Source organism: Papio anubis, chromosome 4 (assembly GCF_008728515.1).
Source record: "Papio anubis isolate 15944 chromosome 4, Panubis1.0, whole genome shotgun sequence".
In the NCBI taxonomy this organism is placed as follows: domain Eukaryota; kingdom Metazoa; phylum Chordata; class Mammalia; order Primates; family Cercopithecidae; genus Papio; species Papio anubis.
In genome coordinates this window covers 75,103,563-75,341,630 of record NC_044979.1, presented here as the reverse complement: position 1 = coordinate 75,341,630, position 238,068 = coordinate 75,103,563, and the positions used below count along the sequence as shown (strand labels likewise).

The window sequence follows — 238,068 nt, the reverse complement described above, 5'->3', positions numbered from 1 at the left end:
TCTCTGGTATGTGCAAAGATTAGAGAGCAGAACAAAGGGTGTAGCGGGGGGGCGGGTACACATCTATCTTTGTGTCCTTTCATTTCCCCCTTCTCATAAGTAACTGGATGTCTAATCTTGGATTTCTAGAGTCTTATAATATAGCCTCACTTTCTGGGTGCAGGAGAGGCTGGTGATGGCTACGGAGGACTATTAGTTGGATGGTATCAAACCTTTCTCTGACAAATTGTAAAATTTTATTTACTACACAGGGGCCTATAGTGAATAGAAGTAGTAAAGACATTAGGGGGCCTAAAAGGGGTGCCAGAAGGGAAAACATTGAAGAGCTCCACTAATTGTTAGTGGCTGTAGTGAATTGTTGCTTTTTCATTTCTAAGCTTAGTTTGTGTAGGCGTTGGACTCTTTCTTCAACTAACCTTGACTCATTTATATAGAAACAGCATTCTTCTTTGAGGAACATACAGGTACCTCCTTTCTCAGCCGTGAGTAAGTCTAAGGCTCTGCGGTTTTGAAGGGTGACCTGTGCTAGGGAGGTGAGCTGCCACTGAAGGGAGGATAGGGAATAGGCGGAGTCTTCCATAGCAACAGAGAACTGTTGTAACAACTTGTCGTTTTCTATCATGGAGTGTTGTAGGGCCTCTCCTGCTAACCCCGCTGCGACGACAGAGGTGGTTAAGGATATTCTGGCAATTAGTGGTAGAAAAACTGCTCATCTATGTCGTGCAGTTTCAGTTGGGGCAGTCCCTGCCCAGCCTATGAACTCTGCCAGAGTTAGCAGGGTCAGTTGGGGGACTAGTGTAACAGGGATGCACAACTGTCCGTCAGAGATGCTTTTGGACAGAGTTTTTAATAGAGTCATATTACACCAGAAGAACACACCAGGGGGAGCACGTATGGGGCTATTAGGGTATGTAGCCATCTGGTTGCAGAGGCTGCTACTAAATGCTGAATAACAGTAGGGGTATTTTTCTTGGTATGGGTCACTGTACAGGGCTACATCGGGTATTGCAACTGTTGATGAATTAGAATCTGGCATATAGTTTGTGGGGGGGGAGGATAGGGGAACAGCGGTTAATGGTGGTCTTCTTAGGGTTGCACACATAAAGCAAGAGGACAGGTCGCCTAAGCCGGTGACGTTGGCGACTGTTAGCCTTTCCTGTAGTAGGGTAAGCCAAGAGAAGGGCTGCAAGTCCTGTGATAGCTTGGTTTCTTGTCTGTGGATCTGTTTATGGATTAAGGGTTGAATCTGGACTAGACTTTGCCACAGATATAAGTGGCTACTGGGCCAGGTACTAGTTGATGAATAGTACACCCCCCCATGTTGTGCGGTTGTCCACCAAGAGTCCTATGGGTCTCTAATTATCCAAGTGTAGGTGACTGGAGACTCAGTTTGGTAAAAATACTACCTTTGTTGTTCTGTCTAGTATTGGACAGAGTGCATCTTACAGTAGTTATATGGGCAACCTGCACTCTGGTGCCACTAATAATTTTTACAATTATATTCAGTCTGATCATATTCAAAACAGATCATGGGTATTGCTGGTTGGGCAATCTGGAACTTAGTGAAATTGAGGTAAACTATAGTATTACACCTGGAGGGGGGGCAGTCTGCGCTAGCTAGCAGTTTACCCGCTTGGGGGGTTTCCCCGGGGTGAGTTTTGTTCTCATAGAGCCAGAACCTCCAGACATAGGGATTAGACGGTGCAGCAGTTAGGAGAGTCAGATGTATAAGGCATAAAAGCATAGGCAAGCTAGACATGGTTACGGCTATGTGAGTGATGGCGCAGGGTTAGCTTTAAGGGATTGTTCTTAGCTTTGTCTACAGTCCATGTAGCTGGTGCTCCAGATGGCTCGAGAAGGTCGGATGTTGGGTCTACTGGTTTGACGTGTGTGTAGTGGATCCACGAAGCGATGCCTTCTACTTTGAGAGCGGTGGGAGTAGTCAGGAGTACTTGCAGTGGTCCTTTCCACCTGGGTTGAAGAGTTTCTTGCCGGTGGCACTATTAAGAGATCATCAACATATTGCAAAAGAGTTATTTCAGGGTGTTGCCACCGGTACTCACCCAGATCTTCATGAAGGGCTTCATCGAACAGGGTTGGCGAGTTCTTGAACCCTTGTGGCAGCCTGGTCCATGTTAGCTGACCGTTGATGCCCCTCTCAGGATCCGTCCATTGAAATGCAAAGAGTTCTTGACTTTTGGGAGCCAGAGGAAGGCTGAAGAAAGCATCTTTTAGATCAAGAACGGTATACCACTGTTTTTTGGGATGTAAGGCACTCAGAAGGGTGTATGGATTGGGCACAGTGGGATGTATGTCCATGACCCTTTTATTAACTTCTCTTAAATCCTGTACTGGCCTGTAGTCCGTACTGTTGGGTTTACGAACAGGTAACAGTGGAGTATTCCAGGATGAGTGGCAAGCCCGTAGGACTCCCTGGTCTAGGAGTCGGCGGATATGGGGCGTAATTCCTTCTCTTGCCTCCAGGGGCATAGGATATTGCCGAACCCGAACAGGGTCCGTCCCTGGCTTAACTTCCACAAATATGGCAGGTTGATGTTTAGCTAGCCCCAAGCCCCCAGTTTCTGCCCACGCTTCAGGGAAACGCTGGAGCCAAGAGTCAATTTCCTGATCGGGGGGCTTTTGCTCTTGATGGAGTCTGTACTCATCTTCTAAGGTGACAGTCAGGATAGATATTGGCCTGTTTTGGGAATCAGTTGTCTTGGGCCCTTCTGGCTCAAAGTGGATTTGGGCCCCCATTTTTGTCAGCAAGTCCCTCCCTAGTAGAGGGCAGGGGCTCTCTGGGATGACTAGGAAGGAATGGGAGACTTTTCCCGTTCCTAAGTCTACAGTCCTCTGGGTTATCCAGGGGTATTTTTTGATGCCTGTGGCCCCGTGCACCCAGGATGTTTTCTTAGACATTTTTCCAATTGGTTTGGTTAGGACTGAGCGTTCCGCCCCAGTATCGACCAAGAAGTGAACTGGGGACCCCTCCACTTGCAAAGTTACCCTGGGTTCGGGGAGGGGTCCGAACCCCTTCCCCCCTAATGAGAGTCCTGGGTAATGAGTACGGAGGTAGGGTTAGCTGGTCTCCGTTTCTTTGGGCAGTCTTTAATCCAGTGACCACGTTCCTTGCAATAAGCACACTGATCCTTTTCTAATCCTTGCCTAGAGCCTTGCTTTTTCTGCTTTCTGCTTTGGCCATTCCCTGCCTGGGGGAAAGCTGCTACTAAGACTTTGGTCATTTCTTTGGTTGCCTTGAACTGTTTTTCTTCTGGAGTATCCTTATTATTATAAACTCGCTGGGCCATCTGAAGGAGGTCCTGAATCTGCTTTCCTTCTAAACCTTCTGATTTCTGGAGTTTTCTTTTAATATCTGGTGCTGCCTGGTTTACAAAGGACATTACTACCGCAGCCTGATTTTCCGGTGCTTCCGGGTCCATAGGGGTAAACTGTCTGAAAGCTTCCATTAATCTCTCTAAATACACAGCGGGGCTTTCTGTCTTACCTTGTAACACAGAATATACTTTAGCCAACTTGGTGGGCTTGCGAGCTGCAGGCTGGAGACCCGCCATTAGAGTCTGGCGATAAATGAGCAGTCGTCCTCTACCTTCTGCCATGTTGTAGTCCCATCTGGGCCGGGTCAAAGGAAAAGCTGCGTTAACGAGGTCAGGATTTGCAGTTGGCTGGCCGTCATCTCCTGGAACCAGCTTTCTGGCCTCAACTTGGATTCTTTCCCACTCCTCCGTTGTGAACAGGATTCGGAGGAGTTGTTGACAGTCATCCCAGGTCGGCTGGTGACTAAACATGACACTGTCTAACAACGAGGTTAGATCTTTGGGATTATCAGAGAACCGAGCATTTTGGGACTTCCAATTGTATAAATCACTAGTGGAAAAAGGCCAATACAGGAGACGGGAGAGCCCGGTATCATCGAGCGATCCTATTTCTCTGAGAGGCAGGGCTACGGTGGAGTCAGGGAGTCGGGAAGCTTGGTCCTGCAGTACACGGCCTCCCATTCAGCCGGCCGGCCCCCCCGGGTTACTTTCGCTCTCGGCTGCTTCCGCTTCTTGGTTTCCCTCTACAGAAGCACCACCCTGGGGGACTGGGTCCTGCGGGATAAGGTGCGGATATGGTGGGGCAAGTGTGGGTTCTAACGTTAGGGGGTCCTGGCTGTCTGGCAGCACAGGGGCCGAGGGAGCAGAGGGAGTCTTTTGTCTTGTAGGTCACGTTACTAGGACCTTGCAGGGCTCAGGGATGAATGGAGTTACCCAGGGCGGTGGGTTTTCCACAAGATCCTGCCACACTAGAATATAAGGAATTTGATCAGAATGTCCTGACTGCCCTGGCAGAAAAATCTTAGTTTTTACCTTAGTAATAATAGAGAGACAGAAAGTTCCTTCGGAGGGCCACCCTACGCCGAAAGAGGGCCACTCCGAACGGCAGAAAGTAACTAGCTTTCCTTTCTTTAGTTCTATGCTTAAGTTACGCCCCCGAGCCTTCACATCCTTAAAATTGGTAACAAGGAGTGAGAGCGGCGTGCTCTGGTTGTTGCCCATCTTTGGACTGCTCCTACAAAGAGAAGGAGGGACGAAAATGAGTGTGAAGCAGAGGGGAGTATCCGACAGGTCCGGTCCTGGAAGGGGAAGAAAAGGTTTTATGTTTCGTTTTGGACTTACACTTAACACTTAACAATAATGGACAGACAGTGAGAAACGATGAGCCTTCGCGAGCGCGTGTCGGACTTCCGACCTGAGTCAGACAGGGCAACCAAGGATGGAGGCCCCCAGATGGGCACTGGGGGACGTCTCCTACCAGTCCCGAGTGGCTGTCTTTTAGCGCATCCGCCAAGACCGTGCCACTTACAAAACAGACCAATACAGATTACAGATTACAGATTTCACGAAATTTCAGGGAGACAGACAGAGACAAAGACAGAGACAGTGACAAAGCCGGCTTACCTACAGATTAAGATCCATTGACTTGGGGGTCTGGTGGGCTTGGGGGAAATCCCGGACGAGCCCCCATTTGTTATGCCCAGACCGTTTATTCCCCGAAGAAGACCACCAGAGTCCAGAGTCAAAGCTAAGCAGCAAGGATCTTTATTACAGGTTTGAACCTGGAACTCTCCCTCGCTCACGTAACGAGACGGGCAGGAGAGCTCCCCCACTGAGCTCCGAGCAGTGTTATATAGTCTAAGAAAAGTGGGCATAGAGTTATTATACAAATCAGATATATGATTGGCTAGTGTTTGAACAAGGCGATTTGGCTAACTATGATTGGTTCCCGCCATTTCTGATATTTCGGTTCAACCTTTGAGGCGGGAGAGCAGGTTTATGGTAGCAAGAGTTTATCTTACTTAAACACGTCTTGTGACCTTGCCTCAGAACTTACAAAATCTCTGGTACGTGCAGAAAAACAGGTACTCATGGAACTTGCGAAATCTCTGGTATGTGCAAAGATTAGAGAGCAGAACAAAGGATGTAGCGGGGGGAGGGGGGGAGCGGGTACACATCTATCTTTGTGTCCTTTCACTATAAGTGTTTGGTAGTTCTTCCTTCATGCTTCTCTCTCCTGCCACCTTGTGAAGAAGGTACATGCTTCCCCTTAGACTTCCACCGTGATTGCAGATTTCCTGAGGCATCGCCAGTCATGTGAAAGTGTGAGTCAGTTAAGCCTCTTTTCTTTTAAATCACTCAGTCTCCAGCAGTTCTTTGTAGCGGTGTGAGAATGGATGAATACACCCTTCAAATGGATTCGCTGGCAGGTAGACCTCAGATGAGGGAGAACTGAAGGCTGAACTCTGACCATTTTTCTTTGTTATTACATTTCTTCCTGAGGGTCCTGGAGGGAATCAACCACTCTCCCCAGCCTGAGCTAGTATTCTTTTCTGCTGATCCCAAATTTTTCAACAAAATTTCTCTTCCTTTACCCTTTGTAAATCAGAAAAGTTTTTGAATCGGCCTATGATCTATACACCAAAACAAATGTATAAGCTCCATGTATTGATTTACAATTTTGCCTACAACTTCTGCTTTCTTGAATTTTACCTGTGCCTTTAAAATTTCTTACCTGTAAGCCAAGGGGAGGTCAAGATTTGGGCATTAGCTGCCTAGTCCTCCTTGCTTGGTACCCTGCAAATAAACACCTTTTTTTGTACTGCTGCAAACTCAGTGTGGATATTTGGTCTTAGCATGCCAGGCAAGTGGGCCCAGTTTGGTTCTACAACACAAAGGCAGAGGCAGGGGAAAAACAGTGGGATATTATATCTATCTATCTATCTATCTATCTATCTATCTATCTATCTGAGACAGGGTCTCAATAGGCTGTAGTGCAGTGGTGTGATCATGGCTCACTGCAGTCTCAACCTCCTGGGCTCAAGTGATCCTGCCACCTTAGCCTCCTGAATAGCCTGGACTACAGGCATGTGCCACCACACCCAGATAATTTTTGTATTTTTTGGTAGAGGTAGGGTTTTACCATGTTGCCCGGGCTGGTCTTGAACTCCTGAGCTCAAGCAGTCCTCGCACCTCAGCCTCCCAAAGTGCTGGGCTTATAGGTGTGAGCCACTGCACCCGGTCACCTCTGGGTATATTTTTTTAAGGTGGGGCTGCTTATGGATTGAATGAGGGTTGTAACAGAAAGAGTCAGTAGTAACTCAAAAGTTTGTAACTGAGCAATTAAAAAATTGGAATTGTCATATTCTTAGGAAGACTATGAGAAAAACAAATTTGGTGGACAGAATTTAAGAGTTCATTTTTGGACATGTTAAGTTGAGGTGCCTCTCCTCTATCAAAGTGGAAATGTTTATTTGACACTTGCATATACTCAGGAGTTCAAGGCAGTAATTTGAGGTAAAGCTGGGACTTGTGAGTATGTAGATCCTATATAAATCCATGAGACCAGATGGGAGCTACAAGAGCAAGTGAGAATACATAAGAGCAGAAATTCAAGGTCGGCCCTGGGTCCCACCTACATATTGTGATCAGGGAAATGAGGATAACCACCAGACAAGATTATCTTGGAGGCCAAGTGGCAAAAGAAGTTATGATTTGTTGATGGTAAGTCAAAGGCAGCTGAGAATGACTATATTTGGGACCAATTATTTCCCAGAAAATTCTGAGTAGTGTTTGTTCCAAGGATTAACAGCCCATAACAACTGTGCCAGAAGAAAAGCATTTTAGAGGCCACAGTATAATGGAAAATGAAAGTTGGAAACATGAATTTGAGGGTCAGCTCCACCACTTATTGGCTGTGTGATCTGGGAAAAGTCAATTAACCACATCAATCCTAGATTCCTACATTGTAAGATGGAAGTAGTAGTAGCTGCCTCATTCATTTGCTAGGAGGAATAATAGAAATAAATCTTTATCATTGTTTCTAACAAACAATGGACACTCAATAAATGTTAGCCTTCTCTTTGTCATTAAACAGAATAGTTATTGGAGTCAATGTAATGGATCGTTATGAGCATACTCTATATTTTAAGCTTTATGAATTCGTCCCTTGGTAACCCAATTCCCCATTTTCACATTTTCCTAATTACTCAGGTACCAAATATGTATCCCTTCCTAAATTTTTAACTTGTCTTCTCAAACTAAAAAATCCCAGACTGAAGAATATTTATAGACTAACTGGTCCGTGTTCATCAAATTCTTTATGTCAAGAAAAGCTAAGGAGTTATTCCAGGTAAAGTTGAACAAAATGATGTGAAAACTAAATACATTATGTGATCCTGGATTGGATTCTGTACCGTTGAGGGCAAAATGCTGTAAACACATAATGGGGACAATTAACAAAATTGGAATATAGAAAACTACTTTTGGAAAAACTTTTTTTTTTTACATACATTGTATGTGTTCTTTTATATATATAAGAAACATTTCACAACAAAAACAGTAAACACTATAAGAGATGTCCATATGTCTGTATTGATATGGAAATGTGTTAAACAAAAAAAGAAGTTGCAGGCCTTTGAATTGTGTGAACATCTTTTGTTAAAGAAATATATCTCTCACACACACACACACACACACACACACACTCTCACATGTTATGTTTGGTCAATGTCTGAAAAGATACAAAATAAATTTGAACAGTGATTACCTCTGAAGATTCCAAATGTAATTTTCTTCTATAACTTTCTTGCCTGTTTGAAATGATTATTGCTTTTCTAATTTTAAATATATTTTAGGGTGGATAATAAAAGAAACCTAAAATCTAAGAACCAAATGACACTGTTAGAATTCGTGAGCCAATAATGAGGGAGTAGGTTTTAAAGAGAGGAGTAGGGTAGTTTCTCCTGCTGCAAATAGAAAGATAAGGAAAACTGGATTTCTATAGTCTTCGTCTGTCACCGAAGACCTCATTGTTCAGGAAACAGAATTATGACTAAGCATGGACAATGCAACTGTAATTTGGTACCTCACTGGACTTCAGATATTTAGGTAAATTAGTCTTAAATTTTCCTGGGCCTCTGCAAATCCAGAGTTTCCTCATGATTTCTGCTAATGTCTGGCCTTTGGTTCCTGTTTTTCTCTGCATCTCCATCATCAGAAACCACCTTGTTTCTGCCTAGAGTCACTCTGCTCCTTTTCACAAGGAATCTCAACACACTCATGGTTTAGAATTGAGTAACTTAAGAAAAGAATCAAAGACTAGTGGAAATACCTTCACTAAGCACTGTCAAACCCTCCACTGTTTCCCCCCTCACATTCCACTGCCATCCAAAAACGTACCCTACCGCCCTGTGATCTTGCAGCTACGCGCACTTCCTCAGATGTGTAGTCAAATTCTCTCCGCAGTTTGTCTCTCTATTAGACCAGCTGGGCTAGACCAACTTCCCTGCCCCAGGACTCCCCACTTCCCTTGGCATTTTGATAAAAAGAGCTCATCAATAATAGCTGAAGATGATAAAATGCTCATCATAAATGATGTAAAGTGATAAAAAGATGAATAAAGGGCTCACCAAAAAATCCTCCCTACCCTTGGAATTTTTTTTTTTTTAAGAGACAAGGTCTTGCTCTGCTGCTCAGGCTGGAGTGCAATAGCGTGATTATAGTTCAAGTCCGCCAGGATTATAGGCATAAGCCACTGCCCTGCCCTGCCCTTGGAATTCTGGTGAATAAAGTGCTCATCAATAAAACTTTTCTTTACAAACAAAAATCATAGTTTTTGGTTTTTTCAGACATGAAGTCTCACTGTGTTGCCCAGGCTGGTCTCAAACTCCTGGGCTCAAGCAATCCACCCACCTTGGCCTCCCAAAGTGCTAGGATTACAGGTGTGAGCCACCGTGCCAGGCCAGACAAAATCATGATTTTTAAATGAAACATTCAATCAGGCACTTTTGTGGCAGGAAACGGAACTGATTCATGGAAGCCATGTTTTAAGAATTGAGTTTGGGGTTACTTTCTCATGAAAAATTTTATAACTCACCCCCTTCTGCAAGCCGATCATCTTAGGACACATGTATTGGTTGAAATCACTCAAAGAAGGAAAGAAGGATTAAGAAGGAATATGAAAGAAAGAAAGAAAGAAAGAAAGAAAGAAAGAAAGAAAGAAAGAAAGAAAGAAAAGAATATTATTCACTTCCAAGTTGACATCTGTCCTATCCATCGAATCTAGGGATACTTCTGTGACTCATTTGCTAATAGGTAGAATAATAGGTAGAGTGTCTCCCCAAAGATGTTCTCATCTGAATCCCTGAAACCTGTAAGTCTGTTATTCATATAAAAGAGAGTATGTAAGGAAATAAGGGAAGTTTATAAGGATATCAATCAACGAAGATTAATATGTCTTGAAGATAATGGCTTGATCTCACTTCTGGATAATCCAAGTGAGCCCAGTGGAATCATAAGGGTCCTTATAAGTGATGACAGGAGAGTAGGAGTCAAAGAGAGATTTGAGAATGCTATACTGCTAGGTTTAAAGATAGAAGAAGGAACTTCACGCCAAGGACCTGTCAAAGTAGGCCTCTAGCAGCTGATTAAAAGCCAAGGATAACAAGATTCTCTCAACTAAGCGAAAGGTTGCTCTCGCCTATTGATCCCAACATCTGGTGAGAGAGAACCCTTGCACAAGTTAGGGAAAGCAGATTTATTACTCACAGATAGGCAGCAAGGGTAAACAGAGGCCAAGGATGCATGACAAACTGGTCCCCCAAGACTCAGGAAAGCTGCCTAAGGCAGATTGTCTTGTCTGCACGTGCTGCCTGTCATACTGCAGCTGAGGGACTCCAGAATGGTCACAACCTGCGACCCTGGAGTTTACTATGACCCTGGATTGTGCCACTCAACTCACTAAGCTCAAGCATCGTAGAACGTCCTGTTGTAGGAGGAATGAGGACACACCCAGGTTGTTCTGGATGTTTCTTCCTTATCTCAGGATGTTGTATTCTCAGCACAGTCTGCTTGAGAATTGCAATTGGAGGGATTGTTGATTAGGCCAAGGTCATCTGGGGACCTGTCCTCCTGTACACTGGAGCCCCCCAGAAGGAACAGAGCACTGCCTACATCTTCATTTTAGCCCAGTGAGATCCAATTTGAACACTTCAGATTTTCAGAACTGCAAGGCAATAAATCTGTGTTGTTTTAAGCTACTAAGATTTATCATAGCAACTGCAGGAAACTAATATATCAAGTCACCTACGATTTTCTTCTCATGCTAATCACTAGCTGAAATGCTGTTGTTCAATTTATTCGTTAGTTTTATCCTCACTACTGTATTCTATCCTCCAGGAATACAAGTTCCACAAAATGAGGTGGATTCTCAGACTGAGCCCCTTGCCTGTGACACCCAATACTCAATAAATACATGAATTTCTTTGTATTTACATGAGTGCATGAATTGCTAATAATGTTGCTGAAATTTTTTTAGCATTAGTAAATGGCACCAGAGATCATGAACGAGTATTCATTCTGAGGTTTTCTTAGGACTCTACCCTGTGTCAGGCAACATGGGAGATGCTGGGCTTTGAGAGAGGTGTAAATGTAGTTCCTGACACCCAGGAGATCTTAATCCAATAATACAGAGTAACAATGTCACATTGATTATAATGTTACAGCATTCTCACGTTGCTGTAAAGAAATGCCTGAGACTGGGTAATTTATAAAGAAAAGCAGTTTAATTGGTTCACGGTTCTGCAGGCTGTACAGGAAGCACAGGGCATCTGCTTCTGGGGAGGCCTCAGGAAGCTTCCAATCATGGCAGAAGGCAGAGGCGGAGCAGGCACATCACATGGGGGAAGTAGGAGCAATAGAAAGAAAGTGGGAGGGGCCACACATTTTTAAAGGATCAGATCTCACAAGAACCCACTCCCTAATTGCAAGGACAGAACCAAGAGGATGGGGTGAAACTATCCATGAGAAATCTATCCCCATGATCCAATTACCTCCCACTAGGCCCCACCGCCATCACTGGGGATTACAATTCAATGTGTGATTTGGGCAGGGACACATATCCAAACTATATCAACTTCTGAGATTTTACTACATGTAAGATTGTTTTCGAGAAATTAAAATGCTAATTGAATAGCGATGTTTTGGAAGTCGGTGTTATAGAAGGGAGGCACTGTGGGCTCAGTGGTTAAGAGCAACAGCCTTGAACTCAGGAGCCTCAAAGTTGAGAATCCTGACTCTGCCGCTATTTTGCCCCAGTGTAACCTGGGCTAGTGACTTAATTCCCACAGACCTTATTTCCTAATCAGTAAAATGGGGGCCAGGCACAGTGGCTCATGTCTGTAATTCCAACACTTTGGGAGGCCAAGGCGGGTGGATCACCTGAGGTCAGGAGTTCAAGACCAGCTTGGCTGACATGCCAAAACCCCATCTCTACCAAAAATACAGAAATTAGCCAGGCATGGTGGTGTGCACCTGTAATCCCAGTTACTTGGGAGGCTGAGGCAGGAGAATCACTTGAACCCAGGAAGCAGAGGTTGCCATGAGCCATCACACCACTGCACTCCAGCCTGGGCGACACAGCGAGACTTCATCTCAAAAATGAATATAAGTAAATAAATTGGGGATAATGAGATCCATGCCACAAGATTGTGGTAATTCAATAATAAAATGTAGACAAGAGAGTTTAATGTAATGCCCTGGCACAAAGTAATAGCTCAATAAATGATAACATAAAGTCTGATTCATTCCTCAATATGCAGACGCAATTTTTATGAAACTAAATGGTTTCCCAACTTTCCCTCACCAGGAACCACTAAAGCTGAGTTATCTTATTTTGAAGAGCCTCACTTCCCACATTCCCACTCCTTTCCCCATTCTCAAATTCATAATTTCTGCTTAGTGTTGAAATGATGTGCCAAACCAGATTCTGTCAGCTAAGGTTTCCCTTTGCCTATTTTCCTTCAAAGGATGGACCTCATCCAGAAAAAGGGTTTTGGAGGTTAGCTAGGAGCCTCTCCAACTAAAAACGCAAATGTGGCTTTGAGGGCATCTTAAAAAGATAGAAATATAAGAACAAAATGATTCTTTCTTTGTGGTCAAAATGGATCAGCTACATTTGTTAGGACAATTTTGTTTGCCTATGTTCTTTTTAAAAAAAAACACTATACATTAGCCTAAAATCTCTCATTGTTCATTTTCTACAACTGAATCTTTGTCAATATGGCATTTGCTGTTTTCTTTTCAACACCTCACTGCCAAGCAGATGGGAAAGACAGTAATCCTATTTCTTACTGGTTAAATTGTGAAGTTATACACATATGCCAGATTTTATCCTTATTAACACATCAAATTGCTTTTTCTTATTTCTCTCCCATGTAACTTGACACACACAAATGACTTAATCTCATATTTTGAATACTCACTAGCTGATGGGAGGAATAATTAAGAATGATCAAGTCCACTGATTTTTCAGGAGTTTAAATGGCACGTTGTTACAATGTGGAAACAGATGTATCTCCTCTCCTTTGTTTCCCAAGGATAAAAAAAAAAAAAAAAAAAAAAAAAAAAATCAGGTAGCAGCCCCAGTCCTGAAATTGGAGCTATTGAATGGGGTTTGTCATCGGTAATGTGCTCCCATGCTGGAGTCTTTCAGAGAATCCAACCTTCTCATGGTACAAAGAATCCTTCCCCCTGAGTGAAGAGTCTCAGCAAACATGGTGTCTCTCTCCAAATATGGCAGCTCTTCAGGAATCTACAATAGGGTCATGTTCCTTTTAGAGAGGTGGGAAATTCTAGGAGAGTAGTCAATGGAGTCATGCTTCAAAGGACAGACCCCTGAGAGGACTCATATGATTTCTGATGGATGGTAGCTGGGACTGCTGTTAACCGCAGCATGTTCTGCCTGGGAGATCACAGTGACTACTGAGTCAGCCTTCTGGTGCCTGCTGAGACCCACATGGAATCTCGGTAGGCACAGTAGGCTGGATATAATTCCTGGGCTCTCATAAGGCAACAGAAACCAACTTCAAACCCTTAAAAGAATTCAGGCTGTTTAACAGTGGGGATCTTCTAACAGAAGCGTGTGAATAAATGTCAGCCTCCCTCATGTAGAAATATAAACCATAGTACACATTTTGCCAAGTGAGTGTGTGAAGACAGGAATCTGTCCTATCTCAGCCTACTAAATTCAGCTCAATTCATCATAACTATTTATTGAATGCCTTCTTTGTGTCTAGCTCTTTGCTTTACTCTGTAGTAAATACAAAAAGGGGGAATGAAGTCAGAAAAGTAGGCTATACAAAGTCTGTTCTGTATATGCTCTTTATTTTTTTCTTCTTAAACATTTATCAGAGCAACCTTAAGGCTGTGCAGTTTAGATGAAAGGTCCAGCTTCATGTAGTGGAGAGTCAAAATATTGAGTTAAAGAAGGTTTGCATTTCTCTCTTTATAATCTAAGAGTCCAGAAGTGGAGGGTCCAGGACTAGTATGACGGCCCTGCTCCAGGGACCCACACACTATCTGTTCCATTGCTCAGCCTTCGTGAGATGTTGCTTTCAGCCACACCGTCCAAGATGGCACTCCCCGCACCCACAGTCCCTTCCCTTGCAAACATCTCTTCTGCTCACAGCCTGTTTGCATGGCCAAATCTTTCTGAGAAATAGAGGTTTTGTTATGGGCAGCTGCACGTCCAGCTACACAGCAGAAATTAATTTACATGAAAGAAAAGAAACTGACCCAGATCTTGCAGAACGTAGGTGATTATGATGTTCCCATTTTACAGTTAGGAAGCTGAGAATCATACAGCTTAAATAACCTTTCTAAGTTCTACAGACGTCACTACACTCCACTGCCTCTCTGTAATACTGCGCTATAGTTGCTTTAGGCTTTGGCTGAGCTATTCCTGCCAGTATGAAGCCAATATGTGCATTTCCACAGTAAGTTCTGTACCCCTTCCTTTCTTTCTTTTTTCTTTCTTTCTTTTTCTTTCTCTTTCTTTCTTTCTCTCTCTCTCTTCTCTTCTTTCCCTTTCTTTTCCTTCCTTCCTTCCTCCCCCCTTCCCTTCTTCCTTTCCCCTCCCCCTTCCCCTCTCCACCTCCCCTCCCCTCCCCTTCCTTCTTCTTCTTCTTTCTTTCTCTTTCTCTCTTTCTTTCTTTCTCTCTCTCTCTCTTTCTTTCTCTCTTTCTTTCTCTCTTTCTTCTCTCTCTTTCTCTCTTTCTCTCTCCCTTTCTCTCTTTCTCTCTCCCTTTCTCTCTTTCCTTTCTGTCCTTCTCAGGGTTTTGCTCTGGTGCCCAGGCTAAAGTGCAGTAACTCAATCATGGTTCACTGCAACCTCAACCTCCTGGGCTCAAAAGATCTTCACACCTCAGCCTCCTAAGTAGCTAGGACTACAAGTGTGTGCCACCATGACTGGCTAATTTTAAAATTTTTGTAGAGATGGTGTCTCCCTGTGTTTCCCAGGTTGGTCTCAAACTCCTGGGCTCAAGCGATCCTCCCGTCTCAACCTCCCAAAATGTTGAGATTACAGGTGTGAGCTACTGCTCCTGGCTCATACCCTTTACAGAAGGGGAAACAAGGCTGTGATGAAAACTATTTAAGGTAGAGAATTTTAAAAGCTCAAGAGCTCTCACTTACCAAAATAATAATAATTAGTAATAATAATAATAATATTCCAAGTAAGTGGAAAGTCCATGAACTATGGGGAGAAGTTCAGCAAACCAAGCAGAGAGGCTGCTAAGGTGGGTAAGGCTGCCTAGAAAAAGTTAAGGAGTTGGCCCTCCGTTGCTCTGCTTTCATACTGTCATCTCCACAGCAGTCACTGTCACAACTACTTACCTCTGCCGTTGTATCATGAAAGTAGCAATGGAATACATAAGCAAATGGGTATGGCTAGGTTGCAATAAAACTTTATTTATGATCATTACAATTTGATTTTCATATGATTTTCACATTACAAAATAGTCTTCTTTTAATTTTTTTCAACCATTTAAAATGTAAAAATAACATTAAGCTTATAAGTCATTTAGAAGAAGATGGTGAGTACATCTGTACAATGGAATACTACTCAGCAATAAAAAGAAATAAACTCTTGATACAGGCAACAACTTGGACAGACCTCAAGGACATTAAGTTGAGTCAAAACAGCCAATCTCAAAGGTCATGTGCTGTTAGATTCCATTTACATAACATTCTCAAAATGATGAAATTATAGAGATGGAGAACAGATGAGTGGTTAGGGGTTAGGCATGATTGGATATAGTGCATGGCTGTGACTATATAGGGGTAGCTTCGGGGAGATTTTGTGATAAGGGAATAGTTCTGCATCTTGATAGAGGTGGAGCCTGCATCAATCTACACATGTGATAAAATGGCATAGACACAAACATATACTGTACCCATATGAATTTCCTGCCTTTGATATTGTACTATAATTATGTAAAATGTAGCCACCGGGGAAAACTGGGTGAAAGGTACATGGCACCTTTCTGTACTATCTTTGCAACTTCATGTGAGTCTATAACCATTTCATAATAAAAAGTTAAAAACAAAAAAATGAGAAACAATGGGTTAGATTTGGTTCCTAAGCTATAGGTTTTCAAACATTGGAAGAGGAAAATTACATTTGCAGTATACATAATAGGGAAAATTAATATGCAGAATAAAGAATATACAATTCAACAAGAAAATAACACTTTTTTTTTTTTTTTTGAAGGAGTTTAACTCTTGTTGCTCAGGCTAGAGTGCAATGGTGTGATCTCGGCTCACCACAACCTCCACCTCCCAGGTTCAAGCGATTCTCTTGCCTCAACCTCCTGAGTAGCTGGGATTACCAGCATGTGTTACCACACCCAGCTAACGTATTTTTAGTAGAGACGGGGTTTCTCCATGTTGGTCAGTCTGGTCTCAAGCTCCTGACCTCAGGTGATCCACCCACCTCGGATTCCCAAAGTGCTGTGATTACAGGCATGGGTCACCGTGCCCGGTCACAACCCCTTTTTAAAAATGGATAAAGGATAAAGTAATTCACAGAGAAATACAGACAATAAAAATGTTTTTAAAATTGCTGTGCAGTACAGTAACAAAAAAATTAACTACAGCAAGCATTTTCCCACAGTAACAAAAACATACAAGATAAATATTATAAAGTATTGACAACACTGTGGAGAAATGTATAGTGACAGAAACACTGTTGATAAGAGACTATATTGGTGAATTAACTTTAAAAGATAATTTGGTGGTTTATATTAAAAATTTGAATAAGTTCACCATTCCATATCTCAGAATTTATTCTATGGATATACTTATACAGATCACAAAGATATAAATGGAATGATGTTCACTGCTATTTAGTTGTTTTTTTTATTAAAAAAAGGTTTATTGAGGTTTCATTTACATAGCATAACATTAGCTCATTTTAAGTATACAAGTCAACGACTTTCAGTAAATTTAGTCATACAATCCTTACCAAAATCCCATTTTAGAACATTTCATCACCACCAAGTGATCCTTCACACCCATTTTCAGTCACCCCCTGTTCTCACCCCTAGCCCTAGGCAACCACTAATTTACTTTTGTCTTTATAGATTTGTGGTTTCTGGAAATTTTATATAAGTAATACATTTTGGTTTTAATTGGGGTATGGCCAATACTCCACATCATAAATCATCTTTTGCTAATGCTCTAGTACCAGCTATGGATATGATTTAAAATCATGTTCAAATTTAGCTTTAAAATCAAGAATACAGCTTCAATAAGGAGGAGATTAGGGACCATTAAGTGGCATGTGATAGAAATTTATATTAATACATTTACATGTATACTGACTTTTTCAGAATTTGATAAGCAAAATCAGTTGAACTTCGCCACAGAGTAATTCCATGCAGCTGTTATGCTTTTCCTTATCCATAGGGGGATACAAAATTGATCTGTGCATTTTCAAGGCAGGAGGCATTGGTACTTTGACAGAGTTCTATTCTGGCGACAGTATGCCTATTATGCCAAATGTCTAATGTACACCTAATGATTTTATTATACACAGAAAGCTGTTATGCACTGATTACCAACTGCTGTTTATAATCTTCTGAATACATTTTTCTCATGCTGAAGAAAATGATGGAAAAAGTCACAAGAGGGAGAAAATGGAAAAGAAAGTGATCCATGAACAATGGGGCTTCATATAGCTCTATGTGGCTACATCAAGCCTCATGTACCTGAGAATCACTGACACATTTTAGGAGCATAATGAATTTCTAGGTTTAAAAGCAATAAAGCAAATAGTAGCCTCCGATTTAATATGTACATAGATGCCAGGGGTGTGGTAACACTTGATACTATGAGTCCAGTGCTCCTTGGGTCTGATGGCAACTGCTGGGCTGACTACACCCAACCATAAATCATCAATCATCCTAATCAATGAGAGATCAGTTTTCCCATGGGGAAACTGCTGGTTTAAATGTTCAGGGTTGCTTTTTATGTTTGTTATCCAATTATGTTTTCAAATATTTAGAGGTTCAGTAGAAAAGAAAATAAAGGGATTTGGTTCATTTGAGAATGGTAGGCACTAGGAAATTGAGCCACCCTGATAGGAAATCAAGAAGGCATAGGGTATTCCCAAATGGAACTAGACCTCAAAAGCTCTACTTTCTTTCTATGTAGCATTAGAAGACTACCATTTTGGAAGAAAAGTGAGAAGGCAGTAAGAATAGATGGGTCGGTTCCTCAAAAACTTGAACACAGAATTACTACATGATCCTGCAATACCATTCCTAGATGTATATATAAATATACCCAGAAGAATTGAGAGCAGAGACTCAGACACTTGTACACCAATGTTCCTAGCAGCATTATTCAAAAAACCAAAAGGTAGAAATAATCCTAGTGTTCATCACCAGGTGAATTGATAACCAAACTGTAGTATAGCCATACCATGAGATATTATTCCTTCTTTTTGTTTTTTTAAAGAGCCAGCGTCTCAGTGTGTTGCCCAAGCTAGTCTCAAACTTCTGGGCCCAAACAATCCTCTTGCCTCAGCCTCCCAAAGTGCTGGGGAAATATTATTCATCCTTAAAAACGAAGGAAATTCTGATACATCTACATCATGAATGAATCTTGAAAATATTATGCTGAGTGAAATAAGCTAGACTTAAAAGGAAAAATATTACATGATTTCACTTACATAAGGACCTAGAATAGGCAAATTCAAAGAAGCAAACAATAGAATGGCAGTTAGCAGAGGCTGGAGAGTGGGAGGAATAGGTAGTTATTGTTTAATGGACACAGAGTTTCAGTTTGGGCTGATAAAAAAATTCTGGAAATGGATAGTGGTGATAGCTACATAATACTGTGATGTATTTTTTTTTTCTTTAAGAATACGGAACACTTCATGAATTTGCATGTCATCCTTGCACAGGGGCCATGCTAATCTTCTCTGTATCGTTCCAATTTTAGTATATGTGCCGTCAAAGCGAACATATGAATGTATTTAATGTCACTGAAATGGCTAAAATGGAAACTTTTATGTTATGTATATTTTACCACATTTTTTTAAAGGGACAATAAAAGCATAATTGGGCTATAGGAAGATGTAATAACAAACGTTAGAATTAAACCTTTCGACAGCTGATAGTCCTGTTTTAACCTTCTCTGGGGTCTTAAGAAATTAGAAAGCCGATTCTGGCCATTTATTTTCCTAGTGGGAGGAAGAAACGAGCTGCTTTAACATTATTATTATTATTTTTTTTTTCTAGAGAGGATCTCCCTCTGTTGCCCAGGCTGGGGGGCAGTGGTTCGATCTTGGCTCACTGCAACCTCCGCCTTCCGGACTCAAGTAATCCTCCCGCCTCAGCCCTCTAAGTAGCTGGGACCACAGGTGCACACCACAACACCCAGGTAATTTTTCTATTTTTAGTAGAGACAGCGTTTCACCATGTTGCCCAGGCTGGTCTCAAACTCCTGAGCTCAAGTGATCCACCTGCCTCGACCTCCCAAAGTGCTAGGATTACAGACATGAGCTACCATGCCCAGCTGCTTTAACATTCTAGATGACTATTAATTTTTTCCTTTATTGCTTCAATAAATAATTATTAAAGGCTTGCTATGTGCCAGGCACTGTTCCAGTTGTTAGTAAACAGAGAGAAAATGCTCTTCCTGAGCTTAGTGGAAGAGATATAATAAACAAAGAAATATTTATTTATTTATATATTCACTTATATTTTATTTTTAATAGAGATGGGGTCTTTATGTAGCCCAGGCTGGTCTCAAACTCTTGGGTTCAAAGGATCCTCCCAAAGTGCTGGTATTACTACCAAATGTGGTGTGAGCCACCACACTTGGCCATAAACAAGGAAAGTTTTAAATGAGCAAGATAATTTCTGATAGTGAAATGTCCCATGAAAAAAATAAAATAGAGTGACAGGGAGTGGGAGTGAAAGAGAGAAAGATGCCACTTTTGAGAAGAAAATCAGGAAATATCAAGACCAGAATGATCTGAAAGCAGCAGCAGGTCCCAGACCTAAAGGCATGCATTTCTGCTAGAGGACACACTCATGAAAAGGCCTGATGGTGGGAAAAAGATAAGCATTTTCAGGAAACAGAAAGAATGTTCTTGTGATGAATCACAGGGAGAAAAGAGAGACAGCCAGGAGATGAGAACGGAGAATTAGGGCACTATATGCTATATTGAGGAGTACCCAAAGGGAACCCACTGGAGGACTTTAAGCAGTCTAGTGACATGATCCAATTGACGTTTTGAAAGGCAACCCTGGCAGCTGCATGGAGAATGGAATAAGACTGAGTTAAGAATGGAAGCACGGAAAACAGTTGGCATGGAGGTCAGGTTTGAGTCTAAGGCAGTGGTCCGCAACCCTTTTGGCACCAGGGACTGGTTTCATGGAAGACAATCTTTCCATAGACTGGGGCCAGGGGTGGGCAGGCCGGGATAAATGGTTTTGGGATAAAACTATTCTGCCTCAGATCATCAGGCATTAGATTCTCACAAGGAGCACTCAACCTAGATCCCTCACATGTGCAGTTCACAATAGGGTTTCTGCTCCTGTGAGAATTTAATGCCACTGCTGATCTGACAGGAGGCAGAGCTCAGGCGGTAATGCTCACCGGCTGCTCACCTTCTGCTGTGTGGCCTGGTTTCCAACAGGCCACGGACCAGTAACAATCCAAGGCCCAGGAGTTAAGGACCCCTAGTCTAATGCAATAGTGCAGGTGAAAGACAACAGTAGTTTGGAACAGGGAAGTGGTGATGTTAATGGGAGGAAGTAGAAGAATTAATGGCAACTGAGAAAAAAATGTGTCAGGGATATTTCAAAGCACTTTAAAATATCATTTTATTTATAATCTGAATTGTGACTGATACCCTACAGCTTTTCCATAACGTATCAGGTGGTTAATATTTGAAAGTAAGCATACACTTTCATAGGAAGAAAATAAATAGTTGGGTATAATAAATCTCCAAGGCTATGAGATCTCTTTGCTATACACTATTAATTAATTAATTTATTTATTCATTTATGTACATTTTTTGAGACAAAGTCTCACTCTGTCCCCCAGGCTGGAGTGCAATGGTACGGTCTTGGCTCACTGCAACCTCCACCTCCCAGGTTCAAGCGATTCTCCTGCCTCAGCCTCCTGAGTAGCTTGGATTACAGGCATCCACCACCACAGCTGGCTAATTTTTGTATTTTTAGTAGAGACGGGGTTTCACCATGTTGGTCAGTCTGGTCTTGAACTCCTGACCTCAGGTGATCCACTCTTCTTGGCATCCAGAAGTGCTAGGGTTACAGGCGTGAACCACTGCACCTGCCCTCTTTATTTTTATATAACATGTTCACATAACAATTTGCTATACACTTTAACAGTTAACCCCAACCAGTGACAATTATATAAATGGCATACACAACTTCTTAAGGAAATATTTGACGAATAAGAGAATATGCCTAAAGAATTAAATTCTTCTTCAAAGACTTCACCATTATATTATTCATTCAAATGTGACAGAAGGCAATTCAGTTCCACATGTATTCTGTGTCCAGTTCTATATTAGGTGCTGAAAATGTAAAATTAGATAAGCAAGAGAGTTTGCTTACAAGGTCTACAGTCTTTGTGGATCATATTTTGTAATGATGATGATGATGATGATGATGATGATGATGATTCAGGGAAGCTTTTGTAGGGCAGATTCCCAATTTTTTTATTTACTACAAGTAAGTTCCTTAATGTTTAGTTTAAATGCTCTATTCTCAGAACAGTTGTAAGACAATTCATTCATTCACAAATAAGTTTAGGAAATGTGAATTTTAAAAATGTTAGAAAGATTTAACTCTATTGCAAAAATCTCAGTCTATAACATTAATGCGCAAAAGGAATGTGGTATGTATACTTATTTTACATTGTAACACTTTCTCAAGGCACTCCTTTTAACATTCACTCAAACAATGTCCTATAGGACTCAGTTTAGGAAATGTTACTTTACATAGTCTCTTTACCTTACCCTCTGCACCATCCCCCTTCCCCTTTGGGATACAATCCATTCCCCTTTACTCTTTGACCCTTGTGTTAGGGTCTTTCTATTCTTAAGGCTATAGGAGATTCATTCTCTTTCATGAGTTAGTTTTCTGCTTTTCTGCGAAAGCTTTGCTTCCTAGTAACTAGTTTCTCACTTTTACAAGTTAAATATGACCTACTTGCTGGATTGGTCAATTTTCATTATATTATTCGTCTTCAATAGACTCTCTTCTAGAAACATATGCTGGATCTATCTCTGTAGGGTTACTATGACCAAGGAAATTCCCATATTTTTCTCCACACTGATTCATGAGGACCATAACCTTTCAGATCAGGAAAAATGTTCTAAGGCAGCACTCTCAAAACTTGTCTGTGCTTCCAAGTCCTCTGAAGAATTCTGCAATAACACAACTTTCCTGGCCCTATCCCAGGCCTAACATAATCAGAAAAATATTCCAAAGTGATTTGAACGCAACTAGATCCTAGTCACTCGAATTCAGTTTTATTTCTCCTGCCTTAAATTTAGGAGTAGAGCTAAGTTTATAATAAAGTAACTAATATTTGTTTATTGCTTTATAGATTTAAAAATGTTTTCTTAAAGATGTAGGCAAGGCAGTTATTATAATTTCCATTTAATAAATGAAATCTAGCTGGGCGCAGTGGCTCATGCCTGTAATCCCAGCACTTTGGGAGGCCGAGGCAGGCGGATCACGAGGTCAGGAGATCGAGACCATCCTGGCTAACCCGGTGAAACCCCGTCTCTACTAAAAAATACAAAAAATTAGCCAGGCATAGTGGCAGGCACCTGTAGTCCCAGCTAGTCGGGAGGCTGAGGCAAGGGAATCACTTGAACCCGGGAGGCGGAAGTTGCAGAGAGTAGAGATCGCCCACTGCACTCTCGCCTGGAAACGGAGCAAGACTCCCCCTCAATAAATAAATAAATAAATAAATAAATAAATAAATATGAAATCTATAAAGTGTCTAAGAGCTCCTGACCAATAGCAATCAAGGCCAAGGTTCCTGACTTTAGTCTTCACAGTCTACTTGTGCCTAATGACAAGCAGTAACGGTAAGGAATGAAAAATGCTGTGATGAGGCAATGGAAGGAGCACAGAGGTATGATGACAGCACATGGCAAGGGCAGCCAACAGAGTGTGGGGATGCCCAGACAAGGCTTCCGACTCAAAGATTGAGTAGACATTAGACATCAGAGAGGAAGATGTTCTCCAGGTTGGAATGATAAACATTTGAGAAAAACGAAGGCAAGATATTGACAAAAAGTTTGTTTAAGGAACAGAAAGAGTTCAGAATGTTTAAAGCAGAGGTTCCAGGGAGGAAAGTGGCAAAGATGAGGATGAAGTAGTAGACAGGAGTCAGGAAGCAATGTTAAGGTCTTGGAAATATATCTAAGGACAATGGAGAATTATTGAAAGATTCTGATGAGGTTTGGTTTTAAGGGTTCACTTTGGGTGAAGGATAGAGAGCGGTGTGCAGGAAAGTAAGGCTGGAGGTGAGGAGAACAGTTTAGAGACTCTGCGTCAGAATTTCTTAGGAGAAGTGATCATGCTTGCACTAGCACAGTGGTGGAGGTTGAGAGAAGAGATAGATGGTGGAGTCTACGCTCCTGGGGCAATGAGGTGGCTAGTGGCACCATTCATTGAGAAAGAGATCAATATGTGAGGAGCTGGTTGGGATGATGTCTAATTTGGACACATTGAAGTGTAAATATGCATAAAGCAAATACTTAAATACTATGGGTCTGAAGTCCAGGAAGACAGATAAGGAAAGCAGCAAAGACTTGAGAGTCTGACATGAATGCCATGGGGGTAGGTGAGATGAGAATATGAGGAAACTGGGACCTAAGAGTGAAAATGTCATGGAGATAGTATTATTGGAGCTCGGATCATAACCCAGGTCTTCTGACTGCTATTATGGTGGTCTTGCCAAAGAACCTAAAGAGAGAATCCCAGCATAATAGCTGAGAGCTCGAACTCAGAGAGCAGAAAGAGAGCAGTCTGAATGCCGACTTGGCCACATACAAGCTAAGTGATGTTGGGAAAGTGACCTCTTTATGCTTTACTTTCTTAAGCTATAATGAGGAGGTAATAACAATACCAGCCTGAAGGGTGTTGTAGAGATTAAATGAGAAAGCATATCTAGGCCAGGCATGGTGGTTTACAGCTGTAATTCCAGCACTTTGGAAGACCAAGGCTGATAAATAACTTGAGGTCAGGAGTTCGAGACCAGCCTGGCCAACATGGTGAAACCCCGTCTCTAGTAACAATAAAAAAATTATTTTTTATTTATTGGGCATGGTGGTGTGCACCTGTAATCCCAGCTACTCAGGAGGCTAAGGCACGAAATTTGCTTGAACCTGGGAAGCAGAGTTTGCAGTGAGGTGGGATTGTGCCACTGCACTCCGGCCTGGGTGACAGAGTGAAACTGTGTCTCAAAAAACAAGAAAATTTTTTTAAAAAGAAAGCACATTTAAAGCATCCAACTTAGTGTCTGACATATAGTAGGGAATCAATAAATGGTAGTTCTTATTATGATAGTCAATAAACAAAAAGTTTCTTTGAATATCACTACATATAGATCATGTTGAAGAATATTGATTTTAATATTTTAATTTAAATTTAGTTAACTTGTCACTTCTAATTTTTACTTAAAAGGTTAATATTAATTTACACAAATTATCACTTTTCCTTTAAGCAGTAGTTGTACTATTGGGGATTGTTTGACCAAACATCAAAGTTGATGTGGCCAGAGATGACAATTTGTGTTCTATTTTAAAGTAATTCTGCCTGAAGCTGGGAAAGACATGAGAATCACCAACAAAGTCACCCTTATTTACATTAGGGGCTATTGGTATTATATATGAAAATTGTATGTATGGTGCGCAGGAAAGTAAGACTGGAGGTGAGGAGAACAGTTCAGGGACTCTGTGTCAGAATTTCTTAGGAGAGGTGATCATGCTTGCACTAGCACAGCATTATAAAAAAGGTCAATTTCTCTATAAAGAGTTAAATACCATGTTTGGAAGGAAAATTGCCTACAAGCATGGGCAGTACTGTTTAATCTCTCTTGGGGAAGAAAGGCCCGATATAGAAAGAACATAATAAATATGCTAAGTTTATACAATATGTGCTCAGTGATAAATATTCTAAGCATGTACTTTAATAATTCTCTCATCAGAGCAGCCTTGTTACCCCCACCATCAGCAGATACTGATAATTAATCAACTGAAATGAATAAACAAATCTGTTATACATGAATGATGATTATGTCTCTTTCAGTTGTGAAGGCTTTTCATAACTTATTCATGCCAATGTTATGAAGACTTTTCCCTTAGGGAACAAAATTTCCTTTTGGGTGAGACCTCTTTTTATATTGCTTTTGGCAATCAGTGGTATTTCAGCCATATGCAGTGACTGTAGATTACGGTAGGGAACATATGGGGGTTCTGGGGTATTCTTTCATTTCATTCCCAAGAGGGAGAGAGTAGGCCCTTTACTCTGTCTCGTGTACACTTATGATCTTCCTAGAAGAGCAGGGATGGTTTTCCCTGATTTGCGCTTATGGAAATGGACATGACAGCAATTCTTTCCAGATAAAAACAGACAGCTCTACTGATAAACTGCTGTATAGGCTGCTTTGCAGACTATATATGTAGACAGTTACCTCTGTGGCTAAGGAACAGGAAAAGAAAGTAGACATGCCAGGCAAGAATAGGCCTCATGCTGGTCATGAAAAGAGCATCTGCCAAATCGACAAAACATGTGATATACTCTAATTAGTTCCTAATACAGCATTTATTCTTATATTAAAGATAATTCTCCACAGATCTCTTGCCTTTTTTTTTTTTTTTTTTTTGCATCCATCAGAAGCTCGGATGGTCTTTACTCCAAATTATCTTATCAGGATGTTTACATAACAAATAGCCTTGGACACTCCTGAATAGGACAGCATTCTTAATGTCCACTATAAAAATTCAGGTTCCCTCCTGTATTTTGACTTCCTGCATGTACAGGTATCACCTGTTCCTCTTTCTGTCATCCTGTGGGAATTGGGGCTTGAAGAACCCCAGGTGATATTCTGGCTGTTGATATTGCTGTGAGTAATAAACTGTCCTTTGTCTCTGACCCAGGCATCTCATGTTTCATGTCCCTGTGAGCATCCATGAAACTTGTGAATTTTCAGGCAGGTAGGTAGGGTAAAATCTCAGACCTCTTACAGTTCTTAACACTAGATTTCAGTTTGTCTAATATTGTTATGAGTTATTTTAACATTTAATGTTCTTTAGCTTAAAAATTTGCCCTTGTGGTTCATTCCTTCTAAAATGAAATTTAAGATAGAGAATAGACCTGTAGTCAGTACAAAGGGAATATATTTCTGAAAATGATATTAAGAGCTAAGTAGTCATAACATGTTCTAAATTATCTACAGCATGGAAAATTAGAAAATTCTTGCCTATACTTAAATGGCAAAAATATAAAGAATGAAAAAATGGAATAATATTTTCCTAAAGAGTCAACATAAAATTTCATAGTAGAAAGATAGCTTAAAAATCAGTTGCTTAAACTGTCTGCCTCCATTAAAAAAATAAGCCATCTGAGAACTAACTCATATTGAGTTCCTTTGCACTCTCCATAATGGCTTTTATAAATTTCTTCCACTATCCTTAAAAACTCAGAACACATTTGGTGTACAAAGGTATTCATCACATTTTACCTATGATAGATCAAAAATGATAAATGACTTAATCACCCATTTATTAGAGAATGGTTAAAGTGTTGGAAAATTCTTATGATATAATATTAGCTAACCATTCATAATTATCTTATTCAAGAATAATGTTATAATAAAATATTTATGACATATTGTTAACTGAAACTGTAAGATCTAAGAATTGGATGTTTCAGTAATAGAACACATCACTATAATACATATTCATGTCAATAAAGAAAATAACTAGAAAAATTACTTTAAAATATTAAATTAGATATAACTGAGTTAGGTGAGTTCAGATAACTTTTATTTTTCTTCTTTGCTGTCTTCTTTCTGTGTTGCCAAAATTCTTTTTAATCAGAAATTTTTTAAATTATCCCTTTTGCAATAAAACCAAAATTCTATACTTAAATAAGTAACTGACACTAAAGTGAACAGGCTGAACCTTTGTTTAATCCACCTTGGGGCTCATTTCAGCCTTTTTCTTTCCCATTTGTAACTCTCTTCTCCACCAGTGAGAAACTACAGTGTGCAATGTAGTTTTGAAGAGTGGGGTGGAGTTATAGAATCTGATCTGCTCCCTCAGCCTCCTACTCCATCCTGCCCCTCCGACCCAATTCATTATACCTGAGCCTCATATGAAGTCACATAACCTGAAAATCCCTACAACTTTTACCTCTGGTAAATCCAGTTAGTGCTCTGGCATTATGGAATGTTTCTCAGTCTGCTGCCTAACGGTGCAATTGAATGCAAACTAGAGATAAATTAGGCAAAGTGCTTTCTTTACTCACTCCCATCTTCATCAAGCTCCTCCTTTGCTATATAAGCTCCTCCACCCTCTCTCTCTCTCCACACACACACACCACACACACACACACACACACACCCCAGCTCCAGATCAGCACCATCCCACAGCAAAATATTGTAAGCCAATAAGTAATTTAAGATTTTTCTAGTAGCCACATTAAAAATGTTAAAACAAAGTGACGCAATTAAGTTTAAGATATATTTTATTTAACCCAACATGTCTAAAATATTGTTGTTTCACAATGCAGTCAATATAAATGCATTTAATGAGTTATTTTACATTCTCTTTTTTATGTTAATCTTTAAAATCCAGTATTTATTTTACGTTTTCAGTACACCTCAAATCACAGTGGCCACATTTCAAATGCTCAGTGACCACATGTAGAGAGTAATTATAGTATTGGACAGAACAGTCTGGAGAAATATTTTCTCTTCACTAATTCTGTTCCATGTCCCCATAGCCTTGGACTTCTAAAAATGTGAATGCCTAGTGGTGGCTTTTTGGGTTGGTTCCACCAGGAGAGCTATTTACCTTTAACCAAGAGCTTTGGGGAAAACTGCCTGTCATAGATTGTGGCACCTAGAACGAGGGACATTGGTAACTTTTGTTGTTCTACCACATGCAGCAGGCAGTCACATACGTATCTGGCTTATAAGTCCAACCAGGGTAAACGGGTCTGAGCAGAGGTCTGCCCCTTTATGAAAAGACACTTTGCAACTTCAGTGCAGGGCCATCGCTGTCCTTAATACATACCACCTTGCCCCAAAGTGAATGACTTCTTATTGCACCTCATGCCTGAAGTTGGCTGGCTATCTAAGTGAATCAGGAGAAGAAAATAGAATGTTAGTTATTTATCTGAGCCTCTTCAAAATCAACTGCAGTCATTTCATTGGTGAAGAAACTGAACTTCGGAGAGGAGAAATGATTTGCCCAGAGTTAGACCGCTGCCAGAACTGGATTGGAACTAGAATCAGGTCAGTCCATTCCATCAAGTCTCAAGTCACTTCTGACAATGTTGACAGAGCTAATGATTCAGGTAATTTACCAATAGAAAGTCACAGGACCTACTCCAGAAGTACAGGCCACTCACTTTCCCCACCTAGCCCCAATCAGGCTTTCCAATGTCATCTCCTGACAGCAAAGCTAAGTAAACAACCAACCAAAAGTAATTACTTACTGTGATAAGTGCTAAAAAGGTCAGAAATGGGACACAGAGATAATGACAAGGAGGTTCTTGCTTTAGAAAGAGCAGTCAGAGAGGGCATCACTGAGGACCTGAAGGATGAGAAAGATGATGTAGAGAGGGGCTGGTGGGGCTGCAGGCTGAGGGGCTGGCAAGTGCAGAACCCCAGGTCCAGGAAGGGATTGGCCTGCAGAGGAAGTGAAGGAATAGAAGTAAGGGACAGGAGGGCCTGAGAGGCAGCTGGGGCCACATTATGCGGAGTCTTGTAGAAGGGAGCTGGACATTCAGCTAGAATTTTCTTTTCTTTCTCTCTCTCTCTCTCTCTCTCTCTCTCTCTCTCTCTCTTCCTTTCTCTCTCTCTCTCTCTCTCTCTCTGAGATGGAGTCTCGCTCTGCCATGCAGGCTGGAGTGCAGTGGTGCAATCTTGGCTCACTACAACCTCCACCTCCTGGGTTCAAGCGATTCTCCTGCCTCAGCCTCCTGATTAACTGGAACTACAGGCCTGCACCACCATGCCTGGCTAATTTTTATATTTTTAGTAGAGACAGGCTTTTACCATGTTGGCCAGGCTGGTCTCAAACTCCTGACCTCAGGTGATTCGCCCACCTCAGCCTCCCAAAGTTCTGAGATTACAGGAGTGAGCCACCGCACCTGGCCAGTCTCTTTATGTTTAATTTTTAATAAAAAATATGAAACGCTTCACGGATTGCCTATCATCTTTGGGCAGGGGCCATGCTAATCTTCTCAGTATTATTCCAATTTTAGTGTATGTGCTGCCAAAGCTAGCACCCTCTGTCTCTTTTGATATAATGGGGAGTTCATTTCAATCTTAAAATTTGCTGTTTCAAGATCTTCTTTGTTGCATTGCAACCTATAAAGAATTAGCTCTGCCACCTGCAAGAGTCACTGGAGACTGAATGTGCTGCCTCCATTTCTAGCAGTGGGTCCTTAATGGACTCAGGCAGTAGCAGCAGGAAATAAACGAATGTGCTGCAAAGGCTGGTGACCCTGAGGCTGGAGTTGTGATTGCATCCAACTGACAAACAAGTTCAGACATGAATAGTCTGGCTCAGTATCTTCAAATTGGAAAGCTACAGCTAACACTAATAGGCTGTTCTTAAATACTCAAGTGCTTTCATGTTCTCTACTTTATCCAAGTTTAAATTTCCAGCTTCCAAAGTAGATTTTTCCACTTCTAAAATGGATCTATCTCCCTCCCTTTCTCTGCCCTCCTCCCCTTTCTGTTTTAGAAAGATCCTGGGAAAGCAAGCCTACGTGTAAATGGTGTTCATCTGTGTAGCAGAATACTAGAAGGTTAGCTGGAAGGCATCTTAAGAAACAGCAGTTCTGACCTTCTCATTCTAGTATTAGTAGTATTTATAATAGATTTCTACGTATCAAATGATTTATGCACATTTAATATCAAGCAACTTTGCAAAATGAATTTTTTTTTAATCTCAGTTTAACAAATCAGAAGACTGAGGCTCAGAGAAGTTAATAACTGACCAAAGGTTGCAAAGCTATTTATGCAACCTTTACTCATGCACTTTTACTTATGCGGATTTACTCAAATAAAAATCTGTCTGATTTCTAATTCACCATGCTAGCTTAGGTTATTCAGACAGACAGAGATTGATGGGGAAATAATAAGAGCCAGTCTCTCTCTTTCTCTCTCTCTCCCTTTCTCTCTCTTTTAACATCATGATTAGTTGTAAAGGAGAATACAAAAGAGAGAAATAATATTTGAATACAATGTTTTTTATACAAACACAGGTCTCCTTCCTTAGACCAGTTTTGGTAAGATTATTTTACTTAACACTTAATTTCTTAAAATATTGTAGGACTTGTGATAAAATTTCAGGAATTCTTACAAAAGGAACTGCTATACTTAAAAGAAATGTCCCTTGCTGTGAGATGGCCAGGGTCCAGGAGCTCACTGTGTAAATCTCTGGCTGCTGCTCCTTCTTGCTGGTCACATGCTGGGCTGCTGAAGCACCTGCCAGTTCTGATATACGCCTCTGAGTACACTGAGAAACCAGGGTGGCCTAAGTTTGATTTGTCACTGCCTTGAGTGGTATTGCTGGGCCCAGGGACCTTAGCCAGATTCATAAACACAGACTTGGGCTTGATGCAAGACCAAGGGGGATTCTTGTTCTGGGCCAAAGAAACTGGGTTTGACCTCTTTAAAGACTTTTGATGTAATTCCCCTGAGGAGTCAGTTTTACTTTACTGGGCTCATATAGAACTGTGGTTAAACCAAATATTCTACTCAAAGAACTAATACTTCTCTAAGGTTTGCTACAGACATTGGCAACATTTTCAGGTCAAGGTGTGTAAGGCAAAATAATGGCTTCCCAAACATGTCCATGTTCCAATCCCTGGAACCTATGAATATACTACATGGCAAAAGAGAATTCAGATAGCAGATAGATTTAAAGCTAACTCTTATGGGTTGAATTATGTCCTCCTAAAATTCCTATGTTGAAGTTCTAACCCCTCAGTACTTTGAAAGGTAACTGTATTTGGAGATAGTTTTCACAGAGGTAATTAAGTTAAAATGAGGTCATTAAGATGGGTCCTAATCCAATATGACTGGTGTCCTTATATGCAAAGACTAGGACCCAGATATGCACAGAGAGAAGACACAGGGAGAAGATGGCCATCTGCAAGCCCAGAAGAGAGGCCTCAGGAGGAAGTAAACCTGCTGACACTTGACCTCAGACTCTAGCCTCCAGAAATGTGAGACAGTGAATTTTCGTTGTTTAAGCCATCTGGTCTCTGGTATTTTATCTTGGCAGCTCTAGCAAACTAATACACAAATCAACTGACCCTAACATTGCGAGGCTATCCTGGATTATCAGGGTGAGCCCAATGCAATCATGTGGATCCTTAGATGTGGAAGACAGAGGCAGAAAATGAGATCAGAGTGATGTGATATGAGAACTAGACTCTGCTGCTGCCTTGGAAGATGGAGAAAGTGAGCGAAGAACCAAGGAATGTAGATAGACTCTGGAAACTGAAAAGGGGAGGGAAAGGGATTCTTTCCTTGAGCCTCCAGAAAGCAACACAGCCCTGCTCCGCTCTCAGGAACTAGCTGTTTAAGCCTTTGCTCTCAGAGCATTTTATCTCAAAGCTTTGGGGATTTGTTTTTAGTTACACTTTCCCAAGGTGTCTTATGTTTCCTCGTCCTGACTCACTTCCTACCTCCCCTTCCTTCCCTCTTAACTCTAAAATATTGGCACAGCTCTCTCCTTTGGATCCACTAAGAAGTTAGGTCATATTCATTTCTGATCTACCTGTACTCCATCCTTGTCATGTGTGATCTGACACTCGGCAGGCTTGTCATGTGTGATCTGACACTCGGCAGAATTCCAGACCCAAATGAATGCAACAGACAGCCTCTCTGTGTCCTTCAGTTGCAGAGTCTCAGTTGTAAGGTCAGAATTTGGGAGCTTCTTATTCACATGGTCCTCCTTTTGCTCTGTCACACCATGCCCTTTACCAGCCCTGGCATTGTCTTTGCAAACTGCAATCCACACAAGGAATCATTATTGCAATCCGTAGTTAGTTGTCTAAAATTTCCGGTCAATGATGTGCTTGGCAAGCATTGTTGCTGGATATCCTTTCTAGCAATCTAATCTGGGGAGCACACTGGTAGCAGTAATGGTGCCTTTGTTTTCTTGTTTGTTTTAAATGAAGTTGAAGAGAATAAGATAGCTTAAGAGTATGGTCAAAGGGCATCTACAAGGCACAGGTACTCTGGAAAAGGTGAAAGCTCAGAGCAGGCCATGTTAGTCACTCTTCTGAACTCCCATGGCTTGGGCTCATGCTCAAGCTGTGTGCCTTGTTTGCATATAGCATTCCTCATGATTTGAGTTGGCTGCTTTCCCAGCTGACAAGGTTGGCATATGGTGCTATAAAACACAGGTGGCTGTGGGACCTGTACTGGTTTCCCAGGGCAGTTTTAACAGAGTACCACAAACTGGGTGCCCTCACACAACAGAAATTTATTCTCTAACAGTTTTGGAGGATAGAAGTCACAAACTGAGTTGTCGGCAGCGCCACGATCCCTCTGAGACTCTGGGTAGCATCCTTTCTTGCCTCCTGCTAACTTCTAGGGGTGGTTGTTGATTCCCAGCATTTCTTGGCTTGCAGCTGCATCCCTCTAATCTCTGCCTTTGTTAACACATGGGACTCTCCCAGAGTATCTCTGTGTATTCTTACAAAAACACCAGTTTATATTGGATTAAGGACCTACCCTATTCTAGTATGAAATCAACTAATTACAACTTTAATATCCAAATAAGGTCACAATTGGAGCCTGGTATGGTTTGGCTATGTCCCCACCCAAATCTCATTTTCAATTGTAGTTTCCATAATCCCCACATGTTGTGGGAGGGACCCGGTGGGAGGTAACCGAATCATGGGGGTGGTTACCCCCATGCTGCTGTTCTCATGATAATGAGAGATAATAAGTGAGTTCTCATGAGATCTGATGGTTTCATAAGGGGCTTTTCCCCTTTGCTCAGCACTTCTCCTTCCTGCCGCCACATGAAGGACATGTTTGCTTCCCCTTCTGCCATGATTGTAAGTTTCCTAAGGCCTCTCCAGCCATGCTGAACTGTGAATCAATTAAACCTCTTTCCTTTATAAATTACGCAGTCTTGGGTATGTCTTTATTGGTAGCATGAGAACAAACTAATACATAGGTACTGGGGGGTTAAGACTTTTGGATGACACAGTTTAATCTGTAACATGGCCTTTTCAGTCAAAATTATGTGCCAGCTACTGTTAATGGTAGGAAAGAGGGTAATCTGGGAATAGTGAAGAGGGACAAATACCAGGAGGGCATGTAAGCCTGTAATGGTAAGAAAAAATGGAAGATGCCTAGCCAGTTCATGCTTTATCTTCTTAGATGATGTTTCACATCATGCTATTATTTACAGGTGAAATGGAACCCAGGGAGCCTCTTTGACTTCTTTATTTCTAGGTTCATGATAGTTTAACATTTTTAAAATTTCATATTTTGAGGAATTCAGAATGAAGAGGGGAGCTTGATCAACTAAATATGACTCCAAATGCAAACTGAAATACACTTTTACAATATGTATCCATAGTGTGGTAGGTTTGGTAGACTGAATGATAGCCCCCCAAATATGTCCATGTCCTGATCCTAATCCCTAGAGATTTTGAATGGTACTTTATGTGGCACAGACTTGGCAGATGTTATTAAATTAAGGATCTGGAGGTGAAGAGAGTATTTTGGATTATCTAGGTGGGCTCTAAATGCAATCACACATGTCCTTATAAAGAGGAGGTAGAGGGAGGTTACAGACAGACAGAAGAGGCCATGTGATAAAAGCAGAGTCAGAGATATGATGCTATGCCCACTGGCTCTGAAGGTGAAGAAGGGTGCCATGAGCCCTTAGACAACACAAAGAAACATTCTCCTTTAAAGCCTCTGAGAGAGAACAGTCCTGCTGACACCTTGATTTTAGCCCCACAAGACTCACTTCGGACATCTGGCCTTCATAATAGTAAGAAAACAAATTTCTATTGTTTTAAGCTACCAAGTGTGCAGTAATTTGTTATGGCAGTCACAGGAAACTAACAGAATACAATTCATTGTTTTAAATGCAAAAATATGGTCAGGTGAGTGGTTCATGTCTATAATTTCGGCACTTTGGGAGGCCAAGGTGGGTGGATCGCTTGAGTCCAGTAGCTCAAGACCAGGTTGAGCAACCTGGCAAAACTCCATCTCTACCAAAAGATACAAAAATTAGCTGGGCATGGTGGTGTGTGCTGTGGTCCCAGTTACTTGGGAGGCTGAAATGGGAGGATCGACTGAGCACCAGAGATCAAGGCTGCAGTGAGTTGAGATCATGCTACTGCACTCCAACCTGGGCAACAGTCTTAAAAATAAATACATAAAAAATATAGGCCAGGCGCAGTGACTCATGCGTGTAGTCCCAGCACTTTAGGAAGCTGAGACCGGAGGATTGCTTGAGCCCAGGAGTCTGAGACCAGCCTGGGCAACATGACAAAACCCCATCTTTATCAAAATATACCAATTTAGACGGGTATGGCAGTGCGTGCCTGTGGTTCCAACTACTTGGGAGGCTGAGGTGACAGGATCCTTTGAGCCCAAGAGGAGGAGGCTGCAATGAGCTGAGATCATGCCACTGCACTCCAGCCTGGGCAACAGAGTGAGATCCTGTCTCAAGAAATAAAAAAACAAAAAATAAAGTAAAATAAATATGTCTTGATACACACACATAAACACAGCACGACATGAAAAAATACAGTAGAATGTTAACAATGGCTAACTCTATTGATAGGATTATCAGTGATTTTTTTGGCCATTACTATGATTTTCTGAATTTTCAAAAACATCAAGAAAAAGTATAATGGACTCATGATTCTTTTTCTATTAAAAAAATTAACAGAATATTGTTCAACCTTGAAGAGGAAGGAAATACTGACATGCTATAGCATGTATGAAGGTTGAGGACATTATGCTACAAAACACAAATACCATATGATTCCATTTATTAGGTACCTAGAGTGGTCAGATTTATAGGAGCAAAGTAGAATGGTGGTCTTCAGGGGGTTGGGAGATGGAGTGGTTGTTAATGAGTACAGAGTTTCAGTTCTGCAAGATGAAAAGAGTTCTGGAGATTGGCTGCACAACAATGTGAATGTATTTCACTACTAAACTGTACATTTAAAAATGGTCAAGATGGTACATTTTATGTATATTTTTATTACATTAAACATTTTTTGTTTCATTTACATTATAAAAGGAGAGCTTTAGTGATGCCCTTAAAAATAAACATGTGGTACATGATGTAATTTTGTTCTTTACATGAGGTTGTATTTTCTCAGCTCCTTTTACACTCCCCTTGTAGCAGCTGGGACCATCCTCCACAGGAGTTTCAGACTTGTCCCCTTGTCATAATTTTCTCTAACAATTCTCCTGGTTTTCCTTTTGTCTCTATTTTTTTACTTTTTGCTGATCTTTCTTCTCTGCCTGTGAACATGATCAAGTCTTCTGGGCTTTGTTGACCCTTTTGAGAGTAGGTTAAATAGTTGCTTCTTTCTGTAATGCTTCTTTCTTTGGCTTCTACAACATAATTTGTATGTTGGACATACACTTTCCTTACAGATAGACTCACACACCTCAAAACACTCGTCTTGAATTACCAATCTCAGGTGTTTTTCCAGACACCCATACCACAAGTCTATGTGCAATATGGCACAACTCCGTTTTTCCCTCCCAACCCCACATATAATCAGTCACGATGACCCACTAATTTTAACCTTCTATGTATTCCTCTAGTCCTAGCCCATTCCGAGTCTGTCTTGTCTGGATATCCTGGTAGTTCAGTTGGAGCCCATCCTCCATACTGCAAGCAGAGTGTTTTAGTCCATTTTGTGTTGCTGTAAGGGGATTCCTGAGACTAGAAGAACAGGACGGAAATGTATTTCTCACAGTTCTAGATGCCAGGAAGTCCAAGATCAAAGTGCTGGCAGGTTATGGCCTGGTATCTCTGCTTCCAAGATGGCTCTTTGAATGCTGTGTCCTTCAAACGTGAGGAATGCTATGTTCTTATATGGCAAAAGAACAGAAGAGCAAGAGAGAGTGAATCCACTCCCCAAATCTTTTTATGGCAGCATTAATCCATTCATGAGGGCAGAGCCCTTGTGATGAAAATACCTCCTCAAGGACCCAGCCTTCCAACACTGATGCATTAGAGATTGTATCCAACACATCAATTTTGGGGGGCACATTCACACCATAGAGAGATATTTCTGTATCGAAAACCTAGCCGTGTTGCTTCCTGACTTAAAACCCTTTAGTGAAGGTGCTTACCCTTCAGCAAGGCACCTAAGACCCACCATGACACAGCCCCTACCTGCTGGGCCAGATTCCTTTCACCAGTCCCGCCGCTGCCCCAGTCCCATAGCTCAAGATCAAGTTACCTTTTGATATGGTTTGGCCGTGTCACTACCCAAATCTCATCTTAAATTGTAGTTCCCATAATCCCCATATGTCATGGGAAGGACTCGGTGAGAGATAACGGAATCATGGGGGCGGTTACTCCCATGCTGTTCTTGTGATAGTGAGTTCTTATGAGATCTGATGGTTTTACAAGGGGCTTTCCCCCTTTGCTTGGCACTCATTCTCTCTCCCGCGACCCTGTGAAGAGGTACCTTCCACCACGACTGCAAGTTTCCTGAGGCCTCCCAAACCATGAGAAACTGTGAGTCAATTAAATCTCGTTTTCTTTATAAATTACTCAGTCTCAGACATTTCTTCATAGCAGTGTGACAATTAATACACCTTTCATGACTGACCAATTGTGGTTCCTCAGCAGTTCCTGAGCCTGCTGCCTCTCCTCATTTTCTCGGGGTGGAACACTATGTTTTTTTCCTCCCCACCGGACTTTCATGCACTCAGCTCAGGCATCACTTCTAGAGGCTTCCCGGGTACTCAGTATTCTTATTGAGCCCTGGGAATAGTCTGCTGCCTTAACAGGTTATACTGAAGTAAACATTTATGTGTCTCTTTCCCAACAGCCCTGAAGCTCTTTAACGGTTGGAACCAGCTCTTAAGTCATTTTGGGGTTTCCAGCACCAAGCACAGTGCCTAGCACATAGTAGGAAGGCACTCGATCAATGTTAATGAATTAAACTGATTAGTAATAAGTGCTTTTTGCTGACATATTACATCCACTACCTACAATACATTAAAAGTCCTTTTCCCTGATCACCACTTTCTTATAAATTTTGATTACAGGACAAAAGAATGAAATCCTGATGAAGAGGAATAAGGTCTGGAGGTCATATAAGCAAATGTTCAATTAAAATGCTGGTTTACTTATTTTGGTAGGGCCTATTTGGGGGGAAGTCTTGACCCCGGGCCTTTTGACCTCTGCTGTTTTAACAGGTAGGGCTGAAATGGAGTAGTCCCATAAATATACGTTCTGCACTACATTCACCTGTTGGGTTCTTAACAGTTTACCGATTTTGATCTAAAAGTAGGCCTGCCAGCAATGTTTGCAATCTCTCCTTCTAAGTCAATGCTTTTGGATCAAAGTCTTTTTGGATCCAGTGTAAAGTGGAGCCCCTTCAAAGGGAACGCACAGCGGAAAAAAAATCCAGCAAAGCATGTGTCCTAGTGGAGTTCTCAACTTCCCCAGGCTGTGCACCATCTATCGTTATTTGCCCCTCCCATCGGTCGGAGGGCCCAGTAGCCCCTGGTATCAGCAGAAGCCAGCAGCTTCCCTGGTGCGGCCACCTGCCCTCAGGTGACGGGCTTGCACACGGCCAAGGTACTTCTGCCCACGCCGCAGAGGCCGCCGCTGCTGGACAGCGCAGCGGGGGTCACGTGTCCCTGTCCCGCCACTGCCCCAGGGCCTGAGCCCTCCCCGGCCGCAGGGCAGAGGCCGCTGGATCACGCGCACCCCGGCGGCCAAGGCTGGGTCCAGCCAATGGGCGGGCAGCATCCGCATGACCCGCGCCGGCGGGAGGGCGTGGGGAGGCAGGCCAGGCGCGCACGCTGCCGGGCCGTATCACCGCCCGCGCCGCCGCCGCCAGGACTGGAAGTGAGCCGCCTGGGCCCCGAACGCCAGTCAGCCAGTGAGTGGGTCCCGCAGTCACCGGCAACCAGGGCCAATCATGGCGGCCGTCAAGGTAACCATGGGCCCGAGGTCGGGGGGAATTCGCCTGCCGGATCAGCCTGGGGGCGTGAGAGGCTCGGGCGCTCACGTGTCTGGGTTGATGCCACAGGCGGAGCAAAATGGGGTGCCGGGCAGCCGTTTCACCTTGCAGCTGCGGGAGGGAGGGGGCCACTCCTCCCGGGTAGTACAGGCGGCCGGTGCGGAGAGCGAGGTCCGACCTCGCAGCGGAAACTTTGCGGGCCGGACACTCCCACTTGGCCCGGGAGGGGAGTTGGTGTCTCACGCGGCTGCGCCAGGGCCGAGGAAGAGGAGCGGGCGCGACTGGGGCCTGGTGCACCCTGGGCAGGGAAGCACTAGCGGTCCTCGACCTCCCCAGCGCTCTCCTGCTCCTGACCCCGCTGGTTGTTGACCCGGGCTTCTTCCAGAGACCACAGCCCGGGCTGAAGCCTGATCCTATTACGTTTCAAGGGCTCCGCCCTCCCGCCAGTAGGGAAGTCACTTTGACTTCCGTTTTGTAAACTGCCTAGGAGACTTGGCCTGCGCCTCTGTGAATAAAAAGTCCAGGGAGTCTCCCCCTCCCCGCTTTCCCATCATTCCCATCTTCCCCCTCCTTCTCTCCATCTGACAACACTTACAGATACCCGCCTCGGAGCATTTGAGAGGCTTCTTTTTGGAAACGATGAAGCAGATTGTCCTGGGAGCCTGTCACTCCTGTGAAGTTGTACTTGAAAGGGGTTCTGTGTAATGTGAATCATTCACTAACCCAGAGGAAAGGCAACTCCAACACTTGACCTTTCCTCTTTCACCATTTCTTGAAACCTGGACACCATTTCAGTCTCTTTGGACTGCATTTCAACTTCTCTGGCAGAATACCATATTTAGTCCCAATCACTTGAATCATTTGGAATTTATTGCTTTTAATTTAAGTTCACGAAGGCAGCCCTCTAATCAAGCCTATACAACTTCTTAGCTCATTTTAAGTGCAGTGAACTTAAATATACCTAACATTTCAAACATTTGTCCTTAATCAAAACTCTGTGATAACCCTCAAGAGGAAAACATGGCCAACACATCATATTCCTATTTATTCAAGCAAACTAATCACATTTGCAATGGAAATTGTAAGCAGACAAATATATTTAAATGCTGTTCTATGACTTAAGTCTCTCCAGGCTCCCTAGATCTGTAGGCTTCTTCATGTTGTTAGTCTCTGTGGCCTAAGTGGCTTTTCTCTTTTCTGTAATTACTCTGAGTTTCATCCTTAGGAAAGTAATCTGGGTGCACGGACTTATGAATGTGTGCGTATGAACACACAGGTGTGTGTGTGTATATATATGTATCTATAACTTTTCAGCAGTTTCTCCGAGCATCACTAGGATTCCATTTTGGAAGCTACCTTAACCCTTTCAAGCTCAATAGCCCTTGACCTTTCCTTTGCATTAAATTTGCATGCAACCAAGGTACAAGTCTTGGTATGAATTAATTCCCTAGAGTAGGTGGGACTAGGTACCTATTCTTTACTGTTAGTTTTATATCTGCAGGTGATGTAAATACTTTTACTTTTTTAGGAGATAAGGTAATCGAGGAACATAAATTGAGACATGTGCATAGAAATGGAGTATAAGACTTGAGTAATATTGAGTAAAATAAGTGACCTGGTGCTGTGGCTCATGCTTGTAATCCCAGCACTTTGGGAGGCTGGAGCAGGCGGGTCAGTTGAGGCCAGGAGTTCGAGACCAGTCTGGCCAATGTGGTGAAACCCTGTCTCTACTAAAAACACAAAAAAAAGTTAGCTAGGAATGATGGTGGGCACCTGTAATCCCAGTTACTCAGGATGCTGAGGCTGAAGAATCGCTTGAACCCAGGAGGCAGAGATTGCAGTGAGCCGAGATTGTGCCACTGCACTCCGGTCTGGGCAACAGAGTGAGATGCTGTCTCAAAAAAAAAAACCCCAAAACAAACAACAACAACAACAAAAAACGTAAAATAAGTGATATGGAAGTTGGTTGAACTCTTTAGTTGTACTTCTACATAATAGTAGAAGTATCACATGTCAAGGGCAGTTGATTTTTAGCTAAGTAATGAGTCAGGGAAAATGAAATGTTCATTTTTACTACTTGGGAGCTTGTGTTTTTGTTTATGTCTTCATTTGCACTCACCTCTTTCTGGGATATCTGATAGCTCACATCATATATACTTACTTTGCAATCCAACAAGATATATAAAAATCAAGTCCCAAGTAGATGGGTAAAACAGGATAAAGGGAAAGTAAGACAAAGCCAGGACTAAGGTTAGTGGAAAATTATGTGCTTACTAGAGGTGATTGCATTTTCTCCCAGCCAAAGCAAAGAGGAAATGATCAGTGCGGTCATTTACTTGGGAGAGAAGTCTTCTTATACTGCTCTCTGAGAGCAGTTATTTTTTTTATTTATTTTTGAGAGTCTTGCTCTTTTATTTATTTTTGAGAGTCTTGCTCTGTCGCCAGCCTGGAGTGCAGTGGCGTGATCTTGGCTCACTGTAACCTCTGCCTTCTGGGTTCAAGTGATTCTCCTGCCTCAGCCTCCCGAGTATCTGGGACTACAGGCACGTGCCACCACGCCCAGCTAATTCTTGTATTTTTAGTAGGCCAGCATCATGTTGGCCAGGATGGTCTTGGATCTCTTGATCTTACGGTCTGCCTGCCTCGGCCTCTCAAAGTGTGGGGATTACAGGCATTAGCCACCGCGCCTGGCTGAACAGTTTCTTTTGTATGCTGTGAGTGGACTGCATTTGAAACTACCTTGTGACCACAGATATATGTCTGTGGGTTACATGAGGCCATTTCTTATCATGTCCTTTATTATAACTCAATGGCAGTACAGTAAATGTGGCCTTAAAAGGTCCCTCAATGAAGCTGCTGGTCTAACTTATTCCAAGAATGTCCCTCATTGAACTGCCTTTGGGCATCACCTTTATCAGTTGATTCTGTTGGCAGCCTGAGTTAAAGCCTGTGCTCCTTGCTTTTTCCCTGGAACATAGCTATTCCATGTTGCCGGCTGAACACAGAGCCATAGGGGTAGGGTTGACATTCCCTCTTAAAAGTTGAGGAGCCTGGATAGGAGAGGACTTCACCTCAATGGAGTGTTAGGAAATTGGACTGAGACTCTGGGGACTCAGCAATTGTAGGAGAATTCCAACACTCACTACACTCACTGTGATAAATTGTTTGAATATTTAAGCGGATTTGATATTTTCTGGATAGATGTAACCACAACTAGCAGTTAGTTTCCTGATCTCCTCTTTCTTTCTTTGGTCTTTATACTTATTTAAATACAACTAATTATTCATGACCTTCCCTTAAGTAGTTTTAATGGGGAGATGGAGAATCCCAGCACTTTGGGAGGCAGGTGAATCACCTCAGGTCAGGAGTTTGAGACCAGCCTGGCCAATGTAGCCCATCTCTACTAAAAGCACAAAACAACTAGCCGAGCATGGTGGTGCATGCTTGTAATCTCAGCTACTTGGGAGGCTGAGGTAGGGGAATTTGCTTCAACCTGGGAGGCGAAGGTTGCAGTGAGCTGACATCGCGCCATTGCACTCTAGCCTGGGCGTCAGAGCAAGACTCTGTCTCAAAAAAAAAAAAAAAAAAAAGAAGAAAAAAAAAGATCTGATAAGTAGGACATGATGGAGCTGGGGTTCAAATCCTGCCAGTCTGGCTGCAGCAGCTGTGGCCTCACTCTGTCTACCATGTCTGCCTGGTAGTTCAGGATGGTGGAGAGTAAAGTATATGGGAGAGGTGTGGGAGATGACTTAGGAGGGGCTTAGGTGTCTTAGTGTAAACCAGACTTTTATTTGAGAACTGCCTTACCTACTGTTTATTGCATGCCAGGTACTTTTCCAAGTGCTTTACAAATAGTAACTCAATTAATTTTCTTAATTCTAAGAAGCAGGCGCTTTCTGTTTTTGATTTCAACTTACAGGTAAGAAAACTGAGTTGGGGAGGTTAACACGCTTGTACAACAAGTAAGTGCTACAGCTTTGATTTGAACCTTGCCGATGTGTCTTCAGAGTCTCTGCTCTTAACCTCTGCACTACTCTCCCAGGCCTTACAAAGACTTCCATTTGCGAAGGTGTATATGTGAGAGTTCTCATGCTGTCGGGTATGGATGTGTATATTTCCTGATCATCCCAGTCCTATTATCTTAGAACACCTTTGTCACTCTGTATATGCTTCATTTCAGTGTATTTCTCATCTCTCCAACCAGATTGCAAATCCCTACAGGACAGGAATTGTCACATACCTTTTATTTAATTGCTTTATTGAGATATAATTCAAGTACTATACTATTTACCCATTTAAAGCATATGATTTATTGGTTTTCAAAATATGCACAGAGTTGTGTAACTGTCACCACTGACATATACCTTTGTAGAAACTTTAATCCAGTTTCCATTACTTACGATTTGGACTATAATATATGTATATACACACACACACATATATATACACACACATATATATATGTAATATATATTTGGGACAGGGTCTCACTGTCTCACCCACGTGGAAGTACAGTGGTGTGATTATTGCTCACTATAGCCTAGACCTCCTGGATGCAAGAGATCCTCCCACCTCAGCCTCCTGAGGAGCTGGGACCTCAGGAACACACCACCACACCCAGCTAATTAAATTTTTTTTTGTAGAGATGAGGGTCTCGCAATGTTGCCCAGGCTTTGGGCTGTATATTTAACCTCCGTGTTTTCCACGTTTTTCACCCATCATGAAACCCTCTTCAGAGGTTTGTCATTGAGGATAAAACATATTAAGGTTATTAAAGATATTCTTCAAATGGCAAAGTTTTTTCTCCCCTATGGTAAAAACTCTGCTAGGTATTTGGTGGTGTCATAATAAAGCAAATCAGTTTTTGTGCTCGGAATGGAGGAAAGGAGGTGTGAGTTGTTTTTATGCTGCCATGATGATGGTTATTAAAACAACAAGTGTCTGTGGCTCCACTCTTTGGGTTTTAGGGGTTCTTAACTTGTGGAGCTGGATGGCCTTGGAATTTATGTTAACACAATGATCTTTACTCTTTCCCTCCTCAGTCCCATCCCCTTTTACCAGGAGAGTCCTAGAAATGGAGTCCCAGAAACATTTGTTATTGGTCCAAATTTCCATGAATGCCTTTACTTTTAGCACTGCTCTAGGCCAGTGATTCCCTGCACATTGAAGTCTTCTGGACTGGTATAAAAAACTGCTGATGCCTGGGTCTCACTCCAGAGATCATGATTGAATTGGACTTGGGTGTGGCCTGAGCTTGGAGATTTTTGAAAGCTTGACAACCACAGTTATTTGGTGCACGTTGCTTCAAGAGACCTGCTGGCTCCTTCTTGGAGTAAGAAAGGAATGCAGTGAGATTAAGTTAAAGTCCCTGGTGTGTCAGTTCAAAGGAGGGGTATGTAGGGGTTTCTCCAAATTTCTCTTCTTTCTTGACAGTTTTGTGTTAGTCCTGCCTGGTGTCTCCTGGGTGCTTAGGCATCAAGTTTATACAGTTTTGTGATAATCCTAGAATATAGATTTTAATCTCAAAATTGATTGAAAGCTCTTTTTGTCTCCTGCAGAGTCTCAGTGGTTTTTTGTGATCAGAGAAGGTGCTGGAGGAGGGAAGCATTACAAAGAGTAAACCTGGTCTCAGAGCCCTCTCTCCTGGGCTAACCTCATCCAGGGCCATGTGGTGCCTATGTTCCGTAGCTTAGGTCATACGACTTTACAGCAAATAGATGGTTGGAAAGGTGTCGGGGGAGTTGAAAGATGATGTGTAGTGTAAAAAAGTAAAGGAGCAGGTCTTTTTTAGATATTGTGTTCTTTTAGAAGATTGTCAGAGGAGCTCTGACTCCTCAGTGCTTTGGTCTCTTAGAACTTTAGTCCCAAGACCAGTCTCTGCTTTTGATGAACTCTTGGAACCATTCCTCTCTTTGTTCTCCACTATCTGAGGATTATCTATGATGGCATTCCTGCTGAGCGCTTCCTCCCCTCTGCTTGGCATTTGCTGCCTCATAAACACCTACAGGTTTCCTCATAAGACTCTGCAGGTTTGCCTTAGGGTGGACCTTGCAACTGAGGAATGTGTGACGCTGAGACCTGTTGGTTCTGCTGGGGATAAGGGGGATATGCCTTTGTGTAGTGATACAATTCCTTTAGCAAAGTATTTAACAGCTACCGAGCAAAAAACCAGCTACATGTAGTCTGTTTAACCAGACAGACCCTCTAATTGGGTGAAATGAACTAAATTAAATGCCCTTCTCCTAAAAGTCACCAGTAACCTCAGTTCTAAACCTGCCAGCTTGTCCTCATATCTGGCCTCACATGACCCTGTGTCCTACCTTTCCTTTCTCACCATCTGCTTTCATGATGTCGTCTCTCATTATTGGCCTCTAGCCTCTCATATCACCCCTTTGCAGGTGGCGGCGGCTGCTGCTGCTGCTTCTTCCTTCTTCCTTCTTCTTCGTCCTTCGTTCTTTCTCCTCCTTCTTCCTCCTTCCTCCTCCCTCCTTCTTCCTCCTTCCTTCTTGTTTCTTCTTTCATCTTCTTCCTTCCCAGCAAAGATGTGTTTTTATTTTAGTGTTTGGCAGCATGACATATGCATTTAGAATGATAGTACACTTTACCCTAGTCTTCAAAACAGAATGTACTAGTTTACCAATGAGGAAGTTTGGCCAAAAATGTAGTGTTTTTCCCTTCCCTGTACAGGTCAGATATATGTAGGTCCAGCACTAATGCTGCACCTTTTGAGAAGCATTACTTTAGCAAAAATCTAGAAATCTTTCACTTTTTCTGAATCTAACCAAGGGTCTTGCTTTCTTTTTTTTTTAAATTTACATTTTAAAAAAATAATTCCAACTTTTATTTTAGATTCTGGAGGTACATGTACAGATTTGTTACCTGAGTATATTGCATGATGCTGAGGCTTGGGGTACAGTTGACCCCCATCACCCAGGTACTGAGCATAGTATCCAATAATTAGTTTTTCAACCCTTGTCCCCCTTCCTCCTCCCTCTAGTAGTCCCCAGTGTCTGTTGTTGCCATCTTTATGTCCACGAGTACCCATTATTTAGCTCACACTTAGAAGTGAGAACATGTGATATTTGGTTTTCTGTTCCTGCATTAATTCACTTAGATGCATCCATGTTGTTGCAAAGGACATGATTTTGTTCTTTTTTATATCTGCAAGGTATTCCGTGGTGGATATATACCACATTTTCTTTATGCAATTCACCATTGATGGGCACCTGGGTTGGTTCCCTGTCTTTGCTATTGTGAATAGTGCTGCACTTTGTGGGCTTCTCTTCATTCTGCTTGGACACCTGGAAGGTTAGTGTCCCCCAAGGCTGTACCTGAGATCGTCTCCTCCCTCTAGTTCCTGCTGCACTACCTGCCCCATTAATGGGGATTGGCTCCTTGATGCTCCTCAGCCTGGGTAGCTGTCTCAAGCTCTGGCCCTGCATTTTTAGCTGTTTAGTTTTAGCTGGAAAACTCAACTTGTCTGTCTCAAAGATATTTCAAACTCTGCTGACCTAGAACTCACCAGTTCTTATAACTGAATCCATCTTTTTGGTCATTCCTGACTTCAGCCTGAAGCTTCACTTTCCTAATAAAGTCTCCAGTTAGTTCAATTAAGTACCTGTCATGGGCAGATAGGAGAGACACCATTGGCCTGAATTGGATGTGGGAAAAGAGGTGGATCAGTGAAACCCTTCTACAGCCCTGGAGCATGTATGTCTTATCTTCTTTGTTCAAATTCAGGTCCTCATTATTTTGTAGCTGTACCATTGCTGTAGCTCCCACTGATCCCCTTGCCTTTGATTTCATCCCTGCATCTTTCTCTCCATTCTGTCCAGACTGCCACAGGACTTTTCTAAGATTGGCTCTTGTTGCCATGATAATAGCAGTACTGTGTTCATGGGTACAGTACTTAGCAGCTTTAAAAAATGCATTCAAGGGCATAAGTGATGATGACTATTTGTGAGTGCCTACACTGTGCTGGGCTTCCAAAACAAGTACGCTACTAGATTTGTTTTCAAGAAGCTCAGAGTCTTCAGGGATTAATATAACCAGATAATAGAAAGACCCAAGCTTCATTATTTGATCTTTATAATCATCTACAAGATAGCAGGGAAGGTGTTGATAACCTCATTTGTCAGATAAAGAAACCTAAGGCTCAAAAAGTTTATGCAAATAATAATAATAACGTTAGTTTACATTTATATAACACTCACAGAAGCCAGACACTGTTCCAAGCATTTTACTAATGCAATCTTCATAACATTCCTGTGACATGTAAGTGCTCTTACTTTCATAATACACATCGAGGAACTCATCTGTACAGAGTAGTTAAGTTCTTTGAGGCACAGAGAGATTATGTAACTTGCCCAAGATCACACAGCTTGTAAATAGGAGAGCTATGATTTCAACACAGGCAGCCTGGCTCCAGAGCCCAAGCACATAACCAGTGTGCTACATTGCCTTCTTTAATTTACCTTGCTATGCAGTATGGCTTTTGTTGCCTGCAGAATAAAATTTAAACTCTTAGCCAGCTAAAATCTCCCTGGTCTTGGCTGCATTTTCAATACTTTTAATACTTTCCCAGTATTACCCCAGACTCATTCGATTTTCATATTCTTCACAGCAGTTCGTGAATGGGACATATCAACCTCTGTTCATATTTCTTGCCATAAAGCTATGGCAACAGGGTGGCAGGATAAAAGAGAGCCTGTTTATTTGTTTGTTTAACATAGAGGTCAGTCAGAGACAGAAATGTTTCTTTTCTTTTTTTTAGCCTTTGTTAGAAAGAAATACTTCTTTTCATTTCTCTGTATTTGTTTCTCTGTATTTGTGGGCAGATATATATATATAGTCTGAGTTCTTCTCTTCAATTTTCAGAAGGGGTTGTGGTTCTATTTTCCCATTTCTTGAAGCCCCTGTAGGAATGCTAAAACCCATGTCCTAAGATTACAGTTTTTATAGTTGGTTTGTTCTAATCGATATTCAGATGCAGTCCACAAATGGCTGGTTGATATGTCTTTTAAATCTTGTTAATCTATAGGTTTTCCTGCCCCCTTTTTGGTTGTTTCATTGCAGTTTATTTGATCAGGGAATTGGGTCATCTTTCCTGTAATTTCCCACAATTTGGACTTTGCTGATTACATCTTTGTGGTGTTGCTTGGACTCAGTATTTCCTGCAAGTGACAGTTTAATCTAAAAGCTTGATCAAGTTAGAGTCTTTTTTGGTTTTGGCTAGAATACTTCCTAGATGGTGCTGAGCGCTTCCCATCACATTGCTCGGTACTTGGTACTGGATACTCACATGAGGAAGCACCTGATTCTTGGTTGTTTCTTGTGATGTTACATTTTGGTCAGTGGTTTCAGATGTTGTCATCTTAAGTCTGCCAGCTTTTTGCATAATAGTTTTAATTAGCTAACTTTAAATATTAACATTTGCCCTTCCTGGTGCGTTGAGTTAAAAGTGATTTTCATTATTTAAATACACACTCTTATGTGTATGTATGCATATTAGGTATGTATGTGTGTCTGTATATGAGTATATATCATAATTGTTATAAAAATAATGGCAATTAAAATTCAATTGGGTATTAATTAATGGGTGCAGAGTTTATGTTCGGGATGATGAAATGGGTAATGGTGATAGTTATAGAACGTTGTGAATGTACTTAATGCTGCTGAATTGTATACTTAAAAATGGTTACAATGATAAAGTTTATGGTATGTATATTTTACCACAATTAAGACAAATCAATTGGAAAGGGATTGTAACACACTGAATTAAAAAAAATCCAACACAACATAATGAGTGATAATTATTGCTCCCTAAAAGGAGCCAAAGTGAGATGGAGAGTAGACTGATAAAGCTTTCTTTACCGAAGAATGCTAGCTAATAACGGTAGAAGCTATGCTAGAATTAGAAAAAGGAAAAAAAAAAATGGACTTTGCCACCTGCAAGTAATAACTGATTCAGGCATGGATTTTCATTGGATGCTGAAGCCTTTCAGTAAAGGACTGTTGGAATTCCCATTGTCTCAATGCATCTCCTAGTAAATTACTTGCTGTTTACAGAGGGGGAAAAAGTACCTTTATAGTGGAGAAATCTGCTTCAACCAAGTGATCATCAGCAAATGGGATAAACTAGCATTATGTTACTGACTGATATTATGCAATAGGAAGTATACAACATGAACCTAAAAGAGTTCTTGCCAAAAATATTAATCTGAATCTAATCGTGAGGAAATAATTAGACAAATCCAGAATGTAGGACATGCTGCAAGACCTCTGGCTTGACTTCAAAAATGTCAGTGTTATGAATGAAGAAGACTGGAATAAAGGAGACTCCCAAAGAGACCTGATGACCAAATACAATGCTTGAGCCTGGGTTAAAAACAAGTAAAAGAATTGGAACAGCTGGAATATAGAGACCATATTAAAAGATATTGTATTAGTTTGCTAGGGCTGCCATAACAAAGTACCACAGACTGGATGGCTTAAACAGCAGAAATTTATTTTTTCACAGTTCTAGAAGTTAAAAGTCTGAGATCGAGACCCCAGCAAGGTTGGTTTCTCCTGAGGCCTTCTCTCCTTGGCTTGTAGGTGGCTGTCTTCGTGGGGTTTCCTCTGTGTCTGTATCCTAATTTCCTCGTCATATAAAGACACCAGTCTTGTTGGATTAGGGTCCCCTTCATCACCTCATTTTAACTTAATAACCTTTTCAAAGACCCTGTCTTCATATATGGCCAGTCATTGCCCGAGGGGCTGGGGTTGGGACTTTAACATATGAATTAGGTGTGGGGGACACAGTTCAGCCTATAACAGTTATTGAATCATTTAAAAATGGCTTGGGTGAGATAATGATGTCAAGGTTCTGAAGGGAAATGATCTTTGCTGCTGATTTATTTTGTGTTTCCTCCTAGATTTTAAACTCTTGAGGACAAGGACCTTCTCTGGACACAGATATGCCTCAGAGTAACTGTTGCATAGCATTCAGACACTTCTGGTTGAATTGTCCATTTACTTGACATGCGAACACATGGCAAAGTAAAGGGGGAAGGAGATTTTCTGCTGCGTGTGTGTGGTTTGTTGTAAACCTTTTTCTAATAATCCATTTGCTCAATCCCCTCCATCCCCCAACAAAATAATATGATGAGAAGTGTGCATGGGTAATCACCAGGTGAGCACATGATGGAGAATCAGAACGTCAGAACAGACCTTGGCAGGGGTTGTGCTGTCCTGAGGTACATGAATCTCTATGACTACAGAAAGGCTGCTTCTAAAGGAGGCACCTAGAGAAACTCACCCTTTTGATTAAAAAAGCCCAGGTACATTAGAGGGCAAAATTCCCAGCAGGTCCAAACAATGTGTTCCATTGCTGCTGTTTTAGCCCAGCTAGTCTCAGTAGTATCCTAGGTCATCAAGTGGCTTGAAGGACAAGAGGGTGATATCCTGTCTCTCCTTTGACTTTGTTGTGCCCACTGGCGAGGAATTTCATTCACTTCTGAGAATTCACACACTCATTTTATTGCAGGCCGATGTTGATTCTGAGTTTGAGGATGCCACTATCTTTTCATTGCTTTCCAGCTCAGTTCCAGAAGTGAAAGCTCAGTCCTAGATTCTCTTTTTATGGTGGTTCATGGAGATTTCAGTTAATCCATTTGTGGTGTCCAACAGCAACTTGAGAAGAGCCTGGTCTTGACCTTTGCCCAATTTTCTGTTGGTTTATTTGCCTTTTCACATTGATTTGTTCTAAGAGTGCTTTTAAATGAAGAACATTGCCCCTTTGTCCTATCTATTGCAAATTTTGTTGTTGTTTTTCTTCTCAGTTGTTGTTTAACTGATTTTTATTCACTTTTTAAATTTTTATGTCAAATATTTATCCTTTTTTTCTTTATGGCTTCTGGATTATATGACTTCTGAGTTTGTCATGTTTGAAATCAGCTTCCCTACTTAATATTACATAAGAAACCACCTGTGCATTTTTCTAGAATTTTTAGAATTCTAGAAATTTCTAGAATTTCTAGAATTTTTAGAATTCTCTCTCTCTCCTTTTAAAGATTAACTCTGATCCAGCTCTAGTTCTTTTGGTATAAGATGAAAGGTCGGGAGCCAGTTTAATTTTTGTTGCTTAACCCCAGGAGTTCATTACCCTTCACTAGTGCCACATCATCAGCTAGAGAGACCTGCTGCTAATTCAGCCTGAATCTGCTGGTTCAGCCTTCAGAGGAAATCTGATTAGTTCAGAAAGCCAAGATCACCTCCCCGCAGGGCTCAGGTATCTGCTGCTGCCCCGGTCAGCTAGGCTGCTCTGAATATGAAGAGTAACTGGGAAGCAAGGCGCTGCTAGATTGTCTCAAGTTGTGCTGTTTTCATTCAACTGTTACTCTCTTATTTTTAGCAGATGAGAAAACAAGAGGTCATCCTGCTGGTTAACAATGGAGTCAGATTTTTTTTTTTTTTTTTGAGATGGAGTTTCACTCTTGTTGCCCAGGCTAGAGTATAATGGTGTGATCTCGGCTCACCGCAACCTCTTGAACCCTGGTTCAAGTGATTCTCCTACCCCAGCCTCCCGAGTAGCTGGGATTGCAGGCATGCGTCATCTCACCTGGCTAATTTTTTGTATTTTTAGTAGAGACGTGGTTTCTCCATGGTGGTCAGGCTGTTCTTGAACTCCTGACCTCAGGTGATCCACCCGCCTCAGCCTCCCAAAGTGCTAGGATTACAGTTGTGAGCTACTGTGCCTGGCCACAGTGGAGTCAGGTTTAAATGTTCCATTGCGAAGCTCATGAAATAGGAAACATTCTATGAGGGGAATCTGGTTGGAGAATTCTGGAGGAAGAGGCATTTGACTTAGTCCTTGAAAGAACAGCATCATTTTTTAAACTTCTCATTATGGAAATTTCCGAAAAACTGCAAAACTGGAATAGTATAATTAACCCTCATCTCCCTATATGGCCAGTAGTAATCATCAATTTATGGCCTCAATATTGTTTCATTTATACCATGCCCTCTCTCCTCCTTTCATCCCTCCTTTTTTTTTTTTTTTTTAATTAAATTTTTTTTTTTGGAGACAGGATGTTGCTCTGTCACCCAGGCTGGAGTGCAGTGGCACGATTATGGCTCACTGCAGTCTCAACCTCCTGGGCTCAAACAGTCCTTCCACCTCAGCCTCCTGAGTAGTTGGGACTATAGGCACATGCCACCACACCTGGCTAATTCATCCCCACATGTTTTTCAAAGCAATCTCAGCCATCATATCTGTAAATATTTTATGTCTCTCTAAACAATATTTCTTCAAAGCACAATCACAATATCATTATTACACCTCAAAAATTATAGTAATTCTTCAATATCTTCAAATATGTATTCTGTACACATTGTACACATTTCCCATATTGTCTTAAATTTTTTAAAATAGTTGTTGAATTGTCAGGTAAATAAGGTTCATGCATTACAATTGATATGTCTTAATTTTCTTTTTCTTTTTTTTTTTTTCGAATTACAAAGCTACTTTTAATACTTTTAAGCTCCACAGGAATGAAAAAACACTGGGGAGGGCTAACCCCTCACTCCCAGGAGTGGCCCATAGGGAGAGAGGCTACTTGAGGGGAAGGAAGTACAAAAGGGACCCACTGCAGACACATGGCAAAGGGAAGCCATCGGTGCTGGGACCTGTGGTCACTACAGGAGGAAACAAAGTGTGGTGGGACTGGCTCCAGGCACACAAGTGAAGGGCAAGAGAGATTGGAGTGAAGCCAGGAAGCTACTTGGGTTCCTCCTTCTTCTCGTTTGCCTTTTTCTGCTTCTGCTGCATATCTCCGAGTCCCTGGGGGTAGAGGTGATGGGGCACTAGGAGGTACCAGAGGGCAAAAAGAACAAAATGCAGGGGGATGAAGGACACAAAGGAGAAGATGGAAGTGGATGGGACTAAGCTCAATGTTTGGCTGCTGTACTCCCACCCTAGGGGAACAAGAGGAAGAGAGCAGAGGCTCTGAAGGCAATCGGCCTCCATGCTACGGTTGCCCAATAGGTCAGAAGCCTGGCCACACCAGTAAGAAGGCTCTCTATTCTTATACCAGTAAGAAGGTTGGGAGAAGAGAGGAGAACTGGGAACAGCAAGGAAGGCCAGATCACTGGGCTGTCATAACCATAGCTGTATCCGAAGTGGGAAGCTCCCTGTCCTTGCCCTGAAGGTCAGACCGGGGGATGCTCAGAAATCAGATTCTGTGTCCTAATTTTCTTTTGATCTCTGGATTCTCTGTCCTGCTTAATTCTGTGCTTGCTTTTCCTCTGAAAGACAGTGTCACATAATGGCTGAAATCATGGATTTGCAATCAAATTAGGGCTCTGCCACTTGCTAACTGTGCGACTTGGGGAAGTTACTCAACCTCTCTGTGCCTCAGTTTCCTCATCTGTAAAATGGGCATAACTGTGTCTGCTCCTTGGGGCTGTTGAGAGTGTCAGTGAGCTAATGTTTGCAAAGCGTTAGAGTCATGTCAAAAGTTGTGGGCTGTGGAATAGGACCCAGGAGGGCTCACTCAAGTGAGATGATGTGTCGTCTTTGAGATGAGGCTCCAGCTGTGCAGAGAGCCCCTTTCCTTTTCCTTTTTGCCTCCTTCTGGTTCTTGACTGTGCTTCAGTTAGATGAGGTTGATACATAGCAGAACTTTGGACAGGTAAGGCATTATATAGTGGAAGCAACTTCTTTATTGTCCTTTCATTTTTGACTTTCTCTTCCTTTGTATTTATTAAGTTAGCTCTTCTCTCTCAGAAGCGTTTAACTTTTTATGGCATTATCTGGGCTTCAGCAACTTGTGATCTCCTAAGTAGAGCCTTTCAGCACTTTATAAATATGTCATATACTTTTTATATTCCTTTGTTCCCCATCAGGAACATACATCCCAGTCATCAGCACAATCAGTTTTTATTCATTTAAGAAGCAGTAGTAATTTGACACTTGCTAATATGTAACAAATTATATTGGGTGCGGTAATTAAAATTGCAGCTGGTTCCTAATTATACTGTAACCTTGATGTTTAAAAAAATTGAGACTGAGTTCAGCATAAAATACTGGAGAATAATATTCTGCACTAGGCAGTTCTGCCTTCTACTGAGCCATGGGCATTTATGAATCATAATGCCAAATTAAAAAGATTTTATTTTAAATTGGTTACAGTTATAATGTTGTCCAGTGGCTTGATTCTTAAAGATAGCTTTAAAGTCCCCCTTTTTGCTTGCTAAAGTCTGGGAATATCCTCCAGGTATTATAATTACTGTCTAAATAATCCGAGCTCAGGAGTCATTTCTGGCTGTGTGATCTACTAGTATTCATTTAAGACTCTTTAGTACCTCAGCTTCCTTATTTGAAAAATGGGGATATTACTCACTCTTCCTCTTAAAGAGTTTTAATGATAGAGTATTTAAATGAAATAAGATATAAAGCTGTTAGCATAATACCTGGCATAGAGTTAAGGACCCAGTAAAAGTTAGCTGGTCATTGTTATTGCTATAATTAATAATAAATGATCTGGTTCCAAAGACCACTTCTGTGACCCTCAACTTTAACAGAATTAGGCTATTAATCTCCTGCCACTCTGCCTTATGATAGCACGTATCATCATACATTTTGTACCAACCACTTGTCGATAAGTCAGCTTTCCCTGCTTGGGGCAGGGTTTCTGATTTATTGGGTGTTTTCTCCTTGGTGCCTGGCGCTGGGCCTGGTACACTGTAGCCTTCCCATAGGTGATTGTGTTGCATGGATGAGCAAGTAGAGCATCACCATCTAAGGCGCGGTTGTTAGCTAGGGGGTGGAGTAGTTTGGCTCCCAAGTAGATTTCTTTTAGCAACCTCTGGAGATGGTTTCTTGGTTGTCGCAGCTTGTTGGGGAAGGGGTTGCTGCTCACATCTAGTGAGTAGAGGTCAGCTTAATAACAATAATAGTAAAATCCAGAACTAATATGTTTCAGGCTCTTTTGGCATAACAGAACCCAGCTAAAACACCACCATTCATTCTTAACTGTTACACTCTGCCTCTTAATATCAGAATTTTAATGATGATGGCTTTATAGTTTATGTTTGTCTACAACAGAGCAGAGTGAAATCTAACATACGTCACAACCTACTGAATCCTTCTGATAAACATCTCTAGTACCTCTGAAATGATTCGCTGGTGTAATTACCCAGTGGGTTAACATTTGTGGTGGCTGATACTTTATAAGTCAACCGTTGAGTGAAAGGAAGTTTTACCAGCTGATTACATAGAAATGTTGTGGTTTGAAGAATGCTTAACAGGGCGTCTTGTCTTTATACTAATTTGTATTTCAGTAACTTTTTTTATAATGACTGCTCTTCATTTATTAGGACTTAGGGAAACTGTAGGATGAAGGATGAGTGACTCAGTGGTTTCAATAAAAAAATATTTTCTTAAGTTTGAGATACCTTTTTCTTCTTCCCAAGTTAATGGTAACTGTGGTTTTAGGAAATTCCAAACTTTCTTTTGCAATTACTGATTGTATCAGTCAGGGCTCACTTGCAGAGAACAGAATCTACTCTAGCTGGTTTAAGCAGAGAGATTTATTACAGGGTATTAAATGGCTTACACAATTTGTTGGGAAGGTGAAGAAACAGACTTGAGGTTGAGCTCTAAAGAATGACATCTAGAGTCTCAAGCAGAGCAGGCCACCAAGACAGCAGTGACCTCCTGTGCAGTCACAATGCTGCCTGCCAAGTGGACAGTGTTTCAGGACCATGTGGCCACTGACAATGGGAGGGCAGGAGGTTGCCACAGGAAAACTAGACACTTCCAGCAATGGTGCTTGCTTGGCAGAAACAGCAGAAGGTACCCCCCAACTCCCAAACCTTTGCCAAATCTCACCTCAGTTTTATCTAATTGACAGCATATGGGCTGCATAGCAGCAAGGGAGTCTGGGAATTGTATTTTAGCCTTCTGGTGTCTTTAGTGTGGGAAGATAAAGAAGGAGGGTGGGCTGCAGCTTGTAAGTGGTTAGGTTACACCCAAGAATACTTTTCTTTGGGATTCAGGGCCACCTACTGCACTATTTCCTCAGGTTCAAAAGACTATGCAGGACTGTTTCTCCTTCTGTCTCCCTTTCCTGCTTGTCACTGCGTGCTTATTTACACCCACCCGCACACCCAGAAGCTTGCTTTTGATGAACTACCTCTTTGAGTTTGTATTTCTTATCTAAGGCAAATATTTACTTTATGATGGTAGAATTTTCAGTGTAAGTCTGTGCTTGTCTTGACTTTCAGATGTTTCAGGTTTGGGAAGGTGACTGGCGAAATATTGCCGAGAAAGGGCTGTGCTATACAGTTGGTGACGTAGCAGCTGAGGTTGGGCCCTGGGTTCTAATGCAATTGTTCTCAGCCCACCCACACATCGTAATTTCTTGAGGGAGCTCTAAAGATACCCATTCTAGAAATTCTCATTTGATTGACCTTTGGTATGGTTTGGGTTTTATGAAACCTAAAAGTGCCTCAGGGAACTTGAATATGCAGCAAGGGCTGAGAACCTAAGTCTTATTATCAGTACATTAAAATTGGACATTATCTAAAGCTGTGGTTCTTAAACTTTAACTGCATCAGGGTCACCTGGAGGGCTTGTTAAACCATAGGGGATTGCTGGACCTCACCCAGTTTCTGATTCTGTGGGTCTGGGATGGGCATGATAATTTGTATTTTTAAAAGTTCCCAGGTGATGCTCATGGTCTCCACACTTTGAGAACCATTGATCTGAAGAGAGTTGCCTATTTTCATTGTAAATGTCAGATTTTTACTGATCTGAAAGACTTTATTCTGTATTCAGCACTTCCGGAGCATCTACTTGGTTTCCTGATCTCTGCCAGAGCTGGGGATGATCTGAGGAGTAAGGTACCCTCACAGAGATGGAGGTCTCACATCTCTAGAGCTTCCCAGTGTAAGAGGAGAGCTTTTCTTTTCTTTGCATTTCATTTTTCAAATTAGCATTTCTTATTTTCATGTAGATTTTCGTATATTCTTCCCCACCATCCTCTGTTAGATCTGACAACTATTTTGAGTACACCATTCTGTACCACTGTGATTTGTTAAAGTAATGAGCCTGCAACTGTAGCTTGATTCCATTGTAAGAAAGTCTGTTTAAAAAATATTCCTACAGGTAGGAATATCTTTTCTGGTGACCCCCTACCTATGGCTGCTCTAACTCATATTAGAATGAGAGTGAATTCATTTATCCTGAAAGATAACTTTCTTATTCTTCTTGCCATGTTCTCCCCCACTCCCTGCCTTTTTAAAAACACCAGTTCTTGAAATTTTGTTATTGTTTTTATTTCTAGGATGTACTTAGCTAGTATATGTTTTGCAAACGCTATTGATGACTTACACAATTATAACCAGTGTTTTATCTTGTCAAAAAGTTTTACATATTCAGTGATTCTCAAATTTTGTTCCTGTGGAGCATAGACTCATTGAATCGACCTGAAATTTCCATACTAAAGTTAAATAATGATAGACTTTTCCCAGTTTATGGAAGAAACTATGCATAGAGTTTTTCTGTTCCAACATTGCCCCTTTCTGGGCCAGGCATGGTGGCTCATGCTTGTAAACCCAGCACTTTGGGAGGCCAAGATGGGAGGATCACTTGAGGCCAGGAGTTTGAGACTAGCTTGAGCAACACAGTAAGACTCTGTTTCTACAAAAAAAATTGAAAAAAATTAGTGGGGCCTGGTGACACATGCCTATAGCCTCAGCTACTCAGGAGGCTGAGGTGGGAGGATTGCTTGAGCCCAGGAATGTGAGGCTGCAGTGAGCCATGACCACACCACTGTACTCCAGCCTGAGTGACACAGTGAGACCCCCAACTAAAAAAAAAAAAAAAACAAAAACCACCAAAACACTCTCTTTTTCCCTTAAATTTGGAATCAGAGTAAAATGTTATCAAATTTCAACAAAATTCTTTATCCTGTTGATGTAAGTGGCAAATAATATTTCATAGTAATTTGTAAAGGACCCCTTTCTTCTTAGTCATTTACTCTATATGCTTGAAAACCAGTTACTTGATTTAAAATTCTTGATATAAGAATATTGTTTTAATGTTGGAATCTATTCTTACAAATGCAAATTCAGAAGAAGAATGATAAAGAAAATCAGGCAGTTTTCTTTACTGATTCTTTGGGTCTGGGATGAGCATGACAATTCGTGTTTTTAAAAGTTCCCAGGTGATGCTGATGGTCTCCACACCATAGCTGTAAATATTTACCTGCTGTTAATATATGAGAAAAAAATGTAACAGTGAAAGTAAGCCTTCTGGAAACAATGTAAAGTTTGATGACTCTTCTAAACCGCAAGAATGAACTGAGTCTAATAATTCCAGGCTTCTAAAGCCCAAGAATGAACTAAGTCTAATAATTCCAAGCTTATGTGATACAAAGTATGCATGCTGAGCAGCTGTTCTGAATTGACTTTAAAAGGGTGGCTACATTTCTGTGGCTTCCTTTTTCCAGCTCATAGGACTTCCTGGGAATTGGTTTTGCTACCAGGTAGAATTCATTGAAATACACCTTCAGAAAACTAGTACATCTCACTGTAACTTTGCATTGTCTTCAATTAAGTTGTGTAAGTGTTCTTCATTCATAGCAAATGACGCTTAAACAAGAAGATAGGAATGGGAGATAGTAGTATAAATGGAAATTCCAAACAGCCACACAGCATTTGACTGGTGAATAATAGATGGAATTACTGTAGAGATGAGGCCCAGGAGGCTGGTAGTAATTTTTCTGAATCCGTCCCCTGTTGAACCATACTTATCTATCCTTAAATAGACTGTAGCAGGACCTGATACAAATTTAGTGGGCCTCAGAGAAATCTTGTAGTGATCATTAACGATTTGCTGTACCTGGAACTCTGGGTTGGCGGCAGGGTAGCTGAGACGATGATGAGTTAGGATGGCCGCAATGTTTATTTAGTGGTTTGGTGAGTGTGTTTGAAGATCTGTGAGTTTCTTTCTCTTCTCTTTTGCTAATTTCTCCCTTCCAAATTATGAGCCAGTTTACCTACCCATCATTTAGATTTATTAAGGCATAAACATGGTAGAATATAAACATCTTTGGATAAATAATACAAATAGTAATAGATACCATTTATGAGCACTTTAACTGTGTGTCCTTTTTGGTGCTAAGCACTTTATGTAATTATCTCATATTAGTCTTCTAGCTGTCTAGGACTCCCCGTTTTATAAATGAGGAAGGTGAGGCTGAGAGGTCGGGGCCTCCAGGTCACATAGCCAGTGAGTTTATGAGGTTGATCCTGCTCCCTATTTGAGGATGATCTGACACTAAGGCCATGTTCTTTTCTTTTTTTTTTTTTTAAAAAAAATGAAGATGGGGTGTTACTATCTTGCCCAGGCTGGTCTCAAACTCCTGGGCTCAAGTGATCCTCCCACCTTGGCCTCCCAAAGTGCTGGGATTATAGGTATGAGCCACCATTCCTGTAAGATCATGTCCTTAATCACAGCATTGGACAGACACTACATACTGTTAGGAGAAATTGGGAGAGTTTTGATTTTTAGGCTTATACTATATAGCAGTCATGTACCACATAAGGATTTTTTTGTCAATGAAGGACTGCATATGTGGATGGTGTTCCCATAAATTATACTGGAGCTGCCCTGTACAGGTGTTCCACTTTTTATCTTTTAAAACTATATTTTTACCATACCTTTTCTGTGTTTAGATATACATTGTTTTACAGTTGCCTACAGTACTCAGTATAGTAACATGCTGTATAGATTTAGAGCCTAGGAGAGCAATAGGCTATCTCATTTGCCTAGGTATGTAGTAGGCTACACCATCAAGATTTGTATAAGTACACTGTAGGATGTTCACACAATGATGAAATCACTTAACAATGCATTTTTCAGACTGTTTCCCTGTTGTTAAGCAATGCATGACTGTATTATATTGCCAATTAATGCAAGTTATCATCACTTTGAAGCTGCCTGTAATGTGGGTCAGTAGTAAGGCCACTACGGTATGAGATGCAATATTTGGGATCTGATCTCAGCTCAGAAAACATTTAGAAATGTCAGATTGGCACTTAATCTGACTTTTCTGGGGAAATAATTGATGCTTTCTGAGCTTTGGTTTCCTCTTCTGTAAAATTAGGGCAGTAATATCCATCCTATCTGACTCTGATTTGCAGCGAGAATCCAATGAGATAATAGTCATACTTGGCAACATGTCTTACAAGTGTTGGGTCATTCTCTGGCTTTGTTTTGATTTGTGTTCTCTGCCCTAGACCCTGAGAGGGTTACAAAGTGAACACCTTTTTTCCCCCTTTGAGGTGTAGTTCTGATGGGGAGCACTGAATATACATTTCAGGATCCTTAGGCAGAAATGTGCTATGGGAATTTAGGGCATGGGAAGTTTACTCTGAAATAACATTGCCCAGGGGAGACCTTACAAAGTTCATGGCATAAAGAATTAATTAGATTTTAAAGGATGTGGTATTCAGATACAGCAAGAATACTTCATTTTGTGGAAAATTTGTTTTGCTTTTAAGAAGAAAACAGTTAAGAACTTAGCGTACCATATTCTTTTGAAAAAAGTGTTATGTACTTCCATGAGTTGTGGGACTCTAACCATCAAGGAGGGGATATTTCTGCTCTTAAAGTGGGGGATGGAGGCATTTTTATGTTGTCCCATGTTCTCTTGTGTTCGTCCTACCCTACCTTTCTCAGAATAGAGATCTGAGAGGAGGGAGTCCTCTCTGAAGCTTTTAGGGCAGCAGAGTCATTCATCTTAGGTTGACTGGCAGTATATTTTCTTTTCCTCTATTGAACAGCAGAGAACACTTACTAATTCAGGATTTTTAAAAAGATTAAAAATACATGGCTGAGCGCAGTGGCTCATCCCTGTAATCCCAGCATTTTGGGAGTCTGAGGTGGGCAGATCACCTGAGGTCACGAGTTGGAGACCAGCCTGGCCAACATGATGAAACCCCATCTCTACTAAAAATAAAAAATTTAGCCAGGTGTGGTGGTGCATGCCTATAATCCCAGCTACTTGGGAGACTGAAGCAGGAGAAGCGTTTGAACCTGGGGGACAGAGGTTGCAATGAGCTGAGATCGCGCCATTGCACTCCAGCCTGGGCAACAAGAGTGAAACTCCATGTCAAAAAAAAAAAAAAAAAAAAAAAAGTATTCTTATGAATGGAAATAGCCTTGTTGGTTATGAGTACTCAGCTGAAATGAAGAGTTATCAGTTTTGCTTTGGGAAACAAGGTGACCAAGCATCAGGTTTCAGAAAGACTACTCCCATTCTAGTGATTAGTTAATAAAATTATTCCTGACAGTGGAGAGCCTAGGAGCTCAGGCAGTTCCATATTTAGAGACAGAGAACTCATTGTCCAAAGATCTCAGAACAGCCTTCGCTAGTGCACAGAAAGGATTTAGGACAATTTGCATAAGTCTCCCTGTGGATAGCAACATGGGTCCAGTGTTGGGTGGTTCCAGGAGCCTTTCCTTGGCTTCATCATGGGGTGACTCTGTGCTTGGTGAGAACTCAGTCTCATGACGTTTTTTGCCAGCAGGATTGGGTGTTGGGACATTGAATAAACCCACTGTTTGGTTCCACATAAGGGCTCTTTTGTGTTGGCCTGGGGAAGCCATGTTCAAGTTTGTCTTGCTTTTTCCCCGGCTATGTTTTTGGACTTTGTGGCCTGGAGAATTAAGCACAACACCCATTCTGACCTAATCTGTCAATTTTTGCTCTTCAAAGGTAACCACAGCCCCTTGTAATTCTAAAATATGTAGAATAATATCATACTTTTGAAAACTTATGATTTATTAATTAAAAGCTGGGGAAAGGAGGAGAAGTTCTTTGGCATGCCCAGGTAGTGAGGTATACATGCCTGTTCATGGTGAAACTGTGAGAAGTAACTCCCTTGAGTTAATATGATTTCCCTAGTTCACTGACTTCTTTAAGAAATATGTTCTCTTGGCTGGGCATGATGGCTCATGCTTGTAATCTCAGCACTTTGGGAGGCTGAGACAGGGAGATCGCTTGAGGTCAGGAGTTTGAGACCAGCCTGGCTCACATGGTGAAACCCTGTCTCTACTAAAAATACATAAATTAGCTGCCACTGGTAGTATGTGCCTGCAATCCCAGCTACTCGGGAGGCTGAGGCAGGAGAATCGCTTGAACCTGGGAGGCGGAGGTGGCAGTGAGCCGAGATCGCACCACTGCACTCCAGCCTGGGCAACAGAGAGAGATTCGTCTCAAAAACAAACAGAAATATGTTCTCTTGCATAGTTGACAAACATTTGTATATTTAAATTCTCCTGTGAAAGGGCATGGTTTACACTGGATTATAAGTAAAAAATGCCAGGTGCTTGCAATGTTGCACTTTTTTCTTTGTTTTTAAGAAATTATATATATTCAACATTAGATATTAAGAGCTTTTGCCACTGTTTCCTTGCATAAAATTGTATCATTTTAGAAGCTACGTAAGTAGTCTAATTTAAAATGGGGAGGGGGCATATTTTATGCACTGGGGTAACATGGTATTTAAGTACAAAAATGAAATACACTAATTTCTAACCTGAGATTTATTTTCCTTTAGTCGGCTAGCTTGATTTCTCAGCTTTGTTGTAATAACATAAACGTTTTTATGTTTATTTTTAGGTGGCTTTAACCAAGAGAGCAGATCCAGCTGAGCTTAGAACAATATTTTTGAAGGTCAGTATAAAGGAATCTATTTTGTTTCTTGTTTGATTTGTGTTCTATAACTTTTAAAGATTATTTTCAAACAGCTCTTTATTTCATTGTTTTTTTTTTAAAAATCCCAAAGTGTCAGCCTAGTGTGGTGGCTCACGCCTGTAATCACGGCACTTTGGGAGGTTGAGGCGGGTGGATTACCTGAGGTCAGGAGTTTGAGACCAGCGTGGTCAACATGGTGAAACCCCATCTTTACTAAAATTACAAAAATTAGCCAGGTGTGGTGGCATGTGCCTGTAATCCCAGCTGCTCCGGAGGCTGAGGTGGGAGAGTTGCTTGAACCTGGGAGGCAGAGGTTGCAGTGAACTGAGATCATGCCAATGCACTTCAGCCTGGGTGACAGAGCAAGACTCTGTCTCAATAAAAAAATAAAATAAAATAAAATAAAATAAAAAATCCCAACATGTCTTAAAAGGGGAGAGCCTTACAAATGCATCTGCTTTTTAAAATGTATAGGAAACTAACTTGTAGGTGACTGTGATGACAATATGATTTGTATTTTCTTTTATCTCAATTGGTGTAAGGTATGTGAATAAAAGCAGTTGCTGGAGTATTGAGTTTTGCAACCCATTTACCCTTTCAGTATTGACCCGTATAGCTTTTTCTCCTAGGAAGTTTAAAGCTCATTGTAAACATCTCAGTAATCCTTCACTCACCCACGGGCCTATCCTGTCTCTCCCTGGTAGAAGCCTATTGTTGTTGTTATCATCATCATCATTATCATCACTTTATGATGACTGCAGTATCCTGGGAGGAGGCCCCGGTATGGATAATAGCAGATACTAGAGCACAACAGACACGATAGAAGTTTGTGTCTTATGCTGGCATCTTATATTTCCACCTATTTTGTGATATTGGGCAGTGAATGATTAATAGAATAAAAGTCTGTCTCAGGTTCCAGACACTGAAACACCTTTGTGTTATTCAGCTGACATTAACGTACTCAAAAAAGGAAAGACCACTTTTGTAAGATAATACATATACACATATAATATATATGTGTGTGTATATATGTGTCTTTCTAAACATTATGAAAAGGCAGCTGAGTTGTATGGAAAGAGGACCAGGGCGTCAAATGAGAAATTTGATGTGTACTGAATATGGTGTGGAAAGGTATTAAATCTATGAGTCTCCCTTTCCTCATCACAGTGTGTTACTATTAAAACTAGTTGAGACATTAAGGACTTTGAACATGGATAGGGTATTTGATATTAAGGAGTTGTTATTAATTGATGTTTAGGCTGATAGTATTCTCATTATGGGAAATATAGAGTCTATGTTTTAGAGATATACACTGAAACATTTACAGATGAGACTACAATTTATGAGATTTGCTTTTAAATAATCCAGTTTCGGTGGGTTGAGGAAAATGAGTAGGCGGTATGATGATAACTTTTGAAATTGGGAAATGGAATATTGGGTTTATTATACTATTCTCTCTACTTTGTATATGCTTGAAAATTTTCTTTTTCTTTTTTTTTTTGTTTTGAGACAAAGTTTCACTCTTGTTGCCCAGGCTGGAGTACAATGGCATTCTCTAAGCTCACTGCAACCTCCACCTCCTGGGTTCAAGCGATTCTCCTGCCTCAGGCTCCTGAGTAGTTGGGATTACAGGCATGCGCCACCACACCTGGCTAATTTTGTGTTTTTAGTAGAGATGGGGTTTCACCATGTTGATCAGGCTGGTTTCGAACTCTTGACCTCAGGCGATCTGCCCACCTCGGCCTCCTAAAGTGCTGGGATTACAAGTGTGAGCCACTGTCCCCGGCCTGAACATTTGCATAATAAAACATTTTTTAACATAACGATTCAGTGAGTTAACTTATGTGAAAGGTGTCCTGCATCTGATACATGTTATATATTGATTCAGTAAATGCTTGAAATTAAGTAATAATTTAAGTAAAGGAGAAATGAAGACTCCACAAGCAAATGGATTAAAAGCAGGGATAGTTTTGTGGGGAGGACAAAAAAAGACACATTTGTAAGGAGATTTGGATTATACATAAAAAATCAGGCTTCTGGACATCTGTAATCCCAGTGAGAGGCTGAGGCAGGAGGATCGCTTGGGCCTAGGGATTTAAGGCTTCAGTGAGGGATGAATATGCCACTGCGCTCCAGCCTGGATGACAGAGACCCTGTCTCTTAAAAACAAAGCAAGATTCTTTATAAATTTGTTTTTAGCCCAGAAATACAGTATAGAGTTTCCTTTTTTTTTTTTTTTCCTTTTATTTTTGAGATAGTCTCACTCTGTCACCCAGGCTGGAGTGCAGGTTACGTGATGTTGGCTTATTGCAACCTCTGCCTCCCGGGTTCAAGTGATTCTCATGCCTCAGCCTCCCAAGTAGCTGGGATTATAGGAGTGCACCACCACGCCTGGTTAATTTTTGTATTTTTAGTAGAGATGGGGTTTCACCATGCTGGCTAGGCTGGTCTTGAACTCCTAACCTTAAGTGATCTGCCTGCCTTGGCTTCCTAAAGTGCTGGGATTATAGGCATGAGCCACTGCGTCGGCCACAATACCGTATACAGTTTCTAAGGTGGAAAAGGATTCTGGAGGATGAAAGTCCAGAAAACAGAAAAACATTTGTTCCTTACCTAAGCTGATCTCTGTAGTTGTGCATGTTGGGACCACCATGGTTGGAATGAGGTGTGTATGAGAGAACCAGAGAAGATTTTTGTATGTGTGTTTAAGGTCTGTTGATATTGTAAAACTCCAGTGACAGAAATCTGAAAGACCACTTGTAGAAGAGTAACTAAGTGGACTGCCAAAGATCCTATCAAAACAGAAAGTCGCTCATTAACTTAAGCTGGTAAAGTAGTCATCATTCTTTGAACTCTGGACCTATCTGTTACTTCTGTTTTCTAAACAAGCAAGAGTGGTGGGCATCCTTATGATAGGAAGTGGGAACATCAGAGAGGGTGTCTCAATAGATGGTGCATTTTAGAATCTCACTGGTTGGTGTGATCCATTGATAAGACTCCACTTAAAGGCTGTGTCCACCTTTCAAGGCCATATGGTCCCTGGAGAAGCTAGACTGAGACCTTAATTTGGAACAATGTATCTTTGTCAGTTGCTACATCCACTTTCAGCAGCCTGCAGGATTATACTAGGGGGGAGTCTAATTGATCAGGTAGACCTAGAGAGGGTGAGATTCCATGCAGAGTTCTGGAGAGACACCTGTAGTGTTTCTGTTTAAGTACACTTGAAGGCCGAGGGTGGAGCCTTTGGGATAGATAGGGAAGTACTCTCTTCCCTTGGGGTAGTTGGGACTATGTGACTTTTGAGGAAGAATTTGTATGTGGCTTGGAGTCCTAAGAGATGACGTCGGGGGGGGGGGCCGTACCTGAAGAAAACAGCAGTCAGCAGTTTGTGGAAAGGATTGTGCATCTGGCAAAAGTTCTGGTGACCTCACCAGGCCTGGATAGTGTGGTACCAACCCAAATCTGCCTTGGCTTAGCATGCTAAGGATGTCAGGTTTACCATTTATCACAGATGGTATTGTGGTGAGGGGAAGAACGGGAAACACAGCAGTGAGGGGACTGTGCCAGGCTGAGCTTTTTAGTTCATTATGGATCAGCAGTAAGCATTCTGTAAACCTGTCTACTTTGCTGATTTTCTGTGACTTTTTCCGGACTTGACTTTCTTCCTAGTAAAAATTCCATGTGAAATATCCTACCCTTCTTTCTGCTAACCTATGTAAAGAGAGGATTCTTCTGTAGCTTGGGAGTTGGAAGGGAGCTTCATTGCAGCCTTCACACCAGATGTGATGGTAGCAGGAAAGTTGGCAGCTCTGTAGATCAGCGACAGCCACTGAAATTGAGCCAGATAAGGAAAGAGGGCTCCTGCGGGATTAAAATGAGCCCAATTCTGACCTTTTCATTTATTTGAGAATTTAGAATCAGTTCCAATGTTTTTTTTGAAGGTACCTAGGTACAGTTTCATGAACTGGGTATATATCAGTGCATACTTCATGGCTCCTGTCCATAAATATCTGAGTGAGAACTGTGTGTAAGTATAAAAAACCCCAGAAGCCATGATATGATTGATAAGTATTGTACAGCATTAATTAACAGGAAGATGATGTGGTCTAATTTTATCTTTCTATGGAGAGTCATTAAGTTATGGAGAGGTGGTAATATTTGAACTGTGCTCGAAGATGAGTATGTAGAAAAGGGTTTGTTGGCAATGGAAGACCTTTTTAGGCAAAGAAAACAACACATACAAAGTAAAGATCTGTCAGAGTGCCACATGTGTGGAGGGAATGGCTACACAGTTGGACTGGCTCGGGGCACAGGGTCCTGGCTGGTGGTAGTCAGGGCAGGACTTGTTATAAAACATGTGGGGCTAAGGCATACGACAGATGTTTTCTCTTTTTTGAGACGCAGTCTCACTCTGTCGCCCAGGCTGGAGTGCAGTGGTGCGATCTCGGCTCACTGCAAGCTCTGCCTAGCTGGGTTCATGCCATTCTCCTGCCTCAGCCTCCCAAGTAGCTGGGACTACAGGCACCTGCCACCACGCCCAGCTAATTTTTTGTATTTTTATTAGAGATGGGGTTTCACCTTGTTAGCCAGGATGGTCTTGATCTCCTGACCTCGTGATCCGCCCGCCTCGGCCTCCCAAAGTGCTGGGATTACAGGCTTGAACCACTGCGCCTGGCCAACGAGAGATGTTTTCTTATGGAGGATGTTCTTGTGGCAAGTGGCAGGTAATGTTTCATCTAGATGTAGAAGTTAAAGTCTAAGAAGTCAGTTTTGTTTCTAGCCTGATGACGTGCATTTTTCTGTTTGCCTAGTGCTTTTGGTGTTGCTTCCTGTTAGCTTAAACAGATGTGTATTTAGTGTCTACAGTTTAAATAAAACACCATGAAACTCTGTGGTGAGTGGGAGGTGCAAAAGGTGTATAACAATGACCACATCTTAAAGGAGCTCAGATTTTATATAGGAGACCAGATGGATAGGCATGCAGGAGGTAACAAAGAATCTTAAAGTTGGCATACTCCAAGGGCCCACATTGTGGTTAAAGCAAATGCTATAGGAGGTGGAAGGAGGGAGGAGCCCCTGTTGTGGGGAGTGGTCAGGGAAGGCCCCGAGGAGAGAAAACTTGTGGAGTCTCAGGGACAAGTGGGAGAGGCGACAAGGAACACATTCGAGGGAAGGCCTGGAGATGAGTCGGGGAGAAAACAACCTCTCCAGGTTGAAGGAGTCTTGGTCATCCTTTAAATGTTTATTTAAATACAACTCTTTATGCTAAGTATCACAGGGTATGGGTGACAGGATCGGAAAGGTAATTGGGGGTTTGGCATTCCACTAACCAGTGGGGAGCATTTGAGGTTTTTTGACAAGGAGGTGAGTGTGAGATTTGATTGGTGCAACAAGGCCACAAGTTAGGCAGCCTTAGAGATGATGGCTACTACTGTATTAGTAATAGAGAAAGTGAGAGGGAGCCAGTAGCTTCGGAGAGGAAAAGAGATGATGGCTACTACTGTATTAGTAATAGAGAAAGTGAGAGGGAGCCAGTAGCTTCGGAGAAGAAAAGAGATGATGTGTACTATTGTGTTAGTAATAGAGAAAGTGAGAGGGAGCCAGTAGCTTGAAAGTGACAGGGAGCCAGTAGCTTCAGGGAGAAAAAGAGATGATGCATACTATTGTATTAGTCTGTTCTCACACTGCTAATAAAGGCATACCCAAGACTGGGTAATTTATGAAGCAAAGAGGTTTAATTGACTCAGTTCCACATGGCTAGAGAGGCCTCACAATCATGGTAGAAGGCGAATGAGGAACAAAGTCTCGTCTTATATGGTGACCGGCAAGAGAGCTTGTGCAGGGGAACTCCCATTTATAAAACCACCACTTCTTGTGAGACTTATAGGGAGACCGCACCCATGATTCAGTTATCTCCAGCTGTCCCTGCCCCTGACACATAGGGAGTATTACAATTCAGGATGAGATTTGGGAAGGGACACAGACAAACCATGTCAACTGTTTAGAAGTATATAGTCTCATATAATTAAATCTCTATAGCAAAAGATGGGAAAATTGGGGAAAAGGGCTGAATGAGAAACGTAAGACATATTACAGAGTAACATAGTGAATTACACTTGGATTTTTATAATTGTTCTGTCAACAAAATCATGGTATCCACTTTTAAAATGTTTGTAGGTAAATTTTGAAAAACAGTTAATTCTCTTTTTGGAAAGCTTTTTATCACACCAATTTTATATTTATTGAAAATTTAAAAGGTGGATATATGAACAAAAGTAACTTGTGATCTTTGCATAGGAAGGTAGGTGCAGATATTTATATGTTTATTTATTTCTCAGTCTATGTGTCTCTCTGTATGTATATAATTATTTTTCCCCTTAGGAGAAAAAAAATACTGTTTTATATCCAGTTTTTTCCCTTACCTGCTATGTTACAAATAGTTTTTCCTATAATTCAGTGTGCTTCTACTTTTTTTATTTTTGTAAATTACTTTATTTCTTCCATGATGATTTAGAGGGACTATTTTTAAACTAGTACAAATATGTCATAAATAATATCCAGCCATCTTCTAACCAGTTGAATAATTTCTTGTGCAATAAGCTACCTCACATCTTTTGGCAAGCAATACATTAAATTTGATTAATAAAGACATTATACAATGAATTAGGACACAATGAAAATTTGCTTTAAATATTTCTTTGGGGCAGAGGACACCACACTTCTACTCGATGAAGAGAAACATTTTTACAGTCCAGGGGTCTTTTTTTTTTTTTCTTTTACCACCTATTATGCCATGAAGTCATAGGTAATAGTTTCCAACAGCGCAGGCTCCTTCCCGTGCGTTCTCACAAAGTGTGCTTCTCTGCATGGAGCAGGCTGACACCAGGTACCTTACTCTTTGGCTTCCTTCTTTTTCTGATCATTTTTCTTCACCCTTTTCAGGAAGCTATCTCAGCTCTTAGAGTGCTTAATGTGCTCAGCACACACATTAATTCTCTTGGCAAGAGTCTTGCCCTTAACTTGTTTGTTTACAACAGTGCCAACAGCATGCTGGGTGGCATTGTAGACTCCTCTACTTTTGCCATGGTAACACTTGTAAAGCATTCCTTTTTGAACAGTACCCATTTCCTTCATGTCTACAATATCATCTTTCTTATAGATTTGCATATATGTGGCCAAAGGAACAACTCCATGTTTTCTTTTTTTTTTTTTTTGAGACGGAGTCTCGCTCTGTCGCCCAGGCTGGAGTGAGGTGGCCAGATCTCAGCTCACTGCAAGCTCCACCTCCTAGGTTTACGCCATTCTCCCGCCTCAGCCTGCCGAGTAGCTGGGTCTACAGGGGCGCGCCACTGCGCCCAGCTAGTTTTTTTTTTTGTATTTTTTAGTAGAGACGGGGTTTCACCGTGTTAGCCAGGCAACTCTGTGTTTTCTAAAAGGCCTAGAGAACATATATCGGGTGCCTCTCCTCTTTCCCTTTGTGTGCATCATTTTGGCGAATTACTGGAAGATGGTGGTTCCGGCTGAAAGGAAGCCTTCTACAATATTTTTAATGCTACATAATATTCCTACATATGGCTGTTTCTGTTTTGTGCTAATTTATCGAACCACTATTTATTATTGGATATTTAGTTGTCTCCTGTGCTTTACTATCATAACAGCACTATAATGATAGTATTGTACCTACATTTTTGCATATAGCTAGCATTATTTTCTTAGGATAAATTCCTAGAAGTGGCACCATTGGGTTAGAATGGGTTTACAACATATTAAGGCTTGTGATTCTTCTTGGTAGACTGCCTCTCGTGAAGGTTGTTTCAATATATATTTTGGGTGGGAACATGTAAGTGTTCATTTCCTACATTATATCAACTCAGATTATTATGAAAAAAAATACCGTAGCAGCAACAAAAAAGACTTTATGCCAATCTGTTAGTTGAAAAATTGTATCTTATTTAAAATACTCATTTTTTAAATAAATAGAGCAATATATTTATTGACCATTTATGTTTCTTAAATTTATTTTTAACTTTATTGTGATAATTTTTCAGACATACAGAAAATAGAGTAGTAAACACCCATATAACCATCATCTAATTTAAAGTAATACTTGTCATATTAGTTTATACATTTTTTTCTGATTTATGTTAATGTAAATATAACTTAGCTATCACTATAATTCACCCTAAATAATTTAGCATAGAACTTCAAATAATAAAAACAATCTCCTACACAGTCGTAATACCATTGTGCACCTAATAAAATTAATGGTAGTTCCCTAATATGAAATACCCAATCCAGATTCAAATCCTTAATTATATTGTGTTTCATCCCTATAACAGGGAATCGAAGTAAAGGATGGGCAGATGCAGTGACCTGTTGTGTGCACCTTCTCAGTGGTTGGAAAACAGTAGGGGATTTGTCCTTCAGTCCCAGGATGTGAGTGATTCATGGCAATAGGGCAGCTGGATGATTATGGTTCTACCCTGGCTCATTCACAGCTTACAAACCTTTATCAATTTACTGTGACTGATGGTGAGCAGGCCAGATACGACCCCTGCCCTTGGGGAATGCGCATTTGTAGTGATAGGTTCCTTCTGGTTTCCTTTGCTGTCATCTTCACTGGGTATGGTGGTATTTCTTGGTGATGACAATAAGTATTATACAACATTATTGAGAACTCCTAAAACTCTTCCCATTTTGCAGGTGTATGTTTAATCATAATAAAACTCCCGAAAATTGCAAGGGAGGAAGGCTTCAGGTCGCTAGTGAAAAATATTCTCAAAGAAGGATTAATGACATTTTAAAGATGTGGTGGCTATAAGGATATAGTCCGTTCCCCCTATAGGGACCCTCTGCTCACTGCTGCAGGGAGAGCAGAGTTTAAAAAAACTCAGAGAAACTCTCTGATATTTAGTCCTGAAATGAAGAAAGACTGGTGATATGGTTTGGCTGTGTCCCCACTCAAATTTCAGCTTAAATTGTAATAATCCCCACATTTAAAGGATGGAGCCAGGTGGAGATCATTGAATCATGGGGGTGGTTTCCCTCATACTGTTCTCGTGGTAGTGAATAAGTCTCATGATGTCTGATGGTTTTACAAATGGGAGTTCCCCTGCACAAGCTCTCTTGCCTACCGCCATGTTAAGACGTAACTTTGCTCCTCATTCGCCTTCCACCATGATTGTGAGGCCTCCCCAGCCATGTGGAACTGTGAGTCCATTAAACCTCTTTTTCTTTATAAATTACCCAGTCTCGGGTATGTCTTTATTAGCGGTGTAAGAACAGACTAATACAACTAGTGTCTAAGCTTGGAAAAGTAATGGAAGAAATTTCAAAGGAGAAAAAAATTCTATAGACTCAATTATATAAAAATACCAAACGGAAAAATATTTGCAACAAATATAATAGACCAAAGCGAGTAAAGGGCATGTTCACACACTGTTGGTGGGCATGTAAATTGGTACAATCTTTTCCGGGGAGCAGTGTGATAATAAGTACCAAGACCCAAAAGTTCCTCTCCTTTGACTCAACGATTTCTCTTCTGGGAGCCTAGCCTTTGAAAATTGCCAGGAATTTGGACAAATGTTATATACAAAGTTTGCTACCTTAGCTTTATTTAAAAATACTAAAAACTGGAAAGGTCTACTGGTACTGGAAAAGTTAAATTGTATATTGAAATAAATTATTCACTATCAGGGGCAAGCTTAGGTAGTATAACTCCTAAGTCATAGGATTGCTGTAATTAGCAGTGATATTTCCTTTATATTTTCATCTTGTTTTTGCTCAATTAGGAAAATCAAACTATAATTCTTTACATGTCCAAAAAGCTGAATTAAGTGCTAACTGAAGACTGGTAGGATCACTGGGGCATCTTTGAGGCTTTTCCTTGTAGTGTGCTAAAAAAATGTTACCTGTAAGACAATACTATAGAACATTTATGTAATATAAAGTACTTATTGTGTATAGGGCATTGTGCTAAGTAGATGACATGATTATCTCATTTATTTCTAGCATCTGTCTTATGAAGCTGTAATGTTGTTCTACTCATTTTATGAATGAGGAACCTGAGTTACCAAAAGCTTTAGTTACCTACCTGAGGCCATTCAGGTGGTAAGAGGCACAGTCCAGGCCCGTGGGACGCCAAAGCTTATTATTACTGAGTATCTGAGCAAAGCCTTAGTCTGCATTGGAATTGAAATGTAGAAATGACAAGTGACTTTTACAAACAGTTTTTATCAGGCTTAACTTGGATTAGAGAGAGAGGGGAGACACTGCCCTGGCACTTCACTGCGCACCCTCCATCACTATGGCTACCAGTGTGGTTCTTGTCACCCAGCTAGGCTTGTTCTTGTAGATGCACTGTCCTTACATCCTGAGTCCCCAAACCACTGTTTTGTCCCCAGGATCAAGAGGCCGTGTCCTGCTTCATAAGGACACCACAAGATCCCATGTGGTTTCTCAGCATTTCTACCCTTAGGGCTCCATGCAACAGAAATTAGTGGGCCCCCTCTTATCCAGGCTGGAGTGTTATCACATTAAGGGCCAGACCTTAGGAGAACACTGTGAGGAAGCATTGTATGCCACCTAATTCTTACTGAGCATTTCTGCATAGTAATGCTTTAGAATGGAGAGGACAGTAACTGGAGCAGCATTTACTGCCTCCCTCCATAAGATTGCCCAAGATGACATGCACTTAGTAGTTTGCTTTGCAGCTTAGCTTGTTTGCCATCCTTTCTTGTATCCTTGATGCTCTTAAAGCAGGAAAGGGGCAAAGGAATTAGGTTGTTTGTCTCCATAACTTCGTAGTTCCACTTTTTTTTTTTTTTTTTTTTAAAGCTATGTGCCTTTGCTAAAAAGCAAGACATAGTTTGTCTTTCCAAATTTCTGTAAACCAGGGTTTCTGAACCTGGACATTGCCCACACTTTGGGCTGGAGAACCATCTGTTGCCGGGAGTCATCCTGCGCATTGTTGGATGTTTAGCAACATCCCTGGCCTCTACCTGCTGGAGTCAGTAGCACCCTTCCTCGCATGTTATGACAATCTTAATTGCCATCATATATTGCCAAATGTCCCTGTGGGAAAACATTGCTCCCAGTTAAGTTTATACACATAAAATTTGACTTGTTTTTTCTTTGAAGTGTTGGGAGATAATGGTCATTGTGAAGAGTACATAATCATATCTGATATTTTATCATTTGGATATTTTGAGCTTTTTCACATATCGATCCCATGATTATATACTTTTGAAAATCAAATATATAAAATATTGTTTTTCTTTTTTTTAAAACAGTATGCAAGCATTGAGAAAAATGGTGAATTTTTCATGTCCCCCAATGACTTTGTCACTCGATACTTGAACATTTTTGGAGAAAGCCAGCCTAATCCAAAGACTGTGGAACTTTTAAGTGGAGTGGTGGATCAGACCAAAGATGGGTATGTTTATTTTTAATTATCTCATTTAATTCTTTTTGTTTGAAACAGCTTTCTTTTGCTCTAATGACCAGGAAGTGATTAAATGTATACCTTTCCATCTCTTAGGACCATTTTCTGTACTTACTACTACTATTATTACATTATTTGAGTAATAATTATTTCCTTCAATCATTGTTTCAAGTTGGGGATTCAGTATGTATATATTTGACTTGTTTAAAGAATACTTTACCGTTTCCGAGAACTATTATTGTCATCAAGGTGGTGGTGTGCAGGTATATGACAGTATTTATATGCCTTTGGTATTTTTCAAGGCGGCTGTAAAATTGTGAGTAAATGTACAACATAGCTCTATGAACATTAACTTTTCTGTAATCTTTCTTTCTGATCAAATCGCCTTTAAAAATTCACATGTGATTCCAAAGCCCCAAGAAAGGCACTCTGCAAAAGCTAGAGGAAAGAAACTGTACCATATAGAATTAAATAGAACACGCTGCAGAATGCCTTTGGATTCTTTTTTCCCCTACCAGTCTTCTCTGCTTCCATTTTGTTGGAACTTTTTTTCCCCCCCTCTTTTGAGGCAGGGTCTCACTCTGTTGCCCAGGCTAGAGTATAGTGGCATGATCTTGGCTCAGTGCAACTTCTGTCTTCCGGGTACAAGCGATCCTCCCACCTCAGCCTCTTGAGTAGCTGGTACCAAAGGCGTGCACCACCATGCCCAGCTAATTTTTGTGTTTTTTTTGTAGAGATGGGGTTTTGCTCTATTGCCCAGGCTGGTCTCAAACTCCTGGGCTCAAGCCATCCGCTTGCCTCGGCCTCCCAAAGTGTTGGGATTTACAGGCATGAGCCACTTTATCTGGCCTTCTGCTTTCATTTTAAAGATGGGGTTTTCTTAAGCTGTATAAGATTGCAGTGGCTTTTACCATTAAACACAGAATTTTGGACTCTGAACTCTTGCTAATCAAACACCAATGTCTGCTAATAGCCAAAGTATAATGTACAAGAACTAACCTCTAGGTAAACTGTAATGGACCTTGCCTTCTTCCTTCTCTAGGTAAACTGTAGGAGACTTCGCTTCTGTTCCTGCTGCTTGCCAGCACCCTTTTGACAGACTGCAGTTACCTACCACTCTGAGATGGAGTTCTCTAGCACTGAATTTTCTCTATTTATTGGAATCTTCATGTGTCTGATTTTCCCACATGCAGTGGTTTGAAATATAACCCATGTATAATGTCTTTGTGTACTTCAAATACTCTCAGTTTTCACTGGCACTTTCCTTTTCTTATTTATGCACTTGTCACCCTTTTTTTTTTTTTTTAATGGAAAGGACCTCCTGTAAAATGAAGACCTTGATGAGTGGGAGGGAGCAGGCAGGGAATTAGATGATCTACTTGTTGCAGTTTTCTGGAGGATTGTTGGATTATGCCTTCTCTCTCTGTTCAAGCGGCAGAAGGTTTCCTTTTTAACCTTCTTACCTTTGTTTTCTACCCTCACCCCAAGGTGGAGTCTTTGCTTGGTAGGAAAATGTAGTATATGAGCAGGGTGGCACAGGAAAAGGCTGGGGTGTATTTCACAGTAGTTCATTTAAGCTGAAGCTATGCAAAACATAGACTTATTCCAGCAAGCATTTTTTCTGTGGAAAATCTGATTGTTTTTTCACTCCCTACAATGGCTCATGGTTCAGAGGAAGTGTGACCAAGTTCACATGCAACATGAATTATCTGCCTTAATATTTGAGATCAGTTTTTTCTAATTTGGAAAAATTTTAAACTACAGAAAAAAATTCTGAGCCACAAAAAAAGTTGAGAGAAAAATACAGTGAGCACACAATCTATATGCTTCACCTAGATTGACTTTTTATTAACATTTTTACCATCTTTGTGCTCTCTTTGTACACACACATTTTCTACACACAAACACATACACACATAATTTCTTTTTTTGGTTAAGTATAAATTGTATGCATCACAATATTTCAGCATTTATCTTCCGAGACTAAGAACATTCTCCTGCATGAACCCCCATGCTATTATCACACTTAGGAGAATTAATGATCATGTCAAATATCAGCTAATGTCTAATCCATATTTAAATACACTAGAACTTTCAAGTATATTTACAGAGCTGGTGTCTTCACCTCCCTTCCCTACCTCAAATGGCTCTTTGCCTATTCTTGTTTCTTTTTTGTTTTTTTATTGAAGATTATACTGCATTTTGTTATGTCTCCTTTACTCTAAAACAGAACAGAAACATTATATTGTTTTTCATGATACTGACTTTTGAAATCCAGGCCAGTTATTTGGTTGAAGGTCCTGCATTCTGGACTTGTCTGATTGTTTCCTCATTGTCTGATTCAATTCAGGATACATTTTGGGGTATAGGTTAGGAGCTATTCTTTACTACCTATTGTATGTCCTCAGGAGGGATAGTGTCCAGGCGTTGGTGATGCTGTTTGATCAGTTGATGAAGGTGGCATCCACCTGATATTTCCATTGTAAATACTCCATTTTGTCGTTATATATGAGTAGATAATCTGTGGGATGATACATCAGGATCACATGGATATCCTTTTCTCCAGCAACCTTTCACCTAATGGTTTTAGCATCAATGATGATTCTTTGCTGAATCAGTTATTCTATTGATGTTTAAAAGGTGACGATTTTTCTAATCCTATAATTTCTCCTATACTTACTGTCCAACATTCTTTAGTAAACAGAAACTTTCTTTCCTCCCCCCCCCTTTTCTTTCTCTTTTAATCTTTTATATCAACATAAATTACTGGATTTACTTACTTTAATTCTGTATTATACTCCATTACCAGTATGCTCTTACATGCAAAGTGTCTCAAATGTGGTCAGTGGGAGGGCTGGGCTTCAAGCTGGCTTCTTATTCTCAGCTTTCAGATGCTCTGTGCTTTTGACAAATTAGTTGTTCCAGGCTCACCTTGGGCTGTTCCTGCCTTTGACCTGGAAATCACTTTCCCCCCGCCGCCCTGACAAGAAGGTCTCATTCCTTTTATTTGGGAATGGTGCTGAGAAACAAAGCTCTAGGCACTGGCTTATTGTTACCAGGGTGTTACTCCTCTGACTTTTCAGTGAAAAGAGCTGGGAAATATACAAACTTTAAAAAAATTAAAAGTTCCTAATGACATCTCCTTTTAAATTTAACATTATAGTATTTTTCTTTGCTTTTTAAATTTTGTATCTGTTTCTCTCTGTGAAAATTTTGGTTCCTACATACATTAGTGTGTTTATGGGCCTTTATTTGATAGAATTGGAAGACCTCTGAAGGTATACGAAAGAGCAAAAATATTTAAAAAAATAAATAAATAGGCTGAGTGCAGTGGCTTATGCCTGTAATCCCAGCACTTTGGGATGCCGAGGCAGGTGGATCACCTGAGGTCAGGAGTTCGAGACCAGCCTGACCAACATGGCGAAACCCCATCTCTACTAAAAATACAAAAAAATTAGCCAGGCATGGTGGCTGTCACCAGTAATCCCAGCTACTTGGGAGGCTGAGGCAAGAGCATCACTTAAACCCAGGAGCTGGAGGCTGCAGTGAGTAGAGATCGTACCATTGCACTCCAGCTTCAGTGACAGAGCGGGACTCCGTCTCAAAAATAAAATAAAATAAAATAAAATAAAATAAAATAAAATAAAATAATAAATAATTGGAATACCTTCTGATGTACTTTGCCTTCTATTTTATCCCCCTTCCCAGTAATAGACATGCTTTTTCTTTTTTTAAAACATATAATCTCCAAAAATTCAGACTTACATTTATCAGATAACAACAATGTAACATATATTTTACCTATATAATATAACATAATGTGTGTATTTTCTCAAAAGTTTGTGACAGATTTGAAAGGCTGACTTTGTTTTCTTGGTTTTATCGATGAGCTGTCTGAAGCTCTTGGTATTTAAACAGTTTGTAGCTAAAAGGTGCTCAGGCCTGTCAGGTTTTAAATTCCTTGGCCTTTTCAGTGTTCTGAGCTGCCTCTTCTCATAATCGCACAGTCCTCTTTAGTTGACATTTGCTTTTAGATTTTGTATTATCTTAAATCTCAGTGTTTTACTGTGACACGGAAAATGTTAGATGGCCTTAATCCTTTGCCCTATAACAAATCTTTTAGTTGCAAAAACCTTGAAGATCTCAGTTTTTTTTTCCTTTGATTTCTAGTTGGCGTGTAATAATTGTACATATTGGATACCAAGTGTTAGTTCAGTACATGTATATAATGTGTAATAATCAAATTAGAGTTTTGTATCAATTTGTTGACTAAATTTAGTTAAACGTACTAAGAAGCATTTTCGCAAAAGCCCATGAATGGAAACTGTATTTCGAATTCTGTTACTCACCTTAACAGGCTGAATAATGGCCACCCAAAGAGATCTAGTCCTAATCCCTGGAATTTGTAAATATTACCTTATTTGGAAAAAGGGTCTTTGCATCTGTAATTAAATCAAGAATTTTGAGATGAAGATATTACTCTGCGTTGTTTGGGTGGGCTCTAAATTCCATCACAAATGTCATTAGAAGATAGAGGCAAAGGGAGAGTTGACACAGAAACAGGGAAGAGGAAGAGACAGGGTGACCACAGAAGTGGAGATTAGAGCGATGCAGCCATAAACCAAGGAATGTCTGGAGTCACCAGATGTTGGAAGAGGCAAGAAGGGATTTTCTGCAAGAGCCTTTGGAGAGTCTATGGCCTTATTGAACTCTTGATTTAGGGCTTCTCATCCCTAGAACTGTGATAGAATAAATTTTATTGTGTTAAGCAACCCAATTTATGGTAATTTGTTTTATTTATTTGTTTATTTATATTTTATTTTACTTTTAGGCAAAAGGTCTTGCTCTGTTGCCCAGGCTGGTCTCAAATTCCTAGGCTCAGGCTATCCTCCTGCTTTAGCTTCTGGAGGAGCAGAGATTACAGGCATGTGCCACTGAACTTTGCTATTTATATTTTATTTATTTATTTTTGAGATGGAGTCTTGCTCTGTTGCCCAGACTGGAGTGCAGTGGCATGATCTCAGCTCATTGCAACCTCTGCCTCCTGGTTCAAGCAATTCTCCTGCCTCAGACTCCTGAGTAGCTGGGATTACAGGGGTCCACCACCATGCCCCACTAATTTTTGTATTTTTAGTAGAGACATTGTTTTATCATGTTGGCCAGGCTGGTCTCGAACTCCTGATCTCAAGCAACCCACCTGCCTTGGCCTCCCAAAGTGCTGGGATTATTATAGGTGTGAGCCACCGCACCTAGCTCCAGCTATTTATATTTTCTAATTGACAAGGTTGAATATATTTATGATATACAACGTGATGTTTTGAAATATGTATACATTGTAGAATGGCTAAAGCAAGCTAATTAGCATGTCCATTACCTCATATACTTATTTCTTTTTGTGTTGAGAACACTCAAAATCTACTCTTAGTAATTTTCAAGTATACAATATATGATTATTAAGTATAGTCAGTATGTTGTACAATAGGTCTCTTGAGCTTACTCCTCTAACTAAAATTTTGTATTGTTGGACCAACATCACCCCAGGGCCTTTCCCCATACTGTCCCCTTCCCCCAAGCGAGGCCCTGGCAACCACCAGTCTGCTCTCTGTTTCTATGAGTTTGACTTTTTTAGATTCCATGTATAAGTGAGATCATGTAGTATTTGTCTTTCTGTGCCTGGCTTATTTCACTTAACATATTGTCCTTCAGGTTCATCCATATTGTCACAAGTGAGAGGATCTCCTTTTTAAAGGCTTAATAGTGTTCCATTGTGTGCATGTATCACATTTTCTTCATCCATTCATCTGTTATGGGCACTGGAGTTGATTGTATATCTTGGCTATTGTGAATAATGCTGCAGTGAACCTGGAAGTGCAGATGCCTCTTCAGTGTACCAGTTTTATTTTCCCGTTGTAATTTGTCACAGCAGCCCCAGGAAATGAATACACTCATGTAGCTGTTTTTTTCCGGGACATCAGAAAGCTTATAGTTGTGAAGAATTTTCTTTTGCCAAGGACCAGCCTGATCCAGAAAAAATCTTCTTCTAGTGGTAGTTTGGCTTTATCCAGACATTTTCCAGGCAGAGACCCCTATTGTGAACTGTCTCTGTGAGGTCGTGGCCGCTTTCTAAAGACTTCACCTATGTGTGGGCTGGGGTGGAACTCCGGGCAGGGAATTTAAATGCCTGTGCACTTATGGCCTTAACACCCCCAGCTTGCTGAGGGAGGGATCCTGTTTTCTGTGGCACTCTTGTTTCTAATGGAATGATGCGTGAGTGCCTTGGGTGCCTTGGTCAGCCTTCCGTGCTGGAGCTTCTCTCTGAACACTCTCCAGTCATTCAGCAGCTCTTTGGGAACCTCGTCTCTGCTTGGCACAGTTGTGTATATTGAGGATAACATGGTGAGTGGAAAAAAAGCACAGTGCTTGTTGCCCTCTTGGAACTTCTAATTTAATGGAGCAGATAGGTATTCATCAGGGAGCCTGAAAGAAATGTGAATTGATGTGATACTGCTATGAAAGAGAGGGATGGTGTGAGTAACAGCAAATAGGGGCTTCATTTGGACTGGGAAGTTGGGAAGACTTTCCATGAGTGACATCTGAGCTGCAGGAGTTGGAGGTGGGAGTACAGAGGACAGAGAGTTGCAGGCAGAGGGAACAGCACTTGCAAAGGCCCTGTGTTTTGAAATGCAGGGGCTGGCATGCCTGGAGCACGGAAGTGCAGAGCATGGTGGTGGGAGAGGTGGGCTGTGCCCAGACTGTGTAGGGACTTGTACCTCATATTAAGGATTGGAGTTCTTTATGTTGAGAGTGCTGGAGAGCCATCAAAGGCTAATTTGAATGAGGGGATTGGCATGATTTGCCTGTGTAACAGCATACTTGCTGTTAATACTCTTTGTTGTGTTTAGACCTCCCTGCATTCCACTGTTTTAATCTACTTAATGATGGGTTTAATCAATTTATGAAGTTCCGTAAGGGAGATGAGAGGAGACTTTGAGTGTCTAGGGCTGGAAGCCTTTTGTTTTTGGTGGGCCTTAATGAGTGAAGAGGGCTTGTCCCAGCATTTGAGGAGGAGGTGGGACTCTAAGGACTTCTTAGGGCCTAGACCTCCTTACTGATACTGAACCACATAACTGAACTGTACCTTTTAGATTTGGTTGTGATTATTATTATTTTTATTCAAAATGAGAATAAAGCTTTGTATATCTTCTAAGTATAATTTTTATACATTATTCACACAACTTGTCTGTTAAGAGCAAGGTGAAAATCTTTCCTTTGATCTTTGCAAATGTTTTATTTGTTGTTGTTTTTGACTGTTGTCTTGTTAAAGGGAGTCGAGGCTAAAAAACTGTCTTCACTTGTGACTGACCTTCTCACCTGGGAAGACCACGTGGGACTAGAATAAGCTGGAGGTGTTGAGTGCCTGACTCACTGAGGGTTATGGGTACCAAGCACTGTCTGTAGGGTGGGCACTGGGTGGCTCAGGGATCCAGTCGGCTTGCTAGGGTCACATAGGAATTTACCACACATATGTCTTTCATCTCCAGTGTGGAACCTCTTTGCACTCCATGTGCAAACAGAAGTTGGCGCTTCTTTTGGAAAAGGGATGTTAGTTGTCTCAATTTGCTAGTGATGAGGCTGACAGATTCACTATACTACCTTGTCAGCCCCCTGCCACTTTGTCGTACCAAAATGACAGCAATATAATCAAACCCTTAAATAATTTTTCTTTCTTTTTTTTTTTTTTTTTTGAGACAGAGTCTCAGGCTGGAGTGCAGTGGCATGATCTCAGCTCACTGTAACCTCTGCCTCCTGGGCTCAAGCAATCCTCCTGCTACAGCCTCCCCTGTAGCTGCAATTACAGGCATGCACCACCACACCCGGCTAATTTTTGTATTTTTAGTAGAGATGGGGTCTCACCATATTGGCCAGGCTGCTCTCGAATTCCTGACCTCAAGCGATCCACCTGCCTCAGCCCTCCCAAAGTGCTGGAATTATAGGTGTGAGCCGCTATGCCCGGCCTCAAATAATTCCTTTCTGTTCAGAGTAAAGAGATTGAGTCCTGGACAGTTCCTGTTTTGATGCATGAAGAATAAGGGTATCAAAGAAGAAAAAGATGAAAAAGAAATCTAAAGATTAGAAATGTGTGGCCTGTATAAATAAAGCATGTTCTCTGCCTTTCCTATGTTTGCTATTCTTTTTCTGAGGAAAAAATACATGGCCTTTTAAAGATTTCACAAGGTGAAGGAGGATATAATAATGTTGATGATAAAATGATTTTTATATACCTGTTTTCATTTTGTGAGGCTGTCACGATGAAATCCAGGCCTTGGCCACATGCTGGGAGTTAATGAGGTTTACAATTGGCAATACTTAAAGAGTATTAGGGTAATGTATTTAAACATCAGCAGTTCACAGCCTGAAATGTTCATCATCTGTCAGGTTATAATACGGAATCAATAAGGGGAGGTCTTTCAATTTGCTAATGAGGAAAGTTTTCTATACTATTAGGGTAGACATAGATTTCAGATAAACACCTGAAATTCATAAACTATAGAATTTAGCAAAAGCATCTCTTCAATTAAAAAAAAAAACCTTGATAGTAATCAATAGCAGTCACCTGAGAAGCTTAGATTTTCTTCTTAGTCATCAGACTCCCAAATTAATCTACCAAAACAAAAAGCCTCATTAACAGCTCTCATTGAATCAGTGTTATTTTTTCCTTTCTCTCAAGGTGTCTGATTAACCCCCTTTCTTTTAGCATTACTCACTTTGTGTTAATATTTGATGTCTGAAATCATGGGGGGGGGGTTGTGTGCAATGTGGTGGCTAGACACTGTCTACAGGCAGTAAATTAAAAAGAATTTTTAAAAAGGTTTGTATTATGTTGCTGATGTATTAGAAAATCTCTAGGAATGTCAGGTGCCTGGGTTTTCTTTTTCTTTTTAATTTCAGAAAGGGTTGATTGCTGACTGGTTGCTGATTTCGCTTCTCATTCATATGTACAGATAGCGCTCCTTCTCCTCTTACCTGGCTCCTCCTGCTTACCAATCCAAGCCTTCTTTTGGAGAGTTTTATTGAAAAGGAAGGGTGAGAAATAAGGCCATAACTGGAAGGAAAAGGGAGGTTGAAGGAGGTTTTTTTCTAGGTGAATAAATAATGTCTGCCAATGGGAAAGACTCATTTGAGAGTAGATAACATTGACAATGTAGGAGAGAAAGGAAAGACATTCTGGAGCATTATCTAGAAGGTTGGCCTCTTGTAAGAGCATGGAGAGTTCAACTAGAACACCTGACCTCAAAGTGTAGCCAGTGGACTCCCGGAAGCCCCTGAGAACTTTTCAGAAGTCCGGGAAGTCAAAACTATTTGCACAATAGTAAAAGCATGATCTGCCTTTTTCACCATGTTGATATTTGAGCTGATGTTTCTGAAAGCAATAGTGAATAAAACTTCTGGTAGCTTAATGGCAAATAAGATTTTGTCTGAACATTGATGTCCCTCCAAAATTCATGTTGAAACCTAACCTGCACGGTGATAGTGTGAAGAGGTAGAACTTTGGGGAAATGATTAGGGCTTGAGGGAACCTGTCTGTCCCTTCTGCCATGTGAGGATGTAGCAAGAAGGCACCATCTATGAAGGAGAAAGTCTTCACCAGACACCAGACCTACTGCTGCCTTGATCTTGGACTTCCCAACCCCCAGAACTGTGAGCAGTAAATTCTGTTACTTATAAATTACCAAGTACTAGGATATTTTGTTGTAATAACCTGAACAGAATAAGACAGACGCCAATCCAAACAGAGTAAGCAATCATTATTTTCTTCATTACACATTCATCATCATCATTATCATACTGATTCTGCTTCAGAATGTCTTTGAGGAAGCAGTCAAAATCATTGATTTTATTAAATCTTGCTCTTGATTACACAAGATTACATTTTAAAATTCTGAGTAATGGTAAGTATGCATAAAGAACTCTTTAATGTAGTATGGTGGTTGTCTGAGGAAAAGTACTTGTTTTGAGTTGCTAGTTGAGCTAGTCTTCTTCTAGGGGATACAGGCTACCATTTTTATTGGAAAGAATGACTTATTTGAAAGATTTAAAATTTTTATGTTTCATCTTCCTAATACTTAAAGACTTTCTGATGTCATTGGTGGTGATGTTAATGAATGTGGCTTTTAAATATAGTTTAATGAAGTTTCCTAACATTTGGATGATCTGCATAATATAGAGAAACAGTGTTTTCCCAGTTGACTGGAGTGCATGGTGTTACAAAATTATGCATGGGTAAAAGATAGTTTGAAAAGTGAGTCGTAGACCGATGAATTTTAAGGTAACAGAGAGGAGAAAAGTTCACTAATATAGTTTCAGATTGCACATTGCCACTAGTCTTTAAGAAACTTTACTTATTGGGATTTGGTGTTGTATCAAAGAAGAACATCCCTAATTATCTAAAATGGCCATTAAAATACTTCTTTTCTAACTATGAATCTGTGTGAGACTGAAATCCTTTCATATTCTTCAACCAAAACAACATATTACAGCAGATTGAATGCAGCTGTTTTCCATTAAAGTCAGACATTTAAGAGATTTGTAAAGATATAAAACTGCTTTTCTCACTAAATTTTATGTTTTAGAAAATATAGGTCTTTGGCAGTGTGTGCTGGCTCACGCATGTAATCCCAGCACTCTGGGAGGCTGAGGCAGGAGGATCGCTTGAGGCCAGGAGTTTGAGACCAGCCTGGCCAACATAGCAAGACCCTGTCTCTACCATTAAAAATAAAAAAAGTATAGTTCTTTTTCATACAAATGTTTTGTATTACCATGTAATAGAGTTACTTTTTAATGAAATAAATATTTTCTAAATTTCCCAATTTTAATTTCTGTACAGTAAATATGATAGCTATAATCCACATTAATAAAAGCTCTCTGGGGACCTCAACAATTTACAACCGTGTTAAGAGGTCCTGAGACCTAAAAATTTTGAGAAACACTGAGCTAGAAGAATAGAAGAGAAGGTAGAGACTAGGGTAGAGGCAGAGTGTAGATGTAGTGGTGAGATTTGGGGCAGGTTGTCTTTCGGTTTCTTTGATTTTTCTCCAGGAAATAGATGAGATGGAGGTGCAGGTTGAGGTATTGGCAGTTTGTGGAGAGAGATTTGTATACTACATAGTTATCTAAAAGTGGGAGGGTGAATGTGTAAGGAACAGCATGATGGCTGGGCAGGAGCCACTTGAGTGCTTACCTGAGGATTAGTGATCATGAAATTTAAAGTGAGACGAGTTAGTGTGGCTGTGTGTTTTTCAGGTAAGGTCAGCTGTTCAGGTCCAGATAGTAAGGGTTGGATGTAGCTAGGGTTGAGGTCATGGCCATTGAATAATCCAGAATAGGCCAGGTTCCAGGGAGGTAGGTGCAGGGGCGTGCAAGGGAGTAATTATGATGATAGACTATAGATTTAGTCTGGGCAAGGAGCAAAGAGAGGACATTGAGTAGGATGCAATGAGGGATGGTGAGAAGGTGGCATGCTTAATGAATTGTGAATTTCAGCATGGTTGAAGGTTGTTGATCAATGGGATATGTTTATGAGGGACTGAACAGGAAGACTAGAAGATAGTGGCCATAAAGTGAGATGCATGAAATTGAGAAAAAGGAGTTTTTGGTAATGGCAAGTAAAGTCTAGAGTGTGACCATGGGAGTGAGTGACGGAGGAAGGATAGAAGAAAGGCCATAGGAAGAGATGAGTTAATGTAATTGGAGGCCTTAGTATTTGAAGGATCAGTATATTGAAGGATAAGTATGTTGAAAATATTGAGAACTAATATAGGAGTTGAGAGAGTGTCATCGATCCAGGAGCTAAAATACGGGGTGAGAGGGGAATCCAGGGTTATTAGGTCACAGAAGCAAGAGTTATGCTGAGTTGTATAGTCAGATGATGTGAATATTTGAATGGATGGGGGTTAGGAAGGAGAATATGGAATTTACTAGCCAACCTGCTTATAGGCCTGGTGCAACCCAGGACTGCAGAAGGAAAGCTCATCCCTACCTGAGAAGGTCTACAGTGGAAGCATTGTCCTCAAGGACTGTCAGGTATTGGTTAGAGCAAGAAAGTGAAGAGATATTTTATAGAAGGGATTGAGGAGGAGATTTTGATCACTGTACATTGAATTCTAGAGGACACAGTTGGAGGGTTTCTGGGAGATGATGACAGAATAGGGAAAGTCCAGGGCCTCTCGGGGATTAGATATGAGTGGTAAAGGGTAACCCAGGTGTCTGGGACTGCTGGTCAAGGCTGACATTCACAGAATAAAGAGAAGAATGTAATTAGTCCTGGTAGACTCCAGATTGTGCCTGCTGGGTGATAGGGATCTTTGCAGAGAGGTGAGGAAGCTTGGAGAGGGGCAACTTTTATTTCTTAAAGAACTTATAAAAATATTCTGTGAGCAGTAGCTATGCTGATATTTTTCCTACATGGTTGGACCAAAGGATGAAGGAAATGAATAGTTACTGAGCATATATAGGATTCCATATCTGGTGCTAACAATTTCCACCTGTTTTCTTATTCAATCTTCATACAAGGCCTTAAAATAAATATTTTCACCCCCCATATTACAAAGGGAGGTGGAGAATTAGAGAGGTTAAATAATTTGCTCAAAGTCATATAGCTAATGAGTGGTAGAACTAGCATTTGGACCCAGTTCTTTCTGGCTTGTGCCCAATCTGCTGTACCATGAAACTTTCTATGCGTAGAGAAGAATGTTTAAAATTGAGCTTTGCACAAGAACTTAGCATATGTCTTTGCTTAGAAGTTCTGATGGCCTTTGCAAGATTCTTTGCCCTTGAGAGTAGTCATTAGCCCTCATATTTGACCAACATGAGGTGAACATAAAACCTCCATGAGAGCCTCTTCATCACCCATACCTAAACTGATGAAAAGCTGGCCTTACTTACCTCTTACTCTTTTTTTTTTTTTTGACTGAGGAGACTTTGGAACACTTTTCCCTTTTTTACTATTCTTATATTGAACCTTGAGCTACCATTGCATATCATATTCTCAGAATAAGAATAAGTATCTTTACTGGGCCAGCTTAAAATACCAACAGTTCTTCCATATTCTTCCCAGCATATGATGCTGCTCAGTGAATGCTTGAAAGAGCAAATACTGTTCCTTTCCTTTTTCGTTGTTTGGTGTTAGTGTAAGAAGATCGGCTGGATTAATTGTTTGGTTTGCTTGATCTAGACCATAGGTGTTTAAAAAATAAATCTAAAATTTTAAAGGAAAGGAAATCAAATGTAAGCTCTGTTTCCTAGCTAGTTGCAAATCTGCTTCTTTACCAATGTCAGAATTAGAGGTACAGGATGTGGGGTTGCTTAAATTAAAACAGTCTTGTACTAAGCTGTGAGGAATTCATGAAGCAAACTGTTGTAGTTTGAATGTGTCCTGAAAGTTCATGTGTTGGAAACTTAGTCTATTGCAACGATGTTGGGAGGTGGGGACCTTTAAGAGATGAATATATTAATGCTTTTATCGCAGGCATGTGGTATATAGGAGGGGGTTCTTTATCTCAGGAATGGGTTTCTTATAAAAGGATGAGTTTTCCTCTTCCCCCTCTCTTTCCCTTGCCCATGCGATGCCTTCCATCACGACCCAGAAGAAAACCCTCAATGCCAGTGCCTTGATCTTGGACTTCCAAATCCCAGAACAGTGAGGAAGTAAATTTTTAAAATGAATTACTCAGTCTCAGGTATTCTGCTCTAGCAGCATAAAATGGACTAAGACAAAAACGTTAGGAAATGTAGTACCCAACTTTCCCATTGATTGTGGCATAATTGTGGCATGATTGTCAGTGAGTCGTTTCCTAGTAAATACAGTGAGATTCACAGATTTTAATGAAGGTTTTTGAGAGTAAAGTAACACTTCTCTTGCAATCTGATGTAAAGATTTTGAGATCTTCAGTCTGTAATATGCAAAAGGTGAAAGAAGATAACTGGTGAAAGAACTTAATTGTCAGAAATTATAGAGTAACTTAGTCTTTAAAATAAATGATATATGGTAAGGTAAAATGACCTTTTGCTACACATCTGAGAGAACTTTGATACTTGAAAAATATAGGTTAATTTCAGATTTGGTAACTCATTTAACAAATATATATTGACACCAACTATGTGCCAGGCACCGTTCTAAACAGTGTGCTTTTATATAGCAAACAGATAATGTAAACAAAATACAGAGGTAGGTTGTTGTATTTATGAAAGTGCTATGGTTGATAAAGTGGTCAGGGAAGATCTCTCTGAAAAGTGACATTTGGGTAGAGGCTTGAATGAAGGAGTGAGCCGTGGGAGACTCTAGGGATTGAGCCTTCTCAATAGAGAAGAATAGAGGAGATAACGTGCAAAGAGCCTGAGAGGGGAGGGTGCTTGGCATGTTTGAGAAGCAGCAAAGAGACCAGCTAGTAGAGAGGGTTGATAGGAGAGTGAAAGAAGTAAAAATGTATCCCGGGGCCAGGTTATGTAGATGTTGTAGAATTGTAGTTTGACAGTAGTAGAAGTAATTGGGGAGTTTTGAGCATGGGAATAGCATGATCTGCATTACATTTTGAAAGGTTTTGCCTGGCTGATTTGAGAGAATGGGATGAAGTGGGTGACAGTGGAAGAAAGGGAAATTAGGACTGTGCTGCAGTAATCTGTGTAAAAGGTGATGGCAAGACTAGAGTGGAATGGTAAGAAGTGGTTGGATTTGGGATTTTATTGATGGATTAGATATGAAATATAGGGAATGGCAATATAAGCAAATGAGATAGGGAATGTTGGGAGAAGAGTAGGTTTGGAAGCAAAATTAAGAGTTCTTTAGGACATTTGAATATTGACATCCCTGTTAAACATGCAATTAGAGAGGCAGGCTGTGAGATATATGCTTAGAGATGAGAGTCAATGTAATTACTTATTTGGTCTGAGCTAATTCTCAGCATAAGGAGTTGGTGCTGTTGTAACTTCAATGAGTTGTGTTTTGTAAGGTGGGGGAATTGGGGTCTTTTTTATATTGATTATTATGAACTTATAGGTTTTTCTGTGTTTGTGTTTTAACTGCAATATCTTATCTTTGGCCACTAGGAACCCTTTTATATTATCTCTTTTGTCCTTTTTGATATGATCCATTGATTTTGGTAGCTTCCTTGATTTCTGGCAAACTAGGTTGTTATTTTATATATTTCCTGCCCCAAACCTGGAATCAGCTGTTCTTCTTGAAGCCCCCCATTTTTTTTATTATTATACTTTAAGTTCTGGGATACATGTGCAGAACGTGCAGGTTTGTTACATAGGTATACAAGTGCCATGGTTGTTTGCTGCACCCATCTACGTTAGGTATTTCTCCTAATATATCCTTGCCCCCCACCACCCAACAGCCCCCAGTGTGTGATGTTTCCCTCCCTGTACCCATATGTTCTCATTGTTCAACTACCACTTATGAGTGAGAAGATGCGGTGTTTGGTTTTCTGTTCCTGTGTTAGTTTGCTGAGAATGGTGGTTTCCACCTTCATCCATGTCCTTACAAAGGACATGAGCTCATTCTTTTTTATGGCTACATAGTATTCCATGGTGTATGTGTGCCATATTTTCTTTGTTCAGTCTATCATTGATGGACATTTAGGTTGGTTCCAAGCCTTTGCTGTTGTGAATAGTACTGCCATAAACATACGTGTGCATGTGTCTTTATAGCAGAATGATTTGTAATCCTTTGGGTATATACCCAGTAATGGGATTGCTAGGTCAAATGATATTTCTAGTTCTAGATCCTTGAGGAATCACCACACTGACTTCCACAATGGTTGAAGTAGTTTACACTCCCACCAACAGTATAAAAGCATTCCTATTTCTCCACATCCTCTCCAGCATCTGTTATTTCCTGACTTTTTAATGATCTCCAGTCTAACTGGCATGAGATGATATCTCATTGTGGTGTTGATTTCCATTTCTCTAATGACCAGTGATGATGAGCTTTTTTTCATATGTTTGTTGGACAATGAATGTCTTCTTTTGAGAAGTGTCTGTTTATATCCTTTGCTCACTTTTTGATGGAGTTGTTTTTTTCGTGTAAACTTGTTTAAGTTCCTTGTAGATTCTGGATATTAGTCCTTTGTCAGATGGATAAATTGCAAAAATTTTCTCCCATTCTGTAGGTTGCCTGTTCACTCTGATGATAGTTTCTTTTGCTGTGCAGAAGCTCTTTAGTTTCATTAGATCCCATTTGTCAATTTTGGCTTTTGTTGCCATTGCTTTTGGTGTTTTAATCATGAAGTCTTTGCACATGCCTATGTCTTGAATGGTATTGCCTAGTTTTTCTTCTAGGGTTTTTATGGTTTTAGATCTCACGTTTAAATCTTTACCATCTTGAGTTAATTTTTGTATATGGTGTAAGGAAGGGGTCCAGTTTCAGTTTTCTGCCTATGACTAGCCAGTTTTCCCAATACCATTTAAATAGAGAATCCTTTCCCCATTTCTTGTTTTTGTCAAGTTTGTCAAAGATCAGATGGTTGTAGATGTGTGGTGTTATTTCTGAGGCCTCTGTTTTGTCCCATTGGTCTATATATCTGTTTTGGTACCAGTACCATGCTGTTTTGGTTACTGTAGCCTTATAGTGTAGTTTGCAGTCAGGTAGCATGATGCCTCCAGCTTTGTTCTTGTTGCTTAGGATTGTCTTGGCTATACAGGCTCTTTTTTGTTTCCATATGAAATTTAAAGTAGTTTTTTCTAATTCTGTGAAGAAAGTCAATGGTAGCTTGATGGGAATAGCATTGAATCTATAAATTACTTTCGGCAGTATGGCCATTTTCACAATATTGATTCTTTCTATCCATGAGCATGGAATGTTTTTCCATTTGTTTGTGTCCTCTCTTATTTTCTTGAGCAGTGATTTGTAGTTCTCCTTGAAGATATCCTTTACATCCCTTGTAAGTTGTATTCCCTGGTATTTTATTCTTTTTGTAGCAATTGTGAATGGCAGTTTGCTCATGATTTGGCTCTCTGTTTGTCTTTTATTGGTGTATAGGAATGTTTGTGATTTTTGAACATTGATTTTGTATCCTGAGACTTTGCTGAAGTTGCTTATCAGCTTAAGGAGGTTTTGGGCTGAGATGATGGGGTTTTCTAAATATACAATCATGTTATCTGCAAACAGAGATAATTTGACTTCCTGTCTTCCATCTGAATACCCTTTATTTCTTTCTCTTGCCTGATTGCCCTGGCCAGAACCTCCAATACTGTTTTGAATAGGAGTGGTGAAAGACGACATCCTTGTCTTGTGCTGGTTTTCAAACGGAATGCTTCCAACTTTTGCCCATTTAGTACGATATTGGCTGTTGGTTTGTCATAAATTGCTCTTATTCTTTTTGAGATACATTCCATGAATACCTGGTTTATTGACTGTTTTTAGCATGAAAGGGTGTTGAATTTTATTGAAGGCCTTTTCTGCATCTATTGAGATAATTATGTGGTCTTTGTCATTGGTTCTGTTTATGTGATGGATTATATTTATTGATTATCACGTATGTTGAACCAGCCCTTGCATCCTAGGATTGAAGCCGACTTGATCATGGTAAATAGGCTTTTTAATGTGTGGCGGGATTCGGTTTGCCAGTATTTTATTGAGGATTTTCATATCAATGTTCGTCAGGGATATTGACCTGCAATTTTCTTTTTTTGTTGTGTCTCTGCCAGATTTTGGTGTTAGGATGATGCTAGCCTCATAAAATGAGTTAGGGAGGAGTCCCTGTTTTTCTGTTGTTTGGAATAGTTTCAGGAGGAATGGTTCCAGCTGCTCTGTGTACCTCTGGTAGAATTTGGCGGTGAATCCATCTGGTCCTGAGCCTTTTTTGGTTGGTAGGCTGTTAATTACTGCCTCAATTTCAGAACTTGTTATTGGTCTATTCAGGGATTCAACTTCTTCCTAATTTAGTCTTGGGAGGGTGTATGTGTCCAGGAATTTATCCATTTCTTCTAGATTTCTAGTTTATTTGTGTAGAAGTGTTTACAGTATTCTCTGATAGTAGTTTGTATTTCTGTAGGATCAGTGCGGATCTCCCCTTTTTCATTTTTTATTGTATCTATTTGATTCTTCTCTCTTTTCTTTATTAGTCTGGCTAGAGTTCTATCTATTTTGTTAATCTTTCCAAAAAACTGGCTCCTGGATTCATGATTTTTTTTTTGAAGGGTTTTTTGTTTCTGTGTCTCCTTCAGTTCTGCTCTGATCTTAGTTATTTCTTATCTTCTGCTAGCTTTTGAATTTGTTTGCTTTTGCTTCTCAAGTTCTTTAATTGTTATGTTTAGAGTGTTGATTTTAGATCTTTCCCGCTTTCCCTATGGGCATTTAGTGCTATAAATTTCCCTCTAAATACTGCTTTAGCTGTGTCCCAGAGATTCTGGTATGTTGTGTCTTTGTTCTCATTTGTTTCAAAAAACTTATTTATTTCTCTTAATTTCGTTATTTACCCAGTAGTCATTCAGGAGCAGGTGGTTCATTTTCCATGTAGCTGTGTGGTTTTGAGTGAGTTTCTTAGTCCTGAGTTCTAATTTGATTGCACTGTGCTCTGAGAGACTGTTTGTTTTGATTTCCATTCTTTTGCATTTGCTGCAGAGTGTTTAACTTCCAATTATGTGGTCAATTTTAGAAGAAGTGCTATGTGGTGTTGAGAAGAAGGTATATTCTTTTGATTTGGGTTGGAGAGTTCTGTAGATGTCTATTAGTTCTGCTTGGTCCAGAGCTGAGTTCAAGTTCTGAATATCCTTGTTAATTTTCTGTCTCTGATCTGTCTAATATTGACAGTGGGGTATTAAAGTTGCCCACTATTATTGTGTGGGAGTCTGAGTCTCTTTGTAGGTCTCTAAGAACTTGCTTTATGAATCTGGGTGCTCCTGTATTGGCTGCATATATATTTAGGATAGCTAGCTCTTCTTGTTGGATTGATCCTTTTATCATTATGTAATGCCCTTCTTTGTCTTTTTTGATCTTTATTGGTTTAAAGTCTGTTTTATCAGACTAGGATTTCACTCCCTGCCTTTTTTTTTGCTTTCCATTTGCTTGGTAAATATTCCTCCATCCCTTTATTTTGAGTCTGTGTGTGTCTTTACATGTGAGATGGGTCACCTGAATATGGCACACTGATGGGTCTTGACTCTTTATCCCATTTGCCAGTCTGTGCCTTTGAATTCGGGCATTTAGCCCGTTTACATTTAAGGTTAATATTGTTATGTGTGAATTTGATCCTGTCATTATGATGCTTGCCGTTTATTTTGCCCATTAGTTGATGCAGTTTCTTCATAGTGTCGATGGTCTTTACATTTTGGTTTTGATTTGTTTTTCCAGTGGCTAGTAACGGTTTTTCCTTTCCATATTTACTGCTTTCTTTAGGAGCTCGTGTAAGGCCGGCCTGGTGGTGACGATATCCCTCAGCATTTGCTTGTCTGTAAAGGATTTTATTTCTCCTTCACTTACGAAGCTTAGTTTGGCTGGATATGAAATTCTGGGTTGAAAATTCTTTTCTTTAAGAATGTTGAGTATTGGCCCCCACTCACTTCTGGCTTTTAGGGTTTCTGCAGAGAGATCTGCTGTTAGTCTGATGGGCTTCCCTTTGTGGGTAATCCGACCTTTCTCTCTGGAGCTCTTCTTTTTAGCAGGCAGTTGTATTTATAGACCACAATCCGAGGATTAGGTGTGCTTCCTTCTTTTGAGTTGTCACTACTTTGAGACCTTTTGTTTTTCTCTCCTCTTTATTTATTGTTATTATTTTGAGTTAGGGTTTTGCGCTGTTGTCCAGGCTGAAGTGTAGTGGCACAATCATGGCTCACTGCAGCCTCAACTTCCCAGACTCAAGTGATCCTCCTGCCTCAGCCTCTGGAGTTGCTGGGACCACAAGCACACACCACCATGGCTGGCTAAATTTTTAAACTTTTTTGTAAAGATGGGGTTTCGCTATGTTTCCCAGGCTGGTCTTGAACTTCTGGGCTCAAATGATCCCACCACATTGGCCTCCCAAAGTGCTGGAACTACAAGTGTGAGCTATCGCACCCAGCTGATGCCTTTTCAATTCATTAGAGAAAAAATTTTCCATTCATGGTGATATTTCAAACGTAAAGATAAACTGACACAGTTAAATCCAAAGTAATTTTATTTTTTTGATTTTTCTATCTCTTTGCTCTTTCATTGAAAATCCTGGTTACCAGCAATATTCACAATATTACGTATTTGCCATGTGTAGGATATATCCAAAATAGTAACACCTTTATTGCTGCCAACAGTTAGGTACTGAATGAAGTTTAAGATTTCTTTTTAGATCAATTGTACTTATACTGTGTTCCACAAAGTATATATAGTTAAAATACTGTATTCTAAAGTTATTGGGAAGAATACATTTAATTCAGTGTGGTTTTGCCACCAACTTGATATATATAGTTAGGTTCGTTTTTTCAGTTTGTTTTCAATTTTTAGGGATTGCCTTTTTTATTTTCACCTTAATTTAATTTTTGAATATGTAAAGCATGTGTTTCCCAAATCAAAACTACACGACAGAAGGAAGGTATGCTCAGGGAAGTCTGTCTTAACATGCCCATCCCTTTCACCCTGACTCTTCCTTCCTTTTTATATGTCATTCTTTTTTGTATTACTTTTTTGGTTTCTCCTCCCATAGGGTATCAATATAAGTAAATTGATATGTGTATTTATGTTCATCTTTCCTTCCCCATTCATATCCAAAAGTCAGCTCTATCAACTCTATATACTATATATACGCTCCTTTGAGGGAGTGTGTGTGTGTATATATGTAGTATATGTGCATGTATACTAGGGTTTGCCAATGAAACAGACCCAATAGGGCATATATACACACACATATGTGGGTATCTATGTATATTTATATAAAGAGAAACAAATACACATGTAAATATACATGTAAATAATAAAGACATTTATTTTAAGGACTTGTCTCACATGACTGTGGAGGCTGACAACTCCCCGTATCAGCTGTCTGCAAGCTGGAGATCTGGGAAAGCCAATGGTGTAATTCAGTTTGAGTCCAAAGGCCTGAGAACCAGGGAGCCAATGGTGTAATTCCCAGTCTGAGAGCAGGAGTAGATCCATGTTCCAGCTCTAACACTCAAGTAGAGAAAGCAAGTTATCCCTTTCTCCACCTTTTTGGTTTATTCAGGACCTCAGTGGATTGGATATTGTCTACCACATTGGGAGAGCAATCTACTTTACCCAGACTGCCTATTTATATGCAGATCTCGTCCAGAAACACCCCTATAGACATACCCAGAAATAATGTTTAATCTGACTACTACATGTTGCTGTCGAGGTAACTCATAAAATTAACCATCACAGCATTTGTATAATATTAGTCTCCAGGGAAGACAGACACGCACACACACATACAGCACACACACACACAGTTGCTTTTATCTCTTAGTCATATGTTTTGAATATGTAAAGAAATCTTCCTCATTCCTTTTTATGGCTGCATAGTGTAAGCATATACATTTAAAATTATTTTTCTAGTTTATTTCAATATCTTAAAGTTTACAGACCAGTGCTTTTAAGGTTTACATTATTTGGGTCATCAGGCTCTTTTCCCAAACCATTTTAGGGTTGTCGTCAAAGAGCAGTGGACAAACCCTAATGATGAGATGAACTTTACTATCAGAATACCATCTCACTCGCTCCTATGTTCTGCTTTCCCTGCACCAAACACTTCCTATGCTATCTGCTTCCCTGTCCACTCATACAGGAAATGGCTTCAATGTTACAGAGTCACTCTTATTCCTCCTGCTAAATGCCATCCTGATAACAATGGGTCTTTTGCGTGGGAAAAGCATTATATACTGAAAGAATCACTGATAGTAGTAGAAAAAACACATTTTGCTAGGTCTCTTAAAATCTGTGGGATCTTAGACAAGTGACCTATCCTATGTAAGCCTGTTTTCTCATCTGATTAAATGGGGTTGTTACTTGCTTGGTGAATGCTTGTATGTTGTCACCCAATGAAATAAACTTCAGGGAAGTTTAGTTAGCTTTCCCTTCTCAATTTACCTACAGATATTGTTCCAACATTCCTTCCTTCTCTCATTCTTTCCCTCTGTTATTCCTTCCCTCACCTCCTACTTCTCTTCCCCAATTCCTGGCATCTTTGCTGGCGGCAAACAGACCTTCCATGTGAAGAAAAACTCCTCATAATTACACTTTTCTCTTCAGATTCTGCTCCATTTCTCTTCTTTCTGCAACACTCATCAAAAGCACTGTCTATTCTGGCCCTTACAATTAATTCCTCTGCCCATTCATTTTTTTTGAGATGGAGTCTTGCTCTGTCACCCAGGCTGGAGTGCAGTGGCACGATCTCAGCTCACTGCAACCTCCACCTCCTGGGTTCAAGCAATTCTCCTGCCTCAGCCTCCTGAGTAGCTGGAATTACAGGTGCATGGCACCATGCCCAGCTAATTTTTGTATTTTTGGTAGAGACAGGGTTTCACCATGTTGTCCAGGCTGGCCTCAAGTGATCCACCCGCCTCTGCCTCCCAAATTCCTATGATTACAGGTGTGAGCCCCCGCGCCCAGCCTGCCCATTCATTCTTGAATCCACTCTCCCCATGTTTCTGCCCTTGTTGCAATCCTCACATCAGAATCCAATGATAATATTAGTTCTCTGGTTAACACTTGCCTCCTACCCCTTTTTGCAATACTCGCTTCACATTCAGTATACCATGTTCCCTTGCATCCCTCAGACCTTACTGGTTCTCACATCTCTGGTTTTTCCTGACTACTTTTTGGGTGATCTTGTCCCATCTCATGGTGCTAAATACTTCATAACTTCTACTTTTATGTCTCCAGCCCTCTCCTCCCTGCTGTTTCTGTGAGATTCCATTTGCATACCTAATAGTCCCCTCAAACCTCACATGTCCTGATCTAGGCTCCTGAGCCTTCTGTCTCCAAGCATTCTTTCCTATTGCTTGCTCAGTAGATTCCGTCTTGCAGTTGCTCAGGCCCCAAACTCTGGAGACATCCTTGCTTCCTTCTTTTCTTTCACACCTCCCTTCAAATCTTACATCCAGTCTGGTTGGCCTCACTATCAGTATATGTATCGTCAGTACCCCCTCTGCCCAATTTCTTGGAAGGGTGACAGTAGCAGCAACTGCTGTTAAGGCTTTATGATACCAGCAAGGATAATACAAAAAAAGGAAGATGCTGGAAAGTTGACCAAGAAAGAGACCCAGTAAATAAGTCTGGAGGCAAGTCCCCAAATAAGAAAAGATTCAAAGGTAAACTCTAAGACAAGCTCTGTTTTTGGTCTTGTTTCATAAAGTCATATAGAAAAAATATATAAAGAAGTTTCCAACTGTGGCTTATAACTGCTGTGGTCATCTGTGAAGATTGATGACTTAAGGCTCTCTGACCAGGGTGTCCAGTAAGAGTGCTTAGTAAAAGACTCATCAGGTTGGTTTCCAACACACAGCCCACATTCAGTCTATACCCAACATAGCGAAGATAGTGCTATGCCAACTGCTAGTGAAGATGCTTCAAATGGGCAGTAAGATAGCAAATGTACACACCCCTGCAGGTCTGCTTCATTTTTACTTTCTTTGCAAGTACAGTTTCAAGAACAGTTTATTAAATAAAACAAACAAAAAAAGAAAAAATACTACAACTCGATTAGTTCACTCTGTATCAGTGCAAATTCAGATGCAGTGCAACTGGTGATTGGTGTGTGGCTTCCAGTTGGCTAGTTCTCTAGAATCATTCCCACTGAGTGATTAAACACCCAATGATGTGACCCTGCATTTTACTTGATTTACTTTTTAAAAATTCTACTCAGCATTATGGAGGGTGTTACTCCATATCCATACGCATGCATGACCATCTCTCACCTGGCTTATTGTAATAACCACTCACCAAGTCTTCCTGTGCAGCCAGAGTGATTCTGTTAAAATCTGAGTTGGATTATGTCACTCTCTGGCTCACAACCCTTTATGACTCTCCATTTTCACTCAGAGTAAAAGCCAAAGCCCTTCTCATGGCCAGCAAGGCCTTGTGGTACTCTCTCCTTATGTTACCTCCCCAGCCCCTCACTCCATCTGCTGCTCTTCTCCTTAATTACTTTCTTCTGGTGACATTGGTCTTCTTGCCACACCTTGAACACACCATGCTTCGTCCCACCTAAAGGCCTTGTGCCTCCTTTTCCTTCTGTAAGGCACTTCCCCTGAGAAGCTCACTCACTTCCTTTAGGGCTTTCTCATGGTGGTTATCATGTATAATACATGTGGGTTTCATTAGTTGTTTTTTTGTCTCCTCCTCTTCCCCACACACACTTGACTGTAAGCTCAATGAAAGCAGGGATTTTTGTCTGTTTTGTTCACTGCTGAGTCTGCAGATCCTAGAACATGGCTGGCACATAGTGGCACTCCATAAATATTTGTCGAATTTGAATGGATTGAATACATAATGTTGCATGCACATGTGAGGTATTACCCAGAAGAGGTGGGATTCTTAGATTTCTCTCTATGGTTCCTTCTTTGAATTTTTACATGTTAAAATCTCTGCTGTCATTTTTCTCCCAGGACCGCTGTAATATTCTGTGGAGCCTTTTTTTTTTTTTTTTTGTAACAGATCTAAAACTTTTAGCAAATCTTTTTTCTTCTCCTGTCTTCACTTTTCTCCTCCCCATGTAGGCTGCTTCCACAGTATTTTGAGGTTGTTCTAGTTTTTGTTAACTTATTCTGAGGGATTCTTTGTGTTGAGAAAACCACCTGTATATAGGATTAGATTATCGTAGTTTTGAGAATCCTGCCCCATTCTTCAGCATCCTTGCAAAGGACTGGACTCATGTCCTCACTCGTTTATGGCTTATGGTCTGGTAAGTTAACTGCCTTTTGCAGTAGAGTTAAGTAAAGACAGCTATGTCTCTGCTTTTTTAGTGAAATTTGGTTGTTCACATTATTCTTCAAGTTATTTAGAACATAATTTTTTAGATTCACTGAGAATATTGCATCTACTTCGGCAAAACCCTGAAAGCACCTAAGGATTTAGCTGAACATGTAATTCGTATTGAAACCCTCCTTCTGTTTGCTTTATGATTTTCTGATTCAGTGCTTTCTTCTAGAGTTTTTTTTTTTTTTGAGACAGAGTCTCGCTTTATCACCCAGGCTGGAGTGTAGTGGTGTGATCTCAGCTCACTGCAACCTCTGGCCTCCTGGGTTCAAGCAATTCTCCTGCCTCACTCAGCCTCCTGATTAGCTGGGATCACAGGTGTCTGTCACCACACCTGGCTAATTTTTGTATTTTTGGTAGAGTCGAGGTTTCACCATGTTGGCCAGGCTAGTCTCGAACTCCTGACCTCAGGTGATTCGCCTGCCTTAGCTTCCCAAGGTGCTGGGATTATAGGCGTGAGCCACCATGCCCAGCCTAGAGTTTTTTTTTTCCTAAGTTGAGAAATAAAACAATCACCAACTTCTGAAGGAAAAAGCATTAAAATATTGATGTTGCTTTTCTGCAATACTTATACCTAGTAAATGCAAGAGAGTCTCAAAAGTTGTGTAGCTTAATTTCCTCTTGCAAAAATATAAAGTACTCCCAACAGTTTCTAATTTTGATGATCTTTTACAATTACTGTTCTGTGTTGTAATGGCCTGCTTTTTAAAAAAGCTTGAAATTGTTAGGAGACCTTTAGAAATAGAACTTGGTAAGAAGTGCAGAGATAGCATGACATAGGATAGGGAAACATACCAGATCAGTTGGGACAGAAAATTTTTCTTAACTGCTTTTCAGCACTTATATAGGTTATTCTATGAGCAAAGAAAAAAAAAATGAACCTAAATAGAATGGGCTCAAACAATCATAATAAACTCCTTTGGTTATTTTCTGAAAATCTATATTCACAGGTGGCCTGTGTTAATAGGTGAATTCATTGTATTTTGCTGTGGCTATTTGTATAACAAAACATGACTAATGTATATGTCTTTTTCTTTACCAGATTTTGTGCCAGTTTTTAAGCAAGCAAAGTATGTTCATTTAGTAAAATTTTAATCTGTATTGGGAATAGTGGTGGGAATAGTAGTATTCTGTTTATTGTGGATTTGGGGTAAAATCTAGAAATGCTGCTTAATCAGAATATTGTAAGCAGAAATTACTTTTTACCTTTTTCACAAAAAATGAACATGAGAACTCATTCTGTTGCCCAGGCTGGTCTCAAACTCCTGGGCTCAAGTGACCCTCCCACCTTAGCCTTCCGAGCAGCTGAGAACACAAGCACGTGCAATTGTGCCTGGCTTTAGAAATCACTTTTTATTTTAATTCTTATTTATAACATTTCATAAGGTATTAGGCTACATTTCCCAGTCATTACCATTTATACCATTTAGCTTTAATTTCTTAAAATTTTATTTGAAATTGTAGAATGTCTTAGATAATTTCAGAATGTGAATTGGCATGGAGGTATCAGAGATGCAACTTAATTTCTCCTGATACCAGTATATCTTGAAAATGTTTTGCGTAAAGATTTATTTATCCTTGCTGTCAATTTGTTTCTTATAATTTGCCTCATAGAAACATTCATTCAAAACAGAGTGCTGAAACCAAAATGGAATATACAATTAAAAGCAAATAATTTTTTTCCTGCTAACTACTTCCCAGCCCTTGGACTGAACTCATGATTGAGGTTTGATTTACTTTTGCAAACAGATGACTATTTTTGGAGCAGTGGAGGTAGGAGCGTGGTACCCAAGTCCAAGTTGCCCCATTTTGTGTGGCTATTTCTTTCTTATGCGTTAGGAAACAGGTGCAAGAAAAAGAAAAAAAAAATTCCACTTCATCATCATAGTAGTGTCTGGAATCTCATTCCCCATAACCAAGAAGAACTCATTTATTCTTGGCCAGCCTCTCTTTTTTGTTATTCTAAGTTGACTGTAGACAGCTTTGATGCTGCCTCCTGAACTTCTATGAGTCCCTCTGCCCTTGCTGCCAGGATTTTAGAATCTACCCTTCTTCTATACTAGGAGTGGTAAGAAAATAAATTGGGGTAGTAGTGCCATTTGATGATTCATTTTCTTTTTATATGTGTCCTTTAAAATTAACATTGACAATTTGGAGCCCCTTTGTGATGTGGATGATAGAAGAAAAGCTGTGATTGCTTATAGGCTGAGTTTAGGTTCATCTGAAATGATGATGTATCTCAGAACCATCATAATTCCTTGGTTTGGGAGTGATAATCGGATTAGGACTGTTGAGACTGTAGAGAAAGCACATTGTTTTTTTTAGATGTGGATGCTTGTTTGGGGTGGTGTAGGGTAGAGGACTGATGGAGAGTATTTGAGACTGTGGCTACTCTTTTTTTTCCCCCCCCCGTTGCTACTCTTAATGCAGACATTGCTCTAGAACACCCTGTATAAACTATATATTGCCACATCTAAACCATATAGTACTTCATTAAATTTTGAACGTTTAAAATATTTTAACTATATGAGACAACTATGTGGTGCATGTGTTAATTAGCTTGATTGTGGTAATCATTTTTCAGTGTATATGTATATAAAAATAACACATCGTACACTTTAAATATATACAATTTTTGTCAATTATATGTCAATAACGCTGTAAAAAAATTTTAGATAATGAACAATGTATCCCATACTTTGTATTTATTCCTATATACCTTGATTTTTAAGCACCTTATTCTTTTTAAGAGTTCTTTTTAAAAGTTCTTTTATTATTTTTATTATTTTATTTTTTATTTTATCTTTTATTATTCTTTTTAAAAGTTCATTTTGTTGCTGAATTTGAGTGCATTCTCCCAGTCCTTATTAAAGAGGGTGCAATAATCTTTCATCTGAGATACAATTGATGGAATTATTTTATAGGATTGAGTACTTTTTAAAACCTAATATTTCTTTGCTTACTTTGAATATTATGACCATAATATTATGAAATATTATTCTGAAACTTGGTCTGAGTTCTCTTATGTTATCAGAAATTTCTGCAAATTCAATCTGAAATCAAAACATGGGCACTTTTTTTTTCTTTTTTATGGTCTTAAATACAGAAAATCATAATCTATTTTAAGCTTAGATAAATGATGGAACACTTGTTTACATGGGTAAAATGACTCTATCTAAGTAGTATATTGAAGTTCATGTTAATGTTTGCTATTTAATGACACCTAATGATACTCAATGAAGGGTTATGCTAAACCGGAGAGAAAATGTGTTACCCAGGCAACTGCCTCTGGCAGACTAGAGATTTGGGCATATGGCTCTATAGTACACATTATTTCAGCATCTCTAAGCATAAAGAACCACACATGTAATTGACTGTGAAAAATTACTGCTCAGTTACTGTATTGTATGGTCATAATAGAAGTAAATGAATACGTCATTGTTGTTGGAACAAGTCTGTTGGGAATCACTTGTAGACTCTACTATTTAAGAAGCAAAAATACAATAAGAAGAAAATAGCTGGTTTAATTAACATGTAAAAATTGGGTTAATTTGAATTCAGCTGGCACAGCAGATATTAATGTTGGCTTTTTTTGTGTGATATTCTGGCTCAAGCCTGGGTATTTTTATTTCTTCTTGCCCACACCATGAATAATTTTATTTCTTAAAATGATAAGGGCTATTTCAGTCATTTAATTTTTGCTTTGCCAAGGGCTTTTATTACAATCACATCAAGAGAGGTTTTGTATATATCCAAAATGTAAGAATTATAGTTGAATGAAAGAAAATGCTAAAATGTTCCTGAGTAATTGATAATGTTTCTCAAAGGGGGATCAGTATAATTTTGATTTCATGTGTTTTTTTTAAATTTTAGTTTACTGCTGATGTATTTTTTTTTTTTTTAACAGTGACAAACTAGGAATTGATCAACGGCAGATGCAAGAAAGTAGCATGTTTGTTCTTGTCACTTTTTGTCTGCCTGTGCTTATGTGACTTTTGTTTGTTTTAGAATATTGTTTTAATCATCATTACCTTGCTTCAGAGATTCAGAAAAACCTATTGAGAAAGGCATTGTGTTCCAATTAAAAATCATTTAACTCAATCAATTTTTGATATTTTAAAATGTTATTTGAGCTGAGAGCAAACATAGGTAATATGGGCATTGACTAAAAGTATGTATGGGAAAATTCTGTTCCCGGGCTGTGCCTTCCATACCCCGTAGGTACTTTTGTGGTTTTCAGCCCTGAATTAAGGGAATGATCAAACTGGAGACTACCAGTTAGAGAAGCGAAGGGTTTGGTAGTGTGTGCCCTTGCATGCAGGCCAGTCTTTCTGTCCTCAGGTGCATTCAAAGTACCTGGTTATCCAGTGGTAATGAGAATAAACCAACATGCTACTTTATGTAGTGTAGGCCAGTATACGCTAAGTGACAAATTCATACGCCTGCTGGCTTTATGATTACTGATTTCTTATTTGTGGTTTCCCCATTATCCTTCTTCATTTGCCATTTTAATAACATTGAGACCTTTTTATCCAGCCTTAATTAGTAGAACAAGGAAAGATTTAGGAAACCTAGATTTTTAAATCGGCTTTGTTTGCCTAAATCAGTTTTCCATCATGGTTTACAATTACTTTTCCCTTTTTTCCTCAATGGTCTTTCTTTAACTCTTTTGATTTCCCCCTGCTTTGAAGGCAATACCTAATTTAAAATGAGGAGTTTATGGTGTTTTTTGTTTGTTTAAACTTAGTACACTTTTCCTTTAAAAAAAAAGTCTTTGGTAGACCTCAAAATATCCATGGTGTAATTAAAATGCAGACTATTTGTCATGCACATTATTAAATTCTGCTCTCAGTGTTGGTAATTACACAAAATAGGAACAATGTAGTATAATAAGATAGCTTTTCGGGGTTTTTAAGTGATGTCTACTAGTATTTAAGAAATAAAGGATATTTATCTAAAGAATTGTGGAGATGGTGAATATGATTTGTCTATAGTTTTAAAAGCTTGTAGTGGTTCTTTTCCTTGATGCGATATCATCTTTGTAGGGACTGGCCATGATTGGAGCATATTTATGACTTAAAGGTTAAAAGATGAGAGGTTGAGGGAGGTGGCAAGGACACTGGGGCAGATTCTTCTCGTCTCATTGGGCAGTGGTTATTTTACAGGGAGGGAAAGAATAAATGGGGTATAGGAAGAGTAAAGATATTTTCTAGTGTTACTTGAACTAACTATGTACTAGCAAGTGAGAACTAGAAAAGAGATGAATCTTACTTGTCAAATGTGCTTGATCCATCTGATAAGAAAGAGAATGTTGGGGTTATAAGAATACCCCAGTAAGTGCCCCTGGTTGGCACAGTCAGCCTTGGGCAACTTGACTGCTGTTTGGAGTTAGCTGCAAGGCGATGGGCTGCCAAGTAGAGCTGGCAGTGCGGACAGATTACATACTGATTTAAGCTCACAATTATGAGAGCCTACATATATATATATACTTTTGCCAATATGGAGGCAGTGATATATGCGGAGGTGATATTTACAGGCCAAATTCATGATAACAATACAGTAAAATTGCCAATAAAAATCTTTAATAGGCTTTTAAAGCCAGGCAGTAGCCTGCTTGTTTGAACAATATTCAATCTGTCAGATTTCATTGGAGCCAATGAATTTAAATAGGCCCTTGGCAAACACTGTGGTGAGATATTTGAACCAGAGTACATAGTAGAGCTGAAGAACCCTGCTGGCCTCAGAACAGATGCACTCCAGGGAATGCCAAGGTCCTTTCTGGAGCCAGGGTGGGCACAGAATGGCTGCCTATAACCTAAAATGGAAGAAAACAGGAATTTAGAATGAAAGGCGTCTGAGAAAAACACCTTTTATGGAACAAGAAAGGGTATCTGTTCCAACTTGTCCGACAAGGTCATTCAGCCAGTTAGGCAAAGGTAAGACTAGGACTCAGCTTCTGTCTACCTTATTCCTGATGGTTTTTAGAAGATTAGTAATCACTCGTTGTCTCTTTTCAGATCAGATTAGAAACAGTTGTCATGGATTTGCATAATTGGGGGCCATGAGTCTTCCTTTGTGTGCTTGCTGACCATCAACTAGCATATTAAATAAAAATCTTTACTCAGGAGCGCCCTCTTCATCTGCCTAACTGGTAGTTTTCATATCCTCAGTGACCTCCAAGCCTCAGAGTCTGCCTGTGACTGCCACAGTCCCTGCAGCCCCTGCAGCCCCTGGCCATTGGGTCTCCTCTTGACGGGGAGGGGTTGACCAGCTCCTGGGCTTTAAAAACTGCTTGCTGTGACTTCCAGGACAGGACCCTCACAGACTCCACGTAATTAAGCCTTAACAGCTGTTTAGAAAATGTATCCCAGATTTGACTGCTCCTTGGTTCTCTTGCTACAACCCAGGTTCAGCCTACTGCAGCCGCTTCTAACTGGGCTCAATGCTTCACCCGGCGGCCCATGCTCCACAGTGTCTTGAGTGTTCTTCGTAACCTTTCTAACTCTGAAGCAAGTCACATCACTCTCCTGCATAAAACCCTTCAACAGCAGCTGATTTCCCTAGAATAAAATCCAGGCATCCTTTTATGCTTACCACTCTCCTCATCCTCATCCCCTTTCCCTTCCCCTGCCTTCTCTACTCTCCAGCTGCTCGAGGTCTCCCTGCCCCTTGGAACTTGCCAAGGGTGGCCTGCTTTGGGTGCTCGCACTGATGTTTCTCCTCACATCCATGTCCTTCAAATCTTTTTCTGGCCGCTGCTTTTCACCATTCAGATCTCAATACCTCCTCACCAGAGGCTTTTCCTGACCGCTTCAGGCAAAGTAACTCCATCTCCCAACCCCATTACTCTCCTGGAGTTGATTTTCAAGCCTGGCTATGTAGTACAATCACTTGAGAAGTTTAAAAAAAAACAAATGAGTGTTTAGGCCCCTCTACAGACCAATGAAATAGAGTATCTGGGGCTGAGAAGCATGATTCCAAGGCGTTGCTCTATTTTACCCTATACAGTGGTTGTCTAATTCTGGAATTTTTATGTATGCATGTGCTCATCCTCCGCCTACCTGCAAATGTGGTTCCTTGAAGACATAGATGTTGTCAATTTTGAGGTATCTTTAGTGCCTGGGGCATGGCTTATCATATAGTAGGAACAGGGTACACATTTGCTTTGTTATCAAAAAGGGTCAGACTCTGGGGCTGGTGTGGTGGTTCATACCTGTAATCCCAGCACTTTGGGAGGCTAAAGTGGGTGGATTGCCTGAGGTCATGAGTTTGAGACCAGCCTGGCCAATATGGTGAAACCCTGTCTCTACTAAAAATAGAAAAATTAGCCAGATGTGGTGGCGCACGCCTGTAACCCCAGCTTCTCAGGAGGCTGAGGCAGGAGAATCACTTGAACCCGAGAGGCAGAGGTTGCAGTGAGCCGAGATCGCACCATTGCATTCCAGCCTGGGCAACAAGAGTGAAACTCCGTCTCAAAAAAAAAAAAAAAAGAGTCAGACTCTGTAAAATATTGGAAGAGATTTATTCTGAGGCAGATATGAGTGACCATGGCCTGTGACACAGCCCTCAGGAGATCCTGAGAACATGTGCCCAAGGTCGTCAGGGTGCAGCTTAGTTTTATACATTTTATGGAGACATGAGACTTCAATCAGTTACATTTAAGAAATACATTGATTCTGTCCAGAAAGGTGGGACAACTCGAAGTGGGGTGAGGACTTCCAGGTTATAGGTAGATTTAAACATTTTTTGGTTGACAGTTGTTTACCTAAAGACCTGGGATTGTTAGAAAGCAAATGTCTGAGTTCAGATAAGGGATTGTAGAGACCAAAGTTTTCATTGTAGAGATGAAGCCCTTAGGTAGCAGGCTTCAGAGAGAATAGATTGTAAATATTTCTTATCAGACTTAAGATATAATGAGGCAGGTCCGACCCCCACTTACCGTCATGGCCAGAAACAGTCTTTTAGGTTAATTTGAAGAGTGCCTTGGCTAAGAAGGAAGTCCATTGAGGGGTCTTAGAATTTTATTTTTGGTTTACAGCTTAGTTGCTTGAATAATATGTATTTGCAAGGAATATGGACGGGAAAGAGAAGAGCTATAAAAGCCAAAAGCTATTAAAAGATGTTAAAAATCATGGAGACCAAAGCTCTTTGGAAAAATTGGTGATCACAGGAGAGTCCAGTTCCAGATTTTTCTTAACACCCACATATACGTAAATGTGGGTGGTCTGATGGTTAGAACTCTGTTTTTGGAGTTAGATTTTACTTTCATCTCTGCCATTGACCCTGGACAATTGCTTGGCTTCTGTTGTAACACACAGAAGAGGTATAAGGAGAAGTTATTTTTGTGAAGTACTCTTGTGGTTAGGAACCTTCAGTAAAAGTGGTATTTGGATTTTGATGGTACATTGTCTACAACCAAACTTCCTGAAGTATGAACAGACCAATTCCTTATGTGCTGTTGCTTAAACTTTCATAGCCACAGAGGTGACCTGGAGATACGAGCCAGGCAGGAGATGAAAGGGATCACATGGAATCTAAGCCTCTGCTGAGTGAGAATAAACAAGGACAGAGAGGAAGAGAGGAACTGGAGGCTATCCATTAGTGTGATTCTTTCAGATCATTCATTTCCTTTTTCAATTTGCCTTCCTCTCCCCAAATCTCTTATACAGTCCTCCTGCCACTATCTAAGTTGAGGACTTTGCTATTTTGTTTCATATGAATTTTTATTTTTTTCTTCTTATAAGAACAGTGCAGTATGTATATTATTGAAAGGATTAGAAAATATGAGCAAGCAGAAAAAAAATCTTAAATTTCTAACAATTTAACCACCTAGAGATGATATCCACTGCCAACACTTTGGTGTGCCTCCTTTAGACTTTGTGTGTGTGCACAATGTTATTGTCCATTTTTAAGAAACAAATCATTTTCTACACATCATTGTGTAAATGATTTTTTACTTACTACCATGGATTTGTTTATAACACTTTTTAGTGGTTGGATAGTATCCTGCATATCAATGTTCTATATTCAGTCCGTCACATATTGTTGTATATTGAGGTTGTTTGTACTTTTTTCACCATTACCATCAGTGCTGGGTAAATATCCCTGTAGATTAAAGTTTGCATGCATTTATGAATTTTTTTTAGGATAAACTCCTAGGAGTGCGATTGTGGTGGTCGTAGAATAAAGAGGTGTTTTTTTTTTTTTTTTTTTTCTAACTGCTTCTTGTGGAGCGGGGCTAACCCATAGGCTACCCAGAGTGGCCATAAAGACATTTTTGAGATTCTTGCTGTGTTGTCAAATTGTCCTCCGGAGTTGCTGCACTCCCAGCCTTTGGTATTAAGTGCCCTTCTTTATTTCTCATTCAGGCTTTCGTAGCTCTTCCCTGGATTCTGCCACACATCTCCTTAACTCCAGTCTCTTCCCCTTAAGTTCATTTAACACTCCTCTGTCAGATTAAATGTTCTGATGCACAAACTGATCACATCACTAAAATTATCAGATCTTGTTCTACCATCACAGGACCTCATCATCAGGATATGAGCAACTTTGTGGGGTTTTCTTTTCTCTTCTCTTCTCTTCTCTTCTCTTCTCTTGTCTTCTCTTGTCTTCTCTTGTCTTCTCTTGTCTTCTCTTCTCTTCTCTTATCTTCTCTTGTCTTCTCTTCTCTTCTCTTCTCTTCTCTTCTCTTCTCTTCTCTTCTCTTCCCTCCCTCCCTCCCTCCCTCCCTTCCTCCCTTCCTCCCTTCCTTCCTTCCTTCCTTCTTTTCTTTTTTTTCTTTTTTTCTAGTAGATGGTATCTCACTCTGTGGTCCAGGCTGGAGTACAGTGGTGCAATCATAGCTCACTGCAGTCTTGAACTCCTGGACTCAAGTGATCCTCCTGCCTTGGCCTCCCAAAGTGCTGGAATTATAGACATGAGCTGCCACGCCCAGCCCCAGCACTATATTTTCTGTTCTAGTTTTCCTCCAGCAAATATGCATGTCTTCTGATTCTTCATCTCTGGGCTCCCTTTCTTGGCTCCTGACTTACCTTCTGCCCCTCTGGACCACCAGTTCTGAGGAGCAGAGATTGTGTCCCTAGAACTGCCCTCTGCCAAATATGTAGAGTAGGCACCGAAGTCAAACTTCAGTTGGTGGACTCTCCTCCCCCATCTCCCGTCTTTATTTGATCACATTTCACTTTTATTGCAAGACCGAGCTCATGTTCACTGAACACATCTTCCTTCTGATGTCACATGTTCCCAATTTCAGTAAGGCTTTTTTCATCTCCTTTCACTCAACATGACAGTAACCTTTCCCTCCTGAATTCATTGAGTCATTTCTTTCCAGTTCTGTTATATTACTTAACCCTTTTTCCATAACATCATAATTTTCAGTCTGTATTCTCTATTATATTTCAAATATCTCCAGGCTAAGTGCTATCCCTTGTGAAGTTGGGGGAGGAGGTACCTAAAGTTATGCTACAGTGAAGAAGCACCATCATCATTTTGGTGTATATGTTGTGGTACCTTTCCACGTATGTGATAGATGATTAATATTTACATTGTGTAAGCATAGCATACAGATGCAATTCACTTTTCAACCTTTTCTTCTTTGGCCCAGTATTTTGTAGTACTACGCAGTGCTTTGGCTATTTTATTATTACCTGGACTGTAAAGGAGTTACAAAGTCGCTACTGTTATAAATGGCTTCCAGAAGGAGAACAGCAGCTCTAGTGCTTTGTAAAACAAAAATGACTTGCTTACAAAAAATATCCAGTAGCATCAGAACCATGAAATAGAGTAGTTAGACACCTACCCTTCCCTAATCTCTGAGTGGTATAGGCCTGTGGAAATGTGACTTGTACATTTGCTTACTTGTTAGCTGACCCATGTTCTACTATTAGTTCCTGCAGATGAGAGTGGTAGCAAATACTGTTCCTTAGATTCTAGTCATAGAGTTTATCAGAGCTGCATGATTCGTTTTAAAGGGAATCTAACATCGTCAAAGAAGTTCTGGGAGTTGTGGGTGGAAAAGGAACTAAGTGAGTTCACCAGCCAGGTCTGAACTTGATTAAGCTTGAATTCTTTGTTGTAACTTATGTTAATGCCCATTAAACCTGTAAAGCAAGATGGAAGCACTGTTTGTTCAAAAAAACCAAAAATATATATATATAAACATTTTTAGGTATCATGCTGTAAAGTAATATAGTACTATATAATTATTCTGATTGCCTTCTAGTCAGATTACCTTGAAAATCCAAAATGATCTTGGCGAACAATAATACATTATGATTTCATGGTTCATCTACATACCTCCTGCGTAGGTGTAGAATACTCATATCTAACAGGGTTACCACGTTACATACCTTTTGGTATCAGTGACATACCTAAAATACCAGAGTATTTATTGGCCATTCTCAGTTATGAAACGTTGACATTGCCAGACAGGGCTTTGATCATACATATATATATAGTCATATATATATATAAAACATACATATACACCTTTATATATTATAAGCCTTGCATATGTATATGGTCTCTTATATATGCCTTTTTTATATAAGCCTTTCATATACATATTAAGCCTGTCTTTATTCAGACCATGAAACCAAAAACATCCCTTTTTCAGATAACACATAGTGTGATTCTATTTAATGAACCTAATGTCCGTGGAGGGGTAATTAAGCAAATATGATTGTTTTCTGCCTCAGCAAACTGCCAGCAAGTTCCCCTGGAGAGCAGCACTGTGTGGCTGCGTGGCTGTGGGTGCCTGATCAGCAGGGTTGGGGGATGTGAGTAGGCGTGGCAACTGGGAAGCAAAGGGCCGGAAACACATTTGTCCTCTCTCCCGCTTCAGAAGTCTAGAGTGTGGTGGGCCTGCCAGTGAATTCCTCAAGGTCTTCTCTTATTAGAGCATACCTTAAGAGAAAAGGAAACATCTCTAAATGAAATGCTTGTGGGCACTTTTATTCATAGCTTTAGGTAACCTTTCTTTAAAAACTGCCAGATCTGTGTTTCCAGTCTTGGCCTCTATGTTAGTTTCCTAAGGCTGCTGTAACAAAGTACTCTGCCGCAAACTGGGAAGCTTAAAAAAAAAAAAAAAAAAAAAAAAAATTAGTTTTCCCAACTTCTGGAGGCTAGACATCCAAGGTGGAAGTTCAGCAGGGGTTGGTTTCTTCTGAGGGCTGTGAGGGAGAATCTGTTCTGTTCTTCTTTCCTGTCTTCTGGTGGTGCCCGGGCAACCTTTGGTGTTCCTTGGCTTGAAGAAGAATCACCCTGTTCTCTACCTTCATCTTCACTTGGTTTTCTCCTTGTGTGCGTGTCTGTTTTTAAATTTCCCTCTTTTATAAAGACTTCAGTCATACTGGATTAGGTGCCTGCACTATTCCACTATGATCTCATCTTAACTAGCTCCATTTGCAGCCACCCTATTTCCAAATAAAGTCACATTCTGAGGTTCTAGGGGTTGGGATTTTCGGAAATGGGGGACATAGTTCTGCCCATACCAGCATCTCTGTTAAGTCCGTTGAGTCTCTTTTGGCATCTGGCTGGACACTGTACTACATGTCCCACTGGTACCTCAAATACAGTCGCAGTTGGTTGCATTCTCCCACAGGTCCCTTCTTTCCAATTTTTACCTTTTTTTCTTTTTTCTTCTTGATCTTTGGTGGTGGTATCATCATCCCACTCAGTTATCCAACTTGGAAATCTTGGGAGCATCCTGGCCTGTTTCCTTGGCCTTGGCCTCCGACATCCAGTCCTAACCACATTTTATCATTTCTGCCTCCACTGTGTTTCTCTGACCTTTCCTCTGCTTTCATTCCTAGGACTCCCATTCAGGTTTAGAACCCTGCAATCCCTGGCTGCCAGGCTTTCTCCCACATCTCATCTCTCCTTTAAATTCATCTTCCACACCAGTTCTTTTCTAAATCAAAGTTTTGAATGTGACATTTCTTAATCCAGAAACCTTGAGTGATTTTTAACTGTCTGAAAAAAAAAAAAAGTCGAGATTCTGTTGCTTTGTCCTTAAGGTCCATCCCAGGTGGCTGGCCTCTCACTCATGCCAGTCTTTTGCTCCTCATGACCTGCTAGATGGAGAATTGGTAACTCCTACATCCTGCTCCAAATACAGCACATCCATTTGTTTTCACCTCTGTACTTTGCTTCACCAGTGTAGAATGTCTTCTCTCTACCCTTCCCTCCTGTCTCCATTGTCACTAAACCAAAGTGGGTCCATTTGCCTGCATACAATGGAAAGCCAAACAGAAAGCACCAGGTTTTTGCAGCAAGAAAGGTTTATTGCCAGGCTGCTGAGTAAGGAGACAGGAGTCAGGCTCAAGTTTGACTTTCTCTACCAGCCCTACAGCCATAGATTTAAGAGAGGGCCTCTGAGTGTGGAGTTTAGGTCTGAACAGTGATTAGTGATTGGCTGAAAGGAAAAGGGGTTTGGAAAGTGTCTTGGGCATGCTGCTGCCCTTACATGCTGCTTCATGGGTTGCTCCTTTGGACAATGGTGGCATTAGCTTGAACTGAGGGTGAGTTTTTGGCCTTCTAACGTCAAAAGGTTACTCACCAGGAGAGGAAGTCTATTCTGCCCAGACTCCAGTGAGCTGTATTGGTTCTAACCAGCCTCAGTCTGTCAGCCAATTTTGTGGCAAATAGAGAGAACTGTAACAAATGGTTTTCTTCTCTGCTGTCCTGCAAGACAAGCTCAATAAATTTTTGTTAGTTACCAAATTCTTTAATCCTGTGGGGCATGGTTTCACCATCTTCCCACAGCAGTTGGAATTCTAACCAGGTTAAATGGAAGCCAGGAGACCTGGTTTTCAGGCCAAAATGTCAGAAGCCAGTTGTTTTGCCTAACCCAGGTCATTAACTTTTGCGAGTTTCCGTTTCCTCACAAGTAGAATGAGGAGGTTGAAGTAGATAATCCCTAAGATCTTTTCAGCTTTAAAATTTGTTCATCAAATACCATGCCTCCATGAAGCAGTCCCTAACTCTTCCAGGCAGAATAATTCACCCCTTTTATGCCCCTTGGTGTTTTATTTTTTCTTTTACAGTTAACTCTTAATTTCTAGTGGTTATGTGTGCTCATGACTGTCTCCCTTTCCTCCAAACAGCTGGTGGTAAGCTCCTTGAGTTCAGCCAGGAGTGCTTGACTCACATTTGCCCCCGCTTCTTGCCTTTGTCTTCCCCTGGTCTTGCTTAGGCAGAGAGTCTCGGTGATCTAGACCTTAGTAAAGGATAAAATGTCCCCGGGAAGTAATCCCCTGTAACACATGCTCTTCCTGAGTGTTCCCAGGCATTAAGAAGGATGTGTTTTGGATGGTTAATGATACAGAGATGTTATATTGAACGCACTGAGTTTTTCCTTTCTTCATAGCATTATTGTAATTGGGTGACATTCTGGGAAACAGCTAAGTTCGCTTTGTAACAGTTTTTGTAAAAATGTGTGCTCTCTATAGGATGTTTGGAAGTAACTAAGTTTTCTGTAAAAGATATGAAAAACATTCCTATTTTCTTCCTCTTCCTATATCCTCCGGAAACTTGGAGTATCTCAATGTATCATTAAGGTATTTGGACACTTAAAGTAGCAGTTGTTAAAAAATACAATCTAGGAAAGCTTTTATGGACCCATTTCCTCTTTGGAAGCCAAACGTCCTTGGCCTCTCATATTCTTCCTAAACCTTAGATTGACCCACATTTTGACCTTCAGAAAGTTAAAGTCACTCCTTTCTCCTAGAGAATGACCAGCCCCTTTTCTTGCTTCAAGGCCACCTCTGGTCCTATATTTCTAATCTAATTTTACATTGTTCTTTTATGCACTCCACTGTCCAGACAAAATCTGTCACTCATAATTTTCCCTATATACTCCTTAGCTTTCTTGCATTAGTCTTCTACCTGAAGTGCCCTCTGGTCTACACCCCTTACTGTGTATCCAAATTGTACTCATTTTTTGAGACCTAGCTCAAATGCCATTTCTGCCACAAAGACTTTTGTTACCATACTAGTTCTTGTGTTATGATTTGTTCTTCTTCTACACACTGGTCTATTTCTAGACTAGTGCTATCTGCCTCACCAGACTAGAAGTTCCTCGGGGTCATGTTTCATGTGTCATTTATCTGTATTCCCCTGTACTAGCCCTAGGTCAATTCACAGGTGGTCAGTAAATACTGGTAGTGAATCAATTATCTGTGAACCGTTTTTTGCGTGGTCTATAGGGATACTAATGTGTAACAAAGTTGCTCTATTTTGCTGTTAGGCAGTCACATCTTAGTCTAAAGTATCTACACTTTAATTTTAGAACCCAAAAACATGTCTGAAGTAAGATTGAAACATATATGATACTGGATAAAACAGTTACATTTGAAATTATAATGTATTTAGTGTGTAAACTATGTGGTCAATGCTGTCATGTCTTTTAGATTCTGTGCATTATTATTTCAGTCCACGTTGTAAAAGTAAATGCTAAATGTTTATAAATGTTTTCAGTTTGAATTTTATGTTTTGGCAGGGATATTTTTTCCCTCAGTGTATGTTTGTATATGCTTCTGTTTTCCACAAGCTGCTGACTTTATGCTTTGTGTTTGTTTTATGTTGCAGATTAATATCTTTTCAAGAATTTGTTGCCTTTGAATCTGTCCTGTGTGCTCCTGATGCTTTGTTTATGGTAGCCTTTCAGCTGTTTGACAAAGCTGGCAAAGGAGAAGTAACTTTTGGTAAGGAGCACGATTCTGTGCACATCTATGTAAGTGTGGACTTGTGTGAGCATTTTCTTTCTTTCTTTCTTTTTTTTTGTAGGAACATATGGAAATGCTTTTAAGAAGATAGTATATCCCTTTTAGTAAAGACACTTCAATGTTTAGGGGCTCCAGTTCAAACGTCTTGCTCTTGGAAAAAAACAAGTTTCTGGCTTAGTAGTTTTGATACTCTGATTTAGTTTTAAGGTGAGGGAGATGTGGCATGATTGTTTTCATACAATCATAGCATGTGAGAGCCAGACAGGACTTCTGTTTCTTCCCTGCACCATCAGTAGTGCTTTCCACCGATAGAATGAAGAAGTGAATAGTCTGCCTACACACAGAAGTTACTAATACACCCTATACTTCTTGTCTTCACCTTGTTCCTATGGAGTAGTTTGCGGCCAGAGCCACTGCACAAGATGGTGGTTCAGAATGGTACGTGAAGGACCTTGTTCTAAAGAACACGCCTCCCACCCCACTGCTGTGCTGGCAGTGCCTGCTCTGCTGTGGCCTTCTTTATTTTGCAAGGCACAAACATCATCATGGGAATTAGCTACAAAGCTGCAGAAAACCCTGACGTTTTTCAGATACTTAGAAGAAAGAGAAGACTTGGAAGTGGTGGGACAGTGATGAGTTATTTTTTAAAAAACTGGCTACTAAGGACAGATTTAACAGAAAGTGCCATGTTTCCCGCGGACTCTGTGGTGTCAGGCATATGTTGTCTCTGCACACAAATCTGCATTAGCATTGCTCAAGAAGAATTTTGGAGCCCTTTAGGCATGTGGATTATGCTTTCATGAGAGATGGCTTTAAAGATTAGAGAGAACGTGGCATGATTATTTTCATAGCGTCATAGAACGTGAGAGCCAGACAGGACCTCTGCCTGTCTTGTGCTTGGCATGTGCCCATTTTAAGTGTCTTTATTCATAGTTTCCAATTCATTCAGACCTTTGGGACTTGTCTTATTTGGTGTATTGTGGGAAACATACAGATGTGGGAAAAACACAGGAAGAATGTTGCTTCTGGAATCAGATAAGCTTAGCCCCTTCCAGCTCTGTTGCTTTTGCCTCTGAGCTAAATTGATGATCCTCTCCAGTCCTCATTTATCCTATTAAGAAGTGAAGATAATAATTAGATAAAGTATTGGTAAGATAGTATAATAGACTTATTGTGCCAGCTAACCCCCTTCGCCATTCCGTCATACTTATTTGGCATGACAGAATTAACGGTTAAATCGTCTTGAGCAAAGACAAAAAATTATATACTTGCCTGATTTTGTTTCTAGAAGATCAGATGCTTTCCATTAATACTTCATGAGGATTATTTAATATTTTCAAATCCTTAGATGAAATTTATTTCCATCACCCAGTTCTTCTTAGCACCACTGCAACCACAACTTTTCAATTAATACCAATAAAAAAAAGTCCCCATTTAAATCTTCAAGTAATGAGTAAGCAGCTAGCTCATGGTGTTATTGATTTACTCAGTGGAAGCGAGTTTGGTGACAGTGTTATGATAGTGTTTCTTTGGGATGAACAGAGGAAAGCCTGTGAGTGCAAGCACGTTCAACACAGATATGTTCTGTCTTATCTTCCTACTTTCCCCAGCAAGACTGGATGTGAGGAATGGAAGAGAGCTCGATCTGAGATGAGAGGACCGAGAAATGGGCTTCAGGTAGTTCCTTGATATAGATCCATCTTCCCTTCATGCGTGTGAAGTGGCAAGGGATATTGGTGACACTAGCTTTACCACTGGTCCTGGAAAGACATAGGAGGCTTCCACCATTGCAGGGGAAAGTGTGTGTGTTAGTGTGATTAGAAGAAAATGATAGGGAAGAAGCAGGATGTAGGAAACAAGAGCTATCTTTGAATTGTAGAAGACATAGTTGCATAAGGATTTTGTTTCTGCTTCTTACTAGCTGAAAGACAAGTCATTTCAACCCTCTGAGCTTTATTTTCCTCATCTCTAAAATTGGGGTAGTAACTACCTTACAGGACTATGTAAGGATTAAAAGATCCACTGCATAAAAGGCACTGTCTGGAAAACAAAGGCCTTTATACAAATAGTGATACTAAAAAATAGCCTGAAAGAAGAAAAGATTTTCTAATTTTTTTTTTCCTTTTTTCTTCTTTGGGAAGCCCTTTATTTATTTATTTTTTAATTGTTGTGTTTTTTTTTTTTAACGTAAGTTCAGGGGTACATGTGCAGGTTTATTATATAGGTAAATTTGTGTCACAGGGGTTTGCTGTACAAATTATTTCATTACTCAGCTATTAAACCTAATACCCATTAGTTATTTTCCCTGATCCTTTCCCTCCTCCCAGACTCTACTCTTCTCCCTCTGGCAGGCCCTAATGTCTGTTGTTCCTCTCTGTCTCTGTGTTCTTATCACTTAGCGCCCACATATATGTGAGAATGTTTGGTTTTTGGTTTTCTGTTCCCACATTAGTTTGCTAAGGATAATGCCTCCAGCTCCATCCAAGTTCCTGAAGAGGACATGATCTCGTTGTTGTTGTTGTTTTAATGACTGCATCCTATTCCATGATGTATATGTACCACATTTTCTTTATCCAGTCTGTCATTAATGGGCATTTAGGTTGATTCCTTGTCTTTGCTATTGTGAATAGTGCTACAGTGAACATATGTGTGCATGTGTTTTTATGATAGAATGTTTATATTTCTTTGGGTATATACCCAGTAATGGGATTGTGGGTTGAAGGATAGTTCTGTTTTTAGGTGTTTGAGGAAGTGCCACACTGTTTTCCACAGTGGTTGAACTAATTTACACTCCCACCAGCAGTGTATAAATGTTCCTTTTTCTCTGCAACCTTGCTAGAACCAGCTATTGTTTGACTTTTTAATAGTAGCCATTCTGACTAGTGTGAGATGGTATCTCATTGTAGCTTTGATTTGCATTTCTCTAATTATCAGTGATGTTAAGCCTTTTTCCATATGCTTCTTGGCCATGTATATATTTTCTTTTGAAAATATCTGTTCATGTCTCTTGCCCCCCGCTTTTTTTTTTTTTTTTTTTTTTTGAGATAGAGTCTCACTCTGTCATCCAGGCTGGAATGCAGTGGCACAATCTTGGCTCACTGCAACCTCCATCTCCAGGGCTTAAGCAATTCTCCTATCTCAGTCTCTCGAGTGGCTGGGACTACAGGCGCACGCCACCATGTCTGGCAAATTTTGAATACAAAATTTGTTTTAGTAGAGATGGGGTTTTACCATGTTGGTCAGGATGGTTTCAAACTCCTGACCTCAGGTGATCCACCTGCCTTGGCCTCCCAAATTGCTGGGATTACAGGCATGAGCCACCACGCCTGGCCTTTCCCTCACTTTTTAATGGGGTTGTTTTTTCCCTGTGAATTTAAGGTCCTTATAGTTAGTTGCTGGATATTAGACCTTTGTCAGATGCATAGTTTGCAAAAATTTTCTCCCATTCTGTAGGGTGTCTGTTTACTCTCTTGATAGTTGGGCTTTTGCTCTGAAGAATGCCCTTTAGTTAATTAGATCCCATTTGCCAATTTTTGTTTTTATTGCAATTGCTTTTGGTGTCTTTGTCATGAAATCTTTGCCCATTTCACTCTCCAGAGTGATACTGCCTAGGTTGTCTTCCAAGAATATAGTTTTGAGTTTTACACTTAAGTGTTGTTTGTTTTTTAGACGGAGTCTTGCTCTGTTCCCCAGGCTGGAGTGCAGTGGTATGATGTTGGCTCACTGCAACCTCTGCCTACCAGGCTCAAGTTATTCTTGTGCCTCAGCCTCCCGAGTAGCTGGGACTATAGGCATGCACCAGCATGCCTGGCTAATTTTTGTATTTTTCAGTAGAGACAGGGTTTCACCATGTTGGCCAGGCTGGTCTGGAACTCTTGACCTCAAGTGATCTGCCCACCTTGACCTCCCAAAGTGTTGGGATTACAGGTGTGAACCATCACTGTCTGGCCACATTTAAGTCTTTAATCCATCTTGAGTTTATTTTTGTGTATGGCGTAAGGAAGGGATCCAGTTTCAGTCCTCTACATATGGCTAGCCAGTTAACTCAGCGTCATTTATTGAATACAGAATCCTTTTCCCATTGCTTGTTTTTGTCAACTTTGTTGAAGATCAGATAGTTGTATGTGTACGGCCTTAGTTCTGGGCTCTCTATTCTGTTCCATTGATGTTTGTGTTTTGTACTAGTACCACGATGTTTTGGTTACTGTAGCCCTGTAGTACAGATTGAAGTCAGGTAGCGTGATGCCTCCAGGTTTTTTCTTTTTGCTTAGGATTGCCTTGGCTATTGTCATGTCATGCACGTCCATGTGAAGAGACCACCGAACAGGCTTTGTGTGAGCAATAAAGCTTTTTAATCACCTGGGTGCAGGTGGACTGAGTCTGAAAAGAAAGTCAGCAAAAGGAGTTAGGGGTGGGGCAGTTTTATGGGATTTGGGTGGGTAGTGGAAAATTACAGTCAAAGGGGGTTGTTCTCTTGCAGGCAGGGGTGGGGGTCACAAGGCACTCAGTGGGGGAGCTTTTGAGCCAAGAAAAGGAATTTCATCAGGTTAATCAATCAGTTAAGGTGGGGCAGAAACAAATTACAATAGTAGAATGTCATCAGTTAAGGTAGGAACCGACCATTTTCACTTCTTTTGTGATTCTTCAGTTGCTTCAGGCCATCTGGATGTATATGTGCAGGTCACAGGGGATATGATGGCTTAGCTTGGGCTCAGAGGCCTGACAGCTATTTGGGTTCTTTTTTGGTCCATATGAATTTTAAAGTGGTTTTTGTCTAGTTCTATGAAGAATGTCGTTGGTAGTTTGAGAGGAACAGCATTGAATGTATAAATTGCTTTGGGCAGTATGTTCATTTTAATGATACTGATTTTGCCTTTCCATGAACATGAAATGTTTTTCCATTTGTTTGTGTCATCTCTTTTCTGTAGTTCTGCTTGTAGAGATCTTTCATCTCCCTAGTTAGCTGTGTTTCCAGGTATTTTATTCTTTTTGTGGCAATTGTGAATTGGATTATGTTCCTGATTTGGCTCTTGGCGTGACTTGTTGGTGTATAGGAATGCTAGTGATTTTTATACATTGATTTGGTATCCTGAGACTTTGCTGAAGCTGTTTATCAACTTAAGGAGCTTCTTGGCTGTGACTGTGGGGTTTTCTATTAACAGACACAGGATCAATTCAACTGCAAACAGGATAGTTTGACTTCACGTCTTCCTATTTGGATGCCCTATATTTCTTTCTCTTGCCTGATTGCTTTGTCCAGGCCTTTCAATACTGTGTTGAATAGGACTGGTAAGAGAGGGCATCCTTGCCTTATGCAATAAAAGACAGGAAGCCCTGATTTCAAGGAGCTCATATTGTGATTTTGTCTTCAGTTGCATGTGACTGTTGTAGAAGAATGTACAACCCCTCCAGCAATACCCTGCCTTTCACAGGTAATTTATTCTAGGGTTTTCCAGTCTCACAAAACAGCGTGTTGTATATGTGCCTTGTATACATGTATGATGAGCCAACGGGAGTCCTCACTCCATTGGTATCATAAAATGTACCCTGGATTTTCTGAGCCATTAATCCCAATTTAAGATTAAACTGAATGAGAAATGCGTAGGACTAAGAGAGCAAAAAGACCATCAGTTTGCAAATTAATAGCTGACTTCTAACTTTTTTTTATGGGGTTGGTTAGATTCATTAAATATAGGTGGTGTGCATAGCAGTCTTTCACCTAAGTAAACAAAATCTTATAGGGGGCATGGCAGCCTAAGGAGTGTTTTGACAGCAGGTACCTTTAGAAGAAGCTAGCAACAAGTACCTTTTCCAGGAAACTCTTCACAGAGTTAAAGACATCAAAAACAAACAACTTGGAGTTGGACAGAAAAGAAGACTTATGTAGTCAACCTTGCTCTTATAAACCCAAAGTTTTCAGAGAATGAAGATCCAGATCTATAGCCTGGCTAAGCTGGTCATATGAGACTGTAAACCCAATGGCAATCTTATCTCTAGTTACTTCCTTAGCTTCTTATAAATCTTTCACCTAGGAGTGACCCTTTAGTATTTTAGAAGTTTGTCTACCTTGATGTGTATCTTTGGGAGGGGTAGACATGGAGTGACAATTGAGAGAAGGGCTCCTTTGTTACTTCCCGGATTGGCTCAGTCAGTTGTGATGATCATGGGGTGAGTATTCTTAATACACTCTACAGAGGTTCACCTGGGGCCTTCCCATGGTCTGCAGAGAAAACAGGAGAGTGGCCTCAAATCTCACATGTCTCCCAGCCTTGCTTTTTATACTGAGAGCAGTTACACTCTTTATCAGTTTTCCTACTGGATTTCCACATTAGTGTGTGTGAAGTGGGGCTTCTGCGACTAAGCTTAGTTTGCAACAGGGTTTGTCAACAACAGGGTGGTGTTCATGCTCCCACTAGTACTGATTCTGATAGACACTAAACAAAAATCAGTTGGATCGAGGGGCAAATAAGTGTCTCATTTCAGTGAAACCTTGACCTATTTCCTCTGAGGCCTTGTTTATATTTACCGTATTTTCATGTCTACATCACCCCATGTGTTTGCTACAATGAAAAGATCTTGATTAGGCCACTTTTGTTCTTTTGGTATCTAGCTACTTATATTCTCCTATTTCCTTTGAGGGAAAACTCCAGTATTCTTGCTGTCACCGTGTGTTCTTACTTTGATATCCAGTGTTTATAAGTATCTTGAGATATCAACAGGTATATAACAGGATGTTGGTATGAGTGGTAAATTCTAGTTAATTTGTGATTCTGCAGGTGAGGAGAAAAAAAATTGTTCTAAATGTTTCCATTTGTATTTTTAGCCTATTGCATGTGACAGTGATTTTTAAAAGCATACTTTGTTGAATGATAGCATACATGCAGAAGAATATACAAATCATGTTAGGTGTACATCTTGCTGAACTTTTACATCTGGATCTGCTTACCACAAGCCAGATCAGAAAGAGGATGGTACCAGCAGTGTAGAGGTCTCATCCCAGTCACTGTTTCCCAATCCCAATGGTAACAACTGACATTTATCACTATCAATTGGTTTTGCCTCGTTTTAAACTTCATTTAATTGGAACTATGTAGAGTGTACTCTTTTGGTCTGGCTTTGTTTGTTCATTTTATTTGTGAGATAAATCCATGTCATATGTATTTTTTGTTTTTCTTCAAAAAACAATGTATTGAATTCCATTATGTGACTCTATCCTAATTTATCCATTCTATTGTTTGTAAACATTTTGGAACATTTTCATTTTTGTCTACTACAAGCAATATGTTTTCAACATTGTTTTACGTATTTTTGGTGTGTATAGACATATCTAGGAATAGACTTGCTGGGTCATAGAAAATATGCATATTTAGCTTCAGTAGAGCTTGCCAAAATGTTTCCCAGAGTGATGGTACCAGTTAACGCTCATAATATCATTGCATGATGGTTTTATTTATTTCAGATCTTTGCCACTTGGTATCAGTCAGTTATTTTTATTTTAGTGATATCTCCCCGTGTGGCTTTAATGAGCATTTCTCTCCCTGATTCCTAATGGGTTATACAATATTTTTTTATATTTATTGGCCATTTGGGTATCTTCTTCAGTCACATGCATATTTTCTGGATACACGACCTCTGAGGGTTATATGTTTCACAGATTCTTTACTTTGTGACTTGCACTGTTACTCAATTGAGTCTTGAGGAACATAAGTTTCTAATTTTAATGTAGTACAAATTATCAGCATTTTCTTTTGTGGATAGCTCTTTTCATGTCCTGTTTTAAACAGGACTAGGCTGGGCACAGTGGCTCCCGCCTGTCATCCCAACACTTTGGCAGGCCGAGGCAGGTGGATCACCTGAGGTCAGGAGTTCGAGACCAGCCTGGCCAACACAGTGAAACCCTGTCTCTACTAAAAATACAAAAATTAGCTGGGCATGGTGGCAAGCACCTGTAATCCCAGCTACTCAGAAGGCTGAGGCAGGAGAATCGCTTGAACCCAGGAGGCAAAGGTTGCAGTGAGCCAATATCACGCGCAAAACTCTGTCTCAAAAAAGAAAAAAAATTTATTTGGTTTCCTCCAGGTCGGGAAGATATTCTCCTATGTTATCTTCCAGAATTTTGTTTTCCTTTCAAATTTACATTTTAATCTTTCTAGAATTTGTTATATTTTTGCATGGTACTAAAGGTAAAGGTCAAGATTCTTCCCTGGCCCACTTCCCCAAGGATATGTAGATCACCTGGCACCATTTATTAAAAAGGTCGCTCTTTTCTTTATTGCACTGCAGTGGTGCTGCTATTGTAAGTCCAGTATGAGGCTGTATCTGAATGCTCTATTCTTTTTATATAATTGTAAATTCTCCACTAATACTATACTATCTTAATCACTGTAGCTTTATAAGTCATATCTGGTTAGGCTTTCAACTTTATTCTTTAAGATTATCTTGGCTATTCTTGGCCCTATTCACTATCAAAACAATTTTAGAGTAAGTTGTTAATTTCCACAAACATCCTGCTGGGATTTCACATGCTATTGCCTTCAATATGTATAATATCTATATGTATATGTATAAATAAATGTTTTATTCCTTTAGAATTTTTAAAGTTTTTAAATAAAAGTTTATTTAATAACAACTGTTAGTCTGTCTATATCTCACTACTCTGGAAATTTAGAGTAGATGAACACTACAAATTTTGAAAGAGAAAGGAACACATACGTCTATGTTATTTGTTATCTAAAGATGCTAGTACATGTTTACAATTTTGCAGATAGGACTACTGCCAAGGATGAATCAGTGCTAAGTGCCTCAGACGGAGGATAGTAGAATCATGAGCTGAATTTTATATTTGAAATAACAAATAAGCATTACCTTCTTAAAAGTTCATAAATATTGGCCGGGCGCGGTGGCTCAAGCCTGTAATCCCAGCACTTTGGGAGGAGGCGAGGCAGTGGATCCGCGAGGTCAGGAGATGAGACCATCCTGGCTAACCTGGTGAAACCCCACGTCTCTACTAAAAAAATATACAAAAATTAGCGAGTGAGGTGGCAGGCGCCTGTAGTCCCAGCTACTCGGGAGGCTGAGGCAGGAGAATGGCGGGAACCCGGGAGGCGGAGCTTGCAGTGAGCTGAGATCCGGCCACTGCACTCCAGCCTGGGCGACAGAGCGAGACTCCGTCTCAAAAAAAAAAAAAAAAAAAAAAAAGTTCATAAATATTTCAGTAGATGTATTTTACTACATATTGAATATAATGCATTTAAAGAAACTTCAGAATTCTGTGAGTTGGACGTTACCAATACTGTCAAATTTTGGTTATCATAGTGGACAGGAGGGGTGTTCAAAAGGAGTAAATCATGGTGGACGACAAGCAGGGTAAGAAGAGGGGAGAGAAAATGATATTAATGGCCTAGTCATTTATAACCAAAGCAGAATAATAATAAATAAGGGAATAAAGTGTCATTATATTAATTATAAATCTATGCTATTATATGAGGAGATATTTACATAAATTTGTTTTTGAAATTTAATGTATTTTCTCTTTAAACTTAGTGTGTGGAATGTCAACATAGTTTTCTTTTTCTTTCTTTTCTTTTTTAAAGTGTTATTTTTTGTAATGGATATGGGTGGCAAACTTTTTCTATAAGGCTAAGATAATAAATGTTTTGGTGCAGTCCCTATGGAAAATAGTTATGGAGATTCTGACAAAATTTTAAAAATAGAAGTGCCATATAATCCACCAATCTCACTTCTGGATATTTATCCAATAGAATTGAAATCAGGATCTTGAAGAGTTATCAGCACTCTCATGTTCATTGCAGCACTGTTCGCAATAGCCAAATGTGGAAATGACCTAAATGTCCATCCACAGCTGAATGGATAAAGCAAATATATATACATATGATAGAATATTATTCAGCCATAAAATCCTGCCATATATGACAACATGAATGAACCCTGAGGACACTATGAGTGAAATAAGACAGCCACAGAAGACAAATACTACATGATTCCACTTATATGAGGCACCTGAAATAGGCAGAGTCATGGAATCAAAGAGTCTTGGCTGCCAGGGGCTATGGGGAGGGGGAATGGGGACTGACTAATCATCTGGCATAAAGTTTTGGTTAAGCAAGATGAATAAGTTCTAGAGATCTCCTGCACAACGTGTGTTAATAGCTAATGATATTGTTTTGTACACTTAAAAATCTACTAAGGGTAAATTTCGTGTTAAGTGTTTTTTTCCACCAAAAAAAAAGATTTTTTTTTTTTTGAAAGAGGTGAGGGAATTGGTCATGTAGATATGGGGATGGAGGTGGGGAGACTGTCCCAGGCAGAAAATAATAGCCATTTCCCAGGTTCTAAGGACAGAGTCTGTTTGATACATTTGAGGAACATTTTAGGCAGAGAGACTATAAACAAGTACCAAAAATATGATGTCAGGGTATCCTATTTATAATGTAAAGCAGGCTAAGTGGGTAGAAAGCATGGAAGCTATCTGAGCAGATCTAGAGGAGTGACTGAAAATGCATTAATACTGAACTGGCATGATATGGGCTGTGTATTCCATGAAGGGTTGGAGCTGTGGGGATCTGGAACTGATGGCCACTTTGGAAGTGTTACGAACAGTGGAGGCTGGGAATAACAGAGGCATGGACTGGAGTCATATCTCGGGACCCCACCTGGGCCCGCCTTCCCTTCCCTTCCCTTCCCTCCCTTCCCTTCCCTTCCCTCCCCTCCCCTCCTCTTCCCTCCCCTCCCCTCCCCCCCCCCCCCCCCTCTCCCCCCCCCCCCCCCCTTCCCCCCCCCCCCCCCCCCCCCACCCCACAATGTCTCTTGTCACCCAGGCTGGAGTGATCTGGGCTCACTGCAGCCTCAGCATCCCTGACTCAAGCCATCCTCCCACCTTAGCGTCCCGAGTAGCTGGAACTACTGGTGGCGCCGCCATGTCCAGCTAACTTTATTTTTATTTTTGTAAAGATGAGTTTAACTATGTTGCCCAGGCTTACTTCAAACTCCTGGGCTCAAGCAATCCTCCCACCTTGGCCTCCCAAGATGCTGGGATTACAGGCATGAGCCAATGCACACTGGGCTATTCCTGAGAGCTAATCTGTATGACTTGGCTCCCGATCGGCCATGGGTGAGAGGAAGGGGGTCAAAGGAAAGGCAGAAGGACCAGGTGGTAGCTACTGGTCTTGTTCTGTTCCCAAGACTTGTGGTTTTACATAATCTCATGAGAGAAGTAAGGTAACCATCATTTTTATTTTTAAATACATGCCAACCTCTGGGCTAAATACTTTTGGTATAATTTATTGTTTAATTATTGTAGCCTAGAAGGTCTATACTATTATAATTCTCATTTTCTGAAGAGGAAATAGGCATGGGGAGGTTGAGTCAGTGGCCACAGTCATAGTGTTGCCTGTGGTGGAGCTGGGAGAGCAGCCTGATCCTGGCTGACTGTTCTTCACTGTGTCACACTGCCTCCCTCTGGTGTTGATACTCATGCTTTTGGAGTGAGCCCACCATAATCCAGACAGGTGTCAGCCATTGTGGTCTCAGTCTATATCAGACATTAGAAGGATTTAATATTTTTCATGAAGTAAAGAGCAATAGGCAAATGCCTATGGTGGAAAGTAATAAGGAAGATAATGTACCTGACTTAGAGTTACCAGTGTACATAGAAAGTTGCCTTGGTTCCACCTATCTGGATAACTTGTTGAGATGCACACAATGTGAGTTTTACCCAGAAAAGCTTTATCTTTTTATATGAACAGAATTCTGACTGAAGGGGAGAATCACAGGACGATAGGGAGGGGTGAGGAGATGGCCCATGTCCAGGTTGAGGAGAGAGGGGAACCATAGTAGAGGAGGCCCTTGATTGAGGGGTGCAGCTTAAGAGACCTAGGTACTTGGGAGGGTGGTTGTCAGGGCACCAACGACAGGGCCGGGCCCTTAAGCAAGGGTAATTATTTCATATAAGAAGCAATTAGGAGTCACCACAAGGTCTTTGGAGGACAGGGATAGAGTCAGAATGATGCTTGGAAGAGATGATTTTTGTTGAGTTGACTAGAGTGGGGCAAAGCCAGAGGCACCATGTCAGTGATCATTATTTAGGCTTCACTGTATCTATGTGAAGCCAGTTGATAGTCATCCCACTTTGTGAGTGGAGGAGCTGAAAGTCAGGATTTGGAAGGACTTACCTGGTGTGTGAGCAGATTGGTACAGACATGTTGAGTGATAGTTTCTCAGACACTTTCCTGTTACTGTATTTCTTATTTAATATTGCAGGGAGAGCAAAGCATTTCCATTGTGGATTTTGAGAAAGAGTACCTGTGTGGATGTGTGGGTGTGTTTAATGAAACTGTTGATCTGAACTCTTTGGCATATATACCAGTGCTTTGTCTTATAATGCTAATTTAAGACATTACCTATTCCTACTTACTGGTATTTCTTAAGATGTTGTACTGCAGTAGACCACATTAATAGCCTAGCTCCACAGTAGCAGAGAGCTCGAATGCTACTTTTTTTTTTTTTTTTTTTTTTTTTTTTTTTTTTTTTTTTTTTTTTTTGAGACAGTCTCGCTCTGCCGCCCAGGCTGGAGTGCAGTAGCGCGATCTCAGCTCACTGCAAGTTCTGCCTCCCGGGTTCAAGCAATTCTCCTGCCTCAGCCTCCGGAGTAGCTGGGACTACAGGCGCATGCTGCCATGCCTGGCTAATTTTTTTGTATTTTAGTAGAGATAGGGTTTCACTGTTGTTGCCCAGGCTGGTCTCAAACTCCTGAGCTCAGGCAATCCACCTGCCTTGGCCTCCCAAAGTGCTAGGATTACAGGCATGAGCGATCGAGCCCCACTGAGAGCTTGAATACTACTTTTATCTGAAGAAAGTCACAATTAGACCCCCTGAATATTCAAAGTATGTTCTATACAATAACCAATTTCTTAGGTTAAACTCCAAAATGTTTTCTTGCATTATGCTATTACATGTTTTTCTCTTCCTTTGACTTTTTTAAAATTAATTTTTCAGTACACTGAACAAGATTTCATGAAATAGGTTTTATGTGCAGTTTTGAAGTTATCCTTAATACATGAATGTAACCCAATTTCATTATCCAAATAGTGGTGGTAATGATGGTATGTGCATGTTTATGTTCTGCAGTTTTTAATTAAACTTTAAAGTCAAGAGTTCGCAACTCTTTGCCTAGATAAGTATCAGGGAGTCTGTGAATGGCTATGATTGTAATATTTTGTCTAAATGAGCATTTTTTTTTTTTCCTGGGGAAAAATTGCATAGGTTTTAGCAAATCTCGCAGAGGTCAGTGACCTGCCCTTTAAAGATAAAAGCTGCTTTTTATAGAGGGGCAGTTGAACTAGTAGACATATATCTTATTTAAGACTTTTCCAGCATTGCTGTTAAAAACATTCATTGTAGAATAGTTTATGTATGACTTCAAAATGTAATGATAATCAGTTTTTGGATGCCTTTTGATTTTGGATATATGAAGAAATAAAATATATCAGACAACCTATATATAATACAAGAGACAGACTGGAAAATACATTTTTCTGTAAATGAAGTAAATGTAGAGTAACTAATGAATTATTAAAAATACAGAAAGAACCGGGCACGGTGGCTCACACCTGTAATCCCAGCACTTTGGGAGGCTAAGGCAAGCGGATCACAAGGTCAAGAGATCGAGACCATCCTGGCCAACATGGTGAAACCCGGTCTCTACTAAAAATACAAAAATTAGCTGGGCATGGTGGCACGTGCCTGTAGTCCCAGCTACTTGGGAGGCTGAGGCAGGAGAATCGCTTGAACCCAGGAGGTAGAGGTTGTGGTGAGCCGAGATCACACCACTGTACTCCAGCCTGGTGACAGAGCAAGATTCTGTCACAAAAATAAATAAACAAAATAAAATACAGAAAGAACTGTTTGGTTGGCCGGCTAGTGAGACCTCTGAAAGGGAATTGGTTCTGATTCACATGAAGACCAAAATGGAAGAAACTAGTGTACACCCTATGCCACATTGGGAGGCCTGGGCTCGCTTGCCACTGCAGCTCTGTCAGTTAGCATGGAGTCCAAAAGAAACTGGTCCAGTCTTGCCCTTTATTGGAAACTACAGTGGCCTGTTGTCCTTAAGTCTTCGTTATTGAAATATATTGCAAGTTTAGTTACTATAGAGAAGTGTTTCTTGTTTATGTTAATAAGTGGCATGTGAAAAAGGACTCTCCTAAGAGAGAATCATAAAGACTAAAACTTTTAATTTATTAAGGCTCTGAGAAGTCCTGTGGAAAAATAAATATATTTAACTTTGTTTAAATTGGAGTTTAGCAAACTTATATTTGCACCAACTTTTCTCTCGTGTCTCTCACTAAACAAAACCCACAGAACCGGGGTGATTTCTAAGCTAGTTAATTCTTAATTCTAAGCAAGTCCTCGGTTAGTTAATTCTCTGACATGGATGTAATTGTTTGGAGGAACCCTTTCTGAGTTCAAGTTAGACCGTGTCCAGGAACACCTGCTATGATGAAATTGGTGTGCTTTGGGAAAATGGGTAGGCTAGATGACATTAGGAAATGTGTGGAAACACCCACTCAGTCACTTCGATTCAGGTTGCAGAAAATGATGGGAGTTGAAAGTATGGAAATGAGAAGTTTCAAAGTTAAGCACTTAAATTTAATATTAAATATATAAAGCTAGAGGAATGCTGGTATTGGACTGGAAGAGGGCAGACTTTACCCATCATTTTTAAGCTTGCTGGAAAGGAAGGTCATTTGTTGGTGTCTTTGTAAAGACACTTGGAAAGTGAAATATTCGAAAAGTTAGCTGGGGGGTAAAATGGTGAAGAATCGGAAGAAATGTTACTTGGGGAAAGTTATTTATTAATATTGGTTCTGATTTCGGTATTTCACAAAAATAATGTGTCATTTTGATGAAAGAAAAATATTGCCCTACAGTAGATTTTATTTTATTATATGAGAGGTGAAGAGGGGACTGAATATGTTCTCTTACACATGCTTACATCCCAAATAGAGAGTAAGAATTTCTAATAAGAACAGTATGAGTTTTGAAAGTAAATAACCTCTGTGTTGATAAGAACTGTGGCATGCCTGGGTACTGAGTATCTTTTCCAGAGATCCTAGAGACTGTTCAGAAACTGTTCCAGTTCATTGGGTCAAAAATCCACTATTTATGAAGAGCTAAATACGGATTTGCACGATTGACCATAATGGCTTCAATTTTGAAAGACAGTAGTATCAGAGAGCACTTCCAGTTGGTGGGATAATTTAAGAATTGCCAATGCTCAAATGGCTAAAATATTGTACTTTTTGCTACTTCATCACTCCATTTTAAAAATAGAGAGCGGGAGAAAAAAAGGCAGACCTGTTGAGAAGGTAGAAGAATGTCAGTTGGAGAGTAAATCAAAATAACCATGTGAAGCCACTCCTTAGTTAACTACTGCCTGAAGGTCTACTGTTCCTTAGAAGCCTTTCAGGATGTGGAGAGACTGGACTGGGGGCTGCTGTCCCTGTGCGTGCATGTGCACCTGTGTGTTCGTGTGTGCATGTGTGTGTGTATGTGCATGTTCATGTGCATGCGTGATGAAGGGTGAAGAGAATTTGTGAATAGGAAAGAAGATGTAGAGAACAGAAAGCTAACAGAAAATCCTAAAACTTAGAGCCCTAGGAAAATTTGACTATTTTAAACTAACTGTACTGCTCATTTAAAAATAGGAAAATTATACCATTCTTCTTTTGGTATAAGAGAGAGATAAAAATACAGTTTTTCTAAATTGGAAAATTTGCTGTAATCTTGTTGCTAATGACTGATTTCTTCCAACAGTTGCAATGCAGTTTTTACTCTGATAGGTTGATAAAGGAAACAAAATCAAGAACATATTGGAAGTTCTCAGAGAAAATTACAGTTTAGGTATATGTTGGGGGTGGATACTTAGACATTTTAATTGAAATAAAGCAGTTTTATACTAATATGGGATCACTGTGGGTGTACATTTGTAGTACATCTGTTCTTGAAGCGTTTAAGTAGGGTTAAATGTATGTTAATGCTTTTGCAAGAAAATTTTTTATAACATCTGTCTAAGGAAACTAGCTTAGGAAATAGGTTTTTTAAAACAATATAGATATTATATTTGCATCTAGAGAGTGAATTAGGACTCTGTAATGCTTTAAGAATTTTAAAACATTGATTGTATTCTCTAGTGGTAATGAAAGTTAACAATAATTAACACACAACAGATGATTAAAGCAAGCTTACACATCTGGAGAGTGACCACAGTCTGCTATATGCCTCCAAACACCATTTTAATTGACCTACTTTTGATATTATGAAAGGCTAATAATGATTTATTCTACCCAGTTGAAAATGCTTTTTCTAGCAGATAATTGGAAACATCTCAGTTGGCCCCTCTGTTGATTTAGTTAGTGTGTGTGACAGAGATGGTTAGTATCTTACGCTAGATATCTGCCAGCCTTGAGCCATTTTGTTGTTGTTGTTGACATCACAGTCACTGTGATGACTTAAATAGTGTATAAATCTTGAGAACTGATAGATCTGTCAGATTATAGAGGAGGAGGGATTCTTATCAATGAGGCAGACCATGGGTTCTCATTGTGATAGTGTAGAATGTTGGTTAACTGTGGACTCCCTGGCTGTGTCTCAAATCTACTGATTCAAAATTTTTGGGTGTGGGGCTTGGGAATGTGTTTTAAACAAGCTCTCCAAGGGAACATAGTTCATACTTCAAATGAACAATGGCTGAGTATAGTTTATGGCTTTCTTTCATGGATGAGGAAACAGGCCTAGAGGGGAAAAGGTGACTAGTTTCATAAGAATCACAACTTTGACTTCTGGCACTAGAAGGACAGGATTCTTTCCTGAATGCCACATGACCTTAACTCAGGCTAGTTCCATTCCTAAATACAGTTTTAAATTAGCCCTAATTTTTACATACACCAATACCACATATGACTTTAGTATAATATTTGGCTCAGCTTGGCTGTGTGTGTGCTTATTTTTTGAAAGATGCCTATCACCACTGTACCTACATGCTCAGAATAATAGTAATAATAATAAGTTTACAGGGCCTTATAGAGAACTCAATTTTAATGTGCAGTACTTATGCTCTACTTACTATGTTTTAATGGCAACCATTTTCCCCCTAGAAGTTTCTTGAACGACTCTGAATTGTAGCCAGAATACTTCTTTCCTCTTCAAACCCTTAGCTGTGATTAATGTAAAAAGGCACTTGTCAAAAGGGTTTGAAATGGCAACCTTGATATTGGAGCATATGGCAGTAGAGATAGGTCTGCATCCACTTACTCCATTATGTTATTTAATGTATGAATTCAACAATTTGTCTTTTGCTCCCTGCTTAAAAGATGATGGCCATAGAAGCTGGTTGTTAACCATATCAGCAGGGTGGAATATTACTTCCCTTAGAGGAAAACCACAACTTTCTTTGAGGATTTAGCATGCATTAGAAAAAGCATGAAACTGTTCAGAGATAAAGTGCTGGGTCGTTCAGCAGTCTCTCTTTGCCTCCAAGAGGGGTTACTTTTATGTTTAACACAAACATCCCTTTTGTGTTTATTGTATTAATGAAATTTTTAAAATCCATGAGAAAGAGAGAGAGATTATGGTTTAGTGTTTGAAATAATATAGCTTGATGAATCTTTTTTATTTTAATGGGAGACTCTTTTTCATAGATATGCTGCTTCAAAAAGTGAATCTTTTTTGAAATTAAAATGCATTAATTTAGTTATTCTGTTTGGAAACAAAAACATTGAAAGTTAAAATTTGCATAAGTGAAGACCTTGATGATTTCAGATTATAGTGTGGTGGAGGTTAAGGAATAAGAGTCCATAGAATTTGTAAAAACAAATTCAGTCTAACCACTTAATGGCATGTGCAAGTAATTTGCCAATTAAATATTTCTAGTGTCTGAAAGATCTTCAGAGAAAAGAGTGGAGGTTCTTAATCTTTCTTAATTTTATACTTTAAGAAACATAATAGAAAATTACTTAGTTTTTGATCACTTTTCATTCAAAATTTTAGTATATGAGCTCAAGAAAGGGTGGATTTTAAATATTTGGGGGAAATTATTGCTTTTTGAGAAATTAAAAACTATGATACTTCCAAATCACACTGTGCTCATTTAAAAAATAGTATTTGTAAATATTTGGTGCCCAGATAATAATTTTCATTATAATTAAGGTTTTACACTTTGGAATTTTATGATTTTGGTGGTCACCTACTATGTTTAGAACATTGTACTAGTCATGCTTAGCTCCAGAACAACTGTCTAAGATAGATATTCCCATTTTAAGACTGAGAGAACTGGGTCAGAGTAATTTACCCAGGGTTACTCATTAGTAAGAGGCAGATCTCTGACAGTTCTAGGTGTTTTTTAAGAAAACTTTTTTGAGATATAATTTACCCATTTAAAGTATATAATTCAATGATTTTTAATATATTCACAGATTTGTACAGTTATCACCACGTTCAATTGTAGAACATTTTCATCAACAAGAAACCTCACACCACACCTTGGCAATCACCACTCCCTTCCATCCAGTCCCTCCATCCCCTGGCAATTGTTAATCTACTTTTTCCATATGGATTTGTCTATTCTAGACTTTTCATGTCTAAAATGTGGGCTTTCATGATTGGCTTCTTTTACTTAGGATAATGTTTCCAAGGCTCATCCATGATGTAGCACATACGTTATTCCTTTTTATTGATAAATAATATTTCACTCTGTAGATATAGATAGGTCACATTTTATTTATTAATCAGTTAACAGGCATAAGAGTTGTTCCCAGTTCTTGGCTATTATGAATAACATTGCTGTGAACATTCATGTATGTAGTTTGTATGGACATATGTTTTCATTTCTCTTGAGTATATTCCTGAGAGTGGAATTGCTGAGTCATATTGTAATTCTATGTTGAACTTTTTGAGGAACTGCCAGACTGTTTTCCAAAGTGGCCACACCATTTTCTTAAGTATATTCCCACCAGCAGTATTTGAGGGTTGCAGTTCCTTCACATCCTCACCAACACTTTTTATTATCTCTTTTTGATTATAGCCATCGTAGCAGAGTGAAGTGAGTGTCTCATCGTGGTTTTGATTTTCATCTCCCTGATGGCTAATATCTTTTCATGTGCTTCTTGGCAATTTGTATGCTGTATTTAGAGAAATGTCTGTTCAGATCCTTTGCACATTTTTAAATAGGATTATGTGTACTTTTATTGTATTGTGAGAGTTCTGTGTGTATGCTAGAGTTCCTTATCAGATATGTGATTTGCGCAGTTTTTCTCACAGTGTACAGGCTGTTTTATCTTTTTCTTTTCTTTTTTCTCTTTTTTTAAAACTTTTTTATTTAAGTTCAAGGGTACGTGTGCAGGTTCATTATATAGGTAAATTTGTGTCATAGGGGTTTGTTGTACAAATTATTTCATCACTTGGATATTAAGCCTAGTACCCATTAGTTATTTTTCCTGATCCTCTCCCTCCTCCCACCCTTTACCCTGTGGTAGGCCCCAGTGTCTGTTGTTCTCTGTGTCCATGTTTTCTCATCATTTAACTCCCACTTAAAGTGAGAACATGTAGTATTTGGTTTTCTGTTCCTGCATTAGTTTGCTAATGATAACGGCCTCCAGCTCCATCAACGTTCCTGCAAAGGACGTGATCTCATTCTTTTTTTATGACTGCATAGTACTCTTTGATGTATATATACCACATTTTTTTAATCCACTCTATCGTTGATGGGCATCAAGGTTGATTCTACCTCTTTGCTATTGTGAATAGTGCTGCAATGAATGTACACATGCTTGTGTCTTTATAATAGAATGATGTATATGCCTTTGGGTATATACCCAGTAATGAGATTACTGGGTTGAATGGTATTTCTTTTTTTAGGTCTTTGAGGAATTGTCACACTGTCTTCCACAGTGGTTAAACTAATTTACACTTCCACCAGCAGTACGTAAGCGTTCCATTTTCTCCACAACCTCACCAGCATCTGTTATTTTTTGACTTTTTAGTGGCCATTCTGAGTGGTATGAGATCATAACACTTTCTCTTTTTTTTTTTTTCTTTTTTGAGGCAGAGTCTGGCTCTGTCATCCAGGCTGCAGTGCAATGGCGTGATCTTGCCTCACTGCAACCTCCGCCTCACAAGTTCAAGCAATTCTCCCTGCCTCAGCCTCCTGAGTAGCTGGGATTACAGGCACGTGCCACCACGCCTGGCTAATTTTTGTATTTTTAGTAGAGACTGGGTTTTGCCATGTTGCCCAGGCTGGTATTGAACTCGTGACCTCAGGTGATCTGCCCGTCTTGGCCTTCCCAAAGTGCTCTGATTACAGATGTGAGCCACCATGCCCGGCCGTTTTAACACTTTCTTAATGGTATCCTTGGAATATAAAGTTTTAAATTTTGATGAAGTACAATTTATTTATTTTTTTTCTGTTGCTTGTAGTTTTGGTGTCAACAAAACCATTTCCTAATCCAACATCAAAAAATTATGTCTATACCTTTTTTCTAAAATTTTCTTGAAAATATGCCTATATTTTCTTCTAAAACTATTCAGTTTTAAGTCTTGTAGTGATTCATTTTGAGTTAATTTTTGTATACAGGGTGAGATAGGAGCCCAACTTCATTATTTTGCATATGGATATTATCCCTGAAGCAGTTTTTTCTTATTGTCTGTTACCTTTGTTGGAAATCACTTGACTATAAATGTGAGGGTTAATTTTTTTACTCTCAATTTCATTCTGTTGTACTCTGTATCTATCTTATACCGGTACTACAGAGTCTTGATTACTCTAGCTTTATAGTAAATTTGAAATCCAAATTTGTGCCAGGTGTGGTGGATCACGCCAAGTTATTGTTTTTGAAGCTACTGTAAATTGAGTTTTTTTTTTTTTTTTTTGAGATGAAGTCTCACCCTTGTTGCCTAGGCTGGAGTGCAATGGCACAATCTTGGCTCATTGCAACCTCTGCCTAGGCAATTCTCTTGCCTCAGCCTCCCAAGTAGCTGGGATTACAGGTGCCCGCCACCATCCCAGCACTTTGGGAGGCCGAGGCAGGTGGATCACAAGGTTAGGAGTTCGAGACCAGCCTGATCTAACATGGTGAAACTCTGCCTCCACTAAAAATAAAAAATTAGCTGGGTGTATAAAAGCGCCTGTAATCCCAGGTACTCAGGAGGCTGAGGCAGGAGAATCACTTGAACCCGGGGGGCAGAGGTTGCAGTGAACCGAGATTGCCCCACTGCACTGCAGCCTGGGCAACAGAGCAAGACTCCATCTGTTCTTCTTTTTCAAGATTGTTTTGGCTCTTCTGAATCGCTTGAATTTTCATAATGGATTATTGGATCAGTTTGCCAATTTTTGCAAACAAGCCAAGTAGGATGTTGATAGGGATTACATTGAATCTATAGATCATTTTAGGGAGTATTGCCATTTTAAAATTAACTTTGGAGAGTTTTGCCATCTTAACAATATCAAGTCTTTTAATCCGTGAACATGGGATGTGTTTCTATTTATTTAGATTTTCTTTAGTTTCTTTCAGCGATGTTTTGTAGTGTTTAGAGAATCAGTTTTGCACTTACTTTGTTAAATTTATTTCTAAGTTATTGTTTTTGAAGCTACTGTAAATTGAGTTTTTTTTTTTTTTTTTTTTGGTGACGTCTCACCCTTGTTGCCTAGGCTGGAATGCAATGGCACGATCTTGGCTCATTGCAACCTCTGCCTAGGCAATTCTCTTGCCTCAGCCTCCCAAGTAGCTGGGATTACAGGTGCCTGCCACCATGCCCAGCTGATTTTTGTATTTTTAGTAGAGACAGGGTTTCACCATGTTGGCCAGGCTGGTCTCAAACTCCTGACCTCAAATGATCCACCCGCCTGGGCCTCATAAATGCTGGGATTACAGGCGTGAGCCACAGCGCCTGACTGAGTTGTTTTTTAAATTTCATTTTTGGATTGCTTATTTCAAGTATACAGCAATCAGTTGATATTTGTATATTGATTTTTGTCTTCCAACCTTGCTAGACTTATTTATTAGTTCTAATAATTTTTTAGTGATTTCTTAGGACTTTTCTGTATATAAGATAATGCCATCTGTGACCCAACTTTTAAAGGTCTCAACTCTTTTCACTATAACCATACCCTGTAGCCTGGGAAACTTACTAACTTGGGAGAAATAGGTTGACTTTTTGAGGTTATCTTTAGGAAGGAAACAACTGCCACTTTGTCTTCTCATGATGTAAACAAATGCAGCAGACTTTTAAGATGGAAACTTTTGTAGAGAAAGCAAAGTCCCATAAATAAAAGGATCCTTGAGCTTATTTGGTGAGGTCTTACTTTAAATAATATCATTATTATTTGGTGATATTATGGGAACTACAGGCCTTCCAAACATAGCTTGTTTGGCACAGACTGAAATAACAACAATTATATTTTACTTTAAAAAATAAGCATTCTAATTTGGCTTTACTTTTAGGAGGAGTGGCTGAACTAAGAAAAATATGACTTTATATATCCGAAATATATACTAGTGCTACATGAACATTTTAATGCTAATTTAGTTTTGTTTCTCTGCCTATATGACCTCAACATGGGGGAAAGAGTTTAAGACTTGTAGTTTAAACCAGCAGAGACCTCTTCTAATTATTTTTATGTTTGAGATAGATCTAGAAGGTGGTTCTTACCTGAAAGTCTTCCACGACTGAGTTACGAATTATTCTGAACCAAGTAAGCAACTAAAAAGGCTAAAACATTTTGGGTTTCTTTTTTCCTTTCCAGGATTGCAAGTTAGGTTTGGAATGGTCAGGGAATGGTAAGGGTTTAGTGAGAGGGCAACTCTAAGTTTGACTCCTGGAGTCTTTCATGGTAAAGCTCATGGAATTGCCCATGTGGGAGCCAGAGTATAGAGTAGAACTGGGCTTGAAAATCGCTTTGGATTTTCATTTCTGATTTTTCAGCTATAAAATGAGAGCTGAAACTTGTTCTCTCACCTCTCAGAGCCGTACAAGACATAGAGAAATCTTAAACAATCAAATGTTAAGTGAGAAAGCTATTAGTGCCTCCTAAAAGGAGAAAATAATATTAACCTGAGGTAATATTATAATGTCTCCCAGAGGGAGGGAGAAATGCAAGGAACCCATAGTGATTATTGAGTTTATAGATGTTTCTATTCATGAGCCTGCAGGGAAACGTAGAGACCAAACATTTCAGAAAATGAATGCCCCAGGATGATTCATTAGAGCAGAATGAAATATTCAGAAACTTAGGAGTCTATAAAATATTTTTGGAGAAAATGTGTGAGTTTTCCAGAGGAACAAGATTCATTATTTTGTTTTAAAAGACTTTATCAGTTGTGAGATGAATAGAAATATTGGTAGGTTTCCTTTAATCTTTTGCATATCATTTGGCTTGTCCAATTAGAATGGCTTGACAATCTTATGATATTTGAGTATATAATCCTGCTAGGTAGGTCAAGAGAGTAAAAAGTAAATTTTGTAGAAATTGTGCCAAGTGGTAAACAACTTCAGATCTTTTTTTCCCTGCAGAGTCCCATGGCCAACTGTTCTTTCCATAGCAAACTTTTCTTCACCATAAACATAGCATCGTGCCCTGGGGGCTTTAAAATAATGTTTGCTACTGGCAGGTGATGCCAGTGTCTGTGGCTACCTGGAACAGGATCTCTCATGTCTCAGTGATCCCAGGTGGCTTTGGTCCAAAGCACTGTAACTGGACCTTTGATTCACTTCAAAAGAAATGAACCTTTCTTCATACCGTTGATCTCCATTGAAAAGCTCCCTCAAAGGTCCCTCTCAGTAAATCCTTGACAGCTTTCGGGGCCCAGATCATGGTTTATCTGCTCCAACAAACTTTTCTCTCTCACTTCTCTTCTTAAATCTCCATTTCCTTGCCATGAGGCCGCCCCGTGGTTTAGTGCTGATACAGTGTACTGTTTGAATCTGCTGTTGAATTATTTCTCATGTATTAGACTTGGATATAGCCTCATACCTTTTACTACCCTTCTTCTTCCCACAGGCCTAGTACAGTGCATGCAAGCTGTGCTACTTAGAAGGTTACTAGCTAGCTAGCTAAGCCCTGACATTCCTACAATAGCCAGCGTGTTGGAACAGTCGCAAAGCTAATAATGGGCCTACATTCTCAGGGTCATGTGGTTGATACACTGCCCAGTTTCAGAAGGCACCAGTCACGTGGACCATGAAGTGAATGCCATCCACTGGAGTTGTGCAGCATGGGAGCCCTGAGTGACCTACGTCTACACACGATCTGTGTTTACACATTCCTGCATTACACTGCTTGGTCTGGAGAGTCTTCTTTACCTCCTTCCTTTTAAATTTTTATCCATTTCAGTGAGAAGTTAAAAATTAGGAGTGGATCTAACCCTTCCATACTCCCAGATAATGCTTTCAGACTGAGGTCCTGGATGCTTGCATCAGAAAAACCTGGAGTGCTGACTAAAATGCAGTTTTTTCAACCCCTCAACATGTTTAAATCACTTTAGGACTAGGCCTGGGGATTTTGATAAACGATGTTGACTGATGATTTGTATGCAGTGCACTGAAGTGTTGAGAAATGACTGTTGAATAGTTTCTCAGCAAGGGAAACTGTAGTGCCCCAAAGGGTTAATACCGCTGTCCTTAACCTGTTGCATTATCTATTGTAAACTTTTTCTGGTTCATTTAAATTCAGCAACTACTTAGTGAGCAGTTGCTCTCTGCCTACCACTGTGCCAGCCATAGTGGTAGAGTCAGATGTGAAGAATGGGGTCTTTGCTGTGAAGGGGCTAATAATCAATTAGGAAATAAAACTTGTGCAATAAATATGCACAAACACATTAATATATGTGCATACATATGCATACTATATAATGATTTAGATAACATCATATGGAGATCTTTTATATACATCTAGTATAGTATACTCTAGAAGATTTATAGAGAGATCTTTTTTCAAACAAATCATTATTGGTACTACAGGCCTATAGGATTGTCAGATTTTAGATCTGAGAGATATCTTAGGGATAATGTATAACTCTGTCCTGCAGAGGAGATTTCAGTACATCAGCCAGGCATTTCGTAGAGATACACATACTCTATGGTATAGTCCAAAAAACTATAGCGTTCAGAGTTTCAGATTCAAATGTGAGCTCTAGTAAGCAGCAAATGGTAGTAAAAAGTAAACTTTAATTATAGATAAATAAGATTGTTGTTTATGGTGAGACACATTTTACATGCGTTCACTAATTTTAGAAAAACTTAAACCTACTTTTATGTATATTTATAATTTTAGACCATATAAATATAAAAATGGATAATAAGTGCCTTAGCTTTATATACCAACTATTTAGTAAATACCTTCTGTTACTTTCTATGGGAAACAGAGATTGAAGGAGAGATCAAGAAGGGGAAAGATCTTATTTTTGACAATTATCCTATGATTATTACATTAAAACTTTATTTCACTGGAATGCTTGGCAGAAAGGAATCTTTAAGTTAACTGAGGATAAACCAGAAAACCATTTTTTCTTGCATATTATTTCTCTCAAATTTTATTCTAGTATAAAATTTTATTTATAGTGTGAATTTTTTTTCTTTCGGTCACATCTTTATGATTTGAACATTATTTTCGTTAGATAATTTATTCATCTAAATTAGAAAGTTATGGGAGCCTTTATTAAAACTTTATTGGGCCTGCTTCCTGCAGAGATACAGACACTCAGACCTGGAAAGGAGCCACAGATTGTCTCGGTTAATATGTTTTGCACCGAAGAAAGTCATGTTTTATGATATTAAGGGACTTAGAGCCATTAGAACAATACCTGGCACATGGTGAGTGCCCAATAAACTTTAGCTCCTATTAGTAGAATTTGAATCCAAGTCATTTGAATTTTAGTTTGGTGATTTCTTCTCAGAAATCTTCTTCTACTTAATTCCTTTTATTGACCCCTGGTCAGACTCGCTGATAATCTTTTTTTTGGTTTGTTTTTCCTTTAAATCCTAATTCTGGATTCACTTCATTTTCCTTATATCTTACCTCTTTTTTCCCTAAAAGTAAAGAAGACAGAATAAATTCAGTACTCGTACTTTAAAACTTTTAATTGTCCTCATCAGGGCCAGTCTGAGGATTTCTGCCACCTTTTAGAAAATTTCATAAAATTTATGCCCAGCATAATCCTGATTTTTACTGCCTTCTGTGTGCAAATACACACCCAACCTTATGCTAATGGTGGCACTACTGTTTCTTCATGGCGAGGCTTTAAACATTTCCGGAAACTTTAAAAACATAGAATAAAAACTGTGGGTATAATGGGGGTGGGAGTAGGAAATTTGGGGGGATACCATAGACACATATGCCAAAGGTTTTGGCACTTTTCAGAAGACTAAATAACTTTCTTCTTGTTTCTTTTTTTGTTTTAAATAGAAGCAAAAGAGAAAAAAGGTATCAAGACAGTTTGCTCATAAAAATGAGGTTTGGTAGATATATTTAAAGATGTGAAAGCCAGGAAAAATTACTAATATGCTAATAATTTGCATTTTGTCCACTCTTCAAACACACACTTTTATTGAGAGGAGGAGGCTAAAAATAAAAACATTAAGCTTTAGAAAAGTAAGGTTTTTCATGTTGGGTTTTTTTTTCTCTGTCAGTCCTCTTACAGTTTTTCTGTAGAGGCTAAAAGAGATCCTAAGGCAGGACCAGCACCTTCAGTGACCCATCTAAATGGGATTGTTTGAACAATTTGAGAACTCTTGGGTCAAGCCAAAAGAGTGCAGTAGAAAGTGAAAGACTTGGGCTGCCGCCGGCTTTTCTCCCCATTTTCTTTGTCTTTCAATGCAGCTCGATAAATTGTTGGACTTTTTCAAGCACAGAAACAGCCTTAGGGGTGTTAAATATGTATGTCAAATTTTTCCTAATGGATTTCTAAATCTTCCAAAAACTTTTAAATAACTTGTTAAAGGCTATATGTAACACTTGTATCTTGTGGTATGTGTGTTTGTGTATGTATGTGTTTCCTGCCACCAAGATTGAATTCTCTCCTCCATACCTAGAAAATAATCATTAAACAAATGAGATGATAATAGTTTTAGCTTACTACTTGGGTTTCCTACAGCTTTTAGGTTGTGTGTATGTGTGACTTCTTGATTTTCCCCCCCTTTATTTTGTTTGGTGGGATTTTTGACCTTGATTTCTTAACTGATTCCTTGAGGATTCTTTTATTTCTGCCATAGTGTGTAATCTCTGTGTCTGTTTAAAATTAAGTTACTTTTTTTAGTAAGAAAAAGTGATATCCATTCAATAACAGATTTTATCAGAAAGAACCTGATTTACTTTGTTTTAATCAACCCGTCTTTTCTCTTTTCAGAGGATGTTAAGCAAGTTTTTGGACAGACCACAATTCATCAACATATTCCATTTAACTGGGATTCAGAATTTGTGCAACTACATTTTGGAAAAGAAAGAAAAAGACACCTGACATATGCGGAATTTACTCAGTTTTTATTGGTGGGTCTAGCTCTTAAAAAGTTAAAAGGGTAAATAAGTAAACCTGGAATCAAATTGTATGTAAAAGTCCTGATTTGAGTCTTGAACTGTGATTTACTACACACTTTCTAGCCTGGCAAAACTGTCCCACTGGGAAGTATTTCTTTATTAATATGTTGAAATCATAGAATTAAATAGGATTTCCACAGATTTATGTAGAACTCCTTCAGGTTTAGAAGGAATACACATCGAGGCCCCGGGAAATCAAGTGATTTCCTCAAGGTCACTTAGGTCAGGAGGGGCAAAATTTCAACTTAAAATTTTGGCTTGTGACTGGCTATGTTACTGCTTACCAGTATTTTGTTTTCCCCTGGAAATGGACAGATTTGTCTTCAGCTTCAGAATCATTTCATCTGACACCTTTTATAGATAAGACACTAGTCTCAAATTTGGCTGCATATTGGAATCACCTGAAAGCTTTAAAAACTAATGTTGCCTCAGTCCCACCTCTAGAGACTAGATTTAATGGAGGCAGGGGGAAAGCCTGGGTATTTGGGGGCTATTTAAAGTTTCTTGGGTGGCCCTAATGGAGAACCACTGTGCCAAGGGCACTTGCGCACTTGCTTCCTTTGGGTTAACCACTGTAGGAGTTGTCTACATTTCTGGGGTGCACTTTCCCTAACCCAGTCCCTGCTGCCCTTTTCTTGTGACCCCCTTGCCCCACCCATATGATCATATCATTGGGCTACTGATGATGCAAGGTGAAGAGTATTCACAAAATATGATTATAACTTAGCTTTCCTTCAGCAGCATTATTTAAAAATACTTTAAATACAACATTATCATTTAGTCACTAAAGGTCAATATCTATAGGCTATATAGATGTTTATACTTTTGCTTTGTTTCTACAGTTACATTTTATTTATACTTTATTAAATATATTTAAAACAACTCATGTAAGGGGACTCATTTGGTGTGTTTAAATTTTGAGTCTTGAGAAAAATTTTAAATTCTTTGTTACTAGAAATGTCCTTAGTGGGTATCCTGGTGCCCCTGGGTTTTTCGTGTGTTCCAGACCTTGCCAGAGCCCTCTGGGGAGTGGTTGGAGTCCTGTTCTGGATGGAGGTGGAGGGTGCATGGGTTGTGGTGCTCACTTTGTAAAGATTTTGTAGTGTCCATTCTTAGCAACTAGCATTTGCGATAGGTTAACTTCAATAGGTGCTTCTCTTTTTGACTTTTAATGGTGTTATTAGATTCATTTAATTTGCCCTGCTGTCTAGTTTGCTTTTATTTTCCAGGCCTTTGGAAACATAAAACAAGATGCCCTAAACCTGCCTTTGTACTTTTTAAAAACAAAGCGTTAATGTCTGTGAATCCCTGTTTTCAGTTCTCTGTAAACATAAATCTACTTACATAACTCAGATGGAGAGTGTAATGTGAGTTGCTGGATTTTTGCTGCTGTTTCAACAGGACATTGTTGTGCTGTAGGAGGCAGTATTCATTTTGATGAGGAATAATTACAATAATGTTATTGAGACAAATGCCTCAAATTGACTTTATGGAACACAGCCTAATTAACTTTTAATCTTAATAGGATGTTAGCAGTAGTAAGGATGATCGTGTTTCCTCCTCTAAGCAAGTGTCAATTATACTGAATTGAGTCGATTTTCAACTGCTCACAGCAGCCTCTAGGCCTTCCTCCAGATACAGGGAAGCCAGAGTCCAGGATTAAATAACTCGGGGATTATGGTTATGTTTCCAAACAATTTGTAAGGCATTCACTTAAATCTGACTTCATTCTATAATGGTAAATGGAAGCATCCCACAGTGTCCTGCGTGGGATGATTCTGTCTCTGTAGCCAGAATAGAAGTACTGAACTTTTACTAGATTATAATGGTTATAGTGGTTAATGATCTCAGTCAGGGCCTTGCTTTGTGTCCTACTCCAGACCCAGACTTACAGGAATTAATGGATGGACCATGACAGGCTTTACCTGAATGCCAGTTTTAATGTCTGCCATTGGGTTCCTTTCTTCCTTCCATTTCAAATGTTTTGTTTGCTTCATTTGAACTCTTTTCTGAATGCAGGTAGAGCTTCAGACCTCTACTTCAGATGCTTTGTTTGCTTCCTTTGGGCTCTTTCTGGATACAGGTAACTTCTTAAAGATATTAGTGAATTTAATCTCCTGTGTTTCAGGCTCTTGCTTTGTCGGGCAGGTATCCGCCTTTCTGCTCTAGGGCAGGACTCAGAAGCAGGCACCAGCTTCCTGGCTGATGCCAAGGCTGTGAAGGCAGATGCTTGGTTGCTTGAAATGTGAACGAGCTGCCACCATGCATGCTGCTACCTGTCACATGATGAGGAAGGGGAGCAGCTGTAGGGACAGCCAAAAAGTGCTTGTGATTTCAGGGAACCTATGTGGCATGTAGAGACAGCACTCCTCTATTCCACTGAGGGTCCCGAGAAGGTAGCTCAGGTTGTTTCCAGCCAGCACATTACCTGTGCTTATATATGTGTATACATGTGTGTGATTGGTGCGGCAGTATAGTTCTCTGCATTTCCATTTTTTTTTTGTCATTTAGTAAATGTTTTACTATATCTAAGCAAGTGTGAGCTTCTGAGAAACCACCATGTGGCTGTGAGGATCTTACCTGGGTCATGTGTTTGTCTGTGTAGAGTCTGGACAGGTCCCCCACTCGCTAAGGTGTTGACAGTCCTGGGCATTGCTTACATGGTGAGCTGCTATGTCCTTTTCTGTGCTTTGGTTGTAAAAGTCATAAAGTGGTGAATCAATTTGATATGATTTGAGCTAAACTGGACTGATTTGTACTTTGCAAGTGGTAAGTCAATTTGATATTATTTGAGCTAAACTTGACTGATCTGAACTTCGCATCTAGTAGCATTGAAGCAAGTGGCAGGGATACAAAGCCTCCTTCCTGTAGTCTTCTCCCTCATTGGAATGGAAAGATTTTGGCAGGGAGTGGGGTCGCATTTCTCTTACCCCATTATTTATACTGTTACATCTGTTGCTTGTATTTCTTAATGCCCAGTTAACTTCATCTCCATATAACTTCATGATTGATGGCATGTGTGAATGTGAATACAGTTTTATATGTGGGTATGTATGTGTATTTTAAAATAGTCTATAAACCTCTCCACGTATATCTACTCCAAGCTCCTAGAGCAAAGCTCTAATTTTATAGCTGCTAGATTTAAAATAGATTTTAATATTATTTGTATTTTAGAAAATAATTTGGAGAAATTTTTCTATTCTATATCTGATGGAACTGCAGTTGACAAATAGTATTAATAGGCTGGGGGCAGTGGCTCACGCCTGTAATCCCAGCACTTTGGGAAGACGAGGCAGGTGGATCACGAAGTCAGGAGTTTGAGACCAGCCTGGCCAACATGGTGAAACCCTGTCTCTACCAAAAATACAAAAAAATTAGCTGGGCGTAGTGGCATGTGCCTATAATCCCAGCTGCTCGGGAGACTGAGGCAGGAGAATCACTGAACCCAGGAGGCAGAGGCTGCAGTGAGCCAAGATCAGGCCACTGCACTCAGGCCTGAATGACAGAGCAAGACTCCATCTCAAAAATAAATAAATAAATAAATAGTATTAACATAAAACTCGGTATTTTTTTTGTGTTGTGATTATTACTCATGTTGGGCAAACCATCTAATTCAGCAAATATTTGCTGAGCATGTCGGGTTGTCAAGAGAGGACTTGTGCACAGGGTTGAAAGGTGCAGAGACTGTAACTCTTGAGACACTCATAATTTGAAAATCTAGAAATTGTATCTGGGTATATCCACCTGACAGTGTGAAAGGAGCAACTACAAGTAAGCATAAAATGTTTGCCCTATGAGTTTGTTGTTTTGTAGCAAAAACCCTTAAAGGTTTGTAGCATAAACCCTAATGGCAGGTACTCAGATCCTTTACCAACATTTTTTCCTTTTTCTTTTCTTTTTTTTTTTTTTTTTTTGAGACAGGGTCTCACTCTGTTACCCAGACTAGAGTGCAGTGGTGCATTAGCGCTCACTACAACTTTCAATGCCAGGGCTCAAGTGATCCATCCGCCTTGGCCTCTCGAAGTGCTAGGATTATAGGCATGAGCCTCGGTGCCCAGCCTGCTTTGCCAATTTTTTTTTTTTTTATTGGGTGAATGTCATAGGCACTTGAGGGCACAGAAAGAAAGGTTTCTAAAACTTTTCTGCTAAATTATTGTGTAGTCAGTACTGAGTCACTTTCAAAAAAGTTACAATAACTAGTATCTCTATGATGTTTGTAATTTACAAAATGCTTTTAAATATTCTGTTTTTGATAATAGCATCCTCCCAATACCCTAAAAGGTAATTATCATTATCACCTATTATACGCAAAAGAATAAACCTACTCTATGGTAAAATTTTGCATTTCCCAGTAATTTTCCAGGGAAATGGCCCGTAGCTTTCATTATGTTTCCAAAGAAGTATCCCAAAAAAGTGGTAAAGAGCAGCTGTTCTAGAGCTTAGCTTCTGCAGTCAGATGACAGGTGTGTGAAGAATTCAATAATACATTGCTGTTCCCACTCTATTGCACTGTCTCCAGGCCTAAGGCTATAGATAGCTATTTTCTGTTCCTAGAAGTTACCATGCATCTGAATGGCAGTGCCCAGTCATGCATTGCTAAACATCTAGCATTCCTGACCCCTACCCGTTAATTGCCAGATGTGATCATCAACAAGTTCTTAGTAAGGGTGCATAGTACTATCATTTCCAGGATTTTTTGTTTGATACTATTTTATAATCTTGGGTATATATTTTACACGTAATTATTTTAATTTGATAACAGTCTACACATAGGAGTTTCCAGTGGTTCCAATCTCAGGATGGAAAAGTCTAGGATTACTACCAAATTCCATATTTCTGTTAACTGCAACAACACTGTTATTAGCTACCTCTCATATAGCATTTTCCAGCTAAGAAAGTTCTTGTACTTGTATTAATATTTGTCCTTACAGTCACCTTAGGTGTTAAGCTAAGTAAGGCAGTTGGCATTGTTTCCCTATGAAAGCTGAGTTAACAGAAGCCTAAGGAAGTGTTCTGGATTTGTTCAAGATTAGACAGGTGGATTTGAAGTTGAAATTAATTTTTCTAAATCTCTGGCAGTTTTTTTTCCCCCCAAATTTTAGTGTAAAAATTATCTGAGGTGCTTACTTAAAAATACAGAGTCCCAGGCCTCTCCACCCGCTCCCCACCCAAGACTCAAATTTAGTAGTGCTGAATAGGGCCTAAGAAGCTGCCTTTCCAGTAAGCATCCTGAATTGCGATGCTTTGGATGGTTCAGGAAACACATTGTGGCAAACTTTGGTCTGGACTAGGCAACCCCGAATGTGTAAAGGTAAACGTTCGGCTCTTTATCCTAAGACTTATGGGAAGCCTATTGAGGCAAACCTCATCAGATTTGTGTTTCAGAAGGATCACTCTGCTATTGTGTGGTAAATCTAATGGAGAGGGACATGACCAAGGAGAGGGAGACCAGTTGGTTCCTTTTTAACCCAAAAGTCAAACAACTGTGGTCTCGGTCGGATGGTAACAGTGATGGACCAGAGTAAATGGAGTCAAGAGAACCTACAGGGATAGGCCAGACAAGACTTCATGATTTAATGGGACGTGGACAGTCAAGGATTTGCAGAACTCAGTGTTGACTCCTGGGTTTTAGGCTTGGGCTAGTGGGAGGATGGTGGTGTTTCACTGAAATCGGAAGCATAGGAAGAAGAGGAGGTTTCAGGGAGGGGCTACAGAGTAGTGCTTTATATGTAAGAGCTGTTCACATGTGTGTTGGTGTATTGGCTCTGCTGCCTCTTTTCAGTTCTTTGTTGTTGAGATGATCTACTGTAGGAGCCCTATCTACAGCCCCTGTATACTTGGACTTTTTGAAGGAATTTTGTTCTGCATTTTATGTAGCTAGGAAATTTCTTCTGTTTCCAGGGGTCATCTGCCTATTGCTCTAAAAGCATCATCCAGAAATTTGCAATGCTCTGAATTGGTGGAGAGGCCCGATTTTGAGGTTGCGGATTCCGTTGGCTAGCCAAGAGACAGGATAGCTGACCTGAGAGGGAATGAGGCTAAAAATCCTATCTAATGTCTTCTCATCAAGTAGAGTTTAAGAATGAGGTTACCTGACCCAACAGAGAGCTCTAATCACAAGGGCATGAGTATTTTATCATAGTTTTATTCTGGTCCTCATTTTGCCAGAAGAGGATAATGAAACCCAAAGACATGAATTGTAGTAAATAGAGCTAGGAATAGAACCTGGGGATCAAAGCTGTGTCTGGCATCCCAGACTGGTCATTCATATTAGTAAGGATCCTTGTCCTCACATCACAAATCCTGTGTTAACCTGGTTGGATGCCAAAGCATACCCATGCTAGTAGTGCAACTGAACAATTTTGGTTCTTTTTAAGAAATCAGATTAACCATTATTTTGGCTTCTTGGTCAGCACAGTGTAGAGGTCAGCCCAGTTCTTTTCTGTGTAACATGAACATTTTGGTTATTTAGATCCTGAGTCCTAGAGAGTAGAACTGTAGAAGCCTGCTGCTCCCAGGTGTTGGTAGTTGCCACATGTCCCTGTACAAGGCAGAGATTCGCTGCTGCTGGTCAGCTGTGGTCTTGGCTTTATACTCACCATCAGTTACAGTTTGCTACTCTATTTGTCATAGCATCCTGGTATAAGGCAAAAATTTCAACACAAGAGACTATATATGTTAAAAACAAAATTGCTGCTACCCCTGCCCAACCACCACCAAACAAAACATACCTTCAACCATGACAACCCAAATTTTCTAGCTTTAGAATTAATAAGCGATTTCATGTGTTCATAAAAAATAATCCCTTGTAGTAGAACTGACTGAAGCCATAATTCTTTACACATAAGTGGACAAATAACAAAGTCCTTGCTTAGATTTGAGTAATCTGAGCCATTTGCCCCTCCCTTTTGTCCCCCAACTTGTCTTGTCTGTAGTAGTGAAAGTATCTAGACCATGAAATTTTTTTCTTTTTTTTTTTTTTTTTTTGAGACAGTCTCACTCTGTCACCCAGGCTGGAGTGCAATGGCGTGATCTCGGCTCACTGCAACCTCCACCTCCCAGGTTCAAGCGATTCTCCTGCCTCAGCCTCTGGAGTAGCTAGGATTACAGGCTGCCCACCACCATGCCCAGCTAATTTTTTGTATTTTTAGTAGAGATGGCGTTTCACCATGTTGGTCAGGCTGGTCTTGAATTCCTGACCTCAAGCAATCCATCAGCCTCGCCCTCCCAAAGTGCTGGGATTACAGGCGTGAGCCACAGTGCCCGGCCCGACCATGTGTTTTTAGTAGCCCAAGAACACAGTTGTATTTTCATTTTCACTAAGTGAATGCTTTTTATGTTGATTCTAAGTTGTATCAGGTGGGGGTCTATGATGTAGCTTTGGTACTGTTTCATAAACACCGCATCGTTTGGTGTTCTCAAATGAACTAGTGGGTAGAGCACGTTATTGTTGTTTGCCTTCAACTCTTCCACTAGATGAGATTCTGTTTTGTGTCCAAATGGAAGCCACTGCTAGTTTGGTGATGAGTAACTAGAGATGTGGTCACTTGGACAGTAAGATGCAGGATACGCTCCAGCCACAGCACACACTTTCTACTCTGGGCAAAGGAAATCAGGATTCATTGTGCTGTTGTGTCTGTGGTGTTAGCTTGCTGTTTTGTTGAGCAGCCTGTTGTGCAGGCTTTTACAGTAACATCCTGGTAAAAATTAGCACTCTATACAGCATCTCCCCAGCTGTTACCCACTGTGAAGTTTAACGTTCAATCAGAAGAGCAAGGAAATTGAGATGGAAAAGCTCTGTATTTTTTTTCTACCAAGGTGTTGCGGTGTATGCCAAGCCACATGTGACACTGCTTCCAAAGACCCTTTTAATTAAAGGCCCCACCCAGTGAACTGGGGATGAAATTTCACCCTCAACTCTGAAACTCTGACTGCATGGCCAAATGGGGGGTCGAGGGGGAGGTGCAAATAGAACACAATTAAGAATGGTGACTACTTATCTCTCTACCTATTTTATTGCTATGTTTCATTTTTACTTTGTTAAAAAATATGTGGATCTTCATTTTAATTAGAATGTTTTTCTTCAAATTAGCATAGATTATGAAAACAAAGTGGATCTTTATATGCAAACTAGTATACAGGTACTGATATGTGATGTAATATAGAAATTGTTTGGACTAAATATGATATGGTATTTTTTAGGCAAGTCGTCTTTATACATTTTTGTTTCCTGTTTTGATAAACAATTAGCTGCATTTTGCCTAGAATTTTGCTATCACCATGTCTAAAAAGGAATTATTTCGAATCATTTCCTTATTAACTCTTTGCTTTTATTAATATTTTAGATTTTGTTATGATTTCAAAACACAAAAATGCAAATTAACCTGGGTTCAAAAAATATATATATTTTTTGGTGTTTTTGGCTTTATAATATAAATCACCTGGATCTTCTGCTTGTTTTGAGGGGCTGGGTTTTTTGTTTTTTTATTGTTATTGCTGTTGTTGTTGTTGTTGTTGTTGTTCCTGATAAATTGTTCTCAGGCTAAAGCACAAACTTGCATGTCTGAATAGAGATGGAGAGAATATTTTACATTCAAAATATACCCACCTGAAAATTGGAGATTATTAAGGAAATGACAGGCCTGGGACTATTAGAAGCACGAATGTTAGATCTAAAGTGGTGTAACCCCTATATATGTTTATTCTGTACAACTAGCAATTTTGAAGAGTTTGATTTTTTTTTTTTCTATAGCAGTCTGAATCGGTGTGTTGAAGTAGTTGGAAACTGCTGCAATAAAAGCCTGTTCCATTAATCATCATGCACCAGAATAGAGGGAACAGAAAATAGTTCACTGGCACATATTAAAGACAAATTGGGCCTCCTTTCATGTACTTGAGTGGAACTGCCTTAGAGATAGCTGCAGAACTCATGCTCTTGGACCTTCTGGCCTTAGGTGATAGGAAGGACCATTTGTCTTTAGTTGGTAACTGTCTTTGGCAGCAGCATTTAGTAAGCACCCATTGCCAGGTACTGTTCAGAGCTCTCTTTAGAGACACACTTCATTTTCTCAGCTCTCTGAATTTGCTACAAGGTTTCAGGCCCTCTGTCTTATTTTCTTACTTATTTAGGTATCAGTTTGATTTTTGTTGTTTGGCTGCTCTTTGTATGCACTATGGGATCTCACCTATTTCTACAATCATCTTTTTCGTCTTCTGGTTTTTGGTAGGCCCCCTCTGAAAGGAACAGGCAGTCTGTGTAGGCTAAGATGATGGCTCCAGAAGCCGACTGCCTCGATGCATATTCAGTTTCATCCTTGCCCGTGTCACCCTTGGCTCATTCTTACCTGATTTTTCTATCTTCAGAACAAGATGGTAGAACCACCTCGGTTGTGGAGAGGATTCAAAGAGATGAAGCAGGGAAAACACAACAGTCCCTGGTACATAGCATGCACTTAATAACTTAGTAAACGTTCACCTTGTGATGTTTTCTCTAAAATCCTGTTATCTAAATTTCCCAGATCTGTATTTCTACCTGTACCTCCAGCTTTCTTTTGTGTATGTCTTAACTTTTTGTTTATCACTGAAACTCACTTCACTCCAGGTTTTTCATCGTGGTCAACCACCTCATCTCTTTCCCCTTGAATATTTTCCTTTGTGGTAGAGTATCTTCCCCATCATTCAAAATGAGGATTTTTGAGATATATCTTCCTTCATTTATATATTCAAGTCATCATCAAAATTTTCTTAAAATCTCTTTTCCTATTACCTGTCCAAATCTAGTTATGGCCGTTACTTACGATTTTGCCTGAGGCAGCATAAATTAATAGTTAAGAATCTCAGTTTTAAAATCTGACATCCCTTGCTTTGAATCTTAACTCTTCCACTTCTTAGTTGTGTGACTTTAGGCTAGTTACCTGACCTCTCTGAACCTCAGGTGCCTCTGTGTAAAATGATAATAATCATTACTTCACAGAATTATTGTGAGGCTTAAGTGAAATGCTGTCTTTGAAGTTCTTGGCATAGCCCCTGGTCTATAGTGAGCGTTGAAGCATTCTGCTGTTGTTATCCTCCATCCTGGCTGATGTTCATTTTTCTGTTCCTGTGGCTAGTTCAGAATGATTGAGCAGAACCACTGTTTCATATTGCAAGAGACTTTAGAGGTTTTTAAACCTTTCACCTAGACAAAAATCAAAGCCACCGTTTATTAAATGCCTGTCATGCATGACCTCTGGTTTTTACAACCCTGCACAGTAGGTGGTGGTGTGCCTATTCTGTAGAAGAAAATCTGAGGCTCTAAGATGCAAACAATGACCTGAGCTCTCCCGAGTAGCAGTGTCGTGACTTCTGTTTGCACTGTACCCACGCCTGTTCCAGATTTCATATTGTCGTCATAATGTATGGCTTCCATAACTCCCTCTATTAAAGATAAGGTAAAATTCTTGACATATGTTCCTCAGCCTGTGGTTGAACACGTATTTCTGGTGTCAGGGAACCTGCTACTTTTCAAGGTAGCCCATTTTACTGCAGAATAGTTCTATAGGTTAAAGACTTCTGTGTACTGTACTAAACTCTGACCCCTATAGCATCTCTCCATTTTTTCAGAAGAAATAGCCAGCCTAATATTTTTTTACTTGATAGTCTTTTAACTTTTAAATGTATGAATGTAATGCTTACTGCCCATATTGTTCTCCCCTCCTCTGCACAGATGACTCATTTACTTCTGATCCCCTTAATTTTAGAAATAAATATTATTTTGTATATGCTATATTTCATGCATACTAAAAGCTCTCTGTCTCTGTTTTATCCCTTCTGGGTTCAGATCTAGGAGCTGTCATTCTCTTGACAAGCCATAGTATACATTTAGATTTTCATTAAATAGCTTTTGAGGTGCAAACCAGAAGCTTCAGTTTTAGGTCATTCTGCCATGAGTAGTGAGCCTGGTCATTTATTTCTTTCATATTTATGGAGTAATCTATGTGTTAGCTCCCACTGGCCTCCTGATTTAATTTTTTCCTCCTTTGTCTCTTGGGGCTGTGGGAAAGACAGCAAAAAGTGAGTGAGGCCAGGAGAAGGCCTTTTAGATTTGGTTTCTCTCCTCCTTGGTCTCTGCTACTATTGGTGAAACAATCCTGATGCTCTGGGTATACTGAAGCCTTTGCCTTAATGGAAAACTTTAGGGAATTTTATTATTTTTCCACGAAAATAGGCAACAGTAAAATCTAGAGCATTAAATGCAAATTGAGTTTTTATCTTTCCACAGCTCTTAAGATTTCTTAGTGTCAAATTTATCTTTTAATCAAATTCCTGACAGTAGCTTTGTCTGAGGCTCCCCATGCAGTTAAGAGAAGTTATTAGGAGCATGGGTAGATTGGGGGCTGGGGGGCAGAACTGCAGAGGCTTGAATTCCAGCTTTACTGCTTCCTGTCAGTGAGACTTTCATTTGCTCAACTGCTATAGTGAGGTTAATAATAATACCTACCATATAGGCTTGCAGCAAGCATTCCATGATTTGATTCCTGTAAAATGCTTTATAGCAGTGCCTGCTGCATAATACATGCTCGCTAACTGCTATTGCATGGTTGTCGTATTGGTTGAGGTCATGGTTTCATTTCTTCACCTGGGAGAAGAAACAGTACAACATAAACAGATGATCTTCAGAAAGCAACCCACATCTTCAGAAAGCTGCTTTTAAAGTTGGAGAGCCACCTAACTGTGTGTTTTCACTCTGTCGTACTATTTAGAGAACTACATAGATCTAGCATTTTGTTCTCTGTGGAACTTATAACGCCCCCAATCTTTAAGAGCTGTTGGAAATGTAATCTCAAGTTGTTCATCATCAGGCTTAAAATGACTTTCTTATTCCAGCTTGAGGGGTCCCTGCTCGTAGATGTTTAATCATGGAAGCGTGGGCACAGGATGCGTTGTGACACTGTCCTCATCACAGGTGCATCCCCTGTCCTGCTGCTTGAGCACCAGCCCCCACCTTGGCATCCATTCCCAATCTGGAATTCTGGACAGGCTGGTCTTAGCATTGTGGCTTCCTGCTTTCTGAGCAGATGGAGTTGCCAGAGAAAGTGATGCCATTTTTGGTATAATTGTCTGAGGATCCCTAAGATGTTGAGTTATAAACTAGGGAAAATGGTAAATCGCTGAACATACCTTCTACTATTGTTGAGAGTAATCTTGGCTTATGCAAGCTTTAGCAATGGGTCTGGTAATTCAAAGGAGACTGTTCATTTACTTTCCATTAAATATGTACTGTGGTCATTTTTCACTACAGGGTGTTTAACGGTTGGTTTCTTCTTTCTTCCTGAATTGGAAGCACTTATATGGAGAGCCTTCCTTTGTTCAATAGCTCATAATTTGTTCATTCAGTTGGTTTTACACAATACTTTTCACTGATGAGTATGCCTGTCATTTATTGAGTACCTGCTATATATCTAAAGTATTCTGCTGAGCTGCATGTATAAATGTAAATAGATGTTTACGGGACTTCAACAGGATATACTGTCTTTTCCTTGGTAAGGTAGGTGTAAAGGCAGGAATGTGAATAACTGATTATGATGTAAGATCAAATAAGACAAGTCTTATAATTGATATTCAGACAGGGGGCCTCGGAAGGGATATCAGTTATTTCTAGTTATAAGACCTGGTTATATTTGCCTAAGTGGTACCATTTGAGCTAAGCTTAAAGGAAGTGGCAGGATTTCAGGAGCTGGAGAAAGGGGCAGCAGTCTACACTAGGTGGAAGGAACAATGTGAGCAAAAGCCCAGGTGTGTGGCAGGTCTAGCAGGGGTGGGCATGGGTGGTGGGAGATGAGGCTAAGAGTAGTTCCTCTGGGGACTTGTATGCCTTGCTTCAGAGATGGGTCTGTATGATGAAGGGTTGTTGGAGATTTCCATAGAGGGAGAGGGAGGTCAGGTCTTTAATTCTGAAAAGCAACTTTTGATGTGTGCATGGTAGACCACAGAGGTCCAGACTGCAAGCCCAAGTTCCACACTGACAGTCAGAACCACTGACTATCAGTGATAATGTAGGTGAGGATTGAGGAAGGCCTGAACAGTAGCATCAGGAACAAAAGGGAAAAGGTGCATTTGGGCAAACTTTCAAAGGCCTAAGGGACAGAATTTGGTAACTGCTTTACTCCGAGAGAAAGGAAGCTTGAACAATTCAGAATGACAGCTTTCTAGGTGAGGTGGCCGATAAAACTACGTGCCTAATAGTTAAGCTGTGAACATAGAAGAGAAACCAGGATTGAGCACTGGGTTGGAGGATCTACAATAGGGGGTTAGTGATGTGTCATTCTACGTCCTTTACACGATACCCACTTGGATATGTTCTCTAAACAGAAATTCTGGTCCAGCAGAAAGGAGTGAGATTTGAATATGGGAGTTAAGCCTTACTTAGTTTTTAAGAAATCCTTGAGGGCTTAAGGGAGAAAGCACTCTGTCTAGGCGAGTAGAGTGAGAAGATGTGAGGGCAGAGGGGCCGACAGATGCTTCCCATTTAAGGAGCCAGTGGTGGAGGCTCCAGAAAGACTGGGATCCCAGAAGAGAGCTTCAGCTGAGACAGGCTGGTTCGAAACTGGCAGATGGCTACAAATGAGGAGATTCTTTTAAGTGGATAAGAACTCTGATTCTTACTATTAAATGTCTTATCTTTAAAATTTTTTAATGTAGACATTTTCAAACTGCAAAAGTAGAAGACTATAGTGACCCATCATGCAACTGTTATTTGGCTTCCATTATTGCAAATATCATATTTCTTCTTTCATCTCCCTGCCTTTCTGGGGAAGGAAAGGAAGATCGAGTACTTTAAAGCAGTATCAGACTCATGTTGCTTCCCTTACACTTTAGTTTGCACAAATTCATAAGGACAATTATTTTTTACATAACTTGAATAAATATGATGTCATTATCTCACTAAAGTTAAAAATTATTTCCTTAATATCATCTAAAAAACCTCCATTTTATTCAAATAATTTGAAGTTTTTGAGAGCCCTATTGGTGTTCCCTTTTTTTTTTTTTTTTGAGACAAGGTTTCACTCTGTCACCCAGGCTGGAGTGTGGTGGCATGATCTCAGCTCACTGCAACCTCCTCCTCCCCAGGCTCAGGTTATCCTCCCACCCCAGTCTCCCAAGTAGCTGGGACTACAGGCATGCACCTCCATGCCTGGCTAATTTTTTGATTTTTTGTGGAGATGAGGTTTTGCTGTGTGGCCCAGGCTGGCCTGGAACTCCTAGGCTCAAGCAATCCATCCACCTCAGCCTCCCCAAGCGTTGGGATTACAGACATGAGCTACTACTGTGTTGCCCGATGTTACTTTTTAATTGCATAGAAGTTAGCTGTCACTCCAAGGGCCCATTTGGGAAATGGGCAGAGTGTTGTGAGGAAGATAATATGCTCTCTGCAGGAAGAATGCTCCTCCCATATGGTGCACAATGAGTTTTGATAGGAGGCTATGTTTTCTTTTGTGTACACACTTAATCTCCTGGGAATAGCAACAGAGCTCTGTGATTGGATGTTCTGTCTTTAGATCATTTTAATTAAACATATGCAATGATACCACGACAGATTTGCTTCCCCTAATCCACATACTATCCAACTACTTGGAGCAGTAGTCCTTAACCAAGACATATGGCTCTATCTAGAGACATTTTTGATTGTTATGACCTTGGAGGGAAGGGGCTACTTATATCCAGTGGGAAGAGAATAGGGGTTCACATGACAGCCCTCCCATAATAAAGACTTACCCTGTCTAAAATGCCAATAATGCCAAGGCTGAGAAACCCTGTGTTGGAGAAATAGCAGAGAAGAACCACCACTCTTTTCTATCTATTGTTACATCACGTGTGTGTGTATCAGGTTGCAGTTAAGAACTTTTCTCTTTTCTTTGGAGAGAAGTTAAAGTTCCTGGCAGTATTTTTCCTTAGATCATCTGTATCACCTAAGCTGGATTGGGCCAGATCTTTGAACCTTCCAAACTTTATTCCGGTTTTCATTTTCTTTGTATTCATGGACTCTAGAGAGCATGGAAGTGATTGGGTTTCTTTGGGTAGCACAGTCAAGTGGAGTGCACTTTCTCAAGACATGTTCATTGGTCTGAGCAAAGTTCTTTCTCTTGGAAGGAGACAGTAGCTTGGGGGTGCTATTAGGCAGATGGAGGCTTGTTAGATCAAGAGGTAATCTCTCTTTCTTCAGTCTGATTTTAAAATGAACTGTCATTTGTAGTAATTATTAAATGAGAAGCATAAATTAGGTATTTTACTTTCTTTATTTGCAGGAAATACAACTGGAGCATGCAAAGCAAGCCTTTGTGCAACGGGACAATGCTAGGACTGGGAGAGTCACAGCCATTGACTTCCGAGACATCATGGTCACCATCCGCCCCCATGTCTTGACTCCTTTTGTAGAAGAATGTCTAGTAGCTGTAAGTCATAACTTGCCTTAATGAAGTGGTTTAACTCAGTAAATAAGGAATTATAAAAACAATTCTGTAAGTTATGTAGTATTTTTTTCTGTTGCAAACACTAACATTTTAATGTGATCATGTACGTTACTAAACTCAGAGAGTGTGTTTTGGCTAGTTTTGGTTGGCAGGTTAATTTGTTATCTGGGTAATATGGAATATCTTCGAGAAATATATTAACTGTTTAAAGATAAAAGGAAAAACATTTGCGATCTCATGTTAATTTTGCTTTAGATTTTGAAGTATATCAAGTGCCTATTTTTGCCAATCTTCTTAGATGCTCTAAGGAAAAAGTAGTGCACATGTATATCATTTGTTAGAGTAGTTAGCACAACAGAAACTCGAAACCTTAGATTCTCTTTCACCGTGTATGTGTTGAGGCCACAAAGGTACATGTGAGAGCAGAGCCCTGCAGTTGTGTTTCATGGAGCCTCCCTCCCCCTGGTGTCAGCTGCTGTCCTTCCCTCATGGGCCCTGGGGATGTCCTGCAACATTCTGTAGTGGTGGTGGTTCTTAAGCCCTGCTCATGGAGCACCAGCATCACCATTAAAAACTATTGGAACTACAGATTCTGAGATCTCTTCTAGGCCTACCATATACCATCTATAGACAATGAGGTCTTAGAATCTAATTTTGTAAAGCTTCTGGGTGATTTTGGTAATAACGCAGTTTTAGGACCAGTACCCAGTGGTAACTGTCCTTTTGTTAATCCCAGGGAGAAGACTGTTTTCACCATCATGTGGGTTTCCCACAGTGCTTACCATAGGCAGGAACTCAGAGTAGCCTTTCAGTTTCCTTTCTTCCCCCGAGTGCTTAGTTCTGGAGACATGACATTCTGACAAGGCCTTTTCCATTCTGGCACTGTGTTAATCTAACTCCTTTTCTTGGGTGCCCCCTTCTCTGCTCCATACTAAACCTTCATGTCAGCTATTTTAAATGATTACTAAGTGAAGATTTATGTGGTTGTTACCTTATAAAGAAGTGCTTTCCTAATAAAAATATTTTGCCTTGTTAGGGAAGGATAGAATTTGAAACTCCAAACTGAAGTCTCATTCATAATGGACATTCTGTCTGTTTCCCTTGTCCCTTGTGAAGAAATATGGTTTCTTAAAAATTCTGATTATCAGAATTTTTTCTAGTCTTAACCCCCCATGAAAGTATATGGCATCTCGTAATTTTACCATAATATGCTTGTTTGCTAGAAATCCCACCAATGTAAAGTCTGTACCTAAATGATTATTTATTACTGGTTATTAGTAACTTGACAAGTCTTGATATTAATGTTAGATTGACCACTTTTCATAGTATGTTTGCATTGATATAATACAGTTTTTCATGCATAAGCACACACGTGTGTGCATATGTACTTATAGTTTTGCATGTTTAAGTCTTTAAGATTTGCTCATTAGATGAAATAAACCAACTTATAAAACATTTCCAATTGAAATTTGAACTCTAAATTACTACTAGTCCTGTTATAATCCTACACATGTATTTATTTAGTTTTCTAGGAGTTGTGTGTGGAGAATACAAGTTCTGGTCATGATTAGTTGCAGTTGCTTCTAAAAATCATTTATAGCTTTTTTTAATGCTAAAGAAAAATACTTGTAGTCATTTCTTCTTGTACATGCATTTTTGATTACTTTCAAACTAGTATTAGATGTATGTACTTCTGAATCATCTATAAATCTTTTGTATATTTTTCTTCTCTCTTGTTTTCAATTTATTTGAGGCTGCTGGAGGTACCACATCCCATCAAGTTAGTTTCTCCTATTTTAATGGATTTAATTCGCTCCTTAACAACATGGAACTCATTAGAAAGATCTACAGCACTCTGGCTGGCAACAGGAAAGATGTCGAAGTGACTAAGGGTGAGTGAGAATATAGCTGAATTCTTGCCTGCAAGTATGGTGTATTATTAGGGTGAAGAAGGCAACTAGTACTTTATGATTTTTCTGTCCCATTGACATATATTAACCATATGATAACGTGGTTTTCATCCTTTGATCAGACAAACAAAAGCAAATAAAACAATCTTCACCAAGTTTTAAGGAAACTGGGCCTGGCGTGGTGACTACTCCTGAAATCCCAGCACTTTGGGAGGCCAAGGTGGGTGGATCACCTGAGACCAGGAGTTTGAGACCAGCGTGGCCAACGGGGTGAAACCCTGTCTCTACTAAAAATACAAACATTAGCTGGGTGTGGTGGTGTGCACCTGTAATCCCAGCTACTCGGGAGGCTGAGGCAGGAGAATCGCTTGAACCTGGGAGACGAAGGTTGCAGTGAGCCAAGATCACATCACTGCACTCCAGCCTGGGCAACAAGAGCAAAATGCTGTCTCAAAAATAAAGAAAGAAACTGAAGACATCCTTTGAATAAGGAAAACATGTAAAGTTTCTTAAATATTTTCAAATCTTTCTACAACTTAAGCTAAATTGGCAACCTCTAAGGAAGCCTTCAGATGTATATGAGGAATTCCATAAAGTTGTATTGGTGACAGTGTAAGTTGATCTGTAAGCTTGGAACAGGATATTATCAGTATTGTAATGGGATTTTAAAAAAAGTCAGAGCCAGCACGGTGGTTCATGCCTATAATCCTAGCACTTTGGGAGGCTGAGGCGGGTGGATCATGAGGTCAGGAGATCAAGACCATCCTGGCTAACACGGTAAAACCCCATCTCTACTAAAAAATATATATTAAGAAAATTAGCAGGGCATGGTGGCACACGCCTGTAGTCCCAGCTCCTTGGGAGGCTGAGGCAGGGGAATGGCTTGAACCCAGGAGCCGGAGGTTGCAGTGAACTGAGATCTCACCAATGCACTCCAGCCTGGGCAACAGAGCAAGACTCTATCTAAAAAAAAAACAAAAAAAGAAAAAAAAATCAGAATTCCCTTAGGAATTCCACAGCTTCATTAATATAACCTCCTAAATTAATATAAATAATAATCCTAATTTAACCAGTTAATTAGGTGAATATAACCTCCCCTCCTGGGACCTATGCTTATGAAGTTTCATATATGATTCCTTATTTTCCCTGATTGGCAATTTGAATAACATCAGATGACACCAAGCTTTTAAGCTATGTGTTCAAGAACATATTCTGCACACTCTTTCCAAATGAATGCAAGAACTGCAAAAATTCTTACCTTATTTGGATTGACTTGAATTCTGCAATTGATGATGATAATACAACTTTGTGATGTTCACTCATTCCAGTGCCTTGAGTTAATGCTGAATTTAGTGGCTATTTCTTCTTGAATCTTTCCCTTTTAACTTTTCTTCCATACAGAGGAGTTTGTTCTGGCAGCTCAGAAATTTGGTCAGGTTACACCCATGGAAGTTGACATCTTGTTTCGGTTAGCAGATTTATATGAGCCAAGGGGGTAAGTTGGCTTTTTTTTTTTTTTGGAATTAGCTTAATAAAAGGAGGTTAGGAGGTGGGGGTAAGAAGAGGGCAGCAATCAGGAGAAAAAGAAGCCAAACTGAAGGCTATATTTTAAATATGGGAAATGAAAAAAGGAATGTTTTTAAATTGTATAATGTAAATTGTAATAAATTGGTATATTTGTTGCTTGTGTTTGTTTTTCCCCTACAGACGTATGACCTTAGCAGACATTGAGCGGATTGCTCCTCTGGAAGAGGGAACTCTGCCCTTTAACTTGGCTGAGGCCCAGAGGCAGGTGAGCAAAGAGGAGCAAACTTGCATTCTGGTGTTTCCCTAGCATGATACCCCTGCTCTGTTCCACTTGCAGTTGCCTTTGTGGCATTGGTATCTGACTTAACCATTTTTCTGTTTTGCACCAAAAATCTAGATAAATTTTAAAGGCTGTAAAGAGAAATTCCTTAGAAATGGTGTGATAAACAGGTATTTGGCATTTGTTCATTTCTTGCTAAGGTGGAGTGATTTCCTAACTGCACCAGAAGCCTGACGCCCCGAAAACGTGAAGGAGGTCTTTTCTCCTTCCTTCTTGAAGTCTCATGTTGCGAGATGTAACGAAGGAATCCCGTGTTGGTGTCACTGTGCCTGTCAGCAGCTGTACATTGCTAAATGAAAGCCGTCTTTGCTCTGTGGAGCAGCCCTTCATCAGCGCATCGTCTAACTGCCATGCCTTCCGTTTTTCTGAATATCGAAATGAGATAATTTTGTTTAGTCTGGAGTTACAGTTTAAAGGCTTTCAGACCTATTTTCTCTGTGAAAGGATTCATAAGTTATGTGGAAACAATTTTAGGAATGTTAAATTTTATTTTATGGTTAACAGAAACCAATCTCTTGAAGTTGTGGGAGTCAGAAACTTAAGACATGGGACCTCCTCCTTTAACTCTTGTCCAGCTTTCTGTAGATCAGGATTAGAGAAGAAAAGCCTTCATAGCACGTGTTGTGCTTACATGGTGTTTGTAAAACAAATCCACTCACAGGCAAGTGTCGTTTTTAGAAAAATATCTCCTTTTAGGCAGAGCCGTCTCTGAATCCTGTGAGACTTCACAGTTTCTGGCATGGAGCTCTGGGTTTGTACAGAGACGCCAGTGTGACCACAATGGGTTGATGCGGGCTACACTTTTAGGACTGTCAGGCCTTGAGCCAGGGCCCCCTCCTTTTAGCTCTTTCCCACCCAAATGCAGTGGTGAGTTTTGTGTGCAGCATGCAAGTCAAAGTAGTGGGTGTGTGCTCAGTAAATTCTAACAAGCACCTCTGGAAAACCAGCTGGCCTTGCTTAAAAGAGGAAGCCGATTTCTCTGAGTGCAGGAGAAAGAACTGTATAATCACATGCAGAGGTGGAAGCAACACTGCTCTCTCTCCTTTCCCTTTGATTTTTAACACTGCTTAGGAGATGATTATCTCTTCGTCTGTATGCCACCAGCTATTGTAGAAATTTGGGGATTAAGAGAAGCAGAGAAGTTTTTTTTAGATCCCTCCTACTCTTCAGCTGGCAGAGGCTTCCCACAATTTTTCCTTTATGCTCTTTGCAGCTTTTGAGAGTTTATGATGGGTGCTTGTTGATACTGGCCATGAAGGGGTTAGACCAGATTGATGAGATTTACAGCAGGAAATGATTGGCTGCTGCTTAGAGGTTTAAAGCAATTCACAATGGTCTTACCTGGAATAGACTTTTTACTGCATGAACCCTAGTGGGCCCGACAAATTCAAGCAAGGGAGGTCATCCACCTGTGGGCACAGCACTGCCTGTCCAGCACTGTGCAGCACTTATAGCGTTTATCCTGGATAGAGGGGTGAAGGAGCAGAGTTTTGTCTCATTTCAAGAACATGCTACAGTTCTGGCTTCAGAAAACTTAAGTAAAAGGCTAGGATTTCATTTGTCTTTTAGGAGAGGAATTAATGGTGGTAGTAGGTCCCTCCTGCCCTCCTTCTATAATTTTCAGAGCATTTTCACTCATTATTTTGATGCCAGAACATTTCTAAGTATTGCATATTTATATCCCTGTAAATAAAATATTGCTTCTCTTTTGGATGTGTCTGTCAAAATGAAGGTACTATTGATTTCCATCTATATAGGTCTAGAATTGGAAACAACTCATAGAATTTGCAGAAGAAATGTTTTGTATCTTAAAGAGGCATATTTCCATGTAAAGTTATTTTCAGTTAAGTGACTTTGAAGGAGATTCCCAATGATCTCATTGTATTAGAATTGTGTTACATTGACAGCAACTAAAATTCAGTGGGTTGATAGCTGGGGTTGCTGATTATTTTCATTGTTCACTGATTTTAATTATCATGGCTTCTGAAAAACAAATTTTATTAAATGTATGTATTCATTCAACAGGTATTTATTAAGTACTGACTATATGTCACCCTCATTTGACAACTCTCTGTGACATAAAATTACTGTTTTATTTATGCAGACAAAGAAGTGCAGCACTCTGAAATGTTCTGGCATCAAAAACACTAAGGATGTCAGGTCCAAAGAACCACAAAACAATAACTGACTGACCTGAAGTATGAATTTAGAAAAGATGGATTAAAAAAAGAGAAAAAGTAACAATCAACTGAAATACAGCCACCTAGTTTTAGCTACTGTAAATGTTTTGAGTATCTCTGGGTGGTAGGGAGGCAAACTGTTAGTATTTATTTTATATGCACATATATGTAAACATCTTACAAGCATTTTTAATAAAAAGTGACATCTTTTTTGTATATAGTCTTAAAATTTGTTTTTAAAAAAATTACCAGGAAATATTTCAAACATTTAAATAGGTAAAAAGAATCATATAACAAATACTTGTCTACCTACCATGCTCTTTTTAGCCTATGTTTTCTTTTATAATTCCTTTTGAACATTTAATATCAAGATATTCTTTTACAGTATCATTTTGAATGATAGGCTTTTGTTACAAAGTTATTATTTTTAAAGGCTATAGTCCCCCATTATTGAACATTCAGAATATTTCCAATAAGTACTACAAATGTTTTTTAAGTGCTACATTCTTATAGCTTATTACATGCATGATTATCTTCTATCCTAACTTTTTTTTTTGAGACGGAGTTTCGCTCTTCTTGCCCAGGCTGGAGTGCAATGTCGCCATCTTGGCTCACTGCAACCTTGGCCTCCTACGTTCAAGCAATTCTCCTGCCTCAGCCTCCCAAGTAGCTGAGATTACAGGGATGTGCCTTACGTCCAGCTAATTTTTTATTTTTAGTAGAGACGGGGTTTCTCCATGGTGGTCAGACTGGTCTCGAACTCCTGACCTCAAGTGATCCACCCACCTTGGCCTCCCAAAGTGCTGGGATTGCCGGTGTGAGCCACTGCACCCAGCCTATTCTAACTTCAGAGGTTACGTACATTTTAAGGGTTTAGTTGTATATTACTGAACATCTCTCTATTTATGCTTGCTTTAATGGCAAATTTGAGAAGGCCTGTTATCAACTTTTGCCAGGCTGGGTATTGCCACTTAAAAACAAAAATACATACAAACCAAAAACCTGCCAATTTGATTGATGAAAATGCTGCAGCTGCTACCAATTGAATTTTTTATTTTTTTTTTTTTGAGACAGAGTCTCACTCTGTTGCCCAGGCTGGAGTGCAGTGGCATGATCTCAGCTCACTGCAGGCTTCACCTCCCGGGTTCATGCCATTCTCCTGCCTCAGCCTCCTAAGTAGCTGGGACTACAGATGCCTGCCACCACGCCTGGCTAATTTTTTTTTTTTTTTGTATTTTTAGTAGAGACAGTGTTTCACCATGTTAGCCAGGATGGTCTCGATCTCCTGACCTCATGATCCACCTGCCTTGGCCTCCCAAAGTGCTGGGATTATAGGCATGAGCCACTGCACCCAGCCTATTTTTGTTTTTGAGATAGAGTCCTGCTCTGTTGCCCAGGCTGGAGTGCAGTGGTGCAGTCTCGGCACACTGCAACCTCTGCACCCTGGGCTCGAGTGATTCTCCCTTCTCAGCCTCCTGAGTAGCTGAGACTACAGGCACATGTCACCATGCCGGGCTAATAGAGGTGGGCTTTTGCCATGTTACCCAGGCTGGTCTCGAACTGCGTGCTCAGGTAATCCGCCTGCCTAGGCCTCCCAAAGTGTTGGGATTACAGGCATGAGCCACCATGCCTGCCCTCATTCATGTTTTTAAGTGTGCATTTTTTTTTATAAGAATTTGAAAATAGACTTATAATATCATTTTTGTCAAAGGATAGTTTTGATTATATTGAAATTTGATTTTAAACATTAATAGCACTAAACTCTTTTTATTAATAAGAACTTATGAAATCCATTCCTACTTTTTTTTTTTTTTTTGACATTTTAGTTGTATCATGGATACACCCAATGAGTAATGTTTAAAATTAACGTATGCTCATTTTTGTTTTATCTTCTTTTGTATCCCTGTTTTCCTGCTCTCTGATTCCTGTGCATGCAAAGCAGAAGGCCTCAGGTGATTCAGCTCGACCAGTTCTTTTACAAGTTGCGGAGTCGGCCTACAGGTTTGGTCTGGGTTCTGTTGCTGGAGGTTAGTCATGAATGAGAGCAAAATTTTCACTTTTATTATTCCTATTATCTTTTCTCTGATTTTCCATCTTGAAATGTTAAAGGACAGTCTTCTCTAGTCTTTCCCAATGCCAGTTATCAGTCTCTACTGATGAGGTAGGGCAAGAGCAAAGGAACTCTTTTTCCTATGCCTGCATGTGATCAGGGACTTAGAAGTGGCATTTTCCTCTTATCTGCAGATCAGGCCTTCCAAAGACAGGTTACTAATGAGGCTGGGCTGTAGCAATGTGCCTTAATTTAAAATATCTATGACATCCTTTTATTAGGGGATACTTGAATGAAATCCCACAATTGTTTATTAAAGATATAAGAAAGGTAGTACTGTTTTAAAATCTGTATTTAAAATTCAAAACACATTTCTTTTCTCAGTCTTTTCCTTAACTTTAACCACCTTGTCCTTTCTTCTGACCTACCTTACTTTCTTCTGAGATATTGATATTGTTTAATTTTAGCTGTTGGAGCCACTGCTGTGTATCCTATCGATCTTGTAAAAACTCGAATGCAGAACCAACGATCAACTGGCTCTTTTGTGGGAGAACTGATGTATAAAAACAGCTTTGACTGTTTTAAGAAAGTGCTACGCTATGAAGGCTTCTTTGGACTGTATAGAGGTTAGTGCCACACGCTCAATACCTGTAAGGTGAAATAATACTCAAAGGTTTGGCTTCTCATCTTAGTGCCTGACGTGAATTAGCAAGACTGCATTAAAAAGGAAATACAGCAAATTCTCAATTGTCCATGCTAATGGGAGTAGGCTGGAGGCATCTAGGGCTTGGCTAATCAAAACAGCCCATAATCTGAAAGTTATTTATAGTGCTCTGTTGTATGTTTTATTTCTTAAAATAATAAATTATTTTTATAAGCATTTTCCATGAATTTTTGAAAGGCTCACATTGTTTGCATCCTTGAAGTACTCTCTTCTCCAGCTAATAGGGAAAGGTATTCTGGGGCCAGGACAAAGACTACTCAGGATTCATGATTTTCCTGGAATATACCACAAAAACGCCTGTCAAGCAGGTAACCAAGGGTTTGGTAGAGCTCTCTTTTGCTGCTTCATCCTGAGTTAAAGTTGCCCCTTTCCTTCATCTGACTCTCAACCCAGTGGAGTTGATTCACACACTCCTCTAGCCAAAGTTTCCCACCACTGAGCCAGCCTGAAATAGGTAATCCTTCTGTTTCCACCTTTTCCTTTAACCATCTGAGGTTCATTAAGCAATGGAAGTGGTAGCAGAGAGTGTGTCATCACTGATGGAAAGGATCTCACAGACCCTGACTGCTTTTCCACTGGCATTGGCCGAAGGAGACTTCTCAACTGTTCTTTTGGTGATTGCCTTCTACGAGAAGAAAAAAGTGTTTCTACATCAGTTAAAATACAGTATCACGAGGCAGTTCAAGCTCAGCTGCTTTATAATTTGGCAGCTGCAAAGCTGGTAGAGTCTTCCCTCCTCTCCCCTACTAGTGCTCTCTCTGGAAGAAAAAAACAGTAGTACTCTGCCAAGGTGGACGGTGAAACTGGCAGACATGGAAACCTGTGCCTCTGGGCCTCTTCTGCCATCTGCTGACTCCAGTCTTCAAATTAATCACCCCAGTTAAAAAAAAAACAAAAAGGATAAACCTTTCTTGAAACCTCTCACCTTAGAAGCCAGAAAGTTTCAAACTCCAGAGAAGTTCTATTTTGCAGGTCCTATTGTGTAGGTAGATAGCCCCCATCAAAGGCCTTTTGATCTTTGCTCTGCCCTCTTTTCCTTATCCCCTGCCTCTTCTTACAATTTGGAAGGTCTTTGACCTCAGGTGATTGATGATGACCCTTTCAGGGTCACTGCCTTCCATTTGAAATACTTTTCTTCCCTGATGACAACAACTTTGCAAATGAAATAGCTTCCAAGTAGTACAAGTTTAATGTCACAGTTCCTATTTTGCAGTGAGTCAGGCAAAATTGACCTCCTTACCTGGCCATATGGGTGGTTTTTGGAAGGGAAATCTCTGAGTCTCAAGTCTGGGCAGACATCTGAGCATTGCTTCGTAAACTACTTTTATGGGCTTTTCTTGGTATTAGATTAAATGTCAAGGGTACCTTTAGAATTGTAAGAACCCTTCCCAACACTGCTGAGTGTCTTTAATTTGTTTAAGTTGATTTGTTTTTTGAGTCCCTTTTTCTCTATCTTTGACCATACCTGGCAAGTCTGATTTTTGGTTACATCTGTATTTCCCTTTTGCAACCTGTACTGTTGGCAGCTAGAAGTGTGCCCGAGTACTGAGTGCTGAGCCAATGTGGGCTATGCAAAGAGGCTTCCACTCTTGCCGTTTCAGTTCTTATATCTGTAAGATGGAAGTGACTGCTTTTAACTTCTCAGGGAAGGAGTAGTAAGTCAATATACTAGATACAGACAGAGGCTCACTGTAAACACCCTAGTGGCAGCTCTTCACCCTTTTCCTGGCTTAGAAATGACCATTTATCTTTGGGTGCCCCAACCCTAAGGGCAAGAGACAGAGCTGTGTGTCAGGATGATGAGTAGAGTGTGAATATAAGATTAGTTCTAGGAGTCACCTATGTTCATTTCTTCCTGATATCTTTTCTAGTAAACCATTTTAAAACAAAAGATTTACTGTAAAATTTTTGTTTAGTCCCATTCTGTAATTTGGATCATCTTGAGAGCAAAGAGTTGACTCACAGTTCAGCTTAAAAATAATAATGATACATACATTTGCCATGAAAATGACTTGTTCCTATTCTTGATTGGTCAGGGATCAGTTCTCTTTAGTTTCTTGTACATCATCAATAATTAATAATTGTATATAACTGCATGTTTGTAAGTGCTTACAAACTCTTTGGGTAAGAGAGATCAGATGAAAATGTAGGTAACTCATGGGAAACCATTGTTGTTAATTTAAAAAATTACAATGTAAGTAAAAAAGACCTAACATATTTCTGAGACTCAGTATTATCACTTTTATGTACAAAGTCAAGTTATGAAATACCTATATGTGATTCTTTGTACATTTCTCATAAAATGTAATTTTATTTTAAAATTATATTGTTCTGGCCAGGCGTGGTGGCTTACACCTGTAATCCCAGCACTTTGGGAGGCCGAGGCGGGTGGATCACGGGGTCAGGAGATCGAGACCATCCTGGCTAACATGATGAAACCCCATCTCTACTAAAACACACACACACACAAAAATTAGCCGGGCGTGGTCGTGGGTGCCTGTAGTCCCAGCTACTGGGGAGGCTGAGGCAGGAGAATGGCGTGAACCTGGGAGGTGGAGCTTGCAGTGAACTGAGATTGTACCACTGTATTCCAGCCTAGGGGACAGAGCAAGACTCCATCTCAGTAAATAAATAAATAGATAAATAAATAAAAATAAAAGTATATTATTCCAAGGGAAAACTGTTAAGTTTAAGTTAGGAAAACATAATATTGCTGCTATTAATGCTTTCACCTAGCAATATTTGAGAAAGTATCAGAGTACATCTTTAATTTATACACGTTTTAAAATATTGAGCATATTTTTTAGTATTACAGAATTTTGCTCAACGTGTAATTTTTCTCTATCAAGGCCTATGTAATTGCTCATATTTCCTGAATAGGATGATTTGGGACTGTTGCATTCGTGAGATCTCTCTCCTATTATAAAATTACCTTTGTGTATACTTTGAAAAAAAGTTGGCATCTGACCTCAAAGAAGGTGTTTTTGTAGTCTGTGATCTTATTATGTTAATCAATATCTCTTTTTCTTATAACAAGAATATCAGAAGCTGTTTTTGCATTTAAAAGCTCTTCCCTGTGGCGTTAGAATGAAGGTTATTTTTAAAGAACTCTTGTAATGCTCCTCCACAAGTTGTTTTGTTCTTTGATGGCCGCATCAGAACAGTTGTGGAAGTTGCTTGGTAGTCATCAGAGAGCACATTTGAATCTCTGCCCCATAGTCCCAGGGAGGCTGATATCACAGCTGTAGGGATTTCTAGCCGTGCTCTTCAATAGAAATGTGCCTCAGAGAGTCATGAGAGGTGTTAATGTTGTGAGTTGTCTAATCCCTGCTCTCCATGTATTGGTATAACTCCCTGTTTTCTTTATTTCCTATTTTTGTGTAAGTTTTAGTTGCTGGAAAAGAGCTCCATAAAAATCCCATGAGTCTGGCCCTGAAAACCTTCTCTGCAATGCAAACTACTTTTTTCCTAATAATAAAATGGCAAATTTTCCTAGTTCTCCCCCCCTGCCCCGCTCCTGTGAAAATCCAACCCCCAGGCTAAGCCTGTCTGTATTAAGGGAAATCACACCTGAGATAATCCAGGTCTTCCTGAAGTCACTTGTAAAATTCTTTCTGTTTCCTCTCCAGTCTTCAGAGTGATTTAATGTGCTCAGGTATTTGAAATCCTTAGTGAATTACCTGACAACTTGTTTGGTTTGAATGACTGGCATAACCAAATAAGCCAGTCATTGGCCAGCTATAGATTCGGCATATTAAAGAACAACAATTGATTGGGTAATCAGCCATAATTAAATGTTCTGAATGTTCCAAGAGTAAATAATTTCTGCTTTTAAACTTTGTTGCAGTCTTCTCCCTCAGATGTTTCAGGTGATGAGATGAGCAGCATTAGACATTGGAAAATGTTTTGGGAGAATCTTGGGAAAAAGGATGTATTAAGAGAAATCACGGCTGGGTGTGGTGACTCACACCTATAATCCCAGCTCTTTGGGAGACCGAGGCGGGCGGATCACCTGAAGTCAGGAGTTCAAGACCAGCCTGGCCAACGTGGCCAAACCCCGTCGCTACTAAAAATGCAAAAATTAGCTGGGCATGATGGCGGGCCTATAATCCCAGCTACAGGCTGAGGCAAGAGAATCGCTTGAACCCAGGAGGCAGAGGATGCAGTGAGCTGAGATTGTGCCACTGCACTCCCGCCTGAGCAACAAGAGTGAAACTCTGTCTCAATTAAAAAGAAAAAAAAAGAGAGAGAGAAATCAGGGTCTATCAGAAATACTTCTTAGAGGAAGATTTTTGTTTCTATTCATGGGAGAAGCCCTAAAGAAAATCTCCCAGAAAGAGTAATTAGATCATTTTATGAATTAAACTTAATTTAGAGCAATGCTTAACCTTTGAGGAAATTGGCAAAAAAAATTTTTTAATCAGCCCATTGATCCAAGCTTGCAGAGTTGTAAATATTTCTATTTCAAGTTGTCTGTGTAGTACAAAGCAGTCATCTTCCATCCTGGAATGTTCTCAAGGTGACATCTAGAGGATGTTGTGGTGATATCTCAGGAAGTTATTGATACTTTTATATTGCAGAGGGAAGTTTTGGCAGGCAGCTAGTTTAAGCCAGGTCCCGTATCGTTGATGGTACTATAAAAGGGAGTATCCAAATTCTTTAGAATCACAGTGAGATTCTTCCTTCTTGCATAATTCATGTGGATAAAAATAAACTTTAAAATTCTGGCACCAAAATAAAATGGTTGAAATTTCCATGACTGTTCTGCATTACTTAAGAACACATGCATCTTGGAACAAACCACAGTTAATCCGTGAACTGCACTCATGTCCATCCATGTCCACCAAAACTTTTAATGATTGCAAAATGGATAGGTTTGAGTCTTTATTTTCTTGGCCAATGTCTGCACATTTTCATTTAAAGCGTTAAGCTATACAAAGATCAGAAGACATGTGTTTGGTTATAGGAAGCCACGTAAGAATGAGCAAAAAATTTCAACAGATCATGTGTTGGTTAGCCAACCTCCAGAAATCTATGGTGAGCAAACTGTAGTGAGCACAGGGCATTGTAATCTGAGACTAAGGTGACACACACTGGATCTAAGGTGGATGAGAGAATTGTTAGAGGCTTGAGAGTGCTATGGTAACAATTGATGACTTTAGAAAATGGGAAAAAGATGACAAAAAGACATGTAGGTATCCCAGAGAAGAAGTTAATGAGTGAATTAGTTCCACACCTCAAGAATGATCATTTATAACCAACTACTGTTGCTGAGACTAAAACAAGGGAGATAGATTAAACTTCAGCAGGAGGGAAATAGTTTAGATAGAAGAAAAGATAACCAGGATCCTGAAAGTTCTCATGTACTATGGTGAAAAACTGAAGGAGTATCTGATCATTTTCCCCAATTATCTTTACTTCTAGAAAGCCTCAGAATAGAGGAGTTGAGGAACTGATTTTTTTCTAGACCATAATCATAGTCACTTATTTTATGTTTTAACACTTTGTCTCCCAAAGGCATCCTGAGCCATAGCTAAGATAACAGACAGTGCTTGAAATTTCGAGCGTAAAACATTTAACCTAGATAAACTGGCATTTAAATCTTCATTTCTGTCTTTGTCCCTGGCTATTTCCCCAGCTCCACTGTACAGCTACCTTGGGGTAGCAGTCCAAAGAGCCTGTCAGAATTGGGTTGTAATGAAGGCTTTGAAAGGGGATAGTGTAGTTGGGAGGGTGGAAATGCCTCATGCCTAGGGGCAATCTGAGTCAAAAGCAGACAGACAAATGGGAGGAGGAGGAGGGAGGAAAGAATGCTTGAGCAAGTGAAGAGAGAAGGACATGGCAACAGGAGCAGGAATAAAAGCTGTAAGGCAGCGCGCACAGAGTGCTGATAGCTGCAGAATGAAGGTTAATCTGATGTTGAAAGCAAAGGGGTTTCTCAAGGAAGATGGGGACAAGTGTTCTGGTTTCAATAGTGAGGTCAGAAGGGTAAGAATTTGACATCGGAGGAGTTGCTACCAGGTGGAAACTAGACAACACAACAGTGTGCTGGCTGTGGCTTCAGCTACAGGAATAGGGGTGTCCTCTGGATTAATTTTTCCTACCAAAGTTTACTGCTCGTCTCTGCCCTGAATACCTTCTACCCTGTGTTACATGTTCTCAGCTGTCTTTCTCTGGGTTGGGCTGGCCCGTCTAAGTTCTATGCTGAGACAGAACTAGTAACTACTGCCTTAGTTACCAAGTTTCTTCCTTGGTAGTAGCCCCTTCACCTCTGTGGTCCTGCTAGCATTGGCCAGCGTAGTCCTTTGGCACCCTGGCCACTCTAGGTTACAGTGGCTGCTCAGCCTGGCTTCTAACCCACTCCTGACCCTACGCCTCCCTTCCAGTATATTCCTGCTCTCACTGGTTCACCAGGTTATAGCCTGCAGCTTGGCTCTCACATTCAATGCCTTTCAGGTTTTAAGGAGTCTGATATTCACCATCTGGAGAGACAGGGAAGCATGACGTGGATGCCTGTTACATGGTCACCATCCTTTTGTTGTTTAAAAGGTTCAGTCAGGGCAGGGTGCTGGCCCAGCGTGAGCTGAGGCCTAGAGAAAAGTTTAGAACAGTCTAGTCTGGAAGAAATGCCTTTCCAGGGCAGAGGAGGAAGTTGGAGCAATGTCTGTTAGAGGAAACTGGATACCACAGAGAATTAAGGAGCGTAGAGCCCTGAGTTGAGAGTACTGGCAGGCCTGAATTCAGCTCTTGAGTACTACTACATAGTCACTCAGAAGTTAGTGACTTGAAACAAGCTGCTTAGCCTCTCTGGATTCCAGTTTCCATGAAGGAGGAGGAGGAAGAATAAGTGATAGTGATGATGAAGATCAACAACAACAACAACAACAACAAAAATCCATTTCTGTAGTCTTTATTGTGTGTACTTGGTACTGGTCTGAGGATTTTGTGAGTATTAACTCATTTCATCTTCACGACTACCCTGTGAAAATGGTATCATGATTATTCCCATTCTACAGATGTGGAAACTAAGATACAAAGAAATTCGGTAACTTGTCCACAATATCACTTGGCTTTTTTGTCACCTGGTAGAAATTACATTGTGAAAAGTTGCTTGTCAGCAGAGGTTGAGGATCATTTAAGCTTTTAACTAAAATATTTTATTTCAGCTTAATAACATGTTATTTTGCTGTTGTCTGTGCTATTACTTTACCTTGCCCAAAGTGTACAGGGCTCCTGGACACTCTCAGACCACATGTGCTCCCACCACTTGGGCACAGCTGTTCTAAGATAGGCATAATGTCTTGGGCACAGCATGATACTCCTTAATTAATGGTGGACTATGAACATGATTCAGGCCGAATTGCCTCTTGCAAACAAAAGAAAGCAAGGCTGTGTCTTGAAAAGATAGGTAGAAAAAGCATTATGTCTTTTGGAATACATACTATATGAGGTAAATAGTGTCTGGTTCTTTGTACACTTATTCATATAATTACCAAAATAAGCCAATAGATAATAATTAGCACCCTTGTTTTGCCAACGGGGAACCTAGAATTCAAAGAATAACTACCCAAGATCACTCAGTGTGAAAGAGGCACAGACCTAGGATTCTAGCCCAGGTCTGTCCACCTTGAAAGCCCATGCCCTAGGTTGTTCATTTTGCTGCCAGCCCGTTGGAAATAGCCTAAAATTAGTTTAAATTAGGCCAGCAATATTAATGAGTTTCTTTCATAATCCCTTGCAACCCTGAAATTCCAGTTGTATTTCTAACAGGTTCTTAAGTGCTAGCCCTCTAGTTGATCACAGTGGTCCCAGGAACCTCTTTTGGGGATATCCTATGAAGCCTGAGTTGGAGACCCCTGATCTGGGCTTGGTCCCCACACCTCCAGCTCCTTGGTTTGTTCTAGGGACTGGATTCAGAGGGGATAGTGTGATTTATATCTCCAACCCATGAAATGTGAAGACAAAATACTACATTAATACTGTACCCTGTAAATCTTTTCTCGCATTAGCAGCCTTCTGGTAGAGTCGAGTTGCCAAGGAAGCATTGCCATATGTGCTGATGGAGCTGAACTAAAAGGAGAAGATTGGAAAACTAACCACACTAATAAATTTCATTTGAGGCAGTTGGAAAATGGACTGCTGTTTTGACAAGTTAGAAACAACACACACATCCATTCTCTGTTTCAAATGGTTAAAGTGAATTTCCAGGACCCAACAGAAACATCTTATATTAGAAACCTGATTTTTCTGCTGAGTTACCCAGATGTCAGATATATATGCACTTTAGACTTAAATGTGGTTGCGGTGAAGTGCCTCATCTAGACTCTCTGCTTTAGGCTTTACTGGGCCTTGCTACCTCTTCTCCCTCTGAGGTCAAGGTACAAGGAGGGATCTTGGAATTCCCACCTCTTTAACTTTTCATTGTTTCACAGACCTTTTTACAAAGAGCAGGTACTCAAGACTAATGTTTTCAAGGCCCACATCTGTAGTGGGCCTCAGATTATAATCCAGTCACCTTCATTTTCCTGTTTAACCAGACAGGGTAGTCACTACAAGAATGGTTCTTATCAACAACTTCCCTGAGTGCCAGCATCTGGCCTAGGTCTTAGGAGTGGATTTGTACTTTGGTTTTATTCTAAGTTGAAGTTAATCATTTAATATAAGGAAACGTGGGGCCTCTAGTATATTACTTTAACCTCCTAGTTTCTCTAACTGCCTCAGGTCTCTGCTCTTGCAAACTATCCTTCACCTGCCTCTAGAACTTTTTACTTTTTGAACTTTACTTTTTACCCTAAAAGCCACCCCATGCATCTACAGAATTTGATGCATGCTCCTTAGTGGGCCTGGGAGCGAAGTTATGCAGTTTACCAGGTAAGAGCAGAGGCTGGAGCCGGACAGCCTGGGTGGAACCCCGTTCTTCCATCGAACAGCTCAGCCACCGTGGGCAGCTACCTTAAAGTCGGCCTCAGTTTCTTCTTCAGTTGCTGTGGATAAAACAAAAGCCACTGTCTAAGTAAGGTGTTCTGTGGATTAAATGTGTTCATTCACATAAAACACAGAGTAGTATGTGGATGTAACAAGTGTTCCCCAATTATTGGCTGTCGTCATTATCACTACTATTAATAATATTGTTACTTATTATCTGGTCTTCTGTGATCCAAGCACAGCCTCCAGTGCCCTGACTGCTTGCCATAGCCTTAAGATGTTGGTGCCTTTGCACACCAACTGTTTCCTCTGCCTGGATCACCTTGCCCGCTATTCTGCTCATTGTCTCATCTCTCCAGCAAACCTCTGCTCACCCTTGAAGTCCCAGGGCAAATATCTCCTCTTCTTTGATGTTTTCTTCCCTCCTGCGGGTAGAAGAACTTGTTCTCTCCACTGGGTTCTCATAGTCCTGTGATGCCCCTGGGGTCTGGCATGCAGCATGTGCTGCTGTTAGGTGGTTTGTCCCCCATCTGGCAGGTGGAGACAACTAGCATTCCCTTTCCCTCTAAACTCTGAATTTCTTAAGGGGGAGGCACCAGTCTCACTGTGTTCATCCCAGTCCCTCTCAGTACCAGGCACACAGAGGATGCATTTGGTAAATGTTTGCTGAACAAATAGCTATTTGTTGCCTTCTTTGTAGTCTTACATACAGGGTTTTCCCTTTTGTTTTTTGCTGTTCACAGGCATTACTAAATTTATGGCGAGAAGGATAAATCTCAGTAGTTTGAAAGGCTGACTGCAATGATTGTATCTAACACTGTAGTCATTTGGCTCTGTGGGCTGGTTTTTTATTAGTCATTTAAAAAGACTGTCACAGGATAGTTATGGAGACAAGAGATCATCATTTAAATCACAGTGCTTTCAACCCATCCACAATTTTGGTCTACAATTTAATGATGAGAAAAATACTTCTAGCAAGTAAATATTTAACTAAACATTTTGGCACTTGACCTGAATACAGGGAGTAAGATGGAAATTTCAAATGTGAAGAGGTAGTTTAAACAGGCGTCTGCCCACATATTACTAGTAGAAATTAATGTACTTTTATTAGGTAATAACCAAGACTTCTCTTATTATAGATATCTTAATGAAAGATCAGTGAGTGAGTGTCATGAGTATAGTTTAGGAGAGAATGCTTGCTTTGGATAAGAATGCTTGCTTTGCCCAAATGGTTGCATATTCCCATTTTTTCTCATATGCTGCCTTAGCTCATTTAGATTCTAAAGAGCACAGCCCCACTCAAGCTAGCAAGAGCTAAGGGGGGCTTTTAATAAGCATTTGCACAAGAGAGAAAGAAGGTAGAAATCTCAGGGATCCAAGAGCAGGAGCTGCACTGGAGCCTGGCTTCAGTGGGACCTGAAGGTGATGGGGACGGGCGCTCCCACCTGTGTGCCTTTCATGGGCTATGTGCATTCTCTTTTTAGAGTCTCCATTCCTTTTGCTTCACATTCTCATCTGTCCACCAACGCATTTCCTCTGCTTATTCATGGTTTCTGCTTCCTTGTGACATTAGCGCACAGATGGCTTCCAATTGGCTGCTTTCCTTGCTCCACCCATGACATCTTTTCATCTTGCTGCTTCTGTGCTAACTTGTCCCCTCGTCTCTAAAGACTGTCAGTCATACTCCTGGGGAAGGCATCCTGATTGGCCAGCTCCATTTTTGGTAGCAGGCTTAAGTTGCTGAACTCTTGATTTGCTTATCTTTTAGGTGTTTTACATTGTCCAGTCAGCTGTGGCTCTGGGGATGAAGCAGGCTTAGATATTATGGTTGCCTAGTGAAGGATTACTAACTCAGGCCAGGTGAGATGGCTCGCACCTGTAATCCCAGCACTTTGGAAAGCCTAGGCAGGAGGATTGCTTGAGGCTAGGAATCTGAGACCAGTCTGGGCAACATAGTGAGACCTTGTCTCTTTGTTAAAAATGAAAAATAAGAAAAAACAAAAAGAAGTGTTGCAAACTTAAATGCTTATAGGATCTAGGCAGGTTATATAAGTGAACAAATGCAGCTGGGTGTGAGATGCAGATGCGCATTTGCATATTGACACATAGAGTTAAGTGGTGTATAAAGGTATAGATTTTTTTGAGTAAGATGGCTAAGGCTTGTATCCCAGTCTCACCACTTACCAGCTAGGTAACTTGGAACAAATTACTTTAACTCTCTGTGCCTTGGTTTCCTCTCTATAGAGTGATTATGAGGATTAAATGAGTTAATAAAGTTTTTAAAATGGTACCTGGCATGTAATAAACATGATGCACTTTTAAAGAAAATTTTCATTAGCCTCACCATCCTTATCCTTGTTTAATTCCACAATGAAGGACTTTCTCCCATTTTTCCAAAAACATCAAGCTGCATTCATCTATTTAGTTTTCCCCCTTTATAAGGATATGAGCAAAGAAAAAATTTTATCAATTGTGAGGGTATCAATAGAGCAATAAAAATAGAAACTGGAGGCCGGGCATGGTGGCTCACGCCTGTAATCCCAGCACTTTGGGAGGCCAAGGCAGGCAAATCATGAGGTCAGGAGATCAAGACCATCCTGGCTAACATGGTGAAACCCCATCTCTACTAAAACAAAAAATTAGCTGGACGTGGTAGCGGGTGCCTGTAGTCCCAGCCACTCTGGAGGCTGAAGCAGGAGAATGGCATGAACCCGGGAGGCAGAGCTGTCAGTGAGCTGAGATCAAGCCACTGCACTCTAGCCTGGGTGACAGAGTGAGACTCCATCTCAAAAAAAAAAAGAAAGAAAGAAAGAAACGGGCATTTGTCCTCATTGAGGTACGGGCCTCAGAGCAGGGTGGGCACCACCTTGCATGGTTTCTGTCTGAAGGATGGAGCTTCACTCAATAGAGCAGATGGCTGGGATGTCAGAAAGAGGCCCAGGGTCAGTCAGTTCAGTCAGAACTGAACCTATGAACTGACGGCTAGGTCAGTCCGTTCATTGATATTTTATTTTATTTTATTTTTATTTTTATTTTATTTTATTTTATCTATTTATGTATTTATTTATTTATTTTTTGAGACAGAGTGTCGCTCCATTGCCCAGTCTGGAGTGCAATGGTGCAATCTGTGCTCACTGCAACCTCCGCCTCCCGGGTTCAAGCAATTCTCCTGTCTTGGCCTCCTGAGTAGCTGGGACTACAGGTGCCTGCCACCACACCCGGCTGATTTTTGTGTTTTTAGTAGAGACAGGGTTTCACCTTGTTGGTCAGGCTGGTCTCAAACTCCTGACCTCAGGTGATCTGCCCTCCTCAGCCTCCCAAAGTGTTGGGATTACAGGCGTGATTACTGGCCTCATTGATCTTTCTTACAAGGATGTCAGGTTATGTTTGAAACTTTTCGTTACTCAATAAAATATACCTGTAGGTTGGATACATATGGCATTCAAGCTAGTGACCTCTCAGGCTTGCTCCTTTAGGAAGAGAGTGTGGGCAAGGCTGGTCCCTCAGAAGAGGCTGCAAGTGGACCTTCTTACATAGATAAATTAGAAAATTATACTTCCAATGAAGAATAGCACCATGAACCTCTCGCAAAGTATGACAAAGGGTACAACGTACTCCTACCATCAGGGTTAGCTTGGTGCGTGTTTCCAAGAAAAAACAATTGTGATTTAAATTTTTTTTCTTTAAGAAGAACAAATGAAAACGATGAGATTTTTTAGTTCAGATATGTAGCTCCACTAAATGCACTCAGTGTTCTCACTGCCTTCCCCAAAAGTGGTTCTTGATTTAGAAAATCAAGTGGTCCACTGATTTAGAAGGCAGAAGGGAAGGAGCAGACTTTGGGGGAATAATGAGATTTCCTATGTCACTAATACTGTTGATTTACCCAATGTGCAAACGATCCAGAATGTGAGATGGAATGTACTTGGGCCTGATGCGGCTGTTAGAAGTTAGTACTTAAACATTCCATTTCAAATATTCTCATTAAGGGTAATAGCAGAAAATTGCAGCAGAGATTAAGCAGTTTTTAAGTGGTAATCCCCTCTGTAGAACTGTTGATTTGTTTAGTTAATGCTAATTTATTTAATATACTTCTACTTTTTGTTGATTTTTAGGTCTGTTGCCACAGTTATTGGGAGTTGCCCCAGAGAAGGCCATAAAACTTACAGTAAGTCTTTTGAGTTGGTGCTTCTTAGTAAGGGCTTTTGTACATACTCAAGAATCTAGCAGGTATTCTTATAGGAAACAGCAGGTTTGTTTGCTCAGAGGTGCTAGCTAATTTGAAAGCAGGGGAACTCACCACACACGTTTTTTCATTATTCCCCATTTAGCAGTGGACATCCAAAAATGTGATAATAAACTTGAGTACTTTTAGTGGTTGCTGCCATCATTGTTGTCATCATAGCAGTAGCAGCTAAATTCCCTTCAGTATCTACTGTATTAGGCACATTATATATATTACCATTTACTGGTCTAATCTCAACAGAGCGTGATCCACAGTTTACAGATAAGGAAACTAAGGCCTATAGGGCTTAAAGAGCCTACCTGTGTTCACACAAATCATGAGTGGGAGAACTAGAATTTAAAATCAGACTTGTCTGACTCCAGAGCATGTCAGCACCTGCTGTTTTATAGGATTCGTGGTTAGGGTGTGTTCTATAAAGCCAAATGTGCAGGGATCTGGGTTCTAGTTGAAGTCGATCGTTCATCAGATTATTTGCCCAGTGCCTGGCTCACATTTGACAGATGGTTGATATTCAGTTTAAGTGTTTGTGGAATATACAAACATTTGCATCACTAAGGTCATAAAGCCCCAGAAAGTGAAACTCTAGCTTTAGATTGAACTGCGTAGCTTTGGAGCCTGAAATTCTTCTTTTACCATTTTATTATGTGACCTTGAGATAGCTAATCTTCTCTGGCCTATGTCTGCCAAAAAGATATGACTGTTTCTTAAAATTTCTTGTAGTACATACCATTTTGAGAATATTATATTAATTAATTAATGTAATTTATGTTCTTTGAGAATCCTTGAGGAATTTTTAGATATTGAATTTCTTTTAAGCTGAAAAAGTCTGCTCAGCCAAATTTATCTCCATGATGAGTAGTGTTTTAGATTAATTCTTGTTAGAAGACTTGAAAGTGATTTTTAATCAAGCCTTATAAAACAGTGTTAAGTTGTAAGATGTATGTTTTTATTTTGTCACTATTATCAGTGACAAAATCAGCCTTCTTAAGCTATTCTAATTGCAGAGCGTATTTTTGGCTTTCATTTATCTTTTAACTTTTCTCCTGAAATATCAGTGATGCATATATATTTTTCATTTTTTAAAACTGTATTATGCTATTAAGAGTACTTCTCAAACTATTTTAAGATCTGTTAATTTGTGCAATTTATGATTACTCCAATAGACTGATAGAAAAAAATAGCCTATATTGACAGATGCGTATTTATAAGTGTTTAATGACTTTCTTTATATTTTTCATCAGCTTCTATAAATATTTTTCTTCAAGGTGAACGATTTTGTGAGGGATAAATTTATGCACAAAGATGGTTCGGTCCCACTTGCAGCAGAAATTCTTGCTGGAGGCTGCGTAAGTACCTTTTGAAGATCTCTACATTGAAAAGATTTGTTTCACATATATATCACTGCCATGGTCAACAGGTGTGGACTAAGGCTTCTGTTTAACCACAGATCCTGCACAAGGGCAGAGTCTACTAGGGCACCTCGGCTTTTCCTAGACAGGCGAACCATTCCAGAGGTGGAAGGGTAAATGTTTCTGATCTTACTGCCTGTTAAGTCATGCCTGTTAAATTCGTCATTGCTTATGGTTTGTTCTGCAATAGAAGTCATTTGTGACAGAAGTGTTTGCCCTTTGAAAAATCTTTGCTAACCTTTTCTAAAGTTAATGTTTAGTACATTCTTTCCTCATGGCACCCTCTGCTGGGTCAGGCACTAAAACTTGTAGTTTGAAGTCAGCAACCATAGCTCTTTGCTTGGCTTTGCCTTGCAAGTGGCAGCATCTGTTCAAGCTTCCACTGCTTTTGGGAGAACAATGCTGGGAAATAACTGGCTGAGTGTGCTCTGCATTGTCAAAAACGCTTGGAATGATTGTTTCCTTATATGGATGAACAACCTGCATCTTGTTCTGAAGCTCAGCAAAACATTGTGTCTCGTTTTATCTCATGTACTGGTTTGTTCATGTGAATGTAAATACTTTAAGTAAATTAAACTCTTATACAAAGACTAGTGTTATTTAAAGATAAGGTTGGTTAAATAACAGGCTTTGATCACTCAGGCAATACAAAATTGGTATTTTTTTATCTGAATCTATTTCTTATAAAAAAGATGAAGTCACTTTTTAAAATTGGCTTACTCTGGGCAGGAAGTAGTATTCCTGAAGTAATTTTTTTCTTGAAGATCCTTGAGTTTAGGCGTTGGACAATGTTTGTGTGGAAAGGGCTTATTGTCCTATCTAACATTGAATGATGGTTTCTTAAATGTAGCAGGAGCTAAGAAGTCCTAGCTCCTGGTATTCTTTAGAGATGGATGGAATTTGGCTACTGCCTGACTCTCTGTTTGATCAGTGACCTGTCGGAGATGGCCAGGCAGGATCCCCTTGTTCTGTAACTTTAGGAGCATTCAGGATGGAAAAAAGGAGCCTTTAATGTCCTAAATAAAAAGGGCACACAATAATAATCAAAGAGAATTTTAGAAGTTGCTCTTCCCCATAAGTACTCTCCATTTAAAACAACTCTGTAGTTTCCATTTGAGTAAGTAGGTTTTCTGATTTTTGGATAGGTATATCCATTGGCTGTGCCTAGCCTAGTCCTTCAGGTTGTTACAGGGTCCAGGATATAGCAGGGTTTTTTGGTAGGTCAGGTGGGGTTGTTTTTTTTTTTAAGTTACATTTTAAACTTTCTGAAAAGATATGATCATAGATTTCTATAAGAATTAAAATGTAAAATTAATTATGTGATACTACTCAAGATGTTGGCAATCATCATGGCATGGTGCCCAGAGGTTTATTTTCTTTTTAATGAAAGCATTTTGCCTGCACATGCCTCTGGGTGCCAAGGAGATTGGTTGTGGCACGTATTTTCTAGGTGCCATCTGTAGGTGGTCTTGTTTTTGCATATGCAGTCGCCCATTTCAAACACAAAGCACATTGGCATCAGAAGTGGTGCCTAGTTATGTAAAGAGATGTAGCCCTTTTCAAACCTGATCTAAACACAGGCTTAAAATTGGAGCCACTTAGGCTTTACAGCTACTTAAAATATCTGTGAAATGAGATTTGCCATCCTTCATCTCAGAGGTAGAGAGTGGTCCTTAGCTTTTCAAGTCTTCTCCCTTGCCTTTTTTCCCCCAGTCATTACTTTAAGAAGTAAGAGTTTATTTTCAGGTAAGCAATCCTGTAGGTAGCAGACAACCCAGGTCCCTTTAGATCTCTGAGTAGATGAATGGATGGTTCCATTTTCTGTGTGTTTGTGTGTGCACACACATCCTTTTTTTTTTTTTTTTTAAAGACAGTTTTGCTCTGTCACCAGGCCGGAGTGCAGTGACGCGATCGCAACCTCCATCTCCCAGGTTCAAGCGATTCTCCTGCCTCAGCCTCCTGAGTAGCTGGGACTACAGGCACGCACCACCATGCCCAGCTAACTTCTCTGCATTTTTAGTAGAGACTGGGTTTCACCATGTTGGCCAGGATGGTCTCAATCTCCTGACCTCCTGATCTGCCCACCTTGGCCTCCCAAAGTGCTGGGATTACAGGCGTGGGCCACCTCGCCCAGCCATGCATTTTTTAAGTAGCAGCAGCATCTTTCTTTGCAGGCTTTAGCAAAGTTTTCTGTATAATTGGAGGCAGTCACACACCTTAGAGGGTTGTTGTGAGTTCCACAGCCTCATCTGTCCTATTGGGAATACAAAGGGTTTTGTAAGGTTGTGCCACATGAGCGGTTCCTCATCTTAGTTCATCCAAGCATTGCTAGATGTTGACTTTTAAGTCTCTGGGGACCTCACCTTGCTTCATTATTACTGAGAATTAGTACACATGGCTGACTTTTGCACTTGTAACCAAAGCTGCTCATTTCTTTGAACAAGGCTTCTTCTGTTTTATGATCTGTTTTCTGCAAAAACGAGGAAAGTATGTAGGGAAGTCTTTGTCTCATAACTTCATAGTGATTAGCTAAACAACCTGTTTTATTGTATTTTTTTTTTAGAAAAATGAAAGTGTTAGTAAATTTGGAGGGAAAAAAATCATTGTCACTAGAAAGGAATAAAGTTTATCCCATTTCTTTATTATTTTTGGTATAATAAAGCCTGTAACTGAAGAGATTAAAAAATAATCTTCTGTTTCATTGACATAGGAAAAAGGGCAAGTCTGTAATTTATTTTTAAACTCATTTTTCGCATTTGAGATTAGTTTTAGTTTAGAGCACCGTTAAAAAATTGACTCCAGTTTTCTGAGCATTTTTTTTTTTTTTTTTTTGAGACAGAGTCTCGCTCTGCCGCCCAGGCTGGAGTGCAGTGGCCGGATCTCAGCTCACTGCAAGCTCCACCTCCCGGGTTCACGCCATTCTCCTGCCTCAGCCTCCCGAGTAGCTGGGACTACAGGCGCCCGCCATCTCGCCCGGCTAGTTTTTTGTATTTTTTAGTAGAGACGGGGTTTCACCGTGTTCGCCAGGATGGTCTTGATCTCCTGACCTCGTGATCCACCCGTCTTGGCCTCCCAAAGTGCTGGGATTACAGGCTTGAGCCACCGCGCCCGGCCCATATTACATCTGAATATGTTGTCTTTATTGCTTTTTTGCTGTTACTTTAAGAAAAAATGAAAAATAACCTAAGTAATGCAGTATGATCTGTAGGCTGCAGTGCTTCATTCGACAAAGTAAGTGTATGACTTTTATATATCTAGCGTAACATGCATCTAGGTTGAAATCTTGAGGAGCCTGGGATCTTTAGCTTTTGATCCTTTGATCTTTAAAAAAAGTCACCAAGTAAGGAATACAAGTGATGCGATAACTAGTTTCAAGGAAGAAGTATAAATATGATGATTAATTTATTTGGCATGAAAATAAATCTAATATTACTAAGAAAGTCATAAAAATATGAACATCTGTCTTATAAAGCCATGTTTAGTAAAAACTGTTCATATACCAATACAAAGTAGTAGTATTGTGTAGTAATTTTTGGAAAGACAAATTAACATGTTTTAAACTATGGTCCTTTGATAGTGGTCCCAGGGTATTTTTTCACTGTGATGCACACATTTGTGTGCATGAGTGTGCATGTTGTAAATATAATTGGTGTTTATCAAAGTTTGTATTATTTTGAGTGCATTTTTAGTTGGAAAAACAATTTATATGTTTGTGTCACTGGTTCTAAAAGGGACTGGTGAGAATAACACTGTTGGGAAAACATGGAATGAAGAGTAATCTTAATTACTCTCCCCTATAAATAAGTAGTACCCTAATGCTGTTGGCTGCCTGATTCCCACCGTTATGGTGATTCCCATATGCATGATGGTTTATACCAGTTTGTCCAGCCACATATCAAATACTGTTTTTAAGGCAAGTTTTTATTACTCGTCTCATACATTACATTCAGTTGCAATTGTTTTATTTTGAAAGATTTTGAAAAACACAAAGATACAGACACAGGTGTGCCTACCACTTAGATTGGTGGCAAACTGGACAGCAGTTGGAGGCCCTTAATGTACCTGTCCAAATTGCTTTTCCTTCCCTTATCTCCCAAGAGAAAACTCTGTCCTGACACTGGTGTTTTTCATTCTAAGCATGTCTTTCTACTTTTTATTACTTGTGAGTATCCTAAGCAGTATAAATGTTTGTTTTTCAATGCTTCATCCTAACACAATGCTCTAGGAACAACTCATATGATTCCCAGATTGATGCCTTTGCATTTTTTCCCATTAGTGCAACTCATGTGCTTTGCTTATCAGAAAATAATAGTAAATGGGAGTATTACGTTCTAGTGTTGGAACGCATATACTGCGTATGTCTGTTACAGATGTGTGGGTTTCTAGATAGACTTATGGTTGGAACAGTGTATTCATTTAACCAAGCTTTTGGTTACTTGGGGTTTCTCCCTAGACAACAGTCATTGCTTCAGTCTTATGCTTTAAACTTACACATGATACTTAGTTTAAAAATGTTAACCCTCCCCACTGCCAGCAAACACTCCCTATCTACCTATCAGCCTGCCTTCCCATCACCCCCCTTTCTTCTCCTGTTGCCATAGTTCTCACCACCTTCAAACATTCTGTATAACTTACTTATTTTTCATGATTTTTGTTTATTTTCTGTCCCCTTCACGGTAGAGTACAAGTTCTGCAAGGACATGGATCTTCTTATTCATTGATGTATTCCAGGGACTGCAGGCATTGCATGGTAACCTGTAGACTCTTTATAAATATTGGTTAAATGAAAGAATTTTAAAGCTAAAATCACTCAAAAGTGATCTTGTCAATCTTCACAGCCAATCAATGACAAATCTGGTAATGGACTAATTTATATCTTTTCTTTAATGTTTGCCAAACCCCTTCCTGTCATTAACAATAAAACTTATCACCTTTCTCTCCAAGCCGTACTTAACGATGATTCCCAAATCACCAAGAATAGAAAGCATATAGATGGAGATCATTTTACAAAGTGAAAGTGTTCCTTTTAAAACCTTGCCATTCTGATTTCTGAGAATTGCCAACAGGGATGCTTCTTCGTTTTTTGGTTTTTATTTTTTCTTTTTTTTTTTTGGTAAAGTTAATCCTTTTGAAAATCATAGCCATTTGTAGTGAGAATAATCACATCTAACAAGAGGCAGTCCAGTTTACTGGAAAGAACATGGGCTTTTAGTCAGTTTGGGGTCTCAAGGCCTTCACCTGCCAGATGTGAATCAAGGATTACACAACTTACTTGACTTCTCTGAGTTGCAGTTTTCTTGTCTATAAAATTTAGATAGCAACTTTCTCTTTCAGTTGTCTATTGCTGTATAACAAACCCCTCCAAAACTTAGTGGTTTAAAACGATAATCTGTTCTAATGGCAATCATTAAAAAGTCAGGAAACAGCAGGTGCTGGAGAGGATGTGGAGAAATAGGAACTCTTTTATACTGCTAGTGGGACTGTAAACTAGTTCAACCATTGTGGAAGACAGTGTGGTGATTCCTCAAGGATCTAGGACTAGAAATACCATTTGACCCAGCCATCCTATTACTAGGTATATACCCAAAGGATTATAAATCATGCTGCTATAAAGACACATGCACACGTATGTTTACTGCGGCACTATTCACAATAGCAAAGACTTGGAATCAACCCAAATGTCCATCAGTGATAGACTGGATTAAGAAAATGTGGCACATATACACCATGGAATACTATGCAGCCATAAAAAAGGATGATTTCATGTCCTTTGTAGGGACATGGATGAAGCCGGAAACCATCATTCTGAGCAAACTGTCGCGAGGACAAAAAAACAAACACTGCATGTTCTCACTCATAGGTGGGAATTGAACAATGAGAACACTTGGACACAGGAAGGGGAACCTCACACAGGAAGGGGAACCTGTTGTGAGGTGGGGAGAGGGTGGAGGGATAGCATTAGGAGATATACCTAATGTAAATGACGAGTTAATGGGTGCAGCACACCAACGTGGCACATGTGTACATATGTAATAAACTTGCACATTGTGTACATCTACCCTAGAACTTAAAGTATTTAAAAAAACAAAAAAATCTGTTCTTTTTCATGAATGCTGCCTCCTTCCCATGGTTTCTGTCTCTTTCCCATGATTTCAGCTGGAGTAGTGAGGTAGCTAGAAGGTCCAGAATGTCCTCACACAAATGGCAACCAGCTTGGAGCTCAGCTGGAGCCAGGGCTGGGTGGGGACAGGTTCTCCACATGGCATAGCTGCGTGAGCTTCCTCATACTATAGTGTCAGACTTAAGAAGGTGAGTTCTGAGAGCAGAATAAGAAACTGAGAAAAATCTCAGGCCCAGTTTTTGAGATTATGCAACATTAATTTAGCCACAGTGTATTTGTTAAAACAGGTTATAGGTCAGCCAGATTCAGTGCCAGGGAAAATAGTCTGCCTCTGAATGGGAGACATGACAATGATGTTGCAGCCATCTTTAATGCACCACACTTACCTTGCCTGATTGTGGGAAAAATTAAATGAGATAATATGTATGAAATAATTAAATCATGACTTCAGTGCTAGTCTTCCTGCTCTTCTAGTGTCTGCTTTTTTTTTTTTTTTTTTTTTTTGAGATGGAGTCTCGCTTTGTTACCCAGGCTGGAGTGCAGTGGCGCAATCTCAGCTTGCTGCAACCTCTGCCTCTTGGATTCAAGCGATTCTCCTGCCTCAGCCTCCCGAGTAGCTGGGATTACAGGCATGTGCCACCATGCCCGGCTAATTTTTTTGTATGTTTAGTAAAGATGAGGTTTCACCATATTGGCCAGGCTGGTCTCGAACTCCTGAACTTGTGATCTACCCACCTCGACCTCCCAAAGTGCTGGGATTACAGGCGTGAGCCACCGTGCCCGGCCTCTAGTGTCTACTTTTAAACTTCTAATGTGTGTGTGTATATATATACACAGAGAGAGAGAGAGAGAATTTTATGAAAATGAATGTTTTAGTTTGGCTTTTTGGGTGGAACGGAATGGAATAGGGGTATTGGAGTTTGGACATGGCTCTTGAGGACCTCAGCTACCTCAGGTGCTCCTGAAATCTCTGGTCTTTGTGAACCTGCTTATTTGTCATTTCTCTACTGATTGATTTCCTCTGCTGGGTAGCATAGCATCCTTTTTCTAAAAATGACTTTAATTTCATCCTGTGTCCACAGTGCATGCCAATCCGAGTTCCAGGGCTTTCCTCCTAACAGGAATGATTTCAGTGTTTCTCCATCATTGAGGAGGAGAGGTGTTCTGATTATCTATTGCTGCATAACAACTAATCTGCAAATTTAGTGACTTCAAATAAATATTTATTATTATTCTCTCTTGTGGTTCTGTGGATTGACTGGGCTCAGCCTGGGAGGGTTGTACTTGGGATTCTTATGTAGTTATGGGCTAGTGGAAGCTGGGGCCAGACTCATCTGAAGGGTCAACTGGGACAGATATCCAAGGTGGCTCACTCTCGTCACTGCTGGGGCTGTGGTCCAGAGCACCTGCTTGACTTCTCTGTGTAGCTTGGTCTTTTCAAACATTGACAGTTTGATTCGGAGAGGGAGCCTCCCAAGAGCAGGCATCTTAAGAGTCCTGGGCAGAGACAAGACTTCTTATGACCTGACCTTGAAGGTCACTGCCAGTGCATTCTGTTGGTCAGACAAGCCAGTTAGGCTGGCCCAGATTCAACTGGAGAGAAATTAGACTCTATATCTTAATAGGAATAATAGCAAAGGATGTTTCAGGTACCACTGGAGGATTCAGTAACCCGTGTTGTGAGCTGGGAACATCTTCATTGCCTTTCATCTGGTGAAGGTTTCATAGCCCATCTCATGCCTTCTCTGAGGGTCTGTTGCTGATCCTAGAACCCATTCATTCTCTAGATTGCTTCTGGTAGCAGGGGGCAGAAACTCACCAAAGTGGAGATAAGTGAAGGTTAAGGGTATCCATTAAATGAAATTGAAGACTCTCGAGAATTGAGGCAGCATTAGGAACTGGCTACTCTCTCCATTTTCTCCACTTGGCCTTCTTTGTCTCTCGCAGTGACTTTGCATCACTCTGCACATCTTTTGACTATTCTAATCCATCACTTCTTCTCTTCCTGAAGAACTGAAGTTGACTTTCTCAAGAATTCCCTTCATGTTCTTGCCAGCCACTTAGTCTCTCTCACAGTAGGAGACAGCCTCTTTTCATCCCTTGCCCCAGCTCCCAGCTAATTAGCTCAAGTTGTTCAGTTTTGTTTTGCTTTTCATGTAATTATTGAGAGAGGAAATCTGGTTGGCAAACCTGATCTTTGTGTGCTAGGCCATACATATGGCAGCCTTGAGTCATGGCCCCACCCAGATATTAATGACTTTGCTTAACATTTCCATTTGTTTCAGCTATCTGTAAGTGTCTTCAAACCCTTCTTGTACTGTTTTGTTTTTAGCTCTGAATTCTGTAAGTTTTCCCTGAGTAGTATTGTGTATACTTTGGTCATAAAATATACTCAAAGTCACTATTCCTTGTGATTGAACTTGAAATCCCTTATGATTTCATACTCAATCGTATCAAACCAGGAAGAAAATTTCCTCATATAATGAATACGTATACTCTGACAATCAGAGCTGGTGAGACAGATTGTCTGAAGTGGATTTAAGTCTTACTTTGCGATTTTTTTCTTCCCAGGATTTCGTGTGGATATGTAGCATCATAGTGTAGTTTTCCTAAAATAGAATTTTTATTTCACTATGCAAGCCTCTGCACATATCTTACTTATAAATATAAGATGATGTGAGGCTTAATCATTAGGTTGAATTGTTATGAAGTCACTCTCGAGTGACATGTGAATTAATTAAGATATATTATGCATTATAGTGATGCTATAACAATAATGTTAATTTTTTTAATGCTATATCTTTATAACCTTTTGTAGTTCAGTGAAAATCTAGTGATTACATTGTTTTCAAATGTTATTATTGTTATTATTTGGAATATTCCCTGGGAGAACTTTTTGCATACTCCCCCAAAATGTAAGACCATATTAAAGATTTTCTTGATTTGTACTTATGCTTTATCTCTGCCTTCCATCTCTTCTTGACTTGAAGGGTTGGAGACTGTATCTGGTATTATATGACCTGCTGTCTTTGTCAACCGTGGTCACTGCTTTGCCACTTGAAGAGATCTTCCTTCATAACTTTTTGCTGACAACTAATTGAATCTCACAGACCTTGAGTAAATGGCTGAACTGTGACATCTATAAATATGGATGACAGGGCCTGTGTCACACTGTTACAGCTGTGTGCCTAGCATTGTGTCTGACATATGGAAGAAACCAAAAAAAATTGGTTATAGAATTGGAAAGAAAGAGTAGTGGCTCTGTATACCATGTTACTATTAATTTAGAGACTGATGACCAGCAAAGAGGAATTTACTCCAAAAATTGGTGGGAGAGTAGGGGTGCAGGAATTGAGGGAATAGCTGTAACATGGCTAGGTGTCTACATATCCAGGATATTTCACAAGAAAGTATTCCATGATCGCCCAGTAATAGAACCAACCTTTATAAGGCTCCTATTTACTTTATTTGACTTCATTTCTAAGAATGACAAATAAATAATCCCTAAATATATTCAGAATCTTAAGAACAGGATGAAGATAAACAACTTGGAGCGTTTGGTATAGCTTATTTATTATGGCTTGTATTTTAAGTAGAAAAGACTTTATTGAATGACTAACACGAAATTATGTCAGAGTCATGAAGGAATCTTAGAAAAGAGGAGGTTAAAAAAAGGAGGAGCCAATTGATAGCCAAAAAAATAAAAATTCTAACCTCATGGCACTATCTAAATTTGCAGATTTCTGAAAAGCCAAGAGGCAGCTCCATCGGTTTGCTCAAAAAGTCCTCCAGGCAATGGGACTAAGGCATTGGTCTTGAATAGAGTTCTGCTGCTTGCCTACTCCAATGAGAGGCTCTTTCTCCAGATGATTCTACTTGGACCGAGGGCAAAAATAAAAGAAATATCTGATGGTACAAAGGGCTCATGGGTGCTATAGATTGAATGTTTATTTCCCCCACAATTGCTAGGTCTGAACCTAACTCCCAGTGTGATGGTATTAGAAGAGTGGGATCTTTGGGGGTGATTAGGTCATGAGGGTGGAACCTACAGGTTGAGATTAGTGCCCTTATAAAAGGGATCCCAGAGAGATCCCCACTCCTTCCTCCATGTGAGGACACAGTGAGAAGACAACATCTGTGAGCCAGGAAGCAGTGCTCACTAAATCCCAACCATGCCGGACTGTGATCTCAGATTTCGAGCCTCCAGAACTCTGATAAAGGAATTTTCGTTGTTTATAAGCCACGTAGTCTATGATACTTCATTATAGACACCCAAACAGACTAAGACAGTTAAGCATAGCCTCCCTGACTAAGGGCTGCCTTTAGTGGCTCAGAAATGTCATCTTATTAGGGGAAAGTCCAACTCTCGTGCTAGACACTGGGCCAGCCAGATATTTCCTTTCTATTTTTCTCCCTTTCCCCTCTCTGGGAAAGTCTCAGAGTCGTTTGACTCAACATAGTTCAAACATTGGGCCATCTTTCTGGATTTCTAGTAAATAGGGAGGAGTTTGTTGTGATAGGAAAATCTTAAGAAAGACTGGGTCATAGCTTTCGTACAGTGAAGGTACTTTAGACATTGAAGGTCTGTAAATCATTAAACTTTTCTGGTAGTAGTAGTCAAAATACACATGTATAACAGGCAGACCCCAAATGTTAACATATTTGACAGGCCTGTAACTTAATTGCTTTTTAATGTCAGTCAAATGGATTCCACTTCGGTTTCTTGGCCAGGCTTCTGTGGGCCCATTAAAACCCCATGAAGCTGAAAACATGAAACTTAATATTTGTAAAACATGTAAACACAATAGCCTTTTTCTGCCTCACCATGTGGTTAAGAAATTAGGACTAGGATATTTCAGTTTGGTATTTTTCTCAGAATCAATTATGGAGTAAGAATTTATTATCGTTCCAATATTGTTAATAATCTAGTAACACATTTTTCACTTGAGTTTTATTTTCATACCAAATCAAAAGAAAAAAATTATATATTGCTTTATGTTTAGAGATGTGCATTTAGACAGATAATCTAACTTAGTGTATTCATTTGGTAGGGCTGCTGTAACAAAATGCCTCATACCACAGATTGGGAGGTTTAAACAACAGGTACTGGAAGTCCTAGGTTAAGGTGTTGGCAGTTTTGGTTTCTTCTGAGGCCTGTCTTCTTTTCTTGCAGATGGCCGCCTTCTCACTGTGTCCTCACATGGTCACCCCTCAGTCCGTGTGTTGTCTGTGTCTTAATCTCTAATTATAAGGACACCAGGCATATTGGATTAGGGCCCATCCATCTGACTTCATTTCTTCTTAATTACCTCTTAAAAGGCCCTAAGTCCAAATCCAGTCACATTTTGAGGTCCTGAAGGTTAGGACTTCAGTATACAAATTTTGGAGAGATGCAATTCAGCCCCTAATACTAGGGTTTAAGAAAAGGTCTTTCTTTCAGTTTGTGAGGACTCAAGTTTCTGATTGCAGGAGGGTGATGATATATCTTGTGAAGGCAGTGGGCCCAACACACTTCCCTTCAGAGCTGGATGGGGTGAGTGGCCTCCCGACCTCATGCCACCTCATCTTTGCCATCTTCTCTGTGAGGTTGCTGAATGCCATCTTCAGCATTTGTGAACAGTTGTGAACAGCACTTGACTGCAATTGGGCAATGTGTTTTAATTTACTCCATCCACTGCTATTTGCTGAATATCTCTTTTTTACCTGTGAGCTCTACATACAATAATAATAGTTATACTACAAATTATTTTCATGTCTCTATTTAACATTGAGTTAGTAAGGAAGTAAATGGAAAATATGTTGAATCTTAGATTCCTTTACAAGTCTTTATTTTCTAATTTATTCAAATATCAAGCACTGTCATCACTTGTGTGTTCATCTTAAGGAAACATAAATTGTTAGACATTTATTACTATATATCTTGTTTGTAGTTACAATTTTGTGTCCAGATAATCAAAATAATATATTTGGGTTTTAGTCAAAGTCTATTCTATAACTTTATATTAATCTATTTTTGACACATGTAAGCACACATTTTAGAATGTCAGTGTGCAATTAGATATTCTTAGCACATGTCATTTGTGAAAAGCACTTTAAATCTAAGTACATTCAATTGAGCATAATTAAAATATCAAGATACATATTCTTCATATACATTTTGCCACTTAATTTTTTAAGTAGCTATAAGTATCTACCATGTGAATTCAAATTAAAGGAGGGTGATTAAATTACAGTTATATTTAATGCTTTTAGTTTAAAATGTAGTTGAAATTGTGCTATATTAAAAATATACTGCCATGTTTTCTGTGGACAGCAGAGTGATGATGGGTTTAATTTTTTTTAATGCAAGACTATTAATATTCTCTGAATATTCTCAAGACTGTTGAATGATTGGGGGTTGGGAGGCATTGTAAGAAGGCTTTTATTTTTATCTAATGAGTTCTTTTGACTCCTGAAGTCTCAAGAAAATGTTCAGGAATACTATCTCATTTAATAAAGAAGCATTGGAGAAAGCCTTGTTTTATTGATACAGATGAAAGGAAATGGATCATGGGGAAATATGAACTGGAGCTTCTGAACCCTTAGTCTTTAGATAATGTTTTTAGGCTACCAATATTTCCTATCCTTGTGAAAATGAGCAGACAGCCTTGGTGAGTCAGTTATAAGGCACATATAACTGTAAAACCTACTTGTCCACAACTGTTAGACCTAACGTACATTATCATTTTAATGAAGGTCACTGTTCTTGGAGTACTTACAGAAAATGGGGCTGTACCTTGGAACTCTGGATTATGTTGCCTTTCTGAAATATTTGATTTCTTAAAATTCTGTTTGTTTGTTTGTTTGTTTGTGTTCCGAGATGGAGTTTTGTGCTCTCGACCAGGCTCGGGTGCAGTGGTGTAATCTCGGCTCACTGTAACCTCTGCCTCCTGGGTTCAAGCAATTCTCCTGCCTCAGCCTCCCGAGTGGCCAAGACTACAGGCACGCACCACCGTGCCTGGCTAATTTTTGTATTTTTAGTAGAGAGAGGATTTCGCCATGTTGGCCAGGCTGGTCTCCATTTCCTGACCTCAGTGATCTGCTTGCCTCAGCCTCCCAAAGTGCTGGGATTACAGGCGTGAGCCACCGCACCCAGCCCTTAACATTCTGTTTTAAAAAATAAATAGCTATATCACTTCCCTATGCCAAACCAGAAGTGTCAACAATGAAGTCATTATGTAACATGGCAAGAGGGATTTCGGTGGCAAAACTGTAAGGAGGGGAAGAAATCAAGCTTATGGAAGCATGTAGGCACTAAGCGAAAGACACAGTGATAGGAACCACAGTTTGGTTTCTTTGCAGACTAGCCCATTTCAGAGAAGGGGGTATTAGAAGAAAAAAACCTGTAATTTTACTTTGAGCCGTGAAAACCATTTCACTTGAAAAAAAACAGAGCATTTGGAAATAATGATGCTTTGTATCAGCCAAACGCTGTGCGTTTGAGAAGCTTGGTGCTTGGACTTCATGCTGACATGGTTGTAGTCACAGTCCTATTGCCCTTTCTGGTTGCTCTCAGCACTCCGAGATGCAAAGGTGGATTTATGTAGATCATGGACTTCTGATATGAATTACAGCATCCAAAACTGTCATATGGAGGTGTGAACTTAAGATTGTGTTGGCAGAGAGGTGAAGCACCTTTGCTCCTATCTTGAAACGACTATGCTATATTTAGACAAAACCTATATCAGTATAATTATTTTGCATGCCCATTTGAATAAAGTTAAAATTGTCACTAGTTGTATATTTTTGAGCCTAAAATATTTCTCACGCCTGGGCATGGTGATCACGCCTGTAATCCCAGCACTTTGGTAGGCCAAGGCAGGTAGATCACTTGAGGTCAGGAATTTGAAACCAACCTGGCCAATATGGTGAAACACTGTCTCTACTAAAAATACAAAAATTTGGGAGGCTGAGGCAGGTGGGTCACGAGGTCGGGAGATCAAGACTATCCTGGCTAACATGGTGAAACCCCATCTCTACTAAAAACACAAAAAATTAGCTGGGCGTGGTGGTGGGCGCCTATAATCCCAGCTACTCAGGAGGCTGAGGCAGGAGAATGGTGTGAACCTGGGACTCAGAGCTTGCAGTGAGCCAAGATCAAGCCACTGCACTCCAGCCTGGGCGATAGAGGGAGACTGTCTCAAAAAAAAAAAAAAAAAAAAATTGTCTGGGTGTGGTGGTGAGCGCCTGTAATCCCAGGTACTTGGGAGGCTGAGGCCCAAGAATCTCTTGAACCTGGGAGACGGAGGTTACAGTGAGCTGAGTTTGCACCACTGCACTCCAGCCTGGGCTACAGAATGAGACTCTTCCACAATATATATATATATATAGTATTGCTCAAGGATTCAGATTTGGGGATTTTACTACCCAGTAGCCTGGCTTTCTCATTATTGATTAATCTACAAATAAAAATTTGATATATCTGATGTAAATCAGTTATATTGTACCTAGAAAAACATCTCTTCCGTATTACTTGATGTATTTTAATGTCTCTGAATCCACTGGTTAATCTTTATCTCCTAGAAGCTCTTAAAGTCACAGGAATTCTAGTCCATATGATCAGATTAACCAAAAATTCAGGCAGCTACTCTGTTCAAACATGAAAGAAAAAACTGAAAATGAATTGTTTTATTGAATCTGCTTTTTCACAATAGACAACTAGGCGTAATGGTTCTGAGCGTGGGTTAGAAATTGGGCAAGTCCGGGTTTGCATTCTTTTACTGCCTTGAAGAGAAGTCTCTGCTTCCATTTCATCTCTAGAAAGACGGGAATAATATAGCCTGTGTCAGCATGACAGCGGGATGAAGGAGATGATGTCTGTGAAGAGTTTAGCACAGTGCCTCCTACATCAGAAGTGCTTGACACGTGTCTGGCTCTTGTTTCTCCAGGAAGGAGAGGAGGGGAGAATAGAGAGTTTGCAGGGCTGTAGTTATTCAAATAGTTATAGCTGTCTCTTCTTTCTGGTCACACTGGTGGGTAATTTGTTCTTGAAAGGTGTCTTGGAAAATCACATCCTTCCAGAAAGGGATCTAGAGGACAGACATGTGTGAGGTGTACATTGTTAGAGGGCTGACTGGAAATAATCAGTGCAGAGATCACTGTGGGCAGAGCCACAGCCTTCAGGTCCCATAAAGGGCAGAATGATAGGAATAATCTACTGCATGGGAAAGCCAAAGAAAGGAAGGAGGATGAAAAGCACCCTGGGGAGGAAAAAATAATTGGGGTATACTACTGGAATATCTTTCCCTCTGCTGGAAGATCCTTCATACATAATGAATCACAGTTTGGAAATGGAGCCTTTGAAAAAAAAATCCTTACACAACTGATAAGAGAGAAGTCTCATACCAGCCATTGAATTTTTTCAGCAATTTGGGCCTCCCTCCACAAGTGTACTTTCAGACTCAGATTCCTCCAGCATCCAGGACCTCTTGGTTAACTATGTACTCTCAATAAAGAGAAAAAGATGAGACCTCTGGGAAGCAAGAATTGGTAGAAGCTGGGCCAGGTACGGTGGCTCACACCTGTCACCCCAGCACTTTGGGAGGTCAAGGCGGGTGGATCACTTGAAGCCAGGAGTTTGAGACCAGCCTGGGCAACATGACGAAACACTCTACTAAAAATACAAAAAAAAAACTAGCCGGGTGTGGTGGCACACACCTGTAATCCCAGCTACTCAGAAGGCTGAGGCATGAGAATCACTTGAACCCAGGAGGCAGAGATAGTATTGAGCTAAGTTCATGCCACTGCACACCAGCCTAGGTGGCAGAGAGAGACTCTGTCTCAAACAAAAAAAAAAAAATTGATGCTGAAATGCATCAAAACCAGCCTGCTCGTCATCCTCTTTTAGAAGAAAAAGATGAGTAAACCATAGCATTACTTATTAGGATGTTACCAGATATGTGAGTTGGTCAGAGGGACTCCTAGCTACAAGTACAAGGGGTCCACTCTACCATTGACTATGTGCAAAGTAGCACATTTTAGCTACCTTTTTAAGATACTCGGCCAGATGCAGTGGCTAACGCCTGTAATCCCAGCACTTTGGGAGGCTGAGATGGGCAGATCACCTGAGGTCAGGAGTTCAAGACCAGCCTGGCCAACATAGTGAAACCCCATCTCTACTAAAAATACAAAAATTAGCCAGACGTGGTGGTGGGCACCTGTAATCCCAGCTATTTGGGAGGCTAGGCCTGAGACTCGCTTGAACCCAGGAGACGGAGGTTGCAGTGAGCCAAGATCATGTCACTGCACTCCAGCCTGGGTGAGAGAGTGAGACTCTGTCTTTAAAAAAAAAAAAAAAAAAAAAAGATACTCAGTGACTGTGACTCTATATATTTGAATCTTTCCATTTGTCTAGTCTTGTGTTAAACTTTAAAAATTTCTGACACTTTATCAATGTGTGTAAATGTGTACTGATACAAGATCCTCTACATGATTTTTTATTCAGAATATTCCTGTCTTCAGACATCTTCAGGAAACCCTGTTGGGGTTTTGTTTAGGAGGATTGCTTTGAATTTAGATTAACTTAGGAAAAAGTTATAATATTTGACTGTTATAATCATTTTTAGGAAAATTTGCATTTTAAATTTATAGCCCAAGTGACATATTTGCAGCATTGAATCTAATAATACTTATTTCTCTTACATTCAAATGTTTATGTGCCTTTAAAAAATACATTTTTTCTTTATTTTGATCCTATACATTTCATGTTAAGTTATTCTTTATTAATGCCACTTGTAAAAGAATAAAAATATGTAAGATTTCTTTTGGTGTACCAGTTCCATTGTTCTCCTCTAATAAAAATATATAATGTTTTCGAATGTCGGGTCCCCTTTTGAAAAATGCTACAAAAAATGTGTTCACACTGGTGCTAGTATTCAATACTAATACAGTGGGCAATAAAATGTTCCTCAGTTCCTGATAATAGCCTGGGTGAGAGTCCACGTGGCACTGAACTTAGTAATTTGTCTTCTACAGTCGTGGGTACACACAGTGACTCTTAGTAGAGAACCCACTGTGGTGCTGCCTGCAGCTCTGGGTCCCCTGTGGCCAGGTGCAGGTAGGCAGCCCAGTGCACATGTGCAGCCCTAAGCCCTGTTTAAACACATGGCTACCTGCTGTACCTTCTAACCTGTTTTGAGTTGAGGAATAGAATGCGTGAGCCTATGAACTCACCTCTGTGGTCATTAGCTGCTTCATCTTCTCTTCTGTGTTACAGATCACAGTAACTTAATCATAACTTCCTATGGAGAGCCAGAGTATTATTTTACTATTGATTCTGAAGGAGTCTTTTGTTGCTGATGGGGTTTATGCATCAGAACTTTAGTTGTTCTTGTGCCAAATTCAATTCCGTTTGATTTTTTTTTTATCTTCAAAGCATAAATAGTAAGGACAACTATGATTTGTCAGTTTCTGCTCTGTAACAAATTTATCCCCAAACTCTGTATGTCACTAAAGCAAATCCAAACTCTTCATGTTCTACCTTTCACTTCTCCATTCAGAACTTGTACTGTTATGCGTAAGCATGGCATAATTATCCCTAGTAGTTTTATCTTTTCACTCTCTTCCCCCTAGATATTTTCTCCGAATTACCCTAAATGAATTGTCATTGTCTCTTGATTGCTCTCGTAAACTACTGTCATTTTCTCACTTTCACTTCCCCTGCAAGTAGACTAAACAGCTCTCTCCTTCCCCAGCATCCTCTTTCCAATCCTAGTCACCCCATGTGCTTTGCCTCCCTGTGTCAGTAGACGTTGGTCCTTTTACCTTCTCACTTCTGGAAGCCGTGTTCTTAACTCTTGTGCCTGGATTGCTGTACCACTGGTGTACAGCAGAGGTTTCTCATCACTTCATAGGTCTCTCGTCACTTTCCATTTTTCTCCTTCCCCTCCCACCTTATCTAAGCCCCTGCCTTCAGTTATGTACGTGGAGTGATGCCCTCATCTATGTCTCTCATTCCTCTTAACTCACCCTTCCACTGCCTTCTAACTGTGTCATTATTCGTCTTTCCAACACTTTGTTCCTACTACACAGATGCAAAAACTTGGATTCTTTCTTTGAGCTTACCCACTCTTTTTGCCCTATATTCAGCAGCCAAACCCTGTTGGTCTCTGTTGCATCCGTTACCCAGCCACCTCTACCTCAGTATAGATATGATTGTTCTAATTCTGGCCTTTTATCACTCACCTAGTCGGCTAAAACCCTAATTGTGATCCCTGCCTCAGGCTCTGCCTCCCTGATGAGCCCTCTCCCCTCTGCTCCCTAGGCATCTTCTCAAGGCACAGATGATGCTCAGACCTCTACAGCTCCCAAGCTGTGTTTACCAGCTCTCCTGCTGCTACGTAGTCGCACAGACCATCTCCAGAATACAGCCTGTTCTTCTAGACAGCATCCTGGACCTTCCATGGTTTGGTTCCAGCAATCTTATTTTCAGCCACCACCTTTCATACCCCTTCTCCATGCTATCTAGAGCAAAAAGCTGCTATGATAAGAACTGTAAGTGTGCTGCTGGCATCCAGCTGCTCGAGCTTGGAATCCAAGCTTCACCTTCCTAACTGTGTGACTCCAAGCATGTTAAATAGCCTCCTTTACTTTTTGTAGCCTCAATTTCTTCACTCAAACCAGAATTGATTGATTGATTGATTGATTGATTGATTTTTATTGAGACGAAGTCTTGCTCTGTCACCCAGACTGGAGTGCGGTGGCACAATCTTGGCTCACTGCAACCTCCACTGCCGGGGATCAAGTGATTCTCCTGCCTCAGCGCCCTGAGTAGCTGGGATTACAGGCACCCACTGCCATGCCTGGCTAATTTTTTTGTGTTTTTACTAGAGATGGGGTTTCACCATGTTGGCCAGGCTGGTCTCAAACTCCTGACCTCAGGTGATCTGCCTGCCTTGGCCTTCCAAAGTGCTGGGATTACAGGTGTGAGCCACCGCACCTGGCCTATTATTTATGTTATTACTTACCTTATAATACTATGAAGACCAAAAAAGAATTTTTTTTTTTTGTTTTTTTGAGACAGAGTCTCACTCTGTCCCTCAGCCTGGAGTGCAGTGGCATGATCCTGGCTCACTGAAATCTCCACCTCCCGGGTTCAAGTGATTCTCCTGCCTCAGCCTCCCGAGTAGCTGGGATTACAGGCATGCACCACCATACCCAGCTAATTTTGTATATTTAGTAGAGGCGGGGTTTCACCTTGTTAGCCAGGCTGATCTTGAGCTCCCGACCTCAGGTGATCCACCTGCCTCAATCTCCCAAAGTGCTGGGATTACAGGCGTGAGCCACCATACCTGGCCCAAGAATTCTTAGAGAACTCTTACCACAATCCCTGGTATTTAGTAAGCTAGAGGAGCCTCAATAAATGCCAGAGGATGATGATGTTGATCTCATTATAATTATCATCCTCATTAAAATTTCGCTTGACATAAGTAATGCTGGATATATTACCCACATAAGTGTGGTATGCCCTTGTCACTGTGCCTTTGTGCCTTTCTCTGCTTAGAGTGCCAAAATCCTATTCACACTGCAGTCCCCAGCTAACATGTTACCTTCTCACTAGCTTAATCACCTCCCAGCCAGGAGATCTCTTGCCCTCCTTTGAACTGTCATATCCGCTTGTCTGGACCTTGGCTCTTATCATATAATTATCTATCCTCATTTTCCATTTTCTGTATTTATGAGGCATATAGTTATCGAACTCCATTGAAAATCCTTTCCTCTTCTTTCTGGCTATATAGCCCTGGGTACATTGCTATATTAGTTTGCTAGCACTACCAAAACAAAATACCACAAACTAGGTGGCTTAAACAGCAGAAATTTGTATTCTCACATTTCTAGAGTCTGAAACTTCAAGATCAAGGTGTTGCCAGGTTGGTTTCTTCTGAGGTCTCTCTCTCTTTGGCTTGGAGATGGCCGCTTTTTCCCTGTGTCTTCTCTTTGTGTCCTACATGTCTGTCTCAATTTTCTCTTCTTATGAGAAACCAGTTGGATGGGATTATGTCCCACCCTAAAGACCTCTTTTTAACTTAATTTCTCTTTTAAAGTCCGTGTTTTCAACTATAGTCACATTCTGAAGTATTTGAGAGTTAGGACTTCAACTGTGACTTTTGGTAGAACACAGTTCAGCCCATAAAAACAATTGCTTTAATCATTCTGTGCTTCAGTTTCCTCTTAATGTAAACTCTGCAAAAAGTACCTCTTGAGTGGACTGAAAATATGTAGTATATGCAATATATTTATATAAAGCAACACCTTAATACCCCATAATAGATGTTTGATGAATATTCTTTATCTCTACCCTTGCTACTTCTTGCTCCTTGAGAATGGGAATGAAGTATCTTGTGTCCTTGCAGTTCCTAGGACAAACTTTGAACATGATTGCTTGTAAATATTTGGTGAATGAAAAATCAAGTAGCAGAAGTGAGTCTGTAATAGTTGTATGCATTTCTCTTTCTCTCTTAGATGGATCCAGATAGTAGATGGTAACTAAGATTTCAATAACAAAGAGTATACTAGGAAACATGTAGAAAAGTCAGTGTTAGCGCTGTAAGTATAATATGCCACACTGAGCCAGTTCAGTATGAAATATTTTCCTGTGTCCTACTTGCCACAGTCTCCAGAAAGTCATAGGGAAATGATTTGTGACAAAATTGCACACACACAAAAAAACAGTATCTTCACACAGCCAGAGCTCTCAAGTGATGAGGGACACAAAGACATTGTGCACAATAGGTGTTCCTGTCCATTGTCTGCCGATTCAGCTATCTTTGATCTCTGCAAAAGAGGAACCATGGGTATGGTACTGTGAATGGATAATAGACCAGGAATTGGAAGAGCGGCAGGCAGTGTGCTGCTCAGTGATCAAGTCATGGCGAGACCCAGACACCGTGCATCTGATGATAAGCATCTTCTCTTGGTGCCTTGGAGTCTCTCATTTCCTTCCAGTTTGACTCCAAAGGGCCTGTTTCATCTTCAGCACCTTTACAATGTGCCACTTTGAGTCTGTAGGTTCTTTCTTTCAGAGGCCACCACAGGTAACGGGTACATCATTATGTTTTCTTGATATCACTACATTCTTTCTTCCTGGTGCATCTGCCTCCTGCAGCCCTCTGAAGTGGATTTGACTCCTTATCATCCCTAGTGATAACTCACTTTGCTGTTTTAAAAGAATTGGTATCTGTCGATTTGCTTGGAGTCAGGGAGTTGAGTGTAAGTTCTTGTTTTATTGTATATAATGCTAGCAACTTTTACCAGTGTTAGTAAAGGTAAGAGATAATAAAACAACAATTCTGTACCCAAGAATTCTACCCTTTCATAACAGCACCACTTGGATATGTAGAAAGAGTTTGTTGCGAGATCAGATATAAAACAAATAAAAGTTATTTGTGAAATGGAAGACTGGGATTAGAAACTGTGGCATTCAGGAAGCCAAGTAAGCTGGTTCTCAAAATTGACAGAGATTCTAGAGACGGTGTAGTGCAGGGATTGTCAGCCTCACTGCACATAAGAATCTCCTAGGAAAATTTTAACAAGGACAGATGCAAAGTTCTTATTAAACTGTCAGGACTGAAGTTCAGAGGTCACCGTATTTTAAAAAGGTCTGCAAGTGATTGTAACATGCATCTATGGAGGAAAACATCAATGTAGGGGAAAAAGGGAAAGAAACCTGCATGTTTGGAGTAATGGCTCTGTCTCGAGCACTGTGCTGGCTCCTTACATTCTCCATCTCTTTTTATCTTCATAGTAAGTGAGATGGTTTGACAAATAGGGAGACTGAAGCTCTGCCTTCATGTGGGACACTCAACTGCCTCCTTCCCTACTGTTGGCAGTGCTTGGATGAATATGCATTGTATTCCTCTTCTCTCTTCCAAGAAGACTGGTGTTCTCTGATTATTTTGCATTTTACCCTGGGTAGAGATGGTCTTACCCTCCTTTGAGCTTCAAAAAAAATCAGCCTTCAGCCTAATTCCATCCTGGTGAATCTTTTCTCAGCAATTCTGCTCCCATAAAACAATCTTTACATTTTGAATTTCTATTCATTTTTCTAAGTATTCATAAGATTTTCATATGAAGAATTCTGGTTCAGAAATAGAGAAAATCCTTACTGTGCCTCTCGCGTGGTTACTGGGCTAGGTGTGTTTCAACTCATCATTCTGCCAACTGTAAATAGCTCAGTCTGTATCATATGGGAAATGTAGGTGCAAAGTCACAGAACACTCAAGGGCTGTAAACAACCGGAGGGCGGGGGGGAGGAGGGGAGTAGCGGGGTGGGGAGGGTATTGTTTTTCCCATGGACCTGCAGGTTGCAGCAGCATCTGAGCAAAACACAGCTGTTCTGAGCAGTAGGGCAGGGAGCAGCATGTCTTTGTGTGGACCAGAAGGCACCAGCCTCTGGGTGTGTCATCTCACACTCTACTTCCTACAGTAAGGCCCTTTCTTGGGCCTTTCAGTGAATCCAACCCAGGTTTGTATTTTGTGTTGTCCCCCATCCCTCAAAAAAGCTCATTTGCACTTAAGAAAGAACAAGAGTGTCTTGATTAAGGTATCAAGTTGGTAAAAATGGAAAAACACTTTGATTTAGGGAGTTAATGAATGAACATCTTTCTTTGATTCATTAACCTTACACATATTAGGTAAACTGTGTATAGGTGTTTATTTTTCTTTGTGGAAGTAACACATGATCTATATAGAAAAAATTTCAAATACATCAAAAAAAAAAAAAAAAAAAAAAGGAAAAGAAAGATATTTGTAATCCCACCACTTCAGAAGCACCACTTTGGTGTATTTCTTCTACATGGTGATAGGGGATGGCGGGGGAAATGTGTACCAGTATTTTAAACATATGAGCATTTTTACTTAAAAGTCTATTTTGAACATTTTTCACGGTTGACTGCATAGTATCTCCATGCATGAACATACTCAAATTCATTTATTCCATCCCTTACCATTAGATATTTATGTTGTTTCTAATTTTTCTTTCCAGCTATTATAAATAATACTTCAAAAGGCATCCTTGTAGCTAGTTCTAATTAGTACAGTATAGTTTGGATAATATAAAAATTTCATACATCTGTGACAAAGAACAAGTTGAAATACAGTAAGAAAGAATGTAATTGCTTGTGATAAATATGTGATAAATGTGATAAATATGTGAAAAATGTGATAAATATAGGCTTAGCTTCAAAATAGCTAGCTTAAAATTACCCTTACAGTGTACTTTAAAGATTTCACTGATGATCTTGGAGGTGAGGCATCTGGCCATTGCTGGAATGAAATAACACATGATGTTCAACATTTGGGTAGTAACTGACTTAGTTATTTTTTTTTTTTTTTGCTACTTTCACATACCATTTATCTCATATGAAAAGAGCAATTCTATACACAAGTAATACATAAATAAAATTATAAGAATATGCAACTCCATAAAATGAGATTTGATGTTTTTAAGAGAAAAAAATGATAGCTTTCATGTAAGCTTACGTGTTTGCTGGCAGTTTTTGAATCATTGCCAGAATCATGAAATTCATCATTCAGGAGCCTTTGTCCTCCTAGTCCCCCTTCTATTCTGAGAGGCAGATCTGTGTCTCCTCATTTGGATACGAATGCTTTTCATTTTATTACTGCCTTTGTGCCCTTGGCTTTGAGCCCTGCGGTGGCAGTTGTTTGTGCTTCAAGGAGCATTTGTAATTTCAGTGTGAGGACTCAGGGAGGTCAAGAGAAATCTCTGGTCTTTGCCCTCCTTCAGCCTCCACATTAAGGACGTAGGGCTTCTTCCTAGGCAGTAACTATATTTTGATTCATACTTGTAATCCCTGACCACTTTGATTGATGGGATAAGGACTGAAACTACATTCTCTTGAGGATAGAATATTCTTATCCTTGAGAATAATCATTCATCTCTTCCTAACCCATCTTACTATTTCTTTGCTTTGATCCTAAATCTTTTTTGTTATTTTTAGGCTGGAGGCTCCCAGGTGATTTTCACAAATCCTTTAGAAATTGTCAAGATCCGTTTGCAAGTGGCCGGAGAAATCACTACTGGTCCCAGAGTCAGTGCCTTGTCTGTCGTGCGGGACCTGGGGTTCTTTGGGATCTACAAGGTAACTTTTTTTTTTTTTTTTTTTTTTTTTTTTTTTTTTTTTTTTTTAGTCATTTATTTGATTACTTTCTCATCTCCTAATGTAGAAACTGTTCTTCAACATGAAATCCATTTTTTGTTTTTTGTTTGTTTGTTTGTTTGTTTGCATTTCTACACCTAGAGAAGATGTTCTACCCAAGCTGCAGGGGCATCTTCATGCCAGTTAGAAGGAGGTGCCCCTTCCTGCCATCTGCCAAAAAACTATCCTCATCAATACACAAATCCAGGATGACTATGATAGGAATTGTGCCCTCTAGAGTTGTTCAGTGCAGCTCTTTGCAGCAACACTGGCTAGAACTTTATTTGGATTTGTTATTGATATGCTGAGTTCAGTTCAAGGAGAAACCTATATCATAATTTATTTTCTGATCCTATATATGTGGTCTGATCCATGTTTTCTCTATATATGTATGCCTTGTCTTATTATAAATCTTAATCATTTTTTCATTTAGAAAATGTTTTTTCAGAATGATTACAAAACCAAACTTCTAGAGGATTCTTGAAATTTGTTATTCATACTGCTCTACCAAAAAGTTATAATGGAATTTACTATAACTATCTGCCTATATGCCAACGTATAAGGCTTTATCAAACATAAAGTAAACACAAGTTTTCAATGAAGAATTTTTTTAAAAAAAATTACGCTAGCTTACTAAGTAAACCTTTAGGGATATGGGAGAAATGTCAGATGTCTACTTAAGATAGTTTCATTTATTTACACAGAATGTATACAGTCACATTATATAAAATTAATATTGCTTTGTTTCTATAAACACATATCAAGAAATATTCAAATTATTCATGAATTTTGAATCAGCATCTTGATCTCCACTTAACCCACTTTTTAAGGTCATCTGTTAGCATGGTTTTGCAGAATACATTGTCTTCATTTTTATCCCAAGCTTTGCAATTTGAAGCATTTTTGACTTTTATGTATGATATTGTTCCTGCAAATTTTATCCCATAGACACATAATATTAAGACAGTCAATTTATTTTTTCCTATTCCCAGTTCATCCTGAATGGATATAACTGGTCCCCATAATGTAACAACTTACCATATTGCTAGAGTAAACTTGAAATGACTTGTTTTGACATTTTACACGGTATTTGTGAGATCCTCCTCCCAGAGATACTTTTTTACTCTTTTCTTTTTAACCTGAGTTTTGCAAGTGACCTCAGTAAACATCCAGAATTAGTAATAATTGTGGCTGTCTCAGGAGAATCTGCCTTCCCTGAATGGTACTCTGCTTCTCAGAGTCAAGTGATTGGAAAGAGTACTCCATGATCTGAGACTTTGTGAAGATCGAATATAATGTGATGCCCTCTTTTCTGGGATTAATTTTAGCTGGGGAAAATCCTGCCTTATATTTAAGCATATGTGGTACTTAGGAATAAACCTGCTGATTTTTTAAGTAGAACTTAAAATGTTCAATCTGGGATTCTACAATGTAACACAATGTTCTGTAACTATTTTGCTTACCAATTTGTTACCCATCTGTAAAAAATAAACACTGTTGTCATGAGGCATAGCATTGATCAATTTGAAGAAAAATCGTCTTTTCTAAATTTTTAGGCTCTTGCAGTCTGTAATATGATGTAGCAGCATGTCATTTTGACAAGATGCCAGGAGTCTTTCAATGGGTTGTCTGGTAAAAAGCACTTAGGTACTATGGCAGTGACTGTTATCGAAATGTCTAGATGAGTAAAATGGTAGGAACTTGTTTGCTGATACAGAAACAGAGACTGCTAAACTAACTGCAAATGATACAATACTGGGACTTAGTGCTTTTCATCTTCACATTATTTAATAATCTTAATCCCCTTTAACACTTCTTGGAAGTAGTTGGTATCCTGATTTTGTAGTTCAGGTGAATAGACGCTGCCAACCATGGTATCTGAGCTGAAACTGAGGCTTAGAAGTTTCTTGTTTCCACATTTGTGCTAAAATTGCTTTCCTGAAATGTGCAGGATTGCTCAAGTTTGAGCAAGAGAACTCTCCCGTATGAAGTTAGTTTAATTACTAGTCTAGTAGTTTAATCTAGTTCAGAAGCATTCCACAGGGCTTGGTGCTCACTTCTAAAATGCTGTTTTTGGTGTACTGGTAATTAACAAGAAAATCAGTAATGCTTTGAGCTGTTGGAACCTTGATTTCGTTGCAAGAAAATGACCTAGTAATCTCTATCTTCCTGTTGGTCATCAGTATCAGCTATATTCAGAGACCTGGGAGTCTGGATTTCATTCAGCAGATGTTGACCTCTGTGGTTTGGTCTCCTTTCAGTCTGATTAGCTCTTGTATTACAAGTCTAGTTGGTCCTCATTTATATTTTCGCAGCATTCTGTCTTGGACTTTGTTTCTTGTGAACCCCTCTTCTCCAGTCCCACCCCACTTCACCTTTACATGATCAGACATCACAGCAGGTTAAGATCCATCTTTCTAGGGAGCATCACAGCATTAGCATTGCTTTGTAGTTTAATGTGTTTTTGTTTCAGGATAGCACTTTTTTCTGTTTCTAGTCCTGGTTAGCTAGAAAAATGCAAATGACTAGAAGTGACCTCACACAGTACTTTTAAACCTGGTATGTGCCCCTCCAGGTGGGTCTTTAAAAAGAAGAACCACTGTCCTAAATTTAGTTGAGACAGGTAATCTTTCTCCTTCCCTCTGTTCTTTTGTTTCTGTTGTTAACATTACAATGCCAGACCCAAGAAGGGTGAGTGGTTGGCTCTGTCTGTGTGTTTAGGCCTGCTGAGCTTTAACCTTACCTAAATTGGAAAATCAAGCTTTCTGTTTTTCTCCTGTATTGACTTGCAAAATAAGCAAACTATTCTGACTTCCCAGTAAGTGGCAATTAGAGTACTTGCTTTAGAAATATATTTGCAACTGAAAAAAAGTGGAAAACAGTAAACATTTTGCATTCCTAAAGTAAGAAATAGTTTAGCACAAATATAGTAAGCAATGTAAACAAAGCCCCCGTCTAAAATGCTAACATTTAGAGAGATTTAGTTATAGCACAGAGGATGTAGGTGATTGAAGTGAAGGCAGCATAATTAATTGCCTTTGAAAGAGCTATTTGAATGTAATGTAGCTAAGAAAACAAATCTGCAATGTCTACTTCTTTTTAAAAAGAATTATGAGGATGTATTTCCGTTTCCCTGCATAACTTCTGTTTTATTACATAAACCCCTGGAGCATAAAAATAAAAGTCAAATAAACTTGACATAGAAAAGAAAGTTGTATCCATCTACTTTTGAACATTACCTTTTCCATAGGAGCTGTCAGAGCGTTAATGAGGGGACAAATTATACTTTAGGAATTGAATGAAACTTATCATTTAACAGTAAATGGCAGCACAGCTAATTAGGCCAAAAAGATGCTTTATTAGGAAGCAGTGGAACAGTCCATGTCTCTTTTTGAGTACAAAACATGGTCAGTGAAGCAGTGACAGCTAGGATCCATCAAGCACTGTTTTCAAATTCTATAATCACAAGTTAAACCTTAACTCTAGCATGGAAGGTCACTTAGGAATATGGACTCTGTCTGCTGTGTTCTAATCAAAGGCATTGTTTTTTTCCACTGCATTTGACAGTATTCAAACATATTTTTATCCATATACATAAATGTTGTATACATGTGTTCATCTATAATGTGTGTATAAATGATTCATTGGAGCTATTGTTCATAAACTCAGAAAGCAAGTTATGATATATCAGTATATTCTTGTTTATTCTGTCAGTTATCTCTAACATTTTTTTATTTTAAAAAGTAAAATATAATTTATATTTCAAAAAAATCAAGTAATTTAGAAAGGTGTATGAAGAAAAGTAAAATTATCTCTCTACCCTTTACTGCTCCATTCTCTTCAAAGTATAGCTACTGCTTAAGATTTTATATTAATGTATCCTTAAAAAAGAAAAACTTTCTGCTCAGATTAGTATTTCTCTTTCAAAAATTTCACCAATATCAGCATCAGAACAGTATGTATGTTTTCAATAGGAAAGACGTAGAATCACCCTAGGTTACCATTAACAGGAGATTGGATAAGGAAAACGTGAAAACTACACACAATGGAGTACTAGACAACCATAAAAAAGAACTAAATTATGTCCTTTTCAGCAACATGGATGCAGCTAGAGGCCACTATCCTAAACAAATCAGTGCAGAAACAGAAAACCAAATATCACATTTTCACTTGTAAGTGAGAGCGAAACCTTGGGTACACATGGGCACAAAGACTCCAATAGGAGGAAGGGAAAGAGGAAAGGAGGAAAGGGCTGAAAAACTTCCTTTCGGGTGCTATGCTCAGTACCTAGCTGACAGGATTAATAGAAGCCCAAACCTCAGCATCACGCAATGTATCCTTGTAACAAACCTGTATATGTATCCCCTGAATCTAAAATTAAAATGAAAGGAGAATATTTTACTTTTCTTAAGTAAAATTGTGTCTTAACACAAATAGAATCTTTTCAAACACAATATATCTTAACGCTCTTTCCTCATTTTAATAGCTGTATAAATGTTTGTGTTTAACCGTTTCCTGTTGATGAATATTTGTTTCTAGTTTGAAGATATTACAAGCAATGCCATGGTGATCATCCCCGTGCATATTTTAACATACTTTTGTGATTGTTTAGAAAAGATAAATTCCTAGCATTGAAGTTGTTAGGTCAAAGGACATGTGCACTTTTTAGTGTTAATAGATTTTGCCCAGTTTTATCTGTTTATCCCTTTTTCCTTGGTAACATGTAAATACTCATAAGACTAATTCTTCAACTTATCATCTTTTGAAAACTTGTATTTTTACGTGCTCATAGCCGGACCTGAAGGAAGCAATTGTTTAGTCTACTTTGAGAACACATTGTCGTTCTAGTTTTCTGATACCTGGGGACATGCTATGGTTTTACAACCAGCCTAGGGGTAGTTCTCACCCATCCATTTCTGCTTTTATCCTTCATCTGAACCTCTGTGAAAGCCTCTTTAGGGCTTTCTTTATTTTGACTCTTGACTCTCCTAAATCCACTGTTGCCACAGCAGCCAAAGTGATCCATTTAAAATGTAAATCATATTAATTCACTCACTCAGCACACTCTTATTGAGAGCTTACTGTGCCAGGCACTGTTCCAGCCTTTAGGAGATGGCTGTTTAAAGCCAAGTCCCTGCTCACAGTATATTGGATAGGACAGGTCAGCCATCAAGAAAAAATGATACGGCCGGGCATGGTGCCTTGTGTCTGTAATCTCAGTATTTCAGGAGGCCAGGGCAATCTCTTAATGCCAGGAGTTCAAGACTAGGCTAGGCAGCATAGCAAGACACCATCCCTACAAAAATAAATAAATAAAAGTTAGTGGGACATGGTGGTGCATGTCTGTATTCCCAGCTATTTGGGAGGCTAAGGCGGGAGAATCACTTGAACCCAGGAGTTCGAGGCTGCATTGAGCTATGATTGCACCACCACACTCTAGCCCTGGCAACAGAGCGAGACCCTGTGTCTTAAAAAAAAAAAAAAAAAGGAAAGGAATACACAAAATGAATATGACATCAGCTGGTGCTACCATGAAGAAAAAGAAGCTGATTTAAAACATGAGCAAAGGACTTGAATATATACTTCTCCAAAGAAGACATACCAATGGCCAACATGTATGTGAAAAAAGGATGTGAAAAGATGTTCAACATCACTAATCATCAGGGAAATGCAAATCATAACTACAATGAGATAGCACTTCATACCTGTTAGGATAGCTATTATCAAAAAAAAAAAAAAAAAGATAAGCAATGGTGAGGTTGTGGAGAAATTGAAATCCTTGGTGGTAGGCCAGGTGCAGTGGCTCATGCCTGTAATCCCAGCACTGTGGGAGACCAAGGCAGGCGGATCACGGGGTCAGGAGATCAAGACCATCCTGGCTAACATGGTGAAACCCTGTCTCTACTAAAAATACAAAAAATTAGCTGGGCATGGTGGCATTTGCCAATAGTTCCAGCTACTTGGGCGGCTGAGGCAGTAGACTGGCTTGAACCCAGGAGGTGGAGGTCGCAGTGAGCTGAGATCGTGCCACTGCACTCTAGCCTGAGGGACAGAGTGAGACTCTGTCTCCAAAAAAAAAAAGAAAAGAAAAAGAGAGATCCTTGATGGTAGAAATGTAAAGTGGTACAGTCTCTGTGGAAAACAGTATGGAATTTTCTCAAAGAGTTAAAATGGAACTACTGTATAATCCAGCAATCTCACTTCTGGGTGTACATCCAAAAGAATAGAAATCAGATATCTGAAGAAGATGTCTGGACTACCAGGTTCATTGCAACATTATTACAATAGACAAGCTATGAAACAACCTAAATGTCTATCAACAAAGGAATGAATAAAGAAAATATGGTGTATTATAGCCTTAAAAAGGAAGGAAATCCTGCTTTTGCAATGAGATGGATAAGCCTGGAAGACATTATGTTAAGTGCAATAAGGCAGTCACAGAACTTCAAATACTGCATGATTCTATTTTTAAGTGTACATTTCTTGATGTATGAGAGAGAGTGACCGAGTCTTTTCACAAATATACCAACACCGAAAATTGAAGTAAGTTAATAAGTAAATCAATAAAAATATTGTGTCTTACTCCTGACAGACTTTTATTCTCTCACTTAAGGAAGGATTTTTAGAAATTTAAGGAGAGAGTATCAAGCACACCTCAAGGAGTCAGGTTTTGTATCTAATATGTGTGAACATTTGAAAAATACTACAGGTCATGTAATGTCCTAAATCACTGCTTAAAGGTTGTATTAAACAAAAACTGGAAAAAAAAAAAAACTTTAAAAAATAATTTCAAATTTTATTTTAAATTTGGGGGTACATGTGCAGGTTTGTTGCACAGGTATGTTGCATGATGCTGGGATTTGGGATATGAATGATTCAGTTACCGAGGTAGTGAGCATAGTACCCAACACTTAGTTTGAAAAAAATGATTTTTCTTTTTACAAAATTTCTTGTTCCTGTGCTTCAGATGACTCACTGACTCGTCTGTAGAAAGAGGATAATAATCGTACCTACCTATTCATAGGATCGTTGTGTGGTTTTACTAAAACAATGCTTGTAAAGCATATAGGATAGAGTTGAGCACATAGTACACGTGGTGTGTTAGTTGTCATCAACTTTTGATTATTGAGTGTCAGCTAAGGTATTCTTGCAGGAATACCTAGTTTCTTCCTCATTACTCCAGTCCTGGGTAATTTCCAGTGCTGTGTGGTCAACACCCTCTCCAGGCCGGGTCTTCTGCTTTGGACTTTAGAATAGCAGATTAAAAGGAGATGGCTTGAAAAATATTATTTTTATAAAATAATGCCCAGAGGAATTGAGTGTGCTAAAGACACCAGAAGAAAAGAATTCCTTAAAGTAACAGCAAATGGTCAATTTTTTAAACCATTCTTTTATTCTTTCACCAAATGTATATTGAGTGCTAACACGATTAGATGCTAGAATACCAAAGATGTGTACAGTATCATTGCCTTAAAAGTGATCTACGTTAAGGGGTGAGAGAAGAGAAACATGTAATTCTAGTGCCATAAAGTTCTTTTAAAATTTAATTTTAATAGGCAGTACCTTTTTTTAAGGTAGAAAATTCAGATACAAAAGAGTATCTAACGATAAAATGCTAGTTTTTCAGCCCAAGCCCCAGATAACCTTTCTTTCCAGAGACAAACATTTTTACCAAGTTATTTTTTGTTTTGTTATTGCTTGTTTTCTTTTTCGTTTTTGGTTTGTGCTAAGTATCCACAATATTAGTTTTAAGACAGTACTTTTTAATTGTATCTAAACTTTTAGAATATGTCTTTTTCATGTTAAAAAGTATATTAAATGATGCCAGCTATCCACCGTTTGTAAGGTACTCTGAATATATTTTCCAGAAGTGATGGATGTATTTCTACTGAGTCATCTTTACATTCTCTGGTTTCTAATTGTGACCAAGAGATGCATTTAAAAGATGGACAGCATAAGAAATGCATTAACTGTAAAAGAGATATGCCTTGTAACAACCAAAGAAGTCTGTGTGATGTATAATCAACCTAACAAACTACTACTATAAATGTACTTAGTAGAATTAGGTCTTCCACCGAATAAAAGATTGGCCTGATAAACGTAGAACTCTATTATGATTCAGGTGTGAAACCACGTAGAACTCATATTCCAGCTGCCAATTGTTAAAATTATATATTATTTCATATATATTTTAATTTTCCACTCCAATAGGACAGTGTGCTTTCATTGATAATAGTAATTATCATCTTTTATTGAATTATCATCTTTTATTGGAGATCTTTGTGCTAGGTACTATACTAACTACTTTATATTAATCATTGGATTTAAGTTTAATGTGTCTGTACAAATGTTACTCACATTTTATAGATGAGGAACTTGAGGTACAGATATTTTAAGAACGTTACCCAACATTAGATAGCTGCTAAATAGTAGAGTGATGATCTGAGACCAGGTCTCTGATTATAAAACCTGTATTCTTACTCCTGTAATTTACTGTCTTTGATGCAGAGTGGAAGAATAATTCAGATATAAATCCATATTTAAGATGATACATTTTGAGTATGTATTTCTTTGAATGCAATATACTTCTGTATCTAAATCATCCTCTTCAAAATGAAGTATTCAGGAGACTTGCATATGGGCTGGGCACAGTGGCTTATGCTTGTAATCTCAGCATTTTAGGAGGCCAAGGCAGGAGGATCAATTGAGTTCAAGGGTTTGAGACCAGCCTTGACAACATAGTGAGATGTCATCTCTACTAAAATTAAAAAATAAAATCAAAATTAATCGGGCGTGGTGATGTGTGCCTGTAGCCCTTGCTACTCAGGAGGCTGAGGCAAGAGGAGAGCTTCAGCCTGGGAGATTCAGGCTGCAATGAGCCATGATTGTACCATTTCACTCCACCTTGGGCAGCAGAGTCGAGACCCTGTCTTTAAAAAAAAAAAAAAAAAAATAGCTGGGTGAAACACAAGGAGAACACCAGCTCAGCTCAGCTAGCTGAGTGGTTTAAAAAAAAAATAGTTGGGTGAAACGCAAGGAGAACACCAGCTCAGCTAGCTTAGCTCTAGTGGTTGCTGTTGTAGAGAAATGGTGCTCGTAGGGTGTATTGAAGAGGGTTTGAAAAAAGAGCTTTTTACTTTCTCCCTGGACTTTGTGATCTATATCAAGGAGAAAAACAAAAAATTATCAGAGGGCACTGCTTGCATAATCATTGCACATTTTAAAGAATACGTGTCAAGAGAAAGCATCAGGAACAACCAGAATGAGCATCTCCTCAATAAGACATTAAGTTATCTCTATAGGATTTCTAGCCATTGGTAGAGCATATATATTTTATGTGTGTGTGTGTGTGTGTGTGTATATTGTGTGTGTGACAGTCTTGCTCCGTCGCCAGGCTGGTGTGCGGTGGCACGATCTCGGCTCACTGCAACCTCTGACTCACAGGTTCAAGCGATTCTCCTGCCTCAGCCTCCTGAGTAGCTGGGATTACAGGCACACGCCACCACACCCAGCTAATTTTTGTATTTTTAGTGGAAATGGGGTTTCATCATGTTGGCTAGGATTGTCTCCATCTCCTGACCTCATGATCCGCCCACCTTGGCCTCCCAAAGTGCTGGGATTACAGGCGCAAGCCACTGTGCCTGGCCTGTAGAGCAGATTTTTAACTGATCATCCAATTGAAAACAACTAAAAATGTTGGATAAGATATTTCATAAAAGCCTTTTTACACATATGAGTCAAGGAAGTAAGGAATATTCAAGCCTAAAAATAGGTGAGGTAAGCAGAACCATAAAGCTCTTTTTTGCCTTGATGACACTTACCAAACACTTGAATGTGAACAATAATTTTAGAAGTCTCGGGACAATCAGGTACTGCCCAAAGTGCTAAGTATTTAAAAAAAAAAAATGGCTAGGGCTAAGGTGAAGCAAGCAGGGCACCTAGGACGCAGTTTAAGAAGGTATTTACTTCCAGGTGTCAATGCTACATGGACACATTCCTGATAGGGCCTCCTGAAAGTTTCTACCATAACTATCACTCTTTTCTTATTCTATCCCTAAAGAAAATCCTCCCCATGAGGTTGGCATCTCAAAAGGCTACACCCTCAGTGGAAGGGTAAAATAGCAGTGTTCCCTTCTACCCTAGGCTACAAGGAAAATTGCCTTGCTTCTCAGTGGAGGGAGAGAAAAGGAGGGTGCAGGGAAACACTCCCCCATGAATCAGGAATTTCAAACTGCTCTTCATGGGCTTGCAGGCTGAATTTATATTTTTTAAGTGATATGAAAAACCTCAAGTTAGAAATTAATTTTTAGGTAGTCTTCAATTGATAGTGCTCCCAGGCTTGAGAAAAGCAAACACAGCCTGGGAGCGGTGGCTCACACCTGTAATCCCAGCACTTTGGGAAGCCGAGGTGGGTGAATCACTTGAGGCCAGGAGTTCAAGACCAGTCTGGCCAACATGGCAAAACCCCGTCTCTACTATAAAAATACAAAAATTAGCTGGGCATGGTGGCTCACACCTGTAGTTCCAGCTGCTCAGGAGGCTGAGGCACAAGAATCAATTGAACCCAGGATGGGGAGGTGGCAACAAGCAAAGATTGTACCACTGCACTCCTGCCTGGGCAACACAGTGAAACCCTATCCCTCCCCCTACGTCCTCAAAAAAAAAAAAAAAAAAAAGCAAACACAATTCTAGAGGAACCTACCTTCAACCCAGACTTCGAAGAATTTTTGTATTTAATGGTACAAGGAGAATGAGCAGCTCACGATAAAAATAAAAATCCCAAGTCACACAGGCAATAAAACACTTTAAGAGGAGATAGCAGAAAACAACAGGAAACATTATACACACAAAGATTTAAAATTTCAAAATTATCAGAATTATAAAACAAATGTTTTATTTTTAAAATAGTAAAAAGCATAGAATATTTATAATGATTAAAATTTTAAATTCAGCCAGCTTGGGCAGCATTGCAAAACCCTGTCTACAAAAAATTAAAACAATTAGCCAGGTGTGGTAGCTCATACCTATAGTCTCAGCTCCTCAGGAGGCTGAGGTGAGAGGATCTCTCTTGAGTTCAGGAGGTTGAGGCTGCAGTGAGCCATGATCACACCACTGCACTTCAACCTGGGTGATAGAGTGAGACTGTCTCAAAAAAAAAAAAAAAAAAAATTAAACAGATGGCTTTAACAACAGATTAAAAGCAGCCTAAAAGAGAATTAGTCAACTGGAAGATAAATTATCCAGAATGCATTTCTGAGAGACAAAGATTAAAGGCATGTACATGTGTATGTAGGGTTGAAGAGGAAGCACTTTCCCCTTCACCCTCTGAACGTTCACTGAAAATGAACTGATAAAAGGCAAATTAATAGGAGAGAAAGCACTTTGGGAGGCCGAGACGGGCAGATCACAAGGTCAGGAGATCGAGACCATCCTGGCTAACATGGTGAAACCCCATCTCTACTAAAAAATACAAAAAACTAGCTGGGCAAGGTGGCGGGCGCCTGTAGTCCCAGCTACTCGGGAGGCTGAGGCATGAACCCGGGAGGCGGAGCTTGCAGTGAGCTGAGATCCGGCCACTGCACTCCAGCCTGGGCAACAGAGCGAGACTCCGTCTCAAAAAAAGAAATAGGAGAGAAAGGCATACAAATTTATTTTAACATGCATAGCATGGAAGAATCACAGGAGAATGATTACTCAGTGACTCAATGGGATACAGATGTATACATACCCTTCTTCCTAGGGGAAGGGGAGATGAAGGATGTAGGAGTCAATGATTTTTAGGGGTAACGAATGGACCCAAGGCTCAAACAATGCTAAGTAAATAATTATCTTTGGAAATTGAATGGGACTAGAGAACACACAATATTTGGGACAGAGGTTGTCTGAGTTCTAGGTGTTGTGTTTAGTATTCAGTCTCTTCCTCTGTGAGATGAGTTTCGATCTTCTCTGGTTAATGAAATCTCAGGGAAGGGGTTGAAGGCAATTACATTCCTCTTTGGGGGTCTGGTTTCTAGGTGGATAAGAGAACAGCTTCATGCCGTGCTTGGGAGAGACAGAGGATGAGAGGAGGCAGGAATGGGAGGAGACCTTAGAAGAGATACCTTGGTTCTGAGGCTTATTTCTGAGTCCTTTCAATTTTCAAAGCACTCAGCATGGCAAAGCAGCCATATGTTTGGGTTATCATTTTCTGCACCCCCAGCAGTGGAAAGCATGAGATGGTCTAACAAATATAAAAGAAAACTGGAAGAAAAGGTGAGATGATGGCTAAAGATTTTCTAGAACTAATGAAAGCCATTAATCTAAGATTCAATAAGTACAGGAGGCTGGATGTGATGACTTGCACTTGTAATCCCAGCACTTTGGGAACTCAGGAGTTCAAGACCAGCCTGGGCAACACAGTGAGACTTCATCTCTACAAAAACAAACTTTTTTTTTTTTTTTTAATTAGCTAGACATGGTGTCATGCACCTGTAGTCCCAGCTACTTGGGAGGCTGAGGTGGGAAGATCACTTGAGCCCAGGAGGTCAAGGCTGCAGTGAGCCATGATTGCACCACTGCACTCTAACCTAAGTGATAGAGCAAGACTCTGTTTCAAAAAGAAAAAAAAAATAGCAAAGAAAAAAGTGCAACAAATTGCAGGTATAGGATAAATGAAAATAATTCAGACTAGACACATCAGAGGAAAACTGCTGAACACCAGAGCTAGAGAGAAACTCTTAAGCGGCCAGAGGAAAAAAAGTCAATTTGCCTTCAAAAGGGCAGCAGTTGAACTGACAGCAAACCTAAGAATGGCAACAGTGGAAGCCAGAAGACAGTTGAATGGGGGTGTCTTCAGTAGGTGGAGGAAAAAACTCTTTCAACCTAGGCTTGTATACCCTGTAAAAATTGCTTTTAAGAACAAGGGTGAAGATATTTTTTAGACTAGCAAAACTCAAGAAAGCGTATCACCAGTAGGACCCTAATGAAGGAAATTCTAGAAAGTGATCCCAGGTGGAGATGACAGGAATGAATAGCAAAGAAAGTGGTAAATGTTTAGTCTTGTTAAAAGAAAAACTTCATCCAAATTGAGGGAGTTTAATTGTGCAATGAATGATTCGTGAATCAGGCAGCCTCCAGAATCACAGCAGATTCAGAGAGACTCTAGTGCAGCCACGTGGTGGAAGAAATGACGAGTTAATGGGTGCAGCGCACCAACATGGCACATGTATACATATGTAACAAACCTGCATGTTGTGCACATGTACCCTAGAACTTAAAGTATAATAATTTAAAAAAAAATTATTCAACAATAAAAAAAAAATTTATTGACAAAAAAATGGAAGTGATATACAGAAACCGGAAGTGAGGTACAGAAACAACTGGTTTGGTTACAGCTCAGTGTTTGCCTTATTTGAACACAGTTTGAACACTGAGCAGTGTATGAGTGGTTGAAGTATGACTGCTGGAATTGGCCAAGACTTAGCTATTGTTACAGGTGCAGTCTTGTCTAACTATTAAGTTAGGTTATAGTTCGTCCACAAGGACTCAAATATGAAAGTATGGAGTTCTTCTCAGGCCATATTTAGTTCACTTTAACAGTCTAAATAACATTGCCATAATTTAAATATACATATAATTTAAACAATATTAAGCTATTTGAAATGCTTAATATTTGTGAAGCCAGAATTAAAGTGCATGTTGATAAAATGGGGATACTTTTAAGTAGTCTGAAGTACAAATATTTCACAGGAGGAAGGAAAAGAAAGACTACAGTAGGTTCTGTATGCGTGTTAAAACTGTCAGAGTAAACAGACTAGAAGTAGACTTTACATCTTCTAAGCAGGTGCTGAAGCAGAGGGAAGGGAGAAGAACGATGAGAGGAAGGCAAGAAAGGAAAGGAAAGAATAACTGAAAAGGTGGGGGCTGGGCGCGGTGGGTCACACTTGTAATCCCAGCACTTTGAGAGGCTGAGGCGGGCAGATCACGAGGTCAAGAGATCAAGACCATCCTGGCCAACATGGTGAAACCCTGTCTCTACTAAAAATACAAAAATTAGCCGGGCATGGTGGCACACGCCTGTAGTCCCAGCTACTCGGGAGGCTGAGACAGGAGAATTGCTTGAACTGGAGGTGGAGGTTGCAGTGAGCCAAGATCGCACCACTGCACTCCAGCCTGGCTACAGAGCGAGACTCTGTCTCAAAAATAATAATAATTATTATAAAGAAATAAAGAAAAGGTGGGACATGTTTTATAGATTACCTTTGTAAAGATGACATGACTAGCAGCTTCAGGACTAAAATTCCATGTGATAACATTCCTCTGTGCCATGTCTAGGGTTTTCAGTCCATATCAGTGATGAGCAATGTTGATAGCAAAGCAATGTGCAATACTAGAACAATAGAGAAGCCAAGTAGCACTGACACAAGCAGCATTTCCTACAAGAAACCCAGAGTTGTCAAGATGATTTTGTTAGAATTGCAATGAAATTAAGGAGAACCCATATCCCTGAAGTCCCTGGACTAAAGAAGCCAAGTAATGGTCATTCATATTTTATATTCAAATTGAAGTAATTTCCATGTTCACTGATATCAAGTCTTCAAATGTTGGCTGGCCTATTTAGTTTTAATACCAGTGACACAATCACATAATAGGTCTTGGCACCATTACTATTTCTCAGCAAGACGTTGAAACTCACCCTCCTCAAATCTCAGCCATGTAGGTGGGGTCTGAGCATCCTTTGACTGGGCTGGAGAGGCACTGCCTAGCTGTGTATCTAAGGGTTAACTTGGTTGGGGGAAGCCAAGAGGAATGCTAAGGGATCAAGTCATGACACGCTGCCCATTGTTTGTAGCTCCAGGATCAAAATATATAATTATACGTGCCAAATAAATTCTAAACCTGTAAGGTAGGAAAAGAGGGCTGGGTGGCTCTGACGACAGGTGCCAGAAGCATTGAATAACCTTCTCAGACAAGGTGCGCCACTGTTGTCTTGAATGCTGCAGGGTCCCCAGTCTGGCATTTTCCCCTGTGCTAGACAATGTGCATTCACTGCTGGAGTCTCTGTTAAGCCTCCGTCTCCCAGACCTGCTGGCTCCTGGTGCCCGGCCCGACACAGAGGTGCCTTTGTGAGTGTAATTACCTTTCCCTGTATTAGAAATAGTCTGTTTAGAGCTGTGTTTGCAGGTACAGCTAGAATAAGCAGGAATTAGCATGCGAAAAGACCTGCCCTGGCCCTGACTTCTTTATCAGCACCATCCTTCAGGACTGGTTTGTTCCCCCCTTTGGATTGATTGGGCAAGTGATTTACCATCCAAGATGAAGAGTTTTAAAAGAAGAAAAAGAGACATCGGAAATTGCTGTGCATGTGTGACAGCATGCGTGCGAGAGAAAGAGAGATACAAATCCTGTTGTATTTTATCTATTGACAATTTCATGCCAGGCAGAGCTGGCAAAACAAACTTGAGTGGACGATCCTAGCAACTTGAGAATTGAGTAAAGCTTCCTCAGGCTTTCAGCACAGTGTCCACATCAAAAAGGCATGAGAGCAAAATAAATGATTCTTTTGCCATGATGATTCTGCTGCCAGAATCTCTAAGCCTGTCTAATTGACCTGTGTCAATTGTGGACTGTTAACTTGAAGTTAAGTGAGGCCTACCCTTAAAAAAGCTTTTCTAGATCTTAAATAGAATGATGATGGAGAGACTTTAGCGTGATACAGAATTGGAATGGAGGCAGAGTTGATAATTAAACTAGATCTGAGTTTTTTTTCCAGTTTATAACATAGGTCTACCCTGAGATGATTTTTGTTGTCCATGTCTGGATATTAGTGTGCCTTTTATTTCAAAAGAAGAACCCAATAGTTTATCATCTTTAGAGATAAAGTATTTAAAGAATAGAAAGAGATTAGATGATTGTATTTTGCATTTATTAATTTTCCCCAAGTGATTGTAGTATATACTGAGGAAATTCAAGACCAATCAGAGAATGTTTAAGGGCAGAGCTGCCTAGAAAACCAGTAAAAAAAAAAAAAAAAAATACCCAAAGCAGGATAATGTGGGGATTCTCTTATATGGCAGGAATGTTTAAATACTTTTTTTAAGTGGCGCGCCTTTGTAACTCATTAATTCTTAAAAAGCCAAAGCAATATTTTTGTGTTGCTGATGCAGGCTCTAGGGCAGCATGGACTGTTTCCCTTTGTTATAAAGTTGCCTGTTCAGAATGGCTGATCACTTGGTAAAAATTATACTTGGGACAAGTAGAGATCAAATCAAACAGGTTTATGTTTTGCTGTAGTGCTGGAGAATGGGTGTTCACCACAAAGTGAAGGATTTATCAAGGAATCCGGGAGAGAAACATTTTCACCCTTAGAACTTTAAGTCTTTTTAACATCCTGCTTCCCTTTTCATTGTGCAAGAGCAACAGGTCAGGGATTGCCTAAGGCAGTCTTACAAATTGGCACCTGCCTTTATGCCTAAGACCTAAAGGAAGTGGTGGGGAAAAAGAGGCCAGGGAAATTTAATAAGTCTGTGTGTTTCCTTGGGAATTGAGCTTTGATGCCTGGGGTGCAAGAGAGGTGAAGGGCCGCCTCCTGATGCGACTGGGAGAGGTATTTTCTGCAGGAAGACACCAGAGCAGGTGCCAGGAGAGGCAGGGAGACATAGCCCTCGAGGTGAACACATTTCTGCCCCTTAATGTTTGTAAGGCAGTGGATACCTTACAAGGACTTTCACATGTATTACTTCATTCATTCCTAAAGTTTCAGTTGTCTCAGTTGCCTAAAGAAGGTGGCCTATGGTATTTTTGACAGGTGAGGAAGGTTAAGGGCTTGATTTCTACAGGTGCTCATCACATGGCTAGGGGTGACAGGATGATCATACCAGGTGAAAGTTCTTTTGCTTCCTTGACTTTTCCATTTCTTACTTTTTCTCAGGTAATCAGACACCAAAGACTTCTTGCATATCCTAACATTTGTTCTAGTCTGAAAACACTTTGACCACATTGCTTGATTCCTAGAAAATGAAATACAACCTATTTCTAGGCATTTTTCCTTTAGTGTTGCACAAGGCAATTCTACCGTTTCCTCAGGGATATATATATATATATATATGTTTGTATGTTTGGTTTTTGATCAAGCCATTTTTCATCTCAGCCATGTAGAGTTGTTTTCCAACATCTCTTGAAGTACGTCTCACATCTCTTGTAGATGCCTTTGTAACAGGGATACCCGATTTACTGTCATGATTTCAGGAAAGGAAGGAGGAGGCTCTCAGAAGGTGGAACCCTCAGTGGGTCCTTCTTCAGAAAACCCAGCTGATTCTTCCTGTTCCTTTACTCTTCCTATGCCTCAGGGATGTTTATAATTTTGGGTCATGTCTTCCCATGGCCTTCTCATCATATTGAAGCCACACAGCATCAGACAGGTTAATCTGTTTCTCTTTCTCCCCTCGCCCCCTTTTTTTCACTTTAATGTTTCAGTACAAAATTAGTGACTGTTTCCTCCTATGTTTTGTTACATCCCCAACAAATAATATATCTTTGTCTGAAAAGCTAAAAGTGGCCAGGCACGGTGGCTCAATGCCTGTAATCCTAGCACTTTGGGAGGCCAAGGCGGGTGGATCACCTGAAATCAGGAGTTGGAGACCAGCCTTCCCAACGTGGTGAAACTCTGTCTCTACTAAAAATACAAAAAATTAGCTGGGCATGGTGGCAGGCACTTGTAGTCCCAGCTACTCAGGAGGCTGAAGCAGGAGAATCGCTTGAACCCAGGAGGCAGAGGTTGCAGTGAGCTGAGATTACACCACTGCACTCCAGCCTGGGCAACCTAGGCAATAAAGCAAAACTCCATGCCAAAAAAAAAAAAAAGAAAGGAAGAAAAGCTAAAAGCTTGGTTTTAGTTTCTGATATATTTTTCCAAGAAATAATGTTTTTTTAATTTTTATTTTTTATTTATTTATTTTTTTTATTAAGATGGAGTCTTACTCTGTTGCCCTGGCTGGAGTGCAGTGGCACGGTCTCAGCTCACTGCAAGCTCCACCTCCCAGATTCAAGCGATTCTTCTGCCTCAGCCTCCCGAGTAACTGGAATTAAAGTGATCTTCATTTGAGTTGATTATTTGGTGTCTAATTTGATTATCTTCTTGACTGAATCTACATGTGGATGAATAGCTAGCAGCACTTACAAGAAGGCTTGGGCCAAAAAGGGAAAAGGAAGGAAAAATAGAAACTAAACGCTGATATTGTTACCCTTTTACAATAACTGCCCGAATTATACCTTTTTAAAAATCTAGTTGTAAGAAAAGGTTTGGATGTTACACACAGATACTAACATTATACTATATATTTCCCCTTTGAAAGAGCTGAGAGAAGTGGAAAAAACTCTTAGGGTCTTGAGTTTTGGACTTGTCTCTGGAACTACCTCCAGGGTGTCCTCTGAACAAGCCAAGGGCATAGCCCTCAGTACATGCGCAATTGATGGATGACCTGTCCAGGACAATAGATTACCTGTCTAGGACATTCATTTGTATGTGCCTAAAATGAGTAGCTTGGGTGTGGTGGATATTGTGATTCTTAATTTTAATTAAACATCTAACACTTTGGGGGTGGACAAGATACAGAAACCTGAGCCGGTTGGCAGTACATGAGGTAGATGCTTGCTTCTCTGAATACTTGTGTACACAGAGTGAACAGAGGCATGCCTACACATCCATGGGTAAGTTGACTGAGAAAAAGCCAGCATGACAGAATCCAGATTCCAAGCATTTATTCTGGTTGGCAGGATGAGCCAAAGTAGGATGCAACTTAATAGGATTAAATCTGACGTCCTGCCTGTGTTACTTGTGTGAGGCAACTAATTAAGTTATAGTAAACTTGAGTTAATAGTAATTTATATGAAAAAGACTAAGGGTTTTATTACCCACAAGCTCAGTTTGAGTCAGGAGTGAGATGTGGGTGTCAGGAAAACAAAGGCTACAGTAACAGATACATAGTGTTAAAGAACTTTGACAGTTTGGAGCATCAAACAGAAATACCCAAGATCCAGCATTACTAGCCCTCAATAAATGTCACTGGGTATGGCTAGATCTGTTGACTCTGGCTGGATTCATTATTTTCTTTTGGGAATCTGTGTATTTGGTGGAAATTTTTAGTTATTAGAAATCTGTGAAAGAAATGGTATTAAATCATTACATGTTGAAAAGGGATGATTTCCTTCCCATTCACCCTACCCAAAACACAATATATGTGTTGTGGTTTTCATTATAATATATCATATTTCTGGGCACTTATCAATTCATGGGGCCCCTGCATAGCATTATGTTGGCAACAGAAACTATTTGTTGAAGACTTTGCTGTAGGAACTAATTGTTCTACACACAGCTCTAAAATGTATCCGAATTATTGTGAATATTTCAGGCTTTAGAGCAGGCATTTATCAATGTTTCATAAACCCTGGGTGGCAGGTAAGTAAGTATATAAGGAAATTAGAAGGATCATGAACCCCTGAAAAGATATAATTTTTTTATGTATGGGTAATTTCTTTCTGGGAAACAATCCAAACAGTACAAAACAGCAAACCTCTTCCTCCCCCACCCACCCACCTATATAATTTGTCTACTTCCTAGTGTGTAAATAAAGAGGCATCTTGACTACTGTTACCCAAGTTTGGTGAGACCAGAGAACAGATCTTCCTTGAAATGACAGTGACTTGCCACCAGTCGGGATTTAAAAGGATGTCACAGGCAGAGTTCCAAAAAGGTTTTAATTGAAGTCTTAGCATTAGAGTAAATGAGAACTGCTCTCCTCCCCTCACAGCACACAACGAAACTAGTTTTTGTTTTAAAAACAAAGTTTAGATTTATTACTTGCAGAATTTGGGTTATTTTTTTCTGTTCCCCTTTCAATATGTGAGTACAAATTTGGTCTTCTCCAGGAATATTTTGTTCTGAGGTGAGTTCCAAAGAAGCTTGATCTCCTCAATGGGATATGTGTTTCATGTGGTTTTTCTTCCTTTGCAAATGTGCAGGGTGCCAAAGCATGCTTTCTGCGGGACATTCCTTTCTCGGCCATCTACTTTCCGTGCTATGCTCATGTGAAGGCTTCCTTTGCAAATGAAGACGGGCAGGTTAGCCCAGGAAGCCTGCTCTTAGCTGGTGCCATAGCTGGTGAGTGTCCCCCATGGAGTTCTGTTACTTCCCCAACCCTTGCTGCCCCCATTCCCTAGCCGCATGCTACTACATTGAAATTTTTTGCTGATGGTTCTTGACAGGGTACATTTGAGTTGCCTAGAGATTGAAGAGCTACTAAAAAAAAAGGAAAAAAATTAATCTTCGTTCTGACAGATGAGATTATTAGACAAGTTAATTTCTTAACTCTAGAAAAAGCTCATTAAATATTGGCCTATTTTGTGGTATTGTGGAACTCCAATTCAAGTTCCATGTCATTTCATAGTCTCACTTCATAGCATAAGAATGATAACTGTTTAGCCAGAAGTTTTTAAAGATTCGAATATGTTTGTCTTAAGGATGTCTGAACAAAATAGTGCATAAAAGCCTGTCCAGAACTTAAACAATAGTTAGAGAAAAAAAATGTAATAGAACCAGAAAAGACCTGGGCCAATTAGAGACACCTGTTTCCTCCCTATCTTATGGGGGGATGGTGGTAATTAAATCACAAATGGAAATAACTATCTTCTTCTTTTCAGTGCTCCATTGAAAACATCGATAGAAAATAATTAGCCATGCCAGGGATCAGTTCATTCTTTGATGCGTCTTCTTGTCGAGGGACTCTAAGAGCAGGAACAGTCCAGATTAGCTCTCCAAGTGATGACATTTAAATAAGTAAACAAACCCTAAGGCAGTCACAGGATGCTTGGAGCCAAACATTTTTGATACCTGTGCTACTCTCATGAGATACATAACTAGAGTCTCCATGCTTTTCTCAAAGATAGCATAAGAACAACTCCCAGCTTTGGGAAGTTGTTTGCTGTTTTGTGCACACCCCACCTACCCTGGCTGCAGCCTGGGGAACCCCTGGACGCAGGAACCCATGTAGCTCCTCCTTAATTCTCAGTTAATCCTTTTCCTTCAAAGGCAGTGATATTGGTATACGAGGCAGGGTTACTCTTTCCTGGCTGCTTAGAAACCTCAGTTGTATTAGCAGCAGTGATACCACTGTATCTAGAGCAAGAGATCATGATTTCAGGACTTGAGTATAAAATTCCCAATTTTAATTCCAGCTTGACTCATGGTGGCCTATATGTAATTTCTCATATATCTGTAAATGAGAAAATGTTTTGAACAAAAGGGTTATAATTTATTTCAAATTAATGACTTGAGATAAGGTAGGACCTAATGAGAATAACTAAGTACCACTTATTAATGTGTGACCTTGGGCAAGTTACTCCACTTCTTGAAAGCTTTGGTTTCCTCAGCTGTAAATGGAGATCACAACTGCACCTACTACAGAGTGTGTGTGAGGCTCAAATGAGAGGATCCATGTGAAAGACTTGGCATACTTCTTAGCATATAGTAAATGCTCAATAAACGTTAGCCAAGTATTATATTGAAGCCAAAGAATCTGTCTGTAAATCACTCCAAAAAAGCAGTTGTGAAATCAGAAGTTAAGTAGCTGACCTCAGATCAAGGTCTAGAACTCTTTCCTAAGCCTCATTTTCCTCACACCACAAAAATACCGTCATATCTCTTCTCTTGGAGAAGGTAGGTATCCAGAAACGATTCTGTCTCTGGGGAGGTAATCCATACTACCAGAGCTATAGAAATGACTGGTGAGATTTTTTTTTTTTTTCATTTCAGGTTTATTTTCCTTCTTTTTTATGATTTTGAAAGTAATATTACTCATTGTAAAATATTTGAAAAGTACTAGAACAGGCAAATAATAAAAATATTATTCATTATTTCACTACCCTAAGATAATTGCTATTTAACATTTTTGCTCATCTTTCCCCATTCAGGTTGTTCACAGAGCTGTAATCACACTTTGTATAGATAGTTTTCACTTAAGGTTGTATCTCAAGCATTGTTACCCATCATGGCAAAGTAGTTAATGACATGTGCTTGTGGGGTCAGACTACCAAGGTTCAAATTCCAGTGTTTCCACTCTGTGTGAACCGCATAAGTTATTCAATCCCTCTCTGCCATTTCTCCATCTGTAATTGGAGATAAGAATAGTTTTACCTTACAAGATTATTATGAGGATTAAGTGAATTAATAGATGTAAAGATTTAAAATAGTGCCTGAATAGTAAGTATTCAAAATGTTCCATAATGTAATTTTATTGCATATTATTTAAAACTTTCCAAACATAGTTTCTAATTGCTGCATCTTATATATTTCTCAATTGTAGATACTTTAATTTTTTCCAATAAATTTTAAATAGCTAGTAGTATGCTTAAAGCCTTTTCCCCTATTTTGAACCAGTTATTTTTTTTAAGAGAAATAGATTATCTGAAGTGAGTTTGTTGGTAAAAAGCATGGTTGTTTTTCAGCCATTGACCCATTATTCTTGAGAGTTTGAAGTAGTTGGCATCCCTATGGTGATATTAGTTCAGCCCTCTTGCCATCCTGTTGTCTTTATAAATGCCTTCTGTATTCGTTATCTATTACTGCATGCCAGATTCCCTCAAAACTTAATCAGCTTAACACAACTAATATTTATTTTCTCACAGTTTCTGTGAGTCAGGAAACAGCTGTGGGGTAGGAGCAGCTCACTGGGTGCCTCTGGTACCAGGTCTGTCATGAAGTCGCAGCCACAGTGGCAGCCAGGCTTGACTGACATTGGAGAAGCCACTTTCAAGATGGCTCAGTGACATAACTATTGACAGGAGGCCTCAGTTCCTTGTCATGTGGGGCTCTCCATAGGTCAGCTTGGACACCCTCACAACATGGCAGCTGAATTCCCCAGAGCAAAGTCTGAGAGAGAGAGAGAGAGAGAGAGAGAGAGAGAGAGAGAGAGAGAAAGCAAGGCAGAAGCTGCAGTGTCTTCTATGACCTTGCCTCGAGATGATAGAGAAGCAGAGGCATGAATGTCACAAGGGTGCAGATCTTTGAGGGCCATTTTGGGAACAGTTGGCACACTTACTATAGAACATTGACTTTTATTTATTTTATTTATTTTTTTTAGACGGAGTCTCACTCTGTCACTCAGGCTGGAATGCAGTGGCGCTATCTTGGCTCACTGCAAGCACCGCCTCCCGGGTTCATGCCATTTTCCTGCCTCAGCCTCTCGAGTAGCTGTGACTACAGGGGCCTGCCACCACACTCAGCTAATTTTTTGTATTTTTAGTAGAGATGGGGTTTCACTGTGTTAGCCCGGATGGTCTCGATCTCCCGACCTTATGATCTGCCCCCCTCGGCCTCCCAAAGTGCTGGGATTACAGGCACGAGCCACCATGCCCGGCTATTATTATTATTATACTTTAAGTTCTGGGATACATGTGCAGAATGTGCAGGTTTGTTACATAGGTATACAAGTGCCATGGTGGTTTGCTCTACCCATCAACCCATTATCTAGGTTTTCAGCCCCTCATGCATTAGGTATTTGTCCTAAAGAGCATTGACTTAACCATTATTATCCACCTTCCTCCTGATCCCCACTTTCTGGTAAAATGGGAAAACACCGAATTTGCCCTGTTGATTTTAGTCTTCAAAGAGTGAATAAGCTACAAAGCTTGATGGTCTTTGGGTATTCTACAAAACTATAAAAACTGTGTAATGTGAAGTAAGCTACTTTCTTAATTTAATAACAGATATCAGAAGCCAGTGGTCAATGTCGTAGCTACCATTCCAATTAAAGTTAGGAATAAGACAAGGATGTCTCTCTCATCTTTGTTATTCAGCCATATTTTGGAGGTTCCAGTCAGCATGGTAAAATTTAAAAAAAAAAAAAAAGGCATAAATAAAAGAAGAAAGGAAGCAATCATTATTTATAAATGATTATTTACCTGAAAATCAAAATTAAAATATCTAAGAAGTATATTAGAATTAGCAAAAGAAAGATTACTAATGCATTTTGTTATAAAATAAACCTAAAAAAATCTATACCCAGTGAGCAGGAGTGATGTCATGGGGTGAACAGGGCTGAGTGTGGAACCTTGCTGAGATGCTCAGGCAGAGCTGAGTTCAGCATGGAGAAGGGCAAGAAGACTTCTGTCAGAAGTGTGCCCCATGCAGCCCCAAGAAGGGCAGTGAGCAAGCACAAATGTGTGCTAACCCTGAATGGGCTGTTGGGTGGAGGACGGATCAGGCCCCCACATTCCCTTCGTGGTTGCCAAGAAGAGCAAAGGCATTTCTTAGCGAGAGAATACATGGTATTCAGAGAATCCCAGAAAGTATTTAATAGGAGAAAAGCTTCTTTCAAAATATAAAAATCCTCCTTTTTAGATGGAGTTTCAGGCAACTACAATGAATAATTGTTGGCCCCTAACTTATACAACAAAAATGTCTCATGGCTATTTTTATATGTACCATATTTAAATTGATCACTTATACATACAATATTTTTTGCTGAATGTCAGCCTATTATAAATAATATAGACCTGTGATTAAATGAATATGACCACGCTTTCTATGTTTAGATAGTAATTTCAATTATTCAGTAATGTTATCTCACTTTTTTCTTTCCAAAAATTTGATTAGCCTTGAGGTTAGATTGTTTTAGTAATATGTAGCTTTTTAGCAAAAGTGGTTATTGATATCCTCACCCAGAGAATGTTGGGTTTTGGTGGGGGTTTTGGTTTTTGTTTTTATTTTTTGTTTATGTATCTAGTTATAAACTGGAACTATATTTAAATACTGGAACATCTACTCCCTTATTTCACAAGATAGAACAAGACTAACCAATATTTGAATTCATGTTCATTGGCCGAAGTACCTCAGCTTTGTCAGAAAGCGAAGACCAAAGCAGGGATCCTGAAATTAAGAAACCAAATTCAAATTCTCTATAATTAACATGGTGCTTTATCATTAATGACGGGCATTTCAATACACCTTATGAATGATATCAAATAAAATATAATACCACTCAAATTTTATAGAATGCTATGTCATACCAGATGATTTTTATCAGAGTGATAAGATAGAGGAACAAGACAAACTGTAATGATGGTCTCACCTTTGAATTAATTAGCTTGAGATTAAGTTGTAATACAAAAATACCTTTAAAAGCTCTTCCAATACACAGAAGTGGAAGTGTGTTATACATGTGTGATCATGATGCTTTTGCAAACATTAGATTGTGTATTATGAGAAAAGTACTGTTGGTACAAATTTGTTAATTATGTGGACATAAAGCTTAAGGTATAATAGTTTAAAACCAGTCCTTAAGCCCTTAAAAAAAGTAATGAAGAAATTGAATCAAGGCAATGGACTGAGCATATTCATCCATCTCTCCTATCTTCCCAAATACCTTAAAATGTCAGGAAATGCATTTTTTTCTTTTTAATTCCTTATTGGCACTAGAAAATGCTAGCACTGGCCCTCAGCAGAAAGGAAATAGCCATATTGACTCTGAAACTGGACTGAGAGATGCCACAGTCGAAAACACAGCAGGAGAAACTACCTCTAATGCAAGAGCAGAACTGGAGAATGTTAACCTTTGAGTGAAGAATAGAATGCCTGGAGTGGAGGTGGAGGTTTTAGGGTAAATAATGAACATGAGTTAGGGAACTGTACTTTCTTCAGGATTGCCAGGTGTGGAACTCTCTCCTGGTTTTCATATGGAGCTTTAGGAGACAGTTGTATCCAAGTTAAAAGCTCAGAACTCAATTCTAAAGAAAGAGACCACTTCCCTAGAGAGGATAAGTGTACGGAATGGAAAGAAAACAGGGCAGGACTGAAGGTAATTCAAGACTTCTACCATAGATGCAGAAAAAAATAAACTGATGGCAGCTTTTCCCAAGAAGAATTTAAAATAAATTATTCTACCCCTAAAGTGAAGTTCCCTACATTTCAGCAGTTTGGAAGGTCCACACCCTGCCAGCGTATCCTAACCCTTTGCACCGAGTTACACAAAGCCCATAGACCATCCCATTCAGGACAGAGACCTGTGGGTGAAGCATACCTAGAATATAGTAGAAGTCACCCACAACCTTTGTATATAATACTAATCAGCCTATCCTTTGAATTTGAATAATATCAATAGACAGCCAGACATCCCCCGCCATGAAGGAGCAACAAAGTAAGTGAACAGAAGAATTAGAGAGAAAACAGGCAATTCAGGGGACAGAAGACAACTTTTCAGAGCTATAATTAATTAATATAATTAGAGTGCTCAGAAAGATTTGAAAGAAATAATCAGTAAAGAAGCATTTTTGAAAAGTAATAAAAGCATTGCCATAATTAAATATCAAGCGTTAGTTCTGAATGATAGAATGGATATGATCAAAGACCAAATTTAGACATCTGGAAAATGGAGACATGAAAAAAAAAACCCTCTAGAATGTAATGTGTAGCAATAATATAGAGACTTAAAAATGAGAGAAAATTTAAGATACAGGTAGAATTAATCTTGGAAATCTAACATCTCTTTTATAGGAGTTCCCTAGGGAAAAGTAATAAGGAAAAGGAAAATAGAGAAAGAATCAGTAGAAGAAGATTGACTTCTCGTCTTCTTATCTCTAATACTGAATACTCTCAAAATCCCAAGGAAAGGATGCCTTGAGTTGTACTTATGTTCCTGGGCACACTAACACTCAGGAGGGGGAGGGCAAAACTAAAGTCAGTTTTTCACATGCAAGAACTCAAAGCTTTCTTCCCCACAGACCTTCTCTGAAGCAATTAAAAAATTAAGGGCCCAGCGCGGTGACTCATGCCTGTAATTCCAGCACTTTGGGATGCCGAGGCGGGTGGATTACCTCAGGTCAGGAGTTCGAGACCAGCCTGGTCACCATGGTGACACCCCATCTCTACTACTAAAAATACAAAAAATAGCGGGGCTTGGTGGTGCACACCTATAATCCCAGCTACTCAGGAGGCTGAGGCAGGAGAATCGCTTGAGCCCAGGAGGTAGAGGTTGCAGTGAGCCGAGATCGTGCCCAGCCCCAGCCTGGGCATCAAGAGCGAAACTCCATCTCAAAAAGAAAAAAAGTGAATTTAAGAAGTAGGAAAATGTGGGATCTATGAAACACCAAATAGAAGTTAAACCTGTTGTGGGTCTCTGTTATTGCTGACTTTGGTATATGTATTCATTTGGGAGGCTGACAAATGAAAGGAAGGACAAAAGTGCCAGTGCGCCAAAGTCCTCCCCCTGCTGGAGGATGCAAATGCTAATTAATTGCACCTGTTGTAAATGTACACCTACGTAACAAATGCATGTAACGTTTAAATATATTTAGTCAGGAAACCGGTGGAGATCAAAAGGGAAATAACTGGAAGCAGAGAAAATAGCATAATATAGGATGGCAGAAATAAGGCTAATAGTCACAAGCACTGTAAATGAATTCAGTACCCCTAGTAATAACAAGCGCTTTGAGATGAGTTTTCAAAGAAAATCTAGTCATACGAAGTTTCAGAAAACAGTGACATAGAAAGATTGAAAGACAACTGATTGAAAAATACATACCAGGCAAATATCAATAAGCAAGTAGCAATATTAATGCCATACTAATGGAATTCAGGGTTTAAAAATAGCATTCAGAAGCACAGAGGCATATTTTGTAAAAGACAAAATTCACTATGAAGATGCCATCAATTTCTATGTAATATCAATATACAATGCCATCTCTCAGCTTAAAGGTATGAAGAATATGTGGTATTTTCTCATGCTTGATGAAAAATTTTATCACACTGCTTTTAGAAGCTGACATACTAAGTAGATAATATAGATAGGGATGCAAAGGGGATTTTGAAAACAGCCTTGATCCAAAATAAATAGATATTAACCTTTGTATTCAAAAAAAAGAAAAGCACTTTCCTCATAAATATAAATGGGATATTTATAAAAATTAACAGTGATTTGTGCCCTAAAGCTGTATTTTGCCAGTCATGTTTTCTTTTTGTTGTAAATGATATTCTGCTGTAGCTGGGCCCCCTTTGAAGACTTGTAATTTTTTAATTGGTTGAGACATGCCCTAAGTTACTCTTGTCTCAGAGGTGGAGGATGGCCCCCGGGTCTCTATGTCTGTCTTGTCATTGAAGAATCAGGCAGACTGCCAGTCCCTTTCCTGCTAAGGGACCTAGAGGAAGCATCTCTGTTTCCCAGTCTCCTCTTGCTCCCCTGTCTTTAGGAATAGAGAAAATTCAGACCACTTGATCTGCATTGTCTTAGCCTTTTGGAATCCAGAAGAGAGCAGGCAGATCTGCCAGACGTCCCTGCCAACCCTGGTCCCCAAAATCAACAGCTCTCTGGTGGCCAAGTTCTTGCCAGTATCTGCTGCTTTCCCAGCCTTGCTTTAGGGTAGTCTGGTGCAGTTCTCCAGGTTAACTTAGCAAATCCTCACACTGGAAATCTCCTGTCCACCAAGATGTCCAAAATTCCTTTTAGGCCCTACCAGATACCTCCTTAGGAGAAATGAGCTGACAATGGAGATGATGGGAGTTATGTTCAAGTTGCCATGTTCCAACATCCCCCACAACTCCTATCAGTTTTGCCAGGCAACTTACTAGGTGGCATATATGTTTCTTTTGACATTTTTGTATTCCACTAATCAGTATCTTTCATACCTGCCCTCTCCACCCCCAGTACCTCTATTTTCATAACAAAGAACAGTTTATGAAAATTACCCTAGCCAAAGGGAACTTTTTGCCCATTTTATTGCTTGTATGTCTTTCACAGTCACACTCTGACATGCCTGCCCACCATTGCAAGGCGGCTTTTGTTGCATGTTTAAAGCAGGCTGTCTTGCTAAACTCTTTCTAAACCAGGAAGTAAAATAAAATTGGTGGTGTGAACACAGTGGATTTCTAAGCGTTTTTCTTGTTTCCTTCCATTATGTTGGAGGATAAATTCCTGACCCAAAGTTAAAATAATTCCTACAAATGAATAGGAATTTCAGTATGACTTATCCAGTGAAGCATTGGATATAAAGAGAACTTTTTGCATGCAGAATTGTGATGTATTTTATAAAACCTCTTGAGATTAATGTTTGAGGAGCTAGGTAAAGATGGAAGAGATACTCCAGTAATATAAATGCAAGCATGTAGTATGCAGATTTACACCCCTCTTCCAACCCACTGTAACTTTAAAGCTGTCTGTTAGAAGGATGAAATGTAGTTGTGAGCCAGACCATGTTGGTTTGGACAGAAATTCTTACAGAATTATTAAGCCTTAAAAAAAGCAAAGGAGATTTATGCATCTGCATTTGACCAATTTGGTTTGGAATAAGTTCATAATGGAAAAGTAATAAAACCATAAGAGACAGTGTCTTCTGAGTACAGTCTCGCTTTTAAAAAATCTAAACATGCGCTGCCCCATTTTGGATACAAGGACTGTAGAAAAATTTCCCATTGGTAACTTTGGGAGGGTTTTCTGTTGTTGTTGTTGTTCCTTTTTCATTGATTATCAGCCAGTATAAATTTTAAGCTTTCTGTCAAATATTTTTCTGGAGATGTCAGTCTTAGGAAAAAGAAATCCTGAAGTGTTATCTGTAGGAGTCTCCTCCCAATTTCACCCCTCTCCCCGAAACCTCCACCTCCCATCCCCCAACACGCACGCAGTGTTTTTTTGGCTATCAGTAAAGTCTTTTTCTGGCGTAACTGGAGAGGTTGGGGTTTGGAGAGTAGGGGGTGGTTGAATGTGTGAGAGAAAGTACCTCCGGTGACTGCCAGCAGCCACAGAAGACCATGAAGAGGAAACGCATAACAAGCTTCACCTCTGAAAAATCGGACCTAATAACTTTGCAAGTTTTTGATTTCAACAGGAAGAAAAAAGAAAAGAAAACTGCTTTCTCCACTTACTCTCGAACACTTGAAGTAGTGTTGTTGATAAACAATTTCTTAAAAATATTTAAAGATTTAGGAATAGAAACTAAGGCTGAGTGATTTGGGCAAGGGAAGGTGTGAGTCGGGTGGGGAGGGGTGTAGGAGCAGACATCTTGCACACAGGAGAGTCACGGTTGCACTTCCCATAGAGGACAGCGAAATAGGCATTTTATTGAATCGGATTTTTAACTTTCTTTCCACGGCCAGCAGTTCAAAGCACAGTTATTTTTATATAGTGAGAATGTGACCAGACTGAGATGGTGTTGTGTCTCTCCTGCAGGTATGCCTGCGGCATCTTTAGTGACCCCTGCTGATGTTATCAAGACGAGATTACAGGTGGCTGCCCGGGCTGGCCAAACCACTTACAGTGGAGTGATAGACTGCTTTAAAAAGATACTGCGTGAAGAAGGCCCAAAAGCTCTGTGGAAAGGAGCTGGTGGTATGGAAATAATTTGTTCTTAACTAACTCTTTGGTATCAGGTAAATTTTTTAAAAATCTAATTATATCTGTGATTTCTCCATTTTTTTAAAGCTCGTGTGTTTCGGTCCTCACCCCAGTTTGGCGTAACTTTGCTGACTTACGAATTGCTACAGCGATGGTTCTACATTGATTTTGGAGGGGTGTAAGTATCATGCTAAATCTGCTGCTAAATTTTGGCTGCTTCTAATACTCTGTCATGGAGAAAGGTACATCAGTCTAGTCTCTATAATAAAATAGAAGAGATTTAGGGAAATGTTGAAATTGTGTTAACAAGGTCATTTCCAAGGGAACATACAACTGATTAGAATGTATCAACTCCTTTGCATTACATATTTGAACAGGTTTTGAATGTTATTTTTACCAAGTTAAAACAAAAAACATAAATTCAGCTTCTTACTCTGTTTTCTCTTCTTTTAGAAAACCCATGGGATCAGAGCCAGTTCCTAAATCCAGGATCAACCTGCCTGCCCCGAATCCTGATCATGTTGGGGGCTACAAACTGGCAGTTGCTACGTTTGCAGGGATTGAAAACAAATTTGGACTTTACCTACCTCTCTTCAAGCCATCAGTACCTACCTCAGAGGCTATTGGTGGAGGCCCATAGGAAGATCAGCCCCAGGATAGTGCTGTCTTTTGGTGGGTACTCAGTAAAGAGCATCCCTCCTGGGAGTGAAGCGATGCTTCATCCCTTTTACATCCATCTCTTGTTTAAATTCAAATCCAGGCTTTTTTATCATGTGAAATCATTCATTTTCTGGGTGTTTTCTTAACCAGATCATTGTGAAATTATTCATAATTATTCTTTGGCCCTCTGCCCAGAAACCTTTGTTTGTATCTGAAAATTGATGGGATTTGGTCAACACTAACATGATTTGGGCAAAGGAGCAAGTCAGAATAGAAATTAGTACTCCCCTCCTTGAACTAGGATTGTAGTCCCAAAGAGGCTACTTGTAAGGCAATCATGGTGCTCGGAGCAGTGTTCCGTGTGTGTTTTAAACTGGTAGGAAACTGGGTGCATATTTATACAAATAAAAAACACTGGAAGAAATACAAAAATATATATCAAATATATTCAGCCTAGTTTCAAATTTTAAGCATGCACAAATTCTGTCTCTGGATTATATTATGAAGCTTTTATGTGAAACATGTTTCTTTGTAATGAAAACCACATTGGAGATGTTTAGTAATCATATTCTGTTACTGGTACCAAGACTACTAGGGAAATGCCTTTGTACTTTAGGGAAGTACTTTTGGCATTTTATTATATAGACGGAAAAAACTGAGATGTAGCCCCTCTCCTGGAAGTGCTAATTTTGAAAAACTGCTCATGTGATGTACATGTACTGATTACTGCCTATTTTAATAAACACTCTTGAAAAATGCATGTTACCCTGTTGCTGCCTGCCCTATTCCCCTCATCTCCCCATCATTGGCACCCACTTGCTTTTAAAATTCACTTTATCTTGAATCATGTAAGACAAATATATTCTGATATAAGTATTTAATTCATGTTGCCTTGCATAATGGTCAGAGGCACATGAGTTTGTGAAGGTGGAAATAAACTATTTGTAAAGTGACAGAGTTTGTCTTATGCATGTTACATGGTGAGTGGCTACAGTAATTGTCATTATTGGTCTACATGTTATGTTTTGAGGGGAATTTTATTCATATTGACGTGGATATATCCTCAGTATCTTTCAAGGTAATGTGTTCCCTCATTTTCATGGTTCAAAGTGAGTACAAGAAACTGTATTTAACCATAGATAAGCAAAGAACTAGCAAACTGACACCTTTGTTCTAGTCATTCCAGCACTTTCAGCAGTGTATTGTGATGATAAAGGTCACATAGTTTTAGTAGAACTTAGCCATGAAAACTGGTATGAAATGGCAGTTGTATTTTCTAATCCAGTCTAACTCTTGCACACACCAAAACCATACACCACTGTATCTAACATTTGCTAATATTTGGCTAGCACTATAATGATTTGGGGAAAGAAGCTAGTCTTGAACAGAATTTAGGGCTATTCTTAGATCATGATCATGTTTCCAAAGAGGCTACTAATTAATCTGTTGGCAGTCTGTATGAACATTTTGAGTTTCCAGAGTTTGTCTCCATAGCAGACAGCCATTTGTCAGTCTGTTTCTGTAAGTCAACAGGCTGACATTTGAAGTTGCAGTTTAAAATTGGAAATAGTCAATACCCGCCATAAGTGGCTGATTTTTTAGAGGGGGAGGGTCAGGAGGGGAGTGAAGAGCTTTGTCTTCACTAGAAACAGGACAGATAACATACATGGCTCCTTCTGTGATTATTTGACAAAACCAAAGAGGAATCCCCTCCCTAAATTCAGTGTGATAAGTGATAAATATCTGTATTATAATCTCAGAGACTAGTCACAGAACTCCATATATGTCTTAGAAATGTGGATGGTGTTATCATAACAAAACATGCAGCTTTGGTCTTTTGAATGTGGAGAAAAGGCCCTGCGTCTCTGCATTACTTTTCTTCACTTGTTTGAGATTTTATGGAAGATCAAGTTTTCATGGTAAAAACACTGACCAAAAATCTCATAACGTGTCCATTGCCCTGCCTGCCTCTTAAAGAGCAGTTGCATTTAATGAGAGAGCATCCTGTCTTCACTTAGCCTTGCCAGTCACTGAGAACAATTCTCTTTAGTGAATAAGAAGCCAGGGGCCCCAGGAAACCAATGGAGGTAGGGCTACATGTCTGTGTTTCCTTAAAATCCTTGCCTTACTCTGTTCAGGGATAGGCAGTGATG

At 39.9% G+C, this 238,068-nt stretch overlaps 1 protein-coding gene and 2 non-coding genes across 6 annotated transcripts; 1 reads left to right on the top strand and 2 right to left on the bottom strand.

Annotated features, from left to right (window-relative positions):
- Positions 1–18,756: 18,756 nt before the first annotated feature.
- Positions 18,757–18,861, bottom strand: LOC116274685. Its single transcript, XR_004183469.1, has one exon. It is a non-coding gene; the product is annotated as a U6 spliceosomal RNA (small nuclear RNA).
- A 10,449-nt stretch (positions 18,862–29,310) lies between these two features.
- On the bottom strand, positions 29,311–29,416 carry LOC116274694. Its single transcript, XR_004183478.1, has one exon. It is a non-coding gene; the product is annotated as a U6 spliceosomal RNA (small nuclear RNA).
- Positions 29,417–38,125: 8,709 nt separating this feature from the next.
- SLC25A13 (solute carrier family 25 member 13) lies at positions 38,126–236,868 on the top strand. 4 transcript variants are annotated; one of them, XM_003896295.4, is made up of 18 exons: positions 38,126–38,323; positions 62,026–62,079; positions 73,392–73,534; positions 114,090–114,205; positions 141,640–141,779; positions 157,112–157,258; positions 159,030–159,168; positions 160,588–160,681; positions 160,894–160,978; positions 165,176–165,260; positions 165,751–165,909; positions 179,048–179,100; positions 180,444–180,524; positions 204,705–204,845; positions 224,901–225,039; positions 235,091–235,249; positions 235,343–235,433; positions 235,709–236,868. In XM_003896295.4, the coding sequence occupies exons 1-18, from the start codon at positions 38,309–38,311 to the stop codon at positions 235,893–235,895; spliced, it is 2,028 nt and encodes a 675-aa protein (XP_003896344.2). In that variant the 5' UTR covers positions 38,126–38,308; the 3' UTR covers positions 235,896–236,868. The 4 variants fall into 4 exon arrangements, with proteins under 4 accessions (XP_003896344.2, XP_009201629.1, XP_017812427.1 ...); XM_017956938.3 differs by lacking the exon at positions 38,126–38,323 and adding an exon at positions 51,509–55,187; XM_009203365.3 differs by lacking the exon at positions 114,090–114,205 and having other exon boundaries at positions 38,137–38,323.
- The last annotated feature ends 1,200 nt before the right edge of the window (positions 236,869–238,068 follow it).

Bases quoted from the DNA above. Each gene is read 5' to 3' on its own strand.
- SLC25A13 (XM_017956938.3), top strand. From the start codon at position 55,158: ATGGTGCTTGCTTGGCAGAAACAGCAGAAG. The intron at 165,910-179,047 runs GTTAGTGCCACA...GTTGATTTTTAG, and splicing joins CTTCTTTGGACTGTATAGAG to GTCTGTTGCCACAGTTATTG. The intron at 235,434-235,708 runs GTAAGTATCATG...CTCTTCTTTTAG, and splicing joins TACATTGATTTTGGAGGGGT to AAAACCCATGGGATCAGAGC.